Genomic DNA, 278,334 nt, shown 5'->3' on the forward strand with positions numbered 1-278,334 from the left:
GCCGCCGCCGGGGAGACAGCGGCGCGCCGGCCGGGCTCTGCCCTCCACGTGGCAGCGGTCCCCTCCGAGGCAGCCCCGACGGACGGACGTGGCCTCCGGGCTTCAGGCGGCGGGGAAAGGGCCAGGGCGCGGGCACAGGGTCTGTATGTAAACGGTGACAGTGGCGGGGGGCGCGGCGAGGGCTCCGGGCCGCGGGCCGGGCGCGCTGGGCCCGGGTGGCAGGTCCTGGTTCTCAGGAGTAGATAGTGATGACTTCGCGGCCGCCGCCGCGGACCAGCATCACCCGATCCAGGTGCTCGGTGAGAACCTCAAGGAACTCCATGTCTGAGCGCCTGTCAAGGAGCAAGACCCGACCCCTGGCCTCCGGATGGAATGGGACACCTGGGCCTCCGCCCTGGCCCTGACCGAGGTGCTGATCCTGAAGCAGGACCGGCTGGGCGCTCCCGTCCCAGGGCTAGGACCCAGGTTCCCTGACGTCCACCTCCCTCGTCCCCCCAACTTTAAGTCCAGGATACAATTTTCATCACCGTTGCGGTTGCGGGGAGGCCCAGGCATGTTGAGCAAAACAAGCTTGGCATCCCGGGATTTCTTCACAATGACCTCGTTCAGCCGCACGGCCGTGTGCATGCGCCGCACGTTGGACTGGTTCCTGCGGGAGGAAGGTGGGAGGAGGGCACCCTGAGCCTGAAGAGGGGAGAGTTGGATCCGGGCCACGGGGCTGCTGGGCCTCAGTTCTTGCAACCAGGAACCACCAACCCCAGACCCCTCCAACCTGGGCTCTTCAGAGAGCCCAGAGGTCAGGGGCAGGAGTTGAGGGGTCATGACATAGTGAGGAGAGTAGGGACTCTGGCCAACCCAGCAAAGAGAGTAAAAAAATCTGAAGCACTTACAAGTTCTCCCACTCCCTTCAGGAAACACAAGAGAAGCAAAGAGGAAGAAAAGAGAGGGGTCAGAAAAAGCAGGGGAGGCTAGGAACTTGAGCCACCATCACCCACCCTGACTGCGCCCTGGTCCTGCTCTCCCAGCCTTGACCTTTCCACTGCCCGCACCTGGGAGTTCTGACCCTTAGCAATCAGGCCCGACCCCCGAGTCCTCCGATGGGGAAACCAAGACAAGCTGTGGGCTGGGTCTCCCAACTGCCAGCCCAGGGCCCATTCTGCATGCTTGCTCTGCCATGGGGAGCAAAGATCCTATAGGTTCACCCCAGACCCCAGCCCTTAGCCCCCAGACCCGTACGGCTTCATGCTGAAGAAGTCCTTGATGCCCTCGGCGGAGACAGGACTGGGGCCCTTATTCTTCTCTGCCACGGACTTGTCCTTGGTCCAGGTGAGATGCACCTTGTCAGGATCTGCCTCTCCCTCCCCCTCAGGCTCCTCCCCCGGGGATGGTGAGCTGCTGGGGCAGCTGGGAGCACTCTGGTCATGGATCAGCTGCACCTGAGGGATGAACAAAGCGCATGACTCCTTTGGAGGCCAAAGGCTCTGCTCCCACTGGATGGGGCCAAACCACCCCAGTTGCATACCTCCTCTTCGGGCTTCTCCTCACTGTCACCAGGTGTCTCTTCTGGGACGTTGAGGCGGAGCCGAGTGTTGGCTGGATTCTTTCTCCGGATTGAGCCACGAGATTCATCTGTGATACTCTGGATCTAGGGAGCAACAAAGGTTGGTGCCAGCTCTGCGGTGAGTTACCACCACCCATGCCCTGCAAAGAGCTACCACCAGAGCTGATGTTCAGGCAGGGTGTGCCCTTTCGGGAACTGTACCGTGTTAGAGTACTGCTCCCATACCAAGTAGCTATCGCCCGCTGACCTGCCATTGCAACTCCCCTCCAGAGCCCCTGACCTCCCACCATCCGGCAACTAAAGGGTTAACACCTGGGCCTGCAGGGCTCTATGGTCAGTGTCGGCTCCGAGGGGTCAGTGCACATGTACAATGTTTACTATCACCCCTGATTCACATTCTTGGGGGTTCATCCTTCCCAGCTCAAATGGGTACCCATCACTCATTCCCCTGAGGATCCTTCAACCACTATCGGAGAAATATATTATCCACACCTGGGAGACCCTTCAGCATGGTCTGTCAGCCTGACCTATGGGATCTGCCACCCACCTCTGAGAGCTTTCCTGTCCCCAGCTCCTGAGTACCACCTTTCATTTCCCCAAGGATCCTACTCCCTGGGGCGGGACTAGTGGCCCCACATTACCCCCACCAGGAGATCTTACACCCATACCCCATAGAGGCTTATCATCATTACCCCTGTGAACCCATCCACCACACTCTAATATCCATCTGTTACCTGCTCTCGGAGGGGCTATCACATGATCCCTTATCCCCCACACTGGCAGCCTGTCCACCATCTATATTTAGGATCCACTATTCTCCCATAGGCCCTAGAAGTCGCCTACAGAGAGCAAAGTCAGTCGCCTATGCCACAGCCCCTCTACATCTTGGCTGAAAGGCTTGGTAGGTGCAGCTGCAGCGTGTAACTCTGATGCCGGGAGCCCAGTGAGGGGAGGAATAAGGGTGATGAGTAATGCTCTAGGTGAAGCATGCCAGCCCTGAGCCATCCCAGACCAGGGCAGACCCAGAGCTGGCAGCAGCTTGAGGCTCTGAGAGCCCAGCCAGGGCAACTCACCTCCCGCTCCCGCTCGTTCTTGGTTAAATGCATCTGTTTGAGGATCTGGGAACGCTGCTCCATCACCAAAGTCTTCTCGTAGGTGTAAGCAGAGATGTCGCTCTCGTGCTGTGGGCAGGCAGGGTGGGGGTGGGGTGGTGAGAGAAAAAAGCATGAGCTACAAGCTCAGGTACAAGGCCAAGGGACGGGAGGCAGGCCCCCTTCCTTCTGCCAGCTTGGAGCGTCCCTGTCAAATGGCCTAATTTAATCAACAGTTGTGGAAGGCAAGAACGATGCTCTTTGAAAGCAATGCAGCTCATTCCCTCCTCAGTTCAGCACAGGACCAGGCATGTGAACTGGTGAATGAATGAATGAGTGGATTAATTAATTACCCAGGTGAATGGGAAAGGGGAAGAAATAAAAAAGGAACAAAGGGATGAATGGATACACACATGAATGAATGGATGGGTGAGTGAGTAAATGAATACACTAATGAATATATGGGTAGATTAATGAGTACACAGAAGGATGGGTAGATAGATTACTAAACTGAGAATGGATGGATGAGAGGCTGTATAGTGTGTGTAATCCTAGAGCCAGCCTGCCTGGGTTCAAATCCTGGCTCTGCCACTTAGTGAGCATTGTTGGGCAAATTATATGACCTCTCTTTGCCTTGACTCCCTAATCCATAAAATGGAAATGCTGATGATTGTATCTGTTTCATTGGTTGCTATGAGAACCAATATATGTAAAGTACATAGAACAGTGCCTTACATATCATGAGCACTATTAGACATGGCTTTTCTTCCTTCCTTCCTTCCTTCCTTCCTTCCTTCCTTCCTTCCTTCCTTCCTTTCTTTCTTTCTCCCTTTCTTTCTTTTTTGTTAATCTTCACCTGAGGATATTTTTCCGTTGAATTTTTATTTTATTTTCTTTTGAGAGAGTGGAAGGGACTGGGAGAGAAACATCAATGTTAGAGAGACACATCAATTGGTTGCCTCCTGTACTCGCCTGACTGGGCCCGGGGATTGAGCCTGCAAATGAAGGTACATGCCCTTGACCAGAATTGAACCTGAGACCCCTCAGTCTGCAGGCCAATGCTCTACCCACTGAGCCAAACCAGCTAGGGCTGACATGGATATTCTTATAAAGAAAAAAGGGAGGGGTGGAGGAAGGGAGGGACTCTTGGATGAATATGTGAGAGGTTAAGAAGTAGATGGGGGGAAGGAATCCAGCATCATAAGATGATTGTGGTTGGGGTTGCCCTAACTGGTGCTGGGGCCAAGAGGAAAGAGGGCCCAGTGTGTGGGACTCCAAAACTTTAGGGGTGACTCCTGGGGACTCACCATTTCCACCACCTCGACCTCCGCAGTGATACGCAAATGGTACAGAAATGTGGTCAGGTCCTTCTTCATCTGGATGCTGTTGTCGTCCATCTGGGCCACAGTGAAGATACGCATCTTGCACTTCCGCCAGACCTGGAGAGGTGGAGGGGACCCAGAAAGGTCCAGCCCAGATGTAGTGAGGATAGCCAGGGCCAGAACCTAGAGAGGACCCCGTCCTCAACCCTCCCACCCACCTTGCCACACATACATGCAGACCCGAATCGCCTAGCTCAATGACCACGCCCTACACAAAGTCCCCTGCGTAGGTGTGGGTCCCCCATAAAGTATCACTTGCTTGGGTTAAACATGCTCTCCTTTATGATGCAAGGGCACCTGCAAGGGAGACAGTCAGTTCCTAACATCTCGGATCGAAGGAGGTGATCATATTCCTTCCCAGGAGCTCACACGGAGGCTGGCCCTGGCCAGAGCCCCTGGGCCTCGCCCACGGACGTACCCGTGCACACGGACACGCACACATGCTCACCTTGTGGTGCCGCAGCAGGAAGGGCAGCAGCATAAGCATGCCACCGTCGTGCACAATCCACCAGACGTCGATGCTGCCCTCCGAGAAGCGCTCGGGGTTCCCGGGAAACATGGAAACGTTCTTGGTGACCAACAAGGCCAGGTGGCCAGCTGTGGTTTCCCGGACCAGCTCTGGGGGAGGCCAAGGAGAGGGCCAGATGGGAAACAGTGACCCTGGTCCCATCCTGCACCAGCAGCAGCCACAGGGGCTCCCAGCACCCAGCACCCGCCCCACCCGCTCCACCTTGGCCTTGGGCTGAGCAGTCAGAAAACCAGCAACAACCTGGGCCTCATCACGTATTTGCTGTTTGACTTTGGGAAAGCCTCTCAACCTCTCTGGGCCTGTTTCCCCAACTGCCCTTTCTGATTATTAAGACCTCTGCCATGCACGGCCTCATTTAACCCTCCCAACCACCTTGTCACTATGATCTACCGATAAAGGAGACAGAATAGCCTGGCGTTAAGAGTGCAGTCTCTTCGTTTACCAGCCGTGTGACCTGGAGCAAACTCCGTACTCCCTCTGTGCCTCAGTTTCACACCCCACAAATGGAGATGGCAGTGCCCGGCCCTCACAGGACTGCTGGGAGAATTAGAGACTTAGAGAAAGCCTCAACTTGTCTGGCACACAGAACACAGTCTATAAATGTCCGTTACTGTATCACTGTTACCAAGGACTCTGATGCTCAGAGAGGGTGAGTTACTTGTGAACAATCACACAGCTAGGAAGGACCAGAAGTGAGATTTAGGCCCGGGCCTCTGTGGCTTCGAAGCTATAGCTCTCACCACTGCCCCGCACTGACTTCCTCCCAGGGCTGTGAGCCCTGCAGGGGTCAAGGCCGTGTCTCCTTCACACCTGAGTCCCCAGCACCTAGCACAGTACCCAGCACACCGCCAGCTTTGGACACTGTCCCCTGAGATGCAGAACCCACATTTTTCCTCCCTGGAAAACCACCCCAAAGGAGGAGAGAGAACCCACAGCCTTCCACCCAACCCGCCGCCGCCCACCTGCCCTGCCTTACCAATGAAGTTCCTCCAGGTCTGATGATCTTCCTTCTGCCGCCAGTTGCGGGGCCAGCCCACCAGCACGGTGTTGTGCTGCAGGCCCCCGAGGCCCCCCGACTGAATCAGGTGGGACACGCCATCGCGCAGGTTGGAGGAAATCACGACCTGGCAGAAGCCTTTCACTTTCTCCGCCTCCATCAGACGCCGGATGGACTGGGGGGCGGGAAGGGGACATCAGATAAGGACCCGCCTCAGGCCGCCCTGGCCCGCCCAGCTCCTTGCAGCCTCCCTTCCTCCCTGGTCCCCATCTTTCTGAAGCTCAGCTCTGAGCATGTCAGCTCTGGTGCCAGCACTGTGCATGGCTCCCCATCACCTATGGCCCCCATTCCTTGTTGATCAATCAAAACTCTTCATGATGGAACCCCACACCTCCCACCAGCCATTGCTCATACCTCGAAAAGCTGTAGCTCTCACCACTGCCCCCACCACCCACCACGGACTTCCTCCCAGGGCTGTGAGCCCTGCAGGAGTCAGGACTGCTAGCTCTCCACCACCACCCAGACCCCTCCCCACTGCCCTGCCCAAGTCAAATGTCACTTTCAAGTACCACCTCCTCCCGCCCCCCCACCCAGACCAGAGTGAAACTGGACTCCTCTGCACCACCAATTTGTTTAACAATTTTTAAAGTTAGCATAATGATACGCATTTTAAATGCACATTCAATCTGCACTGTGAGGAAAGTTTTATTACTCTCATTTTACAGAGAGGAAATTGAGGCTTAGAGAAATTAAGACTTGCTTTAGGCCAGACAGCTAACAGATGCTATCATAGGGGTTCAACTCCAGGGGTCTGACTCCACCCACTGCCCTAATGTCAAACAGACAGGCTTCAATTCCTACCTCTGCCACCTCCTGCTGTGTGACCTTGGGCAAATTGCCTAACCTCCATGAGCCTCGGTTTTCTCATCTGTCAAATGGGGACTGTGACAGCTACCTCATTTAGGAATGAGGAGAATGACATGACATGATGGGGGTATACTGCCTGACAGGTGTAAACACTCAGCATTTTCTGTTCCTCTTGCTATTAGCTCCAGCATAGCCCCTATCCCATCAGATGGGTGAGTGCCTCTGAATGTTCCATCATCCTCACCAGCCTATGACCACCCTGAGGGCTGGGGCTTGGCCTTGTACACCTCCATCTCCCCGTGCCTAGCCCAGTGTCTAGTGCACAGCACATTCTCGCTGAATAAGTGACCAGTGGGAGCCTCCAGCTCTGACAGATGGGTGTGAACGGCCCAGTGAGGCAGAAACTATCACAAGCCATGGGGGGGGCGGGGGGCGTGCGCCTCCCCAGCTCACCTGGCCTCCCTCAGGCCCCTTTGCTCTCTGGTCACACCCCAAAAGGAAAGAGGCCTGAATCGCAAACAGAACCCACTTCCTCTGCTGCCCACCAGGTTCTGACACCTCTTAGTGCCTCTTAATGCTCCAGCCCACACCTGGCTCTGTAAGCTGCTCTGTGGGCATAGACCAGTGGATGGGGACAAGAGCAAATAGCATGGGGACAAGAGCAGGCAGCATGGAGCCAGGGACCCGGGTTCAAATCCTGACTATGCTTCCAGCCAGCTTTGTGACTTTCAGCAAGTTGCTTTCCTTTTGTGCATCAGTTTCTTCCTGTTCCAAACATGGATACTCATCCTGCTGACTCCACTCCGTAAGGGGATAGAAAGAACCCATGGATGTGGAAACACCTCGGAAGGTTTAACTTCAGCAGGAAGAAGTGTGGAGTAGCAGTCCAGCAGTTCTAATTTGAATCTCTGTCTTTCTGTCTTTAGACAAGTGATCTGACTTCTCTATGCCTCGGTTTCCTTATCCATAAAATGGGCCCTTCTGGCTCGGATGGTCTTTGGTTCCGTGAGTTGGATTCTAAGGAACTCACTCCCTGAGCCCTTAGAGCCCTCTTCTAATAAAGAGGACAGCAAAGTCTGAGGCCCCATTGATGCCAAAGGTGGAAGGAAAGAACGTGTGAAGGGGCAAGGACTGTCTTTCTGAGTGTCCTGTCCTTCCTCCCCCCCACCAGGGCCTCTGCTCACCTCCTCTGCCCGCTGGGCCTGTGGATGGTTTTCCAAAAAGGTGCCCTCCAGGACAGAGCCCACAATGGTCAGGCCTTTCCCTGCCTTGAGCTGGGAGGTCAGTGAGAGCAGCTGTGGGTGTACCACATTCTGGTCTTGGTCCACACGCACCAGCACCAGCAGCTGTGGCCTAAAAAGGATACAAGGTCATATGATCCATCCACCACCCACCCATCACCACCCACCATACACCCATACAACTACACACCACACACCAGTGAATTCACTAACCATCTGTCCTCTGTACCCCCATCCATTTCCTCTGTTCCTATATCCCCACCACCCCATCCATCCATCCATTTCCTTGAGTATCAACCCATCTAACCATCCACCCACCCATCCATCTCTCTCACTCATCCATACTTCCACTCAACCACCCACCCATCTATTTTATCCTTCAGTCATCCATGATCCACTTACATCCAAATTAATTTACCTATACATGCATTATCCACTTAATTATCCACACATACTACCACCTTTCATTCACAAATCTATGCAGCCAACCACCGTCATATATATATTTATCCATCTATTTATTTACCCACCTATTTATCCATTTATTTATTTATTTATTTCCTTTAGCTGTCTCATCCATCCAACCACCCATGAGCTTAATAGCATTCTCTAAGCATCTACTCTGGCTAGACCCTTTGTAAGCATTTGAGAACTCAGACAAATAACGCGAAGGTCTGGTCTGTGGGAGCCCCGGGTCAGTGGACATCGTCAAGGACCAGGCAATGGGGTCAGGGCACAGTGCAGAGTTCCAGGCTTTGCTCTTGGCAAAGGGAGGCTGAGGGGGTGAGAGACAGATGGGTTTGCAGAGCAGGCAGTTAGCACCGTGGGCTGCGGCAGGCGGTGAAGGTGCCGGCTCCAGCTCTGCCTTCCATGGCCTCTGAGACCCTCTCTGGTCCCTGACTTTCACATGAATAAAATGGAGATATTGCTATGAATCTAGAGGTTTCTAAATGCCCAATCACTCTCAACGTGGATGGCTCCTCCTCTCCCAGAGCAAATGCTACATGATGTTATGTTCATCTGTCTCTGGATGTGCCTTCTCCATGGAACTGTGAGCTCACTGTGTCCCCAGAGACCAGAAGATGCTTGGCACATATCATGCACTCACGCATTAAAAAGAATAACAATGGAATAAATGAATAGATGAATGAGTGGATGAATAGATGGTCAGGAGGCTGGCATGGGAGTCGGTTTTGGAGAACAAGTGTCTGGAACTCGGCCCGGCCTTGGTGCTGTAGGTGGGAAGTTTCGGACGAGGTGGAGCTGGAGAGGACACACCGTTGTGTTGAGGACGCCACTCAGCAGAACAAAGCAGGTGAGGCAGGTCAGGGCCTGCTCCCTTCCTCGCCCTCCCTGGAGCCTGCACACCTGTGCTCCCGCCGCTCACCTCCAGTTCTTGGTGTGTGGGGGCCCTTCCTCCAGGCGTAAGAGGGCATAGCGAGCAGCGCTGAGAGACAGGCCTCGGATCCCGTCACCCCACTCCTTCTCCGCCCTGAAAGCCAGGGAGTGTCAGGGAGGACAGTCCACGCTGAAGTGGCCAGTCCCCAGGGCAGAGTCTTCTATCACAGGCTCAGAAAGGACGTGCCTGTCGCTCCTGCCGCTTGCATTTCTCAAAGCTTCAGCCCCTCCTTCTGCTCTTGTCCCCTATCTCCCCATCCCACCCCATGCCACCCTCTTCCACTCCACCCCCACTGCCTGCCTCATCCCCAGCCCAGCCCCCAACATCCCATCACCAGCACTCCTACCCCTTCTCACCCCTCTCACCCCTCAGTCCCTCCCAGCCCTCCCCTCCTCCTGCACTTACCCACGGTACTCGATATACTTGTAGATGAGCCCAGCAATGAGCATGGCCACCAGGGCATAATACCAGGAGCAGATGAACATGAGGGCCAGGCAGAGGCTCATGCCCAGGAAGGAGAGTGTCCTAGACAATGGGAGAGAGACCCGGCCTCTGAGCTCTGGTGGGGCTATCACTGGTGCCAAGGCTCAAACAGCAAGACTCACACGGGGCAGGGCCTGGGCATGACCTGGAGACTATGCCCAGGTCTAGAGGAACTCACACCATCATCCCCATGAGCACCACAGGGATATGGGACCTTCTGAATGAGTGAGCAGCCACAGACAGGGCACCAGCCCATGCCCCACCCAACTCCTGAGTCACCCCTCCCTGTCCCAGTGCCTTAGGCTCTGCCAGACTGCCTCACCAGAGGGGCTCTGAGGCAGGTTTCTCTGGGGAAGAGTTGGAGGCAGGATCTCCCAGGAAGGGTGTGCCCCTAGGAAGAGGCACTGGCAAAGCAGGAGCACTGAGATAGGAGTCAGGCAGCCAGGGTTCTAGTCCAGATAGGCCATAGCCTTGCTGAGAGGCCTTGGGCCAGTCCCTTCTCCTGTTTAAGGCCCTGTTTCCTTTTGGTAGAACAAGCATGACATTCCTGCCCTGTCTGTCCATGGGCCTATTGTGAGGATGAAGGGCCTTAAAATAAAATGATCAGACGAACCCCAGGCTGCACATAAGGAGCATCTTCTGTGCACCAAGCACTGTACTGTTCACAAGGGGCCTAGGCGATGGGAACCGTTGTTATCCCATTCCACAGCTAAGGAAACTGAGGTTTCCTCATCCAGATGGTAAGCTGGTAAGCATTATGCACAGGACGGGGGTACAGCTGAGACCACGTATGACTGTGTTATATTGTTATTTGTGATTATGAGGAAACCCTCTCTAGGACCTTTCTCATGGCAGTTGGGCTACAGAAGCTGGAGTTTGGGCTGCTTAGACCTGGAGGGGATGGGCTAGGGTGAGGTGGACATTAGGATGGAGATGAGAGGGCTTTCTATGTGGTGGGTAGGGGGAACGAGGCACCCACCAGTGGTAATATCGAAAGCGTGGCCTCCAGTTGGGCGTCCTCAGCAGCGTCTGTACCGCGCAGGCCAGGTTCACGAACATGTAGCACATCAGGAAGAACCTAGAACAGAGAAAGGCGCGGGACAGACAGAAATTCAAGGAGGGGCAGAATCAGAAAGGGAAACAGAAGGGAAGAGAGGGAGAAAGGGCAAAAGAAGTTGGGGAGGTGTCCGGATCATGTTCTGGTGCTTAGGGAGGAGTTCAAAGGCCACATCCCCTTTCAACACACCCTGCTGCATGCGGGGGTAAATCTCTATATAACAAAAGACGGGGTTCTATGACAGTGGGGAACCTCCTGGGGCGGTTAAAGTGTCTGGGTGGGCTGTTCAGGGTCACAGCTGCTGGATCCAGGTGGAGAGACCCCAGAGCTGGTGGGAAGGGCAAGAGGCCAGCACGCACATAGAGAGGATGGGGGCGACCTCATCGAGGGATGCAATGAGGATGCCGATCTCGCAGATGCAGGCGGTCAGGAGCAAGGCCCATGTTGGCTCTCCGTTGGCTTTGCCGTGGCCAAAGACCTGAGGACAGAGTAACCGTCATGGGAGCCTGAGACCTTAAGGACTTCTGGTGTCTCCCCCAGTCTTGGGGAGCAGTGCCGTAGAGGCAGAATCCCCTAATCAATGAGGAGGTAGGGGCAGGATGCTGTATGTCTTATCTCTTAGCAATACCCAAGGGGATACCGGGCTTTTGCTGTATCTTACCCACACTGACATTGGTACCCAAGTGCAATGAAGTTCAAATGCTCCCTTAAGGGGAAAAAAACAGATGGGAGAAGAACTACAGGAGGCCAGCAAGAGGCCATGACTATGTGCGCCATAAATCTTTTTTTTAGCATCATGGAGAGAGCTGCCCCTTTCTTGCCCTTTGGCTGCCTCCGTGAGTCCCTGCCTGATCACTAGGCCAAAGGAGGGCCATTTATTTTTCCCCTAAGAGCAGACAACTCTGTCCAAAAAGATGGCATTGACCATGGGCCAAATCCCAAATAAGGCACAACCATTCTTCTTCGTGGCAGCACAGAGCAGGAGGGCCCCAGAAGGCAGTTCAAGGCTTGCTGTGGCCCTGGCTCGCCGTGTAGCCCCCTGGGCAGGGGTCTGGCTGGCTGGTACAGGGAGGGACTGTTCTCTCCACACTCTGCCCCCCACTGACCTGCAGGAAGGGCACTATGCCGTCACGGGAGATGGCCTGCAGCAGGCGTGGGGCCCCTGTGAGGCTCTGCAGCCCAGCCCCACAGGTGGAGAAGAAGGATCCGATGACGATAACCCAGGGGGAGGGCCAGGCCAGTGTGCCCACCACCAGGTTGCCACTCACAGCTTCACCGAACCTGGAATGAAGCAGCAGAGGGACAGGAGATACTGGGTGAGCGATGCCACCTGGATTTCCAGGGCAGGTCTCCCACACCAACTTCAGAACCAACTCTGTGCCCACCACAGAGCTGGGCTCAGTAGGGGCAAAGGGAGAGACAAAGCCCCTAATGTCCCGGGCACTTTCTGTCTGCACGACCTTGGGCAAGTCACTACCTCTCCTTGCCTCACTTTCCTCACCTTGTAAGACAAGGATCATTATAAACCCATCTCATACAACAGGTGAGAGGATAGGAGGAGACAACGCATGTAAAATGCTTAGCACGGTGCCTGGAACACGGTAGTAATAACGATTCCAGTAAAGGTCAGTTGTGACATTTTATGTTATCCTGGGCAAATCGCTTAACCTGTTAGAACCTCTCCATCTGAAAAACGGGGGTTCTAGCCTCATCATCTGGTGATGGTCTGTGATGTGAGACTCAAAGAAAAGCATTTTCTAACAGTGACAGTGTCTAAAAATGGAAGATGCTGCCTCCGTAGGTACAGAGCCCTGTCCCTGAAATGTGCAAGCGGAGGAAAGCTCCGATGGGCAGCTGCTGAAGGACTTCAAGGATCAGATGATGGTCAGCGGTTCTCAACCTTCCCAACGCTGCGACCCGTTAATACAGTTCCTCGTGTTGTAATGTAAATATCTGTGTTTTCCGATGGTCTTAGGCTCTACAGCAGCGGCTCTCAATCTGTGGGTCGCAACCCACAGGTTGAGAACCGCTAGCAGGGTCACCTAAGACCATCGGAAAACACAGATATTTACATTACCATTCATTAACAGTAGCAAAATTACAGTTATGAAGCAGCAACGAAAATAATTTTATGGTTGGGGGTCACCACAACATGAGGAACTGTATTAAAGGGTTGCGGCATTAGGAAGGTTGAGAACCACTGGGTTGTACTGATGGCCCTTACAGTCAGTGGAAGGTGTCCAATTAAATAAAATGAGATACGTGGAGGTTAAGTTGCCCTAAAAGCCAAAAGGTGTAATATGTGCAAATCGTCCATTTGGCCAGGTCACTCCTCTAATTAAAACCCTCTGGAGTTTCCTCCATTTTTTGTAAAATAAAGCTCCAGTTTACTGGTACCAAAAACCAGGCCTCCAGGACTGGGTCCATCGTAAGTCACCAGCCTCATGTCCCCCATTCCCCACCTCACAGAAGCCAGGATGGGAATGCAGAAATTGGCTTCTGGGACAGGACTGCCACTTGCCCTCCTGGTGTGTATGCACACGCCCTTCAGAAGGGTATGCGCCTGAAGCTCTAACTGCTCACAGCTACAGGCACCGAGTGTGCAAACACACGTGTGCATGCACACACACGCATACACACGTGCAGCTGTTTCTCTCCTCCACCTTTATTCATGCTGATCTCCCTGCCTGGAATGCCACCCCCCCGCCCCAACCTCCAGCCATCTAAGTAATCTCTGCTCGACATTTAAAGTGGGAAGGGATAAATGAGAAAATGTGTATAAGGCATTTCTAGAATCACCTCCTCCTCCCGCCCTCTGAGGACTGGATCGCAGCCTCCGGAGCCGTGTGCTTTATTTTCTCACCACCCCTACTGCTCTGCATCCCAAGTCTGTTGAAAGTACAGCTACCATCCCCAAAGAGCTCCTTCAGGGTGAAAATCCTGGGTTATTTATCTTTGTTACCCCCGGAACCCTGGACAGTGACCAACACATAGACATCCAGGAAACATTAAATGAATTAATAGATTTTAAAGAAAAAGAAAAGGAAAGTGTCATTATCCTAAAGGAAATGAGGCACCATTCTAGCTTCTTGAGCTGGAGTGACATAAGAAAGATAAAATACAGCCCTAGCTGGTTTGGCTCAGTGGATAGAGCATCAGCCTACGGACTGAAGGGTCCTGGGTTCGAATCCAGTCTAAGGGCACATATCCGGGTTGGAAGGACTGAGCCCTACCCCGTCTGTATAATAAAATCTGTTTAAAATTTAAAAAAAAAGAAAGATAAAATACAGTGTAAGTTGGCAAGCAATTGCCCTTGACCCCACCCCCCCAACATACACAAGGCCCCTTGCACAGGTTCAGTGCCCCTGTCAGGTCTGTTTCCCAGAACTTGGCCCCTGTGTCCACCCCCCAGAACAGGATCAGCCCTGATTCCCTTACTTACTTGTCCCGCAGGACGACCCCCTCAATGCAGGCTCCAAACAGAATAACGGAACTGATGTCTGCATCAGAGAATGAAGGAGAATTCCCAGCGTGGCGCCCCCCTTCATCACCACCACTCCTGAGCCAGCGGATGAAGCAGCAACTGCCCCCTCTCCAGCCCTCCCTGCCCACGGTGGCCCCAGCCCAGCAGCACAGGATACACACAGCGGAGGTGGTGGCAATGGCCAGGATGGTGCCTGTAGGAATTGACTTCTGGGCATCCCGCAGGTCCCCGGAGCGATTAGACCCAGCCATGATCCCTGTGGAGAGAGCAGCTAGGACAGGAGCCACAGGAGACCAGACAGACTGGGAAGAAATTACCCCAGCCTCGGAGTCAGGAAGCCTGGGATCTGGGCTTGGCACATGGATTTGCGTGAGGACTTGGGCAGTATACTTGGCTTTCCATGGCCTTAATTCCCTCATCTGTCCGATGGGAACTGAATTGTGACTTCTGCCTGTGTGATGGGGGTTTTATACTAAGAAATTCCCCCACGTTATCTTTGACCATCCCCTACACACCCATTCCCAGGCACAGTCCTCCCTCTCCGAGCTCCCCTTCACCTGTGACTGAAGGGAAGTAGATTCCAACCAGCAGAGTGAAGTAGGAGGTCATATCACTGAAGACATAAGGATGGTCCATGTTGATAAGGGCGCCTTCAGCCAGGCCCACGGAAGGCATCCCACGCTTCTCCACAATCACCCCCTTGGTCAGGTAGGAGCTCCAGAGGTTCTCTGTGGGGGAGACAGGATGCTCAGGAAAGACCCAAAGTCAGAGTGTCAGAGCTTTGGGGCCAGAAGGTGGGGTGGGAAAAAGGAGGGCCAAGGTCAACCTCTCATTCCCCTTGGCTCTGTTTTATTTCCACTAACATTTCCTAAGCTCCTGATTTGGATGAGGCCACATGCAGGGGCTTTGCACCTGAGTCAGATTTGGTCCTTGCTCTCAAATAGCACTGTCTACTGGGGCAAAAAGACACACCTATCTCAGACTGATTCAATATCCCAAACTGATCTCACACCCACCCACCCCAAACCAGCTCTTTTCCTGGATCCCTTAGCTGGGTAAGTGGCACTAGCATCAATTCAGACACCTTGGCATTGCCCTCAACTGCTCCCTCTCCCCATCTCCATTTCAAACCCATCACCAACCCCTCCTAAATATTTCTCAAATATATCCCTTCTCTCCTTTCCAGGATTCCTCCACTTTGGTACTATTGACATGTGGGACCAGTTAATTCTTGGTTATGGGGGGCTGTCCTATAGCATTGTAGGGTGTTTAGCAACATCCTGAGCTCTACACACTAGGTGCCTATAATAAGCCTCCAGTTGTGACCAGAACTGTCTCCAGACATTGCCACACATCTCCTTGGTGCACAGAACAGCCTTGATGGAGAACCATTACTCCACTCCAGACATCCCTCCATCACTCCAGGTCAGAAAACCATCGTCTCTCACCTGGACTCAGTGTAGCCTCCTCTTGGATTCCCTGCCTCTGCTATCTCCCCATTTTAGCCCATCCACATTAGCAGCCAGAGTGAACCTCCAGAAATAACAAGGTGGCCATGTCCCTCACTAACTCCCAACCATTTGGTGGCTCTTCATTGCCCTCAGGACATAGTCCAAACTCTTCAACATAGCTACCGAGACCCACCACAGTCTGGCTCATGCTGGCTTCTCCAACATCATGTCTTGCCCCTCCTTCTTTTTCACTTTATGTCCCAGTCATTCCAAATTACTTGTGGTTGGAAGGACACAGTATGCTCTTCTGTGTCTGCACGCTTTTAGGCAAGCTGTTCTTCTGCCTGTGATGTCTTTATTCCCCTAATATCACTGAAAAATCTCTTATTTCTCCTTCAAAAGCTTTCTCAGATGAGTCCAGGAAGCCTTATCTCACCACCTTCTACATACAACCACTCCCTCTCCTGGGAGATCTCTGTTCATTGAATGTGCATCTATGCATATTTGCTGATACATCTGTGTTTGCTTTTAGACTCCTTAAGGCCAAGGCCTGTGGCTTATTTATGTTGCATTCCTGGTGCTTAGCACAGTGCTAGGCTCTTGGTAGGTGCTTGTTAAATTGGTGGCTCTCTTTTCTATTAAGTGATGGGCTACTCAAAGGCTTCTTTTCATCTCTACCCCTTCATGGTGCCAAGAACAGAACATGACCCAGAGTAGGAGATCAATTAAAACTGATTGAATTTAACTGAATCCCAAGTAGATTCTCTTAATCCTAACATTTTAACCCACAATCCCTGTAGCGTTCCCTGGACACCAGCCCTCTTCCGTCCCCCAGACCTTTGATGAGGCCACTAGCAGCGCCAGGAATGCCCTGGATCTCCGTGACGTTGTTTTGGGTGAAGTACTCATCACAGGTGGCATTGAGAAAGCGAGAGGAACAGAAAAGGCCCCAGAGCTGTGTGGTCACCGTCTCATTTCCTTCCCAAGCCAGCTTGGCACAGACATCAAAGCCATGGTGAGATAGTGTGCGGTTCCCCAGGAGGCAGATCCTAGGGAGAGAAACAAGGGAGGAAGGTGGGGAGGGACATAACCTTGCTCTGGCTTCACAGTCGAATTGCCAGTGGGACTCTAAAAAACACCAATGCTGGGGCCTAATATCCAGAGATTCTGATTTTATTGGATGAAGCCCAGAATCGGCTTTTTCTTTTTCTCAAAGACCCCACCCCCACCACCCCTCCACCCCTAGCCCCAGCCCATAAGTGATTCTAATAGAAACCAGGGCAACAAACCACCTTAGTGCCACGCTGTGTTTCAGCACCATGGACAGTAGTCTCTGTGTGCCGCCCTTCTGGGCAGTGGGATGTAGGGGAACCTGTCCTAGTAAAGAAGCAGGACCAACAGAGATCTGAGTTCCTAGACCTTCCCTTCTGTGTACCTTCCCATGATGGAAAAGGTATTTAACACTAAGTGGTTGCCCCATTCCAGAAGCTTGTCCCCACCCATAAAATGTTTCCCCAACACAGTGTTTATGCCTCCAGAAATCGTTCCACTTGGTTCTTTCTCAGTTCATCCCCACAGCAAGCATTTGACTCTCATAAGGGAAAATATGCCCAACTCCAGAAATATTATCCCACCCTGAATAGACTTCCCCAAAACTAGGAGGTATTTTCCCTCTCAAGGGAGATTGCTCTAAATTCACAACCACTCTGATTCTGAGAGATGGGAACCAGGGGTTGGCATAGGGTGGTGTGCAGACCATGAAACTGGGCCATAGAGGAGGAGGACAATGCCTTAGGCTCAGAGTAGCAGCACTTACGGGAAGTAGGGCGGGTCAAAGGCAGATTTGATGACCCCAGCATAGATGGCCAGGATGGAGAGGATGACACAACCCAGGAAGACAAGGGCAAACTTGTTGACATACTTGACACCCACAAATACCACAGTGGCCATGCAGGTGAGCACACAGGTGCCATATACACGCATATTGTTCAACATGGCTGAGGCCTCCCCGCTGGCATCTTCTGCCTTAAAAATGGCCATAGCTGGGAAGAGGTAAGCCTGTGAGAAAGGGGCAAGGAGGTCAGGCAACTAACCCAGTAAGAACCAACTGAGAATCACCCCAAGAAAATAACCTGATGTGCAGTCAGGGATTTGGAGAAAAGATTCCAGTCATGGCAAATTTACAGTAGTGCAAGACTAGAATGACATCCACTGATAAGGGAATGGTTAAGAAAATCATAGGCTAGCCTGCAAGGATTATCTTAGTCATTAAAAACGATATTGTAGTCCAGCTGGTGTGGCTCAGTGGTTGACCTATGAACCAGGAAGTGATGGTTCAATTCCCTGTCAGGGCACACGCCCAGGTTTCGGGCTCCATTCCCAATAGGGGGCATGCAGGAGGCAGCAATCAATGATTCTCTCTCATCATTTATGTTTCTGTCTCTTTCTCCCTCTCCCTACCTCTCTGAAATCAATGAAAATATATATTTTTAAATGATATTGTGAAAATATTGGCAGTAATTTTAATTTCTATTATTTTGTGATCATGTATAAGTCTTAATGGTTATATATTGTTTTTATTATTTCTAATAGAAAGGCAGAAACAAATTAGATAGTCATCATTAGGAGATTGGGTGAATAAATTATGATAGTCCCATATGCACTATGGTGCTATTCAAAAGGATAAATGTTATATTAGGTAAAAACAATCAAGTTTTAGAAAATGTGTTTATGATCTCATTTTTGTAAATACATGTATGTACTCATATCTAAACACATAAATATATGCATAATAATGTGTGTGTAGATATAGCAAAATATTAACAGTAGTTTCCCCTGAATGGTGAAAATGTGGAGAATCTTTATTTTTTTGCACATCTTATTTTCTATAATTTCTCTATTAAATATTAATGTTTATATTCCTACAAAAGTTTTTTTCATTTGCAAATTATATTTACAAAGAGGTTTTGAGTTGTTTAGGAAAATCTGTACAGTTATACAAAGACAGAATACAATATGACATAGAAAAAACTAGAAAAAAATACACCCAAATGTTAATGATTTTCTTTGGGCAATTGTTATTTCCTTTTTTACATTCTTTGATATTTTTCCAATTTATGCAAGGGGCAAAATTGTTTTTATAATAATAATTTTCAAATTATTTAATTTTGTAAAAGTCATCATTCTCTCATAATGTGGCTCCTCAGGTCTTTCGTTCTCCATTCTGCCCCAAACCAGAAGCTGCGACTGCTTTTAGCCCTAGTTCTCCAAGACAGTGTGGTAGAGTGAACAATCCCTGGCGTGAGGATCAGAAAGACACAGGTTCACACCTTCCACACGTTCATAACCCTTCCTTAAATTCTCTGAGCCTTGCTTTCTTCATCTGTAAAATGGGGACATCTTCTAGCTCATAGGAGAGTCAGGGATAAAATAAAATGATACATCGCAGGCCATGGGGCCTGGGTAAAGTAGGAGCTTGGAAAATGTCAGCCTGACTTTCTATCTACCAAGGAACCCTCTTCAGTTCTCAACTCCTCCGGGAGGGGCAGGAAGAATGGAGACCAAAGTCAGCAGCCGTCTCCTTTAAACACTGCCCAGCAACCTGACTTCTCATGTCTACTCCTGATAGATGTCTTTACTCGGCTCCTTCTTAGCCTTCTTCCCTTTTGCAATTGACTAGCCATCAGCCCTCTATAATGAACATTCGCAGGGGACTTAACACAGCCCCTGGCACATGGTCGGCAGCCACTAAATAGTCAACTATTGTGTGACATGACTATTACTATTTCTGCCATAATTTTACTCTTATCCACCCACCTCTGCCACTTGGTAGCTGAGTGACCTTGAGCAAGTCATTTCGTTTCTCTGAGCTTCTCATTTGTAAATGGGCGTAATAATACTTAAACTTCATGAGGATTCAAGATAATGACTGTGAAGTACTTGGAACTCTGCTGAGAGCACAGTGGGTGCCTGATAAACGGCAGCTGTTCATGTTACATAATTATTGCATCTCGTCTCCCCAACTAGACCGTGAACTCTTTAAAAACAGAAGCACATCTGATTTCCCTTTGGCCTCACTGAGTGGCCTATAGGAGGTGTCCAGGGAGCATTGGTTAACTGAAAGCCTGGGGCCCCACACCTCCTCCTCGGCCCCTCTCACCAGCAGGATTTCGATGGTGCCCAAGATGTACATGGCCCCAGCAAAGGTAGTGCCCAGGTAGAAGCAGAGGCCCACGGCGCCCCCAAACTCTGGGCCCAGAGACCTGGAAATCATGTAGTAGGAGCCGCCAGCTGCAGAAAAAAAACTTGTATCAGTGAGAGGTTCAAGAGCACTGGGCTATCGTTGGGGGTGAGGAGGACTTAGGAACAGAGGTGGGAAGGTGACTGCTCTGAGCCTCATGGGCCTTACAGGCTGGAGTTCTAGGACTGGTGGGAGACCCAGCTAGCCACTCTGCATAGATTTTGCAGCACTAATTACCATGTTGCTAATTACCCCTCTAAGGAGGTCATGGCTCAGAAATAGGATGATGGAGAAGAGGGTCTCAGGCAAAGGGAGAGCTTGCATTGCCCTGTCCAACACCATAAATTGCCTCCCTTGCCTCCCCTTAATAAAATTGTCCCAGGCTACCCCCCAAACAGCATAGCCTAGTCCCAGTTCTACAATACGGCCTGTCTTGGGTCCTGATAGCCCCCAAAGTCCAGGGCACTATCCTTCCTTCCAACAATCCAGGCCCCCCTCCCAACCATTCAGGCCCCATCCCCTAAAAGAAACCCCAATTACATACCAGGCACAACACCATTGGTTGCAATTGCACTCATGGAGATGGCTGTGAGCATCGTCTGTGAGGAGAGAGATCATCAGAGTGGTGGCTGGAATGGGGGCCGCAGTGGCCTGGGTGGGGGCCAAACCTTATGCCCCATAAACATTGCCAAACCCACAAGTCCTCTTCCTCTGAGCTTCTCCCTGGTCCCACTCCAACTTCCACTCCTGCCAAGTCCTTCTTGTCAAGAAAAGCTCTTATTCACCATTCAATGGGCCTACCACAAGCTACAGCACCAGAGAGCTCTGGAAATCCCAGCCTGGCCTCTGACCAGCTGTCTGGCCTGGGACAAGTCACTTCACTCTCTAAGCCTCAGTTTCTTCATCTACAAAACAGGGTCCTCGCTTTAGCACTGATTACCTCACACGCAAAGGTGGCTCAAAGGTCACATGTAAAGAAACAGAAATGTGATCAGAAGTAGATGTCTAGTGAATAGTTGATATTTTAGAGAAAGTAGGAAGAATTCTGTTACAAAACTGTTTGTCACACATAATCCCATTTCTTGTGAGTCTGGACCTACCAAAATGTTAACTAGTGTGTGATTATAGGTGAATTTTATTTCTTTCTGTACATCTATCTTTTTCATCAATGAATTGGCATTACTTGTGTAATTACACACATACACACACAAGACACATCCAGGTGAAACCTGGTTCAGAGCCATCAGAGACCAGCCTGTGAGAGGCAGGAAGGACCAGTCAGACCTAATTTACTCTCAAAGATCATATGCAGTGGTTCCTATAAAAAGCTCAGGTCTCATGCTTCCCCCCCCCTCTCCCTCTCCCACCCCAGGGCCCTGCTCAGCCCAGCTGCCAGGGAGTGGGAGAGGGGAGGGTGTCACTCACACAGGAGCAGCAGATGAGGACCATACAAAAGGACTCCATGATGCCTGCAATGCCCACCACCCAAGTGAGTCGCAGGAAGAGGATGACACCAAAGATGTTCTGCAGGCACGGCAGGTACACACCCATGAAGGTGCCCATACGTGGGGCCTGCCAGGGAAGCCAGTGTCAGTTTCTGTCGCTCCTAATCACTACCAACCCCACAAGCCCACTCCTCCTCCCCTTTTCCTTCATCCCCCACTTTCTTATTCTCTCCATCTCCACCCCTTCATCCCTCTTCCCCCTGATTCCTCTTCCCATTTCCCAGCCTTCATGTCTGCATCACCCTTCCTTCAAAACAACCCCACGCTCCTCCCTTCTATCGCTATCCCTCATCTCCCTTCCCTCTGCCCCCAAATCCTATCCCTTCGTCTGAATCTGTTTTCCTTCCCCAATCTTTTCTCCCTTCCATCCGCCCTTCCTCCCTCTTTGTTCTTCCCAAGGCCCTCACCTGCACCGGCTTCTTTTTTCCACCCTCATTGTTTTCTGCTTCTTCATGCTCCCTACTTCCTTGGGGTAGGTTGGTGTAGTTGGCCAGGCCACTAAGCAGGGAGGACACCATGGGGCTGGTGTCCATCTCCTCCTGTGGAGGGAGGTGGCAGTATTAGGATGCTAGAGCCTCGGGGAGGGGAGGAGGATGAGCTAGATGGGAGGAGGCAGAGAGATATGGGGACAAGGAAGGCAAACCTTTGAGGATGAGATAAGATGAAAAAGGAGGAGGAGGAGGCAAGGAGAACAGGGAAAGAGGATGGTAGGATGGGGGTAAAGAGTAGCGGGGGTAAAGGGAAGGAGAAAGAGCTGAGGGAGGCTCAACAAAGAAGGTGGACCTGACAGGGAGATGGAGAGGAGGGAAGGAGGGAGGATCTGATAAATGCGGAGATGAACTGTGGGTGGAGGCCCAACACCCCTGGCAACCCACCTCAAACAGGGCCATGTTCTTGCCATCGTACTCCTTTCCCTTCTCCGTGTCGGTGCTGTTGATGAAGGGGCTGCTCTCCTTGGGGTTGCCATCACCTGGGAAGGCAGGCGAGTCAGTGGTCTGGCACCAACTGGTTGTCATCCATCTGCCTGGGCCAATGCAGCTGTATGGCCACTTGAACTCTCCAACCCTCCATGTGCACATGGGAAACATGGAGCTAATACTGCCTCCCTTGAAGAATTTTGTTTATTTATTTTAAAAATATTTTTTATTGATTTCAGAGAGGAAGGGAGAGGGAGAGAGAGATAGAAACATCAGTGATGAGAGAGAATCATTGATTGGCTGCCTCTTGCACGTCCCACACTGGGGATGGAGCCCACAATCTGGGCATGTGCCCTGACCAGGAACCGAACCCTGACTTCCTGGTTCATAGGTCAATGCTCAACCACTGAGCCATGCCGGCTGGGCCTCCCTTGAAGAATTTTAGTTGACAGCATGTTTAAAGAGCCAGGCTCCCAGCCTCTCGTGCACTCCTTGGCACATACTAGGAATTTAATAAGTGGGTGAATGCTTCCTTGCTCTTGGGGGTCCCATCTCATTCATCAGGGTACCCTAGATTCTCCAGGGCTCCTCCTTGACCATAACTGGGCCCCTCTGGTGTTTTGGGATAGAAGCATGCTTTTTCCTGGGGAAAAGGCAGAAAAAACTACAGCCTGGGGCCCCAAGGATACTCTACCTCTTAGAAAAGTGACCCCCTTAGGCACCTCCTATGCCCCTCATTCATCTTCAGTCGACATGTATTTGCTGGATATCTGCCATGTGCCAATATCAGCACAGAGATGGAGGAAAAGTAAAAGGCAGAATAAGGCACCACTCCTGCCCTCAGGGAACCCAAGGGCAGGGGTGATGAACCAGTAACCAGGAATTTCCAACCCAGAGTGGTAAGTTCTGTGATAGAAGATGAATTCGGGACAGTAGGAACACAGGAGAGGCATTCAGCCCAGCCTGGGAGGTCAGGGAAGACTTCCCAGAGGAAGTGACGTGTTAGCTGAGAACTGAAGGATGAGTAAGAGTTAGAATGGGAGGGAGGCAGGAGGGTGTTCCAGGCAGACAGAACAGCAGAACAGCATGTTCAGTGGCCCAGAGGCGAGGGTGAACAGAGTGGGTTAGAGGAGCTGAAAGAAGTTTGATCTGGCTGGAGTCTGAAGGAGGAGCACGGGGGAGGGAAGGGGAGGGGGCGGGCCTGAAGGATGGGGAGTGCCTAGGAAAAGATGAGCCTGGTACCACACATGTGGGCTGGTCCTTACACAATTAGCCGGCCCTGTTACAGATTTTGGACCTCACCCAGAGAACAATGGGAAGTCATTGAAGGCAAAGAAGTGCCATGAACAGACCTGTATTTTAGAGCAACCACTCTGGCCTTTAGATGAAGAATACAGATGCTAGTTAGGGACTTTCAGTAATCTAGGCCAGGGCTGATGACCCAGCCCCGAGCAACGCAGGGCAATGGACAGACTCAAGAATGATTGGCACATATCTCTATGCCAGATGTTTGGGAATGGAGGAAGGAGGGATCTAGAATAATGCCGGGGGTTTCTAGCATGGACAAATGGTTGGATCATGGTGCTATTTACTAAATGGGAAAGGGGGGGATTGGGGGTGGGGAAGATGCTGGATTTGATTGAGAGTGAGGCACTGTGGGACACTCAACTGAATAAGTCTAGAAGCCACTTGGATGTGAGGATCTGTCTGAGACTCAGGAAAGAGGCTGAGCAGGAGAAAGAGGTGGCGGTAACTCATAAGAAAAACATATAAATAAATACAAATATAAATCTATAATAATAAAAGGGTAATATGCTAATCAGATCAAACGTCCTTCCGGACGAAGCTGGGGCCGAGTGAAGCCCGGGTCCTGGGTGCCTGCAGGCGGTGGCCAGAGGGAAGCAGCCCGGGTCCCAGGCACCTGCTGGCAGCGGCCAGAATGAAGCCCGGGTCCCGGGTGCCGGGTTCCAGGTGCCGGAGGGAAGCCGGTGCCAGCAGCCGGGGGAAGGAAGGCCTACTCTTGCACGAATTTTCGTGCATTGGGCCTCTAGTATAAATATAAGTAAATACGTGTGAAGGAAGTGTGTGAAAACAAGTGCCTGGATGAGATCACCCAAGGAGAAAGTCTCTTCGGCATCCATGAGAGGGCCCTTTCAAAGAGATATAAGGGACCCTAAAGGCACAGTCCTCCTTCCTCGGTGTGAGGGCTGAGTCCCGCTAGCAGATTCCTCTCTGGACCCTGCAGCAAGTCCCCAATGACCAAAGTCCAAGGGGAAGCTGAGGCCCTACAAGTTCTGAATCACCTGTCCCTCGCCTCCTGACCCGCCCCGCTCTCTTCCTCTCACTTTCCTTCTCCCTCTCCCTCTGGCCAAATCCTCCCCATCCTCCTTACCTCCTGGAAACTTTACTTAGTCTCCCAGTCAGGGTCCTTCCCAGAGAATGACCTGCTATAAACCCAATCTCATCCTGACTCATCATTGTAAAAGGGGAAAGAGGTGATGCCTCACCTGCCCAAAGGAAACCCACCACCCACTATCTCCCGCCACCACCTCCTTCGTCAAGCCAGCTACGACTCCTGGTCCCCAAACAGGGCCCACCCCCTACTCTTTCTTGTCGTCACATGTGTGAGTTCCTGGGAATAGCAGACCCTCCTCCCAGTGGAAGCCTGGGACATAATAGTTGCTCAGGAAAAAGCCTTTGGGAGTAAATGTCACCAGGCTCCCTTCCTGACTCCAGGGTTTCAGAAGAGCTGGCTGGGGCCAGAGAACAGAAGTAAGAGTGAAGTGGGTTCCTCCTCCTTTTCAAATGCTGTCAAGATGCCTCATGTTCTCACCTCAATATCATAGGAACTAGTGGATTTGGGGGGGCGGGGGGGAGGTTGTTGAGACAAGAACAAATTTCTTAGTGGTTAAGAAAACAGGCTGGAGTCAAAATGTAGGTGTCAGTCACAGCTTCACTAGCTGTGTTGATACAGTTGAGCAAGTCACTTAAACGCTAAGCCTCAGTTTCCTCCTTTGCAAAGGGGTACTAATCGTGCTTAACTGAGAGGACTGTTGGGATTGAGTGAAATAATGTCTGTAATGTATGCCTGGCACAGAGTGGAGCGCTTGCTGCTGCTGTTACAATCTCGGCTATCATTAGTGCACGTGGTGCGCTCCCTGCCCGGGCTCCCCACTCCACACTCTTCCGCAGCCGCATGATGCAGGGGCTGTAGGGCTGTCTCCTGTGGGACTGGGCTCCTCTTCGCGCAGCGTCTGCTCCTCGGGCCAGGCAGCTGGACACGAGAGCCCCTCCTCTCTGCCCTTCACGCCCCTCCCAGTCCCCCTCTTCCTTCGTGGGGGCCCGGGGCGCGCGCGGGGCAGGAAGCGGGGGGCGTCCTGACTAGAGACTGCAACTGGGTAGCCCGGTACCAGTTTCCAAGGCGACCGCGCGGGCCGAGAGCGCCGCGCAGAGCCGGCCACGCGCCCGCAGCCGCTTATGTAAGCGACGCGCAGCGCGGAGCCAGGCTCCAGGCAGGATCGCAGCCAGGAAATGGGAGCAGGGGAGGGGGCGGCTCAGTAGGCTGGTTCTGGGTCCTGCCTTTCCACCTGCCCACTGGACCGGACGCCAGGCTCCCGGCCTCTCCGGCCAGAGCTGATGGCCCCTCCCTGAAACGCCGGGCGCACTGGTTGGGGCGGTGTGGGGCGGGTGAGCTTCAGGAGTTCTCCAGGGGGCAGGACGGCGAGGGGGAACTCGTCCTGATTCCCCAGAGCCAGGAGTCAGGACGGTGGGGGAGCGCCTAGTGGAGCGTGCGAGGGAGGCAGGGCCAGACTGAGGCTGAGCCCTCTCCGCCCCCGCCCCCTGGGAGCTCTCAACCCGAATCGGCTTTCAATTAAGCTGCCGCGGCCAGAGCTCCCGGGGAGGAAACCGGCGAGCGGTGCGGGCTAAGGAGCCTCCTCCCTATGGGCCTGGGGCCAGGCCTGGGGGAATTCCCAAGCGAGATTGGGGGAGTGGGGGAGCGCGTCAGACCCCAAGGAGAAAGGAGACCTGGAGGCCAGAGATAATACCTTTGGATTCTTTTTTAGTCCAGAGAAGCCCTTTTACTCTGACCATTCCCATCTGCCTGAGTCAGCACCCAGGTTTCCCCCACCCACATCCCCAAGAACTTTGGATCACAGATGCCAGGGACTCTCGCCTGAGGGTCCCTCTTCCCACAACCTCAGCAGGTCCTTAAAACCCCCAACCATCATCTCCAGTTGCCTCTGAGAGGCCTTCTCTCTCTGGGACCCAAAACGCCTGACCCAGGTTCGGAACACTCTGGTTCCAGGCCCTGGACACTGTCGATAGAGAGAACAGGTCTGGGCCCACTACATCCAGAGTCTAGAAACTAATGGGGCGGGTGTAGAACTGAAGGGAGCTCCTAGTTCCACTCCTGCTCTGCACCCATAGGCCTCCTGAGACCCCATGGGAACCCCAAGGCCCAGTAAGGCCCTGGGGACAGACCATTCCGGCTGTCTGGGGGAGCAGAGAGATTCTCCCTCAGGCTGAGTTCCTGTCCTCAGAGTGGAGACATATGAAGGGGGTCCCAGATGAGAACGGGTTCCCTTCGTTGCCTGCGCACCGCGTGTCGATGCCTGATTCTGCCGCAGACTCCACTTAACCAAACCCCTCCCCCCCCACACACACACAGTCTAAGCCTGTTGGGGAAGGGGGCGGCTTCCAGATGAGGCACCCCCAATGTAACTGGGAGGTGGATGAGATGGCCAGCCAGTAGTTCAGACCCCTGTAATCCACTCAGGCCCAGGGAGGAAGAGTGGGTCTCAGACAAAGGATGGGTACCCTGGTGTCCACAGCCTTCCCAAGCGGCCACTTGGCTCTGACTCCTTTTCAGGATCTGAAGGACTTCAAGTCGAGGCTGCCAGTCCCTGGAAGACCCCGCTCTTTCAGCCCTTGGGACCTTCGGCCATCCCCTGGGGAGGTCTTCAAGAGGCTTGGCCCAGAGGGTCAAGCTATGCCCAGGGGAGCGTTTGAAGGCGCTGAGCGCAGACAGCTGGAGCGGGAGGCGCGCTAGTGCGCGAGGGACGCAGCGCCGCTGGAGGGTGGGGGTAGGGGCGGCTGACAGCCGTGATGGATGGCTGAGACCGCTGGGGGGCGGCGGGGGGCCTGGGAGCCCAAGGGGGTGACTGGCCCCTGAGACCTCGGAGCAGGGAAACCGCGGAGAAGGGCGGGGGAGAGCCGATGCTGCGAAAGGACTTGCTCCAAACCCTTGGGCTCCTAGCGAGTCTCCGCACCCACCGCAGCGCGTCCGCAGTGCCCGCGCCGCGGCGGCGCCGGGATTCAGCAGCTGGAACCCCATTCCTGGGGCCTTACTGAGGAGGCTAGCAGAACGGACTAGAAAGACTCCCCCCTGCCCCGCCCTGGAGACCTCACTGCCATCCCAGGGTACCGAGAGGGAGGGGAAAGAGGGAAGAAAGGAGAGAGATCTTGCTTCCCGTCCTGAATAGGAACCCACGGGTACGCAAGAGGGAAAGGCAGATTCCGCAAAGTAGAGCTGAAAATCTCCGGGGGAGGCACGCTCCATTCTGAGGTTGGATCTTGGGCAGCTTTGGGGGAGGGGGCCCGGATTGCACCAAGTGTCCTCTTAAGGAGACACCGCAGCCCGGACGGGGCCGTCATGTGGCTCCAACCCCTCATAAGTACCTTCCCCTTATCTTCCAGCCGGAAGTCTCAGAGAGAGGGATGCAGCAGACTGTGCCCTCTCCCACCCCCGGCCCCCCTCGACACCGGTCAACACTCTGCGCCAGGACGCCAGGGTCCCTTATGGGGGAAAGGAGCCCTCCTTCCGCCCGTCGAGCTCCACGTCAGCCCATTCTAGCTCTTCCATACCCTTCCCACCGCCTCCCCCGCTCGGTTAACCTACGTCTGCCTCCCAGTCGGTGGGCAGTGGCAACCCCTCGCCCCCAGCCCGGCCCCAGGCGAAGCGCATTCCAACACCTCGGACAGCGCCTGGCGCATTCCAATGGAACAAGGCTCCAGGCCGCCGGGGGTGCCCACCGCCCCGGTCATTCCCAGCCTCTTCTCTGAAGGAGGCGGCCCCCACTCTGCCTCTCGCCCCAGAGCTGCCGCCTCTCCTCGCCGCCCCCTCCCTCGCCGCCCCCGGACCGCTGCTTACCGGGGTTGGCTCCCCCATCGCCGTCCTCGCAGTCCGTCAGGTTGTTTAGCATGGTGGCAGCGCCGCGCCGGGCCCGGGGATGGCTGCGCCGCCTCGCCCGCGCCCCTCTGCCCGCCTTCTCCGCTCTCTCGCTCGCTCTAGCTCTCGCTCGCCCTCCGCTCCACAGAGGAAGAAGCTGCAGTGCCCGCCCGCCCGGCGCACACACACTCGCACACGGACACACGCTCACACCCGCGCGCGCCCCCTCTCAGCGGCGGCGCTGCTCACCTCATCCCGTATGCAGGAGGCGTGAGCCACTGGCGGGGTTTTGGGGGGGAGCGCGGGAGGGGGGAAGAAGAGGGGCGGGCAGAGCTGGCCTGGGGGTCCCCTCGCACTAAAACTGAGGGCTTGCACGGGTGGGATAGAGAGGGTGCTGCAAGGGATAGGGGCCTCGCCTCCCTGCAGCAGACACAGCTCAGCCCGCCCCCCACTCTCCGGCGCAGGCGGGGCCGGCACGTGGGCAGGTGCCATCCCGCGCCCTAAAAATAACGGCAGGGAACTAGGTCGCGGCCGTGGGGAAGCGGCCCCGCAGCGGCCGCCTGGCTGGGAGTCTGGGGCGACCCCTAGGGGGGAGATGAGATGCCAAGGGTGGGGCACCAGGGACTACGGGTCCCTGGAGAGCCTTGTCTGCAAAGCTGGGGAGGCCAGCCCGGAAGAGGGATGGAGAACCAGACCCTTTCCCATCTCGCTGTTCAAGAGGTGGCGCTGAGGATGTGGAAAGGCCAGAGGCCTTAACTGAAGCACTGTGCTGCCCCCATGGGGGGACGCAGGGTCTACCTGGCCACCCAGTCTTAAAACTGGAGGAGTGGAGCCTGAGGACTTGCAATGAACCCTCTCACTGTGCTTGGCTGACAAGAGCCATAGCATCTCACCCCCAAGACAAAGCCCTGGAGTCCACAGACAGGGGCCCTCTGACAGTGGAGTGACCCTGGGAAGGAGACATGGTGAAGAGGAGAGAAAGCAGCAGTGAGGTTCTAGGGAGCACTGACTCCCCACCGGGGAGGTGCAGGCTCTAGGGGAGGCAGGCCAGTCAGAGGCGGGCCAGAGACAGAGTGGGGGAGGGAGGATGAGGCCGCCTGTCGGTTGGGACAGATTTTCTCCTGGGGCAGGAGTGTCTAATCCCCTAATCCAGGATTGCTTTCTGAGGATTCCAGAGCTGACATGCTGTCTGTGCTCCGCTCCCTCACCTGACACAGGTCCCCCAGAAGCGTGATTGTCCTGGGACCCCTCAGCACCCCTAGATCCAGGCTGGAGCCTGTGGTGGAGACAGCTCAGAGAGCAGCATCAGAGGCTTGGGCCCTTTGAGTCTCTGGAAGATCTAAATATCAAAGGGTGAGAACAGAGGAAGGGGAAATGACTTTCAGACTCACCCTAGCAGCCACCAACACTAGCCCTCTAAGGTCCAGCAGAGTTCTGTGCTTGGAAGGGATGGCATCAATCCTCTTATCTAATGCATGGCTCTCATTTTGCAGATGAGAAAGTTAAGGCCCCAAGAGGAGAAATAAATGACTGTGTGTGAGCACAGTACCAGTGATTGGCACAACGCGGTCTAGGAGCCCGGTTGCTTTATTCCAGTTTAGGACTCTGCTCCTCAACACAACCTCTTTTGAAACTGCCCCTGCCTCCTATAGAAAGGACCTCTGATCTTTGTCTTCTAACAAAGAAACTGGGCCTGGGTCTGAGCTACACTTTCTCCCTTTTCTTGTGTTCGGATTTCCAAGTCGCCATACTGGAGTGACCTCCTGCCCTGCAAGTGAAGGTGGACCCAGAAGACTTTCAGGGGTCCTAAAAGCCTGGATCCACGTGACTGGCTGGAGACCTGTTTCTGGGATGTGATCTTTCAGAACCATGGACAGGGCCCGCGGTTCAGCTCCTCTGTACACATCTGTCGGTGGTGGTTTCACATTGAGTCAGCCAGAGAGTCTTCCGCAGCTGACTGACAGGGGACTCTGAGGGATCCACCAATAAGGTATCAGAACCACTGGGTTCTGTGGATGCTGGAAGGACTCTAGGGTGAAGAGCTAGCTATTCAGACAGGTATGAAAATTAGACTCGGCTTTCCCAGAGGGAAAAAAAAAATACATACACACACCCCCAAAAATTAAATAAGTTTGGATTGGTGACAGGATTTAAAAGGAGAGAAGTAGGGTAGGTTAGTGTTCAAGAGCTCCTAAGCACTCCACTGCACACACCACCAGCAGCAACAGCATTATGGTTTCCCACTACTCTGTAGAGACAGGTAACATAGTAAAACAGGTAGTGGGCTTGCCTGGGATATGCTGTGAAATAAATTAAATGCTGAGATTTTTTTTTCAGCAAGCCCAGGTCTGGAATGGTCTCCTGGGTGTATATCCCTTCATTTGTAGCCCAGAGCCTTAGCCACTCAGGCCTGAGCCCACCCATGGGGGAAACCTAGGTCCTAAGGGAGTACAGGTGAAGGCAGGAGCGACTCCTCTTCCCCTCGGTGTCCCATATGTCCACCCTCACCACAGTTCCTCGCTCATGGGGCATCTGGGATTCAGGAAATAATGCCGCCATCCTGTCTTCTGCCCCCAAATTCTGCATATCCGTGGGCAAGACTAAGGTCCTCTCTCGGGGATTCAGTATCTCCACCTTTAAACTGAAAGGGTGAGGCTGCATAACCCATGGAACTCCTTCCCTCTCTGAAAACTCTTAATGTTCTCTCCATTTATCTCAGACTAACATCATGGAGCCCAGACCAAGTGAAGTCGGAGTCCCAAGGGCAGACCCCAGACCTTCAATTCACACACCCCACCTTTCAAGGAGACTGGTCCCTATTCTGGCCTCAGGCGAATGCTCTGCAGCGAGGCTTTGAGAAAACACATTGCAGGCATCTCGTGCACTGCCAGCTTGGCCTTGGCCAGATGACCAGCAAGATGTCCCTCAGCTCCGAGCCCCAGGAATATGGCTGCCAGCTCAGCACCCCATCCCTACCCAGAGCCCTAGGAAGATCTAGCTAGAGGGGAACCCTCTCAGGAAAGCACACAAGATGCAGAGCTGAGCAGGGTCCTATTTTTGAATTCTCAGTCTGTAAAATTGATTCCTTCTCCCACCTTATACTTCTCAGAGAGAAAAATATTCAGAGAAGCTGTCTCCTAAGTATCAGGATTTTGGAACTGAGACTTTTATAATTTACCTTTTACCACTCCCCATTTATGGGGAAGTTGGTTTAGAAATAGAAAGACGCAATTTTCTTCATGGGGTGAACTTGTGGCAGATTGGGGACTGGTATCCAGATTCCCGACCTCCAGTCCAGGGCTTCATCCACTGAACCAGAATTGGAGGAAGCTGGAGCCACCTGATTGGTTCCTCCTTCCATGGGAGGCAGACATAGTGTTCCTCCTCGTGACTCAATCCCTATCCATCCTTATCCCATATCATACTCCCAGGACCTAACCCACCCACCCCCAGTTCTGACCTCATGGAGCCAAGGCCCTGAACTCCCTCCTTCGCTCTTCTCTCCCCACCTGCAATCCCCATTCTCCAGACCCAAAACCCTCGCAGTGAATTGATGAGTCCAGCGCACAGCACACCCCACACACAGGGCTCGCTGCAGAGCATGTCAACCACCATCGTCTCCGTGGCAACCAGGGGCTTAATTAACAGGCTGCAGCCCCATCACCATGACAATGGCACCCCAACAGTCTCCCATTCCCCTACAGATTCAGACCACCTTCCCTCTTTCTCAATCTGGACCCCCTTCTCACTGTAACCCACCCCCACCCCCATCCCACCTGGAGAGCTGAGGCCAGAAGATCTCTCTGGTTCATTGAGAAGAGGGGAGGGGAGATGAGGGGGATGAGAGAGAGAGAGAGAGAAAGAGAAAGAGAGAGAGAGAGAGAGGCCCGTCACTATGGCAACTGCAGCCACGTTCATAACCAGTTTGTTGCTATGGAGATTCCCAGGGCTCACCTTGGGCTGAGGTACTGGGCAGTGAGGTTCTGAGCCCTGGCTTAAAGATGGGGTGACTGGAGAACTCCTTGGACAGGTGGGAGAGCTATAGATCTGATATTTACAGCAATAATCCAGTGTCATTCTTCCCAATTTATAGGCAGACTGAAACATGAGGTTTGGGTATGCGAAAAGCAGAGAACGTCACCCTTATAGATCACCAAAGAAGCTTAGCCAGTTTATGGCTAGAAAGACCCTCATAAAGTTTCTTGGTCAACTCCTTTACACTATAGATGAGGGAATTGGGATCCAGAGAAGGGAAGCAAGGCCACACACAGAATCTGAGCTAGAGTGTGTATGGGGTATATTGTGATCTTGCTCCAACCCCCCTAGCATTAGTTGGCTCTCTCTCACTCAATGGGGATACATCCCAATTCCTGTTAGTCTTAGCTCAGGCCCAGGGCTCTTTCTCCTACGCTGCCTTCCTCCTTGATAACTGAGGCACAGCAGGGAGTGGTATAAAGGGATGGGGGAGTAGCTCAGAGTTGTAACAACTGGTCAGGTCCACTTCTCTCCAGCCAACTCGCCATCAATCTTCCCATAGTACAGATGAGATAACTGAGGCATGGGGGCTACAGTGCAGGGTTACTGGTAGATTCGAGACTCAGCCTCTGACTTGCTTCTTTCACCCCTGTATGTCATGTTCCCACCTGTACTGACCCCCCTGGCAGCAGGAAGCACCTCCAGGGACAAACTCCACTCCCTTAGTCCAGAATGAAAGGCAATGCTCATATACAAGTGACCTGCAAACCCTCCCCCAAGCCTCCCCCCACCTTACACATGCTGTCACCTCTCCCTGTGGGCCTGGGTGGGGACAAAAGGTGGGAAGAGTACCTCCCTGGGGCCAGAGGGCTGTACAGGAACAGCTGTGGGAAAGATACCATCAGATGTTTGGTCTCCCTAGGGAGCCCTAATCCACTTCCCCAGGCGGTGACCTATCAAGGAGGAGGTACTGGCCCTAGCCAGTTTGGTTCAGTGAATAGATCATTGGCCTGCAGACTGAAGGGTCCCAGGTTCGATTCCAAGTCAGGATACATGCCCAGTTTGTGGGCTTGATCCCCAGTGTGGGGCATGCAGGAGGCAGCCAATCAATGATTCCCTCTCATCATTGATGCTTCTCTCTCTCTCTCTCTCCCTCTCCCTTCCTCTCTGAAATCAATAAAAATACATTTAAAAAAAAAAAAAAAAGAAAGGAGGGGGTACTGGAGGCTATTTCAGGTCCTTCACCCACATCATTCTCCAGATGGAACTTCCAATAAACACAGCACACAAGTACCCACCCCACAGATAGACACAGAAATACACACATCAACATGCCCATCAACACTCTGTCATACAGTGACACACATAAGTACTGACTCATTGACCACCCCACAGGTCATTAGAGCTGGCATAGGATGCTGCTCCCTCAAGAAACACAAAGACATATACACACTGCCTCTGCCACAGGCACACAGCTTTCCAGATTCACATACAATTTGCACAGACACCTGCACACCCAAAACTGAAAGTTGAGATGAGAGAGAGGACCATCGTATTCTCAGGCCAGGGGGTAAGGAATGGGAGGGAAGGAGGCAGGGGTAGGAGAAGCAGGAGCCTATAGCTGATGAGCATTAAGTCACTGCTAAGTGCCAGGTTGTGGGCTTGACACTCAGAACACAAAGATGAAACATTAGGGTCCCTGCTCAATCATAAAAAAAAAGGATGAAATCTTGCCACTTATGACAACATGGATGGAGCTAGAGGGTATTATGCTAAGTGAAACAAGTAAGACAGAGAAAGATAAATACCGTATGATTTCACTCATATGTGAAATCCAAAAAAATAAAACAAATGAACCAACAAAACCAGACAGAAACAGACTCATAAATACAGAGAACAAACTGATGGTTACCAGAGGGGAGGAGGTGGAGGAATTGGTGAACAAAGTGAAGGGGATTAAGAGGTTCAAACTCCCAGTTACAAAATAAATAAGTCACCAGGATTGAATGCACAGCACAGGGAATATAGTCAATAATATAATAATTTTGTATGTTGACAGATGGTTACTAGACTTATAGTTGGGATCACTTCATAAATTACATTATGTTGTATACCTGAAACTAACATAATATTGTATGTCAACTACACTTCAAAAATAAATAAGTAAATACACTAAATAAAAATAATAAAAACAAAATTTTAGAAAAGGATATGGTCCCTGACCTTGAGATGCAGGAGACACACAAGTAAGTAACCTCCATCCATTGGGACACGTGCTCTCATGATGCAGTGGCTGGGCAGAAGTGGAATTGACTGCCTCTGCCTCGGAGCCAAGGAAAGTGAAAAGGGTTTTCAGAAGGAGTTAAATGAGCTATAACTTACAGGGTGAGTAGGAGTTTCCCTGACTACTTGAGATGAACACAGACAAGTATACCAGGAGTCCAGGAGGAAAATGTTTGAATGACGGTTTGGCTTTCATCCTAAAGCAATGGGGAGCATGTTGGAGTGGAGTTAGGATAGGATTGGAGGTAGGCAGACCAGTGAGGAGGCTATGGTGGTGGCCATGTGGCAGATGATGGAAGTATGGTCTAAGGCAGTGGTCGGCAAACTGCAGCTCGCGAGCCACATGCGGCTTTTTGGCCCCTTGAGTTTTTAGCAAAGGCCAGCTTAGGAGTACCCTAATTAAGTTAATAACAATGTACCCACCTATATAGTTTAAGTTTAAAAAATTTGGCTCTCAAAAGAAGTTTCAATCGTCGTACTGTTGACATTTGGCTCTGTTGACTAATGAGTTTGCCGACCACTGGACTAGGGTAATGTTAACAGGAGGGGAGATGTGGTCAGATTCAGGAGTTTGGGAGGTGGAGTGGTCAAGATGTGAGGACCCCCTCACTAGGAAGAGAAAAGGAGGCGTTGAGAATGGCTCCTGAAGTTCTGGCTTTTGGTTCTGGAAGGATGATAAGGCTATTTATGAAAATTAGAAAGCAGACAGACAGACTATGAAAAAGATGAAGAGTGGAAGGAGTCCAAGAAATCTGAGTGGCCACTTCCAGTAAGCTTTTGGTTCATGGACTGGAGCCCTGTGGAACTCTAGGTCTCAGTTTGGTCATCTATACAATGAGGGGATTCGCTAAAGAAACCCCTGAAGTAAACCTCTAGGGTTTGGGGTGCTTATTTTTGCTGGAGTCAGGGTGAGCTCACCTGCAGCTCAGCAGCGACCCCTGGCGGCCCTGGGAGGCTCTTCCTTCTCCCGCCGCGGGGCCACTCCGCGCTGATTTGCCACGTTCCTTCCAGACCTGAGTGGCACGGAGCCAGGGAAGGAACCCCGGACAAGGGCCCCCTGCGGAGTGTGTGCATCCAGGATTCTTCACCGAAGGCCAGTAGGACCCTGCCCCTCCTCTCTCTTCTATACCCTGCCTGTAACTTCCATGACAAGACTACTGCACTGGGCCCTCGAAGAAGACGCCCCCTATCCCTCTTGAACTGGCTCCACCCAACCCTTCTGGCCCTGGAGTCCCCCCCACCCCCACAGCATCCTCCCAGGATGTAGCTGTCCGGGGTCTAAACTAACTTCTCTTTCTCCCACCCCCTTCCTGGGCTACCCAGTGCTGACCACGAGGCCTCCTGGGAGGCCGAAGATTGGAGGATCTGCCAGGCAACAATGACCGATGGACCCAGCACCTGCCTCAGAGACCCATGACTCATTTTTCCTCCCATCCCTACCCCCACCCTGACCTCTCTCCTATCTCCTGGCCCAACCCCTTTCCCTCTGGCTCCGCCCTTATCTAGCCCCAAACCCGGCTAGTCCTACCTCCTTCCATCGGCTCGGTACCCAACCCTTAATCACACCGCCTTCCGCATTCCCTGGTTCCACCTTTTCCCCCTGGTCCCGCCTCCTATCCGGAAAGACCTCGCCCCTGGAGTGCCCGGCAGCCCAGTCCCCCCTAGACTCAATCCCCTTCTTCACAAGATTCGCCCCTTTGCCTCAGGCTCCCATCTCTTCCCGTGGCCACGCCCACCTCGAATCTGGCCCCTCCTTTCACAATTTCCCATCCCACTTCCCTCCACCCCGCTAGGTCTCTCCCCTCTCCGGCTTTGGCTTGGAACCCCGGCCCCTGACAACAGAAGACCCGCCCACCACGGCCCCGCCCCTTATCTCGCCCCGCCCCCTCCTTCAGGCCCCGCCCCTGCGGCCTCTACCTTTGGCGTCTTCCCCTGAGAGGTGGCGGCTGTCCGCGGCCGGGTGGCTGTGGGGCTCTTGGTCAGGGGTCCCGGCGTGCCCCGCGGGAGGCAGCGAGGTGACAGTGAACCTGCGGCTCATGGTGCCGAAAGGGGCCGGGCGGCCGCGGTGCGGCCCGGATCGCACAAGTGGCCGCAGCCTGGCTCCAGGAGACAGAAAGAGCGGATCCCCCCCAACCCCCTGCCGGACGCGGCGCCGCGCGGGGTCCTAGTGCCCGCTGTGCTGCCTACTTCAGACATTTTTGGTTGTCGCAACGGAAGAGAGGGTGGTACTGGCATTGGGTGGTAGAAGCAACTTTCACCATCTAGGCTCGTACCAAGGCTGTCTGACCATGAGCCACAGGTTTACCACCAGTTCTCTGCATAGCGCCCCACCCCATGCTGAGGCCCGTGGCATGGGGAGGAGGACTGACTCTGAATGGGTCCCGCATCTGTCCATGGATCCTGCTGCCCGCACAAGGAACGATCTGGCCCGAAGCAGTGCCAACGTTGAGAAACTCTGTTCTAGAACAAGGAGGTTAACAGATTTCTAGACCTTAGGACCGAGCAGGTTTTAAGTATGATTGAGGGCAAAGGATGTCTTTCACTAAGGTGGTGAAGCATGTTTGGAAGACGGAGCCCAAGAGTTCCGTTGGGCCTGTTGGGTTGAGGTGCCTATCTGTCATGTAAGGATCATGCAGAGTCAGCAGTTGAACATACAAGTCTGGAGCTTGGGGGATAAAATTTTGGAGGTGCTACTTAATGCTTGTGGGGCTAGACAAGATCACAGGGGATGAGTGTACAGTGAGAAGAAGTCCAAGGATTGAGCACAAGGGCACACTATCATTTAGAGATTGGGAAGAGGAAGATCCAACCAATAAGGTGAGAGAAGAAACAGAAGGAAGAGGGATCCGAGAGACCAAGTGAGGAAACTGTTCAGGAAGAAGGGCTTGATTAACTGTGTCAAAGAACCTGAGAGATGGTATAGGGTGAGCACAGAGCAGTACCCCCCGTGCTCCCTGTTGCATCTGGCTACAGGAAGATGGTAGGTGGCTGTGAAGAGAGTGATTTCAGGGGTGCAGTGGGCCCTCTGTAGTGGGAGCCAGGCTGGGAGTAGTTGAGAGATTGGGAGTTAAGGAAGTGGAGACAGTGAGTAGAAATCCACGCTTTGAGGAAGTTCTATGAGGGATGGGGATGAGGAATAGAGAAATGGAACAGTCTCTAGAGAGAGTCAGGGATCCAGAGGAATTTTAAACAAGCCATAATAAGGAATGTGTATCTCAATGGAAGTAGGTCATTCTTGAACAAGAAATGGATGAGTTAGAAGAGAGGACCTCCACCCAGAGGACGCTTGGGGAGAAGTCCTCTGACCCCCTCCTTAAACTCCCATTTGAACCCCAGGTCCAGAAGATCATCAAATCTGATCAAGCCCATTACCTCCACTCATCTGCCCCATCCTTCAGTCAAGCCCCTATGTCATCCTTTAGGGTCAAGTGCATACTCCTCAACCTGGCATTCAGACCTTCTCTCATCTAGTCCAGACCACCATTTCTATCTGTCATTCCAGAATCTTCTCTACTCCCCTCTCATCCACCTCCTAAAACCACACATTCAAGTCCTGAGCCATTTGTAGTTCCCCAACACTGCCTGCTTCTCTCTTCTCCCAGCATTTGCACCAAGAGCGCAAAATCACCACTCACCAGCTATGAGACGTCAGGTGAGCTGTGCCTCAGTTTCCTCATTTGTAAAATGGGGGGGGGGGTGCTGACAATAATACCAGTACCTATAAGGTAAGAGTAGTGCATGTCACATAGGTTTAATTTAAGGTCAACACACAGAAAACGCATGGAACAGGGCTGGCATATAGTCCGTGCTGTACCAGGGGTAGCTACTATTGCCAAATGGAAGAGGGTCCACCCACCAAACACACAGCAGAGCCAAACACTAAATACCGATTTTTACACTAGAAAAATAAAAGCAATTTATTGGCGTCAAGCCAGGAGAACAGCAAACTATGGCTCAAAATCCAAACTCCTTAATGGCTTTAAAAACCCAAAGGTTTTTAAAGGCAAAGATTGAGCACTGGGGTTTGGGGGTCATGGGTGAAACTGATTGGCTAGTTCTTGTGCAAGCCTCAGCAGTTTCCCTTAGTCTGATTAATTTAGTTTCTTACGTCCTCTTGTCTGGTGTCTTTGTCACTGTAGTCAGGTGATCTAACCAGGTTGCAGAACCAAGATTCTGCAAAATATCTCATAATTGTGCATCAGTAATGTTATCTTTAAAGCAAAAGGCTAAACATCTTGTGACCTTTGTCATTGTGTAAGTTGTTTTGTGCTTAACTAGCTACATTCGTCTATTATCTCAAGCAAATTGTACTTTTAAACATTTTTCCTGAAACTTGCTTTACAGGCAGGCCTCTAGGAATAACTAACATTTTCTTAATCTTTGAATATAAGCTACATGACAAACAAAGCAATTGAAACAATTAGCTAAAGACTCTATTATCTAATACCTAAACATGTTTACTGTTAACTGTCAGTTCCACTATCATCCGGCATATAATCCATATTTTATTTATCCACTGCCTTACCCCTGGGCACTTAAGTTGTTGCCTGTACATATAATGCTACAATCAACATCCTTCTAGGCAGTTGTTGTGTGGGGGGATTAGAGAGCAGGCTCGTTATTTACCAGGAGGTAAATAACTCTCCCAGAAGACAGTCCTAGCTCTTGTTCATCCTTCCAGATTCAGCACAAGCTCGGATGTCATCTTGGCTGGGCAATATTCTCTGATTTTAAGCATAACACACACAATCACACACACACATACACACACACATCTTTAGTCTAGGATAACAGGTCACACACTGCACACTCTCCAAGTGTGATCCCATCCCTACCGGCCACAGAATTACTCTTATAACTAACTTAGACTCTTTGGGGGCAGGGCCTGGAGTCTGCATGTTAAGCAAGTTCTAGTGGTACTTGTATGCACCCTAAAGTTTGAGGACCCTGAGAGGTCCTCAGGACAGAAACATAGCCCATTTCATCTCTCTATCCCCAGTGCCCAGCACGCAGCCTGGCTCCATGTAAGGGCTCAATAAATGTTTTATGAACAATTGGCCATGTCCTCGGCTGTGAAACAGGAATAATCACATTATTCCTAATAGGAAGAATTGAATATGTTAATATTTATGAAGTGCTTAGAACATTGCCTGGCACATAGTAACCACTCCCTTGGTTACATACATACATGCATATGTTCTTGCATATGCATGCATACATACAAAAATAAATCTCAAGGTTAGAGAATCCAAGTTTATTAAACACATTCCAACAAAAAAAAGGAAGGTGGGACAAGAGGGCCCAGCCCACCTCCACTCATCCTTTGTCCTTCAGAACAGACCCGCCAGTTTGTATCCAGCAAACCGGCTCCTTCTCCATCAAGAGGGGGACCCACACTGCAGTGCTGAAGCAGGAGGGGGTGCCCTTAGGTCTCAGGGCACTGCAGGAGATCATAGGTCACATAGCCCACTTCATCCACCTGGTTCACCTCATGCTGGAAATTCACGCGCCAGTAGAAGCGGTCCTGGCAGAAGTAAGCTTTATCTGCAGAGGAGAGACAGGTACAAGAGGAGTGATTCCAAACCTCCCACATATACATACAGAAACAAAAGCAAGACCTTAACAATCATCCCGCCTGTCCTTTCTAGATCTTCCCAAGGTTTTCATATCACACCTTCATCTCCCCCACAGAGATACTGGAGAGCACAGACCCCGATGTCCAAAGCACTGGCACAGAGTGTAGCACACAGTAGGTGCTCAGGACCATTCATTCAACATTCATTCATTCCACAAATCCATTCATTCATTTATTCATTCAACAAATATTTATCATGCCAAGTACTGTTAGAAGCACTGAGGAGCCACGCCAGCGTGGCTCAGCAGTTGAGCATTGACCTATGAACCAGGAGATCATGGTTCCATTCTCAGTCAGGGCATATGCCTGGGTTGTGGGCTTGATTCCCCAGTGTGGGGCGTGCAGGAAGCAGAGGATCAATGATTCTCTGTAATCATTGATGTTCTTTCTCTCCTTCTCTCTCCTTCCCTCTCTGAAATCAATTTTTTTTTAAAAAATTTTAAAGAAGCACTGGGGACAGAGCAGAGAAAAGCTGCAGGCATGATCTCAGTTCTTTGGGTGCTTATACTCTAGTGCAGTGATTTTCAACCGCTGTGCCACAAGGTTTTTTAAAGCATGCAATACCTGACTATTTGGTCAGGGGCACTGACCTCTTTTCCCTTAGACTGTCAAATTTAAAAAATGACAACAGCCATCACAGCAATAGCTGTCCAGTGTAAATGAATCAAAATTATACCTATTGTTTCTTGTCAGATCAGCAAAAATATATATATATATTTTTTTTTTTTGGTGTGCTGCAGAATTTCAGTAATTAGTTTATGTGTGCCATGAGGTGAAAAAGGCTGAAAATCGCTGCTCTGGTGGGGTAAGACAGATGACTAACAAGCAACTGTGTAAATAAATGAGATTGGTTTGGAAAGTGGGAAGGAAACAAAAGCAAGGAAGTGAATAGATAATGAGGGTCAGAGAAGGCCTCTTTGAAAAGGTGGCTCCAGTGCTGAGACCTGAAGGGCAAGATGGAGGCAGCACAGTGGCAACCTGGGAAAAAGCCTTCCAGGCAGAGGGAACAACTGGCACAGAGGCCCTGAGCGAGGACCGACCTTGATGTGCTCAAAGAGCAGCCAGAAGGCCGGTGTGGGTGGAGTGAGCCGAGGGAATGACAGAAGTAGTGGGAGGGGGTGAGGAGTGAGGGGGTGAGGAGTGAGGGGTCTGATCAGGTTAGTTCCTTTGACCTTGGTCTGGAGTCACTCCTACACTATTGTCTCCATTCCTAACCACTCCCTACTCCCAGAGAATAACCGTGTTGGACAACCAGGATGGCTTGGAGTGGGGGTGTTTGCAAAGGAGATAGTGAAAGTTAATATTTCAGCAATAAAATCGACAGAACTTGTCAACTGATTGGATGTGAGCGGTGAAAAAGAGAAAGCAAGTGTAATTCCAGCTAGCCTCCCAATTTTCCAGATGGGGAAACCGAGGCTCTGAGAGTAGCAGTGACTTGCCCAAAGCCACACAGCTATTAATTGCCTTATTTGTCACTATAGCCCTGGTGGCAGCACAGGATCTGGCACATTTTAGGTACTTGACGAATATTGTACAATAATGCATGAGCCTTCATGCAAACCATGTGTCCTGTGTTGCTGGGGAAAGAGCTTGCAGTTGGGAAGGCAGGAAACCCAGATCCCAGTCCTGGTTGTGCCCCTGTATGATCTGGGGACGGTCCCTGCCTCTGTAGCTGCCATGGGGACATCAGTCGCCAGGGCCTTTTCCTTTCTTGCTCGGAATCTGACCAAGCTCTAGCATGGGAAGAGGTGTCTCGGAGAGGGACCCTCCCCTAAGCCCCGTCTGCAGCCATCACCTCGGTACTGGAAGATGTCGTGCATGTTCAAGGGCACCCCGGGGAACATCTGGTCCACAGGGCTGGCACTCTTGGGATCTACCATCTGCGACTTCGCGTCAAACCTGCAGGAAGGCGGAGAGGAGACAGGTGCTGAGCAGACGGGCAGGCGGATGGCGCCCGGGCTCCCCCTGCCGGCGGTGCTCGCGGCTCTCACCTCCAGAAGTTCTGTCTGCTGAACAGCAGCACCTTACCCCCGCCGCGCGGGAGGGCCCCGGTGACCTGGGCCACCTCCGGGCCGAAGCCCAGCTTGTCCAGACGCCTCGGGCCTAGCACCGACGCGCCTGTGTAGACCCACACTTGGCGCCCTGCAGAAGAGAAGGGTCGCATCAGCCTGGGGGCAGGGAGAAGGCACACATTCTCCTTAAATGGCAAAAAGGGAAACCCAGCGAGATCTTTCGGAGCCTGGCCCTCCCGCAGTCTCTCGGCCCGCGAGCAGAGCCGCTCGGTACGGTCGTGCAGGGTTCCGCGAAGAGGGGAGCTGGAATTCAGCCCCTGCTAAACTGCATCCGCCAGGAGGGGGCGCGTGTTCTTAAATCCGCACTTGGCGCTGTCTGGGTTTTCCGGGGTCTCTCTGTCCTCCTAGATCGGCGAGGATGGTGAGGAGGGAAGGGAGAAAGGAGGAAACTAACCAGAGAAGAAGAAAATCTTCTTGGTTAGCGGCTCCTCAAAGGCGGAATCCAGCTTGGAAGGTAGCGCAGGCCACGTGTCCCTGATCAGGAAGGGGCCCTGCACCCGGCGTCCCTGGGCCTCAGAGAATCGCCAGTACCTCCTGGGAACAGGAAGAGGGGACGGCAGGGCAATGAGCCTTGAACCAAAGACCAGTGGGCTGGGCGGGAGGTCCCTCCTCCAAATCCCCTCCCTCACCCATCCTTGAAGAAATGCAGGTGATTCCCCAACTCTGCGATGGCGTCGAAGATGTTCACGTTGCAAACATTCTCCGCTGGATCCAAAGACGCTGTAGGGGCCACGGAAGGGCCAGCAGTGGGGGCACCCGTGGGGGTATCCGTGGGGCCAGCAGTGGGGGCACCGGTGGGGCCAGCAGTGGGGGCATTGGTGGGGCCAGGTGCAGGGGGGCCTGTGGGGCCGGCAGTGGGGCTCTCTGAGGGGCGGACAGTGGTGCAGACCGTCGGGGGAGCAGTGGGCTGGGTTTCAGGTGTAGTAGTTGGAGGCCGTGGTTCAGGTTTAGGGCGAGGGCCTAAAAAGAGACACCGGATGAGACACCCCTATCCTGCATGCCTCTGTGCCCGCGGAATACTGTATCTACTCCCCGAAGCCTATCAGTCCCGGTGCCCGCCCCCCCCCCCCCCACACACACACACACACCCCTCTCACTCTCCTCACTTTGGATGCTGGATCCTGCCTTCCCCCAGGCACAGGAAGGCCTCATCCTTTTCTACACTCACCTTTCATTCATATTTATCCCATCGAGGGCCAGGCCCCGCTGGGCCCTATGCACATAAGACAGCCAGGAACATCTCCAACCCCAACCCGGCGAGATGGGAGAGAAGTGTTTTTTGAGCGCACACACTGAGTGCCAAACAGCGCTAAAAGCTTTATAAACGCACACTTAGCTTGTGTGATCAAAAACACCTATGAACTAGATTCTTTAATACCCCCGTTTCTTAAATGAGGAAATAATACTAAAGACAAGTGATCATGGCAATTAAAATATCAAACACTTACATGTGCTTACTATGTGCTAGGCAGTATTCTAACTCATTTAACCTCTTAAGGACCCCCTGAGGCAGATACTATGATTAGCCCCACTAATAGCCCCTCCAGATGAGGAAATGGCGGGGGAAGTAATAGATCCCAGGTCACCTAGCCAGGAAGTGGCTGGACTGGCTTTGGAACCCACCGCGGTCTCATTCTAGAGTCTGGGCTCTTTATCACCAGCTCCCAGCACTGACCCCACAGCAGTGACACCCCGCTGGACCCAGGCTCCTCCACAGGTAGAGGTTGAGGTCCCAATTCCTCCCACCCCATTCTCCACCCTTCCCGGTCCTCCACCATCCCTGCCACAAAGCCTCACCGCCATACAGGTGCTGGATGCCCTTCACGTCGTCCTCATGCAGGGGCGGCTTCTCGGTGTAGCTGTACATGGGGTACATGAGCGCCTCGGGCACGTTGGTGTGGTCTAAGCCCAGTGCGTGGCCGAACTCGTGCGCAGCCACAAGAAACAGGCTGTATCCTGGAGGAAAAGGGGGGGGGGGGGCTGAGACTTGAGCCCCGGGCTGCGCTCCTAGCTCCCGCCTCCAAAACAGCCTTCCCACACCTCCATCCCCCCACCCCCACTACCGCAGCCCTAGAACCTTGGAACCCTGCACACCTTGGTCGGGGCAGAAACCCCACTTCCTGTCGCTGTCGAAGTTCGACGTGGTGGCACACCAGAGGTGGCCGTCACTGCGGCCCTCCCGGGTGCAGGTCGAGTACTCCTTGCCCAGGAAGATGAAGGGGAAGACGCACAGCTCCCCCGCTGCGTTGCCCCCGGTCACCGTGGAGTCCACTGAAGAGACCCAGGGCCTTGGGTGAGCAGGTGGGTGGGGCCAACAAGGAGCCAGGGGCGGGCCAAACAGGGAGCCAGGGAATCTTGGCGCCCTCGGTCAAGACTAGGGGGCGACGCAGGGCGACGCTGAGCCCGGGTGCGCCTGGGGAGGGGAGGCCCGGGGAGCGGCAGCGGGCGGGGCTTAAAGGCCCAGCCACTGAATGGGGCGGGGGCCACTGGAGGTCAGAGGGAGGGGCTGGGGAGGGCGGGCCGAGTGCCCGCGGGCCTGCAGACCGGTGACTGGGGAGGGACAAACTGCTGGGCGGCGGAGGCGCGTGTGGAGGGCCGGTGCTGAATCTGGCGGCGGGGCACACGCACCTCGGGTCGGGCAGAAGCCGTACAGCTTGTCCTGGTCGTAGTTGGCGGTGGTGGCGCACCAGCGGTAGCCGTCGGAGCGGCCGTCCGTGGTGCAGGCGGAGTAGGAGCGGCCCTCGAAGGTGAAGGGAAACACGCAGGGCTTGCCGTCGGAATTGCCGTGCTGGGTGTAGAGTCCTGGGGGGGGGGGGCACACACCCCGATTTACTAACCCACCGGCCACCGCCACTGCGCCCCCCTCTCCTCCTTTCCCAGGCGAGTAGCCTGGGCCCCGGGACCCAGAGAGCGGCCTGCCGCCCACACAGCACGCGTGGCCGAGCTGGGATTCCAACCCGGCGCTCTGGACTCCGCGGCCCCCAACTCACTCTCGCTGGGGCAGAAGCCGAACCGCCGGTCGGTGTCAAAGTCCGCCGTGGTGCTGCACCAGAGCTGGTCGTCGGAGCGGCCGTCCGTGGTGCAGGCGGAGTAGGAGCGGCCGTCGAAGGTGAAGGGGAAGTGGCAGGGAGCGCCGTCCGCGTTTCCAAAGAAGGTCGGGACCACTGCGGGGGGACGGGGCCGGGGTCAGGGCGCCGGGGACGCGCGTGAGGAGAAAAGGGAACGGGGCTTCGGCGGCTCCGGATCTCACCTACGCCCTTGCCCAGGGACCACAACTCTTCGTCGTCGAAGTGGGCGTCTCCCTGGATGCCCGGGCCGGGGGGAAAGGCGTGTGCCAGGAGCCCGTCCTTCCCATCGAAGGGGTACCCGTCTCCGTGCTCTGGAGAAGCGGATGGGAAGAGGGTTACCTGGGTGAGGGGTGCAGGTTGTGCGCTACCCTGGGGGCGCTGGCCTGAGGGGCGGGAGCGGCCACCCAGCCCGTGCGCCCCGCGCTGTGCGGTGCCGCGGGAGGAGGCGCCCTCCGGACGAGGGGCGGCCCAGGCAGAGCCACAGCAAGAGCCAGCCGGTCCAGGGCCCCCTCGGCCCTCCCCGTGGTCCTCCCTCCCCGGTCCCGGTCCCGGTCCCTGTCCCAGGCCCTCTTGGCTTTCCCCTGCTCGCTCTCTCACCCCGAACACCAAACTGGATGACGATGTCCGCCTCGAGGCCGTACACGCGCGTGAAGGTGAGCGGCGTCACGGCGCTCCAGACCGCGAAGGCGCGGGCAAAGGCGTCGTCGATCACGTCGCGCGGCAAGTCTTCGGAGTAGTTCTGGATCCTGCGGGGAAAGCCGGGGACGGAGCCCAGCGGGGTGAGAGGCGGAGCCGGGGCGGCGGGCACAGCCTGTGCCTCGGCGACCTCAGCTCCAGGCTTTCATCAGGAAAGCGCTGTCAGGTGCATCTTCCTCTCGGGGCACACACGGGCCCTGGCCGGAGGACTCAGACGGGAGGCCCACTTCCCCAAAGGGGACGCGGGGGCTCAGCGGGGGTGCCACTTGCCCCAGGCTGCCCTTTTCCTGAAACCCAGCGGGGGGTCTGAGACAGGACGCGCTCCTCCGCCCCGAGCGCGCACGCGGAGACCGGCCTCCTCACCCCACCCCCTCCGACCCCGCGGGACCCCGCCACGCACCAGTACGTGATGTTCTGGTGGTGCCACTTGAGGTCACCCTCAAAGGTCTGGAATTTGCCCAGGTCTGGGACGCCACAGCGCGGGGCGCGCATAGCCTCCAGGGTGGTGCTGTCCAGCTCCCCGGTCTCCGGTAGAGACAGGCGTCTCTGGAGGACCCGCAGCGCCCGACTCAGGGACTGCTCGTCGTCGCTCAGCTCCGCGACTTGAGTGTAGCCATAGCGGAACAGGTACTCCTGTGGACGGAGGGCAGGGACATCCAGGGCACTGACCCCCTTTCTCTGCCCTCCTGGGTCAGAACTCCATTCCCCCAGGAGCTCAGGACCAGCAAGGCGTTGATTGGACCCGGGACTTGGTACCCTGGACATCAGTACGTGTGCCCACCCAAGCATCCCCCCTCCCTGCAGACATCCTTAGTTCCTTCCCAGCCCTGGATGCTCCTGGCCATGCCTGCCTCAGGGGCCCCTAAGGTTCACCCCTGTTCACCCCCAGCCCGTGCACACTCCAGAACCATCCAGTGCTCCCCACCCCCATATTATTTCCAATGCCCACCTAGGAAACTCATGAACCCATCCTTGACCATCGCTGCCCAGAGCCTCCGCAGGACACCCCCCTCCCAGTGCCTGATCCTAGACACCTCTGTTCTCTAGACACCCCCATTACCCCCAGGGTGGCCCAAACCATCTCCTGAGAGTCCGTGCCCTCCCTGGGATTCCAACTCTAGGCTGAGCTGTTTGCTTACCTCTGCCAGCTGCTTGTTGGTGAGATTTGTTCGCAGGTCTCCGGGGAAGACCACAACGGTGGGCTGGTGTGGTCTGGGGGCTGCAGAGCAATCGCCCAGCACCAGGAGAGCCAGGACCAGGGACAGCCAGGGGCTCATGGTGAAGGTAGCAGTGTCTGGCTGCAGCTGCCCTTGTGGGGGCTTTAAGGAGGCAGTGTTAACTGAATCAGTGACCCCGCCCCTCACCGCCAGGCTGACTCAGGGGATGGGGTGTGTGCATGTGTGTGCGTGTGTGCGTGTGTTGGCAGCCCCAGTATGAGAAGGCAAAGAAAGGGCTTACACCACCTCCTCCTCTCCCTGCTGCTCACAGTCCCTACTGCTGAGTCAGGCAGGACCCTAGACCCACAGAGACCCACAGGAAACCACAGGCCCACAGGGGAAGGTTGGGTTTTGCAAACTGCACAGCTTGTGAGAACTTCATGAAAGAAAGGGAGGAGCCCCCCACCTGAAGGCCCCTAGTGGTCAGCCGAAGGGAAGGGAATGGGGCCTTTTTCTGAACCTAGTGATCCCACTTCCTAGTCAGACCCCCCTCTGTGGGCCCCACCCCACACTCCCAGGCTCCGCCCACTTTTCTCTTCCCTGGAAGCCTTCCTGGACTCAGCTTCCTCTCCCTGCTCCACCTGGCCTGGAATGAGAGGCCTCTGCTAGGCTGGAGTTGGGGAATTCCACCGGGGCAAGCCCCTATCTTCAGGCACTGACTCCTTCAGGGTAGTGGAGGGGGAGTTTGTGGCATCTGGAAGCCAGCACACATGGTTTTCCTCTCTTCCTACAGTGCCTTGGGCAAATGTCCTCACCACTCTGAATGTGTTTCCTCAGCTGTAAAAGGGGGCTCTTCGTCCCTAAATTGATGTGAGGATAAAATGAGATCCAACGTCCTCAACAGACCAGCCGAGATTGCTTTTAATTACAGTATTTGGGCCAAGTTCATGATTCCAACTTGGCATCAGGAGACTGGGGTCTTGGGCTCTAATCTGCTGTGTGACCTGGAGTAGACGCCTTCCCCTTTCTGGGTTTGGACTCAACTATGAAATGGGGAGAGGGCATTACCTCCAGGAGCCCTTTGAGTTCTCTAGCCCTGCTTCACCCATACAAGCTCCAGTGATGACCACTTATGCCAATAAACCAGCAGCTTCCTTCCTGTCCTTTTTCCCGGCCAGCCAGAGTGGGGCAGGATCCACTATTGCCTTCCTCAAGGCATTATTTGGGAAGGACAACAATAAAAATCCAATAAGCTGTATTTAAAGGACTTACTCAGCGCCAGGCACTTTATATGTTTATCTAATAAATGAGTCTGTGAGATGGAGACAATTAGCTTCCCTTGTAGGAAAGTGGAAACTTTAGAGTTCACTAATTAATGAGTCACACAGTCCTGGTTTTCAGTCCCAGCTCTGCCGTTTCCCAGCTATGTGACCTTGGGCAAGTCACTTCACCTCTGAGCCATAATAATCGTGCATTTTTTTAAGATTTACTGTGGAATACTGTGATGAGTCCCCTATAAGCATCTCATCTCATCCTCACCACCATCTGGGGGGCAGGTTTGAGTATCCCTCCCATTTTCAGGGGAGGAAACTGAGGCTCAGAGCAATTAAGGAACATGCCTTAATCACCCAGTGAGTTAATACACAAAACCAGGATTCAAGCCTAGGGCTCCCTAGTTCTGAAGTTTTAAATGTTTATGGCATTTACAGGGAACTGAGATAACTAGTGGTTGGAGAGGAGTTGGAGGATGGGATGAGGGGAAGACCTAAAACCTAGACCCATTTCCCCTAAGCCCTTGCACCCACTGAATATCTGAGGGGAGGTAGGCCTTTGGGGAATCAGAGGCTAGGACAAGGGACCCAAGGGGGCTATCGTCCAGACTTGAGAGTATGGGGTCAGAGCAATATGATTTTAGAGATGGAAACAAAGAAACCCTTCAATCCAGAGGGTCTTCATCTGGAGGCAGACATGGACTTTAAGAGAATCCATGAACCACCTCCTAACTTGCCACCAATTGTACAAAATATGTCATATCTATGTATACATGCCACATTTCTCAAATTTAGCTCTGTTGACGTTTGGGCCAGATAATTCTTTGTTGTGGGGGCCATCCATCTGTTGTAGGATATTTAGTAGCATCCCCAGCCTCCACCCACTCGATGCCAGTGGCACCTCCCCCTGCCAGTTGTGACAACCAGAAATGTTGCCAAATATTGCCAAATATCCCCTGGGTGAGAGGGGCCAAGTCACCCTCACTGGCATATGTTGATTTTCTTACGTAAAGGGTCCAAAACTTTCATTATATACTCAAACCATTGATGTTGATCTTCAAACCTTTAAAGACCACTTACTCAACAAATATTGTTAAGTTTTTACAGGCTAGGCATTGTGTTAAGAATTGGGAAGCCTTGCCGAAACCGGTTTGGCTCAGTGGATAGAGCATCGGCCTGCGGACTGAAGGGTCCCAGGTTCGATTCTGGTCAGGGGCATGTACCTTGGTTGCGGGCACGTCCCCAATGCGGGGTGTGCAGAAGGTTTCTCTCTCATCGATGTTCCTAGCTCTCTATCCCTCTCCCTTCCTCTCTGTAAAAAATCAATGAAATATATTTTTAAAAAAAGAAGAATTGGGAAGCCTTAGCCGGTTTGGTTCAGTGGATAGAGCATTGGCCTGTGAACTGAAGGGTCCTGGGATCAATTCTAGTCAAGGCTACATGCCCGGGTTACCGGCTTGATCCCCAGTGGTGGTGGTGGGGGGGGGCGGGCATGTATGAGGCAGCCAATCAATGATTCTTTCTCATCATTGATGTTTCTATCTCTCTCTCTCCCTCTTCCTTCCTCTCTGAAATCAGTAAAAATATTTAAAAAAAAAAAAAAAGAATTGGGAATATACGCCCATCCAGTGTGGCTCAGTGATTGAGAGTTGACCCATTAACCATGAGGTCACGGTTTGATTCCTGGTCAGGGCACATGCCTAGATTGCAGGCTCGGTCCCTAGTAGGAGGTGTGCAGGAGGTAGCTGATTGATGCTTCTTTATCATCATTGATGTTTCTATCTCTCTCTCCCTCTCCCTTCCTCTCTCTGAAATCAATTTATAAAACCGAACATATTTTTTAAAAGAATTGGGAATACAGTAGTGACCAAGATAGCTATTGTCCTGTGCTCAAGGATTTGAGAGTCCAGTTAGTGGAGAAATCAAATGAGTAATTTATTACCAGAAAGACAAGCATCACAAAAGGGAGGTGTACTTATCTACTCCAATTGCCCCCATCATGCAGATGAGGAAACTGAGGCAGGCCCAGAGTGGAGAATTTTCCTCTCCTAGGTCACGGAGCAAGCCAGGGACTGAGTGTGGGGGGCAAGAAGGAATGGTAGCTAAGAGCCTACACTCTAGAGCCAAGCTGCTTTGGTTCAAAGCTCAGCTCTGGCATAGACCTGCTGTGGGATCTGAGTAGTTGGCATAATTGGTCAAGGCCTCAGTTTCCCCATCTGTAAGATGGGGTTAACAATAGTGCTTACCTCGTGGGGTTATAAGGGTCAGGTGAGTTAACAGATGTCGAGTGCCTGACACATAAGCAGTGTTTGGGGCTACTCTAATTATGATTGCTTCTGGACCAGCTGGCTGTTCTTACCAATGAGAAGCAGGGAAAGAACACCCCACCAGGAACCCTAGAAATTGATTCCTGGAGTCAATCCAAGCAAGAAGCCTCCTTTTCTCACTCCCTCCCAACTTCCTCCTTTACCCCCTGGTTCCACAACCCTCATCAAGGGGAACTTGGGGAGAGCTTGGCTTTCAACACAGCAATGGCAGGAAGTGGCTCTGGTTACCACATCCCCTTCCCCACTTCCCCAGCCCTTCTTTCCACTACCACAACATAGTTTAGCCAAGACCCTGGGAGAGGAGGCAGGAAGCAGGATATACCCCCAGGTACGCACCCTCTAAGCCTGACCAGAGTCATAGCTTAGCCTCTAAGCCCCTCACCCAGTGGAGGCCCCATCAGGATGGGAAGGGGCTGATCCTGGAGCCTGAGTCACCAGCTGGATGACACAGCCCTGCGGGCTGCTATTAGTAACTCCAGGCCCCTAGACCAGGGTCAGCCTCACGAGATGAGGAATCTCTCCCCCTATCTAGGAGGGGGAACTCCAAGCCTATTTCTCCAAAACCTGACAGAGAGGGGAGGGGCAGCCAGGCCTGAGAGGCCCTGGCAGGATGTTGAGAAGACGCTTGTGTCTAGGATGAAGCAGAAAGGTGTGTATATTGCAAGACATTTCCTCAGGGGAGAACATCACTCATGTACCCACCCCCACCCACAAACACACCTGCCATCCCTAGCCTCAGGGTGGTGACAATTCCCAGGCTGACTCTTAGAGGCCCAAATAATATTGTCATGCCGCCCACTTATCTGTACTGAGCTCCTGCAACAGGAAGCCATAGCGTGTAGACTTTGGAAGAGCTCCTATTCCTTCTGACTGTTTGACCTTAGATAAGTTGCTTTGGCTCTCTACGCCTCCACTTCCTTGTCTGTAAAATGAGGAAGGAACAGCCCTCACTCAAAGGATTGTGGGGGTATTAAATGAGATTACACATTATATGTGTCCTGCCTGGGAATCGAACCAGCAACCCTCCGGTACATGGGATGACGCCCAACCAACTGAGCCACACCAGCCAGGGCAGCAAACCTTCTTAACATCTTTGAATCTGAGCTTTAGGACTCCTTGGCATTCACGGAAGGCAGACATTGTAAACCATGTTCATAGTGATGGACCCAAGGCCCAGAGAAGGGCTTCGGTTTGCTCACTGTCACACAGCTGATGAGTGACAGCGCTCCTGCCCAGGCCTTCTGACTCTGAATCCCGTGCTAATATCAGGTCACTGGATCTGACAAGAAGGAAGTCACTGGGGGAAGCAGCCTGGGGGAGTCGGGAACAACAGAGAGAACAGGATTGGGTGTTTGGTCCGGTGAAGAAAAGAGGGAAAATTAAAGGGGCTGGAGGGGCAGAGAATAGTCGAGGGGCGTTTCCTTGAAGGCGAGAGCTTCATGCCCACAGGAAGGGATGGTGCTTGGAGGGAGAGACACGCAAATTGAGGGGGAAAGAGGATGAGCCTGGGACCAGTTCCTTTGGCATCACGTTGCCCACTGGCAGGTAAGGTTATGCTTGGGGTTCCTGCAAAGCAGGTGCAGCCCCAAAACACACATTTAAAAGATTATTTGATTTTTTTGCTTTCTTTTTTATTAAGACTTTTTTAGAGTAAGTTTAGGTTCACAGCAAAATTACAAGGAAAGTACAGATTTCCCATACATTCCCTGCCCCTCACATGCAGAGCCTACCCATTATCAACATCCCTCACTCGAGTGGCACATTTGTCACAATTGGTGAAACTTCACTGATACATCGTAATCACTCAAGGTCCATAGTTCATGGTTCACTCTTGGTGTTGTACATGCTATGGGTTTGCACAAATGCATAATGACATGTATCCATCATTGTGCTATCCTACAGACTCATTTCACTGCCCTGAAAGTCTTCTGTGCTCCGCTTATTCATCCCTTGCCACCACAAAGATGGTTTTTATATTTGCAAAAAAAAAAAAATCCTTAAAGCAGCCAACATGGGGAAAATCAGATCCCTGTTGGACTTCCTTTTATAGCCATTTCAGGGTCAGTGCTGTTTTCCTTTGGACGGCAGATGGGGGAGACACCACATTCTCAGTGATCATGGCCCTGCAGGTCTGAATCTGGTCCTGTTCACACGGGAAGAGGTGGAGGGGCCCTAATCCTCGGAAATCGCACATTAAACATTCAGTGGTCACTCGGTGCATGCTGGTTGGAGCTGCAGGGAGATGTGCACACAGCACACAGGGCAACCTGCAACTTCCTTGCTCCTTTCATACATCTGGGTTGCACCCCTATTCTTGGCCGGCACACTTTCTCAGGCATCTTCTAGTTCGGTGCTTCTCAAAGTGTGGTCCCAGGCCCAGAAGCGTCAGCACCACCTGGGAACGGGTTAGAAATGCAGATCCTCCCCTGCCCCCACCCCAGAGCTATAGAATCAGCACCTCTGGGTGGGGCCCAGCCATCTTCGTTTTAACAAGCCTGCCCAGTGATGCTGGTGCGTGCTCAAGTTTGAGCCCTCTGCTCTAGTCAAGCTTCAACCCAACACCAAGGCGGGGGTGGGGGGGGGGGGGAGGGGACAGGGCAGAAAAGATGCTTCTGACACCATTTCCAGATGAGGAAACTGAGGCTCAAAGAGATGAAGCCACTTGCCCAAGGTCACACAGCTAGTACCCAAATCTGGCCTTGCTGACTGTAGAGCTAACGCTCCTCCCCACAGTATTACAGCTAGGGCTGACAATCAAATGTTAAGAACCAGGACTTCCCAAACCCCCAGCAATCAGAACTCATTCAGTCCCAGGAGCTGGGGGCGGGGGGTGGTGTGGATCATGAGCCCTTACACTCCTGGATCCGCTGTCCTCGGGGCCTGGGGGAAGAGGCCAGGGCTCTGGGCCACTTAGACGGTTCAAAGCAGCACCTGTTACCAATGGGTAGGGAAATATTTCAATATTTAACAACTGGTGCTTCTGTACCAGTTACACACCAGCTGGACATGAGCCCTGACAGCAGTCCCCTTCCTAAAAGGCCAAGTGGAGGGCCCAGAGCTAAACCGAGCTCCAAAGAGGACACAGGTACACACTCATCCATGAGCACACTGCCTGTTCAGCAGTGCCTCTCAAATGTGGCTGCACACTGGCCTCTCTCGGACTTTCTTTTGCATAGTGATGCCTGGGTTTCACCCCCACACACACTCACCCTCGAGATTCTGACTTAATTAGTCTGGGGTACAGCCTGGGCACTGGGACGTTTTCCTTTGCAGCCGGGTTGAAAACACTGCTCTACGGGGCCCCTGAAACCTGTAAGAGACGAGATTAAGAACCCCTGGTTTGCATCAGTATTTCCCAAGGCTGGGGACTTAAAAAACAACAACAAATTCTCAAGAGATCTGACTCAGTAATCAGTGAGGCCCGGAACTGGATGTTAGCAAGCTCCCCAGGTTTAGAAATCAGCGGCAGAGACAGCCCCTAAGGTCCTAGGGGCTCAGAGATTTTACCCCCTCCCCCAGCCCACCCCCAGCATAGTTGAAGCAATTGAGAACATTTTGCCAGGAAGTATCCAGAACCAATTTCTGCAGCTCTTCCTTCCCCTGCGCTTTGGAGACATTGCTTCAAAGAACACGCTCTGAATCACGGCCCAAGACACCCTCCCGGGAGAGCCATTTTCAAGCGAAATGCTGCAGAGCCCCAGGCCTGCTCTGATTGCCTTTTCTTCCCATTAATTCTGGGATACCCTCATTTAGATGCCATCTGCATACATTTGCATATTGAGTTCCAGTGCCCCCTCCTTCCGCCTCCCCACCCCTGTGGCATGTTAGGGGACAATAAAACTAATGTATTCACAAAGCCTGCTGAGATGTGTTTGAACCTCATGCAGCGCTGAGACTGATACACCTGAAGCCAGGCGCTGGGAGGGGAGGATGGCACAGGCGGGGCGTGGATGCTGCAGGAAGACTGCAGAGAGGATGCTCTCCAAGCCTCCAGAGCGCTGGAAGCAGCAGGGTTGTTTGTTTGTTTGTTTGTTTATATATTTTATTGATTTTTTTTTTTTTTTTTTTACAGAGAGGAAGGGAGAGGAAAGGGAGGGGGATAGAGTTAGAAACATCGATGAGAGAGAAACATCAATTAGCTGCCTCTTGCACACCCCCCACTGAGGATGTGCCCACAACCAAGGTACATGCCCTTGACTGGAATCGAACCTGGGACCCTTCAGTCCCCAGGCCAATGCTCTATCCACTGAGCCAAACCGGCCAGGGCTGGAAGCAGCAGTTTTAGCCCTGCTCCTGATGAGAGGCAATCTGGGATTTCCCCAATGGGAAAAGATGGTAGATGGAGTGAGGGAGCTCCCTCTTTCAGGGGGGTGGGAGAGATTTTTTCCCAGCCTTAGAAGGGGCCTGGTTTGGGGATCACTTGGAAGGCTCTCCAAGGTCCAGCCATGGGCTCCGTGAAGAACCTACCAGGTGACAGCTGGTGCAGTGGAAGGAGCTGGGTGCTGGAATCCAACAGACCTGGCTTGAACGGTGTGACCCGGGATAAATGGCTTTCTCCCTGAACCTCAGTTTCCTCATCTTTATAATGGGATCGTCGGCTCATTACCTGGTGATGGGAGCCATGCCTTTATTTGGCTTCTCAGTAATGGAATATCTTTCCTAGGCTCCTTCTGAGGCTGGGAAGGAATCTGCTAATGGATGCAAGTGGGATGTGGCATTGGAAGCCAGCAGCCCTGAGAGTGCACATGGGCTGTCCCTGTGGCATGGTTCTGGCCACTTCCCTTGCCTCCTAGTCTGGCATCGAGCCCTCACATCACGGCTGGGAGCCTCCAGAAACCTTCTCAATATCCTTTTTGCTTAAGTTAGCCCAGAGCAGGTCTGAGTGCTTGCAACCAAAGGCCCCAGTTGACACCGGACCATTCCGTTCCTTCTCCTCAACCACGTAGGAGTCTGGCTCTGACCGCAAACACCACCAGCCTCGTTGCCAAGAGCCTCCTGAGGTCCCAGGGCACTTCCAGTGCAACTTGGTCCAGATCTCCTCCTCTCCAGCCCTGCTCCCCCCTCCAGGCAAACGCTCCTGCCTCTCACGGCACTCTCTCCTCCCTGGCCTTCCTAATTTCCAAACCATCCGTATGTAATCCTATAGTGCGACTCCTTCCCCCACGTCATCCAAACAGTGGACCACCTGGTTAATCCTCTTAATTCCATCCCCTCAGTATTAGTCTGCTGGGGCTGCCGTAACAAAGTACCACAGACTCGGGGGCTTAAGCAGCAGAAATTTATTTTCTCACACTTCTGGAGTCTGGACGTTTAAGATCCAGGTGAGGACCGGGTTGGCCTGTGTCCCCGGTGTGTGGGTGGCTGCCTTCCCCCTGTGTCTCCCTGTGTCTTCCCTCTGTGTGCCTGTGTCCTATTTCTTCTTCTTATGAAGAGACCAGTCATACCGGATCAGGCTCCGCTCTCCTGACCTTGTTTTACCTTAACTGCCTCTCTAAAGACCCTCTCTCCAGAAACAGTCACATTCTGAGGTGCTGCGGGATAGGATTTCAACCAATGAATTGGGGGAGGGGAGCAATTCAGTCCATAACACCCTCCATCCTCTGAATTCTCACTGCCACTGCTTGAGCTTCAGCCCTCCCACTTCTCGCCTGGTGGCAAATAGCTCGGCCCTCCAGTGCCCAGCACCCACGCTCTAGATGCACTTCTTGGTCGGCAATCCCCGACCATGATCAGAAAGCTTCCGTGGCTCCCTGCTGTCTCCAGAATGAAGACCAAACTCCCCAGCCTGGCATCCGAGGCCCTGCAAAAGCTGGCTCCACCTGCCTTCCCAATCACCATTGCAATTAGGGCCAGGGAAAAAGGGCAGTGTTGGCTAGCGCCTTGCTATTCAAAGTGTAATTCACGGACCTATAGCATCTGTACCACCTGGGAGCGCGTTAGCAATGCAGACTCTCGGGTGGGCCAGGCCCCTGACCCGCTGAATCAGAATATGCATCTCCTACACAGACGCCAGGCGATAGATGGATCCTTCGTATGCATTCAGGAGTTTGAAAGTTCATCCACAGAGGGACTCATAGGAGCAGGACCTGTGGTCACCTGGTTGGCTCAGAACTTGACTTTGTCCCAACAGAACTATTTAATTCACAGGACTCTGAGATGCACAGCAGATGACAATTCTGAGCCAACAAGTGAACTTGACATCCCAAGGCTATTGAGAATGCCTAACTCACAAGTACTAGCATAAACAAATGAAAAGGTTGCTGGAGCCCGCGCTCTGCTGGGAAAGGCAATGTTCTCCTCTTTCATTTCCCTTCGGCAAACATGTATGGAAGCTTTGAAGAGTGCCAGGCTGGGTGCTCGGTGGGTGTTGGGCATATGGAAAGAAAGGAGACATGAGTTTGTTCTGCAAAAGCTCACCAAACGGGAAAGGAGACAGACCATAAAGATATGCACTCAATGACCATTGTCTATGACAGCCCACCCTCCCACTCTATTCCTCCATTCCTCCAACTTCAGTTCTTAGAACATGCCATGCTTTGGCCTCTGGACCTTTGCACTCTCCATTCCCCCTGCCTCAAACCCTTCCCACGCCTCCCATCTCTGCCCTCCCCGCTGTGTCTGGCTAAATCTTATTCATCTTTTAAATTTCAGCTGAGATGTCATTTCTCCCAGGAAAATGCTGCTGACCACCCCAACCTGAGAAGGAGGCTCTTCCGTGTTCCCATGCCCCCACCCACAGCCAACCACTTCCCTTATTGTGGCATTTTTCACAATTCAGAGTGAATTTCCTGCCTATTCATCTATCTCTCCCTGCAGGCTGAGATCATTATGAGGGCAGGATCCTTATCTGCTGTGTTCACTGTGTTTGTAGGTATTTCCTAAACATAGAAAAACAATAGTAATACTAGTCAGCTTTTTTAATTTAGCTCATAACATGTGCCAGGCACTGACATAAGTATTTATATGTACTAGTATTCACTCATTTAATGAGTGGGTGCTATTTTCCCATATCACAGATGAAGAAAGAGAAGTTAAGTAAATTGCCCAAAGTAACACAGCTTGTAAGTGGCAGTGAAGGGATTCAAACCCAGGTAGTCTGGCTCCAGAATCCATATTGGAAGAGGCGGTGATTAATTCTATTGGGGAGAAGTAAAAAGTCAGGGGAGGCTTTATCAGAAATAACATCTGAACCAGGTTCTGAAGAGTGAAGAGGAGCTTGCCACCTGGGCAAGGAGCAGGGCTTTGCAGGCTTGACAACCTCCAACAACTACCTTTCAGTGCAAAAGCATTTTCCTGAAGGGCAAATGGAAAGCAATGGACAGGACTGGCCAATGAGGCTTAGACAGGGTGAATGCCTTAGACGGCATCCAGTTTCAGCCTGAGTCACCCATGGGTGGGGCAAGGCAGGTTACATATACCCTGGAGCTCTGCTCCTTCTGTCCCTCACTAAACAGCCCCATCTCTTCTGTCCTCTCTGTCCTGGCCTCTCAAATTGACCTGGAGGACTCTACCAGGCACCTTCATGCATACCATTCATTCATTCACTCACTCATTCATTCCGCAAACCTTTACTAGTGTCCTTCTAAATGTCAGACAACTGAGCTGGGCCCCTGACCTCAGGGGATGACAAACTGATGTGTAAGACAAATACATTCGCAGACTTTTACAATCCACTCTGATTAAGCCACAGCGGAGACCTTTCGTCACCTTATTCTCAGGGTAGGCGCACAGAATATACCATATGTATGGACCACTGAGGAAGGAGTGACATGGGGATGGTGAGTGACAGGGTGGGAGGGCCGGGTTAGACTTCAGAGCTCCTCCTCAGCCTCTCTGTGCCCCTATCACTCAGCACCTCCTCCGTGACCTTGGGCTGAGGACAAGAGACCTCAGCCCCCAGGTGTGTTGCTTGGTCTAGACCTGGGCTCTGACCTGATGGCCATGAAGCCTGTGTGCAGGTTTCAATTTAAGTGAAAATTAGATAAAATTTAAAATTCAGTTCCTCAGTCTCGCTAGCCACATGTGGCAACCACACTGAGCAGCACAAGTCATAGATCATTGGCGGCATCCAGAAAGTTCTTGTGAACCATGATGCTAGTCCACAGCAGTGACTCACCTTTTGAATTCAAACGTATTTGGGAATTGACAAGTCTTTATTTTACCAGAAAAAAATTTAAAGCAGTAATAATGATTTTTTAAAAAAATGGCCTGGCCTATGTTGCTCAGTGGTTAACCACTGACCTATGAGCCAGGAGGTCACAGTTCAATTCCAGGTCAGGGCACATGTTGGGGTTGCATGCTCCATCCAATTCCCAGTCAGAGGCATGCAGGAGTCAGCCAATCAATGATTCTCTGTCATCACTGATGTTTCTATCGCTTTCTCTCTCTTCCTCTCTGAAATCAACAAAAAAATATATATATTTTTTAAAAACAAAAAACCATGAACACTAAAAGTAATATGAAAGTTTTTATTAGGCCCGGGGTTTAAAATAGCCATATTAAGAGATATCCATGGAACAATTGGAGAAATTTGAATATTGTGTATTGGATCATTGTATTGTGGTTATGGAGGAGACTGCCTGTTATTCAGAGGATTTAGGGGTGAAATATGAGGATGTCTGCAGTTAACTCCCTTGTGTCTGAGGAAGGAGAGAGAGAGAGGGAGGGAGAGACACATGATGGGGGGAGAAAATGTGTCTACATGTTAACAACTCATGAACCTAGGTGAATCTTACAGGAAGTTTGAGAATTTTTCAAAATAAAAGTTGGGGGTGGGGGGATACGAAGTGAAGACAGTGGTTACTCCACTGCCCAGCAGATCATGAGGGCTCTTGCAGGGCTGTGCTGATGCTCCAGTTCTTGACGTGGGATGCCGGTTACATGAGGCTGTAGTGGGTTGAATTGTGCCTCTCTCCCCGGAAATCTACGAATGCAACCTTATTTGGAAAAAGGGTCTTTGTAGCTGTAATTAGGGATCCTGAGATGAGATCATTCTGTATTAGAATGGGCCCTAAACCCAATGACTGGTGACCTTTTCTGAGAAAGCAGAGGAAGACTGGAGACCCGGAGAAGAAGGCTGTGTGAAGGTGGAGGCAGAGATACTGGAGTGATGCAGCCACAAGCCAAGGAACTGCTGGGGCCCCCAGAAGCTGGAAGAGTCCAGGAAGGATTCTCCCCGAGAGCCTTCAGGGTGAATGGTCCTGCTGACACCTGGTTTCAGGCTTCTCTCCTCCAGAACTAAGAGAATGAATTTCTGTTGTTGTAGGCCACCAGGTTGGTGGTACTTTGTTACAACAGCCCTAGGGTGTTCACTTAATGGCAATTCATCAGGCTGTACACTTACGATTTGTGTACATTCCTCTATGTATGTTATACTCCTTAAAAATGTACTGAAAAATAAATAAACAAGAATGACTATCTATTATCAGCATTCATTTTAAAAATGTAAAAGAAAAGGCCTAGGAAGGACATAATCTCAAAATAAAAATAGGCCCTTAAAATGAAATCTCACTTTATGATACTTTTCCCCTTCCTTTTGCTAAGAATCCGCAAACATAGCCATTCTAGCTCAGCACCAGCTGCAGATCAGCCACATCAGAATCCCCTGGGGGGTTTTGAAAAATACAGAATCCCAGACAGAGAGGTCACGAAGACAAGATAGTGAGTCCAGAAATAGACCCAAATACATGTGGGAATTTAGTATATGCTAAAGGTGGCATTTCAATTTAGTGGGGGAAGACAGATTATTCAGTATGGTGTTGGTTCAATTGGCTAGCCACTTGGAAAAAAATAAAGCTGTCCCTCTACCTCATCCTATTGACCAAAATAAATTCCAGATGGATGAAACTTTTAATTAAGGGGTAAAACACCCTAAAAGGACATCAAGAGAATATAAGGCGTTTTCTTCTTATAATCTTGAGGTAAGAATTGCCTTTAACAAACATTTACTCAATACTTATTCTCTAACTTTGTGTTTGGTGCTGGAGATGGAGACGAGTGGAGGTCCTTGCCTTCTAGAACTCAAGCTAGTGAGGGTGATCTAGAACAGTGGTTCCCAAGTTTTAAGATTTCCCTGACCATTACGAATGATTTAATTTAAAAAAATTTTTTTTTTGCTTTTTAATAATCTCAGAGTGGGGGAAACAAGTTTATATGCACAATACATAATCGCAAAGCAGTTACAAAAAAAGATTCATACATTTCATTACATAAAACCAGATGGTCAAAAACAACAAAACAAGATCAAATAGCCCTGATGGGAAGGGGTGTGGGGATGAAGATAGATTGCTTGATGAGTGTGAGGTTTCCTTTTGGGGTGATAAAAAATGTTTTGGAACTAGTTAGAGGTGGTGATCGCACAACATTATGAATGTACTAAATACTACTGAACTGTGAACTTGGAAAAAAACACTTTTAAATGATTAATTTTATGTTATGTGAATTTCACTTCAATATAAAAATAAATAGGAATACAAATTTTGAAATCAACTTTTAAAAAAAGTTAAGTGCCTCACTGGAAAAAATTTATAACATAAGGGGAAGATAAGAATTCATTTCCCTAATATACAAAGGGTTATGACAAATCAATAAGGCAAAGATAAACAATCGGTGTTGATAAGGACATGGAGCAACAGACAACCTCATTTATTGTTGGTAAGAATGTAAATTGGTATGAACTTTGGGAATGTAAGTTGGAAATAATTTAAATGGACAGAACTTTGGCCCAGCAATTTCACTACTGAGATCCTTCTCTTACAGATATACTTACACAAGTGTTCATTGTACTATTCTGGCAACTCAAGCAAACATATAGGTTCAAAGGTATTTTTTGCAGCACTATTTATAATAGCAAACAACCTAAGTGCTCATCAGTGGGGAACTAGTTAAACATAGTACATACTCTGGGTATTGGATCCTACCCAGTTTCTAACAAGAACAAGATGTATCTATGTGTGCTTAGGGAAAACTATTCAGACAAGAACTATTAAGGGTGTGTTTGGGGGGACCAGTGTCCACAACACTTAGTTTTATATATCCAGTGTGTGCAGACCTTTAAAAATTTTTCTGGAGGGTACACAAGTAGCTAATAACAGTGGTTATGTATAGAAAGTCACACTCAGATTGGAGGATAAGGAGAGAGATTTTTTACCTAAACTTCATACCTTTTCATACTTCTTGAATTTTTTAAAACTGTGAACATATGTTACTCTTATGTATACTGCTTTTTAAGGTTAATTTTTTAAATTATGCAATAGCTTAGGCATAGAAAAAGTGTAGATAATAATGAAACAGCCCTGACCAGTGTTGCCCAGTGGTTAGAGCATCTGCCCACACACCAAAGGGTCTCGGATTTGATTCCTGGTCAAGGGCACGTGCCTGGGTTGCAGGTTCAATTCCTGGCCCCCGTCTGGGCATGTGCAGGTGGCAACCAATCGATCTTTCTCTTTCTCTCCCTCCCTCTCTCCTACTCCCTCTTTAAAAAAAAAATCAATGGAAAAATATCCTTGGGTAAGGATTAACAAAAAAATCCTATATAATAAAAGGCTAATATGCAAATAGACCGAATGGTGGGAACAACCGGTCGCTATGATGCACACTGACCACCAGGGGGCAGACGCTCAACACAGGAGCTGCCCCCAGGTGGTCAGTGCGCTCTCACAGGGGAGCGCCGCTCAACCAGAAGCCAGGCTCACAGCTGGCGAGTGCAGCAGCGGTGGCGGGAGCCTCTCCCACCTCTGCAGCAGTCAGACATCCCCTGAGGGCTCTTGGATTGTGAGAGAGTGCAGGCCGGGCTGAGGGACACCCCCCCCCCAGTGCATGAATTTCATGCACCGGGCCTCTAGTAAATAAATAAACAAACTCAGGTTCCCAACACCCATCTATAATAATAAAAGCATAATATGCAAATCAACCAAGCGACCAAATAGCAGAACCACCATCCAGATGATCTTCCAGAGAACCATGCTATGACACCCACTGGCACCAGGCCAGCCAAGGCAGGTGCGATGCGATTGGTTGGGGGCCTGGCCATCGCCCCATGATCACCCTGCAAAGGGAGGCCCAGGTCACTGGCTGGCAGGGCAATCAATTAGGGGGGCTCCACAATTGCCCCAAAGAAGGAGGCCCAGGCCACCGACTGGGGGCTGTGGCAGGAGGGCAGGGGCTCCCTCTTTGGGGCAATCGATCACAGGCCTCCCGAACTGTGAGAGGGCACAGGCCGGGCTGAGGGACCTCCTCCCCAATGTACGAATTTCGTGCACCAGGCCTCTAGTATTAAATAATTTAACATGACAGACACAATTTGAAGACCCCTGTGCATCTTTCTGTAACCTCACTTCCCTTCCCCTCCCTAGAGGTTACACCATTCTGAACTTGATGTTATCAGATATCCATTTTTGCTCCTTTGTTTGTTTTTTGCTGTTATTTACTTAAACAACATAAATTTATTTCTCACAGTTCCAGAAACTGTAAGTCAGAGCTCAGGATGCCAGCATGCGCAGGTTTTAGTGAGGGCTCTCTTTCTGGCTTGCAAGCAGTTTCCTTCTTGCTTTGTTTTCACATGACAGAGAACCAGACATGCATGTTTTTATTCCCAGGCATTTAAAAAAATCTTTTAGCCCTAGACAGTTTTGCTCAGTGGGTAGAGTGTTGGCCTGTAGACTGAAGGGTCCTGGGTTCAATTCTGATCAAGGGCACATGCCTGGATTGTGGGCTCCATCCCCAGTAAGGGGTGTGCAGGAGGCAGCCCATTATGATTCTGTCTCATCATTGATGTTTCGATCTCTCTCTTCTTCTCTGAAATCAGTAAAAATATTTTTAAAAAATATTTTATAACTTCCTTATCTATCAATAGACAGCATATTGTTTTGCATGTTTTATTCTTTATATAAATAACTAGGGGCCCGGTGCACGAAATTCATGCACTGGGGAGGGGTCCCTCAGCCCAGCCTGCCCCCTCTCACATACTGGGAGCCCTCAGGGGATGTCCTACTGATGGCTTAGGCCCGCTCCCCGTTGGGAGCAGACCTAAGCCACAGTCTGGCCTCCCTTTGCGGGAGGCCACCAGGCTGATCAGGGGAAGGCGCCAGCCCCATCACCCCGCTGCTGCACCACTGCCAGTCACCGCAGCCACCAAGGTATTTTCATCAACACAGACTCCAGTCCCTTCACCATGAAAAAAATGACAACTTTCTTTAGGCATTTTCAAGTTGTGTCTTTCATAGGATATGACATTTCTTTCTTTATTTTTCTTTTTATCCTCACCTGAGAATATGTTTCCATTGATTTTTTTTCTCCTTCCCTCCGATCCCAGGCTCAGCCCCTGCCCAAGCCTAAAGCCTCTGCCCCAGGCTTTAGGCTTGGGAAGTGGGCCCCCGCCCCTCCGATGGCAGGCTCAGCCCCTTCCCAAGCCTACAGCCTCCGCCCCAGGCTTTAGGCTTGGGAAGAGGGCCCCCCCCCCCCCCCCGCTCTGATGGCCGGCTGGGAGTGACCTGGGTGCCAAGGAGGTTCCCGGGACCCAGGTATGTATGCAAATTAACTGCCACCTTTGTTGGGTTAATTTGCATACTCACTCTGATTGGCTGTGGGTGTAGCGGAGGTACAGTCAATTTACATGTTTCTCTATCATTAGGTAAGATGTTCATCTACACAGTATAGTTCTTAGACCCAGGCAAGTCAGGTCTTGGACGCTGAGTTTTAGAGGGTCTCCTTTTGGCCCTTCTCTGTCTGTGCCCCCCATGGGGTAAGGAATCCAAGGGAACATGCACACATGGAGTCTGTGAGCCTCTTGTAGACCACAGTCAGGTTACTCTGGACCCCGGAACTCCAGGCCCAAACAGCCTCCCGCGCTATGCAGTGCCTAAGCAGGGCTTTCTCCCGGGTTCACCCTCCTGAGGGTGAGCCATCTACCGAGGTGTGCACCCTAGGCCAAGGGGTGACTGTTTGGGGAGAGGTAGGGTGCGGACTAAGTGGAGCTGAACCTTCGCTGGAGTGCCCACGCACAAAAGGAGGCATGAGGGTGCGATGCAGATGGGGATAGGCATCCATTTGTATTTTTGCCCTGGACTCTCCTCCCTCCTCCCCCATATGCACATGAAATTCTATGCATTTTGACAACTTGCTTTTCCCCTCAACATTACATTTTTGAGCATTATCTATGGTAATATCTATAGCTCCAGTTTACTGATTTTCTCTCCCTTACAGCATGCCCTCAAAGCTTTAAAAGTTTCAGACCCCTGATGCCTCACTCAGAAGATTCTGATGTGGGAGGAGGGGCCAGATGGGCTGAAGCGCCTGCATCTTTAGGAAACGGCAGCTCGGTTTAAGAACCACGGGGAGATAACCCCTCTTGGAGTGCCCCTGGCTTTGCACAGGCCAACCCTGTCACTTTCTGCTGTCCCTCCTTGTGCCCCCAAGGTCTGTCTGGACCGGCTCTGCGCAGGCCACCAGCCCAGCAGCCTGGTTCAGGTCTGGGAGAGCTGGCGAAGGCAGCGGGCGCCCCCTGCTGGATACAAACGCAAGCTGAGCAGATTGGTCCCTCCTCCCGTGGATCTCTGGCCACAGGCACCCAGCCTTTCCCCCAGCTTTTACTAGCAGCAGCAGTTGGACGCAAATTGCCATCTATTCTGCTCTCAAAAAGTGTTCTCACATAACAGACTCTCTGTGGAATCTTTATTAGGGATAAAAGAGTGTGTGGTTGAGAAACTGCCGGGCTCAAATCCTGGTTTATTCTCTGATCATTGTGTGATCTCAGGCGAATCATTGGACCTCTGAATAACTGTTCCTCATGAATAAAATGGGACAGTAATGTTACCTAGCTCATAGGCCTGCTTTGAAGATTCGAGTTTAAAGGGGTGCCTACAGGACTAGTTGCTATGAAATGCCAGTCCCAGGGCTAATGATTTCTCACAGTGATCCAGAGCTTACTGGTCCAGGAACTGCTGTGTGTTCTTGCTGTTGACTGACTATATCATTTAATCATCACAACTCATGATGTGAGTGTGCTTATGTTCACCCCCATTTTACAAAGGAGGAAACTGAGGCACAGAGAGATCAATCAAAGGCTCACAGCTTGTAATAACCATGATTTGAACCCAGGTGATTACACTCCAGAGCCCGTGCTTTTTGTTTTTTAATCAGTTTTAGAGAGGAAGGAGGAATGAGAGAAAGACAGACAGACATCGATTGGTTGCCTCCTGTATACACCAGAAATCAACTGGGATTGAAACTGAAACAGCCCAGCTGGTGTGGCTCAGTGGTTGAATGTCAACCCATGAACCAGGAGGTCACCGGTTTGATTCTAGGTCAGGGCACATGCCTGGGTTTTGGGCTCGATCCCCAGTAGGGGGCATGCAGGAGGCAGCGAATCAATGATACTCTCTCATCACTGATGTTTCTATCTCTCCCTCTCCCTTCCTCTCTGAAATCAGTAAAAACCTATTTTTTAAAAAGCCTAGGTATGTGTCCTGACCTGGAATCAAACCTGAGAACCTTCAGTGCACATGGCAATGCTCCAACCAACTGAGCCACACTGGCCAGAGCCTATGCTTTTATTTAGTTAGTAAACCCTCACCCAAGGATATTTTTCCATTGATTTTTTTTTTTTTTTTTTTTTTTTTTTTTTTTTTTTTTTTTTTTTTTTAGGGAGAGTAGAAGAGAGAGGGAAAGACAGAGAGAAACATCAATGTGAGAGAAACATACTAATTGATTCCCTCCTGTACCAGTCCCCACCAGGACCCAGGCCAGGGAGGAGCCAGCAACCAAGGTACGTGAACCCGGGACTTTTTGACCTGCAGGCTGACGCTCTATCTACTGAGCCAAACCAGCTAGAGCACAGCCTATGCTTTCAATCACTACATTCTCATGGCAATTTGGGGGCATGTACTATGCCTATTATATAGCTGGGAACACTGAGGCTCAGAAAGTGAAGCGACTTGCCTCAGATCATACAACTAATTAGTATTGGAGCCCTGGTCTGGACTTGCCCCAGTTCTGTCTCCTTGCATTATCTGATCTAATTCCATGGCAACCCAGCAGGCATGGTGACCCTGTGTGACAAGTTAGGGCATTGATCTGAGATGGTTGAATGACTTGCTCAAGGTCACAGAGCCAGTTAGTAGGGAACTTTTCCTGTTGGGAGCAGAGCCCAAGGACAGTCTGTTCAGGGCCCAGCACCTCTGCAGCACCCTGCTCCAGCCCCTGGCCATCTCTTATCTTTATGATCACAGCTCCTGTTCCTAGGAATGTGAGTTTAGTACCACTTGCTTCCAGGCCAGTCTCAGCACAGCTGTCAAAGTTGTGCTATCAAGCTGTCACTCATCTGAAACCTGGCCTCAGCATTGGCTCATGGAGCTTTCTTTATGACATGGAAGTCAGATTCCATTCCCCTGCCCTCAGTGGGAGGCAGCTGGTACCATGGAAGGAGCAGGATGTTGGAGCCAGACAATTCAAGGTTGAAATCCAGCTGGACAAACATCCTCACCTCCCTGAACTCCCATTTCATGACTTCTAATATGGGGATAATGATCTGTGCTTTGCAGGCTCCTGTGAGAATAAAATGCAATACAGTGTATACAGTATCTGGTACACAGTGGGTGCTGAGTAAATGTTAGCTCCCTTTGCTAGTTCTGTGCTACAGACTCTCATCTGCTGTGCATGCCCCCTCCTCACAGGCCCAGAAGTCACCACCTTCCCCTCCAAGATGGTCCTTTGAGCTGTATGAGAGGTCTCTGAGCCAGGGTTGGGTGAGTGTAGAACATACATCCTGTGGTGCCTGGGCCAGAGGAAAGGGCATACAAGCCCTGGGCTCACAGGCAGAGTAACAGTATCATATATATCTCATTGTTCAATGGCCGGAGATTAACTGAGCACCTACTATGTACTAGTAACTGTTCTTGGTAATAGGCTACAGTGTTAAATAAGACAAGATCCCTGTTTCATACACAGCAGGTCCTTGAATACAGTCGTTTCATTCAACTTCATATCGTTATAGGAACTTAATTTAACTATTGTTTCTATCAATTAGCCTATGCTGATTATAGCTCATTTTGTTTCATTGTACCTCATTTTGAGGGCGGGAGTGGCTTCAGCAGTTAGTGTTTCCTCTGTGGTTCTAGCTCCTGCGACTAAGGCCCATCATGGCCCCAGCTCCTCCTCTCTGGGTGGCCCCAGTTCTTGGTCTTGGAAATGCCATTTCCTCCCTTTATAAATCCAGCCTCAGGGAAGGTTGTGGCTTCCTGAGTTACTAATCTCAAGTTTGCCTCAACTTTCCCCGGTTGCTCTTTCTGCCCATCAACTTTGTAACTAAGTCTCCATATTAGATTCCCTCTTTACAGAAACGTCTGGCATAGTCTTATTTTCCTAGCTAGATCCCTGCTATTGTGTCTCTGTTTCCTTGTCTATAGAGTGGGGGTCCATTCATTCATTCAAGAGTAAGTATCTAGTAGCTTTCTTGTGACTATAAACTGTGTTAAGTGTTGGGAATATAGAAAACAAGACAGATTAAAAAGCATGAAAATCCATGCGCTGCATACCCTCATGCCTCTGTGATGCTCAGATGAGATGTTTACATAAATGTCACCTGCTGTTTGTGTCTCAGGAATTGCCATCACAAGCAAACACCATTAGGACTATAGACTGTCTTCTGAATCCAAGTGTTCTTGTCCTAGGCTTTCCCCACCACCTCCTATCCCCTCCAATACTGAAATAGAAAGATTTAGGACAGATTAAAGGAAGCTTTAATTTACACCATGGGGAGTCAACTCATGTGGCTTATTATCCCAAATGGTGGTACAGTTTTTGTTTTGTTTTTGTTTTTTATATTTTGATTTTTTACATAGAGGAAGGGAGAGGGATAGAGAGTTAGAAACACTGATGAGAGAGAAACATCGATCAGCTGCCTCCTGCACACTCCCCAGTGGGGAGGTGCCCGCAACCAAGGTACATGCCCTTGACGAGAATCGAACCTGGGACCCTTCAGTCCACAGGCCGACGCTCTAACCACTGAGCCAAACCGGTCAGGGCAAGCGGTGGTACAGTTTTAAGCACAGGGTTAGCTAAACCCACAGATGGCAGGGGCATGGTGAGAGAAGGTAGAGATGAGTCCCAGAGCACCCACCTGCTGACTGCCTACTCTCAGCTCTGCTGCCCTCCTGTAGCATCTAGCACAAAGGCAGAACCACTGGACTGGGGGTCAGGACACCAGGGTTTGAACCCCAGATCTGCTGACCAGCAAATGCATGACCTCAGACAAGCCATTTCATTTCTCTTGAGCTTCTGTTACTTTGTCTGTAACATGGGAATCTTGAGAATACCTAGGAGGATCTCTACTTGTTGTGTTGATTAGTTTAGAAATGCATGTAAAGCACCTACTGCAGTACCTGGTACTTGGTAAGAGCACAATAAACATTTGCTTGTATGATTACTATCTGCTGCAGGAGATCTGGCTGGAATCGCAGCCCTGTGCATGACACTAGGAAACTTGTAGTGGGATTTTTGAGCCACTCAGCTTTTCTCTCTGGGCTTCAGTTTCCCCACCTGCAAAAAGGAAAAATAGTAACCAACCTGCCTGATTCAGGAAAGTATCATCTAGGACCCAGGTATTCTTATCACTACATGAGCAATGGTACCTTGTTCTAAGCATGGAGTTTGGAGCCAGATTGCTGGCTTTCGCTCCCAGCTCCACCCCTTACTTGTAGATAAAATGCTTAGAAAATGACTAGATACAGAGTATTTTTTAAAAATATATTTTTGTTGATTTCAGAGAGGAAGGGAGGATAGATAGAAACATCAATAAGAGAGAATCATTGATTGGCTGCCTCCTGCACACCCCACACTGGGGATCGAGCCTGCAACCCGGGCATGTGCCCTGACCAGGCATTGAACTGTGACCTCCTGATTCATAGGTCGACGCTCAACCACTGAGCCACACCGGCTGGGCCCCTGTAAGATAGATACCATGGTCCAGCAGAGCACTGGTACAGGGTGTTTTCCCCTCTTGGTCCTCTCCTCAGCATTTTTCTCCAAAGGTATACTTTAATGTCCTTCTGACCTAGAGGCCCTTCCCTGCTTCTAGAATTCTTCCCGTCAAAACTGAGGCCAGAACTACAAACTGCATGTTCTGATATGGGAAGAACCCTGGATTAGCAGCCACAAAACCAGGGTTGGCTTGCTTGTCTTTGTGATGGAAGAATTCTGGTATGTTGTTTCCAAGGATCCATGACCTTGGACCATGAGTTTCCCCTCTCTGGACCCTGGGCTCTTCTTCTGTCCCATGATGAGGCTTTTTCCTTTTGTATGATAACATTCTGCAATCTTGTGATTTGCTGGCAAAGGCCAAGGTCAGGGTTGAGCCTTAGACTAGGGATAGGAATGGGTACTGTGGGACTACTACTGAGTGCCAAGACATCCTTGAGGCAGGATGCATCCTATCAGCATGGGGTGAGGGTTGGAGGGGCTCTCCAATGAGGAATCCGGTTGATGTTGGAAAACTACCGGTTGAGTGCAAAATCAACCTATCATTATGCCATTGTTGGCCCAACTCTCCAGGGCTGTTCTGGGGGGCCTGGTCCTGCCAGATGGGGGCAGAGGGAGAAGAGGGAGCCAAGTCCATCCAGAGGCCTCGTGCTCTATTCCCCCTGCCAAAACCTGCTCCTATGAAAGAACCAGGGAACCCCCTCATGCTCAGGTGCATACAAATTACAACAGCTCAAAACACCTTTTATCTTTTGTAATAGATTTTCTTTAAAGGAATTTTTAAGATTCTCCCCCGCCCCCCCCCCCCAAAAATTTGTACTTTTCAAATGAAGAAAAGAATTTGTGCAACAAAGAGACTTAGGGATAAACCAGGGCACCAGCTCCTTTGCAAAATGCTAAAAAGTCTTAAACAGAGGGTAGTGCCAAAGATGGCATTTCAGGCATCAGGAGGTGCCCACCTTTCTGAAGGGCTGCAAACCGTTAAATACACTACACCACCTACACTGAGCAGAGGAGGGCTGCAGAGGATGTCCTGGCCTCCAACTTCATTAGTGTAACGGACAGCAGGCGCCCCCCTTAGCCATGGGGGATAGTTCCAAGACTCCTCCCAGTGGATGCCTGAAACCTTGGACATAGGTCATGTAAATTACCTATACATACATACCTACAATAAAGGTAATTTAGTTTATAAATTAGGCACAGTAAGATATTAACAATAAATAATAAGACGGAAACAATTATGACAATATATTGTAATAAAAGTTATGGAACATGGCCTCCCTATCTGATAACTGATCTGATAGATGAGAGGGCCACGAAGTGACTAAAAGGTAGGTATCATATATACAGGGTGGATGCTCAGGACAGGAATGACCCCCCATCCCAGGAAGGAACCAGATGGCACACGATTCTATCACACCACTCAGAACAGCGTGCAATTTAAAGCTTGTGAGCTGTTTATTTCTGGAACTTTCCATTTAATATTTTCAGACCACAGTTGACCCTGGGTAACTGAAACCTTGGAAAGCAAGGCACTGGGGATAGAGGGGGACTACTGCATTATACAAAGCTCACTAAGGGCCAAGTATGGAATCCTCTCCATTTCCCCAACTGGTTGGGACTTGCCTCCCAAATCCTTTTACTTGAAGTGACCTTGGACCAGCCACATGCCATCCCAGGACCTCAGTGCCCCCATCTGTACAACAGGAATTACAAGTTCCCCATCTGCCAAAACACATCAAACCTAATTAAGTAACCGGTAAGAGCCAGGAAAAATGACCGATAACACTTATTTCTCCATTTCCAAATCTAAACCTCCCGGCCGCTGCAAGCTTTTCTGAGCTGTTCCGGGAAAGGCGTGGTCAGGCCACTGGGAGCCACGCCCCCAGGCAGCAGGGCGGCCTTCGCCGCGCCCAACTCTGCGGCCCAAGGTAGGAACCCAGCCGCGAGACGTACCACTCCCTCTGTAACCCTCCACCAAGAGAGAAAGTAGTCCCCCAACCCGTAGCGGGCTCCGTCACCCATACTAGGCGACACGTAAATCCTAGCCCCTCTCCAGACTCAACTATGATTTTGTGGCCTCAGGGACACCTTCCGGCACACTGGAAACCGGTCTTTCTCCAGGTCGCCGTAGGAAGTAGTTCCGGCCCACGCTAGGCCGATGGGTCCCTCCGCTGCAGGCAAAATAAGATGGCGACCTCGTCGATGCCGGAGTCGGAGAGAAACGCGGCCGCGGAAGCGTCAGGTGAGCGTCGGATAGAGTCAGGTCGCCCCACTGCACCCTGCCGTGAAGTGGACCCACACTGCGGGAATACCCGGCAGCAAGGTCCCGGCCGGCGGGGCTGTCCGAATAGGGCCCTGGGGTCCCAGGCCCTTTGGTCGCTCTCGCAGTTGCCTGAGCGGAAACCCGGCGCCGCCACAAGATGGCGTCGGGCCTGGAGCGCAGGCAGCGCCGGGGACAGCCCCGAGTCGCCAGGCCCCGGGACCGTAGCTGTCAGCCCCCTCCGCAAGGAAGTAGGGGAAGGGGGAGCGAGCCACTGACCAAGGGGGCCTGTGGGCTGTACCACCGACCCTGCACCCGGGGGAACTCGGAACGCCGAAGGGCGGAACCACTGAGCCCTGACGGGACCCTTAGAGCGAACCACACCGAGGAAATCGTGGAGGGGAGGAGAGAAGGGTCACACCGCCATTGACCACCCTCCCGGGGATGGGGAAGGGCCCTGGACTGGGAAGCAAGGCTTCTCGGCCCTGTGTTCCCGAAGCTTCCCTCTCTACACACGAGAAAGACCCTCCCGGTCGGAGACTCAGTCTGTTCGTCAGCGAAATGGGCGCACGGGTGCAGCTGGGTGGGCCGTGGTTGCCGGCGCCAGCGAGGTGGCCCACCTGTCACCTCTTCTCTCAGAGTGAAGGCCCCAGACCCTGCGCACCCTTGTCCGGCGGCCCCCCGAGCCCATGGAGGAGAACGAGGTGGAGAGCAGTAGTGACGCGGCCCCGGGGCCTGGCCAGCCCGAGGAGCCCTCTGAGAGCGGCTTGGGCGTGGGCACCTCGGAAGCCGTGTCCGCCGACAGCAGCGACGCAGCGGCAGCCCCGGGGCCGGCGGAGGCCGACGACTCTGAAGTGGGGCAAAGCTCGGACCGCGGCAGCAGCTCTCTGGTAGGGACCGTGCTGGCCGGCATGGGTGGAGGCAGGGGCCCCAGGCAGCAGTGCCTGGCAACCAGGGGGAAGCAGCCAGCAGGGCTGGCTTGTAACTAATACTTGGTTTTGGTTTACTGTGAGTGAGTCCCTGACGTGGATTTTCTCATTGACACCTCAAACCTTGTAAAGCACATACCACTCTTTTCCACATCTTACAGAAAAGAAACCTGAGGCACAGAGTGCTGACAGAGCCAGGATTCAAATATAGGCTGTGGTCTTACCCACTGCCCTGCCCAGGGTCCTCGCTCTTTGGGAGATGGGTATCCTGGTTCAAGTCTTGCCTCTGCCTCTTATTTACAGAGTAGCTCTCTGAGCCGCAGTCTTTCTGTCCGTAAAACGGAGCAGGAATACCTGCTTCTGAGCATGCTCTGTTTTGAGCTCCCACCAGACATTCTCTTGCAAACACTTTGTAAAACCATTTCCTCCTGGCTCTGCCACCTGCCTGGCCCCCTCCCTAGTGTGATCTTTAGCAAGCTACCCAATTTCTTAATCTCAGTTTTCTCACCTGTAAAGTGGGAATGATGGATATACCTACCTCAATAGGGTTTTTGTAAGAACTAAATGAATTCATATTTGCAAAGCAATTAAGACAGTGCTTAGCACATAATAAACGCTCAAGTATTAGCCATTACTGTTGTTATCTGCAAGACTGATTAATTTCAAGACATCACATTATAGAGGTGCACAACAATGGCCCCCACTTTGGGGTCCAGGGTTTCGTTAATTCAGAGATAGGCCTACCATGTGCCCAGCTTGGGTTGGATCCTGGTGATACAGCAGGAACAAGACAGATGTGGTCCCAGCCCTGATAGAGGGTACAGTCAGACCTGGGATATGTTACACTACACAGTAAATAGTGATGTGATGTCGGGACACAGGCGACTGCAGCACTGAAGATGGAGAGGTCCTAACTTGGCCTTCAGGGTCAGGGTCAGCTTCCAAGCAGAGGTACCAGCTAAATGGCGTGGAGAAAGCTGGGTAGGGTGTAGCCATGGTGTAATACTGGGAAGCCTTTCAGGCAGTGGGAATAGCTTATTCAAAAGCGCAGTGAAATAGCTATGCCTGGCTGTTGTGTGGGGTATGTGGGGCCCTTCCTTTGACCAGAGCCAGGTACCCTGGGACTTGTTCTTGGGGAGCTCTGCAACCAGAGGGCTTCTCTAGTACTCAGTGGGGCTGAGGGTGTGGGTAACTCTGCTCACCATGTGCTTGGGCCTAGGAGCTCTGCCTAGCAGGTGGTAGCCTGCCCTGCCCCATCCCTGGCTCCTAAACGCCCTCTTTCCCTGTTTCCTATCCCCCAGGAGGAAGTATCTGAGAGCAGCTCAAGCACGGACCCCCTGCCCCATGGCTACCTCCCTGATTCATCTTCTGTGTCCCATGGGCCAGTGGCAGGGGTGACAGGTGGCCCCCAAACTCTCGTGCACTCCAGCGCCCTCCCAGACCCCAACATGCTGGTGTCCGACTGCACGGCTTCTTCCTCAGACCTGGGCTCAGCCTTTGACAAGATCATCGAGTCCACCATTGGGCCAGACCTCATCCAGAGTAAGTCAGGAAGAGGGTGGCAAGAGTCAGCCCCCTGGGGCTTCCTGCAGAGTCCAGAAGAACCATCTCTGCTTATCCCAGCTGTGCAACCTGGGGAAAATCACTCTCCCACTCTGGATGTGTAACATGGCACAGTAACTCCTGCCTCATAGTGGTAAAATGGTGTGAGGACTTAATGAGGCAGCACAGTAAAGTTCTTAGCATAGTGTCTGGCATGTAATAAGTGCTCCTTAAATACAGAAACAGTAACACCTAACTTTATACTGAGGTCTGTTCTAAACACTTTATATCCAGTGGCTCATTCATCCCCCAGGGATCCCAAAATATAGGTGCTATTATGATCCTTGCAGTATAGATGAGAAATCTGAGGAACAGAGGATGTAAAATAATTTACCCACTGTCACTAGCAACTGTTGAGCCATGAGCTCATACACTCTGATTCCAGAGCTCATGATTTCCCAAACTGCACCTCCTATTAATGATGCATGTAAAGGAAAAGCCCTGGGATGGTCTGGAAAGCCAACCCTAAGGAACTGGTGCTGGAACCGGGCCTTGACCTTGGGGAAGTTTGGAGAGGAAGGAGGGGGACTCCAGGTTTAGTGGTCAAAGGTGGGGCAGCTGGGATAGCCATGGCATCTATATGATTGTGGGTCATCATGGCACACAAACCAGGCTTCCCAATAGCCCTGCCCTGGGTGGATGGGGAGGGGTTAGGCATCTGAGGCTCAGAGGGATGATGCAGCTGGTTCGAAGTCACACAGGCGAACCAGAATGAATGTGGGCAATGACAATTATTGTCAGCTGTGAATTCCTTCCCCACATCTCTATCTAGGCTGCATAACTGTAACCAGTGCTGAGGACGGTGGGGCCGAGACCACACAGTACCTGATCCTGCAGGGACCAGATGACGGTAAGACGCCAGGCTCCAGACCCAGGAAGCCCTGCAGTGGGCTGGACTAGGAGAGGGAGGCTTAGCCACAAACTCACTGTGTGATCTTGACAGTTTAGCCACTGCTCTTGGCCTCAGTTTCCCCGCTGTTACTCTTGTAGGGAGTTGGGTTCTAGGATCCCTGGGCCTGCCTGAGAGGGACAGCTGTAGCTCATGGCCAGCCTGCCCATCCACTTCCCTTCCCTCTGATTCCCTCACCAATCCCCAGGTGCCTCCATAGCATCGCCAATGTCCAGTTCCACCCTAGTCCACAGCCTGGCAGCCATTGAGGCCCTGGCCGATGGCCCCACGTCCACATCCACATGCCTGGAGCCATCTGAGGAGGCACGGGGTTCGCCCAGCTCCCCAGCACAGCCTCCCCCAGCTTCTGGCACTGAGGAGCCAGATCTACAGAGCCTGGAGGCCATGATGGAGGTGGTGGTAGTACAGCAGTTCAAGTGCAAGATGTGCCAGTACCGGAGCAGCACTAAGGCCACACTATTACGCCATATGCGGGAGCGACACTTCCGTCCAGGTACATTGATAGCCGCCTACCTGGCTGGGACTGCATAGGTGGGGATGGGGTGCTGAGAGGCAGACATGGAAGCTTGTCTTACCTCCCACACCTTCCCCCAAGTAGCAGCAGCAGCAACAGCAACTGGTAAGAAGGGACGTCCACGGAAGTGGGGTACCTCGACCAAGACCCAAGAGGAAGAGGCACCAGAGGAGGAAGACGATGATGACATTGTGGATGCCGGTGCCATTGATGACCTAGAGGGTAGGCCACATGGCTTCGAGGTCTGCTACCTCCACCCCCATCAACAAATACGGGGCTCCTTCTGGCCCTCATGGAGAGCCAGGAAAACAGAATTGGCACAGATGCAGTCACAGGTGCTTCCGTATAAGACAGAGGAGTCGGGGTGCTGGGATCAGAACCTCTGTGTGTAGTTGTGTAGGCTGTGCACTGTAAAAGCACCAACCCCAACTAAGAGGCCACATTCACATTTATCCAACAGAATAGAATGCAAACCGCATATGTACTTTTCTTTTTTGTAGACAAATATGTTGGTTAATTCTCCCCTGAGGATATTTCTTCCATTGATTTTTAGAGAGAGTGGGGGGGGGGGGGGAAGGGGGAGAAGAAACATCGATGTGAGAGAGATGGGCTGGGGAACAAACATGAACACACAACCCAGAAATCAAAACAGGCTGACGCTCTAACTGCTGAGCTACACCGGCCAGGGCCTTTTTTTTTTTTTTAAGGTAAAAAACGGTGGAATTAAGTTTATTATATATTTTATTTACCCAACATATCTAAAATATTATTTCAATATGCAATCATTATAAAATATTATTAGTTGTTTTACTTTCTTTTTTTTCATACTGATTTTTAGAATCCAGTGTGTATTTTATACTTAATTATGTCTCAGTTTAGGCTAGGCACATTTCAGGGGCTCAACAGCCACATTCGGCCAATAGCTTCTGCATTTTCATAGACTGTATCTTGCACAGTCATAGCGTTTATAGACTTGAATGTTTATTTCAACTGTTTCCTAGCAGTGTCTGTAAAGTGTCTTTAGGAAGCAGCGCCTTTTTCTAAATCATGTCCAAGTGCTGTATAAGCCAGTGGTAAGTGTCAGGAAAGGTGCAGAGGAAGGACTGCAGGAAAGGGATGTGCACAGTCAGCCATGGGGACATCAGGAGGGCTGTCTGGAGGAGGCGTCACTGGTGGGCATGAAGAAGGAGTGGGCAGGGAAGGGGAAGTGGGCCTCTTCCCGGGGGAGCAGGGCAAGGGCTCAGAGCTGAAAGGGTGGGTCCAGCATGATGCCCACCTTCTCTCGCTGTCCCCACAGAGGACAGTGACTACAATCCAGCAGAGGATGAGCCCCGTGGCCGACAGCTGCGGCCCCAACGCCCCACTCCCAGCACACTGAGACCCCGGAGGAGGCCTGGCCGGCCCCGGAAGCTGCCTTGCCTGGAACCCTCAGACCTCCCAGAGGGTGAGACTTGGTCGTGGAAGGGGCCTTGAGGGTGAGGCTGAGGGGTGACCTTCCCTGCTTGCCTCTGTGGAGTCCTGGGGACAGTGTACTGTGCAGAGTAGCATGGCTCAAACCAGGGTGGCCGGCTGGCCTCGTGATAAAGGGGAAATCCCTCTGAGACCAGGCTTGAGAAACCCTGAGTTAAGGGTTTATGAAAAAGACTGTTCACATCAGCTTTATGAAAAGACTGTTCGGTGGTAAGTTGTCACAGAGCAGGAAGAGGTTGAGTCTTTATAGCTGAACTAATAAGGTAAGTTTTAAGTATTATTATTGAAATAACAACAAAGTTGAGGCCTGAGACTGTCCAAGGAGCACAAGCTTAGAGCATTACAGGCTGGGACGCCTCATGGGCATTCATGCCAGCTCTGCATGGTACTAGCTGTGTGACCTGTAGCATGTTACTTCGCCTCTCGAATCCCCTTTTCGTAAATGCAAGTGATAGCACCTGTCTTTTAGGATTGCTTTAAGGCATAAATATGCACAAAAAGGCACATGGTAGCTGTCTTTGTACATGCAGTTTGGAGGAAATTGTTTTATTTTTTAGTCTCATTTTAAAATAACTTTTTACTGAGATACATATTTGGAAAAGCACATCTAAAGTGCATAACTCAGTGAATTTTCAAAGTGAACACACCTGTATAACCTAGCACCCCAATCAAGAAACAGAATGTTACCAGCATTGTCTGTATCATTTTTAATTTTTAAAACATTGTATTGAGATATTGTTGATGTGTTTGAATATATAACACTCCTATCTGCCCTCCAGCCACCCTAGAGAAACCAGTGTTAAAGTGCTGCTGTTGCTTCCCAGACTAGAATGTTCTCATGAGGTTACTAGATAAGCAATTACTATCTTCATTTGCCAAATAGGGAGAATGAGACACAGAGAGGGACTGACTTTGCCTAAAGATACACAGCAAGTCAGCAACAGAGCTGAGCCTAGCACGCAGGTCTCTTGACTGAGAGGTCCCTAGGTCTCTGCTGCCCCTGACTGTCACATTTAAGTCATGGTGTGCTGCACTCGAACCATCGGCTGGCTGCGTCTGTGCTGTGACCTGACATGCCCATCAGTGGAGGGTGGCCGTGTGTGTGGGGAAATATTTGGCTGGCCTGTGTCACACCTGTCCACATCTGTCCTGGTGTGTTGTGGCTGATCTGTGACCTGGCATGTCTGTGGCAGGTATGGAAGGAGAGCCTCTAGTGAGTTCCCAGAGTGGACAGAGCCCTCCAGAGCCACAGGACCCCGAGGTACCCAGCTCCTCAGGCCCAGGACACCTGGTGGCCCTGGGCAAGGCCGATAGGGTTCCTGTGGAGCCCACCGTGAGCCAGTCGGACGCAGAGAACGCAGCACCCACCTGCCAGGAGGAGCCCGACACCCCACCCCGCCGCCGCGGCCGACCCTCCAGGCGCTTCCTAGGCAAGAAATACCGCAAGTAAGGGGAACAGAGATGGGGTCGGGGAGGCAGCCGGACAGCCCCAACCCAGCCAGACCTCTCCTCAACACCCTCCTGGCAGGTATTATTACAAGTCACCCAAACCGCTTCTGAGGCCCTTCCTGTGCCGCATCTGCGGCTCCCGCTTCCTGTCCCACGAGGACCTGCGCTTTCATGTAAACTCCCATGAGGCCGGAGACCCCCAGCTCTTCAAGTGCCTTCAGTGCAGCTATCGCTCACGCCGCTGGTCCTCGCTCAAGGTGTGCGCTGCAGCTGGAAAGGAGAGTAGCTGGGAAGGGGAAGGCACAGGGCACGGGAGGGAGGGAGGCTGGGTGAGAGAAGGCAAAAGCCTGGTGGCACCGAGAGGGAGTGGAGGTAGAAGAGCCTTCCCAGGCACCCTCTCCTGCTGTTTCACGGGGCACGTGTCTGGGCTGCCGTGGGCAGTTTTGCAGATCGCACACTGCACAGCAGCACAGCATCTTCAGGTGTGCTATTTGTGTAGCGGACTTCATGGATTTGCTTGTTCACCACCATTGCCAGCAGGTGGCAGTAAAGTTGGTTTTATCTAGTGCAGTATGTTAGAAAGGTTTCCAGCAGATGGCAGTAATGTGTCTCATGAGAGGGGCCCAGTACTCAGGCCTTGCAGGCCACTCATTTCATCTTGAGGCAGCCCCAGGAGGTCCCCGGTAGGTGTCAACAATCCCATTTTACTGGCCAAGGAACCACAGCTTGGCTGGACCAAAGTGAGGCAGCAAGTTGGCCATCATTGGGGGTGGGGGGTCCTCAAGAAAAAACAGCCAGAGCCCCTGTGCTTTCTGCACACAGTGCTTCCTCAGACAGGGTCCTTTGACCTGGAAGTTTTCTCTGGAAACCCAACGGTGGGGGCAGGGGTGACTCTGCCATCTTGCAGTGGGGAGGGCATAGACTGTGGAGCTGTGCTGCCTGGGCTCAACTTCAAGTTCACAAGGTCACTGTGGGACCTCAGCAAGTCACTTCACTCTGAGCCTGTTTCCTCCTCTATCAAATGGTCAGCACAACAGGGCCTGGTGCGGAGCAGGTCTGCTTGTTGGGGTGTCCCCAGCCCTCATAGCCCCAGTGCTGGCAGCACTCCCTCTTTTTTCAGGCCTGCTCCCACAGCAGTTCTAGAGCTGTGGGCACAGGGAGGTGTGGCAGGAGGGGAATCTGAGCCCCAATCCACTCTCCCTATGCCTCTCTCCCAGGAACACATGTTCAATCATGTAGGCAGTAAACCCTACAAGTGTGACGAATGCAGCTACACCAGTGTCTACAGGAAAGACGTTATCCGGCATGCAGCCGTGCACAGCCGGGACCGGTCAGTGGATGTGAATGGAATGGGGACAGGGTGGGAAAGTGGGAGCCCAGAATAACAATGGTTCCAGTTAGTACCAGCTCAGGGCCAGGCCCATTCACCGCACAATATAGACATTGGAAAGCAAGGCGATTTATCCCTGATCACTTAGCTCAGACAGAGCAGGAGCAGGGCCTTGAGGTCCCTTATTTAGTCTCTTCCCAGCTACAAGCTTTAATTTCCCTTCTATAAAATGGAGACAGACATTGTTGAGGGGAATCTAAAGATTTTTCAGACTCCTGGTCCACACTCATCTTTCATGGTACTGAGAGAGCAGACTCTGGACAAGTACATGGCAAAACAAAAAAACCTTAGGAGGCTAGTGATTGCTCGCTGAGTTAAAATTAGACCTGCAGCTTCAAGAAGGAGTTAGCTTCACAGAAGGAGGACCAGTGAGCAGAGGTTGGATACAGGGATCCACTAGGTGGATCTGTTAACAAAAATTAATTAAAAGATAATTTTATTGTGTATGATTTGCAAATCAGAGAACACAGTCCTCAGTATGAACCAAAGACTTGCAGGGTTCTTAAAAGGAGAAGGGTTGCCCTAACCGGTTTGGCTCAATGGATAGAGCGTCAGCCTGCGGACTGAAGGGTCCTGGGTTCGATTCTGGTCAAGGGCACATGCTAGGGTTGCGGGCTCAATCCCCAATAGGCGACATGCAAGGGGCAGCCAATCTGTGATTCTCATCATTGATGTTTCTATCTCTCTCTCTCTCTCTTCCTTCCTCTCTGAAATTAACAAAAATATATTTAAAAAATAATTTTAAAAGTAAAATGAAAGGAGAAGGGTTGCTAGTGAAACAAGGTTATAAACTTACATTATTGGTTTTGTTTTTTCACATCTTACATCATTCAGTTTTCCACATTTACATCATTCAGTTTTTGATCAGTCATGGCAACTGGATTTTTCAACAGTCAGCTGACTCTGGTCAGCAAGTGGGGCTGTGATGCAAAAATCCAACTGTCGGGCCACATATTATGTTGTAAAAGTTCTTATAAGTCCTCAGATCTAAAACCATGTGTGTGGGAAAGCCAGCTCTCCAAGGTGCTTACAGGTTTTCTTCAGAAAATAAAAAGGAAAGGGAGTTCTGTGTCCTAATAAGGTTGGGGACACCAGGTCAGCAGACTAGTACAATAGCATTCTTTCCTGTGGGACTTCTCAGAACTTTAAAATGCAAATGTATTTTGTGACTGAGAGGAAGAATACACCATTCCCAAATGTAGTGAAGTGCAGACCTTATTTACAGTACCCTCTTAGCATTTCCCCCAGCAAACTAAGAGAAAGGGGCTTGGGTGGGTAGTCGGGACTCTCAGGGCTGAGACTGGGTCTAAGTGTATTGGGTGGGCTTGGAGAAGCGATGGTCTAACTCCTGTGCGTTTCTTCTCCAGGAAGAAGAGGCCAGATCCCGTAAGTCTGGGGCCCTATCCTGGGAAGGGAGCCTGCTACAGAGCTGCTTGTGGGGGTGGGGCCAGGAAGCAAGATCTCACCATCTGTCCCCCGCTTGTCCCTCCTCAGACCCCAAAGCTGAGCTCCTTCCCCTGCCCTGTGTGTGGCCGTGTCTACCCCATGCAGAAGAGACTCACACAGCACATGAAGACACACAGCACTGAGAAGCCCCACATGTGTGACAAGGTAGGTGGGGCCAAGGGCTGGGCAGGGATGGGGGCAGGAGGCCTCCCTGGGTGATCCATCACCCAACTCAGCCCATCCCTTACAGTGTGGGAAGTCCTTTAAGAAGCGCTACACCTTCAAGATGCACCTTCTCACACATATCCAAGCTGTCGCCAACCGCAGGTATGTCCCTTGGGAGGCCTCTGGGGCTGCCGCAACCCCCACCCCCACCCCCACCCCACTGCTGAGCTGCCCTCCTCTGACCACCCCCAGATTCAAGTGTGAGTTCTGCGAGTTTGTTTGTGAAGACAAGAAGGCACTGCTGAACCACCAACTGTCCCATGTCAGCGACAAGCCCTTCAAATGCAGCTTTTGCCCCTATCGCACCTTCCGCGAGGACTTCCTGCTATCTCACGTGGCCGTCAAGCACACAGGTCAGGCTAGTCACCCCTCCCTGTCAGCCCTCGCCTTGCCCTGGTCCCCAGTCAGACCTCCTCCTCCTCCCCTGCAGCCACGTGAGCAGCTGGAGCCCCTCCATTGTAAAGGGAATCCCCTTTGCAGGGGCCACTCTAACCTCAGTGCTAGTTCCAACTCAGCCCACTGCTCTCAGGGTTGCCCTGGGCCAGTCACTTTCCCTCTGAGCCTTCCTTAGCTGTAAAATGGGCGAACAGAACTACAGCTTGGTGGTTATAAAAGTGAGTTCCACTTGTTCTCTGAGCCCTGTCTGTGCTGGGCGCTGGGCTAGAGATGGGTCTTAGATAGGCCCTGCCCTCAGGACATGAAGCAGCAGAAACAGCATCAGTCTATGCTTGCCCCATGGAAGGTGTTCAGCAGTTGGTTTTTATTCTCCTTGGTTCCCAGCCCTCCGGCAGGCACACTAGGGAAGATTAGAGAAAGGAAGCCCAGGGGCTCCTTCACCAGATTTCTGTCTACCTGGGAGCTGGTGATTTACAAGAGGAGTGTGTGATCATGTGACCTTGAAAGTAGGCACTGGCAGGAAGGCTTGGGTGCAGAGGGCGAACCAGTTTTGTTTCTGTCCTGGCTCACCACCATGGGCAGCGCATGTGTTTGAACTCAGGAAGGAATCGGGGAGTTGGAGAGGTCCTTGGGGTGGTGAAGGTTTCTCTGGGAGGATGGGTGAGGGGGTGGGTAGGCACAAGCATCCCCCACATGTGCTTACAGGAGCCAAGCCCTTTGCTTGTGAGTACTGCCACTTCAGCACGCGGCACAAGAAGAATCTGCGCCTGCACGTTCGGTGCCGACATGCAAGCAGCTTCGAGGAATGGGGGCGGCGCCACCCAGAGGAGCCCCCCTCCCGCCGTCGCCCATTCTTCTCTCTGCAGCAGATTGAAGAGCTGAAGCAGCAGCACAGTGTGGCCCCCGGACCACCCCCCAGCCCCCCAGGACCTCGCGAGGTAAGCTCAGCCAAGCAGACAACAGACAGAAAGGGCTTGGGGCATTCACCAGGATGACAGTGTGACGTCACCTCTCCCAGCATCCTCATTTGCACAATGGGTGCAACAAAGTGACCCCTGCCTCTCTGGATTGTGATAAAGAGTAGCTGAGGCATAGACATGCCAACCCTAAGCTCAGAGTAGGGGTGGCTTTCCAGTGCTAGTAATAGAGAGGGAAAATAATCAGCAGTTTAATCGTGATGATAGTTTATTTTCTCGTATAAAGGAAATCCAAAGATCACTCCAGGGCTGGTGTGGCGTCTCCATGGTCAGTCATTAGGGACCAAGCTCTCTGTATTTTTTTCACAGCCCTCTTAGGAAAACCTCTTCCATCTTTGTGGTTGCCTCATGCTTCATTATAGCTGCAGGAGCTCCAGCCTTCCTAGCCACATCATAGGCAAGATGGGGGAAGGGCAAAATGGATGTCTGCCATCCACATATCTTCCTTGTGAACTTTACCAGAAACTCCTGTTCAGTCATGTGACCACACTTTACCTAACTGCAAGAGAGGCTAAGAAAGACAGTCCTGTAGCTGAATATGTAGCCTCTTCCCTCCCCCACCAAAAGATGGACCATCACAGTGTGCTGATAGAACACAGGCTCTGGAATCAGTCTTACGTTCAAGTCCCAATTCTGCTACTCACTAGCTGTGAGATCTAAGCTAAATATTCTCTGAGCCTCAGTCAGTTCATCTGTAACATTGAGCTGTTAATTTAAAAGTGGTTGTGAAGCCGAAACCAGTTTGGCTCAGTGGATAGAGCGTCGGCCTGTGGACTGAAAGGTCCCAGGTTCGATTCCGGTCAAGGGCATGTACATTGGTTGCGGGCACATCCCCAGTAGGGGGTGTGCAGGAGGCAGCTGGTCGATGTTTCTTTCTCATCGATGTTTCTAGCTCTCTATCTCTCTCCCTTCCTCTTTGTAAAAAATCAATAAAATATATTTTTTTTTAAAAAGTGGTTGTGAAGATGAAACAAGCCAACATATATAAAATGCCCAATACAAAGGAGATGCTCAGTGCATGGCACTGGAATCTGAGCTGCTCTCTCTCAGGATTGGTCCTCTCCCCACTCTGCAGGTTCCCCCCGAGGCAGCACCTTTCCAGTCACCTGAGAACCCCCCATTGCTCTGTTCTGACACCCTGGGTGGCGCCACCATCATCTACCAGCAAGGTGAGCTCTGAGAAAGGGTGGGAGCCAGGGTGCTGGGCATGGGCAGGGCTCGTGCTGGAAGATGGGGAGGGTGTTGGTGCCAGTTTTACAGCCTTTTCTAAGTCTCAGGTCCCACCAACCCAGGAGCTGAGGAGTCAACCGCCATGGCCACGCAGACAGCTTTGGATCTGCTGCTAAACATGAGTGCTCAGCGGGAGCTGGGGGGCGCTGCCCTGCAGGTGAGCCACCTGGGGACCTCCTCTTCACTAGACATTGGGAGGAGAGGAGAGTGATGAAGCAGACATGCCGCACCCATGGGGAGCTCCCAGTTAGTGGGTGAGACAGATCCACTGACACCCAGTGGACACATGCACAGGAGGGGCACCAGCTGTACCAAGGAGGCTTCAGGAGGGCAGGGAGGTCAGAGGATCTCCCACTCCACTTTCCAGCCACCTCTGCAATGTTGAGCAGTGTTCACTACTCCCCATGCCTTCTAGGGCCCTGTTCTAGCTCTGTGGCCACCCTGGCCCTGTTCTAGCTTCCCACCTAACCTAGTGCCCTCATTCATGACACCTCCTACAGCCTGAGGACTCCGGGGCTTTCTCCAGCTCAAACCTCTGTCTTGTCCATGCACCTCAAGCCCACACTCCCCCCTGAGTTCATCATCTTCTCCCTCTTTCACCCAGCTTCTCAGGATCACCTTTATCCCCATCTCCTCTCCCTCTGCACCTCCTTGCACTTCTACAAGGCAGGGAGAAGTTTGTGTGCCTCCTGTCTCCCAGCCTCTTGAAAAGATGTAGAATATGTGAGATGATAAATTTCAATAACTTGGAGCAGTAACATGCTGCTAGGGGCTGGGGGACAGACAAAACTCCATGGAGGAGGGAGCCTGGTGTTGGACCTGGAAATCTTCATAGGATTTAGTTTGAGGCATTTGGGGTGTAGAGAAGTTTTACATTTTCATATAGTTAAGTGTATCAGTCTTAAATCGTTTTTGCCTTTAGTATTCATCCCTAGAAAGGCCTCCTTCACCCCAAGACTATATAAAATTCATTTGAACTTTTTTCTTAGGGTTTCATTTTTTACACTTAAATCTTCATTCCATTTTATTTTTGGTGTCTGCAGAAAGGTAGGGAACTAACTTAATATTTTTTCCAAAAGTTGTCCAGTGCAGTATATCAAATAATTTTCCCCAGTGGTTGGAAATGTCCCCTTTATCATTCTCTAGATTCCCACACACACTGGCCTGTCTGCTCTTCTCGTGCCAATATAATGCATTTCTTAAATTACAAAACTATATGCTTGTAAAAAAACAAAATGAACATATGTCCTACAATAAGGTGACAGTTCTTAACTTTTCTCCCTTCCCACTGTTAGCAGGTTAATAAGCATTTCTCCAGTTTTGTCCATGTGCACACTAACAGACCTTTTGTTCCTTAAAAAATGGGATCACACTAGTCATCTCATCAACAACCTGTCTTCTTCACTCAGCAGCGTGGGGGGCTTGGCCTGACAAGCACATGCACGTCTCCTTCTCAACATCTCCACAGCCTTCCATCAGACAGATGTCCTAACATTTACTTCGTCATTCCTTTATTGGTTGGGTTGTTTCCAGTTTTTCATTAACTCAAGGCAGTGCTTTAGTGCACATACATTTTCAGGTGCTCACAACCTTTTATTTAAAAAAAAAAAAACACACCAAAAAAAAAACACCTCCTACAAGTAGAATTGGTGGGTCTGAAGGTATAAAGCCTCACAAAAAGATATGCCAAATTATATGACCACCCCTAGAGCATGTTTCTCTATGCTCTTGCCAACACTGGGTATCGTCAGTCTTTATAAATTTCTTCAATGTAATAGAAGTATATTTCATGGTCATAATTTATAATTTTGCAATCATAAATGAGATTGAACTTCTGTATGTTCATAGACCATTTTATTTCTTCTCTGACTTCTGGGTGTCCTGTATCAATTTTTAAATTAAATTGTTGTCTTTTTTATTATCCCTTTGCAAGAGCTCTGTATATAAAGGAAGTCCACCTTTTCTCTCTCATATTAATTGTTAAATCCCAATCACACACCCCCAATTTCTTTGTTTCCTGATTTCATTTTATGATTTGTTTTGTTGTAGGTTGTAGCATATTTCTGTCATAATTAGAAAAATCTCCCTACCCCAGGATTATAAAATTATCCACATTTTTTCTTCACATATTTAGAGTTTTATTATTATATTTAGTCTTTAATCCATTTGAAGCAGACTTTGGAGTGAAATCTGAGATCACGCTCTGACTTTATTTTTTTTATTTTTTTTATTTTTATTTTATTTTTTTATTGAGGTATTATATGTGTACATATCTTACCATTGCCCCCCCCCCCTATTTTTTTCTTAAGTGGTTTGCCACTTGTCCCTCTACCCCAAGATTTCTCAACCTTGGCACTTTGGCCAGATGATTTTTGTTGCAGGGCTGTCCTGTGCATCCTGGGATGTTTAGCAGCATCCCTGCCCTCTACCTGCTGGATTCCTATTACACCCTGCCTGCCCCCAATTGTGACAACCAAAAAATGTCTCCAGACATTGCCCAATGCCCCTGGGGGGCAGTATTGCTCGACTCTGTTCTTGTTAAGTGTAATTCCAGTAGCTGGGTGGGATCTGGAAAGGCAGGCTGTGTTTTGGTAGGAACACAAAGTTGGGGTTGTGCAAATGAGTGCTGGCACCACTGGATCTGCCCAGAGGCTGGGTGAGCTTTGAGATAGAAAAGAGCCTTGAACACTAGCTTCTTTGGCGCAGACCTGCTCAGAATGCATTGTGCTGTTGCAGGTGGCCGTGGTGAAGTCAGAGGATGCGGAAGCACAGTTAGCGTCCCCTGGTGGGCAGCCCTCCTCAGCAAGTGCAGCTCCACAAGTGGTAACCCTCCACGTCGCAGAGCCAGGGCGCGATGTGGCAGCCGAGAGCCAGCTAGGCCCCTCTGACCTACAGCAGATCACCCTGGCACCCAGTCCATTCGGTGGGGCTGGGTACAGTGTCATCACAGCACCCCCTATGGAAGAGGGGACATCAGCTCCTGGCACACCCTACAGGTAAGGCCTGCCACCTGCAAGGACCCCTTCAGCCATTTGTAGTCACGCTGCAGGGATTCAAGAGGACCCTGCCCATTCACACCTAGTTGGCAGGAGGTAAAAATCCTAATTATATATATATATATATATATATATATATATATATATATATATATATATATATATATATATTAAAAGCCAGCAACCGGAACACTAACGACCAGAATGACCAGGCGCTATGACCACTGATTGCTATGACGCCCACTGCAGCCAGGGAACGGCCTTATCGTGGGTGGGGCTGGCAGCCAACCTCCTGCAGCCCCTCCCCTTGGCCGGCCCTGCCCTGATCAGCCCCCCCACACACACACACTCCAATAAGGGGCAGGGCCAGCCAGCCAACTGCCTGCGGTCCCTCCCCCCCCTGCTGGCCCCGCATCAGCCCCCCCTACACCATTTGGGGGCTGGACCAGCCAGCCCACCACCCACAGCTCCTCCCCATGGCCGGCCCCACCCCCGATCAGCCCCCACCACCCCGATTGGCCTGCAGGCCACCACCACCACCACCCTCGCCCCCTGGCTGGCCCCACCCCGATTGCCCCCCCCCCCCCACACACACACACACAAATTAGGGGCGGAGCCCATCAGCCAATTGCCCATGGCCCCTCCTCCCTGGCCAGCCAGGCCCTGATCAGGGTGGGCTGACTTGCCAGCCAACCTCCAGCCATCTGCTCCTCCCAACACGCCCCACCCCGATCCACCCTGATCACCAGCCAGACCCCACCCATGCACAAATTTATGCACTGGGCCTCTAGTGCATACATAAAGTGATTGGACCATAGGGGAGTGGTATCTTCCTCAGGAGGTCAGAAGTGATCTTTTGGCCACTTAGATGTTCTAGGCACTTGACATTTGTGAACTCACCTACACCATTCTTGTGAGATCCACATTTCCCTCACTTTACAAATGAGGAAACAAGCTAAGGAGGTTAAATAACTCTCCTAAGGTCAGCCACATAGGTGAGGATTTTAGCCCTGCTCCCTTTGGTTCCAAAGTCCTTGTGCTCTTTGTTCTGAACGATTCCTGAAGGTATTTTCCAGTTTTGACCTTTGGAATGAACTCTGGCCCCTTGCTGGCATTGGAGGCCTGGCATCTGCTCTTGGCTTACTCCACATTGAGTGAATTTGGGGCAGAATTGTTTATATCTCATCTGTTGACCAAACCCCTGGGCAATCTGAGGAAGCCCTGGATCCAAACACCAAACTATGTAGTTGGGATGGGAGTCTGGCTAGGCCTGCACCTGGGCAGTCATCTCAGCATCTCCCTCTACTCTTGGGCTGTGGTCCCTGTCAGCTCCACCTCTCCAACTGGACCAGATTTAGGCTGGAACCCTCGGGCCATCCACCCCCCACTCCCCACCATGCCCATCAAGAGGCAGGATTACCACTTGTGAGCAAAACAATACTCTGGACACAGCACGAATGACAGAAGAGACAGTAGAGGTTCGGCTGGCAAAGGGCGGAGCCAGGATTAAATCCAGGGGTCCATCTGTGGTGCAATCACCCCTTGGTTGATGACTTTGTTGGGGTCCTCTATCCCCTCCTAGTACCCTGACTCACCTCTCCCCTCCTCTCTGCCCACAGTGAGGAGCCCCCAGGGGAGGCAGCCCAGGCTGTGGTTGTGAGTGACACCCTGAAAGAAACTGGCACCCACTACATCATGGCAGCCGATGGGACCCAACTGCATCACATCGAGGTGAGGCTGGGTAGCTCACCACACCCCATTTCCCTTCCCATCTCTCCTTCCCTCAGTGCCTCATGCTCCCGTCTCCACAGCTGACTGCAGATGGCTCCATCTCCTTCCCAAGTTCTGATGCTCTGGCCTCTGGAGCCAAGTGGCCTCTGCTACAATGTGGGGGGCCACCCAGAGACGGCCCTGAGCCCCCATCTCCAGCCAGAACCCATCCGGTAGAAGACCCCCAGTGCTCTGCCTCCCCACCTCCGACAACTAGTAAAGCCCTGGGCCTGGTAGTGCCCCCCTCCCCACCATCTGCAGCGTCAAAGAAGTTTTCCTGCAAGATCTGTGCCGAGGCCTTCTATGGCCGAGCTGAGATGGAGAGTCACAAACGGGCCCATGCCGGGCCGAGTGCCTTCAAGTGCCCCGACTGCCCTTTCAGCGCCCGCCAATGGCCTGAGGTCCGGGTAGGTGCTGCTCCCTGTGCCTCCGTTGTCACAAACCTTGACTGAGCACCCCCTTGAGCCAGCCCGCTCTAGTCAGAGATAACTCAGCAAGCTTCTCAGGTTGCTCAGTCTGCGGGGAGACCAGACATGACTGATTCCTGACAAGGTCCCCGGAGTGAACCATGCACATGGCAGAGCACAGGCAAAGAACATGTCCTGTGGACTTGGGGTGCTAGATGTCATGGAGGAGGTGCGCCCGCATATATCATGCTTAGGGAAATTCGAGTCTTTCAGAATACGGAGGGTGCAGAGTTCAAGGGAGGTTCTGGGGCAGGTTCATGATCCAGTTTCGGGGGGCTCCCTCCCAAAAATCCCTTCACCCAAGGATTTCGTTTTCAGATCCAACCATACACTGAATCCTCACACTACCTCAGTGAGGGGAGCGGGGAGCAGGGCCCAGGGCCCTAGAATGTCAGGGCTGGGAGAGATGGCTAGAGGTCCCTTAGTCCATACCTGTACACTTATGGATAAACTGAATCTGAGAGCAGGGACAGGATTTTCCCAGTGACCTAATGATAGAGCCTCTGGCTTTCCCCAGGTACACAGTACCAAGTCTCGGTCTGGTTTGTACTCTACCCAGTTCCTGATCCACCTCAGGACAGGTTCCTTGACTGCTGTCTGTGGGAGCTGTCTGTCCGCACCCAGCTGATGCCCCCTACTCTGCCCCTTCTGCAGGCCCACATGGTGCAGCACTCAAGCCTGCGGCCCCACCAGTGTAGCCAGTGCAGCTTTGCCTCCAAAAACAAGAAGGACCTGCGGCGGCACATGCTGACCCACACCAACGAGAAGCCTTTTTCATGCCACCTCTGCGGGCAGCGGTGAGGCTAGGTATAGACAGGCTGGGGCTGCTGGGCATGCATGGTAGGGCCACCCCTGAGCCTTCGTCCTTCCCCTGCAGTTTTAACCGGAACGGGCACCTCAAGTTTCACATCCAGCGGCTACATAGTCCTGATGGGAGAAAGGCAGGGACCCCTACTGCCCGGGCCCCAGCTGGGACCCCCACCCAGACCATCATCCTGAACAGTGATGACGAAACACTGGCTACACTGCACAGTGAGCTGCCCCAGGGGACCCAGGGTAGACCAGGGACTTGAGCCACTGCCCTAGAGAGCACCCTTGGGCCGTGGTGGGGCCCGGGGCATTTCAGGTTTTCCTGGAGCCCCTGAGTGAACACCCTCCCCTCTCTGCCCAGCCGCACTCCAGTCCAGTCATGGGGTCCTGGGCCCAGAGCAGCTACAGCAGGCACTGGGCCAGGAACACATCATCGTGGCCCAGGAGCAGACGGTGACCAATCAGGTGAGAGCCTGCACTGGGGGCCCTGCCTGCAGGTCAAGGGAAGGGGTGGGGCACATGGAGAGCCGAGGCTAGAGCTGGCTTGGCTGTGGCAGGAGGAAGCCACTTACATCCAAGAGATCACCACAGCAGATGGCCAGACGGTTCAGCATCTGGTGACCTCCGACAACCAGGTGAGCTACTGCTGAACACCTCAGCTGTGAGTGCCCCTCCGCCAGGCCCCACATGGGGAGGAGCAATACTTTCCAAACCACCCTTCCCGGGATGAGTGTTTGCAACTGCCAATGGTGTCCCTGGTCCCCCTGCTGTACCATCCTCACTGAGCTCCTGATGAGCAGGGCCCTAGCACCTGCCTCCTCTCCACCCTTCAGGTACAGTACATCATTTCTCAGGACGGAGTTCAGCACCTGCTCCCTCAGGAATATGTTGTGGTCCCAGAGGGCCATCACATCCAGGTAGGCCAGGCTTAGGGTGAGAATGGGATGTGAGGATGGACAACCTCCTTCTAGGATCACCAGGTTGGCTTCCTCTCTCCAGGTACAGGAGGGCCAGATCACGCACATCCAGTACGAACAAGGAGCTCCATTCCTTCAGGAGTCCCAGGTAGGGCCCTTGGGGAACCAGATGAAGCTGGGGCATGGGCAGGGCTCTTCCAAGACCAGGTCTCATTGGCTTTTCCCCTCCAGATCCAGTATGTTCCTGTGTCCCCAAGCCAGCAGCTCGTCACACAGGCCCAGCTAGAGGCTGCAGCACACTCGGCTGTCACAGGTATGGTGTTGGACCCTGAAGACCATGGGGCCCGGGGCCCAGGCCTAGCTTCTGGGACCTCAGCTCACCATCCTTTCCCCTCCCCTGGCAGCGGTGGCTGATGCTGCCATGGCCCAAGCCCAGGGCCTGTTTGGCACAGAGGAGACAGTGCCCGAACACATCCAACAGCTGCAACACCAGGGCATCGAGTACGACGTCATCACCCTGACCGATGACTAAGCCCCAGGGGCACAACACAGACCATGGATATTGGGGCTAGCCCTGTTGGGGGTGGAGGGAATCCACCAGGACTCACCTCCCTGCTCACCTAGGATCTCCAGATACTGAGCAGCCAGCATCCTGTCACTCCAAGGGAGCCAGACCTGTGCTATGGGGGTTGGGGTGGGGCAGCTATTGGCACCAGCCAGGACATGCTGGGTGCCCCAGCCTGCAGGCAGGCTTTGGGAAAGAAATTTATTTTTGTTTGGATGGACCCACTGGCCTTACTCTCAATAAAGGGACCAGAGTCCAGCCCTAGCTGGCTCACTTTGTCCACTTGCTGCTACAGCCTGAAGCAGGCAAGGACTTGGGGAGAAGGACAGGTGGAGCCTGTTACAGCCACAAGTGGGGACTGAGGTGGAGGCAGCCTAGCCTGCAGTGCATCCAGCCTGGCCTCTGTAAGTACAGTGGCCCCACACAGCCCATGAGGGCCCCCAGCTTCTTCCCCTGGGCCCCAGAGGAGCAGGCTATGATGGCTCTGAGCTATATCTCCTCCTGAACCTCGACTTGAGTGTAAAACACACCTGGCTGCCCACATACTGTGGTGGTTCCAAGGCCAGCAGGCGTCTTAACTTTCTACCTGGGCAAAGCTGCCAGCCCAGCCTTCAGCTCCCCACATGGATTAGCACAGGCTCAGTTCTAGGAGTTAGGGACTTACCAGGTAGATGGTGCAAGGCTCTGGACTCCAGACCTGCTGGGCATGGGCTGAGGCCACCAGGGCCCCAGCTGTGGGGACAGCAGGGTGAGGAGTAGGACACTGGAGCCCTGGGTGGGGTGTTAAGGCCCAGGGGTCATGAGGCAAACCTAGACGTATAGGGGTGTGATCCCAGAAGGCTCCAGGTTCCTCAGGTTTCTCTGCTCTCAAGACCCTCACTCGTTCTTACTGGAGGGTTTCTATATTTACTTTTACAAATGCAACAAGGTGGCACAGAAGGTGGGGAGAGGTGTGGGGCCTATTTACAGGGGACTTGAAGTTTGAGGTGGGAAGTTGGGGGGGGGGGGCAGGGAGGGGGAGCCTTGGCAGAGCCATAATCTTCCTATGTCATTGGCAGCCCAAGAGCAGAGTCCCACCAGTCCAAACTAGCACCCTGGGGCTCCTCCTCCCCGCAAGATGTGTTAGGTGGGGTGAGACTCTCGGCTAGGGCCCTGCTCTCGGCCTGAGTCCCGGTCCTTAGCCTCCGAGGAGGATGAGGAGGAAGAGCTGGAGCCATGGCTGCGACCTGACTGCCGGTAGGCGGTGCTCAGCTCTTGCAGCTTCTCAGCAGTTGGCCCCCACTTGGCAAAGCCAGGGTCGTTCTGCAGGAAGAGCACGGCTGTGTTGTGGACCACCTTGTAGTGCATTTCTTCCCTGCGGGCAGAGGCAGCAGCTCATGGTAGGGCTCTGCTGGCCCAATCAACCCAGCCCTCTCCCCCTGCCCTCCCTGGAAACCCACTTCTTGCAGACGTGTTGGGACCCACTGCGGTACTCATGTTCAAAGGCGGGCAGGACCAGCTGGTGGCGTTTGAAGCGGCTCTGTTCCATGCGGGTGAGCGCCGGTGTTGGGGGTTCCCGCCACTCGGGGATGAACACGATGAAGGACAGGGGCTCCGGTGAGCTCTCAAGAAGTTTCTGTGGGAGGTGGCACGGGGTGGATGTCAGAGGCTGCCCTCCAGGTGCTGGCAATCTTGCTTGCCATCCCCCACCCCAGAACAGCATACCCACCTCGAAGTGAGAGACCATGGCATCCATGAGCTCCTCGCAGAATGGAGGGTTGGCCTCAAAGGAACCACTCAGCGGGGAGAAGTCCAGGCAGGGCCTGGGGACAGAGGTGAGCATTCTAAATCCCAGAAGGCTCCAGGTTCCTCAGCTTTCTCTGCCCTCAAGACCCTCACTCGTTCTTACTGGAAGGTTTCTGTATTTACTCAGCCAGAAATAGGTGCTGCCCCCACGCTTAGGCAGCCACATTGAAGAGATGGCTCTGATGAGGCCAGAGGCCAACATTCGTCCTTCATTCGTCCTGGGGCAAGATGTGGCCATATCCATTGAACATATAAGGACAGAGAGGCTCAGGTTTGATGACCCAAGTCCACCAAGCTCATTAGTGGAGGAGCTGGAGCTCAAATCCAGCTCTGACCCCACTGCCACCATAGCACATGCCACACCCAGGAATTCCCTAGCTGCTGAGCTTTCCCTATTGCTGGCCTGGCCCTGTCTTCTTGCTGGAGACATCATCTCCTATCTGTGTTCACCTCCCCGTTAGTCTGTAAGGCTTCTGAGCTCTGTATCACCATTTCTCTTTCCTCCCAGTATTCCAAATACAGGCTAATTCACTACGAAACCCACAGGCTTGGTTGGGGGTAGGGTGTTAATAGGCTCCCAGAGGTTCAGGGATATGTCCAAGGTCACATATCTGGTGTGGTGAAAGCAGGGACCACACCCGAGATTGACTAACTCCAAAGCATTTAGAAAGCAGCTAACCAAGGTGGGATCTGCACTCTGGCTGACAGTTTCCCAGGCCTGGGCAGGGGGCCCAGTAGTCCCTGGCTCTCACCCGCGGGAGCCGAAATAGCCATCTGTGTCAGGGAAGGCAGAGCAGTACTGGCGGAAGTAGCAGTTGAGGGGTGAGGCAAAACACTCAAAGCTGACACTGAAGAGTCGGTGGAGGGCCTCGAAGACGTGTACTGGCAGCGATCCCTGCAGGCCTGTCCCCTCGTAGAGGCCTACGCCAAACATCATCTGCAGAGTGGCCACAGTCAGCATCTGGTGCTCAGTCTCCCCCTCCAGAGGAGCCCTCCCCTGCTACCCCAGGCCTATACCTGGTACCGTCGGAGAAGACACCAGACTCGGGGCAGGAACTTCTCAAAGGCAGAGTCATCAATGCAGCTATAGCGGTAAAGGAGCCACTGTGGGACAGAAAGCAGTGGGTTTCAATTCAGCACAGGTGCCTCCCTTGTCACTGGCCTCTTGCTGAGGACTCTGGGTTACGAGAGATCCAGCCCTCCCTTCTCCCACCTGTGGAGACCTGCCTCCCCCTTCCCTCAGCTCTTACCAGCTTACTGAAGTAGTTGCGGCTGACCTTGACCATCTCTCCCTTATACCGGATGCAGACCACATTATTCTCTATGTGCATCTCCACACTAGGCATGGGGGGCGCAGACACAGCTAGCCGTACTGGGTAGCAGTATACCAGGCGGGGCTCCACCTCTGGGGCCTCCACCTCCTCTGTGGACGGGGAGAACAGTGAGGGGCCACCCTGTGTCCACTGTGCCAGGGGCTTCCCACCTCATCCCAGTGACCAAGGGAGGTACGTCCCACGCCACGGAGGAGTAAGTGCAGCTCCCGACGGTTCAGTAACAAAGGACACGGCCAGGTGATTAGCAGGGGCAAGCACTGGTGGCCTGGCAATGTGCCATGCCTTGGGGCCTGGCAGGCAAGCCGGCTCAGATGCCATACAGAAGTAGAACTGCGTCACCCTCATCACAATAGTTCCAATACCTCACTTAGGGGTCTTCTGCGGCCAACCCCTTTAACTTACCACTGAATCCTCACATGATCCTATTGGCCAGGTATCATACCTCAATTTGAGAAAACTGAGGCTCACAGAGTTTGAACAAAGGTCCAACTAACTAGTTAGCCCCTGCCTTTTTCTCCCACCTTCTCTCATTACTTCGCTGTTTCCTATAAGAGTGCTGAGAACCCTGGCCAAAGAACACAGCAGGTCGTGTCCCAGACCCTGCTGGGAGGAATGAGCCACCCCAAACCAGTCTATGCCTTGAGGCTGTCTCCCTTGTCCCTTCAATCAGGGCCTAGGATAGAGCTGATGGATACAGTCCCTTCCACCTGGCTTCCTACCTGGGATGTTGTTTTCCTTGAGGATGGCAAGGTGCTTCTCTCGGATCCGTTTGACGTAATCCAGGGAGATGTGGTAGATCTTACTGCAGATGCCTTCCACAGAGTCCTTGGCCGCGGCCGAGACATGGGGGCCACACTGTTTGCGCAGATGTTCCAGGCGATCCTGGAGGAGACAGGGCTCTAGTGAGCTGGCAGGCAGGGGCGGGCTGCTGGATTGCAGCGTCCTCATTTAGAAATAGGCTCTGCTACTTATTAGCTGTCGTTAGGTCTCTGAATCTTATGTCTCACTGTTAAGGATACATGAAATACTTACCTAGCAAGGCAGTTGGAATACTAAATATGGTCATTCCTGCTAAGGGCTTAACAAGCCCCTGGCATATAGTAAGTGCCCAATAAATGCCATAATTTAATGTTGGGGTTACACTGTGCCAGATCCCATGATTCTTGGTAGGGAAACAGACAATTGGGCATAGTCCCCGTTTACAAAGCATTTGTAGTCTATTGGGGAGAAAGAACATTACAAAATGGGATCCTTCCTTGATCATTGTAGATTTGAAATTTGAGCTTTTAATAACTTGCAAGAATAATTACGGGCATTTGTAATTTTGCTGAGTCACACATGTGAAAGTCGGATGAGTGAAAATGAGTCACTCTGGCTATTGAGCACACACCTACCTTTGTCAATCTCTACGTGTCAAGTACACAGTTACTATCGTGAAGTGCGAAACCTTGTCTCTTGTGAAAAATAGTCCTGAAAAGAGAGCCCATTGCTAGTGCTGAAGAATTAAAGAAGAGATGGGTTTGGGCCAGAAAAAAAAAATGTTTTGGACACATTAAAGTAGGGAGTTGAGTTGAATCTTGTGGTAGCTCTTAAATATATGAACACACACACATCTAAGAAAAGACTGTCAGTCTGTTTCCAAAAGATGTTGATTGTTCATTAAGTTGAAAAGGCAGCTACTGATGGTAGCCAAGCACAGAATTCCATTAAGAATCTTAATGGAAATGTTCTTTGGGGAAAAGCCAGGAGCCTAGACAAACATTTCCATTCACATGAGTTTGGGGACTGATGAGTGTCAAAGGTCTGCTGAGCAGGTCGTTGTGAGGCCCTGCCCAGCCTGGGCAGGCAGAGTGGGCTTCTGGGAGGAAGTGGCCACAGAGCCTTTCCATTGACCTTACCCAGGGCCACTCACCATGTAGTCCTCCTTGGAGGCTGAGTGGTCCTTCCGCAGCCAGCTGAAGGTGTCCTCCACGTTCCACTTAACCACCTTCCTGCTGTCAGGGGATGCACTCCTGCCAGACGGCATATGGGGGACCAGCGGTTAAGTGTCTGCTCTAACCTCCTTACTCCTCCCATCCCACTTCCACTGGCATTTAGCCATCAACTCCTAGATTTACATCACAGCCTTTCTTTTGCCTTTGGGAGCTAACCCCACTTCTGCCACCAAAAGCAATGACCGCCCTGTTGAGTGTGAGCCAATGGCCTGTGAAACCAGCCCATCATCACAGACCCATCCTGCTGGGGGCAGGAGAGAGCCAAACCTGGACTCGATGAGCCGTCTGGCCGCCTCTGCGTATTTAAAAAGCAGGCGCTTGGCTTCCTCCCGGAACTTGATTCGGGATAACCTAGATTAGAGAGTGGACAGGGTTAGAGCCCTTCTATACAGAACTGGGCACAAACTAAATAGCCCTGGGTCATCCTCAGCTGTGGGGCTATACCTGATGGGAATGTCATTCATGATTTCACGAAACATGGAAGGCGACACGACTGGCTCACAGTTGCTTGGCAACATGGGGTCAGAGCCTTTGTCCACAACCTTGCGTTCCAGCATCCAGCGGTTGAAAGATTCCCGAGGGGGCTCAATGCCTGCAGAACAGGAAGACTGATGATGGTCTGAATTCAGGAGGCATTGTGTGGGCATTTGGAGGTGCAACAGGAAATAAGACATGACTGCTGCTATCAGGGGCTTCCATTCTAAGCAACATCTGACAATCACTAATTCTTTAAAGGATGTTACATAAGGTAAGAAAGGGAGGGGGATTTCTATATTTCAGCAAACTTAGGCAGATTTATTTACTAATTAAAACTACCATTTATTGTGCACTTTCCATTCCACTTACTCCTTGTAGTAATCTTGTGAGGTAGTTACTCTTTTTATGCACTTTTACAGATACATAAAAAGGCTCTGAACAGTGCCTGGCAAATAGTAAGCATTCTGAAAGTGTCAATAATTGTTTCCTGTTTTGTTACTGACCTCAGCCACCCTTTATGTAGGCACTGTTATTGTCCCTATCTTACAGATGATGGAACCCAAGTGCAGAGAGGCTAAGTGATGAGCCCAAGGTCACAGAACCAGCACTTAGTGGAACGGGGACTCCAACAGGTCTGTCCCCCTACAGCGCATGCTCAACCACTGGGCTCCAGAGTGCCATCCCCAAGCCCAACTGGCCAACCCCTGCTCCTGCTAAGGGTGGATGAAAACAGAGGAGGCCAAGGCCCAGGAGACAGTTACCTTCTCGCTGCTGGCACAGCTCCCGGTAGTGCTGCCGAAGCTTCAGGATGAGCTGGGAGCGGAGCAGCTCCACCTCAGGATGCGGGGGCAGCACCTCGGAAGGGCCCCGGTGCTTGATGACAGCATTGGTCTGGATATCTAGATCCCAGTACACCCTTGGGGGATGGAGAGGAGCAATGAGGAAAGTAGAGAAAAGGGAGGAGGGGCACCCTGCCCATCACCACAACCTCAGTCCCAGCCACCAACAATGGGTGTCCCCAAGCCAATCAACAGGGACTCACTCAGTGGGTCGGAGGAGAGCTGCCTGCTGTTTATCTTCAGGGGATGTTCCCCAAATCTTCAGTGTTGGGGTTCCTGGGATGTTGGGGGAACTGGGCACCGATGGACCTGTGGGTGTCACAGGGATTTCGATCTGGAGCAAAAGAGTCAAAGGCATCAAGTTAGAAGAGTTGGCCGATGGCTCCAGCGCTGTGTACACTGGGAAGCTGTGCACTGGGCTCCCCTCCTGACTAACCTGACAATGCCCAGCCCTTGCAGGGAACCTGCTAGCTGCCTACCAGGAAGCTGCAGACACTCACCTTGGGCTTCTTCACACCATTGCCGCTTGGCTGCTCTTCTGAGAGCTGCCGCTTTCGGGACTTGTTCTCAGCTGGAGGGGTTTCCACCAAGCTTGAGTCTTGGGGCAGTGGGGTCGCATTCAGCCCCAAAGGGTCCGACTGGAGGAGGGAGACCAGCAGAGTTGCAACCAGAGCCAGCAGCTTAGGAGTCCCAGCACTGCGGAATCCTGATGGCCCCCCACCCCCTGCTCCTCCTCCTCGGAGAAGAACAGGGGGCTGGGATGCAGGACACTGGGTACTACTCCTGCCTGCTACTTGCAACTGTGTGACCTTGGGAGTTACTTCCCTTCCTAATCCCCTCACCTTCAAAATGGCCGTGATACCTCACCACTGAGATGATGATTAAACAAGTCAATGAACATGACCAGCTTAATGTGACATCTGGCATGAGGTCAGCACTCAACATGTTAGTGTTTTCCTTAAGAACCAAAATGAAAGTCAGGAATGAAGGGAAAATTCAAGAAATGCTTATTTTTTAAAAAGCAAGGCCCTGTGATGGAACTCCTTTGGTGACAGAATATGCAAGTGACGGTGGGCAGTGGGGCCCTGAAATCACATCAGGTACAAACCCTGCTCTGCCTCTTACTGGCTGTGAGGTCTTGGGCCAGTCATTTCGCCTCTCTGAGCCTCAATGTCTTCATCTGCAAAATGGGAATGCCTACTGGCTTGACTGTTTCTAAGAAAAGAAAGACTGCCCAAACTGACAGGGATCCAGAAGCCCATGCTCCCACCAGACTGCCCGTACCTCCCTTACCACAATGACATCGAAGTTCCCAGAATGCGCGTGCCCTCCCCTTACCACTTTCCCTTAACCAACCTTCTTATCTTAACCACTAATTCAGAGAAGCATTCAGAAAACCCCACCCACCCCCAGACCCAGTCAGGATCCCTGATGCACTCTAACATCCTCCTTCACAGAAGTGCCACGTTGTAATCCTAGTAGTCCCCTCCAGTAGATCCCTGAGTTCAAGGGCAGGACCATGTCTTTCTTGTTCGCACTGCATCCCAAGCACAGTGCCCAACATGTAGTACAAATTCAGTATCACGCTAGTATAGTCTGTTTATATGCCAGTCTCCCTATATGAGTCTAGGTTCCATGAGATGGGGACTGTGTCTGTTTGTTGTCATAGTACCCCCAGAACTAGGCACATAATAGTGTTCAGGGTACATCTGGGGAAGATCCCGATGCCAAAGGCTGCTGTGAGACCCCTACCCGAGGCTGGAACTTACAATAACGTCATGCTGGCCCAGCACGGGCATCTCCCACAGAGACTGGTTGGTGAATCTGTTAAAGTAGTAGGGCCGGTTCTCCCTCCTGCTCCAGCACTTCTCCCAGCCCGCATGTACCAGCTCCTCTGCAAGCAAGCATGGAACCCAGCCTGGGTCAGGGCTCCTGGGACACCCTTCTGACCCCACCACCCTGCCACTGCCCCTTGCCAGTACCTGGGAGGTCCTGTACCAGGCGGATGGGCTTTGGAGAAGAGGGCTGGCTCTGATTGGAGGTGCCTGGGGAGTGACTCAGCAAGGATGCTTCCTCCCGGGGGCTGCCGTGATTCTCATTGGCCATCTCAGCACCCACACCAGACCTGCCACACAGAGGACCAAAGGGTGTCAGGGCCATCAGGGCATGGAGGTCACTTCCACCCACCACCCAGCAATTACAACCTAGAGGGCCCCAGTGACCACCTGCAGATGTGGAGAAATCAGTCCCGTCCCGTCCTGGAGGGACAGCATGGTGCCATAGGAGCCCTGGAATCGAAGCTGCAGTTCCTCAACTGTAAAATGGGTGTACTCCTATTGCTCCTTCTGCCTGAAGTATGCTTTCCCCAATTCTCTGCCTGGCTTGCCACTAGGTTCTCATCCTCCAGGAAGCCTTCCTTGGCTCTTCCCTCCCCAAGCAAGGCGGTCAGAGCCCCTCCTCAGGGCTATAAACATCTACATTGTAGCACTCAGAGTCTGGTCTATGAGCTGGGTTTTTCTCCCCATTAAACTGTCATAACTCCCAGGACTGGGAATTGGATCCACTTTAGCTCTCTCCAGAGTGCTCAGCAGGGTACCTGTACCCAGCAGGAGGTCTATTTATACTGAAAATATTTACAAAGCAGCAAGTGACAAGACAGAACAGGGTCTATCTTTGAGAAGCTATTCCCACAAGAAGGAACTGTAACTCCTCTTTCCTGCTCCTATCCAGTAAAATCTAATTGGCACAAAGCACACCCCAGAAGGGACATGACATCTAAATAGATGCCTCATTTTACACTACAGGGCGGGAAGCAGGAAGCAATCTGTTGCTAAAAGAACCAGTGGAACTGAGAAGGAATGTTGAATTCAGTCCTTCATAATCTCCAGGTGAAATTTTATTTAAATACCAGGAAGGAGGTCAGCTCCTTCAGATGTGTATTACCTGCTAACCCCACCCAAAATACACCCAACACGTCTCGATGAACAAAGTAGTTCCCAACCTGGCCGTTAGACTCCTAGATGGCCAACTGTGACCAGACTGGTGATCCTAATGGTGTTTTCAATATGTCACAATACCCCAAAGAAATCAAACATACCCACCAAAAGACCACAAAGGCACATTTAAACATCAGTTATCTTTGCTTGCTGAAATTTTATCAATTCACTGTGGTCACACTGATTATCTCATGCTGATCAGAAGCTCTGATTGGCTGTTGACAACATCATAGGAATCACTGGGACATTGATTTTATTGTACACTCAGTCGGAGACATCTTTTGTTAATTTGGAAAGGGAGAAGTGAATGGTTGTTTCATTGGTACAGTTTGGCAAATAAAAATGCAGGAAGCAAAAGGACATCCATACAACAAAAAGGGGCCATGATAACAAAAAGGTTTGGAATCACTGACCAAGGGGAGAAAAAGATGTAGTTGCCTTGATTCTCTGCGGAACAGGGGTTCCTGGTGCCTTGGGGCTGAGCCCACAGGTCTCAAGGCTGAACGAGTTCCCTCTTTTCTCACCCTCCAAGGTCTGCAATACTAGCATGAGAGGATTTTCTTCTCCGGCCGGGTGGACCCCGAGTCACAGGGTCCCACAGAGGCAGGGAAGAGGCCTGCAGAAAGGCTCAGCACGTGGGTGGGCTGGTCAGCAGTGGAGTGAACGGGGGCCCAGGGAATTCCTTGCATCAGCAACTGCAGAGCAAATAGAAGAAAATAGTCACAGACCTGTGAAACACTGCAGAGCAGGGACAACAAGATGGGCGAATTGGAAGCCTCCAGGACAGGGTAGGACACACTGTGGGGGAGCTAGGGACTCAGGGAATAAAAATGGTACTTCTCAAGCTTCCCAACCTAACAGGTTCACCCTCTTAGACATGCAGTCTATAGTCGCATAGAGCTCCGTGTTGATGAGGGCCCTGGGCCTAATTTAATGTTTTACTGTCACTGTCTTAAAATATTTAAATTTTTAACAAGGGGCCCACATTTTCATTTTGCACACTGGACCCTTCAAATTGCCCTGCCAACTGAAGTATCCCTAAGACAAGAGAAAAGTGAACAACCATACATATCACAGATTGAGGGCAAGTTCAAAGCCACCCACACTTCTTTGAACTAAGTCTTTAACGAACACACACATATGCAAATGCATTATATAACAGTGTGTTCATCTTTATTGAAAACTATTTTCCCCAAGAAACACTGTGTGATACTGATGCACCAGTTAGATTAGCTATGCGGAGGCGGCACAGCAGCACAGTTAATGAAGCCAAATGGGGACACTGCAGTGTTTCCAAAACCCGCTATGCATAAGAACCAGGTGGCTTGTAAAAAAAAAATCAGATTCCTGTCCCTCACTCCACATCTCAGGAGTCAGAAATGGGGAGGGGAGGTACACAAGAATTTGTGTGTTTTTTAAATGAACGTGAAGAGTGGGACTGAGAGATGGGATGACCAACCTTTTTGCTTTATACCATTTCAAATCTTTAGCAATTTTTTACAATTAAAAATTTTTTTAAAATTTCCCAGCTGATTTGGATGCAGCAGGTCATTTATCAAAGCACCAGTGGGGCCCGACCGGCATGGCTCAGTAGTTGAGCACCCACCTATGAGCCAGGAGGTCACAGTTGGATTCCTGGTTAGGGCACATGCCTGGGTTTCGAGTTCCATCGTGCAGGAGGCAGCCAATCAATGATTCTCTCTCATCATTGACTTTACTATCTCTCTATCCCTCTGACAGCAATCAAAAAAAAAATTTTTTTAAGTACTAGCTGGGGTTGGGCAGACCCAAGTTCCAGAACCTTCGGCTACTTTCCAATTTATAAGCCGCATTCAATCTCTATGGTCTCTATGCCTAGAGTCTAGCATATTTACAGCCTCAGTAAAAGACAAATATTATTATTAAAATGGCGTTTTTATTGATTCTGTAGCTCGCTGGCCGCCAGCATACCGCAGTTTGACAGCCAAGCAGTTTAAGGATGAACTGTATCAGCGCAACCAACCAAAGAAACCCACCAGAACAGAGGGTCCATTCCAGGACTGGAGAAAGATGGGGGGCGGGATCATCTCAGGAAAACACCAATCAGAATCCTCCAGCCCAGTAGGGCGGGGTCAAAGGACTTGCAAAGTGCGCAGGTGCGGGGGCGCGCGAAGGAGGGGCGACCCCCAGCGCGCGCACACCTTCCCCTCTCCCCCCCACCCCAGCGGGGGCGGGCTGTTTGGCGCGCGCGCGCCGGCCCATCTCCCGGGCTCCGCCCCCCGCCCTGCCGCGCGCTCCCGCCCCCGGGCTGAGGCGACTCAGAGTCGGAGCCCGACACAAAGGCGGTGGCAGCGGCAGCAGCGGAGGGGCCTTAGAGGCCGCTTCGCCAGGGCTCTCCGGGCCCACCTCCCTCACCCAGGCCACCGGCCCGGCCGCCCACCCTCGGGCCTAAGATGGCGGCGGCGGCAGAGACGAAGCAAGCGGTGGCTCCGAGTGAAAAGCGTCGGAGAGGCCACCACCGTCCGGCTTCGGACTCCCGGATCCTGGCACGGCTCGCAGCGGTACCATGGCTTCCCGGCGCTCTTACCTGCCCGAAGCGGACTCGAGGGGATGCGGCTATACGTTCTGCTCGGCCGCCCGTTTTGCCGCCTCCGCCTCTCCCTCCCCAGCGCCGCTCCCGCCATCTTGTGTCCCGGGCCGGGACTCCGCGCTGCGCATGCGCTGGTACCGCCTCTGAGGGACCTCGCCGCTCCCGGCCGCCATCTTGAGTGTGGCAGGACAGTCCGGGTCCTCAAACCCCGCTTCTTTTCGGCCCCCTCCTCTACCTCCCGTTTTTCCATGCTTTTCCATGCGGGTCTGAGGAGGGGGGAGGCAGCTTTGCGGGCCCTGGGGTATGGATAGAGGAAGGAACGAACTCACAAGCACGCTCCCTGCCTCAGTTTCCCACGCGGGCACGCCCGCTGAGCGGAAGGACCCGGGTGGGCGGTGCGCCGGCGGGATTGGATTGAGTGTGCGCACCAGGGGGCGCGGGCGGGTTTGAAACCAACTGAGGCCCGGCTCCGACGCCGGCCCGAGGGCGGAGTCCTGGTGACGTAGGCGCGAACGTAATGTGGACCGGGGTCCTAGCCCCGGTGCTGCTCTGCCGCTTCTCTGGGCCTCTTACAGCCACTTTCCATATCCAGGATGCATGCAAATTCAATCGCCCATAATGAGGCTGCACAGGTTATAAGTGCCCTTGAGTAGAAGAAAGAACAGCTGTGGGAGACAATAAAGATGGCTTTGCTGGTTGCAACTGGCTAATTCTATATATAAATATTTTACACTGTTGCCCGACCGGTGTGGCTCAGTGGTTGAGCGTCTACCGTCTACCCAGGAATCAGGAGGTTCATGGATTCCCCGTCAGAGCACATGCCCGGGTTGCGCTTGACCCCGGAAGGGGGCGTGCAGTAGGCAGCCGATGGATGTTTCTCATGGATGTTTCTATTCTCCCTCTCTGAAATCAGTTAAAACATTTTTTAAAAAATCTTACACTGTAAAATAATGGCTTTGGACAAAGTTGAGAAATTGTCAACTAAATGCATGTGAGGGGCATTCTAACACTGACATTTATGGCCACTAGTTGCTTTGCAAATCTTCACTGAGACCTCAAACCAGCTACAAAAGGTAGGCCCTCAGGAGACTAGCGGTTGCTAGGTGCCCGGGTCCCTGCTCCATGCAGAATTCTTTGGTAGAGGCCCGCCGACTCACTAGCTCCACCTTCTGGTCTCAAGTGTGTCGACTTGGCAGTGGAAGACAAAAGGGCCCCCTGCTATTCTACTTGAGCTTCCCATGTGGAGCCAGAGGCTGCAGATAACCACCTGGGCAGCCTTTCTGGTGTCCATAGTGTCTGACCCCATGCAGCTTGGTGAGTGTCAAAACTGGAGGCAGTAGTATGAATAGTAAATGAACTAGGGTTCTCGCCCTAGCCAGTTTTGCTCAGTGGGTAGAGTGGCGGCCTGCGGACCTGAAGGGTCCCAGGTTGATTCCGGTCAGGGTACAAACGGGTTGCGGGCTCGATCCCCAGTAGGGGGCGTGCAGGAGGTAGCCGATCAATGATTCTCATCATTGATGTTTCTCTCTCTTCCTCTCTGAAATCAATAGAAATATATTTAATAAATAGCCCTACCCAGATAACCCAAGGCGGAGTGGCGCAGTTTGGAGCATTGTCCCATCCAACAGGGTGGAGGTTCCATTCGGTCAGGGCACATACCTGGGTTGCAGGAGGCATGTTGATGTTTCTCCCTCCTTCCTCTCTCTCTAAAAATTAAATTGTTCTCAAGAATAGTATATACACAGCCCTGGCTGCTATTGCTCAGTTGTTTGGAGCCTTGTCCTGCACACGGTAAGGTCATGGGTTCGATGCCCAGTCAGGGCATGTATCTAGATTGCTGGTTCAGTCCCCAGTTAGGACGCCTGGGGAAGTAAACCAATCGATGTTTCTCTCTCTCCTCTCTAAATCAATAAACATGTCAAAAAAAAAAAAGAAAGAAAAAGAATAGCACACATACAGAAGTGTGCACAAAACAGAAATGTATTTGTCACAAAGTGAACACCTGGGTAAAACACTCAAGTTATTGTCAAGCAGAATCCCCCAATGGGGCAGTCTCCCCACTATTTCTGTGATAATCATTTCCTTGTTTTTACAGGTTTGTCACCTAAGCAAGAACCCTAAACACTAGTCTTGTCTGCCTGTTCCTTCAACTTGATATAAGTGGAATTATACAGTCCCATTTTGTGCCTTCTTTTGCTCAACATTGCATTTCCAAGACCCATCCATGTTGCATGTAGCTATGATTAGTTCATTTTCATTGCTGTATTCTGACTTCCAATGTATATCTACTATTGGGGGGTATTTGAAGCTTTCTACCTCATATCTGTCTTCTGAATTATTATAGTAGTCTCCAAACTGGTCTTCTGTTCCTCCAACCTTGCTTCTTTCCTAGTGCATAATCCACCCAGCAGCCACAGGACTCTTGTTAAGTTTGATCATATTATAAATCTGATCAAGTCACCCTGGGCTTAAAACCTTTGAATGCCTCATCAATGCCTCATCAATTGTCCCAAACTTGGCTCACAAGGCCACAATTATAATGAGATACCATGGCAGTGCGTTTGTGATGGGCTGTGCCAAGCACTTTACATACAGTCATGTTATTCACAACCTAGACCTTCAAACCATCTCTCCTTCATCCAGTCCCAGCCATCTTGAACTACCTCCGTGTACCAGGTTGTCTCTTGACCCTGGGCCTTTGCATGTGCTCTTCCTCTCCTTGTCTCAATCAGCCTTCAAGTCTTAGCTTACAGGTCACCTCCACCAGGCAGCCTTCCCTGAACTTACCTCCACCAAGGCTAGGGCAGGTCCCCTCTTCTGTATCTCCATATCGACCTGTGCTCTGGGTCTGTTCCCTTTTTTTAGAGAGAGAGAAGGAGGGAGACAGAGACAGAAACATCAACGTGAGAGAGTAATATTAATCGGTTACCTCCAGTACATGCCCCAACCGGGTATGTACCCTAACTTGAAATTGAACCTGAGACCTTTCGGAGCATGGGACAACAATCCAACTGCACCACACGGGCCAGGGCTGTGTCCATTTTTTCATCCGCCAGGCTGTGACAGCTTAAGGGCAGGGCCAGGGCTAGTTTTCCCCTTTGGCCTCAGGCCCAGTGCCATGCCTGACACTAAATATTTGTCGACTGTGGGCAGACTACACTGGGTTGAGTGTGGGTGACTTTTTCGGGTATCCCTGTTTCTATTCCGGGCTCTGGTTTCTGTGATGGGAACACCAAGGCAGTGCCCTTTGGGATGCCAAGAAAAGCACGAGCTACCCAGTTTGGCAGAGTCCCTGCATCCTCCACTCCTGAAATGGGGGTGAGCAGTTGAGCAAAGATCCTGGGGCTTTCAAGCACTCTGTCAACTTTTCTGGACTAAGAAGCCTCTCTGAGCAGCAGGTCTGGGTTGGGAGAGAGGGTTGGGAAAAAGCAGGGCTTCTCCAGCGAAAGTCAGTCCTGGCTGGGAGCCAGCCTCAATGAAGGACAAAGCAGAAATATAAACATACAGGCCGAGGCCACCACATATCTTCACCCCCTCGTTCTTTTCCACGAGGGCAAGCAGCAGCTGGGAGGGCACTGCATGTTTCAGCCCCCGAGGTCCTGGCGGTGAGGAAGGAGAGCGCCAGCATGACCCTGTTCCCGGCTGCCCGTCCAGGCTGGCCTGAGCCCCATACCACCAGGAGGCCGCATGAAGGCAGTCTCCAAAGGGAGTGGGCCTGGCTCCAGGAAGGCGATGAAAGGGAGGCTTCCACCCCAAACTGCGGTTTCTGCAGGGAGTGGCGCTCTGGCCATTCTGGGGAAGCCACTCAGGCCACGAATAGATGAGGGGACTGGGGCGTCTCCTCTGGCCTTCCAGCCTCTGTCAGTGTCTGATGTGGTGTCCTGCTCCCTTTCACTTCCTCGCTGGGCTGGGCCCGATGTGTGTTGGGGCCTGTCCTGGAACCTTGAGAACCAGCGCTAAAGAAGGCAGGCTCTTCGCCCTCAGGGAGTCCACACAGGAGTGGGAGAAGCAGACACATAAGCTCTTAGCTGCAGGGAGTATGTCCAGGGGGTGGGCATGCAAAGGAGAAGACTTCACAAGAGGTGATGGGGAGCTGAACCTGCTGAAAGAATGGGGTTTTCCAGGTGGCAAGGAAGGGGGAGGATGCAGCCTGCACCAGATCCTGGAGGTGTGGACAGGTACAGTACGTTGGGAGAATGAATCAGCCTGAGCACAGCCAGGGACCGGAGAAGGTAGAGGTCGAACCAGGCATGGAACCCCAATTCAGTTTCTGTGCTGGGTTAGCGCTCAGCCTCCCCAGGTGGTGGTTGAGACATCTCAGGATCGGGGTGGATGTCCTGCCACCATCCTGCCCACTCCCCCTGATGCCCACTCCCCCTGATGCCCACTCCCTCTGATGCCCACTCCCCCTGATGTCCACTCCCCCTGATGCCCACTCCCTCTGATGCCCACTCCCCCTGATGCCCACTCCCCCTGATGCCCACTCCCTCTGATCTCCACTCCCCCTGATGTCCACTCCACCTGATGCCCACTCCCCCTGATGCCCACTCCCTCTGATCTCCACTCCCCCTGATGCCCACTCCCCCTGATGCCCACTCCCTCTGATCTCCACTCCCCCTGATGTCCACTCCACCTGATGTCCACTCCCCCTGATGCCACTCCCTCTGATGCCCACTCCCCCTGATGCCCACTCCCTCTGATGTCCACTCCCCCTGATGCCCACTCCCTCTGATGCCCACTCCCCCTGATGTCCACTCCCCCTGATGCCCACTCCCCCTGATGTCCACTCCCCCTGATGCCCACTCCCTCTGATGCCCACTCCCCCTGATGTCCACTCCCCCTGATGCCCACTCCCCCTGATGTCCACTCCACCTGATGCCCACTCCCTCTGATGCCCACTCCCCCTGATGCCCACTCCCTCTGATGCCCACTCCCCCTGATGTCCACTCCCTCTGATGTCCACTCCCTCTGATGTCCACTCCCTCTGATGTCCACTCCACCTGATGCCCACTCCCCCTGATGTCCACTCCCCCTGATGCCACTCCCTCTGATGTCCATTCCCTCTGATGCCCACTCCCTCTGATGTCCACTCCCTCTGATGCCCACTCCCCCTGATGCCCACTCCCTCTGATGCCCACTCCCCCTGATGTCCACTCCCCCTGATGCCCACTCCCTCTGATGCCCACTCCCCCTGATGCCCACTCCCTCTGATGCCCACTCCCCCTGATGCCCACTCCCTCTGATGCCCACTCCCCCTGATGTCCACTCCCCCTGATGTCCACTCCCTCTGATGCCCACTCCCCCTGATGCCCACTCCCTCTGATGTCCACTCCCCCTGATGTCCACTCCCCCTGATGTCCACTCCCCCTGATGCCCACTCCCCCTGATGCCCACTCCCTCTGATGTCCACTCCCCCTGATGCCCACTCCCCCTGATGCCCACTCCCCCTGATGCCCACTCCCTCTGATGCCCACTCCCCCTGATGCCCACTCCCTCTGATGCCCACTCCCCCTGATGTCCACTCCCCCTGATGTCCACTCCCCCTGATGCCCACTCCCCCTGATGTCCACTCCCCCTGATGCCCACTCCCCCTGATGCCCACTCCCCCTGATGCCCACTCCCCCTGATGTCCACTCCCTCTGATGCCCACTCCCCCTGATGCCCATTCCCTCTGATGCCCACTCCCCCTGATGCCCACTCCCCCTGATGCCCACTCCCCCTGATGTCCACTCCCCCTGATGCCCACTCCCCCTGATGCCCACTCCCTCTGATGCCCACTCCCCCTGATGTCCACTCCCTCTGATGCCCACTCCCTCTGATGTCCACTCCCTCTGATGCCCACTCCCCCTGATGCCCACTCCCCCTGATGTCCACTCCCCCTGATGCCCACTCCCCCTGATGTCCACTCCCCCTGATGCCCACTCCCTCTGATGCCCACTCCCTCTGATGCCCACTCCCCCTGATGCCCACTCCCCCTGATGTCCACTCCACCTGATGTCCACTCCCCCTGATGCCACTCCCCCTGATGCCCACTTCCCCTGATGCCCACTCCCCCTGATGCCCACTCCCTCTGATGCCCACTCCCCCTGATGTCCACTCCCCCTGATGTCCACTCCCCCTGATGCCCACTCCCTCTGATGTCCACTCCCCCTGATGCCCACTCCCCCTGATGTCCACTCCCCCTGATGCCCACTCCCTCTGATGCCCACTCCCCCTGATGCCCATTCCCTCTGATGCCCACTCCCTCTGATGTCCACTCCCCCTGATGCCCACTCCCCCTGATGCCCACTCCCCCTGATGCCCACTCCCCCTGATGCCCACTCCCTCTGATGCCCACTCCCTCTGATGTCCACTCCCCCTGATGCCCACTCCCCCTGATGTCAACTCCCGCTGATGCCCACTCCCCCTGATGTCCACTCCCTCTGATGTCCACTCCCTCTGATGTCCACTCCCCCTGATGCCCACTCCCCCTGATGTCCACTCCCTCTGATGCCCACTCCCCCTGATGTCCACTCCCTCTGATGCCCACTCCCCCTGATGTCCACTCCCTCTGATGTCCACTCCCCCTGATGTCCACTCCCTCTGATGTCCACTCCCCCTGATGCCCACTCCCTCTGATGCCCACTCCCCCTGATGCCCACTCCCTCTGATGCCCACTCCCTCTGATGCCCACTCCCCCTGATGTCCACTCCCTCTGATGTCCACTCCCTCTGATGTCCACTCCCCCTGATGCCCACTCCCTCTGATGCCCACTCCCCCTGATGTCCACTCCCCCTGATGCCCACTCCCTCTGATGCCCACTCCCTCTGATCTCCACTCCCCCTGATGTCCACTCCACCTGATGCCCACTCCCTCTGATGTCCACTCCCCCTGATGCCCACTCCCCCTGATGCCCACTCCCCCTGATGCCCACTCCCTCTGATCTCCACTCCCCCTGATGTCCACTCCACCTGATGTCCACTCCCCCTGATGCCACTCCCTCTGATGCCCACTCCCCCTGATGCCCACTCCCTCTGATGTCCACTCCACCTGATGCCCACTCCCTCTGATGTCCACTCCCCCTGATGCCCACTCCCTCTGATGCCCACTCCCCCTGATGTCCACTCCCCCTGATGCCCACTCCCTCTGATGCCCACTCCCCCTGATGTCCACTCCCTCTGATGTCCACTCCCTCTGATGTCCACTCCACCTGATGCCCACTCCCCCTGATGTCCACTCCCCCTGATGCCCACTCCCTCTGATGCCCACTCCCCCTGATGCCCACTCCCCCTGATGTCCACTCCCCCTGATGCCCACTCCCTCTGATGTCCACTCCCTCTGATGCCCACTCCCCCTGATGCCCACTCCCCCTGATGCCCACTCCCCCTGACGCCCACTCCCCCTGATGCCCACTCCCCCTGATGTCCGCTCCCCCTGATGCCCACTCCCCCTGATGCCCACTCCCCCTGATGCCCACTCCCCCTGATGCCCACTCCCCCTGACGCCCACTCCCTCTGACGTCCACTCCACCTGATGCCCACTCCCTCTGATGCCCACTCCCCCTGATGCCCACTCCCCCTGATGCCCACTCCCCCTGACGCCCACTCCCTCTGACGTCCACTCCCCCTGATGCCCACTCCCCCTGATGCCCACTCCCCCTGATGCCCACTCCCTCTGATGCCCATTTTTCTATTTTGGGCAGAGTGACCAGGAGCCATGGTGTTTACACCCATATGAGCCGAGTCAGCAGAATTAAATTTCAGACTTCTTCAAAAAAAGAAGTCAGGGTGACAGCTGGCAGCTTCCTGAAATTCTGAGATCAGAGGAAATGTTGACTTAGAGCCCCAGTGGGGGTTGGAGGGAGGATACCAGCTGAGCGTGGTCCCAGTTGAGGGGTTCCCAGGACACTTGGCTTCTAACCCAGAGATCTCAGTCCTGGCTGGGAAGAGCCTTTGAACAGCTTTATTGGGATGTAATTTGCATACCACTAGATTCGCTGTCACCAAAAGACAGTTCAGTGACTGAGTAAATTTACACAGTTGTGCAGCCATCACCACAGCTCAGTCCTAGATTCCCATCACCCAGAGCTCTTGTGACTGTTTACAGTCAACCCCTCTCTGCAGCCGCCATCCCAGGCTAACCCACTAACCTGCTTTCTGTCTTGATAGAGTTGCCTTTTGCAGACCTTTCATATGGATGAGATCATACAAAATGTAGTCTATATGTCTTGCCTCTTATTTTGCATAATGTATTTGAGATTCATACATGTGCATAGCTTGTATCAGGAGTTCATATTTTTATATTGCTGGACAGTCTTCCATTGTATTGATAGTCACATTTTGTTTATCTGTTTACCAGCTGGTGGACATTTGGGTTGGTTGCACTATTATGAATAAAGCTGCTGTGAACATTCATGTACAAGTGTCTGTGCGAGCATACATTTTCCTTTTTGTTGGGTGGACGATACAGGATAAGGGTGGGGGCATCTTATCGGGACCTCGGAGTGGAATTGCTGTAGAATAAATGTATGTTTAACTTTATAAGGAACTGCCCAATGTTTTCCAAACCCCGTTGCACTATTTCAACGTGCCTAGCAGTAAAGTATGAGGGTTCTTGCCAATACTTGTTATTGTTGGTCTTTTTTATTACGCCCTGCTGAGGAACTTTTTTTTAAAGAACAGTTTATTGATTTTTTAGAGAGAAACATCGATGTGAGTGCTCAACAACCATCAGCTGCCTCCTGCACACCCCCTACCAGGGGTCGAGCCAGCAACCCGGGCATGTGCCCTTGATCAGGAGCCCAACCAACAACCTCCTGGTGCCCCGGAGGAGGCCCAGCTGAGCCACACCGTCGAGGGCCTGCTGAAAAACACTCACGGATACCGGGCTCCATCCCAAACCAATTAAACCAGAATCTTGGGGTTCGGGGCCCAGGCATAGGTATTCAAAACAGAACAGAACAAAGCCAGAGCCTCCCTACCTAAAAGCTGCTCATGTGCAAAGGGTGGAGGACCAGTGACCTAACTTCAGGTCTGATTTTTGTCCTCTGGGCACTTAGGGGGAGCGCATGCTGGCCAGCAGCCTCTCCCACACCAGGAAGCCTATGGGCTTGGGGGTGGGAAACAAGCTGTGGGCCAGCACCCACACGCACAGTCCCAGCCCCTTCCTGAAGAGGAAGGGGCCGGGAAGGCCTGACTGGTGACAGCCAGCTGAGAGGCTGAGGGGGAGGGTGCCTCCCACGACCTTAGGGTTGTTCAGGCTCCAAAGAGATTAAGAAAGTATGACATTCCTGGCTGCAGACCAGCTGCAGATAACCCCAGAGAAACGCGAGGAGATGGTGGTGCCAGCAGGAGCTCCAGGGAGCTTAGAGGCTCAGGGGATCATCAGGCCAGGGCCACACAGTCTGGGATACAATCTCTTCCTTTCAAAGGGCCTGCAGATAATAACAACCACCATGTTCCATGGACCAGACCCTGTGCTGGGGCTAGGGATACAGCCATGAGGAAGCCTCAGGCTCCCACCCCAGGGAGCTCACAGTCTACTGGAAGAAGCAGACAAAACAGAGTTGAACAGCATGACGGGTAATGATGCTGGAAGCCTCTGGGTGGGGACGACATTGAAGTAGAGATCTGAGTGAATGAAGAAAGCCAACTATGCGAAGATCTCCGTGCAAAGATGTATCTGGTAGAGGGAAGCGTTCATGGAAAGCTCGAGGCAGAGTGAGTTTGGTGTTTTCCAAACAGAGGTAGAGGGTGGAGTAGTAAAGAGGAAGGAGCTAGACCCTTTTGGTGGTCATGGCCAGAATCCAGCTTTTATTTTGTGTGCCATGGGGGGAGGGGGCAATGGAGAGTTTTGAGAGGGGTGGTAAAATGCTATAGTTTCTATTTTTTCTTTTTTTTTAAGATTTTTATTGATTTCAGAGAGGAAGATAGAGGGAGAGAGATAGAAACATCCATGATGAGAGAGAATCATGGATCGGCTGCCTCCTGCAAGCCCCCCACTGGGGATCGAGCCCACAACCAGGGCATGTGCCCTTGACCGGAATCGAACCTGGGACCTTTCAGTTTGCAGGCCGACGCTCTAGCCACTGAGCAAACCGGCTAGGGCATATAGTTTCTATTTTTAAGGATGGCTTTGGTTGGTGCAGGAAGACTAGAACTATAGGGGCAATAGTGGGGCAGGGAGTTGAGGCAAGATGTCCAGGTAAAAGATGAAAATGGCTTGGACTAGTGTTGGTGCAAATGGGAGAGAAAGTATACTAGTAGATGTAGGACATCTTTGGGAGTTGGAGACACAATTATTTACGGACATGTGGTAGAAAGAAAAAAGGGGTTAAACATGACTCCTATTGTTTTTGACTCAATTGAGCATCTGGGTGAAGGGTGGTGCCATGATCTGAGATGAAAAAAACAGAGAGGAGCAGAATGTAGTACTGGGGGTGGGGCGGGGGGATGAATTATGGATCTAGCTGGGTGAAGAGAGGAGGGAAACTGGAGGGCTAAGATGTCCTCATGATCCCTGGACGGAGGGCTGGCAATCCTTGTCAGATCAAAGTCTGTTTATGTCAGCATTTGTGTAGTATTAGAGCATCGTGAAAATTTTTTCAAGATGCTGGAATGTGCTGGGTGCTTCTTACAACCATTAGGAAGGCCCTGCAAAAAAAAAAAAAAAAAAAGAGAGAGAGAGATACATTCAAGCTGAAGATGGTAGCCCATTCTTATTATCAAAAGAAAAAGTCATGCCCAGCTGGCATGGCTCAGTGATCGGGTGTTGACCTGTGAACCAGGAGGTCACGGCTCTATTCCCAGTCAGGGCATATGCCCAGCTTTTGGGCTTGATCCTCAGTGGGGGGCATGCAGGAGGTAGCCGATCAATGATTCTCATCATTGATGTTTCTATCTCGCTCTCCCTCTCCCTTTCTCTCTGAAATCAATAAATATATATTTTTAAAAAAGAAAAAGTCATTACCTCTTGCTGCTCCCTCCCTTCCTGTTACTTTGAAATGTTATCACTGGCTTAGGAGCATCTAGATAGCATTGCTACAGACCTTCCGCCCCTTCCTCAACACAAGGAGAGGCTGGGAGCCCCATGCTGAGTGAATGACTCACAAAAACAAAGACGGGGGCTTCTGCTTGCAGGCAGGCTGCGAGGGGCAGAGAAACTGGGAGGCAGGTGGAGTGTGAAGAAAACAGGAGAAAGACATCAGAGAGACCAGTGAGCTGCTGGAGGTCCGCATGGGAGCTGAGTGGTGGAGGTGCCAGGGGCAGGGCTTGAAAAGAACCCAGGAGATGGGGAAGCCACGCCCTATGAGAAGCATTAGAATTCTTGAGTTTCAAACCTGGAAGGGCCTTCGGGGACCAGGTGGCTGTCTCCTTCGACAGAAAAGAGGAACTGGTCTGCAAGGAGGAAATGGGAAAGAAAAGGAGAAGGCAAAGACCAGGTCTCCAAGGTTTAGAAGCCACAGAAAGCCGTCAGCAGCTCCGAACTGAACTCAGAAAGCCATCGCCCTCTATTTCCCGTCTCCCCATTTGGTAAATGGCTGCCCCCCAAGGGGACAGTTCTGTCCAGCTGCTTTCTGGAAACAAGTGGTCATTCCACCTGTTTGGGAGATATACTCTCCTGGCCTGAATCTGCCCCCTCTCCCCCACACACTCCTCCCCTAGTTCTAACTGGGTCCCCTATCACATGTCCCCAGGCTCACCCATGCTGACCAATACAGGCACATACACTGCAGTGCTCATGGGCGCCGGCAGCGTGAGCGGGTGGAGGTCACTTCCTGAGGGATAGCCAGGATGTGTGTTGGGGGTGGGAGAAAGGTCAGGAGGGGCTGACGCAGCTTCTCCAAGCCATGCAGAAATCCAAAGAAAACACAGCTGGAGACAGGGAGAGGGAGTGGGGAGCCAGGCGATGCATGTTGACATCTTGGGCAGAAATCCAACGTGGTGTCCTGTGGTCAGTGGAGCTGTGTTTACTTGCTTAGACCAGTTACTTCCTCCAGCTTTATCTCAGTTTCCCAATCTGCAAAACAAGGGCAGTAATAGCTACCTCAAAGGATTGCTGAGGATTAAAGGGGATCGTTAAAGAAGAGAGGAGAGTGGAGTGGTGAAGAGCATGGGCTCTGGAGCCAGACTGACTTGACCAAATTAACGTCTCTGGGTCTGTTTTCTGGTCTGTACAATGGGATGATGATACCTATCTTGTAGGATGTTATGACATTTAAGTGAATTAATATTTGTAAAGTTTTTGTTGTTAAAAAAACTAGTTAAGCTCTGGTAGGTGTGTTCAGTGGTTAGAGCGATGGCCCGTGCACTGAAGGGTCTCAGGTTCTATCCCAGTCAAAGGCACATACCTGTGTTGGGGTGCATGCAGGAGGCAACCAATGGGTCTCTCTCTCTCTCTCTCTCTCTCTCTCTCTCTCTCTCTCTCCCCTCCCTCCATTCCACTCCATCTAAAAGCAATAGAAAAACATCCTGGGGTGAGGATTGAAAAAAAACACCCAACTAATTAATTAATAGTAATAACCAGAGACATTTATTGAGCCCTTTGGTGTGCTAAGTACTAGGTTCAGCACTTTATATACTTTATAGTTACATTAAAATCTCCCTGCCAGAGAGGTAGGCAGGTGCTAGGTCATTCTCATTTGCAGAAGTGAAACCTGAGGCCCATAAAGAGATTTACTTTTCTTTTAATGTATTCTTTTTTAAAAAAAATCCTCAACTGAGGACATGTGTATTGATATTAGAGAGAAGAAGGGAGAGAGAGAGAGACTGGCTGCCTCTCACAGGCACCCCAACAGGGGACCAAACCCACAGCCGGGTCTGTGCCCTGCCAGGGGATTGGACCCACACCTGTTCAGTGCCTGGGACCTTGCTTCAAGCAACTGAGCCACACCGGCCAGGGCAAGAGATCCTTTTGAGACCAGAGGCCACAGTTGGGATCTGACAGGATGGCCAGGCCACCCCGAAGGATTATCAAGGAAGCCCAGCGTTTGCTGGCAGAACCAGTTCTTGGAATTCGAGCAGAACCAGATGAGAGCAACGCCCGTTATTTTCGTGTGGTCATTGCTGGCCCCAGGATTCCCCCTTTGAGGGAGGGGCTTTTAAACTGGAACTATTCCTTCCTGAAGAATACCCGATGGCAGCACCTAACGTACGTCTCATGACCCACATTTGACATCCTAACGCAGACAAGGTGGGAAGAACATGTCTAGATATTTTGAAAGATAAGTGGTCCCAGCACTGCAGATTCGCGCCCTTCTGCCATCGATCCAGGCTGTGTGAAGTGCTCCCAATCCAGACGACCCAGTAGCAGGTGACGCGGCGGAGCAACGGAAGACCAGCAAAGCCCACGCCATAGGAGCAGCTAGAGCAGGGACTAGGCTATGTGCCATGAAAAACATTTAAATCGATCTGATCACCAAGTGTGCCTCACTTCTCCTGCTCTGCCAAGACGTCTTCCTTTTTTGTTTGCATTTAATGGACACAGTCTTAGAAATATTACAGAATCAAAGCCCAGACAGCTTCAGTCCTTTGGTGACTAAGTGCACAATAGCAAATCTAGGTCTTGTCCTGATTCACTGGTATATTCACTGGTATAAAGCACTAGAGGCCCGATGCTCGAAATTCATGCACGGGTACGGTCCCTAGGCCTGGCCTGTGATCAGGGAGGGCCATCTTCCCCAGCGGCCTGCAGCCGACCCCCGCCCCCCCCCCCCAACCCGGCTCACAGCTGGGGAAGAGGACCAAGAGGTGCTCAGTGCACCTCATAGTGACTGGTCCAGCGGTCGGTCATTCTGGTTGTTCTGCTGTTAGGGTCAATTTGCACATGACCCTTTTTTATATAGTATGAGCAGAGGCTAGAAGTAGCATCTGGATTGTTGTGAGATGTTTACAAGCAGTGACCCCTCTCTGCTTTTATTCATTTCTCCCATCATGGTTTAAGTACAAAGCACTATGAATGAAGGTGGTTGTCAGGGTTAGCTGCAGGCGTGTGGGTGCTTTTCTTTTCTTTTTTAAGTATTTTCCTCTTACTTTATTTCTCTTTTTAACATTTTTTTATTCATTTTAGAGAGGAAGGGAGAGGGAGAGAGAGATAGAAACATTAGTGATGAGAGAGAATCAATGATTGGCTGCCTCCTGCACCCCCCCCCCCCCCCGGGGATCGAGACCCCAACCTGGGCATATGCCCTAACCGGGAATCGAACCGGTGACCTCCTGGGTCGACGCTCAACCGCTGAGCTACACCTGGCTGGGCTGTTTTTCTTTATTTTATTGTTGTTTTGAGGGAGGAAGGCGTTTAATTTTACGTTTTAGTAAAATATTTTTTGTTAAAAAGAAAAAAGAGATTTATTTTTTAATTTACTCCAGAACAAAGGGTGGCAGACGACAGCCCCTTGGCCGAACCAGCGAACAGGGTGTTCACTTAAATATTGCTTACAGCTGCTTCCACGCTACCATGGTGGAGCTGAACAGCTGTGACAGAGACTGTAGGGCCTGCAAAACCTAAAATATGCTATCTGGCCCTTTACCGGAAGAGCTTGCTGACCTCTGTTCTAGAAAGTGACAGAAGCAGGAAGGACTTGAACCAGGTCCGCCTGGTTCCAAAACTCCTCGCTGCTTTGTATCCCGTTTGGGTTTGTTCCTTTGTTTGCAACATCCCCGTGCTGGCTGCACAACCAAAGGCTTTCTTCCCTGTCCCTTTGAGGGAAGTCCCCCCGTCCCTCTCCAAAGCCAGAAGTGAAAGTGGAAAGGGATTTGGAGAGTCTGATCTCTCCATCCTCAGGCCAAGCTTTGGGAGAAAGGAGAACCCCAAATAAGGGAGGGAGGCAGACGGAGTAGGCAAGTTCCTGGAATCAAGGCCAGTGACTGTCCCTTGCTGTCCCCCAGCCCAAGCCAGGGCTGTGTTTAGAGTCAGCTGGACTGAGACTGGCAAGGTGCAGGAGTTGAAAAAGAATCCCAGGCTTGTGTAGGCTTCGCCTGCTCCCAGGGACCTTTGAGGGCTCCAAACCAGTTCAGTCACTCAGCAAATCCTTAGTACCGGCTCTGTGCCAGGCCCCGTTCTAGACACTGGGGATAAATGGAGACTCAGATCCCAGCTCTCCAGAGACAATGTCTCCACTAGCCAGTAACTTAATAAACCAATATTAATCGTAACAAGATCTACAAAGAAAATAAGCCAAGCTGATGTGATTGAGAGTCACTGCTAGGTAGGCGGGGAGGACCTCTCTGAAGAAGTGCCATTTAAGTTGAGACCAAAAGGACAAGGCGCCAGCTGTGGGATGATTAGGTGGAACAGCATTCCAAGCAGCAGGAACAGCAAGTGCAAAGGCTGTGCGTAAGAAAACTCAAATGGCATGTTCAAGGAACCAAGAGGCCAGGGTGGCTGGAGCAGAATGAAAAAGGGCAATAGTGATGCAAGGTGAGATGGGGTAGGCCTTATCACAGGCCAGGAAGTCAGGGTAAGGACGCAGGAGTTTATTCCAAGTGTGATGGGAAGCCACTGGGAAGGTCATGGCTAATGATGCTGATGATTGTAGCTAACATTTTTTTAAAATTTTTTTATTCATTTCAGAGAGAGGAAGGGAGAGGGAGAGAGGGATAGAAACATCAAGGGTGAGAAAGGATCATTGATTGGCTGTCTCCTGCACTCCCCACACTGGAGATCGAGCCCTAAACCCAGGCATGAGCCCCAACCAGAATTGAACCGTGACGTTCTGGTTCACGGGTCAACACTCAACCATTGAGCCACACTGGCTGGGCTGTAGCTAACATTTTTTTTTTTTTTTTGAGCCCTTACTCAATGGTAGGGGCTTATTAAGCCCTTTAAATGCATTAACTCATTTAATGCTCACAAGCAATCCAGATGAGGAAACAGAGGCCCGGAGAGGTTAAACCATTGGTACAAGGTTGCATAACTACCTTTATAGCCCACTGGGGCCGCAGGGGGGACAGTCAGTTGCAAGGGATAAGATCTCATACAGACAACAATGACACAAAGACAGTTTGCATTGCATTTAATGAGAGAAAGGAAAACTAACACCCACCAGGCTTCCTCCAGGAAGAGCGAGGGTTACTAGAGTTCAAACGTACTTTTCAGCACTTCCTCCTCTGGAATCCTTAGCACGTTCTCTTACACCCTTTCCGCCTTGCTTGCTTGCTGTTTGTGCCCCTAGTCATAACAGCTAGCATTTCCTTGGTGCTAGTGGTGTGCCATGTGTCATGCCCAGCACGTGCACTATGCCCACTTAGTATATTCTTGCAATAAGCTTATCGGTTCCCTTTGAGAATGAGGACATTGAGGCTCAGAGCTGCTTACGTCAGGGGTCCAAGAATTGGTTACTAAGAATTTATAGCCTAGGATTTGAACCCTGGTCTGTGAGACACAAGAGTCTCAGCTTTTAGCTACCGGGCTGTGACCACCCACCTGCCACCTTCCCATGAGCAGTCAGTTCACGGGCTCCCCAACAGAGGCCACAGGATGGCCTTTACCTAGTTCCCCGAGGAGGTTTAACAATAGTGCCCACCTCACAGGTTCGGAGGCGAACGCAGTTCATCTGATCTGGGGAGACCAACCGTCCTGGTTTGTCTGGGACTGGAGGGGTTCCCGGGAAGGGAGACATTCTGTTTCTTTTCTTTTAGAGAATTTTTACTAGCGTTTATTTAAGCCACGCTGATGACATCCTGGGAAGCAAGATCTCAAATGCTCCTGAGACATTCCGTTTCAAAGCCAGGAAAACCCTGAGCAAATCAGGACAAGTTGGGCACGAGCGCTTGTGGCTCAATACGTATTCAATGGACATTAGTCATTATTGCTTCTCCTCTCCTCTTTGGTCAGTTTGACAACCAAAAGGTAGCAAGCACCTACTCTGCCCTGTCCTAGGCGCTGGGAACACTGGAGGCCATTGATCTTCAGAGGGAGATGGGGGCGGGGTGTTACTGTTCAGGGAACCTAGCTCCAAAGGTTCACACACAAAAATTCACAGTTCCTGGGCTAATGCCAAACCTCCTTCTGGGGTGATTCCAGCAGCCTGTGTGGACTTGCTTGGACCCCCGTGGGAGAGGTTCCAGGGCCCTTTAGGAGAGGCAGTTGGGGGTCTCAGAGTGAAGCCTGGCAATGAGCCGATGGTGGGTGGGAGGGAAGGAAAAAATGTGCCTTTGGCATTGACTTTCTGGCTTGCCCTGGGCTGTAATAAAGGCCTAAGAGGCAGTTCCTTTTATCACACACATTTTGCTACACGAGGGAACTGAGTGACCCGCGAAGTGACTTGCCCAGGATCATGCAGGAAGAGATGGCCAATTGGAATCTGAACCAAGATCCCAGCGAAGCAGGGATTGTGGGTGCCGGCGCCAGCGGGCCGACTCCTGCACTTCCCTCCCTCCACCCAGCTTGGGTCCCCCACTTGTCTTGACAGAGGCCGGGCTTGTCACGGGGCTCTGTACAGCTCTCTCCACTCTCCGGGCTGCCAGCGTCCCGCCCCATCCCCTCCCAGCCCACGAGGGAGGAGGAGAGAGCGGGAAGAGGAGGGGGGTCGGGAGGCCCGGCTTTATAAAGGCGGCTGCAACCGCGCGGCCGGCCAGACCCCGCCGCCCAGACCTCCAGCGCTGCCCGCCGCCCCACGTGACCGCGCCGACCCTCGCTTCCCAGCTCCACAGCAGTGAGTGGGGGTGCGTCCCCATCCACCCCCAGACCTTCGCCGAGCAGCGCGGTCTACTGAACCCAGGGTGGGGAGGAGACCCCATCTAGGAGGGCGCCGAGATGGGGGTCGCCGGGCAAATTGCAGATGGTAGGGATCTAGGACCCAGGGGAACTGGCAGACCCTTCCGCCCCGCGCCCCCGGGCCCCCAGGCTCCGGGCCTTGGAGACTGCAAGCTACCCCCCAAGAATGCGCGTGCAGCCGTTCCCATGGTAACGTGCTAGCCGTGCCCGCCCTCCGCTAAAGAAAAGGAGAGGTTGTTGGGGAGACGCGGGACTGTCCCCCGGAAGGTCCAAATTCGTCACGGAGCGGTGGCACGAGGGAGCCAAGGATGTCCCCTCCCCCTCCCCCGTGCCCCACATCCTCTGGAAGCCAGAGCGCCAGTCTCTACGCCTCTCTGAGCCTCACTTTCTGCATCTGTCAAATGGGGGCAACATTACCGGTCCAAGTTTCCCGAAGAGCTATCTCGAGGGTGACGCTCCGGACCAGCCCCGCCTCCTGGCTGGACATCCGAGGAGAGTTTAGTGACCTGGTGACTCCCGTGACCCCACCTTACCCCCAGGCCCGCTCGTCATGGCCCGCTTCGCAGCCCTCTTCCTAGCCCTGCTGGCGGGAGCTCACGCCGAGATTCCCGGCTGCAAGATCCGCATCACCTCCAAGGCGCTGGAGTTGGGTAAGGCGTCGGGGCGGGCGGGGGCGGTTGAAGGTGGGGTCACCCCAAGGGTGGGCGCAGGAGCTGAGGTCTTGCTTCGGCCTCAGTGAAGCAGGAGGGACTGCGCTTTCTGGAGCAAGAGCTGGAGACCATCACCATTCCGGACCTGGGAGGCAGAGAGGGCCACTTCTACTACAACATCTCTGAGTAAGTCGGGGGCACGGGGCGGGGCTTCCACGTGGGGCGGGGCCAAATAGGTGAGGCGGTGCTTCATAGGATGGGCCAAGCCGATGAAGGTTAAGCCTGCCAGCATTGGTGGGATCAAGCAGATGGGCGTGGCCTAGGAAACGTGAGCGGGACTAAGAACAGCTAAGTGGAACGGAGGCGTGGTCAAAGCACCGGAGAAGAGGAGTCTAGAAACTCGCCAATGGACGAGAGTGGGGTCTAGGGCACCCGGGTGGAGCTCATGGGAGAGGTCCCGAGAGTGGGGTCTAGGGCACCCGGGTGGAGCTCATGGGAGAGGCCCCGAGAGCAGAGGAAGGCCTGTAGTTTAGGGCGATGGCGACAGGTGGCTCGGATCTTAGATGATGGAGACAAAAATCCAGGGTGTGGGAGGGAAGGGAGTGCAAGCAACAAGGCTTCCAAGAGAAGAGATGAAGCTTACTCTTAACACCTGAGTCAGGAGAAGCCCATCTTTGAGCTATCCTAGCCCAAGTTGAGCCACCCAAGTCCAGGGCGGGCACTTGAGGGGCAATGGGATAACCCATTCCACCCATCCCAGTTTCCCCAGGCCTGGACTGGAAGCGGAGGGGCTGAATTTCCCGTGGTTGGGCGGGATCCCCTCTTGGCCTGCAATGTGACCCTGAGGCCTCCTGCAGGGTGACGGTCACAGAGCTGCAGCTGACATCCTCCGAGCTCCATTTCCAGCCAGAGCAGGAGCTGGTGCTACAAACCAGCAACTCCTCCTTGGGGCTGCGCTTTCGGAGACAGTTTCTCTACTGGTTCATGTGAGGACCCGGCGCCCTCAGGGGAGTGGCACGTGGATCAGGAGGGCTGGGGATGTGGGGCTGTGGGCAATCCCTTCGCCTTTCTGAGTCTCAATGTCTTTATCTGTACAATAGGGACAGTCATACCCACTTCGTAGGGATTGATAAGGTTTGGCAGAATGTCTGGTAAACTGTGCAAAAGTGAAGCCTTATTAAGAGGTATCATGATGTATGGGGGTGGGGAGCAGGCAGTGAAGGCTTGGTTGACTCCAAGACTGGGTGAACGTTAACCACGTGCCCCCTCCCGACAGCTATGATGGGGGCTATATCAATGCCTCTGCCCAGGGTATATCCATCCGCACTGCTCTGCAGCTCTCCCGAGACCCCACTGGCCGAATCAAAGTGGCCAACGTCTCCTGCGAGGCCTCTGTCTCCAAGCTGTATGCAGCCTTCGGAGGAACTTTCAGGTAAGCCCCATTCCCAGCCCCAGTGCACCCATTTCGGGCCCATCCACCTAGTCCATGCAGAGTGCATAGGCTTGGGAGTCAGACCAACTGGGTCCAAATCTCAGCGCCACCATGCCCTGGCTGTGTGACCTTGGCAAGTCCCTAAAGCTTTGTGCCTCAGTTTCCTCATTGGTAACATGAGGATGATCATCGAACCTATTTCATAAGATGTTGTGAGGCATGTTTGTGTTAATATATGTAAAACTATTTAGAACAGCACCTGGCATCCTAATATACACTGAGTGGCCAGATTATTATGATCTCTGAAGGCATAATAATCTGGCCACTCAGTGTATATCCTATATAATAAAAGGCTAATATGCAAATTGTCCCCTCGACCAGGAGTTCGACCAGCAGGCAGGCCAGCCAACCGCCCATGTCCCCTCCCCCTGGCCAGGCTAGCCGGACCCCACCCATGCACGAATTCATGCACTGGGCCTCTAATATATATCTATATATCTATATTTCTATATCTATATCTATATACTGAGTGGCCAGATTATTATGCATTCAGAGATCATAATAATCTGGCCACTCAGTGTATAAAGAGCCAGGGTCCATAACGTCCAAAATGACCGAATGGACGACCGAACACCAGGCTGTGTGCACTCAACAGCCTCAGGTGGGCGGGGACTGCCTAGCGGGCTGAACTGCTGACCTCTCGGTCCCTCCTGGGTCATGGGCGCCATGGTGACCCAGTACCGACTGCCGCTGCCAAGGTGGGTGCAATGTGATTGGTTGGGGGGCCCCACCAATGCCCCATGATTGCCCCGCAGAGGGAAGCCTAGGCCACCGGCTGGGGGGGCTCCACGATCGCCCAAAAGAGGGAGGCCCAGGCTACCCGGCCAGCGGCAGTGGGCAGGGCCTCCCTCCGTGGGGCGATCAATCACACGAGTTTCGTGCACCAGCTCTCTAGTCTATATATATAAAAGCCTAATATGCTAAGTGTCCCCTTGGGAGTTTGATTGCTCGCTAAGACATGCACTGACCACCAGAGGGCAGCATGGAATGAAGGGAGGCCCTGGCCAGCAGCCAGCAGCCACTAGGGACCCTACCGATGCACGAATTTCATGCACTGGGCCTCTAGTATAATAATAAGTGGCTAGCCACTTAACCCTGAGGATAAGTGTGCACAATTGGACATGAACTGGGTTCTCAATATTTGTTGGCTCTTACTAGTTATAACAAAAATAATAACATAGGCTCAGGTTTGGGGCTGAGAAGGGGACTTTATGCTGGTTCTGGAAGAGGGTCAGGGAGAGGGGATGGAAGATTTGTCATCTGGTATAAGTACACTGTCAATTTTTCACTTGTTCAACAAGGTGTATACCAGTCCCCAAGGATTCAGCAAAGAGCTCAGATGCTAGTTGGAGGGAAAAAAACATTTGTCATTGGGGCCTTGAGAGGGACTAAGAAAGTGCTCTTGGGGTTCAGAGGAGGGTAGTCTGGGGAGACTGTCTAAAAGAGGAAGCATCTGAGCCCAGACGGGGAAATATGGAATGGGGGCATTGAGGGTGGAAGGGAGGTCATAGGTAACCACATGGGGGTGGAGATGCTCAGAACAGGTTTGAGGAACTGTAGCTAGCTTCATTTGGCTGGTGGGGGGCTGGTGTAGGAGAGGTCATGAGAATAAGAATGAGGGGATTTGGGCATGAGTCATGGAAAACCTCTATTAAAGCGCTGGTAATTCAGGTCAGAGTTGATGTGTCCAACCCCCTGCCTCCATCTCCCTGATCAGTGACTTCTCCTGGACCTAGATTGGGATAGGGGCAAGACTGGACTCACCCCTCTCTTCTCTCCTCACAGGATGGTGTATGACATCCTCTCCACATTCATCACCTCAGGGATGCACTTCCTCCTCAACCAGCAGGTGTGGGCAGTGGCAGGTCTGGGGGACAGTGGGGGTCACCTTTCTCTCAAAGACCCTGACTCTGGTGCCCACCTCTCAGATCTGCCCAGTGATCTACCATGCAGGGACGGTGCTGCTCAACTCCCTTCTGGACACTGTGCCTGGTGAGTTGGTGCTGGCGGGAGGGGGGAGTGGAGGGCTCTGGGTCAGCCCTGGGGCTGGAGTGGGGGTGAGGAGGAGGCTGGGTCCACCGCTGGCATGCCGTACTTCAGAGTAAACCCCTAAGAACATGGAGCCCCAGCTGTGGAGGTCTGTGGCCTCTGCTGACTCACTGCATGACCCACGGTAAGTATTCACGTTTCTCCCGGCCTTGTGGTCTCCTCATTTTGCTGGTGAGGCCTCCCCCCGGGGTTGCTGTGAGGATTAACTGAGGGGCTGGTTGTCAAGGTCCTCAGTATATGCTTGCTGATCACTGGGACCTTACTTGTGTTCATCACCTGGCACTTAATAAATGCTGAACTAATGTGAATTCTCTTTTCCGAAGCTGTGACCTGTCAGCTGTGGGGATGGGCAGCAAAGCAGGAAGCAGGGGAAACCATGAGGGAAAGGAATCCCTTGTCATCTTGTTTAGAGATTTGATGAAACCCCTGTAGTAGCAGTAGTAGTAGTAGTAGTAGTAGTAGTTAGGGATCTGATGAAACCCCAGTAGTAGTCGTAGTAGTAGTAGTAAGGGATCTGATGAAACCCCTGTAGTAGTAGTAGTAGTAGTAGTTAGGGATTTGATGAAACCCCTGTAGTAGTAGTAGCAAGTAGTAGTAGTAAAAATAGTAATAGCTGCCATTATTGAGCACTTAAGCACATCAGGCACTAAGTGCTTTCCACATAAAACTAATTTGATCCTCGTAACAACCCTGTGAGGGAAGTATTTTATGGATGAGAAACTGAGGCCCAGACAGCTTAAGCACCTTGCCTCACCCAGCTCAGAGTAACGTGAGCTCTTCCCCACAGTACGAAGTTCTGTGGACCATCTCGTTGGCATCGACTACTCCCTCCTGAAGGACCCTGTGGTCTCCACCAGCACTATGGACATGGACTTCCGGGTGAGCTGCCCGGCTGGTGCGTCTGTCACCAAATTCCCTTCTTCTCCCCAAAGTTGCTAGTTTCATCTTCCTAAAGCTCAGCTCTGATGATGCCACTCCATTGCCAGGAATGCTGCAGCTCCCACGGCCGACAGCATTAGCTCCATCTCCTGGGTATAGCATTGGAGGCTTGTTACTCTTGTCTGCCCCCCTCTCCCACCCCCCTTCCTAACTTCATCCTGTTCCTCTTTCTCAATATATCCCTCGATTCCTACCTCAGGGCCTTTGCTCAAGCACTAATTTCCCCATGTCCACTGAAGGAGTTGGGCACAGAGCTCTGTGCACATAATCTCTTTCACCCTCTCATAATCCTGTGAGTCAAGTCCTCCTTTAGAAATGGAGACTTGCTCAGAGGTGATGTCACAGCACCTTTGCTCCTAGTGGGGGACAGCAGTTTCAGAGCACAGACTCCAGAGCTGGAATGCCTGAAGTTCAGATACTAGCTCTGCCACTTACTAGCTGTGTGACCCTAAGCAAGTGGCTTTACCTTTCTATGGGGATGGAGCCCACAACCCTGCGCATGTGCCCTGACCAGGTGCCGAACCCTGCCCTCTTGGTTCATAGGTTGACACTCAACCACTGAGCAACGCCAACTGGGCTGTTTAGATTGATTTTTAGAGAGAAAGGGATAAAGTGATAGAAACATTGATGAGAAACATTGATTGGCTGCCTCCTGCATGCCCTCTACCGGGACCAAGCCTGCAACCCGGGCACGTGCCCTGACTGGGAATCGAACCATGACCTCCTGGTTCATGGGTCAATGCACAACCACTGAGCCACTCTGGCCAGGCCCATTGCCTTTTAAGAAATGTACTTATGGGTCCCCCAAGGACAACAGGGTCCAACTCCCCACCACTCCTCACAGTGCTTAGCACCGGGCCTGGAGACATCGTGTGTGGGACCAGTTTACCTTGGTCCTGACCCTGACCCCCCCACTCCAGGGGGCCTTCTTTCCGCTGGCCCAGGGGAACTGGAGCCTGCCTAACCAGGCAGTGGAGCCCCAGCTGCAGGACGAGGAGCGGATGGTGTACGTGGCCTTCTCTGAATTTTTCTTTGACTCAGCTTTGGAGAGCTACTTCCAGGCGGGGGCCCTGCAGCTGTCGCTGGTGGGGGACAAGGTACGCCAGGGCCTGTGTGTGGGATGAGCAAGAGGCACTTGTGATGGAGCTCCTGTTGACCCTGCCTCACCCCCAATTCCCCTGACCAGGTGCCCCACGACCTGGACATGCTGCTGAGGGCCTCCTACTTTGGGAGCATTGTCCTGCTGGTGAGTGTTGGTGGGACGGAGGGAGGTGGCCAGGGTGGGTGCGCACACCACCCGCAGGGGACCCGTGAGGTGTGCAGGTGGAGGCCCCAAGTGGCAGCCATGGAGGAGACAGAAGTCCTGGCCTCTGGCCAAGTCTCCTCACCTAGCTGGGCCTGTGGCTAAGTCTGTGCAGGGGCTCACTAGTTCCTGCTCCGTCTGTCCTTCCGGAAGCCGTGATGAGGACGAGCTGAGAATGCAAGCTCTGCAAGGAAGTGTAGGGGCTTTAGTGACTGATGTTCTGCTTTTTGCTTATTTTCCTTTGCTTAAGGGGGATATCCTCACCAGAGGATATTTTTTTTCATTGATTTTTTAGAGGGAAAGGGAGGGAAAGCAGGGGGAGAGAAACATGGACTCTAACGTGAGAGAGACACATTGATTGGCTGCCTCCCGCACATGCCCCAACGGGCCAGGGACGACCTGCACCCAAGGTACCCGAGGTACGTGCCCTTGGCTGGGGATCGAACCCACGACCCTTCTGTCTGCAGGTTGATGCTCTAACCGCTGAGCCAAACTAGCCAGGGCAGGGAGTTTAAAACTTAACAAGGAGTATTTCGGTGTCCTTGGTTCCGTTTTATAAACGATGGAGCTGATATGTGAACCTGGATTATGACTCTCTGATTCCTGGTCATACTGGCGTTCACTACACTGTACAACCTCGTAGGGTTGTTATGAGGATTAAATGAATTAATACGCATAAAGCAAGTGTAACAGCACCTGCAACAGAGTAAGTGCTCACTGAACACTAGCTGCCGTTATTATTGCTGTCATCACATCATCAAACTTACGGCCAAGCGCTGTTCAGAGCATGGGCTCTATTGCCAGACTGCCTGGGTTTGCATCCCAGCTCTGCAACGAGGAACTACATAACCTCGAACAGGTTACTTAACTTCTCTGCGCCCTAATTTCCCCACCTCCAAAAGGAATACCTGTCTCACATGGTTCTGGTGAGGTTTAAATGAAATGTCTGGTTAAGAGTAAGCACTTGATCAGCGTGGAAACCTAGCAGTTCTCCACACTGCCCCCTAGAAGCAACAGCACAGAGGTTAGAGAGAGGAGATAGGGCTGGGGACTGGGACATGGAATGCAGACTGTCTCCGAGGAGTGTGGATGGGCGATGGATCACGAATACTGAGAACGGAGAGCAGAGAGAGAAGGAAGGAATATTCTTAGAGTAAGACACTTGTGTGAGCAAAGGCACAGAGGCTGGACACCAGGGTTGGGAAGCGACACCTTTTTCATATTTGTCCTCTGGGCTCTCAGAGGGCAGACCTCGAGCCCCCTCCTCCGGGGATCACCTGGGGACAGATCCGGGGTTGACCCTCCCTCCTGCTCCACCCGCAGAGCCCGGCAGTGCTCGACTCCCCGTTGAAGCTGGAGCTGCGTGTGGTGGCACCACCGCGCTGTACCATCAAGCCCTCCGGCACCACCATCTCCGTCACGGCCAGTGTCACCATCGCCCTGGTCCCACCCAACCAGCCCGAGGTCCAGCTGTCCAGCATGATCATGGTGCGGGCACCCGAGTGAGGGCTGCGGAGGGTTGGAGAGAAGCGGGCTGGGTACCTGCCTGGTCAGTAACACACGGCCCCTCCCTATGTTCCCCCAGGACGCCCGTCTCAGCGCCAAGATGGCCCTCCGGGGGAACGCGCTGCGCGTACATCTGGACCTGCGCAAGTATGAGACGTCTGAAAATCTCGGGAAAGCCCTTAACCTCTGAGCCTCAGTGTCTTTAGGATAATCACCTCTGCCTACAGAACTGGGGAGCTAAAATTCTGTCTTACCAATGAGCCACTGAGGAGCTGTGGTCTTTCACAGAGTGCTCCTTTGAGAGATGACCAAACTAGCCCAGCAAGGCTGAGTGACATGCTCAGTCACACCGCAGCGCCTAAGAACCGGGGTTTTGGCAGGAACCCAGCACAACTTAGCTTTGTAATTTTTTTAAAAAAACTTATTGATTTTAGAGAGAGGGGAGAGAAACATTGATTTATTATTCCACTTATTGATGGATTCATTCCTTACTTCTGGTATGTGCCCTGACTGGGGATCGAACCCAGCATCCTTGGCATATTGGGATGATGCTCTAACTGAACTACCTGGCCAGGACTCTAACTTCTTAAACACATTTAGTGTCTGGCAGGGAGTAAGCACTGCACTTTTTTAAATTTATTATTTTTTTATTTCTATTGATTTCAGAGAGGAAGGGAGAGGGAGATAGAAACATCAACAATGAGAGAATCATTGATCAGCTGCCTCCTGCACGCCCCCTACTGGAGACTGAGCTGGCAACCTGGGCCTGTGCCCTTGACCGGTATTGAACTCGGGACCCTTCAGTCCGCAGGCTGACGCTCTATCCACTGAGCCAAACCGGCTAGGGCAGCACTGTACTTTTTGTTAAAGATAAGCAGCACATGCCCTTGCAGTGTTGCTCAGTGGTTAGAGTGTCAGACCATGCATGGAAGGGTCTCGGGTTTGATCCCTGGCCCCCGATCCCCAGCCCCTGTTGGGGCACATGCAGGAAGCAACCAATCGATGTTCCTCTCTCTCCCTCCCTCCCTCCCTCTCCCTCTCCCTCCTCTCCCCCTCTCCCCTCTCCCTCTCTCTAAAAAAAAAAAAAAAATCAATGGAAAAACATCCTCTGGCAAGGATTAACAAAAAAAAATAATAATAATAATAAATAACACAAGCTATCCGCAGAAGTCTGGCATGTAGGAAGTGCTCAACAAATAAGCAGCAGCCAATGTAGGAAAAAGAGACCTAGAAGTGGCTCACCAAGAAGACACATCTGGATGTCCTATGAGCATCAACCTATGAACTGGGATATGGTTCATTCCCGGTCAGGGCACATGTCCAGGTTGCAGGCTCGATCCCCAGTAGGGGGCATGCAGAAGGCAGCTGATGGATGATTCTCTGCCATCATTGATATTTCTAGCTCTCTCTCCTCCCTTCCTCTCTTTGAAGTCAATAGAAATATATTAAAAAAATAATACACACCTGGAGTGGTAGAACCCCTTGGAAAGGTGTAGAGGTGGGACACCTGAGACGGAAACTCGGGCTTCTGGTGGCTAGGCCTGGGTGGCCTAGTGGAGGGGAGTTAGCCCACCAGGTATTTCTCTCTCCCACAGGTTCCGAATCTACTCAAACCAGTCTGCACTGGAGTCCCTGGCAGTGAGTTGGGAATGGTGGGTGGGCCAAGGCTGGGGTCAGGGTGAGCGGCTAAGGTAAGCCCACCCGCTCTTCCCACCCTGACTCCGCCCACCTCCCTCCCAGCTGATCCCGCTACAGGCCCCTCTGAAGACTATGCTGCAGTTTGGGGTGATGCCCCTGCTCAATGGTAGGGTGGGGGTATGAGGTGGGAGGGGAGGAGAGGGACCTGGGTGGGCCCCGACTGAGCCAGCTGTCCCCACCCACAGAGCGGACCCGACGTGGGGTGCAGATCCCACTACCTGAGGGGATGGACTTTGTGCGAGAGGTGGTGACGAACCACGCGGTGAGTGGGGGCACAATGGGGAAGGAGGGCAGAGCCTTCCTCTTCCTCAGCAGGCTGGGTGCAGCCCAACCTGATAGGAGCTCCTCCCTCATCAATTGCTCCCTCCCATTTTAATCTTACATCAGACCTCCAGCCCTTTGTGCAGGCTGGGCCCTCACCTTGGAATGATTCCAGCTCCAGTGCCTACTCATCTCTCAGGTCTTAGCTAAGAGGTCACCTCTTCCAGGAAGGCCTCCTTGAGCCCCACGGGCTGTATTCCTGCAGCCTCTATTTCAGCACCCTTCACAGCAAGTTATAACTGCTTTGCTGTTCCATCTGTCCCACTAGACTGAGAAGCCCCCAAGGCCATGACTCTCTCTTTATCTCTAAACTCTGGCCTCAGTACTGGAATGAACAGACTTCCTTCCCTGCCCCGCTGCACAGGGCTTCCTCACCATTGGGGCCGACCTCCACTTTGCCAAAGGGCTGCGAGAGGTGATTGAGAAGAACCGGCCTGCGAACACCATGGACTCCGGGGTACCCAGTGCCCCACCACCCTCCACAGCCGCTGTCTGAACCCTCAACCCCGCCCCTGGCAGTTGCATTCAGGACCAATGCCTCTTATCCCCTCCTTCACCCCCTCACAGCTTACAGTACCCTCTTTAACCCCCAGTGCCACAGAGAAGAAGAGGTTGTAAGTGGTACCAAATTTAATTCCATAATCGCACTCAGTCCATCAATTACAGTCCGTCCAACCTCCCAGTGGGCTGTCCCAAGCTCTATTGTGTTCCTGGGGCGGCATCAGTGCATTAAGGGCATTGTCTAAGCAGGGAGGGGACCAGGCCCTACCCGTCAGGAATAAAGTGCTAAGTCCCTCACTGCCCTGCAGGGGCATTTTGCATTAAGGAGGCCCTCCCTTCTAGCGGGAGAGGCTGGAGGGGCTGCCCCCGTGGTCATCAGTATGGCTGCTTATTCAGGAAGCGGGAGAACATGGTGAGGGCGGCCTGGGGCTTGTCGGTGGGGACCATGTGTCCAGCGCCCTGAGAAGCAAAGCTTTGTAAGATTCCGTCCCTTGCCCCTGGGGGCTTCCTTCATCCCATTGGATCCCCCCTAGCCAATGACGTTCCTCCTCCACCCACCCTGCCCCAAACCTTCCAATCTTCATTCCCTCACTGCCAAAAACTTGCCCTTGGGGGGCCAGATGGAACCCAGCATAAAAGGAAATGGGAAGGAAAGGACGGGTGGGTCCTGCCCCAGCCCTCTCGCCCCAGCTAGCCCCCCCTCGCCAGGCCCAGGCCCTACCTTGATGGTGAGAAAGGTGATGTGGGAGAACTCCTTCACGAAGCCCGCAATCTGCTCCCCACTGTCCCCGTAGTTCACTAACCAGGGCCGGCGCTGTACCTCCATCTGCCCCACCAGGAAAGACTTAGCAGCCGGCAGCCACCCACCATCCCTGCTCACAGACACCGAACCTCAAGACCATAGGGGCCGGGAACTCCTCCAGGTTTGCCCTGTCTGCCAGGCGTGCTCACCCTACCCCTGCACCAGCCTCACCCCGGGGCCAACATCCCTGCCTTACCTTCTGGTTGAGGGAATCCACAAACCACTCATCCCCCAAGAAATTGCAGGCCATGTCCACATCTCCGTTGTAGAGCAGGATCCGGTATTTCTGGAGCAGAGCAGGGGCAAGTGGGAGGTCTGGAACAAGCCCAGGTCTCCGCCCTTATCAGGTTCAAGCCCTACCCCTAAGGGAATTCAAGGGGCCCAGCTAAACAGGATAGACCAGGAAATGCTTGTGCTTTCTGACTGCTTTCCTGCGTGTCCAGTGCTCTAAGAAATGCTTTACCTGTGAAGGTGGATGCCATTATTAATCCCATTTTACAGCTGGGAAAACCGAGTCTCAAGATATGTGAGAAACCTGTCTAGGGTCACATGGCTAGTAAAGAAACTTGCACCCAGGCAATCTGACCCTCAGCCCACGCTCTAACCACTGTGCATACAGACCTGGTCCTAACCTGGCTCTGCTAGTGTCTCCTAGGTGACCTTGGACAAGACCTCTCCCATCCTGGACCTCCATTTGCCTATCTGTAACACCATCTGACTAGCTCTTCTCACCCTAAAGGCTTCTTGGCTAAAGCAGACCCCTCAACCTCCTACACCAGAGCAGCCTGGGGTGGGGCCAAAGCCAGATTCAAATCCTGACCCAACTATAGGACCTCGGGCAAGTGCTTCATTTCTTGGAATTTCAGCTTCCCGTTTCCTCTGCCTTGCCACACGGCTCCAGGGCCCTGAGGCTGCTGGTGCACCCGGCTGTGCTGCCCCGACTCACCTGTGGGGCAAGCAGCTTAAGGTACTGGGAACTCATGCTTTGGTAGAGACGGCGGTACTGTATATTCACAAGGAAGCTGCAGGAGAGACCAGGCAGGGGAAGAAAGAGTCAACAGATCAGACCTCTCCTATCCCCAGGCTCCAGCCAAGGAGGTAGACAGCTGGGACCCAGTCCCCTCCTCGGGCATGCTACTTCTCTAGACGGGGGCTGGAATTCAGAGGTCCTCAGCCCACTCTCATTTAGAAAGGCACAGGGACACTTGGGTTGTTTCAATGACTGGATGCAACTGGCATTTAGAGCATAGAGGCTCGTAGGTGTGAGAACCACAGCATATAACAGCAGGGCATGGGCACGGACCAACCCAAAAGGGACCCAAGTGGTCCCTGCTTGCCGCTCATCACCTTTTTACTCGGGTCAACAGAGAGCTGAGCTGCTGGGATGGCACTGGAGTGGAGGTGAGGGAGGGGAGTTGGGAGTGTGTCTACTATTTTAACAACCACGTGGCCATTTAAGGATGAACTGGCTGAAAATCAACGTAGGGTTTAAACACCCTGGAAAACAACTCACTGTTGCCCCGAGTGCCAAAAGATTCCTGGGGATTTTTCTGATGCCCACAAGCCCCAACAGGCTGCCAACCCCCAGCCACCAGCAGCCACAGAACCTCACTTGCACATGTCCCAGCCAGGCAGCTGCTCGGGGATGTGGAGGGCCTTCCGCACAAAAGGGTTGTTGAGGTAGGTGGAGGTGGCTGTGGTGTTGGTGCAGGGGGGGTCCAGGTGTACCCTATCCCCAGAACGCAGCAGTGCCTGAGGGGCACAGACAGAGTCAGGGTCTTCACTTCCCTGCCCTGCCTCTCCCGACCCCAAGAGGAAGCCCAGACTCTTGCACACCTGATGCCACGTTCGCTTCATTGGCAGGCGAGTGAAGATGTTGCCAAAATCCTGTACCACGACAGTATCCTTCTCATACCTGCAAGAGAAGTGGGGGGATAGGTGCTTGAGCCTCAAGACAGGGCTGCGGTTGGCCCAATGGGCACCCAGCAGCTCTTACCTTACATGGCCTGGCACCCCCCCAGCACATGGGGCATAGAGGTTGTAGATGTTGAGACCAGAGCTGGCCACAATGCGAGACACTTCCTGGAGCTGCAACGGCACCCCGCGCCACCATGCTTTACGAAAACCTGGCTTCCCCGTGACATCAACTTGTCCCAAGATTTAGTGCTTTCCTACCTCACCCTGTCATTACCCTTCCTCTACTTTTTTTCACACTTAGGGAAAATGAGGCTCAGTGGAAGGAATCAGCCAGACCTGGGTTCAAATCCTAGTGCTTCTACTTCCTAGCACTGTGACGTCAACGTTCTTGGCTTCAGTTTCCTTATCTGGAAAATGTGAATCATGTATCTCCCTTAAAGGAGAAACTGAAGATTATATGATGTGCCTTGGCACAGGGCAGGTGGTCGATCAGAGAACACCTTTCTCTCCCAGGGGTGACGGGATTTACCCAGAAAATCACAGGATGGGGTGATGGCTTGGCATCCATATTCATGTGTCCCAGAGAACCCCAATTGCTGAAGGATGCAGGATAGGACAATAGGGGTGGGGGCAGGGAGTCCCCCAGGAGGAGACGTGGTCCTGTTCCCTGGACTGGGGATACCAGGATGACACACGGGGGCAGGACCTTACACTGTTCACACATTCTGGGTCTTTGTTGTCGTAGAAGTTACACTTGTTTTGAGAGCAGCAGTGGGTCTGCAGGGAAGACCAGAGCCTGGATAGGAGATCAGAGTGAAAGTGCTTAGACAACCACTTTCTCCTCCCAACCTCCCATGGTGACCAGGCCCCAGGGGAGGAGGAAATATATCACAGGGTGTGTATGTAGGTCCCCAACCCAGCTGCCCCTGGGCCATCCTACCAGCCCTCCTTGGTCCCTTTAAATTCTAATCTCTAGTCTTAGGCCTTTTAGCACCCTCCTAACAACCCCAGCCCCCATCTTCTGCTCATAAACCAGGGTAGGGCTCAGGATATTATGTGCCCGGAGGACAGACCTGAGATCTTGTGACCCTGTCCCACCCAGAAGATTGCCCAGCTGCCCCCCTCCCATACCTGTTCCCCAGGAGGCCGTGGTAGTAGGCAAAATAGACGAGAGAGTTGTCATTCTGTTCATAGGAGGAGAGTCCGTTGCCCACGGCCAGCCCCTATGAAACAGGGCATCCAGTTCAGCGGGAGGCTGGGGAGAAGGAACTTCCCTTGACCTACACCCAGACCTTCAGCAATATGGAAACTGAAACCCAGGGTGTTTTGTGGGGGTGTGTGGGTGGGGGAGGCCACACAACATAGAGAACAGAGCTGGCAGCCTGACAGATGAGTTTCCTGTCACCGGAGGCACGTGAGCAGAGAGGCGAGCTCGTGGTGAGGGTGTTATGAAGGAGTCTGGGTTGGATGGGGGAGTTGACCTGTTTGACCTCCCTGATCAGGAAGCTATGACCACTTCCCCCTCTCCCCCCTGCAGCAGTCCTGCACCTGAAGGTTCATGCTGGGGTCCTGCATGACCAGCACAGCCAGGGTGGGGATGTAGATGCCGGCATAGCTCTCTCCCGTCAGGAAAAGCTCATTGTCCTTGTACTCCGGGAAGAGGCGGAAGAAATCTTGAAGGGCCTCAAAATTACTCTGTGCGACCTGGGGATGGCAGGATGGAGGGGGTATCTGAGCTGGAAAGAACCTCCAGATAATGACACCAACCCACCCTGTTTGTGCAAGAGGAAGTGGCTTCATAGTGACAAGATCACACCGGGTAGCATTTAACAGCCAAAAATGGACTCCAAAGCCATGGTCTTTCCCTGTATCATGCCACCTTTAGAAAACCAGGGAGGCTGGGCACACGGGCAGGTGCAGGACTCACCTCAGTGTCATTGGTCGCATAATACTTGTCCTTGGAGTAGGAGAAGCCCACCCCGGCTGGGGACTCGAGGTACAGCACGTTGGCAATCTAGAGGGGAGGAGGAAACAGCTGCAGAGAGCTCCACACCCCGTCCAAGTGCCCAGACATCCCACAGGACAAACAGCACCGCCCGTACCAGGTTCCAGGAATAGGGGTTGTACTCCAGGGTGACACCATCTGGTTGGACCTGAGGAGGAAAGATATGGCTGATTAAGTCCCAAGAGCCAACTGGGTGGAGGCAAAGGGCCACCATGTCAAGCCGATGGTACAGATAAAGAAAGTAAGGCTCAGAAAAAGGGCACATTTTGGGGGGAAAAGACCAAAGTCCTTTTCTCCGGCCTTTTCCTTTGGGAATGTCCCCTCCCTCTCCTTTTCCTGGGTCATGGAGGAGGGAGCTGCTTTCCACTCACCAGGAAGGGGCCGTGCTCGGTGAGGAAGCCATCTAGGGAGCTGCAGCCCGGCCCTCCATTGAGCCAAAGCACCACAGGGCTGCTCTTGGGATCCTTCTGGGACTCCACAAACCTGGGAGGGAGGGGTCAGGCCTGGGTGGGTGCAGGTGGAGGGGCCTCTTCCAGCCCTCCCTGCTGCCAGGCTCCCTCAGGAATCTTCAGAACCCCCTACCCCGCCCCGCAGTCCTCTCCCCAGGTGGGCATCACTGTGCCCCCTCCTCTCCCCGCCCTGGGAGGGAGAGCCGCGGACCAGTAGTGGAGATGCTTGGAGCCCGAGCCTCTGAGGTAGCCCGAGTACTGGCGGAAAGATGGCTGCTTGGCCAGCCCGGGCAGACACTGGATCTCGTCTTGATCGGGGGCTGCCTCGCCTCGGGGCGACCAGAGCAGCAGCAGCAGCAGCGGGAAGAAGAGCGGCGACGGCGCGGCTCGGACCATCTGCGGAGGAAGCGGGCGCCGGCTGTTTACTGGCTCCCTGGCGGCGTGCAGCCGTCCCCAGGGAGGAGCTGGCGGCGCTCCCCGGCCCCAGCTCCCAGCCCAGCCTCCCCCGCTCGCTCCGCGTGCCGCCGGGGGATCCGGGATCCCCCCCCCCCCAGCCTTCGGCGTCCCCTCACCTCTGCTCCCCCGCGTCCTTGTTCTCCCGGAGCTGTCGGGCGGCGGGAAGTCATGTGTACCCTGAGTCACGTGTGCTCCGGCGTCACGTGACAGCCTCGCGCGGCTCCGCGGGGAATGCTGACCCGGGAAAGGAGGGGGCGGGGGCGGTCCACGCCCAGTCAGGGTCGGGGGCCTCGCAAGTCACACCTCGGGTGCCGGTGATCAGATGACTTGGGTGTGGACGGCCAGGATCCCCCAGCCTTCCCTGGGGCAGTTTAAGGCGGGAGGGCTTAAGAAAGCGGCACTAGGACCCCCCGGACAGAGCCTCCGGGACGGCGGTAGGGGGGAAATACCTTACATGCCCCCGCGGTCACCTCTGAGCCAGCTGCCCAAAATAGTCCCCGGCGCCCACAGGCCTGCCTCATGGCGGGGAGATGGCTGCTGTCTCCGACCCCATGGAATTGGGTGCGCCCTGGGGACCCGCGCGCCCCGAGCCCTCTCCCACCCGCTTCCACCGGGTACACGGTGCCAACATCCGCGTGGACCCCTCCGGGACGCGGGCCACACGCGTGGAGAGCTTCGCTCACGGCGTGTGCTTCAGTCGCGAGCCGCTGGCCCCGGGCCAGATATTTCTGGTCGAGATCGAGGAGAAAGAGCTGGGCTGGTGCGGCCACCTGCGCCTCGGCCTGACTGCACTGGACCCCGCCAGCCTGGCGCCCGTGCCTGAGTTTTCGCTGCCTGACTTGGTCAGCCTCGGCCACACCTGGGTCTTCGCCATCACGCGCCATCACAACCGCGTGCCCCGGGAGGGCCGCCCGGCTGCAGAGGCAGCGGTCCCCTGCCGACCCCCAGCCCTCCTGGTGGAACCGTATCTGTGCATTGAGCAGTTTCGCATTCCCCGCGACCGCTTGGTGGGCCGCAGTCGGCCCGGACTCTACAGCCACCTCTTGGACCAGCTCTATGAGCTGAACGTGCTGCCTCCGACCGCGCGCCGTAGCCGCCTGGGCGTTCTCTTCTGCCCACGCCCGGACGGCACAGCCGACATGCACATCGTCATCAACGGCGAGGACATGGGCCCCAGCGCCCGGGGGCTGCCAGCTGCCCAGCCCCTCTACGCAGTGGTGGACGTGTTTGCCTCCACTAAGAGCGTGCGCCTGGTCCAGCTTGAGTATGGCTGTAGGTATCCCACCTCCTAGATAGCGACCCCTCCTGGCCCAGTGTGAGGACCTGAACTTGCTAGGCTTCCGAGCCAGCTCAAGGCCTTGCTTGGTCTGTCCAGCGTTAATTTATGTATTCAGTGAACCAGAGTCCACTCTGTGCTGGAGACTGGAGTTGCACAGCTAAACAGATACTACCCCTGCCCCCAGAAGCTGCTACGTGGCAGGGAAGGGAGGGCACTGAGTGTTACACTAGAAATAGGGCTGCAGCATTGTGAAAGTATTGTGAAAGAGGTGCTTATCTCAAGCACAGGTACAGCCCCATGAGTCACGGGGGATCTAGAGAGTAGAAGGGAATTGCTCAACTTAATGACAAAAGCGGGGGGACCAAGACCTAGATCTTTTGGGACTCAGCCTTAGACCTACCCTCCTGCTCAGGTTGCCTTTGACCATCTTCTTCCCACAGTGCCATCCCTGCAGACCCTGTGCCGCCTAGTGATCCAGAGGAGCGTGGTGCACCGTTTGGCCATCGATGGGCTCCACCTGCCCAAAGGACTTAAGGATTTCTGCAAGTATGAGTGAAGGCCTGCAGCTGCCCGGGAGCAGGGGCCAGGGTCGCGTCCTGGCCCCAGAGCTGTGGCTGGCCTGAAGATGGCCATACTGCTGTCAGCCCGAACCAGAAATAAACAGCCGGTGCTGATCATTAGAGGGTCTCCTTGCCCCTGCCGCCTGTGAGGAGCACTTCTTTTAGAATGACTGTGGGTTGTTAGCAGGTCAGAGCAAGAGACAGCATTTTTTTTTTTTTTTAAATTCATTCAGCCCTAGCCGGTCTGGCTCAGCGGATAGCGCGTCGGCCTGCGGACTGAAGGGTCCCAGGTTCGATTCCGGCCAAGGGCACATGCCTGGGTTGTGGGCTCAGTTCCCAGTAGGGTGTGTGTGGGAGGCAGCTAATCAATGATTTTCTCTCATCATTGATGTTTCTCTCTATCCCTCTCCCTTCCTCTCTAAAATCAATAAAAATATATTTAAAATAAATAAATAAAAATTCATTCATTGATTTTTCACAGGGGAAGGGGGAGAGAGAGAGAAACATTAATTTGTTGTTCCACCTATTTGCTTACTCACTGGTTGATTCCTGTATGTGCCCCAACTAGGGACTGAACCCACAACCTTGGTGTATCAGGATGACTTGGTGTATCAGGATGACTTGGTGTATCAGGGATGTTTCTCTAACCAACTGAGCTACCTGAACAGGGGAAGAGAAAGCATATTTTATTTTAAAAATTCATTTTAGAGAGAGACACTTCAATTGGTTGCCTCCCGCATGCACCCTGACCAAGGATTGAACCCGCAACCCCGGCATGTTCCCTGATCGGGAATCAAACCCGCCACCTTTTAGTGTACAGGATGATGCTCCAACCAACTGAGCCACATTGGCCAGGGCAAGAGAGAGCATTTTAGACATCATCTAGACCAGTGGTTCCTAGCCTGGCTACTCATCAGTGTACAGACTCCATCTCCAGAGATCGTTAGATTTGTTGGAGGTTTGGGCCTAGACATCGTTTCTGTAAAAGCTCCCCTAGAGATTCTAATGTACAGCCAGAGTTGAGAAGAACAGAGGTCTCAACTTTGGCACATATTATAACCACTTGAGGAACTTTGAAAAAGATGGATAACTGGGTCTGAGCCCTAGAATTCTCCTTTAATTGGTCTCGGATGAGGCTGGGCATCAGGATTTCTAAAAGCTCCCAAGGGAAACTAATGTGCAACCTGGATTGAGAACCAGTGCCCGAGACCAACTATTTCATTTTGTTGGTGGGAAACTGAAGCCCAGAGGTCAGACAGGAAATGAATTGATGCAGAGAATTCCTTCTCTCACACTACAGCCACAAAGCACTAGACTCCATTATTTGTATTCCTGATCATTTGCTTCCATACAAATGGTCTCATTTAGTTCTCACAACTTCTGGTGAGGTAGTGGGCAGTCATTACCCCCACTTTACAGATGAGGATATCAAGGAACAAAACTGTCCAGGAGACTAGCCCAAGGTAAAGGCAAGAACCTAGAATGCCCAGGCCCTGGGTTAGTGCTCCTTTAACCCCATCCCATTGTCTTATAGAGGTTCTAGAATGAACAGGTCCATGTTGTGAGGTAGATTCCAGGTACAGAAGGGAGGGACTATGAGGTGACATTCTAGAATGGTGGGGAGGGCAGGAGAGGGGGCAGACGACTATTTCCTCACAAATAGGTGCTTTGGGGTAGCCATGTCCTATTTCATGTCTCCACAAACTCATCTAGGTCTTCTGCCTTCCGGCCAAGGTGAGAGAGGGGCTCTGGGAACTGGAATGGGTATAACTTCCCCTGAGAACTTGCTTCCTGGCTCTGGGGAGGTGGAGGTTTCTGCTAAGCATTTTGGGGCTGGCTCCCAATTCTTTTCAAAGAAAATCCATTCCCAAAGTGCTTGCCAATAGCTACCCACTTGCTCACTCACTCATTCAGCAAACACTTCTCCATCACTTAGAGGTGGGGACGGGAGTGTGGATATTAGTATAACCTGGTTCCCAACCATTCGACAACCCTCTTCGGCTGCCCTTAATTGCTCCTGTTCCCAGTGCTCTGCTCCTATGCCCTGCCCCTCAGGGCCTCCCTCTCAAAGAGACCAAGAATAATAGTCCATCTCATTCCTGTCTCTGCAGGTGAGACTGCTTCTAGAGGCTCATCTCTTGGCCCCTATAGTCCTGTAGAGCCAGTGGCGGTGGCCTCTGGTGGACGAGGCCAACTGAACCAGAAAACTGAGCAGGTGGTACCTGCTGTCCAGGCCTGGGGCCCAACTCTGGCAGTGCCGGAAGCCAGGGGCTGCCCTGGGGGGCCTAGCTGGGAGACACTGCGGCAGAAGGAGTACGGCCGATACTGCCACAAGTTCCCCCATGTGAAGCAGCCTGAGAGCCTGGGCTGGGAGGATGGCTGCTCCAGAAGCAGAGCTCCCCACCTGGGTGGCTCCAGCAGGCCTGGGCCCCTACTGCTGTGTGGGCTATCACCAGGAGTTGTGCCAAAGCCCTCCGAAGCGGGGGGAAAGGAGGCCGGCTCCCAGCCTGACATCTGCATCCTTACCCTGGCCATGATGATTGCTGGCATCCCCACCGTGCCGGTCCCAGGCCTGCGGGAAGAGGACCTAATCCGGGCGGCTCAAGCTTTCATGATGGCCCATCCAGAGCCAGAGGGGGCTGTGGAGGGGGTCCAGTGGGGGCAGGTGCATGCCCACACAGCCTCTGGGCACATGCCCCTAGTGAGATCCAGGAGGGGCCAGCCTCCTGGCTCCTGCTTGTAGCTGATGAAATAGCATCAGACACATAGGGCGGCTTCTCCGTATGATTTTTGGGCAGATAGGGTTGGGGGTGCCTATGGCAGGGATGGGGATAGGGTGGGTGATTGAGCCACTCAGATGAATACCAGTCCTTCATCAGGGCCCAGACCCCAGGAAGTTTCTCTAGATGCCACTAAGCCAGGAGACAGGTCTTGTCAGAGTAATTATAATGAAAATTACCTGAGGTAGGGGACCCTGCTTGGAGAGCGGAGGTTTCTTCTGTATTGTTTTGGGACTTGATCAAAACTTCTTGTACAAAGTCACAGGCAATGTGAATTTCCTCTTGCCTACATTTCCCAGCCTGCTGAAGGCAGGTGATGACACCACAGGCAAGGAAGGAGAATTAATACTTATGTGAGCACCCACTGGGCATCAGGCCCATTATATGCCCACTCCTTTAATCTTACCAGTGCTGTGAGGATCTTCATTTTTAGAGATGAACAAATTGGGGCTTAGCGAGGTGACCTGCCTGAAGTCCCACAGCTAGTAACAGGCAGACCAGGTCTCAAGAATCAGGCAAGTAAGGAACCAGGATTTGCAGGCAGCATCGGACTCCAACATCTCTATTCTTCCCATGTCATTTCCTAAAGTGCCTTCCGCAAGATAAAAAACTAGACGAGCGCTAAAGTAGGCAACATTCAACTTTAATGACCTCAGGATGGGGCGGGGTAGTAAAAAGACTGGGAACCTGGCTGCACCAGCTCCTCTGAGGGGCCTCTTCCTCTGGGAGTCAGGAGCGTTATCTCATCCCAGACCGTGATCTCTGTCTGTACCTCTTCTCTCAGAGCAGGGGCCACCTGTTTTTGTAAGGCCCTTGAGCTAAGAATAGTTTTTACCTTTTCAAAAGGTTGTAAAAAGAACAAACAAACAAAACCAAAACCAAGTACAATAGACTATATGGCCAGCAAAGCCTAAAATATTTACTGTCGGGCCCTTTGCAGAAAAGGTTTGCTGACTCCCGTCGTAGAAAACTAGACATATTGTAGGGAGCAGGAGGCAATAGAAGGCCTGTTTTGTCCTGGAGGGAGGGTCCAGGGAAGTACAACCGTGTGAGTGTGTGTGTAGGGGAGGATGTGTGTACCTGTGTATGAGCATCTCTCAGCACAGGGTAATCACAGCTGGACCTGCTCGTAAGGGCCAATCCAGATGTCGGCCAGTTCCCGCAGGGTGCTGTACCGCAGTTCAAACTCCTCCTGGCTGCAGTGTTGTAAGAGCTGACCCACCTGCTCAGTGAGGAGAGCCACAGCCAAGTGCTTATCCAGGGTCTCACTCCACTTGCTGCCCAGGATGTCATCCAGACTAGCAGCAGAGTCTGCTGTCCACTGAGGTGGCAGCATATTGGGCTGGAGCACCTGGTGCCGGGCGCTGAGCATGGCCAGGATGTGGCGGCAGGGCAGGTGGAAGGCCTGGTTAAAGTAGCAGTTGCAGCTGGCAGGAGGCTGGGGCTGCACTCTATGGGTGTCTTCTAGGATTTGTACGTTCACTTTTTCAGAGCCAGAGCCAATGAGTTGCACAGATTTCTGGACCACGGCAAGCTCACCCAGGCAGAGCTGGGCTGCTGGCTCTGTGCAGATGGTGCGGAGGGAGTGCTGGATGCAGGCTTCTACCAACTGTTCCACTTTGGGGCTGTGGGGGCTGACGTCCGAGGGGGCACAATTGCTCTGGGGACTCAAGCCCAGGCTGAAGATGGCCTTGTCTCCGGAGTGCTGCTGCACAAATCGGAGCAGGGAGGTTATGCCTTGTTCCACAGATGGGGTGGTGCCAAAGAACTGGCTGAGGATGCGGGTGGTGACCTCCAGGCCCTGGAAGTAGTGGCTGCTCTCGGCTTGGCTTCTCCGACGGTGGGCCAGCCAGATGCGGTCATTGAGCAGCCAGTATAAGTGCAGCTTGGTCAGCTGGTCTGGGGGGATGCAGTTGCTCAGGAGTGCATATAACTTCCTCAGGTTGCCAGCGGTGGCTGAGCACATGGTGCTCTGCAGGGCGGTCAGGAGCACCTGCTTCACAGGCTGTTCGAGGGAAAGCTGATAGAACTTGCCCTGGAGGAACTTACAGATATGGAAGGCTGAGGGCAGGATCTCGGCTGTGGGGAACTCCATCGCTAGGGTGGGCAGAGGGAAGAAGTAGGGATCTACCAGGATAGTACAGACTTTCTCCCAGGCTGGGTTAAACATCTTGAATATCTGGAACATCTGGGTCAGGCCTTCAGCATCCTCCTTGGCAGGAATGGCAAAGTAAACTGTCCGGGCAAAATGACCCTCCAGCTGCACCTGAGGGCCATCCACCAGGAAGGTATATAACACCTTGCCCATTGGGTTATAGGTCCGGTGGATAAATAAGATATCAGGGAAATGGGCAAAGATGTCCTGCATAAAGTAGCTCTGATAGTTGAGGGTATCTAACTTGGCAGTCTCGCTAACCTGGTACAGCAGCATAGGTGGGCTTGGGTCCTCAATGAAGAGCTCAGTCAGCATTGTCAGGGCCATGGGGGAGATGGGAGATGTCTAGATGCCAAGGTCAAAATACTTCTCTGCAAGGCTGCTGTACAGGAGGCTCCCAGTCTCTCAAGCTCCAATGAAGTTGCGGCTTGAGGCTGGACTGTATTTCCCAGATCTTGTTCCAAAGAGCGGCCTATGGAGAGGAACACAGGTTTAAGGAGATGGTAGGGGCATGGCTCTTCAATTATTCAGACAATATTTATTGAACACTTACTGTGTATTAGCACTGTTCAGGGGGACATAACACAATAAACATGTAAACAAATAAACGAGGATATATCAGATAATGAAGGTTACAAAGACCACAATACTGGGTAACAGAGTGTGAACTGGGGATGGAGGGAAACTTTAGCTAAGGTGCTCAGGGAAGTCCTTTCTGGGGGAAGGGAGGATGACATTGGAGCTGAGACCTAACGGATAAGCCAGCCATTTGGTTCCATAAGATCTAAATGGGTGTGAAGGCTAGTGCTGCACATAGTCTGTTTTTTAAAACAGCATTTTAAATACTTGTACAGCACTTTATATTTACAAATTACCTTTTGGCATCCATTCTTTCACTTGGTCCTGGTGTATTCAAGAGAAATGCAATTGCCCCAAATTTGCTGTGTGATCTTGGGCAAGTCAGTGACACCTTCTGAGCCTCCATCTCTTCAGCCTTAAAACGGGGCTAACAAATATGCCGCTCCGTAAATACCGATGTGAAGAGCAAAGTTCTCGTCAAATGTTTCCGCTATTTGACCCAAAAGCAGGTTACTGTCCCCATTTTACAGATGAGAAACTGAGGCTCAAAGAGGTTAAATGACTTGCCCAACATTATTGTGTAAGTAGCTGGACGCAGAGCCGTTGGGTCGGGACCCCGACTGCTTTTCAAAGCACCTGAGCTCCATAAACCAGGGACAGAGAACGGACGCGGCCTCTGACCTCTCACCTCTTGCCCGACGGGAGGATGTTGATGTCAGACTTTTCCAAACGGAGTCCGGCCGGAGCCAGAAGAGACGTCAACCTCCCACCCCCTTGGGAGCTGTGTCCAGGCGGACCGTAAGCAGGTGCCTTGTGTCTCCACCCCTTCCGAAATCACTCACCCACAGGCTGACTCAGTCGCCATGTCTCCCTATTTGACCCCGTCTCTGGCTCTGACTGACCTCTAGACTCACCAACCGCGGCGCCAGTTTCCTGTGACTCGGGCCAATGGCCTAAGGAGCTCACGTTAGGTCTTTCGAGCTCGGACCAATCGTAGCCCGGCAATTTGTGGGCGGTGCTGTTACCATGGTTACGAGGGGGCTCGGCTGGCGGTAACCAATAAAAGCCTGAGAATATTTGCATCCAGGAGAGTCTGAGACCTGAACCTGGAACTCTGGAACCTCCTGTCTGTGGAACCGACTAGAAGGACGTGTTACTATGGAAACTCCCTCAGCGGCCGAAAATGAAATGGAAAATAAATAGTAGTGTTTCAAGAATTTTCTTCTTTTCTAGTCAAATTCCAAAGGCCCCGAGTGTGTGGGGGGGAGGGCGGTAGGAAAGGGTGCATATGTAGTTGTATTGAGTCTTCTGCCTTGGGGAAACTGAGGCCCAGGTTTCAAGTTCCGCCTCGAGGTCAGGGGTTAGGAGCCCAGCCCTTGGATTTGAGAAAACCCAGATCTTGAGAGAGCTTGGTGTTGCCCAGCCAACCCCTCCCAGATTTTACAGAAAGAGAGATCCAAAATGAAGCTGTGACCTAAGGTCATGGTGAACTAATGCAAGAAACAAGACGGACTGCCATCTTTTGACCTCAGTTCCCCTGAAGATGGTTGGCTACCAGGCTCTGGGTGATTAAGATTACAAACGAGCAGCAACAAAAGTCAGGGTTGATGCTTATAACTGTGGTGAAAATGTTCCATTTATATAAATTTAGAGGGGAAACTAGGCCAACGCTGATTTTTTAAAAATATTTTTTATGGGCCAAAACCGGTTTGGCTCAGTGGATAGAGCGTTGGCCTGCAGACTGAAGGGTCCCAGGTTCGATTCCAGTCAAGGGCATGTACCTTGGTTGCGGGCACATCCCCAGTGGGGGGTGTGCAGGAGGCAGCTGGTCGATGTTTCTCTCTCATCAATGTTTCTAGCTCTCTATCCCTTTCCCTTCCTCTCTGTGAAAAATCAATAAAATATATTTAAAAAAAATATTTTTTATGGGCCCTAGCCGGTTTGGTTCAGTGGATAGGGCGTTGGCCTGTGGACTCAAGGGTCCCGGGTTCGATTCCGGTCAAGGGCATGTACCTTGGTTGCGGGCACATCCCCAGTAGGGGGTGAGCAGGAGGCAGCTGACCGATGTTTCCCTCTCATCGATGTTTCTAGCTCTCTATCCCTCTCCCTTCCTCTCTGTAAAAAGTCAATAAAATATAAAAAATATATATATTTTTTATGGGTTTAGAGAGGAAGGGAGAGGGAGAGAGAGAAACATCAATGATGTGAGAGAATAGTTGATCGGCTGCCTCCTGCACACCCTCCACTGGGGACCGAGCCCGCAACCCAGGCATATGCCCTTGACCGGAATCGAATCCAGCATCCTCCAGTCCGCAGGCTGACACTCTATCCACCGAGCCAAACCTGCCAGAGCCCAACACTGATTTTTGCAGGTGAGGAAACCCAGGTCAAAGAAACTAGGGACTTTCCTACAGTCTTCCTGCAAGCTGCGGGCAATTAATTATAAGATTATAAGAGGTTAAATGACTTGCCCAACTTTATTGTGTAAGTAGATTATAAGTTTCACCCGGCCGGCATGGCTCACTGGTTGAGCGTGGACCTATGAACCAGGAGGTCACAGTTGGATTACCGGTCAGGGCACGTGCCCAGGTTGCAGGCTCTATCCCCAGTGTGGGGCATGCAGGAGGCAGCTGATCAATGGTTCTCATCATTGATGCGTCTATCTCTCTCTCCCTCTCTGAAATCAATAACAATATATTTAAAAAATAAAATAAATTAAAAAAAATAAAAAGATTCTGGTTTCTTCTCTCCCTATTTGGCCTCATCCTGTTGGAATAGGAGGCAGCCTGAAATCAATGGAAGGTTTGCTTGGTAGAAAGAGGATGAAGTGGTGGATTAAGTCTTTGAATTTGAGGCATCAAGTTGTTTTGCTTCACAACCCCTACTCGATTCCTTCCCTATTCAAGCAGCACACATTTCCCTTATTTGATTTTATTTAAAAAAAACAAAAACCTTTAATATGAATAAAAATAGACACACGGAACAGATTCTTTGTAAAAAGCAGCAATAATCAAGGATCACCCTCCTTCCCTTTGTCCCTGAAAACAAGCCCTTTTACCGGGTCCATTTCATCTCACCCTATCCTGGGTCATGAGGTTCATCTCTGTAAAGTGAATAAGATCTGTTCTCAGGGATTGGGGGAGACAGAGGGATGACCTTTCAACATGGAGACAACTTTGGCCTTAAACAATGAATGGGGCTCCCAAAGAATGCCAAAGGTAGGGCAAAAAGGGGGAAATTCAAAGGACTGTCACACAGGGGGATCCTCTTCTCTCTATTGTAACAATCTTCCTAGCCTTACCTAGGAAGGCATTGGTTAAAATGCTGACCCCTAGCATGACCTGCCCACTGTGAGCTCTCAGACTTCCAAGGAGAGGGGTTTACGGTTCAATGCACCAGAGCAAGTGCTTTAATCATGAATCGTGGCTCCAGCAAGAGGGAATCCCGCCCCTTCCTCCTGTTTTCCCCAGAGAAAGGGGAGGCGGCCCACATCCTTGAAGTCCCCTGGCTGCTGGGTGGGCGCAGGTGGCTGGTAAGGATCAGCCCAGATGTCCACAATCTTGCGCAAGGTGGAAAAGCGCTCCTCCAGCTCTGGCCCCTCACTCTGCATTAGCAGGTTTGCTAGTTCCCTGCTTAGGTCCTGGATCATGTCCTTCCTTCCTTGCTTCCCAGGCTGGCCTGTGTTTGGGACCACAACAGGGGCCCGGAGCTCCCCACTAGGCCCAAGGAGGTGCTGGTACCTCTTTTGCCACCGGCGGCAAACCATGGTTTCACCCACTGGCTTCTGGCTGTTGTGTAGCAGGGCCAAAATGTGTCGGCATGGCAGGTGGTACCGTTGTTGAAAGGAACAGTTGCAGCTACAGCCATCTTTGCTAACCTGGTGAGAGTCCTCCAGCAGCTTAATGTCCACTGAGGAGCCAGCCGCATCCATCAGGTGGGTCGAGTTCTGTACCACCTCCCATTCGTTGTAGCACAGCTTGTAGGCCAGTTCGAAGCCACTCTGGTGCAAGGTGTCTAGCATGCCACCTTGGAAGGGCTGCACCTGTGGCTGCTGCTCCAGCTGCACCTGCTGTGGGTATGGCTTTGTCTCTTTCCTGGGGAGCCGGGAGAAGCTCCCGCCACAGATTTCAAAAGGCTTCTTGGACCTCGGTAACATGCTTGCTGGCCGGGCTTTCTTTAACTTGGGAGGAGCTGTGGGCAAGTTTTTCACACCTTTGGTATTAAAGAAGTCGATGTAATCCACAAAGCGGAGGATGCAGTCCAGCAGGGACTGCTGTTTCCTAAAGAGGCTTGACACCTTGCTGGTGACGATGTCTAGGCTGTCCATGTAGGTGTTACACGCATGCAGGCCCTTCCTGACGTGCATGTACCACAGCAGTTCACAGGAGAACCAGTGGGCCTGCAGGAAGCTGAAGAGCTCCTCATGCAGTAGGGCTTGGGACATCTGACAGAGATTCTGCAGGCTGGCCTCAGAGGTGACAAACACAGCCTCCCGTAGGGCTTCCTTCATGAGGCTCTTAAAGGATGGATTTGCTGAACTACGATGCAACTTCTTCTCCAAGAGTCGGGTTGTGTGGTAGATGGAGAGGAGAATGCGGGCGGCAGGGAAGATTTCCTGCAGGATGGCTCGGTGAGGGAAGGATGGGTCCACAAAGATCACCTTGATCTTGGGCCAATCTGAGTTGAACTCTGTGAAGATACCCAGCATCTTGGCCACAGACGTGGCTGTCTCGGCCCTGAGTACAGCAAAGTGTACCACTCGACTCTCTCGCTCCTTGTTCTCCACCAAGAAAGCGTAGAGGATGTGGCCCTGGGCATTCTCCACCCGGTGCAGCAGGAGATTCTCTGGGAAGCGGATGAACAGGTTGCTCATCTTGCTGCTCTGAAAGCTGAGCCGGTCCAGGTCTTGGCTGTTGCCTACACTGAGGGAGGCCATGGAACCCTCATCCACCTTCAGAAAGTTCTTCATCACTTTTGCGATCTTGGCCAGGTCAGAAGGAGTGATACCCTCCTGCTCTGGCTTTGAGGCTGCTTGGACCTTACCTAAGCAAAATGAAGGTTCAACAGGGGACTTCTCAGCCCTGGTAAGGTCTTTTTTATATGTGGGCTGCTCAGGCTCAGGTGTCTGCTGATACAATGTCTTTTGAGATTCAGCAATGTCTCCTTCAGGATCCGCAGTTTTGGAGTCAACATGTATATGCTGGGTGTTGAGTTCACTGATAAATAGTCTATCCAGTTTCTCATTGTACTGCAGGAGCAAGTATGCTGGGCACACGTCCGCGTCTGGTGTCCTCTTCCTATTTGACTGGGTCCGACTACAGACAAATTTCACCTGCACATATCTAGGGAAAGTAGAAGGGACAATAAGAAAGGTGCTGGCCACCCCCTTTCTTTTATAAGATAAGGCCCTGTTGGGCTTACAGTGGCTGATATATTTTCTGGAGACCACAGTGCAGTGTAGGATGTAGGGAAGGAAGATTTATGCTTACTCTCCAATCCCAGAGTATGCAGCTCTTGCTTCTAGACCCTATCTAGCTAAAACTCCCTTCATTTTCATCTACTGCAGTTCTAAGCCCCAACTCCTTTCATTCACTCTGTTGCTCATCTGTAGCTGCCAACAATTCAATCTGAGCAAGATACAAGGGAAAATAGAAAAGAGGCAATAGCAGAGTACCTAGCTGGTTACTGTTTAAAATGTTCTCTTCTGCCCGGCCAGTGTTGCTCAGTGGTTGAGCATCGACATATGAACTGGGAGGTCAGGGTTCAATTCCTGGTCAGGGCACATGCCCAGGTTACGGGCTCAATCCCCAGTAGGGTTCTTGCAGGAGGCAGCCTATCAATGATTCCCTCTCATCACTGATGTTTCTCTCTCTCCCTCTCCCTTTCTCTCACTGAAATCAATCAATCAATAATCTATAGATATAAAAGCCAAGCGACCGGAACACCAGAACGATTGGAACGACTGGTCACTATGACGCGCACTGTGGCCAGCCAACCAGCCGGATAGGGGGACAGCCCCTCCCCGCCCCCACTGGCCCGGCCCCTGATTGGCGCCCCCCAAGATTGGTGGTAAGGACAGCTGGCCAACTGCCCGCAGCCCCTTCCCCCCACTGGCCCTGCCCAATCAGCCCCCATCAGGGAGGGGGGCCAGCTGGACCCTACCTGTGCACGAATTTGTGCACTGGGCCTCTAGTACTGTGTAAAGATCTAAACTTAAAAAAAAAGTGTCCACTTCATTTCTACCTTTTGGGAGCCACTGCCTACTCTAGACAGCAAAGATAAAAATGACCCTGTCCTGGCCTGGTGGTTCAGTTGATTTGAGCATCATCCAGTACACCAAAAGGTTGGGGGTCTGATTTTTGGCCAGGACATATACCTAGGTTTTGGGTTCTATCCCTGGTCAAGACTCATACGGGAAGGCAAGCACTCGATGTTTCTCTCCCCTACACCCCAACCCTCTCTCTAAAATCAATGAAAGCCCAAGCCCATGTGGATCAGTTGGTTGAGTGATGTCCCTTACACCAAGACGTCACTGGTTAGATTCCAGGTCAGGGCACATGCCCAGGTTGCAGGATCCATCCTCAGTAGGGGGAGTGCAGGAGGCAGCTGACTGATGTTTCTCTCTTTCTCTAAAATCAATAAAAAACATATTTAAAAATAAATAACAAATAAAAATATTTTAAAAAATAAAAATAAATTTAAAAGCATACCCTCAGGTGAGGATTAAATAAAAATAAAAAATAAAAAAGTGGCCCTTGGGAGTCACGAGTAAGGTTAAGTCTGGGTCTCTTCTCTAAGACAGAAAATCTCTGTTCACCTTTCATTTAAAGAAAAATGTCCACATCCTAAGAGATTTTGAGAACCCCTGGGCTACATAATCTTTAGGGTCCCTGCTGGTTTTTCCATTCTAAGAGGAAAGTGATGATTCAAAGGAGAAGGGTAACTAAATTGATTATCTGCTCTTTCTTCCTATTAACTTTCAACCCATGCTTCAAGGCCCCAATCAAGTACCACCTTCTCCAAGGAGCCTTTGTGGATGCCCTCAAACCATGGTAATTGTTCCTTTCTCTGTATTTATAGCATTTATTTGAAATAAAAGGCTTAGGAGCTTCTCTGGATAGCAGTATATCTAGTGGTTAAGCAATGGAGACAGTGGAGGCTAACTACTGGATTTGAATTCCAGCTCTGCCACTCAGAAGCTGTTTGACCTTGGGCAATTCACTTCACTTCTGTGTGTAGTTTCCTCATCATAAAATGAAACTATCTTATTAGGGTTGTTATGAGAATTAAATAGGCCACACTTCTGTAGTGTTGACAGAAAAATTTTAAACCTCCAGTTGGAAACAGCAATGGATTAAGATATAGAAATAAAAATTATAATAAGTGCTGGGTTTCCTTAGCCTCTGCTACCTATTCACCATATTGAAAATGCATACCCGAGACGCGGTCTCCATGCTTTAACCACTCAGCAACTGGCGAGGGCTCTTTTATTTATTTTTATATAAGTCAGCTACTGATATCACAGCTGTTATGCCTTGTGACATTTACCTGGGTGTTTATGCAGTACATTCCAATTGAATGGGGCTGTCTTCAAGTGACCAAACTGAGTTATTCCTCAGTGTTTTCCAAGCACCTAACATAATGCTCGCTATTCCTTCATCGAAGATCTGCTGGATAAATGACTCACAGACCACTGGTGGGTGGAATGGGTCACACCCCTGCCTCCTCAGTAAGTGTCACAGCCCAAAGACTAGAGGAGGGGGAAAAAAATCTCAGCCTCTGGCATGACATGACACAGCCTGGACATTTCATCAATCCCTTTCCAAACACCCTATGCCAGCTGGTCCTGCTTGCTCACCCTGTGGGGCAAGCTTAGAAAAACAGGATATGCCAGGACCTCAATAACAGGGAGGAGGGGCCCAGGGCTGAATATGCACATGTATGCACAGTGCTGGGCCAGCAACACCATCCCCACCTCCAGGGCCATGGAGCAGCCCTGTAGTATGGCACAACCGTGAAGGATGACTGTGGTGTGGCCTCTGCCCATGTCTCCAGCTTCATTTACCACCCCCTCACCATCTTGTTTTTTGTGTGTGCAGTCAAACTGACTACAGCTTCCCAGGTTCACTATGCTGTGTGTCACCTCTATGCCTTTGCTCATGTTTGTTTCAGTCTGGAATGCCCTTCCCACCAGTCTTCATCTCAAAGCTTACTCATTCTTCAGGACTATCTGCAAACATCACCTTCTCTAGGAAGACTTCCCTGAGCCTTTATTTTATTTTATTTTTTTAAAATATATTTTTTATTGATTTTTTACAGAGAGAGGAAGAGAGAGGGATAGAGAGTTAGAAACACTGATGAGAGAGGAACATCAATCAGCTGCCTCCTGCACACCCCCTCCAGGGGATGTGCCCGCAACCAACGTACATGCCCTTGACCGGAACCGAACCTGGGACCTTTCAGTCCGCAGGCTGGTGCTCTATCCACTGAGCCAAACCAGTCAGGGCTCCCTGAGCCTTTAGATTGGGTCCTTCCCTTTTGATGGCTCACCATCCTAGCATAGCTCTAGCTCATCAAATTATATGGACTTTATGTGCTCTTAGCACATTTGTTAAATTAGTCCAAAGAAAGGTAATGATGAGTGCCAGCCATAAAGCTCTTTCTACCTTTCCTGGTCCCATTAATGACAGCAACTCCCAGTGAGAAAGCTTGGCATTCTTTTTCTTCCTTTTTTTTTTTTTTTTTTTAATGTTAGAGAGGAAAGGAGAGAGAGAAACATCGATTTGCTGTTCCGCTTGTTTATGTATTCATTGGTTGGTTCTTGTATGTGCCCTGACTGGGGATCGAACCTGCAACCTTAGCGTGTTGGGACGGTGCTCTAACCAACTGAGCTACCTGGCCAGTGCTGGCATTCTTTTTAATTCCTCCTTCTCCATGTATCTATACCAATATGTTAACAAGACTTTTAAATTCTATCCTTTCACTACTACACGTATTAAAGATTATTATATGCCAGGCTACATGTTACTCTCTAAAATACATAATTTTATACAATGAAAAGCGTCCTATTATCCAAATTTTACAGTTGGGGAACCAGGCTTAAAGGGGTTCTTCTCAAGGATGAAAATCTGGAATTTAATTCTCCAGTTAAAATGGAAAGATATGGGATTTGAACTAAGCCTGCTTGGATACAGTTTGCGTAGTTAACCATTATGCTGCCTGTTTTCTTTCTAAATATTTCTCCTTTCTCTGAATTCTCCTTTTACCTTCCTCAACTTGACCCTCAACACGTTGGTTGTTCAGGTTCAATAACTCCCTTAAAGATCTCTAAACTTACTGTCCTCGTTGGCATCATGCTTTTCAAACTCAATGGGTACTAGGTTGAAGCCTGTTATTTTCTTCCTGCTTCCCTTAAGCTTTTTTATCGAGATATAACTTACATACATTGAAGTACACATTCTTTTGTAAGAATTCTTTGATTGCTTTAGTTATTTTAATCTGTACTTATTTCTGTCTCTCAGGTTAAATCAAAGATTCCCTTCAAGACAAGAATAGGGTTTTATATAGTCATTCATTGGTATCTGCTAGCGATTGGTTCCAGGAACTCCAAGAATATAAAAATCTGCATATGCTTGCCCTGGCCAGTGTTGTTTAGTGGTTAGAGTGTTGGCCCATGCACCGAAGGTCATGGATTTGATTTCCAGTAAGGGCATGTACCTGAGTTGCAGGTTTGATCTCCGCCCTGGTCAGTGCATGTGAAGGAGGCAACCAAACGATGTGTCTTTCTCACATCCATATTTCTCTCCCTCTCCCTCTCCCTCTCCCTCTCCCTCTCTCTCTCTCTCTCTCTCTCTCTCTCTCTCTCTCTCTCTCTCTCTCTCTCTCTCTCTCTCCCCCCCCTCCCCGCTACTCTCTCCCTCCCTCCTTTCCACTTTCTCTAAAAATCAATGGAAAAAATATCCTTGGGTGAGTATTAACCAGAAAAAAAAATCCACATATGCTCAAGTCCTTTATATAAAATGGCGTAGTGTTTGCATATAACGTATGCACATCCTCCCATTTACTTTAGATCATCCTAGATTACTTATAGTACCTAATACAATGTAAATGCTATGCAAATAGTCATTATACTGTATTGTTTAGGGAATGACAAGAAAAAAATGTCTATACATGTTCAGTACAGACACAAGCATCAACCATCAAAGGCCTAACTACATAGTACATGTCAGCAACAACATATCTTCACCCCCCAAAAAAATATTCTGTGGTTGGTTGAATACATGGATGCAGAACCTGAAGATATGGAGGGCTAACACTTCTTTTAAAAATCTCCCTTAGTGCTTATATCTAAGAGTGCTCAACCAGGATCTAACGGGAGTCATCCAATTTTGCTGATTCTTTCTAATCTACGCTGTGGGTATTTGTATTCCCCTACTTACCTGTGACCCTAGTGTACTCCCAGTGCCTGGCACTGCACCACGCACAGACTAGGTACTGTAAACACACATACTGAATGACCTTAATGAATGTGTACAATATAGAAATTCTTCCTATAACATGAGTAGAATACTAGGATGTTCACTGGGAGAGTTTGGTCAGATGACCTGGTTCTAGTCTTATTAACCACTAGAGGCCCGTTGCACGAAGATTCATGCAATAGGTCTTCCTTCCCCTGGCTGCTGGCACCAATTTTTCTCCGGCACCAGGACCCAGGCCTTCGCTCCAGCCGCAGCGGAGAAGCCAAGCCTCGAGGCTAGGTTTCTCCGCTCCAGCTGCAGTGAGGTTTTGCTTCTCCGCTCCAGCCGCAGCAGAGAAGCCAAGCCTCAAGGCTAGGCTTTTCCCGCTTGGCTGCAGCAGGGCTTGGCTTCTCCGCTCCGGCCGCAGCAGAGAAGCCAAGCCTCTTCAGTTTTCAGTCTTCAGTCTTTGCTCGGGCCAGAGCCTTCAGTCTTCGCTCCACACCTGCATATGCAAATAAACCTGCCATCTTTGTTGGGTTAATTTGCATACTCACTCCTGATTGGATGGTGGGTGTGGTGGAGGTATGGTCAATTTGCATCTTTCTCTTTTATTAGTGTAGATAACTTTGAATAAGTCCTTTGTTTAATTTCAAACATTTACTAAGTCCTACTATGTACCAAGCACTGCTAATTGCTTAGAAGGTTACATAACACTAATTAGATATTCTCTACTCTCAGTCTAGGGAACAGAAAAATTATTAAATAGATGGTCAATAAAGTCAATATTAAGTGGTGAATGATTAAACAGAGGTACAAACAATATACTTAGACAGTGGAACCTCAGTTCTCAAACTTAATTCATTCCGGAAGGCTGTTGGAGAAGTGATTTGTTCGAAAACAGAATCATTTTTTCCCATTAGAAATAATATAAATTGAATTAATTGATTCCAGACTCCTAAATGATTCCCTGTTTTAAACTTTCTTATATACAGTATATGTCTAAACTCTATTGTCATTCTCACAACTTTCCTTTTCACTTTGCAGTTATCACTAACCTTTTTAGGACCCATGATGACTTACTGTACCTATCTATATATATAAAAAGCCAGCAACCAGAATACCATAAGGACTGGAATGACCGGCCACTATGATGCCCACTGTGGCCAGCAAACCAGCCTGATCAGGGGGTGGGGCCGGCCGGCCAACCTCCCACGGCCCCTCCCCCCAGCCAGCCCCGCCCATGATCAGACTCTCCCACCCCGATCGAGGGCAGGGTAGCGGTTGGCGGTTGGCCGGCCCAGCCCCTGATAGCTCCCCTACCCCAATAGGGGGCGGGGCCAGCCAGCCAACCTCCTGCAGCTCCTCCCCCCACCCAGCCCCACTCCAAATTGGCCCCCCCCACCCCGATCAGGGGCAGGGCCGGTCAGGTTGGGGCTGGCCAGCCAACTTCCCACAACCCTGCCCCATATCCAGCCCCGCCCCTAATCGCCCCCTCCACCCCAATTGGGGCCAGGCCAGCTCCCCCCACCCATTCATGAATTCGTGCACTGGGCCTCTAGTTTAATAATAATAAAAAGTTTGAGTCCCCATCAGGGCACATGCCTGTATTGCAGGCTTGATCCCTAGCAGTGGGTATGCAGGAGGCAGCTGATGGATGATTCTCTCTTGTCACTGATATTTCTGTTTTCTATCTCTCTCTTCCTCTTCCTTCCTCTCTGAAATCATTAAAAATAATAATAATAAACAGCACCAAAAGCACAAAAACATGAAAATATTCACAGCACAATTTCTTGAGATGTTAACAATGTGAGGTTTAATAGTAAACTTACTCATACTCTCAAATTCCCTCCTTTGTTTGTCACCTGAGAGACACACGTGACTGATCATACAGGTATCAGCATGAAAGGGTTGTTGGTCGAAAACTGAAGTTCTGTTTGACAATCAAACATTTCTTCTGTTAACTCGGTCAAGAACCAAATTGTTTGAGATGGACATGTTCCAAAACCAAGATTTGACTATTACTGAATAGCACTCACCTTGACTATGGAAATTAGAACAGATTAACTAAAACTTCTGATTCATTTCATAAGATTTGTATCCTTTTTGTGTGTAAACTGCACCTGGAGCGATGAATATAATCCTACCTAATAATAGACAAATATGCAAATTGACCGTACCTTCGCTATGCCCACGATTGGCCAGAAGGCACGGGGGGGCGGGACTCGGGGTGGCCGGGATGGCTGATTGGGCCGGCAGGACACTGAGCTCGCGTCACCAGCGGCGGCGCAAGCTCAGTGTCTGCGCCATGGCTGTGCTGCGGCACAGAAGGGGCCTCTGGGGCAGCGAGCTCACGTCCCGCCACGGACCATCAAAAGCGGGGAAGCTGGGTGCCTGTCCGCTCAGGCACCAGGCCTTTCAGAAGCCTTCGCTGCGCCGGAGGCTTCTGAAAGGCCTGGTGCACCAGCGGACAGGCACCCAGCTCCCCCGTGATCGAAAGCGAAAGCGTGTAGGGGACCCTACATGTGCATGATTTTTTTTTTAATATATTTTATTGATTTTTTACAGAGAGGAAGGGAGAGGGATAGAGAGTCAGAAACATCAATGGGAGAGAAACATCGATCAGCTGCCTCTTGCACACCTCCTACTGGGGATGTGCCCGCAACCAAGGTACATGCCTTTGACCGGAATCGAACCTGGGACCCTTCAGTCCGCAGGCCGACGCTCTATCCACTGAGCCAAACCGGTCAGGGCTACATGTGCATGATTTAATCATGCACTGGGCCTCGAGTTTTTTATAATTGGAGTAAAGCCATTTTAGACAATATAACTTGAGTTAGGAACAAGACTCACTCAGAAGATCTAATTTAAATTCCAGCTTTACCACTTAATTGTGTGAACTTGGATAAGTCACTTCACTTCCTCTAAGCCTCCAAATCCTAATCTACAAATATGAAACTAACAAGAGTACTGTTTATAAATAATCAGTACCTAATCCAAGAATAATCAGTACCAGTAAACGTGAATTCATTTAAACGCCTTTGACAGGATCTGTTGGTTGCCATCCAGCATCCCTTTGTCCCCTTCTCCCTTCTGAACAGAAAGTCATTCCCTTTCCCATAGAGCTAACTGCTTCAGGCTTAATCTAAACTGATTAAAGTAATCTTATTAGAAATGGGCATGGAGACTGGCCCAATTCTGGACAAAGAAACATGGGAGGAAATCTGCAGGAAACCAAGGAAGGCTTTTTCTTCTGGATGTGACTTCTGCACTTGTGCCACTTGGGAAGCCATCCTGAGGGCAAAGCTGAGACCTGAGGATGGCAGAGTGGAATGAAGCAAAAAGCCTGGGCCACTAAAACAATCCCCTTCAAAGGGCAACCTCTGGGCGTCTAAGAAATAAGGCATTTAGCCCTAACCAGTTTGGCTCCGTGGCTAGAGTGTTGGCCTGCGGACTGAAGGGTCCCAGATTCGATTCCGGTCAAGGGCATGTACCTTGATTGTGGGCACATCCCCAGTAGGGGGTGTGCAGGAGGCAGCTGACCAATGTTTCTCTCTCTTCGATGTTTCTAACTCTCTATCCCTCTCCCTTCCTCTCTGTAAAAAATCAATAAAATATATTTTTTTTAAAAAGAAATAAGGCATTTTGAGATGGTTTCCAGTTAATTGAAGCCAAAAACATCTTTAGAAACATTTCATAGTAAGTAGTAGGAAAAAATATATTTGAATGGAATTTTATCTTAAAAAATGAGACTAAAATTATAAAATTAATATATGTAACAAAATGTAAGTGATAATGGCAGCTATATGGCAATTCTTAGAATAATCAAAGAATGACTTAAAGTGTCAACTGTTACCTGGCTGGTGTGGCTCAGTGGTTGAGTGTCGACCTATGAACCAGGAGGTCATGTTCTGTTTTCTATCTCTCCCTCTCTGAAATCATTAAAAATAATAATAAACAGCAACAAAAGCCGGTCAGGGCACATGCCAGGGTTTTGGGCTCACTCCCCAATGTGTAGCAGGCAGGAAGCAGCTGATCAATGCTTCTCTCTCATCATTGATGTTTCTATCTCTCTCTCCCTCTCCCTTCCTCTCTGAAATCAATAAAAACATATTTAAAAATAATAATAATGAAGTGTCAACTGTTGCCCTGGCAGGTATGGCTCAGTTGATTGGGCGCAGTCCCTTGCACTGAAGGGCTGGAGGGTTGCTGATTTGATTCCTGGCTGGAGCACATGCTCAGGTTTCAGGCTTGATCCCCAGTCAGGGACGTGAGGCAAATGATTGCTGTTTTTCTCTCTCTTTCTCTTTCCTTTTCCTTTCCTCTCTCTCTCTCTCTAAATCAATAAAAAAATTTTTTTTTAAGCCAAAACTGGTTTGGCTCAGTGGATAGGGCGTTGGCCTGCGGACTGAAGGGTCCCAGGTTCGATTCCAGTCAAGGGCATATACCTTGGTTGCGGGCACATCCCCAGTAGGGGTGTGCAGAAGGTGGCTGATCGATATTTCTGACTCTCTATCCCTCTCTCTCTAAAAAAAAAAAAATCAATAAAATATATATAAAAAAATTTTTAAAACTAAGTATCAACTGTTGTTTTTTTTTCATGGTATATTTTCCCCTTCTGTCTCACATTTGCAATATGTAAAGATTGGTCTTACCAAAATATTCCTGGGCTTTATCATGTTTCTCAAAGACCTAATTTAATTTTTTGCTATGTAAAGTCTTTGCTTTTCAAGTTCCTATAACATCAGCTTCTTTGCTTGATTTCCCTTCTCCATTTATTAACTGACATAAGGCTGAGGGTGATGTAAGGATTCACCAAGTCCCACAGCTCTTGGGTGATGTGTAATTTCAAGTTGGCAATCATTTTTATTTGCATTGTATTACCCTGATGATTACCACATCTATTCATTAGCCAGAAATTGACTTCCAAAGATGTTGATGGGACTGGTAAGGATAAGAAGGAAGGAATGAGTAAGTACTGACTAATTTTTTAAGTGGCCAGTGTATTACCAAGATTTTTGTTTTCCTACGCACGCAGCCTTGTGACTATGGACACATGGAAAATAAAAACTCAGCTAACAGGGCTTATAGTTCAAAGGATGTGATGAGGATTAAATAAAACAATGCCTGTAAAGCTCTTAGCAGAGTGTTTGTAATGAATCCCCAAAGAAGTTTAAAAAGGTAGCTATTGCTATTTCAGTCTCCCGCCTCCGCCGCAGCCAGAGGAGCTGCCTCCACATCTGCAATGGATGGTCCTTCGGACTGCTCCAGCTTCCTGATCCAGACGAACAACACTGAACCCAATAATCTGAAGGCCCTCAACTAACTCCCTTCGCTATACCGGCCTGACTCACTTAAGACAGTGGGTCATCACGAAGCAGAGATCGGGCCAGCGAAAGCCAGCTGCCTCCTACATGCGCACCACCATTGCCAAGAATGCTGGGGCCCCCCAGAACAGCATTCAGCACGTGATCCATTAAGAACAAGTCCCGCGGATCTGGCCTGGCAGCCAGGCTCTGCGCATGGCTGCATCCTCTGGGCCAGCGCCATCCTGCACAGCCAGAAAGCCCTGATGGTGAAGAGGAAGTGGGCTGCCCCACCAAGAGCTCTGAGCTCCCCCTCCCCCCAGAACAATAAAGGAATCAGCCAACTTTCCTTAAACAAAGGTCGGGGGGGGGGGGGGGGGACTATTAAACTGAAGGGCAATGAAGACAGACATCAGAATATTTCATGGATTGTTTGAAGAATATCAATCCCCAAAAAGACAACAAAAAGCCCCCAACAGCCATATATAAAAACTAGAGGCCCGGTGCACAAATTCATGCACGGGTGGGGCTCCTCAGCCTGGCTGGCCACTGGGGACAATTGGGGCCAGCAGCTGGGGGAAGGGACCCCGGGAGGCTGACCGGCTATGGGAGCGCACTGACCACCAGGGGGCAGCTCCTGCATTGAGTGTCTGTCCCGTGGTGGTCAGTGCACGTCATAGAAACCAGTCAACCGATTGTTCAGTCTACCAGTCTTAACGATCACCTAGGCTTATATATATAGATATGGGATGGGAAACTGTGTATAAAACTATAGAATCTACCCAGTCACTGGGACTTTTGGTCATTTAGTGATAACTCCCACAGTACATTTCTTTGGGTCTCTTAAAATATCTACCACTTTCTAGCATGTACTACAGTTACATCTTTGGCAAATATTTACGTAGCCTATGCTTCAGCCACTACATGTATTTTCTTTTATATATACTAGTATATATATACTTATATATATTTTATTGCAGAGAGGAAGGGAGAGAGAGAGAAACATCAATGATGAGAGAATCATTGATCGGTTGCCTCCTAGAGGGGATTAAGCCCTCAACCCAGGCATGTGCCCTTGACCAGAATCGAACCTGGGACCCTTCAGTCCGCAGGTCAACACTCTATTCATTGAGCCAAATCAACTGGGGCTTTTCTTCTTCTTCTTTTTAATGTTTTTATTTATTTTTAGAGAGAGAGAGGGATGGAGAGATAGAAACATTGAAGAGAAACATTGATCGGATGTCTCCTGCATGTCCCCTACTGGGGATCGAGCCAGCAACCTGGGCATGTGTCCTGACCGGATCTGCATGTGGCTGCCTGTGACCTATTGGTTCGTGGGTCAACACTCAACCACTGAGCCACACTGGCTGGGATACATGTATTTGCTTCCTTTTAAAAAATATATATTTTATTGATTTTTTACAGAGAGGAAGGGAGAGAGATAGTTAGAAACATCAATGAGAGAGAAACATCGATCAGCTGCCTCCTGCACACCCCCTACTGGGGATGTGCCCGCAAATAAGGTGCATGCCCTTGACTGGACTCAAACCTGGGACCCTTCAGTCTGCAGGCCGACACTCTATCCACTGAGCCAAACCGGTTAGGGCTACATGTGTTTTCTTATTGAATTTTTACTATACCCTCCTCATTTTACAGAGGAATACACCATGTGGCAAAGGTTAAAAAAAATCTTGCTCAAGGTAAAGGGGTGAAGCCCAGACTCCAGAGCTCTCACTCTTAATCATTTGCCAGCTTTTCCTAAACTTCCAGGAATCACAAACCACTTTTTACATCTGCCATGGCCACCCATATAACATTTGCATTATTATTTTCAACTGGTTTCCTTTAAATCAGCTCACTTTACTCTATTTAATAGGATCTTTATGTTTGGGTACTAACATTATAGTTACTATAAAATAATCTCACCTGTCCACTAGTAATATGCATATCTGGTTGCGAGAAACGTTGCGCTCTGCTAAATTATCTCCTAAAAACATTTCCTCCACCCTCCTGGCAGTTCCACATGAGAAATGTTCATTCCACACATCCATATACCATTCCAAAAGCCCAACAGTGTACAAGACTATTCTTTACAACATCCCAACAAACAGTCGATCTGTGTCTGCTAAAGGCTAGGGCTGCTCACTAATTCACTTCCTCGTAAACTAGCTCAGTCCACTACTGTCCTTAAGGGTAGAGACCACAATTTACCCATCTTTGTATCCCAGCTCAACACCTGCGGGTAAACGTTTTACCTCTTACTAGAAGTTTGTTGAATGAATTAATAAACAAGTGGGATAAAAACCTGTTACAACCCATTGGTTAAGTAGCGCAGTTAAGAGCTCTGGCAATAAACAGGCTGGGCCCGACCTTCAGTCCTAACACCTAGGTGCTTTCTTATAGATACTAGTTTCTTGAAATCCTACCTTACTCCCTGCTCCAACATGCCCCCTCTTTTCTGCCAATTCCCATTTTTCTTGGCTGTAACCATACCAAATTCAGACTTCCCTGGCTCACACCAGGTGATTTTGAAGGTGGGGGTGATTTTTGTTATAGGTTCTCTTACTATTTTCCTCTTCCAAGTATATATATATATTTCAGAGAGGAAGGGAGAGATAGAAACATCAATGATGAGAATCATTGATCAGCTGCCTCCTGCACGCCCCACACTGGGGATAGAGCTGGCAACTCAGGCACATGCCCTGACTGGGAATCGAACCGTGACCTCCTAGTTCATAGGTCGATGCTCAACCACTGAGCCATGCCAGTCGGACTGTACATCTCTTTTAAACATTTATCACATACTAGTCAGTTTACTGGAGTCCAACTCTATCCCATCTTAAGCTCCCTCCCCCCCCAAATATGTTTTTAGTGATTTCAGAGAGGAAGTGAGAAGGGGAGAGAAACATTAATGTGAACAAGAAACATCAATTGGCTGCCTCCCTGCCTCCTAGGTTACAGCAAACTTGCAACCTAGACATGTGACCCGTCCAGGAATTGAACAGACAAACCTTTCGGTGCACAGGACAACGCTCAACTAATTGGGCCACACAGTCCAGGGCCATCCCACCTTAAGCTTTTTGAGTCTAGGCTGGTTCCTTTTTCATCGTTGTTGTCTGTACCCAGCACAGCACTGGGCTTCAGAGCAGGGGAACTACACACCATGCCCTCCTAGATGGGAACTTGGGCCAAACATCTCAACACAGAGCCCTCAGATGCACTTTGATTTTCCATTTGTAAAAAGTGGAAGAATTCACGTAAAGCCTGGATTTGACTTGTCTGGCCCCAAATTCTGGCAATAATGGATCTTTATTTTCACCTGGGAGCCATCAGCTGGGGTTGATTAGATAGGTCCTGCTCTCCAAGTTACCCCATTCACACTTGTTGCTCCTAGCACAAAGACCTGGTGCTGGCTGTTAATTTCACCATCCTTTTTTCTTACAGTAAAATTAAAAGTAAACTTTCTTCCACTGCATTGTGTCATCTACTAAATGGGAGAGATAACATTTATCTATAATTCTCTGTACATGGGGTAAAGAATGGACAGACCAGAGAGTGCTGCTTACCATGCGACACTGGAAGTGTTTGAAAAACGGTTGTTCATCTCAGCTCAAGAACTATTTCAAAACCGAATGAATGAATGAACCAACGAACGAACAGAACCAACCAAGGGACCACATTACTGCTTTGTAAAGAGGAGACTGATGAAGGAAATGATCACCAAGGCATTTTTATCCATGTGTGAAGGCCATATTTTGTGTCTGGGATACTGCAGGTGCTCAGAAAATGGGACAAATTGCAGTTAACAGGAATTCCACAAAAGCTGTGAGTGTAGGTGTGAGCGAGTGAGGCTGAAGTGGGAGGGTCAAAAACGGATGCCTGTGGAGGTTTTGCTCTCTTTTCACCAGGCATCCAGCAGGTGCTTACTGATTGCTTGTCGAATGCGCAGAGAAACCAGGGCCCCGTCGCACTCCCTCCTCCAGGGCGCCCTCCAGGTGACAGTCCGGCCTCCTCCCCCCCTCCTGCCCCACCCCCACCCCGCCCTTACAGGATGTCCTCACGGATGGAGGTGCCGTGGTTGAGGTTGTGGCAGCGGACGGAGACGCGGTCCCTGAGAATGAAGGAGCAACTGGTCTCCTTTTTGTAGAGGCTGAAGCACTTCCTGAAATCCTCGTAGGTCTTGAAGCAGCTGCCCAGCTCCATGGCTGCCCCCTCAGCCCACGCCAGGGGTTGGCCCTACGATCAATACCAGGGGTCAGAGGTCACACTGTGAGGGTCTGCCGTCGGTCCAGAATGCCTTCGAGCTCGGCCCCAATTGGGTGGCCGGCAATGAAGCGCCGGAGCAGCCCTAGGTCTGAGGCGGTAAAAGAGGCTGGGGTCGTCTGCTCTCTGACAGAGGGGAAATGACGCTCATCCCTCCTTATCAGGTCCCTGGGATCCGCCCCTCCAATCACGCACGGAACCCCAGACTGGCACTCATTTTCTCCAATAGGCAGAGGAAGGGAGCCACGCACCCGCAGACTGACAGGAGCATTGTCCAATCATCATTTGCATCCCTTATTTTTCCGGGCTGGCAGACTTCCGGTTACTGGAGCAATCTGCGGGAATCTGCGGGAGTCTGCGAGCTGGGTGCAGGTCTCCGCGCGTCAGGTTCAGCGCAGAGTCCCCGGCAGGTGATCCACATGTCGTCCCCGCAGGCCCCGGAGGATGGGCAAGGCGGTGGCGACCCCCCCGGGGACCTTCGCAGCGTCCTGGTCACCAGCGTGCTCAACCTCGAGCCGCTGGACGAAGATCTCTTCAGGTAGCCTGCCGCATCTGGCCCGCACCCCGCGTTGGGACAGATGCTCCCGATCTCGACTGCCACCACCCTGTAGCCTTCTGCTCATGGTCTCCCGGAAGAAGATGGGCTCCGTGTGGGATGCAGGCTCTGTCGCCATTGGGAGAGAACTTGTTCCTGACAGCTGGCCTCGCTGCCTGGGCTTACTCCCTCTCCACGCCGGGTTTGCGCAGCCCCTCCCCTAGGAGGCCCTGGCCGCCTGGGCAAATAAAGTGGTGACCTGAGATATGCTTCTCAGCAGCTCCCCATGGCTCTGGGAACCAGTCTAAAAAGGGCTGCGATTAGTCCAAGGGCTAATCAGGTTTAAAACGTCCCCTCAGCCCCTTGCATATTCACTATCCTTTCCCTCTTACATACCCCATCCCCACCACCACTTGAGGTGTGATAGCTCCATACTCATCCTGAGGCCTGAGCTATTTTCCTTCCCCACACCCCTTAAATTCTTGACTGCAGCTGGGGATTTTACAGTTTGAGCCGCCAAGGCTCCTACTGGCTCATTGGGAGCTATTTAGGGTGCTAACTTCTCTTCCCCCTACTTAAGAAATCACAAATAACTTCCTGGAGGGCTATTTACAACGCACTGTATAAAAATGCCTAACTGGTTTGGGCCTTGGAAAGCCAGAGACCCAAATCCTTTAGCCTCCGTAAGGTTCACGCACTCGGCAAGCCCTTTTCACCTCTGGGCCCCTAGTTTTCCCATCTGCACACTGAAGGGATTACACCTGAAGTCTGAGGGCCCTGTGAGCTCTAAACCTAGTTCTTGGGTTGTCAAAGTTGAGGGGTATAAGTGGCAGGCCTTGATGCAGTCCACCCTAGCTCTTGGGGCTCATTGTAGTCCCAAGGCCTTCAGAGGCTTCTGCCTTACCCTGGTATGGGCAGTGAAGAAATACTAGACTTGGGGTCAAAAGACCCAGCTCCTTCTAAGGATTAGCAGTGTTTACCTGGGTTACCTTGCTAAAGTCGCCTTCCCTCTCTGATCCCTATTCTCTACTAAAATATGGGGGTTGGTTCCTTATCTTAAAGTCCACAGAAGGGTTAGGCAATCTCCAAGGCCGTGACGATGTATGCTGTCATGTAGAATGATGTAAGAAATTTGGGGAAAGGGTCCAGGGCTTGTACCATATTCTCAAAAGGATCCAAACTCCAATGAAGTTATGAGATCTGCACTAGAAGCTCAATGATTGTCACCGGATTTGGCCCAACCTTGAATTCTTTCCTGCTTTCTCTTTCTCCCCATAGAGGAAGGCATTACTGGATACCCACAACCAAGCGGCTGTTTGGGGGTCAGATCATGGGGCAGGCCCTGGTGGCTGCAGCCAAGTCTGTGAGTGAAGACATTCAAGTGCATTCCCTGCACTGCTATTTCGTCCGGGCAGGTAAGCACCCCTCCCTGCCCCCAACCCAGCCCTGAAGGCCCAGCAGCCACTTCTTCCTGGCCTTCGGGGGCTGACTTAGGAGAGAGAGGAGGACTGGGAGGAGACAGGGGGAGGGGGGGGGGAAGGAATTAGTTGATCTCCACCCACAGGGAAGCCTGGAGAGGAACAAGGCCTGGGTGGAGCCAGGAAGTCTTAGACCTCACAACTGCTTGTTATCTGGCCCCAAAAGACACAAGACTGGCTTAACTACTCCCCGTGGGTCTTTTGTTCATTGTTTACACACCTGTAGCTAAGTAGTATGCTGGAATCCTCAGAGCAGTGCCGTAACCTCTGCTAGGAATGTGGAGGTAGGCACCTTGCCTTGGAGAAGAAAGAGCACCAGCCTGGGAATTCAGAGACAATGGGTCTAGTTTCAGTACTAAGTCGCCATCATGCCACCTTGAGCGAGGTTACCCTCTCCCTGAGGCTTGGTTTGCTCATCTCATCAGAAAAATGGATGAGGGCGGAACCAAGTGTGTTCTCCAGATGATCTCTATAGCTACTTGCAGCTTAAAGGAGCAAGAAAGTAATCTTTTACAACCCAGGCTCTCCTTTGAAAAAAAAAAAAAATCTCACTTGCTAACCCTCCTTTTCCCTCACTCCTAAGGCAGGTGTCCCCAATTTTAAAAGTCACACTGTTTTCTGCATAGTTCCATCAGCTGAGAACTTAACAATATGTGATTCATATTAAGAAAACAATAGTGGGGTTTCCCCCTTCCTTTTATAAATATAAAATACTAGAGGCCCGTTGCACAAAGATTCGTGCAATCACAAAGATTCGTGCAATAGGCCTTCCTTCCCCTGGCTGCCAGCACCAGTTTTCCTCTGGCACCAGGGACCCAGGCCTTCGCTCTGGCCACAGCGGAGAAGCCAAGCCTCGAGGCTAGGCTTCTCTTCTTGGCCGCAGAGGAGAAGCCAAGCCTTGGCTTCTTGGCTCCAGCTGCAGCGGAGAAGCCAAGTCTTGAGGCTTCTCCTCTCTGACCGCAGTGGAGAAGCCAAGCCTCTTCAGTCTTTGCTCTGTGCCTGCATATGCAAATTAACCCACCATTTTTGTTGGGTTAATTTGCATACCCACACCTGATGGGCTGGTGGGTGTCATGGAGGTATGGTCAATTTGCATATTTCTCTTTTATTAGTAGATAGTAATATATGTAATTTTTTCATATTACATCTCCATTCCCCTCACTTCTATCCTTTTATTTCTGGACCCTCCCTGACAGTAATTGCTATAAAGCAGGGGTCCTCAAACTTTTTAAACAGGGGGCCAGTTCACTGTCCCTCAGACCATTGGAGGGCCGGACTGTAGTTTAAAAAAAAACTATGAACAAATTCCTATGCACACTGCACATATCTTATTTTGAAGTAAAAAAACAAAACGGCAAAAACACCCACATGTGGCCCGCGGGCCGTAGTTTGAGGACGCCTACTATAAAGTATTTGAATACTTACCCTGCATTCTTACCTTTAAGCCAATTGGGAGCAAAAGTGTCCTCTATTTCTTCAATTTGGTTGCAAACTCCAAAGTGCTAGGCTTTTGATATTGTAATCCTTACTGTGTGCCAGATATTATTCTAACCACTTTACAATTATGAACTCACTGTCATAAAAATCCTGAGAGGTATGAATACCATGATGATCCTCATTTTATAGATGGGTAAACTGCTCAGAGAGGTTAAGTGTCTTTGCCAAGGTCACACAGCTAATTAGCTAGGATTTGAATGCAAGGTATCTGGCAATGTCTCTTCTGTGCTGTTGAGAAAGAAGAGTTCCACCTGTACTGGGAGCATCCTTACGACAGGGTCTGGTGTTCTCTCTGAATCTGCAGTACATGGGCCTTAGCAGGCCTCAGTCAGTAGCTCCCAAGCAGAAAAGGAATGGAGAACGAGTAGCAGAGGTGCCTCTCCAGCCATGGTGATGATGACAGGGCCTGTGGGGCTCACTCAGGTTTACCATGTCCCTGTGCCCCCTGCAGGGGACCCGAAGGTGCCTGTTTTGTACCAGGTAGAGCGGACGCGAACAGGGGCGAGCTTCTCAGTGCGATCAGTGAAGGCTGTGCAGCATGGCAGGCCCATCTTCATCTGCCAGGCCTCCTTCCAGCAGGCCCAGCCCAGCCCCCTACAGCACCAGTTCTCCATGCCCACTGTGCCCCCACCGGAAGAGCTGCCTGACTATGAGACCCTCATTGACCAGTGCTTAAGGTGAGAGACCAGGAGGCTCAGGACAGTGTTCAGACTGCAGGTGCTTCCTGTTCCTGGGTCATGGAATCCTTTAGTGCGCCTTGACTATTTAAAAATATGGACTAGAAAAGGTGATATAGGAATGTATTGTGTATAATAAGGGTAAGAATCCTTTTGTGATAGGTTAGTTTCAGTTGTGTGTGGGGTCAAGATGTAAAATGCAGGTTTATGATTCAGCCAATTCAGGTACAGTATTTTACTGGTTGTTAAAATATTGAACTACTTCTTTAACTACTTGGCAAATACTCACCTCCCTAGTCCCTGAGTGACTCCCCCTTCAAGGTCACATGATCAGGCAGCCTAGGAGGTAATGCCTGGCAGGGTGAGGGTTCCTACTGCCTTTGCCTTAGTGTGTGTGAAATATTTTAAATGTCACCTGGTAAAATATATTTCTTACTTAGATCACAGTTGATAAAGTTGGGAAAATGCCAGGGCAAGAGAAAGAGCTCTGGCCTCTGACACAGGACAGACACATGGCTTTTGGCCAGGGCTGTGCTCTGTTAGTGCCCATTTGCTCTGTGACTTTGCCCAACTCCCCAGCCTCTCAGAGCCCTGCCTCTTCATTTGAAAAGTGTATGTTTCTGCCCTGCCTACTTCACAGCTGTATGAGGGAGAGTGCCTGTCTTGTGCTGGCTGGGGAGGCAGCAGGGTGTGATGGGGCGGATGTGAGTTTGAACCTGGGAAAGGTCTAGGTTCAAATCTAGACTGTCTCTGCTAGCTTTCCCACTCTGAGCCTGTGCCCTCAGTTATAAAATAAGGCACTTAAGTGTTCAGTAAATTGTAGTTATATAATTGACTGACAGGAATAAGCTTGGAGCCTGGTTTACGGTCAGAGCTTAAAAATGTTTGCTGTAATGTTCTTTTTTTTTTTCTTTTTTTTTTCTGTAATGTTCTTAAAGGTCCCTAAATCTAGAGCTGTGTTGTCAGGTAAGAAAGCCACTAGCTACATAGGATTAAATTAATTAACATCAGGTAGAATTAATAGTTCTGTTCCTCACTATTAACCACACTAACCACATTGCAAGCACTCAGTAGCCACATGTGGCTAGTGGCCACCAGTGTGGACAGTGCAGATACAGAACATTCCATCATCCCTGAAGGTTCTGTGGACAGTGCTTGAGAGGACAGAGCTGAAAATGGAAATCCTGGTGCGCACTAGGGTGGCTGCTACTGTGGCGAAGGGGCTTCCCTGGAGATGGCCCTTTTCCCCATGGACACAGTGTTCCCGATTGCTTAGGGTTAGATAACTCAGTCCCAGTTGGGCAGCCTGGTTCCTGAGTGTTTGGGATAGTGAAGTGGTTAAGAGTGTGAACCGAGTCAGGCTGCCTGGGTCCAAAGCCTGCCTTTACTTCCTGAGCAAGCTGCTTGGACTCTGTGCTTACTTCATGTATCATTGGGGGGTGACAATTGCAGCTGTCTCACATGGTTGTTGTGAGGAATGGGTTAATGTGGGTGAAATGCTTATAATGGTGCATATTGGGGGTGCGCCTCATGACTACATGCATGATCTTGTCTTCTCCACAATGTTTATTATCAGGTAGGTTACTGTCATTATCCACATTTTACAGATGGGAAAATAGGCTCAGAGAGATTACTAGCTTGCATAAGGCCACATAGCTCGTAAGAGGCAAAGAATGGCTTCAAATACTTGACGCTCCTGCCTGCCAGAGGAGAGGGAGACTTTCAGGCTAAGTCTGGACTCCCTCTGGAGGAAGAAGGGGAGTCAGAATTAACAGTTCTGAAGATAGGCTTCCCCTCTCTTTGGGTCTCCTCAAGTCCCTTAATCCTTTATTTTCAGGGACCCTAACCTCCAAGAGAAGTACCGAGTGGGCCTGAACCGGATTGCTGCAAAGGATGTGCCCATTGAGATCAAGCTAGTAAACCCATCCAGCCTGAGCCAGTTGCAGAACATGGAGCCCAAACAGATGTTCTGGGTGCGAGCCAAGGGCTATATTGGTAAGAGGAACTCCTGGACTGGAAGAGAACACTCTCTAGGAGTCTAGACCTGCATAGTATTTGCTGTGTGGCCTTGGGCATGTTACTTCCCCTCTCTGGGCCTATTTCCTCATCCCCATGATGGGGATTTGGCTCATCTTCTTATTGGGGCCCTAGTAGGCCTTTGCCTGGGGAGAATGGGAGGTGGCTGTAATCCTAATGTAGGCCCTTTCTGGGGAAGGCAGGCACTTTGCTGAGATTCTTCTCCGGGTACACTGCTAATCTTAAGGTGCCTGTGTGGGAGATTTGGGGAGGGCCCCATCCCTGCCTCCTTCTCCCCCATCACATACACCTTGGGACAGGTGCCCTTGTGCAGTGAACAGCCTGCATATCTGTGCACGGCAGCCCCTGTCTTCCCCACCTCCCTGCAGGTCCTGAGCTGTAAAGGCCAGGAGCCCAGGGCTGATGGGGCCGGGACCTATTGCAGGGGAGGGCGACATCAAGATGCACTGCTGCGTGGCTGCCTATATCTCGGACTTTGCCTTCCTGAGCACAGCATTGCTGCCCCACCAGTGTAAGCATAAGGTGCACTTCATGGTCTCCTTGGACCACTCCATGTGGTTCCACGCCCCCTTCCGAGCTGACCACTGGATGCTCTATGAGTGCGAGAGCCCCTGGGCTGGTGAGTGTGGGGCCACATGGGATAAGGGCACTGGCCTTGGGGTGGCAGGGAGCTCGCTTTCTTGGGTCATGCTGTTCCCCACCCACATTCTATGGGGCACTGCACAGGCCACTTTCTCTCCTGCCCCCTAGGCTTTGGCATCCTTATCTTCAAAATAACAGGGTGAGGCTGGAGGACGGGATACAAAATCAGCTCTTAATTTCTGTAACATGCTGGGAATATGATCCACTCTATCTCAGAGACCCCAGTTCTAGTCCCAGAAACACTTCAGAATCTCTGTATGATCTTGGACAAGTCCTATCTCCTCCCTGAGCCTCAGTTTCCCCATTTAAATAAACAGTTGTGTTAGTGGAGTAGTAGCTAAACCTGGTGGCCACTTCAGGGAGCTTTTTAAAAACAGATTTTCAGATTCTAAGATTCTGACTCTGCAGGTCTTGGAAGAGGTCAGAAAACTATATTTTTAAGAAGCCCCCTAAGTGATTCTGCCAGTTAACCTGGTTGGTTCAGGGCACTCAACAGTTTCTAAAGGCCCCTCTGCTGGGACACTCCTCATCAGAGACATAGAGAATCCCAGGCTCGTTCATCAATGTCTGCTGTCAGAGCCCTGGATTCCTTTCCAAGGAAGTACTTTCCAAATGAAAATTGCTTTGTAAAACAGGGACAAAACTTAAGAGGCTCTTTATACTCAGGGAGGGGGGGCTCTTAAGTACCAATAGCATAAAAAAATAAACAAAACAAACAAACCAACAAACAAAAAGTACCAATAGCATCACAGTACAGGTTCAACAGCCTTGAAGTTAGGATACTTGGCCCGATTCTTAAGGCCAAGTTCCCGAGCCTCTCTGAATTTTAAGCTCATCAGCCATAAAAGGGGACGAACCTTGCTTTGCTTGGCTGTTGTGAGGACTAAGTGAGCTGTACTACATGGAAGGGACCCAGCAGCTCCCTTCATAAACACCAGCTCAGGCCCGAGGCTGACAAGGGAGAGGAAATCTGCAGGTGGGGAGGCAGGGCTGGCCAGACTCCATGGCCCCAGGTCCTCTCCCCTGAGCGCCTTTGTCCCCTTGGGGTTGGGGGTGTTTTTCATATAATACCAGCCTGGTGGGACTGGTTTGATTTATTATAAAGGGAACTGATGGGTTTCCTAACACAAGTGGCCAGAGGTCTGGTAGATCTGCTTAGCCACGCTACTGACGGAGACTGTTCTCAGAACTCCCCTGTGATTGTTGAGGAAGCCCGAGAACGTGTAAAGTGCTTTTAAACTGTTTTGTGGGGTTCCCATGGGTACCCCCTGATGACTGCACACAGGCTCATAAAGGGGCACAACACGCAGTGTGCCCTTGTATGGGGCAGCCCAACCTGGACTGCACCCTTCTTAAGAAGCCCGCTTGGCTGTGCTAAAGGCGAGAGAAGGCTGTTTTTACCCTTCTCACCCGCAGGTGGCTCCCGGGGGCTGGTCCGTGGGCAGCTGTGGCGTCGGGACGGGGTGCTGGCTATATCCTGTGCCCAGGAGGGCGTGATCCGAGTGAAGCCCCAGGTCACAGAGAGCAAGCTGTAGCCAGAGGTACCAGCGTGGCCTGGGGCTTCAAGGATCTCCCTTCTCCCCCCACTCATGAGGCAAGGCAGGAATTACAGTTGAGGGCTGGGCTTTGTCCCCCATATCCAATAAAGAGACTGCTACCACTGGACCTGCTGGCCTTTAATTCCCTGGGCCAGAACTGCAGCCCTCCCTCCAGCCATCAACTCCAAGAGTCCCTGGCCCTTACTCGGGCTCCTTCACTGGCTTGGAGGCCCAAGGAATAGGGAACACTGACCCTGGCCTGGGGTACAGCCCCCAGCTGTGCATATGCCGAAGAGAGCGCATCAGACTTCCTCCCTGCACCATCCCAGATCCCAGGCATCCCCAGCCAAAGCTTTCCCTGAGCCCAGCCCAGCAGAAGTTTCCTCGGTCTGCTACAAATTCTTTGTGTTACTCCTAGGGGTTCCCAGCACCCCCTACAGCCTCCCAGCTGCTGTTCAGGTCCTCATCCCTCATCGGTCCCCCACCACTGCCATCCTGGGGCAGTGCCTCTCCCCAGAGTGATCTTAAGTCTAGGCAAGACTAATCCAGTACCTCCTTGATGAGCAATTCTTTGAGACTGGGGGGTGGCGTGGGGGTCAGGCCTGCCTCCTGCAGGACCTGGAGCCGTGCCTCTGACTGGCGTTTGTCCAAGCCCAGGCGCCAGGAGAGCCGGACATGGGCCTCCAGAAAGGGTGCCAACAAAGGATGGGGGCTCTTGTCCCCCAGCAGCTGAAGGGCCCTCTCACAGCAAGCCCGGGCCTCCCCAGGGTCCTCCAGCTCCTGGTGGCACACAGCCAGCCCAGCCAGGGTCAGCAGAGGGCGATCTGGGCTGGAGAGGGTGCCCAGCTGGGCCTGAAGCTGCCAGGCATTGGCCCAGAGCGCCAGGGCCTCACGGTAGAGGCCAGTGCAGGTGAGGCTCTGTGCCCTCCGCAGCTCCGGCAGTACGAAGAAGTCCTGGAGGTCCGGGGCATGGCGCAGCTCGGGGATCGCCTGCAGGTGGCTCAAAAACTGCTCGAAGGCCCGGCTGCGGCGGGCAATGGTCTCTGCAGTGAAATTCCGGCGCAGGCGCTTACGGGGGAAGGAGATGGCAGCCATGGGGCCCCGGAACTGCCGCTGCAGGTTTCGGTGCAACCGCTCAAAGTCTGAGTAACGGCGAGAGATGTGGGCTGGCTGGTGATCTGGTGGCCCCGGCCCCATCACGGCGAGGGTGTAGAGCTGCAGGGAGGGTGGGGGTCAGGGCAGGTGCAAACTGTCCAGGGGCCCCTTCCTGCCCCATACCCACACTTCCAGCTCTGTTGCCCCACCTCTTCCCTTTACCCCTAAGCCTCGGCCCAGGAAGGTGGGAGCTGCTGGGGCAGCAGCTAGGGAGCCCAGTCCGTCTTACCTGAGGCTCGTCTGAAATGACCCAGGCCCAAGGCAGCACGGGGAGAGAAAGACAAAGATGGACTTCAGTGCCTAGAGCTGCTGCCTTTTTGCCCCTTCCAGAAAGTACTCCCCTCCCATCAGGGCAGTTAGCTCTTCTGACAGCCCCTCCGGAAAACCAGGGGTTCGTGGAAACCCAGGCCCATCTCAGGCCTCTGAGCCAACCTTTAGGAGCTTTGTCCAACCCAGACCTGGAAGACAGGTCTTCAGACACCCCAGGAATGACCACGTGAAAAGTACACTGGGCTCACACTCAGGTTCTAACCCCAGGTCAGCTACTCCTCACTGTGACATCAGCCAAGGCAGTCCCCCTCCAGTCAGCTTCCTTCTCTAGTGAATGACATGTTGGCCCAGGTCAGTGTTTACTCAGGTGTGGGGCGTGGACTAATGTTGGTCCTGAGATTTTTAGGAGGATGTGCTAGAGTAAATAACACTGAATCTGAGGCAGGAGGCGACTCCCCCTCGTCCTCTTTGACTCGTTCTGACTGCAAATTGAGGGCACTTTGACCCGTCTCAGCTCCATTTTTAGAAAAGAACCAGGAAATGGATCTTGGGTCAGGGCCTTCAGGCAACAGCATCCAGGCAGGGTTTAGTGACCTTTTCACTGCTTTTATTTTTACGGCTATCTTCTCCTTATGGCAAGTGAGGCTTTCCACATACAGTATGCTATAAAGTTGTCTTTTAAACTTACTTAAGAAAAAGGTTTATTTAAAGAAAAATGTTAAACAGAGAATGGTACAAGCAGCATTCAGATGGGACAAGAATTGTGAAGTGGTACTGGAATTGAAGTTCGGGGGAAAAACACTGAAGGAGATCACCATGAGACTTCCCCCAGGTCTGAGAACCCAAACATGGATTAATCTATAAGAATGCTAAGCCAGCAAGTTTAAAAGGGGGATTAGCGAACCTCAGATGTTAAAGAACCTTCGATGTTAAAGGCATACTAACAACAAACCCAGATGTTTTTCTTGAATTTGTTCTGTGAAACTACCAGTATTATAGCCACCTCTAGTCAATTAGGTTTGCCTGTTCTATCCTTTTCTCAAAGATTCACAGTGTACTTTAATATTAAGGATTAAAAAGTCAAACAGTAAAACTTTATTTTACTCTTCAACTCTGCATTCCCAAAACATACTGACTGCAAAATCTTTCTCTTAAGGAATAGTTATTAACATTCCAGGAAAGTTGTTTTCTTTTTTTGTTAATTGTTACCTGAGGATATTTTGCCATTGATTTTCAGAGATAGTGGAAGGGTGGAGGAGAGACAGAGAGATAGAAACCAGGGCCAGGAATGCAGAGCCTGCAACCGAGGTATGTGCCCTTGACCGGAATGGAACCTGGGACCCTTCAGTCTGCTCTAGCCACTGAGCCAAACTGGCTAGGGAAGGAAACCTATTTTCTGTAGAACACACGTCAGTAAGAACTGGTCTATAATGATCCCTTATGTTACTCTGGCTTTGATTTTTATTTTTTGGTGTGGGCCTACGAACCAGGAGGTCACAGTTTGATTCCTGGTTGGGGCACATGCCCAAGTTTTGGGCTCGATCCCTGGTTGAGAATGTGTAAAAGGCAGCTGATCAATGATCCTCATCATTGATGTTTTTGTCTCTCCCTCTCCCTTACTTTCTGAAATCAATAAAAATATCTTTAAAAAAATATAAAAGACATCCCCTAAGTCACACAGCTGGGAAATGGCCCAGCTGGGATTTAAAACCAGGTTGACCTAATTCCAAAGCCTGTGCTCTAACCCCACAGGAGAAGTTCAATCAGAATTTAGGGTCCCCTCCGGACAAAGGAGGTGATTTGTTTCCCCAGATTGGGCCAGGGCATACTTGGTCATCCTGCTCTCTCTTGTCATTCTTCTCCCAGAGTCACCCCCATACTTCCTTGTTTCGCAGCTGCTCCTTGATAATTGATCTTTGGGGTCCCCTTCCTATGCATGATGCCTGGCCAGGACTTTTGCCACTTAAGACTTGATTATCCATCCCTGCTCGGATTGAAGCAGTCACCCCATGGGTGTGGCCCTTGTTTACTAATAGCAGCAGAGAGGGGTGGAGAGGTCCAGATGTGGGACAGGGCTCCAGGCCCCCTTCCTGCTGAGTCAGAAATGGAGGAGGGTGGTGAGGAGGAGGGAAGTGAGAGGAAGGGAGCTGCTGCCGCCAGGACCGGCCAGGTCCGACTGGGTTTCAGGCTGGCCCGGAGAAGACCTGGCAGACCGCTTTCCATGTCAGTTTCTCCTTTCCACGGAGAAGAAAACAGGGACTCCCAGGTTCTCCCCCACATTGCTCTTCACTGAACCCCCCTAAATGGAGCCATTACAACAAGATTATTCTATACAGGATGGCTGCTCGAGAACTGATTCACCTGGCTTGTAAGGAGGCCACAACAGGCCCCAGATGCCAGGCATTTTCAATCCAAAGCTAAGTAATGATAAGGGAGCGAATTTTTTATTTTATTATACATTTTCCTTGAGCACTTCATAATGCCAGGCACAGTGCTAAGGGCTTTCTGTGCACTGTCCCATTTAATTCCTGGGGCAATTCTCTGCATTATTCCCATTACTCAGATGAGGAAAAGGTCATCAAGGTTACACAACTCACCCAAGGTCAAACAACTGGGATTTAAATCAAGTTCTGCATCCAAAACCCATTAAAAACAAAAACAAACACTAACCAATGCCACTTGGGTCTCAAACCTGATCCAGATAATATTTTTTCCTGTGTACTGCATCTTGCTACATTTTGCAAAACCTTGGGGGGTGTGAGTAGGGGCACACACACCAGTTCTCTTATTTTCAAAACCAGGAGAGGAGGCAGGCCCACAATCCTTTTTTAACTCAGTCTCAAAGAAGCTGTTATTTGCCTGAGGACTTGCTCAAGTTACATCCCCATTCTGCCCTGTTTCTCCATCTGGAAAATGGGGGCAGCCGTGTACAACTACACGGCCAGCTCGTCCTCACCAAGGAAGTTGGAATTTTCCCTACTTTGTCTTAGACAGACTTGTAGACTCACAACCAGGGGTTCCTGGACCCGCACTCACCACGTACTTGGAAGGAGGGTCCTTGACCACGTTGGCACTGGTCACCTCGAAGAGCAGCCGCTGGGGCACCAGGGTATTCCGGGACTTCTTCCAGAAATCCTGCAACTGTCGTGCCAGGAGCTGGCTGCTCCGCTGCCCGTCAGGTGAGGGGTTCTGTTCTGCATGAGTACAGGACCCGTCATATCAATAGGCCTGGGGCCAGCTGGGGTCGACATGACCTCACTCCTCCCAACAGGTGACAACAGCTTTATCCCCATTTGTCATACATGGAAATTGAGGGTCTGAGAAGCTGGATGCCAAACGCCGTGCTTGGCAGACAGCAGGCGCTAAATAAATATCTCCACCCCCAAAACATCCCTAGCGCATTAATTGCCATTTCTATCCCAGACTACATCGAATGCCCCAACAACCTGGAGGTGGGGTGATGATTTCCCCCATTTGACACAGAGAGGGGAAACTTGGCCCAGAGAGGTGTTGTGACTCTCGAGGTCACACAGCCAAGTGGTGGCTGGGACCCTTAAAGAAGTGTGGCATCTCGGAGTTTAGGCAGGACCCACTCAGAGCCCCCACGGAGGGGGAGGCCCAACGGAGCTCCGGGGTTCCCGCCGCCTCCTCCGCACTCGCCTGCGTCCTCTCCCGACGCCCGGTCCCCGAGGGGCAGCGGGTTGGGGCCGGCCACCTCGTCGTCCTCCTCGTCCTCGTCCTCGTCGTCCTCCGCGCTGGTGAAGCTCAGGGTGCCGCTGAGGCGGGAGGACAGGCCCTCGGCGTCGTCGTCCTCCAGCTCCGAGCTCTCCGGGAACTGCTCGGCCTCGGGGCCGGTCGCCGCCTCCGCGGGGCCCTCGCTGGCCAGGGCGTGCCGCAGCCGGAGCAGGAGCCGCGAGGCCATGGCACCCTGCGGGGGACGCCGGACCCGGGTCCCAGGCGGCGGGAGTCAGGCCAGCCCCCGCGGAGGGGCGGGGCCCGGGTGCGGGAGGAGGACGCCGCGCAGCACCCGCCCCAGCCCGTCGGGGTCCTGGGAGCCCCAAGACTCAGCTCCCGCCGTTCTCCCCGCACCCGCGCCGCCGGGGGCCGCGCCCTTCCCGGGGGCCACCGGGACCTTCCCGCGTCTCTCTCGCCCCTGGTGCGTCTCCACCTTCTGGGCCCCGCGGTGCACTCAGGGGCGCGCCGCTCCCCCGGGTCCGGGGGCCGCCTTGGGCGCCTCACTGAGCCGGCGGGGTTCCGCGGGGGCCCAGCCGCTCCGGGCTCCGCTCCGCCGCTTCCTGCCACCGCCCCGCCCCGCCCCCGGCCCCGCCCGCCCGTCTGCCGGCCCGGAGCCGCCGGGAATGCCGAGCCCTGCGCTCCGGGGAGACTTGGAATCCTGGGTAGGCCCGAGTGAGCCCCAGCCCGCGGGGCTCACCTCCTCCCGGGCCCTCCCGCCCTTCGCGGAGACCCAGGCCGGTCCCCATCCAGCCCCCAGTTTCCAACCAGCACTCTTACTCTCCAAAGTCATTTGACGGCGGGGAGCCCATCTCTCCTGTGAGATAACTGAGGCCAAGAGCAGACGCGTGATCTGGGTTGGCATCTGACCTTGCTGAGCCTGGGCTTTCTCAAACATGAAACAGGAACCATGATTTTTGCAGCTCTTGTAAGGACCCTACCTAGTCCGGTGCCTGGCACAGAGCAGGGACTTCGAAATGATCAGTTACATGATTATCGTTTCTGCGTCGTTCACAGACTTTTACAACCTCAGGTGAGCCTCACACATAGAAAGGAGGCAAACGGGGAAAGGACCCAAAGACTGTTGCCCAGTCACGCAGCTTGCCAAGAGGTTTGAGTGCGGGGCTCTGCAGCGCAGGTCTCCTGAGTTCCGAATCCTGTTCTTTCCCCACGAAGCAGGCAGGGTAATGTCAGCAATTCCGCTGGTGGGCTGTTTCATCTTTTATCCAGAGGGCAGCAGCAGGTCGAGAAGAATTTATTGTTGCTTCCTGTCAGAAGGCCCAGATGTCAGTCCCTAACAGGGCCTAAAAGGGCAGATATTGCTAGTCATACAATGGAGCAAAGAAAGCCAGGTAGTAGTCCCTATCCATTTGGAATGGCATGGCGAGTCACGGGAAACAGATTTGAGTGGAAAACACACTCCCTGCCCTCCCTACATGCAGAAGGGGCGGGGCTCTCATTTCTTGAGGTTCCATACATCCTGTTCTAGGCACATTACATGAGGTCACATCGCACCTCACAACATCTTGGGGAGGGGGTTGTTTGTTACTGGACAATACTGTTTCATTGTCAAGATGAAGATGTCCAGCCTGCATGGCTCAGTGGTTGAGCTTTAACCTATGAACCAGGAGGTCACGGTTTGATTCCCCGTCAGAGCACATGCCCAGGTTGTGGGTTCCATCCCCGTGTGGGGCATGCAGGAGGCAGCCAATCAATGATTCTGTCTCATCATTAATGTTTCTATCTCTCTCCCTCTCCCTTCATCTCTGAAATCAATGAAAAAAAATTTTTTTAAAAAGATGAAGAAACTGAGGCAAATTGACTTTCTCAAAGTCCATAGCTAGAAAACAGAGGAGCTGGAATTTAAGGCCAAGTCTGTGTAATAGTAGATTTCATTCAGCTTACCAGCAGGGTGCTGGGCGAAAAAGCACAGTTCATTCATTCATTCATTCATTCAACACTCATGCATTTGCCAAATGTTGGCTAAATCTTAACTTGTACTTTGGCATATTCCTCCTAAGTCTGGATACAAAGCAAAAACCATGGGTTGTCGGAAGGTCACTCAGAAATCTGGACTAGCATTTTCATTTTCCAGATGGGTAGTCTAAGGCTCAGTGAACGGAAGGGGCTTACCCTGGGTCATACAAACAGGGCCAGAACAAGGAGATCTCAGGATGTCCTGTATTCTCCACTATTCTTAGACTCTGTATGGATGTCTTCCTACAGTCTCTGAGAGAAGGTCGTCAAATTCCTGCTTGCATAGATTCAGTAACAGGAAGCTCATTACCTCCTGAGGTTGCCCGTCCTATTATTGTTCAACCATGACTCTTAAGAACTTCCTCCTTATATTGAACCAGATGCCATTCAGTTCAATTATCCTTACAAAGTGCACAATATTTTATTGAACAAGTGCTGGGTGCTGGGAAATGCAATGGTGAGCAGGACACCGTCTCTGGTGGAACTCAGAGCAGGTCGTGATTATGTGGCCTGCTCAGTGCTATGACTGAGGACCACCTTGGCCTGGGTGTAGGAGAGAAGAGATCCTAGAGAAAGTGATGTTAACACTGAGAAAGATGATAGGGAAGTAGGTAGATGAAGAAAGGGAAGATGGGAAGTCCTGGAAGGAAAAAACAGCATGTGTAAAGGCCTGGCGGCTATGACGGGTGATGCTTGGAGCTATATTTTAGTCTGACCAGGGATAAGTAGGACCTTGCTTGGCTGCACTGAGTTTGGACCTTATCTATTTCCCTGAATAAATGAAAGGGCAAATTAGTGAACAAATGATTGCTGAGAGTCCCACACTCTCTGTTCCAAAGGGATCACCTGGTTCTAATGGTTGTGTCCAAATTGGAATCCCTAGTTGTTGCTGCACCTTGGCCCCCTGCCTGGCTGGGGGAGGCCTTATTTAGCCCGGCCTGGCTCCGCTGAGCTTTCCTTAGGAATGTCTATATATAGGGGAAGAGGGCAGCCCAGTTGCCACTGTCCATCTGCCTTCCTTGGTGTCCAGCCCCCTTTCACTGGCCCCAGAATCTGCACTCGGTTGTCTCACTGCTCTTTCTGTTGACTTAGCCATTCACCATGAGCATTGCCTACCCCCCCAACACCCAGCCTGGACCCTGTGGATTCTCAGGCAGGGCTCCCTTGGGACTTAACCTGATCTACCCACCCCAGGCGGCCAGCTGAGCACCTCCAGACTTCTTCACTGAGCTCTGGCAAGGGGCCACCTACCCCATCATCTACTTAGAGAAACTCCCCCTGGTCCCTTCCTCCCCAAGAATGTGAGTCCCAAAAAGCCTTTCCCTGCAGAAGGTAAACTTGAGAGAAGAATCTGCTTCCAATGTTGATTTCTCCTCCAAGTGCACACCCTGTGTCCTGGACCCCTACAGACATTTCTCCTTCTGGATGGGTCCCCAAGGACTGTCTGTCCCAACTTCCCCTCAGTCAAGATTAATAAGAATCACCAACATGACTACAGTCCTTTATGATATCCAAAGCTCCCCAATAAAGAGGGAATAATAATAGTTGCCACCTCATAGGGTGAGGGAGTACTAGATGAGATCATGAGGTTAAAATGCTTAGCACAGTATGTGGGATGTCGGAGAGGTTCAATAACTGTGACTGTCATTTCCCCTCCTCCTGCCCTCTGCCCCTGACCATGGTTCAAAGACAGGACATTGCACTTGCCAAGTACCAGCCCCATGTAACTGGCACAAGCTGGGTGGTTTATACCCGGGCTCTCATATGCCACAGCCTCTCTGAGGAGGTTGTGACGACCCCCATCTCAGATAAGGAAACTGAAGTTCAGGGCGGCACTGGGTCTTGGACTTCAAGGCCTGTGCTCGCCCCATTCTACATGTACCCTCACCTTTCTCTACACCGATCGTCCTTACCCATCTTGGAGCAAGTGTATTTCTTGAAGGGAGGTCGCTCAGGCAGTGGAGCAGGGCGGGTTCTCCTCACAAGAATCTAGGACGTCAAGGCCTGCCACCTGCTCGGAGGCTTCAATTTCTCTGCAAGGGCCCTTGGCTAAATTAGGTAATGGGCTAGGACACTGGAAGGAGGGGGAGCTCTCTGACCCCAGGATCTGATTGGCTAGGGCATCCAGTCCTGGGGAGCAAGGAGGTGGGAGGAGAGGGTGCCCCTACAAATCCCAGGGGCTGGAGCAGGCCAGAACATCTTTGGGTGGTGGAGTGCAGAGGAAGTGGCCTGCAGCAGAGGAGACCCTGTGAACAGCAACCATGGTAAGGACAAGAAGGGACTTCATCCCTTTGCTTGCTGCAGCGTTTCTGGGCCTCTTTCGGGCCAGATCTGGGTGCTCTGTGGGGCAGTAACTTGGACATTTGATGATGGAACATGATGGTTCCTGAAACCCAGGAGGAAGCCTGGGGAGAAAGCCTTGGACTTCTCTCCAAAGGGCAGGGCTGGGATGTAGTAGGCATTGATCCGCAGGGCTTGCCAATTCCCTGCAGACCTTCTGAGACTTGCAGCAATATTGGTCACAGTACTGTGAGGGGTGTATGTGTCTCAGCTTGTGTCTACCTTAGCTTGGGAGAGATGGAGACCCCCGGGGCCAGAGTGAGTCCCCCAGGAAATGGGTGGCCGGGACTTGCTGGAAGCCTGGCCAAGCCCTCCCATGGCCAGTGAGAGAAGAAAGGTTCCGTTCCTCTGGAGATGGGAGCCCTGCAGGGCCTTGAGCCAGCTCAGGTGCAGGAGCCCAAGAACTCCAAATTGATGAGGAGGGGCAGAGACGACAGACCAGAGTTAGGGAGACCTCAGCCTCCCAGAGAGGCGTTCTGATTCGGAGCCATCACCTTCCTCTGAGATCCCCCTCCCCATTGCACTTCAAGGAGTAACTAAACGCTGGAGGCCAGCTGCTGTTGCCCTCGCCAGACTAAAATTAGCCTGCCCTCCTGGCATGGGCAAGGAGGGAAGAGGGTAGGGAGCAAGGAGGAGGGCCAGCACCCATGGAGCTGAAGAACTTGGACGCTTCACCCTTCCCCACCACCAGCTGCAGCCCAAAGCCCCTCCCCAAATGCCTTGGCTTAGATGTCATCAGAACACCCCCCCCCAAAGTATTATTTTCACCCCACAAGGCCCCCATCATGTTCTGCCCCACATGAATGGCATTTACTTCCGAGACTGCTCATACGAAGGACGTTTAAAATCTCCGTCTCTGCAAGTTCCCGGAGGGGAGGATTGATGTGTCTGACTCTGCTCGGTGGTCCCAGTGCCTGTGTATGGTCTGACACTTAGTAGGTGCTGGATAACTTGGTGCTGCGGTACTTACTGGAGAACATTTATTGAGCACCTGCTAAAGTACGAGGCACTGTTAGGAGCTAGGGAAAATGGGAAAGTCATGCCGGAATGGTGTCCATTTTATAAAGTCCTTTCACAGCCCTGACTCCATTTCATCCCAAGGTTCCTGGGGGGTTGCTGATTGGACCTCCGATGGACAAGTGAGAAAGCCTTGGGCATCATCTGTTTCCTCTCTAGCTCTCCAAAACGGGTTGGGGGCTGTGGGAGCCGGCAGGAGGGGTGGCGAGTGTGGAGTTGTTCTCCTGGAGGACCAAGGGGGCACGAGCAGAGGTGGGGGTTGAGGAGGAGAGGGTTAAGGCCAGGCTGCACCCTCTGACTCTGTGTCTCCTGCAGACGGACCAGCAGGCTGAGGCCCGGTCCTACCTCAGCGAGGAGATGATCGCTGGTGAGTGGGGGCGGGCAGGCTGTCTGTCTGTCGGGCTGATGTGTGCTGGGGGCGCTTGGTTCCCCCGCGGGTGGGAGGGTAGTCCCGCGGGTGGGAGGGTAGTCGATGCGAGGCCGGCTCACTTCAGCCCTCTGCCTTCCTTCCCTTCGCAGAGTTCAAGGCCGCCTTTGACATGTTTGACGCTGACGGTGGCGGGGACATCAGCGTCAAGGAGTTGGGCACGGTGATGAGGATGCTGGGCCAGACACCCACCAAAGAGGAGCTGGACGCCATCATCGAGGAGGTGGACGAGGACGGTGAGCGCGGAGCCCTCTGAGGCAGGGCGCGAGGGTGCGGGGGCGAGGCGCGCACCCCGGCGTGGGGACTCGGGCTCACGCCCCGCCTGCTCCCCGCAGGCAGCGGCACCATCGACTTCGAGGAGTTCTTGGTCATGATGGTGCGCCAGATGAAAGAGGACGCGAAGGGGAAGAGCGAGGAGGAGCTGGCCGAGTGTTTCCGCATCTTCGACAGGTGCGTTGGGCGCCTGGGAGGCCAGGCAGGCGCCGAGCAGTCCCAGTCTGGCGACAGGACCCGGAGGTCCCCGGGGTGAGGGTACGGGAGGGGGCGCCCTGAGCCCGCCCTGCCCCTCCGCCCCCAGGAACGCCGACGGCTACATCGACGCGGAGGAGCTGGCCGAGATCTTCAAGGCCTCTGGGGAGCACGTGACGGAGGAGGAGATCGAGTCCCTGATGAAAGACGGCGACAAGAACAACGACGGCCGCATCGACTTCGACGGTGAGGGCCGCGGAGCGTGGGGGGCGGGGGCCGAGCCACGCGGGAGCGTCCGGGGCGGGGCGCGGGGCAGCCTTGGGCGGGGCGGGGCGGGGCGGGGCGGGGCCTGTCCACGCTCCTCCCGCCGGCGGGTGGGGGGCCGCGGCCGGTTTCGTGCAATTCATCACTTCGCGCCCGGGCACCCCCTCCCCCGCCCCCCGGCGCGGCCTGACGCTGCACCCCGGGCGCAGGCTCCGCGCCCCGAGGGGACCCTGACGGCTGTTCCTCCTCCTCCCGCAGAGTTCCTGAAGATGATGGAGGGCGTGCAGTAAGAGGTCGGCGCTCGCCTCCGCCGAGACCGCGCGGCCCTCGGCCGGCCGTAGGGGCTCTCCCCCACCCGGTGTCATTCCCCACCCGAGAGCGTGGCGCGGCCCCTTCTCGGATCCCCTTCTAGAAGGAATAAAAGCAAACGTTGCAAAGCGCCTGGCCTGAGTGAGGGGAGGACCGAGGAGCGGGTGTCAGGGGCCGCCTGGCTGGGCCCCCGTGCGGGGCGCCACCCGAGCGCCCTCCGGCTCTGAGATGCGGAAGGTCGCGGGAGCCGAGTGCAGGGCCGCCCGCAGCTGGCGCTGGGCGTGGGCAGCTCGGCGGACGCGCTGCCGGGGCGCCGGAGGGAGGCCGCAGAGGTTTCGATCTGAGTCAGGATGAGCCGCGGTCCGCGGGTGGGGTGAAGGCGGGGCAGGAGGCCGGACTGGGGGCGGGGTGGAGTGTTGACACTCACTCCCCACTGTCCCTCCTTTCTGGGGCGCAGGCCACAGGGCTGGGGGTGGGGGAGTGGGTGTCCATCCATCCCAGGCAGCTTTATTCCCGCTTGACCGTTTCCACCTCGTCCGTTCTGAGCGCCTCTAGGTCTGCTGGTGATGGTAGGGGCGGGTGGGGACTCAGCCAGGAAGGAGGTCAGGAAGGATCCACCTCCACCCTGGATCCCTGCCTTCGCCCGGTCCCCCAGCTTTCAGGCCCCTCCAGTGCGTTCAACAGAGCGCCATCAGCATGATCTAGATAAAATGGAATCTGGCCTGGCCACTCCCCTGTTGAAAGGACTTCAAGGCTCCCATTGTTTCTAGAATCAAATCCAAATTCCTTCCCCTCCCTCCGTCCCTTGCTTCCCACAGCTGCCTTTTCCCTCGTGGGCTCCAGCCACACTGGGCAACTTCTCATTCCGGCTATGGACAGTGGGGGTGCACTTTCAAGCCTTTGGGCCTTTGCACATGCTGTTTTCCTTCCTGGGAATGCCCTTCCTCCTTTAATAAGTCTGGCAAATTCTTCAACCCAGTTCAGATACCATCTCCAAGACACCAAGACCCAGCTCAGACACCATCCTCCCTTCCTTTGATACCTGCTCTCATTGGCTGCGAGCTAGCTTCCATAGTTCTTGGTACACAACCCAATTACAGCAGGCGCCAGGTCACAGCTAACCAAGTGCAGTGGTAGCTTAGCTTTAGTCCGGTTACCTGCGTTTGAATCCTCACTGCTCCAGACAAATTAAACCACTCTGTGCTTCCATGTCCTAACCTGTAAAATGGGGATAATGATGGTACTTACCTTACAGGGTTGTGAGAACGAGTTAGTGTGAGCAAAGTGCTGGCACATAGTTTCAGCATTTAACAAATACTATTACTAATATCATTATCATCATTCTTCTTTTTTTTTTTTGAGAAGTTTTTTTTTAATGGTTTTTTTGAGCCAAACTGATGACAATTGCCAGGAAGCAAGATCTCAAATGCTCATCATTTTTGAAACATTGAACTCCACTGCTATTCATTGCTACAGCCCTCCCTCTCCAACTCCTTTGTGTTCTCACCTGCCATTCATGTTTCCAGTTATTATTCCAGTCAGGATCAGTGCTGGGGGTTATAATCATCACGACTGGTGCCTACTGTATGCAGTGCCCTGTGCCTTGCAGGCATTGTCTCATTTACCCACACAAACCCAGGGGCACATAATCTAATTATCTCCATTTTTTAAAATTGATTTTAGAGAGGAAGGGAGGAAGAGAGAGAAACATTGATTTGTTGTTCCACTTATTTATGTGCTCATTGGTTGAGTCTTTTTGTTGTTGTTGTGTTTTTTAAAAATATTTTTATTGATTTCAGAGAAAGGAAGGAAGAAGGAGAGAGAAACATCAATGATGAGAGAATCATTGATCTGCTGTCTTCCCATAAATGAGCCTGCAACCAGCTGCAACCAAGCATGTGCCCTGGGGACACTCACCTACTGAGTCACACTGGCCGGGCCTTTTTTGTTTTGTTAATCCTCAACCCAGGATATTTTTTCATTGTTTCCTAGAGAGTGGAAAGGAAGGAATAAGAGAGAGAGAGATAAACATCGATGTAAGAGAGGCTCAGGGATCAAACCTGCAATCCAAGTATGAGCCCTTGACCAGGAATCGAACCCGAGACCCTTTGGGCCTGGGGCTGACGCTCTAACCACTGAGCAAAGCCAGCCAGGGCCAAGACTGCATCCTTTTCCCTGTGTTCTTATCCCCAAGCATATGGCCTTTACCTTGTAGGCACTCAACTGTATGAAGTGAATAGGAATAGTACTTTTTTAATAAAAAGTATCACAAATAGGATTTTTTATTTTGTCATAAAAAATCTGTATTTTAAACAGCTTTTTGGACTGGGGGTTCATATACATCAGCTCGCTTCATCATGAATCTCCATGAGTTTTACCAGTTTAAACTTGGGCTTCTTCAGCATTTTGACTTTTCTAACAAAGAAAAGTCATGGAGCGGACAAATAGACTGACAAGGCTTTTCTGTCTTTTCCAATATTGTCTGGAAATCAATTCATTGACCACTTTTTTCAAGTCATCTGTCTGCACCTCTCGGGTCATCTTCTGGACTTGGCAGACCTGTTAATGCTGAGCTCTTATAAGAGGCTTCCTAATATGATTGTTGCATTTTTTAGTAAAACCAATACCAAATAGATGGAGCAAATAACCATCAGTAGTCTTGACATCAACAAGGGCTTCAATCATGGTCTGCCATTTTTTGACCATGGAGCACATTTCATCACAGGTAAGATCCATGCCATGGAAATTAGTTAGGCAGTTTTTGCCCTGCACATCCTCAGTAATTAGCTTTAATTTTTAAAATGCAACTTTGTCATTCTGTAGATCAGCTAGGCTCACTTCAAAAACATGGCCCTTGAGACCATCAGATGTGACTTTGGTTCCTTGAATTCTCCTGACTAGTGTTTTTCCAATATTTCTTATATTGAATATAGTGGGTGTTTCACATCATACCAATCTTTCTTAGAAAATCAATCAGCCATTTTCTTCTTGGCTCCAAATTCCTTGCTGCCTTTGTAAGGCACTTGTTCTTGCCCACTGCCATGGTGCTGCTCAAAGCGCCAAAAGGTCAATATACCTGTACTAAGTGTACCAGGCTTCTTGTTGCAAGTGTAAAAAATTTAAATCAAACCGACTTACACCAAAAAGGGATTTGTTGGTTCATGTAACTGAGATGCCAAGGTATGAGCTGGAGGCTGGAGTCTCAATGTCACCTCTCTCCATCTCTCAGCTCTTTGTCTCTGCTCGGTTTTCTTCCACCTGCAGCTGTCTCCACCAGCAACTCAGGCTGGCTCCCTCCTCTTTTAGCAACCTAACAGGTAAAATAATTTCACTTTCTCCTAGTGATAATTCCAGGGAACACTGATTGGTTCTGAACTACAGTCTAGAGCTGGGTCCCTGTGACTGACGCAAGGTAGGCCACGTGACCATCTGGGGGACCAAGCACCGTGATCAAGAACCAGATGGGGCCCTAACCGGTTTGGCTCAGTGGATAGAGTGTCGGCCTGCGGACTCAAGGGTCCCGGGTTCGATTCCGGTCAAGGGCATGTACCTTGGTTGCAGGCACATCCCCAGTAGGGGGTGTGCAGGAGGCAGCTGATCGATGTTTCTCTCTCATCGATGTTTCTAACTCTCTATCCCTCTCCCTTCCTCTCTGTAAAAAAATCAATAAAATATATTAAAAAAAAAAAAAAAAAAAGAACCAGATGGGGAGGCTTCCCAAGGCAGGCAAAAAGTATGTCCACCCTGCTCATCTGAATGGCTCAGTTGGTTGAGCGCCAAAAAGTTGCTGGTTTGATTCTGGTCAGGGCACATACCTGGGTTGCAGGTTCAATCCCTGGTTGAGGCACATACAGCTGTTTCTCTCTCTCTCTTCCTCTTTCTCAACAAGTTCTCAGGTGAGGATAAAAAAAAATTTAAAAAGTACATACACCTTGGCCAGCATTAGTGCCAGGTTCTGAGCTCTGCTCTTCTCAGACATCCTCTAACCCAGTGATTTGCAAGTTGGAGAGCATTAGAATCACCAGGAGAGATTGTGGGGGCCAAGAATTTGTATTTCTAACAAATTCCAGGTGATAACTGTGCTGCCCGACTCCTGGAGAACACTGCTCTATACTCTGAACTAGACCACAGCAATGACAGCACCTGGGAACTGATGAGAAATGTAGAAGCTCAGGCCCTACTCCAGACCAACTCAATCAAAATTTGCATTTGGCCCAGCCAGGTGTGGCTCAAGAGGTCACCAGTTGATTCCTGGTCAAGGGCATTATCCCTGGGTTGTGGGCTCGATCCCCAGTAGGGGGCGTGCAGGAAGCGGCCAATCAATGATTCTCTCTCATCATTGATGTTTCTCTCTCGCCCTCTCCCTTCTTCTCTGAAATCAATAAAAATATATTTTAAAAAATTGCATTTGAACAAAATCCCAGTTGGATTTATAAGCACAGCTCCGAGTTCCAGAGAGCTGGGAGCACAATTTTAGAGATAAGGAAACTGAGTGAGGACACCAAGTTCTACCAGATCTGACAACTCTCACTTGTGGTTTGGGGGGGTCAGAGGGCAGAAAAGAGGCTGGGATAGCAAGAGTAAGGTGGGTGAGAGCCAAGAATTTGCATTTCTAACAAGTTCCAGGTGATAACTGTGCTGCCAGAGGGCCCCCTGCTATCCTCTCCCCCAGGCCTGCACAAGCAGCTGCAGGCAGAGCTGACCCGTTTGGGTAGAGCCTGAGACCGGGGCCACACCTGATGCTGTTTGTCCTCTTGATCTTCCCTTTGCTGGGTCCTAGCTGGCAGGGGTCCATAGGCCAGTGGAAGGATGGCCTGAGGGGCTGGGCCACTAGGTAGAGTAGCTGGAGGGGAGTGAGCCCCCTTGGAGCATGGGGCCATCAGTGGGGGACCTGGGGCAAGGGGCGAGTCAGAAGCTGTCTTGGCTCTGACAGGGAAGGGGCTTTCTGTGGCTGCCTCTCCAGATCCTGGGCTTGCTGCGGGGTGACTCGAGCCTTCTTTTTCAGGGCCAGAGCATCTACTGTCATAGGTAGGTGGCTGGTCATCTGCACCCCACCCCCAGACTGGTTCAGCCTCATTTGCAGCACATCGAGGACAGCCCCAATAGCCACTAACATTCCTAGTGCATGTCACAACTCCAAAGAAATAGGTATTTTGTGACACCCATTTTATAGACGAGGAAATATATGTAGAGTCATAAACTAAGGTCAAAAGGGAACAAATCCTAGTCACTCCACTGCTTGGCCCTACAGCCTGGACATCCTGAAGGACAAACCTTTCTCCCTGGAGAGAGAAGCAGGGCCATGAGCCCAGATCCTAGGAACCTGACTCCGCCCCAACTCTAGGGTAATTACAAGGCAGAAACTTGTACAAAAACAAAACAAAACAAAACAAAAAAACAAACCCCAAAATTCAAAACGTATTTATTTAATATATTCATCACAGGGGCTCAACCAGAGACTTAATTTAAAAAACAGACACAAAACAAATATGACACCACAGCTGAAGATAGAGTCCTATACAGAAATCAAGGCAAGGACAGACCATCCGAGGAAAAAAGAAAAAAGACAGCACAAGGAGACAGGCTGGACAGCCCAGGTCAGGGCTCTTGGCTGGAGACCTGCTTTGCGTAGTTTTCCTGTAGGTACTTCTTGAAGGCTGCAGAGAACAGGCAGATCTTGGTGAGTGACGGGGAGAAGGGCAGCAGGAATGCAAAGGGGGGTAGAATTTGGGGAGGGAGTTCCCAGAACAGATTCTCCCTCTGCTGTCCACCCAGTCAGAGCTCTTGGATGGACTTGGCTTCCTGTGACTCTGGGGAGGGGACTAGGGGGCCTTAGTGAGCAAGTCATTTGCACAAGCTTTGCCTTCTACTTATAAGGCCCCTTCAACCTGCCCTGGCCAGGGTCTCAGTGGTTAGAGTGTTGGCCTGTGCACCAAAGGGTCTCAGATTCCCAGTCAAGGGCAGGTACCTGGGTTGCAGGCTTGATACCCAGCCCATCAGGAGGCAACCCATTTATGTGTCTCTCTCACATCGATGTCTTTCTCTCTCCCCATCCCTGACCCCCTTTCCACTCTCTGAAAAATCAATGAAAAAAAAAATCCTTAGGTATTAAATTTTTTTTTAAAAAAGTCCCTCAACCCACATCAATTTTCTGATTTTATATCAAAGAGCAAACCAGAAACACCGAGGCAGAGGTAGGAACGGCTTCCCAAGTCACCGAGCTCCTTTTGTTTGAGGGAGACTTTCAAGGCTGGGGAGGGGTCACCCAGTGGCGGAGGAAGGACCCACCTGTGGGGTTTTTCCAGAGCTCTGCAGCATGTGTGTTCAATGGGCTATCGATGTTGGGTTCTGTGGGTGAAGAGAACAAGATTGGTCAAGGGGGCAGAAGAGGCTGCCTGGGGGAGTCCTGACAGGTTCCCGGGTTGCAGGGGGAGGAGGGCTAGTCTTAGAAGTCACCTCCTAGCAGGCTCTGGATGGAGAGCAGGATGGTCCTGACGTCATACAGGGCAGACCACTTGTCCTTTAGGATGTCCAGGCAGATGTTACCCTGGGTGTCTACGTTGGGGTGGTAGCAGGGCGTGAGGAATTTCACCGTGGGCGCGTTGTACGGGTAGCCACTGGGGAACTCCAGGGAGAGTTTATACCTCAAGTCTTCGTATACCTGGCGTTGGAGAAAGAGGCGGGAGTAAGCTTGCCACCCTGAACCTCATAGTCCAGCCCAAGCCCCACATAAGGACCTTGCTAGGACCTTTTAGTTTTTCTAGGACTTGACAGAAGACAAACTCTTACACTGGTTCTGGTAATTTCTCTCATCTGGTGGAGACATCAGGGATCCTCTGGTCTAAGGGTTGTAAATTGGTACCCTGAGGGTTGCCACAGCTTGCTTTTTAGTCCAATTAGAATATTAGTTGTTAACATGTAAAAATTGGGAGATTTTGGGCATAGATTTGAAGTCCTGACTTCTCTTAAACCAGATAAACAGCCATGGGAAGCTGACTTGTGCCTTCTCATTGGCCAAAGTCCTCACTTGTCCTCCATTCTTTTCCTTGCTGCCTGGCGCCCTGAAGACTCTAAGATGGACAACCTTGCTTTAAAGCCACCTTCTTGCTGTTCAGAAGGGGGGACCAGGACCGAAGGCTCAGAGCACAGGGGCGTGCCCTGCAGGCCTAAAGGCTGGAAGCAGATGTGACACATGATCTCACCTCCCACCTCTCCCCAGACCCAGCATCACTCTCCCCTACCCCAACCCCACACTTACTGTGCCAGCTGCTCCATGGATGGTCCCCACCCATTTGAAAAGGTTGTCTGATTCAGGGAAGGCAGAAATTCCTTTGTCGCCAGACGTCTGGGGAGGAAACACAAAGCTCTCGGGATATCGAGAACACTTCTGGGAACAATGGGCGAACCCCTTAATCCCATCACGTTCTGATCCAAAATAAGGCACTCAGACCGAAGTGATAGCCTTTTCTGAGAAAGTGCTTAGACTCCTGGGGGCTGAACATGCCCCCCTGGGGAGGAGTGTGGGGATTACAGTGGTTCAGGGCCAGGCTAGGGAGGGAGGGGTTATGCCGGGGAGCAGAAGGCTCCCTGCACCCAGTTTTGTTGGTTGCTGGGAATACCATTCACCGTGCTATTGAGTGCCAGTTCTATCTGTGCAAAGCCTACTCGGAATAGGGAGACAGACATACAATATGGGCACTGAAGGATTTGAGTGGAATATTCAGGGTTAATGTGGGAAAAGGACCTAGGATGGAAGCATCTCCAAGAAGGGGAGGACTGGCAATACTGAGAAGGGTGGAGAGCCGGGCGTGGTTAAAGTTGAGGGCAGGGAAATAGGGATAGGCCTCTTAGGGCTTCAGGGGACCTATTTTAGAGATAATTTCATTGTGGGGAGATGGGATTAGGAGTAGGAACTGCTGGGGAAAAAGGTGTCGGTGAGGTATAGGAACTAGTTCCCAGAAGGGAGCAAACTGCACTCATCTTTTTACCCCTTTGCTCTGTGTCTAGCAAAGAGCCTGATGTGGGAAAGGAAGCTACTGAAGAAGGAGTGCAAAGTGGGAGGTGGACCAACAGGCAGGGGATCCGGGCAGGCAGCCACTCACCATGAGGGTCATCAGCTCCTGCTGTAACCTGCAGACAGAGCGTTTGGAGTCAGCTGTGAGTCGGGATGGGCCAGGCCTCAGCTGGTCCCCGCTCCCACCCCATCTCTCCGGAAGAGCTGCCAAGGATTCCCCTCCCGGAGGCGAGACTGCGCTCGGGGGCACACTCCCACTGCCACAGGGGGCCCTGGCGAGTCCTCGCTCTCCCCACTTGCAGGCTCTTCCGGCGCTGTTCTAGCGTGTTCGGAACCCCCACTGCTCCTCTGGGGTCTCTGCCCGTGCCCAGACCTCGAAATTTCTATCCTTCTCTGGGAGGGTCTCTAGGGCAGCCCGAGCTCCTAGCGTGCCCCCCAACTTCCCATTTCTCAGTCGTTCCAGGGCGACCGGGTCCCGGAAGCCTGCGCTCTGGGCCCCACCGCCCAGGGCGTGCGAGGCCGGGCCTCACCTCCGCACCACTCACCTCTTGCCCACCGGGCCCCGGGCGGCGCCCCCGCTGGGCTCGGCTCCTTTACGAGCTGCGGCGACGCTGGCGGCAGCTGGGTCGCGGTTTTGGGAGGCCATCCGGGCAGCGCTGGCAGAGACGCGAACTCGGAGAACACGACTGTAACTGCAGGGCTGCGGGCCCACCCGCCCGCATTTGAATTGAACCCTTCGGCAGCGCTGGCCAATCAGAGACTCGCTTGGGTTTGATCCAGCCAATGGGGCGCTCCGGAGGGCCGTCACGGTAAAACTGCTGGACGCACTCACCAGCGCACCACTCCCGAGCCGCGGGAATCCTGATTCTGACAGGCGATTGGCTGGAGAGGCTGCCATTAAAACGAGTCTGCAGTGGATTGGTGGCTTTTGGAAAACGGCGACCATTAAAGGGCTAAGAAAAAGTCCACGTGGGACGTGCCCCTTTAGGTCAATCGCCGGGTTACGGGTTACGGGCCACAACTCCCAGCACTCCCAGCCCGGAACCCTACTCCCGGGGAAGGAGAGGGCCTCTAATCTTGCCTGGTACCCCTCCCTGAAACCCGAAACCCGAAACCCCTGCCTCTCTCCCATTATGTCCTGAGCCCATTGCGAGGGGAAAACCTTGAGGCTGATGGCAATCTAGCAGTAGACTCCCTATTAGAAAACAGGCTCATATGCTGCCTTTCTATATATTTAGTGTTTTAACCTATAAAATAGGGGTAATAAAAGCCACTCTGCATTTTTCTTCTGGTCTGCCACCCATTACATTCTGCTACTTCCATGCCGTAGTTGGGTGAAGAAGTAAGAAACAGAGGGACAGGGAGGTGTGCAAGGTATTCCCAGCGTCATCTCATAAAGCATGAAGGGCAGCAGGACCTTCCTGGGACTAACCTGGGATGGGAGAGAGGTACCTACCTGGTCCTTTCCTCTACCCACTTCTAGAGTCCTTGATGTTTTGTTAGCCTCCACAAGGCAGAACACACAGCAGGCTCATCATCTGTGTTTATTATAAACTTTAATTGCTTCTTATCCTAATAACTTTACAAATATAGAACTACATGCCAGTCTGGGGATGCTCAGTAGTGAATCACCCCTGTGAGGCACAGCTTAATGCCGCTATCATCCATGTGGGAGCAGTCTCAGTGGTGGCCTCAGCCATAGGGAAAGAGGGTCATGAGGAAGGCTGCCTAGTGTGGCCAGGCCACCTGGCTTCAGGTCTGTGCAGGTGCTTCAACTGCACGATGCTCATTCTCTGTCCGTTGAGTCTCCATGTACTTTCGCATCTTCTCAACTATCCAGGAGGGTAGGACAAAGGATTTCAGCTCCTCTAACTTCAGGTCCAGGCATCCTCTGACAAAGACATTGAGGAAAAAAGTTGAAGACAGGATGTAGGCCCTGGCTCATTCTGGGGGTACTGTAAGGCAGGGAGAGAGTAGGGGACAGATCTGGATTTACCTGTAATCATCGCTGGCAGCGAGGTCCCGGATGTCCTCTTCAATGAGGAGGTAGGCCTGGTGCAGGAGCAAAGGAGAGTGATCATCAACTCTGATTCATTTCTGTGTTGCTTAACCACACTTTATTAAACATTTGCTTGATATAAGGGCTGTAGGGAGGGGGGCATTGTTTATAACTTAGTAGGGGGAGTAAATAGGGACAGTTCCTTGAGGCAATCTTTCACTCAAATAGAAACTATGGGTGGGGGAGTGGAAACTGGTAACTATAACTTTCTCCTCTTTTAAAAAAGGACCCTGATCCTGGCCGGGTGTGGCTCAGTGGTTGAAGGTCGACCTCAACCATAAGGTCACGGTTCGATTCCCAGTCAGGGCACATGCCCAGTTGTGGGCTACATTCCCAGTAGGGGGTATGCAGGTGGCAGCCAATCAATGATTCTCTCTCATCATTGATGTTTCTATCTCTCCCTCTTCCTCTCTGAAATAAGTAAAAATATATTAAAAAATAAAATAAAAAAGGATCCCAAGGTACTTAATAACAAAATGGCAAGAGAGCTAGTGAAATACACATGGAAACAGGAAATTGGAGGAAGCTGTGTTAACTCTGGGAACCAAGATTATTTGGTTTTGAACTTTGTGGCAAAAGGGAAAACTGCTAGTAACTGGGCTGTATTGCCTTGGGGCCTGTAAAGCTGCTGGCACAATGCCATGGGCTGCAGTGGGCGAGAGCCCTCTTGTGAGCTTCCCATAGAGGATGTTGTTCATCACATGAAAAAGTCTTCTGTGGGAGACATGTCTTTCTAGTCTTAGGGTCAGGAATAATTAGTTGTGTGTCCCTTGGGTCATTTGACTGTCATCTTAAGGACACAGCAAACTTTGTCCAGGTGTTCTTGAGAGGGGCCTAGAGCTGGAAACCCAGAAGTGTACTGGTCTCCCACGTCAGCAATAAAAACAAAACAAAACAAAACAAAACAAAGCAAAACAAAACAAAAAACTAGTCTTGCTCATGGCCTAATATTAGATCCTATCTCCCCTCACCTATTTTTTTGAGACAGGGTGTAGGTATAAATATAGCAGTAAAATAAAAGGTAACTTTCAATACCAGAAAGGAGATGGCATACTGGTTTGCAAGGCCATTAGATTCTAATAGGAGCAATCCCAGGACTGACTACACCAGTGATGGCGAACCTATGACACGCGTGTCAGCACTGACACGCGTAGCCATTTCTGATGACACGCGGCCACATGCCGAGGATGAAACATTTGCTGCTCCTGAGGATGAAACATTTGCGACTAGAGTCTTGGAGTTAGTTTTTTCCTCAAAGTGACACACTACCCGAGTTATGCTCAGTTTTTTGGCGAAGTTTGACACACCAAGCTCAAAAGGTTGCCCATCACTGGACTACAGGTGTCAGGTGAAGAATGTTGTGATTGATGACTAAATCTGTCAACAGGCACAAGGGCTAATCAGTAGGGTGTCTTGTACCTGCCATTCTACTGTTTAGCTAATAAAAGCTACGAATGAGGAATGAGGTGGGGAGGGGCTGAGGGGGTGCTGTGCGGGAGACCTAGGGGCAGCAAAGGGAATCCAGGGATTCCAGCCTGCTGTTCAGCACGAAGGAACGGCCCTCTCTGCCCTCACACGCCTGCCTTTCTACGTTCATCAGGCTTTGAGAGTCTCTCAGATTTGGAGGTAAGCTGCCACCAATAGCCAGAACCCTGGCTCCTGGGCTGCGTGGGTCTCTGGCAGTGTCACGAGGGAACAGTGCTCACCATCTTCCCCCCGGTTGCCCGCATGTGATGTTGCTCAGCCAGCCAGTGCTTGTCCTGGGGATCAGCTGCGTACTGTGAGGGATGAAGTCACAGGAGACATTAGCCTGGTGTGAGGGGCTTTCCTTATTTGCTCCCAGATCATACTCTTGGCCCTTGAGCAGTTCTTATGAACAAGACCTTGTCCTAGCTGGTGGATGCAGAGGGCTCACCAACCTCTTCAGAAAAAGTGCAGTTGAGCCCAGGAAACCAGGAGCGGGACCCAATTTCCAGAGATTTAGTTTCCATCTAATCCCCAACCCCTTTGTTTCCCTCAATACACAGCATCTCAGGCAACGGGTTTGACTCTTATTATAGAGCTCTACTCCTCTTTGAAATAATGATTTGAGGAAGCTTATAACATATATGACTATTATGGTGACCATATTTTCTAAAACAAAAACCAGGACAATTCATGCTCAGGGGAAGGAAGGATAGCATCACATTTAAGAACCTGGTTTTGGAATTAGACAAAAAAGGTTTAAAGTCTGGTTTCTGCCACTTATTAGACAGTATAAACCTGGGCAGTAATTTCCTTGAGACTCAGTTTCTTCATCTGTGAAAAAGACCGTATTAATACTTATAGGGTTGTTGTTAAGAATAAGTAAAATGGGCCTGCTTGCATGCCCAAGCCTTCCCCCTTTCTTTCCCCACAGGGATGCATCTCCTAAACTCTAAGGGACCCCACGAGGCTTGCAACTAGGGCAACAATGGTCAGTGGCAATTCATCCTGGGCAAACCCCCTAAACCTGTCCCCAAAGCCCCCTTTTCTCTGACTTCTTAGTGAGCCAAAGAAGCCCATTCTAGGCTCATTTCTCCTGCCCTTTCCTGTTTCACTGTCCCCAACTTTAATAAACGTCCTCTTAAAAAAAAAATAAAGTGGTGCATAAAAAGTGCTAAACATAGTATCTGACACATAATAAGTGCTCAATATAGATAGGTTTTATAAAACAGGCAGAACATTTGAAATAGAGACCAACTGTATGGTTACTAACTTTGAGTTTGAATAATTATTTCACCTCCCATACTATATAACAAAAGGCTAATATGCAAATCAACCAAACAGGAGAATGACTGGTCACTATGACGTGCACTGACCACCAGAGGGCAGATGCGTAATGCAGGAGCTGCCCCTGGTGGTCACTCAGCCAGAAGCCAGGCTCATGGTTGGAGAGTGCATCAGCAGGAGCTTCTCTGGTCTCCGCAGCAGCGCTAAGGACCCCCCTCAGGGGATGTCCAACTGCCGGCTTAGGCCCGCTCCCTGAGGGGACATCCCCCAAGGGGTCTCGGACTGTGAGAGGGTACAGGCCAGGATGAGGGACCCCCCCCCCCCCGCAGGTCGTGCACTGGGCCTCTAATATAATATAAACATCAGTCAAAAACTTAAAAGTGTACATTTTCTGACCCAGAAAAATCCCATTTCCAGGGATTTACCCTTCAGAATCACCCACACATGTACACAAGTTTTTTTGTGCAGCATTGTTTATGATAGCAACTGTTGGAAAAAACTTAAATATCTAACAACAGGGGAGTAGTGAAATAAATGATGGAATATTTATTCTATGAATTTTATACAGCCATTATGATGAAATGAAGGAGCCCTGGCTTGTGCACCTAAGGGTCATGGGTTTGATTCCCGGTCAAGGGTAGCAGGTTCGATCCCTGCCCTGGTCAGGGGTTCTGTGGGAGGCAACCAATCGATGTCTCTCTTTCACATCGATATTTCTCTCTCTCCCCATCCTGCCCTCCCTTCCACTTTCTTAAAAAAAAAAAAAATCAATGGAAAAATATCCTCGGGTGAGGATTAACAATAAATAAATAAACAAAAATAAAATGAGGGAGACTTAATAACATGCACAAGAGCTCAGGTTTTGCTGAGGACAGACCTGACTCACTAGTTACCACTGAGTGATTCTGAACAAGTCACTTAGCCTTTCTCAGCCATTCCATCTTAAAGGAAGCTCCATGAAATAATGTGTGGCACCTAAAACCAGGTTAGGTACACAATAAACACACAAGACAAGTAGCTATTATTGAGGCACAGAGTTGTTGTGTAAATTATAAAAGGTAAAGGTCGAGGGCAACTAGAACCCAGATGCCTTGACTCCCAGATCGGTGTTTGCCCCAAGCTTCTCTGTGCCATGTACAGTTCCCAATGTCACATATTCCCCTGCAATGGCCTGCCTGACCCCCAGCTCTCACCTACCTTAAAGAGGTGTGGGTGCTTGATGTAGATTCTCCCTCTGGTGCCCCCCATCCCCAGGGCTCTGAAAAATAACAGACACGTGTAAGGATTCCTGCAGTTGTAGTCCTAGGGGTGGACTCCTTCATCAGTGCCAAAGCTCTAAGACTTACTTGTTGGCTCGAGATCCTAACACAAAGGTGGTAGATTCATTCAGCCGAGCTGGGTCCCACTACACAAAAAATAGATAGGCTGGTTAGGGTGAAGTTTCTCTGATGGGCAGGAAAGAAACAATCCTCTCCCTCCCCTCTACCAACACCACCCTTATTCCATTATTCAAAACAGTTGATTCAAGAAACTGAATACTTACACTATGCTAGGCCCTGTGCTAGATACTGGGGATATAGAGATGAGTAAGATAATCTCTGTACTCCAGAGTCCACAGACTTATGTGTATAGATCAAGCATGTTAAACTCAAAGGCTAACACGGGCCAAATAAACGAGGCATGCGGCCCGCAGGCCATGAGTTTGACATGCTTGGTATAGATAATTATACCATCATGAGATGGGCAATGATATACAGGCGAGTGTAGGTAGGAGGGGTGCCAAAGAGAAGGATAACAAGAAGGCTTCCTTAAAGAGGTAATTCGCAAGTTGATTCTGGAAGGATGAGCACAAGTTAGACAGGGTGTGGAGAGGAAGAAGGGGCAACATGAACAAAGGCAGGCGAGAGCTGGTGTGGGATGCTGGAGAGACCACGAACCATTCTGTGTTGCTAAAAGAGAGAGCACAGATTAGGGTGTGGCAATTAATGAGGCTGGAGAGAGAAGCAGAGAGGGCTGAAGGCCCTAGTACATTTGCTCATTCTGGAGGCTATGGGGAGTCACCGAGGAGCAGATCTGCTTTAAAAATAGCTCACTCTTCTGCAGTGTGGCTTCTGGATTTGAAGTGGCAGACTCCAGGCAGGGGATGCAGCTCAGAGGTTGCTGTAACAGAGCAGTTTTGAAGGAAGATGAGGGTCTGAGCCAGGATAGCAGTAAGGAAGAGGAGGGAATAGCAACTGTGATATATTTAGGAGGTGGAAGCATCCAGGGTGGAAGGAAAGGAAGAGGCAAAGATAACTAAAGTAGAGACCATAAAAGACAGCTGAAGAAAGATTCTGATATCCATTTTGGATATCTGAGTTGGAATGCCATGAAAATTCCAGGCAGGGAGATCTAGTAGGTAGTTGGATATACCAGTTTTAAACTAGAAAAGGAGTGTGGGACAAACCAAGAGGTATGGCAGGTTTACTACAGTGGTCCCTGAAACCATAGGAGTGAATTATTTAGATCATCCAGAGAGAAACTAGATGGAGAAGTGGGCCAAGGAGGGAATTTTGGGGAATGCCCCTTTATATGGGTCATTGCTGAGAAAGAACTCCCAAAAGAGAGGAAGACCAGAAATATCCAGGAGAATGCAGGACCACCTGTTTTAGGGAGCAGAGTTTTAGAAGAAAGGTGTGGTCGCTGTGTGAAGGCAAAGGGCCAGCGCGACAAGAGGTGGGCCATTCATACTGGACACAGCCTCAACCAGGACAGTGGACCTTTCACCTACCTGCCTGGGCTTCCACATGTGATTTTACTTAAAGAGGATTCTACTGCTAAAAGGGCGTGTAAACAATGTTCCAGAGGCAACAGAGGCTAGTGGTTAACAACACAAACTCTGGTGTCGACGGATCTTATGTTTGAGACTTGGCTCTATCACTTACTAGTATGCGACTTTGAGTAAGTCCCTAAGCCTTAGTATGCACTCAAGTGTACTAAGCACATAAGATAACTAAATAAAATATAATTTCTGCTCACAGGAAGTTGGCAGGAAAGGAAGCTCTTCAACTACAGAAGGGTAACAGAATTTATTGCATAAGGTTGTTATAAAGATTAAATGAGAGAAGCCGTGTGAAGATTGAGGGCCGTGCCTGTCACATACTGAGTACTGGAAACACCACGAGCTTTGACAGGGAGAAGGCTTCAGCAGACTCAGCCTTCCCTTTGTTTACCTCTAACTCCAACCCCTGCTTGGGCTCCTTCTGGGAGGCCAGTGTTGGGGGTTGGGGAAGGGGCAAAATGGCTCTGGAATGGTCCTTCACCACCCCAGCCTCTTTCCCTCCTGCTGGGCCCAGAGCCTTGACTGAGTCTCCCCCTAGGATGGAGGTTGCTGCTATGCTCACATAATCATACCTTGGGGCCTTCTCGGCGAATTGGTTCACAGGATTTTGGTTTCCACCTGATTGGGGGACAGAAGAAAGGTAACTTCTCTAAGTTCAGGTCCAGGATTGGCAGAAAGCCTGCTGCTGGTGGTGGGAGTTCCCCACACACTCTCACTTTAGCCCTGGGTGTACTTCTTCCAGGTAACCCATTAGAGGAGGCACAAAGGGAGAAAGCACTGGACTAGAAGCCATCCTAGGACGAGATCTGATATCAAGTCCAAGAACCTCTTTGAATTGCAGTTCTCATTTGTCAAAAGGAATACCAGCAGCAATGCTGTTGTGTTAGTGAGGTATGAACTTGCTCAGGTGGGACACAAATCTAGGTCTGATGATTACTACTACTCCATCTCTTAATCCAGGGCACCAGCTATCCCCATCGCTTTTAACCAGACCAGTAAGGTTTTATCTGCTTTAAATATTGGGCTTCCATGTAAAGTTTTGTTTGAAAAAAAGATTCTGGCCCTAGCTGGTTTGGCTCAGTGGATAGAGCATCAGCCTGTGGACTGAAGGATCCTGGGTTCGATTCGGGTAAAAGGCACATGCCCGAGTTGCAGGCTCAGTCCCCACTAGAGGGCATGCAGGAGGCAGCCTATCAATGATTCTTTCTCATCATTGATGTTTCTATCTCTCTCTCCTTCTCCCTTCCTCTATGAAATAATATATATATAATATATTATATAATAATAATGATGATGATAATATAATATATATATATATATATATATATATATATATATATATATATATATTCTGTTGCTTTAAAAATCTTTGAAAATGCCATCCTAGAGGGAATGGAGTTTTGCCCCTTAGTAGCTATATGATGTTGGGCAAGTAATTCTCTGAGTCTATTTCCTTATCAGCAAAATTAATTACACCTTCATTAGAGGGTGGATGTAAGGATTAAAAAGTACATATGTAAGGAGTTTAGACCAGTTATGGCACATTATAAACATTCAATATATGCTAACAACAAAGAAAGTCTGGTGTTCAATCAAGCTGGCTGAACTGTTCTGGGGCAAAAGCAGGATAAAACACCCTCCTCCTTGCCTTCTTTTCCTACCCCCCAAACCTGGTGACCATCCTCCATGGTGACTTAAACAGATCTCACTTCTACAGGGACAGAACTCTGGCCGCTTTTCCTCCAGGCCCACTCCCTCCCGGTCCTCCCTTCAGCTCTGTTGGTCCCTACTCACACCATGCCAGGGGCTGCCCGGTCATTTGACTGGATGTGTCCAGGAGGCCGTCCCTTCCTCTGCCACAAAGAACAACTGTCAGAGCCTGACCGTGTGGAAGCCCCACCCCACCCTACTGGCAGGTCCAGGGTCGCTGGTGGAGATGGTTTTTCCAAAGAGACGAAATGGTGCTTAAGAGTGAACAGGAAGAGTGTTTCCAGGGCTCCTGCCTCTCATGCTAGAAAGACCCCAGGGTGCACGGAGGAAGCCTACCACCCTCCCTGGGGCTGCGAGGCCTTGCCCAGCCAGAAAACGTGGGGATGGTTTACCTTTTTGGGAATGGGACTTCCTCGATGAGCACCTTCCTCTTCTGCCTGCCGACCACGCTGCAGAAAAAGGAAAGGGAATCAGTGGAAGGCCGGCACCTGGGGGCTGCAGGCTCCTTGGGATTGCAGAAGACAGGGCCCTGGACCACACCCTCCCTGAGCCAGGCCTCAGAAACCCTCCCAGCATGATGCTATTTGGACCTGGTCCTACAAATGGGTGGAACATGGAATGCCCCTGCCTCCCAGTCTGATCATTGTCCCCCTTTTAAACCCCAAGACAGTGACTCTGACCTTTATCCCTGGAAGCTCATGGGTCAATCTGGGTATAACCTTTTCTCCGTCTGAGAACAGTAGTTTTGCCTGAAAGGAAAAGATTGTGTTAACAGTCACTATTTTGTGGGAAGCCTCTCGCCTTCATTTTTACAGACATACTCCAAACTGGGTGACAGCTGTTTCATAGTCAGTACAAAGGCACTCCAGTACATGCACATAAGCAGATATTCGTTACCCCCCCCCCCACCAAATTGAGTATTAATGATCATTGTTGAAAAACTAGAAAATGTAAAAAAAAAAAAAAAAAAATCAAACCTGACATCTCAGTATCCACAGAATACTGTTAACATTTCAACGTAAATTCTTCCTCACTTTTTTCTTTTTATATTTTATTGATTTTTTTACAGAGAGGAAGGGAGAGGGATAGAGTTAGAAACATCGATGAGAGAGAAATATCAATCAGCTGCCTCCTGCACACCCCCTACTGGGGATGTGCCTGCAACCAAGGTACATGCCCTTGACCGGAATCGAACCTGGGACCCCTCAGTCCGCAGGCCAACGCTCTATCCACTGAGCCAAACTGGTTAGGGCTCTTCCTCACTTTTTTCGATGTAAATATATACTATGTGTGTTTTCTAACTAAATGCATTGATATACTATATACTCCCCAGGAAGCTGCCGTTTTCATTTAACAATATTATGTGCCTAGGAGGTAATTGGCTGAGGATGCAGCAGGAAATAACACAGCAAGGTCCTTACTTTTATGCAGCTTATATTCTGTGGGTGATGTGAATAATAAACAAATAAATGAACATATAAACAAGCTGACTCAGATCATGATAAATGCTCTGAAGAAAAAAAAAACCAGACCGATGTGACAAGAGAATCGCCAGAAGGGAGGGCTCCGTGAAGCAGGAGGTCAGGGAAGGCCTTGTTGAGAAGGTAGCCTGAGCTGACGTGAGGAGGAGGAGGAGGAGCACTTGAGAGCCCTGAGCACTGCCTCCTCCTGGAAACACTTTTCTACTGGCTCCTGTGGCCACACTTCCCTGGTTTGTCTATTTCTCTAGCTGCTCTCTCTTAGCCTTCTTTGCTGGCTCGTCCTCCTAGATCTGGTTCTTTTCACTCTGTCCTCTTTCATTAGATATTCTGTCTGCTTTCATCTATGCTCACAGCTTCAATTAACATCTATAAACTGATGACTGCAATTTTTTTTTATCTTCAGCTGTAGCCTCCCCTTTGTGCTCTAGACTTATATATCAGCCTGCCCATCTCTATGCATGGATGACCCAAATACGCTAGGTTCAAAATTGACCCCGTGATTTTCTCCACCAAAAGTGAAGAGTGCACAGTCTCAACACACACGTTTGTTATTTCATACCTGTCAACTTAACTATAAAAGCAGGAATTCTGCTTGTTCGTTCGTTCATTCATTCATTCATTCACTCACTTACTCTCTCAATCATTCAACAAACACTTAATGTACTAATATTAAGAGTCATATTCTAGGGCTAGGAATACAGCAGTGAACAAGATCAGGCCTCAACTCTTATAAAATTCAAGATTTTAGCCGAGTTTGGGGGAAGGAAGGCAGAAAATAAACAAACAAACCATTAATAATTTCAAGTTGAAACAAATAGTGGAAATAAACACGTGAAGTGACAGAGTGTAACTGGAGGTGGGGAAGGAAGTGAGATGGGGCTACTTTAGATGGAGCCAGCTATGTAAAGAGTTAAGGGGAGAGCTCGTGAGGCAGTGAGAGCAGCAAGTGCAAAGGCCCCGAGTTGGTGTGCTGGAGAAGCAGGAGTTCAGTATGCTAGAATACAGTCAATAGGGCAGGTGGGAGGAGCTGACGTCCAAGAGGCAGGAGCCGTCCACATAGGGCTCTGTGGGTCATGGCAAGGCATGAGGGTTTTATTCTGCCTGCAAAGTGAAGTCACTAAGAGAGGAGTATTCTAAGAAACATGACATGATTCACTGTGACAAATGCCACCAAGAAGCGGAGTAAGCTCTCACTGACAGCACGGAGTTCTTCTGCCCTTTCAGAGCTGAGGTCCAGGCCCTGATCTTGCTCTTTTCTGAGGCTGTGCCTGAGCAGCTAGCCAGCTGATCTTCTTATGATAATTACCCTTATAGACCTGAACTTAAACCAGCCTTTGTGGCTTTGATTATGAAGAAATTTCCATCTCTGACAGCTAATGGTTTCACAGTCAAGCACAGAGTCTGGGTGATGCTGACAATTTCTATTAATAACAGCAGCTGACAAATGCAAACAGGTTCACTACTATCCTGGGAACACAGCCATTTATAAACCTGATGTCATGCCTCCTGACCACACCCTGACAGACAGGGGGGCAGAAAGGGTGATAGTCCCCAGGGGCTGTGACAACTTCAAGAATCAAGTCACAAGTACTTGTAGAGGTGAGATGGACCTTAGCTATTCTAACTCTTGCTTGTTGTAAGCCACAATTTCTTCATCCGTAAATTAGGGATTAAAATATGTCTTCTGTAGAGAGTTTCTTCCCAGATATAAATTAACAAATGACATAAAAACATTTATCACGGTATCCGGCATGTAGTGACTATTTCCCTTCCCTTCTGTCAGCAACAACCCCAAGCCCGACCTGGAAGTAAGTGGCTTCTCCGGCATCCCCCACTGATGACGGGATCACACTTCTTACTGGAGATCCCAGGGCTAAGCCCTCTGCCTACATCTCTGGTCCTATTTGGTCTCACCTGCTCTAGGCAGCTGCGACAGGCCTCCTGGATCAGCTGCTCTGCATCCACTTCTTCCCCAACGTTGTCTCGCACATTCAGTGCTGCCTTCTGGAAGAACTAGGGGGAAGTACAAAGAGCAAACTGAATATAAAAGGAAAGCTTTTAGCCCTGGCTGGTGTGGCTCAGTTGGTTGGGTGTCATCCTGTGCACCAAAAGGTTGCTGTTCGATTCCCAGTCAGAGCACATGCTTGGATTGCAGAATAGATCCCAGGTTGGGGGCATGCAGGAGGCAGCCGACCAATGTTTCGCTTTCACATTGATGTTTCTCTCTCTCTCCTTCTCTCTTTCTTTCTCTCTCAAACATAAAAATATATAAAAAGAGAAGCTTTTAGCTATCTCCACCAACTTGGAGCCTGGGGAAGCCTGCTGGGAACAGGACTTCTAAAATGACAAATACGTCTGGAAGGCTGTGGTCCAAGGCCATTTTTGCTGGCTATGAGCAGGGTTTCTGGAACCAGAGGGCGCACACAGCTCTTCCTGAAACTGAAGGTGTTTATGCTCGAGGTGAAAAGGAATACTATCTAGGCAAGAGATGTGCTGATGTGTACAGCAAAGAACAGTGACTCCTGGTGGCAAAGCAAACAAAACCAGAGTCATCTGCGGAAAGGAACTCAAGCTCATAGAAACAGTGGCGTGGCTCCTGCCCAATTCTGAAGCAACTTTCCTGCTAAGCCTATTGGGGCACAGAATCCGTGTAATGCTCTAGGATTTAAACTTATTGAAAAGTAAATAAAAGTGAATTTGTTCTCTTGTACTTTTGTTAAATGGGTTAAACATAAAGAAATAAATAGAAGAGAAGCTTTTATCATCTCATATATAAGGGAAAAGTGATTCTGAGTATGGCTTTGAGATCAGACAGATTTAGATTCATATTCCAGGTTCATTTCCCCACTTTATCCTCATTTAAGGAGGAACATAATCATAGAGGGGCCCAAAAGATGGTCATTACAGCATTAATGTGTAAATAGTGCAAAAATCAAAGAATAACTTAAATGTCCAGGTATAACTTAAATAAATTATGGCACAGCCATACCATAAATATGCAAATATTAAAAATCATAGTAAGAAAAGAAAATCACAGTAAGGACATATAGCAAAATATATTTTTGACATGAAAGGTGACTACTTGAGGGATCTAACACTTTGTTCTTGAGACATGACTTGGGCTCTCATTATGAATGTGTTCTCAGTCCTTGGTTTGGGGCCTCACATCACCTAGTTTTCAGGCTCATGCTCTCTCTTTTACTCAGTGGTGGAACCTCCTGCTTTCCCTTTCCCCAGTCAGTTGGAGCTGCTGAGGGCCTGGCCAGGTCTCACTCCTCCCATCCTACAGATGTTCCTTTGAGATTGGACAAAGTCAGATTCAACCAGGACCTTCTAGTCCGGATCTTTTCTGAACACTGTCAAACAAAGTGATCAGATGAGGTCAGGTCAAATCAAAGTTGTGATGTAATCAATTTATTTGTACTTTGTTCAAACACAAGTGCGATAAGGAGGTATCTTTACTGACTATAAAGAGGGAAGCCTAGTGCCACAAATTGTATTTATCTAGCATTTGTCCAGGGGAGAAGGTTCCTGAATCATGGTATCCATTATTGGGATAAGCAACAAGAAAAGGGCTTCGGAGGCAGGCAATCACAGATTAAATCCTGGCCTAGTCTTCCCTTACTGGCTTCATTATTTCTGCATGTGTAAAGGTGTGGAGGCATGAGAATACATGGTGCATTCTGGGACATACAAAAAGTAGGGATAGTAATGAAGGGAATAAGGGGTGTGTGGCTGGGGTCTGATCACTTTGGGCCATATATGCCATAAGGAATTTGAATTTTACCCAGAGACAATGGAAATTCATTGAGGAATTTTATTTATGTACTAGAGGCCTGGTGCACAAATTCGTGCACGGGTGGGGTTTCTCGGCCTGCCTGGTGATCGAGGCCTATGGGCAGGGGGCTGGCTGGCTGGGGGGAGGGACCGCAGGAGGTTGGCTGGCAGGGCCCGCCCCTTCCTGATCGGGGCCATGGGGGAGGGCTGGCCAGGCAGGGGCAGGGGCCACGGGAGGTTGGCTGCCGCCTCACCCCCCAATCGGGGCCCCATGGGGGCCAGCCTGGCCAGGAAGAGGGGGCATTTGAGGGTGGGGCCGGCTTGGGGGAGGGACTACTGATGGTTTGCCGGCCAGCCCTGCCCCTGAGGCCCTGGCCAGGTCTCACTCCTCTCATCCTACAGATGTTCCTTTGAGATTGGACAAAGCCAGGGCCAATAAGGGGTAGGACCAGCCGGGGGGAGGGCCTACGGGAGGTTGGCCAGGCGGCCCCATCCCCGATTGGACCAGTTGGCCGGCCACAGTGGGTATCATAGCGACTGGTCGTTCTGGTCGTTCCAGTCATTTCGGTCACTGGCTTTTTATATATATAGATGCATGTATGCATGTATGTATTTATTTATTATTTGTATTGATTTCAGAGAGGGTGAGAGAGAGAGAAACATCAATGACGAGAGAGAATCACCTATTGGCTGTCTCCTGCTGAGGATTGAGCTCACAACCTGGGGATGTGCCCTGACCGGGAATCAAACTGAGACCTCCTGGTTCACAGGGGGATGTTCAACAAGTGAGCCACACTGGCTGGGCACTACTTTTAAAATACATACAGAATTGGACTCTTTCCCAACATTTGCACTGCTAACACTCAAGCCACTATCATCTCAAGTCTCCTACCTGGTCCTCCTGCAGTATATTCTCTATACAATAGTCAGAGTAACTCTTTAAAAAATGTTCAGATCACACGCTCTGCTCAAAACTCTCCAAGAGCGTTATTTTACTCACAATAAAACACAAAGTCCTTACGATAGCTTCAAGGTTCTGGCATGAGCTGGGCCCCTGCTATGTCTCTGATCACCTCTCCTATTACTCTCCCCTGGCTCAGTCTGTTCCAGTCACACTGGCCACTTGGGGGCTTTGAATGTGCCAAGCACAGTACTGCCTCAGGGCCTCTGGCCTGTTCCCTCAGCTGGGATGGCTTCTCACCCAGGTTTCTGCATGGCTTGTTCTTTTCTCAATTTATTCAAATCTCTGCTTAACCCTTTGCACTCGCTTGCTTTTTTCTCGATTCCTTTATTCTACTCGGGATTTAATTTTTTAAATACCCCAGATTTTACAAAGCGCGGCAGTAGAATAAAAAACTGGAGTTTCTTTTCATACAAACTTATTTGGATTTTTTTATATTTCAAATTATTGATACATTCAAAGAGTAATTTTAATCTCGACATCCGAGTGCAACAGGTTAAATGTTCTTTTATCATAGGACTTTCCCAGTCACAATCTATGAGATAGCACCTCTGTTCCCCATTGGTCACTCTCTTCCCCTTCTCTCTGGCGTTACCTAACAAGGTACAAATTTGCTAAAAGAGGGCAAGGACATTGTCCATTTTGTTCACTGCTACATCCCCATCCCCAGTGCCTAGAATAGTGTCTGCCATTATGGTAGACACTCAGTAAATACTTCTTGAATGAATGAGTAAACATAAGAAGAGGGAGGTCTAGGAAGAAAAACAGAGTTCAGTTCTGAATATGCTGGGTTTGAAGCATCTGGGAGGCATTCAGGTAGAATCATGTAGAACTTTATTTATGATCCTAGAAAATAAGTTTTTTGTTGTTGCTAATCCTTACCTGCAGATATTTTTCCATTGATTTTTAGGGGGAGTAGAAGAGAGAGGGAAAGACAAAGAGAAACACTGATAAGAGAGAAACACATCCTGCATGAGCCCAACCAGGGCCTGGGCCAGGAAGGAGCCAGCAACTGAGGTACGAGCCCTTGTCCGGAATTGAACCTGGGACCCTTTGGTCCGCAGGCTGATGCTCTATCCACTGAGCCAAACTGGCTAGGGTGAAAAAGAACTTAAATAATGAGAATGGTGATATTATTAAACAAATAATAAAAGCACTTGTTATGTTCCAAGCACATTTCTGAGCACATTACACTTAAGTCATTTCATCCTCACAATAGCTTGGCCAAAGAGGTGTTCAAATTACCCCTAAAGAGGGAAAAAGTTCTTGGGAGTTCAGAATGGGAAAACTCTAGATATCTGTGTGTACTAGAGAGAGCCAGGGAGATAGTGAAGCAGGAAAGGACTGCTCTTGAGTCTTTCTCCCGTTTAATGTTTTACTTTTGTGTCCCCTCTCACCTTCATGTACTTGTTGAACACAGTCTGGATCTCCTCGTTGATGCTAGGCTGCAGCACAGCTCGAAGGAGGTCCATGGAGATAGCAGGATCTGTGAAACTGCATTCAGGAGGGAGGCACAGTCAGGGGACATATCCCAAACACATCCTTTCTTAGTCTGTCCGGCTAGTTATTGACATAGGATCCTTTAATGACAATAATAGATAGTTTTTACTGAAAACTAGCTATGTGCCCAGGTTCTCTGTAAACTACATAGATGCATGCCTTTATTTCATCTCATAACTCTCTGAAATGAGTATTGTTTTAAAAGTGTTATGAAATACTGTATAATACTTATATAGAAAAGTCTATACACATTAACAAAGAGTGTTAGTGAACATCCATTTAATCACTATCCAGGTCAAAAAATATAATCAGCATTTCAAAGGCCCATCTTGTGCTCTCTCCCTTCCCTTTTATTATCTATTTAATGATAACAATTATTATTAATTATTACCCTATTACCACAGGGTAATAGTACTCTATGGATACTATTAGCCACACTTTTAAAAAATATGTTTTTATTGATTTCAGAGAGGGAGAGAGGATAGAAACATCAATGATGAGAATGACTGATTGGTTGCCTCTAGCACGCTCCCTACTGGGAATCGAGCCAGCAACCCCCCAATGTGCCCTGACCAGGAATTGAACTGTGATCTCCCGGTTCATGGGTTGACGCTCAAACACTGAGCCACACCTGGCTTAGGTGGCTCAGGCACTGTTTCATCTATCCGTTCCCCTCATTTTGAATATGAATTCAGAGGGGGAAGTGACTTGCTCAAGGTCACACAGAGCCACAGAATCTGAGTCTCCTCTTTTCTAGTCCAGTGGTCATTCTACTGCGTGACGCTCTCTTCTCAGCCCTCTACAACTAGGACCCCAAAGCTGCCTTCCAAGACAGTGCCTGGGAGGTAAGTCCCATCCAGAGTCATCTTTACCTGGTGGTCATCTGTGAGCGGCGGCCCCTTCGCTGCACCTGCCGGTGCTTTATCATTATGTTCCAAGGATTCTGTGGGGACCAAGGGAGCAGGTGTCACCGAAGTCTGTGACACTGGGGTGAAGGTGGAGGGTGAGTATGAAGTTAAACCTAGACAGCCCTGCTTCTCAGGTGTTTGCACCACTTCTCCCACCTTGCGATTGATCGGGGGCGGGCAGTGACTGGAAGGCCCTGCCAGGGAAGAGAAACTCAGGGAGAGATTCCTGCCTCAAAAGGAAGGGAACCAGTGTTTACCGAGGACCTACTCTGGTGGCAGATGACGCGTGCTGGGGGCGCTTTACCGCATTTATATCCCATCCCTACAACCTTAGGAGGCAGATACTAATCATCTCCGCTTTATAGAAGAAGAAACGGGGGCCTTGACAGGACTGACCCACGTCCCCTAGCGAGGAGGGCGGCACCAGAACCTGAATCCTGGTCGTCGGACTGAGAAAAACGCCAACCCCGTCGGCAGCTCCAGCCACCGCGTTCTTTTGCCCGCGGGCTAGGGTCCCGGGAACCCGAGGCCCTGCCGGCCCGAGCCCAGGCCGCCCGGCCTCCCTCGGGGCACTCTCACCGTGAGGACCAGCTGCCCCGCTGCGCCCGCATCTCCCAGCTCCGGGCCGCCCCGCTCGGCCCCGCCGGGTCCCCGCGGCTGCTCGGCGTCGCCAGTGGCCCCCATGGCGCCCCCGATCCTCACAACTCTAGCCCGACTCTGCCAATGGGCCGGAAAGTGGCCCCGTGACGTCATTGGAACGCGCGGCCGCCTGCCTGAAAGCGCGCCGCGGCGGACAGCGGAGTTACCATGGGAACCAACCGCCGCTTCCAGCCCGGGAGACCCTGGAGACCTAGCGAGAGTGGGTGGTGAGTGGGTGGTGGGTGGGTGGGCGGGGCTGCGGGGCTCCCTCCGGGGAGGGGCCGCTTAGCGGATGTGTGGACTCGGGGTGCTCAGTCAAGAATCGTTCTCTGTCTGAAGTGCGGGGCAGAGAAAGGGGACCAGGTTTCCAGGGTTGAAGTTGGAGAATTTAGGGGAGCGTTTCGTACAGCAGCGTCTGCAGTTCAGTCTTTGAAAACTGTAGACTTTAATATGCCTGTACTGAGCCCCCAGAACTGGAGTGGACACGGAACCCCCACGACAGGAGGCCCAGGCCATCCCTAGCACTCACCCACCGGGTCATTCTTTTTATTTTTTTAAAATATATTTTTATTGATTTCAAAGAGGAAGGGAGAGGGAGAGAGAGTTAGAAACATCAATGATAAGAATCGTTGATTGGCTACCTGCTGCATGCCCTACATTGGGGATCCAACCCTCAACCTGACCTCCTGGTTCATAGGTCTACCCTCAACCAGTGAGCCACGCTGGCTGGGCATCCACCGGGTCTTAACAGGCTTCCACCCCAGGGGCTGCCATCCTCTTGGGTCTGAAGGCATCAGAATAAAGGCTGGGACTTGGACCGTGGATTGCTCCAACCCCAGGGAGCTGGACTTCTCTCCCCAGACTCTGATTCTGGGATGGGCGGGGGATGCAGGGGTTTAACAGCCATAGAGTTCCCCAGAGCTCCCCTTAACTCTGCCTTAGATGTAAGGAGGCCCTGAATAGAATTGGATTGATCTATGAGTGGTAGAGAAAGTTACTTTTTCCAGGTCCCAACACAGGGTAGTAGAAAGTGGGTGAGTTATTTTATTCTATTGCTTTTTGAGAGAGAGAGAAAAAGAGAGAGAGAGAGTACATTGATTGACTCCCTCCCACAGGCAGTCTGACCAGGGATTGAACCCAAAGCCTGGGTATGTGCCCTGTCTGCGTGGGTTTTGCAGTTAGCAAGATCTGAGTTGAAATCCAGTATGGAATGGTGATTAAGAAATACGAAATTGGCCTGCCTATCTTTGTTTTACCGTTTACTAGCTGTGTGACCCACATTTCTTTCTGCACCTTAGTTTCTCCATCTGTAGCATGGGGATAATAGTAACAAACTCATAGGTTGCAGTGAGGATTAAGTGAGTTAATTAATATAAAGTGCTTAGAACTGTGGCACAAGTAAACCCTCAAGCAATGCTGTCATTACTTTTATTAAATTCCAGCAGCCACCACATAGTAGCTTTAGGACCTTGGGAAATTTTCCTCAGCCCCTCTGAGACACTTTTACCTCTGTAAGATTATCGTGAGGATTAAAATAATGTATATAAAGCACATAATAGGCCATCAATCTCTATACTCCAATATCAGCCTTAAAACAATAAGGCAAAAGACACACACACACACACACACACACACACACACACACACACCCCACAAAACAAAAACAAGGCAACTTCCTGACATTGAACTTTTTGGCACTATTAGGAGGTTTTTTTAAAAAAATATTTTATTTATTGATTTTTTTACAGAGAGGAAGGGAGAGGGATAGAGAGCTAGAAACATCAATGAGAGAGAAACATCAATCAGCTGCCTCCTGTACACCCCCTACCGGGATGTGCCCACAACCAAGATACATGCCCTTGACCGGAATCGAACCTGGGACCCTTCAGTCCACAGACGGATGCTCTATCTCTTGAGCCAAACCAGTTTCAGCTATTAGGAGGATTTTATCTTGAGTCTTGGATGTTCCCTGCCCTTTAACCTCACTGGGCTAAGCAGTGCCACTGGACACTCTTAGATATCATGGCTGACCAAAGTCATAAGCAGATAGATAAATAAAAATAAATAAAGCCCCTAGCTGGTTTGGCTCAGTGGATAGAGCATTGGCCTGTGGACTGAAGGGTTCTGGGTTTGATGCCAGTCATGGACACATGCCTGGTTTGCAGGCTCGATCCCCACTGCGGGGCATGCAGAAGGCAGCCGATCAATGATTCCCTCTCATCATTGAGGTTTCTATCTTTCTCTCCCTCTCCCTTCTTCTCTGAAATAAGTAAAAAAAAAATATATATATATATATATATTTTAAAAGAAATAGAGCAAGAAGAGATAAATAAAAGGAGTTTATATGGTCTAGATTTACTTGAATCATAGCAACTATTCTTTGTGGTTCTGTCAACCAGCCTTCATACAGTCCTAGGATGGCCTGTGTGGGCCAGAGGGACCAAGATGCAGATTTTGGTGCATTTAAATTAGTTCTGAGCAGACTCAAAGATAGGTCTTTGCAGCTTTTTGGGTTTCTAAGTATCTGTTTTCCAGGTTGCTAGGATGAACAGGAGCCACAGTGCATTTTATTAACTGGTTATTTTAGTATTAAGTTCTGTCATTGTGTCCTTCCAAGGCCCTTTAGGGCTCTCTCTGATCCTCGATCCAGTGGCCTTCCCTCCAATTTTCCAGGTTTGTCACCATTGTCCAGGGCTATTGCGTATTGCGCATTACAGAGCTTGATCACCACTCTGTGCCCTTTCATAGTGACAGGAATTTTCCCACACACCAGCAACCAATCATTTTTCTTCTTGTCAGAGAGGCCGTCCTTGGCGACTATTATAAAAGAGCAAACTTTGGGGCTGGACTTAGGCCAGTCTCCTAGTCCTACCTTTCTGGGCAAGGTGAACACCTCTGGCCTGACCTGAGCTCTCATCTCAACTCTCAGCATCATCATCATGTTGAGCTCCCTCTTCCTCCTGAAGGCACTTCTTGTTCTTGGGTGCCTGACGTCCTCGGTGGCTGCCGGAGAGCATGGTGAGTCATCATCCCTGGCTAGCAGTAACAGAAAGTGACCGGAGAAGTCGTCCCCTGTCTCCTCCCAGAGTGAGGGCCTCATTGGTGGACATGGCCATCTCGGTAGGACGGGACTGGGTACAGAGGTTCTTGGGACAGCTAGGGTGGGTTTCCCAGGCTTTCTTCACCCTCTCTGGCTTTCTCCTAGAGCAGTGGTTCTCAACCTTTCTAATGCCGCGACCCTTTAATACAGTTCCTCATGTTGTGGTGACCCCCAACCATAAAATTATTTTCGTTGCTACTTCATAACTGTAATTTTGCTACTGTTAATGAATTGTAATGTAAATATCTGTGTTTTCTGATGGTCTTAGGCTCTACAGCAGCGGTTCTCAACCTGCGACCCACAGGTTGAGAACCGCTAGCAGGGTCGCCTAAGACCATTGGAAAACACAGATATTTACAATTCATAACAGTAGCAAAATTACAGTTATGAAGTAGCAACGAAAATAATTTTATGGTTGGGGGTCACCACAACATGAGGAACTGTATTAAAGGGTCGCGGCATTAGAAAGGTTGAGAACCACTGTGCTAGAGAGTCTTACATGAGAACAGGAGCACCCCAGCCTTTCTTTCTCTCTAGTTGCAGAATGGCTGGTCCTTTAGTAGTGGTGTGTGTGTGTGTGTGTGTGTGTGTGTGTGTGTGTGTGTTAGTGGTTGTTTGGGTGGAGAGGTACATGGTTGCAGGGATATTTAGATAGGAGTGTTTGGAGAGGCTGAAAGTTCTTGAAGTACATTTGGCTTCCATTCCCCATTTTTTGAGGCCTGGCCAGTTACGCCAACCTCTTTTGCAGTGAAAGAAGGAGAATGTCCTCTTGACAAGAACCCGTGCAAAGGTTTGTGCCAAGGGGATGAGTAGTGTCTGGCTGGGCGGAAGTGCTGCAGCACAGGCTGTGGTCAGGTCTGCCGAAGAGGCATTCCCAAGGGTACGTTGGAATGAGGGGCACAATCCAAGTGTGCTTTCTGATCTTGCCTCTGGGCTAGAAAGACCCAGAGAACTTCCTGCCTCCTACATTGGCTCTTGAAATCTAACTTGCCGAGAGCACCTCTTCTTTCTCCTTTTGGGGTCCCTTCTCCTTGAACACCCAGTGCCTCCAGTCGTTTGCCTATCAGGGAAGAACATGTGACTGATGATCTATCTCTGTCTTTCACTTTGAACTCAGGGTTCTTGTGAAGGCTGGAAGGCAGAGTTGTGAAGGGAAGCCTGTTTAAGATCGGATGAATGGAGTAAACCCTAGAGCCAGGCAGACTTTCGTAAGCCTTAAATCAGCCTTAAATAGTTCTTTTAAGTGTTAAAATTTTAAGGCTCAATTTCCTCATTTGTAAAATGGGGATACATGTTTGTACCTCTTAGAATTGTTGTGAGGATCATATGAGAGGTTTCTGGCACAAGTAAATGGCACAGTAAATGTGAGCTATTATCCATGTTGTTACTGTCTCTGCTTTAGCACCAGGGAGAGTCCTAAATGAAGCCCAGGGCTTCCTTCCTCTGATTGTCTGGTCTGCTATGACTGTGGGTGTCACCAGGCACCTCTCTCTCTCTCTCTCTCTCTCTCTCTCTCTCTCTCTCTCTCTCTCTCTCTCTCTCTCTCTCCCCCTGGCTGCCTCCTTTTCCGCTGCAGGGAGGAAAGGAGATTGTCCCAGGGTTGTTCGGAAGCAATCCTGTTTTAAAAGGTGCGTCAGGTGTCAAGAAATGCTGCAGGTTTGGCTGCAACAAGAGCCGTGTCATCAGACCTCTAAACAGAAGCGGCGTAAGAAACCTCGCTCTGTACCCCAGGCTCTGCTTGGCCTCCTCGTTTCTTTCTCAGATATGCACATGCCACCTTGTTGTTGGTTTTTCTTTATTCTGAAAAATAATAAAGTGCCTCTTATATCTTGAGATCTTTTCTAAAAGAAGATATAGGGAGGTTACCCAAGCCATGGTGGTTTGTGGGATATGGCCTCGGCAGGCAGAAGAGGCTCCAGAAGGGAAATCTTGGCATATCTATATTTGTGGGCAGATTTGAACGCTGTTGGGTAATTTCCAATTCCTGTTATCAGTTGCAGTATTCTCTATGAAATTCTTAGCTGGAGAATCTGCAAAGAGGCAGCAAAAAGAATCTTGCTACCTATACAAGGCAGCACTGCCCCCGCCCCCCACTTGCTTCTGAGACTCCATGTCCCCCCTGTCCACACATAGGATTGCTGTCTCCTGTTGGAAATGGGTCCTGTTTTATTCTGGTTCTGGTAAAGAGGTGTTTGAAAGAGATGTCTTCTTTCAAACTCTTACAGGGTCCCATGAACTCATTCTCCATTTATACATTATTTCTGTATATACTTATTGAGTGTTTACTATATGTCAGATCCAGTGATGGGTTCTGGGTAAACTGTGGTGAACAAAGCAGATCTAGTCCCTGTCTTCATGGAGATCGTAGACTCGTGGGGAGAAAGAGGCTTAACAGACAAGCATGAAATAAGTCTGTAACCTCAAACTCTGACAAGGATATGGAGGAACATTAAAGGGTGCTAAGAGATATAGAATAACCGGGAACTCACTTTAGATTGGGTGGTCAAGGGAGGCCTGTCTGAGGCAGTGACATTTAACCTGAGACCTGGAGTTGAAGTTAGTCAGGTCAAGGGTGTGATGAACGAGAGAAGCAAGTGCAGAAGTCTTTTTTTTTTTTTAAATATATTTTATTGATTTTTTACAGAAAGAAAGGGAGAGGGATAGAGAGCTAGAAACATCGATGAGAGAGAAACATCGACCAGCTGCCTCCTGCACAACCCCCTACCGGGGATGTGCCTGCAACCAAGGTACATGCCCTTGACTGGAATCGAACCTGGGACCTTTCAGTCCGCAGACCGATCCTCTATCCACTGAGCCAAACCGGTTTCAGCAGAAGTCTTTTTAAAAAAATATATATTTTATTGATTTTTTACGGAGAGGAAGGAAGAGGGAGAGAGAGTTAGAAACACCAATGAGAGAGAAACATCGATCAGCTGCCTCCTGCACACTCCCTCCTGGGGATGTGCCTGCAACCAAGCTACATGCCCTTGACTGGAATCGAACCTGGGACATTTCAGTCCGCAGGCCAACGCTCTATCCACTGAGCCAAACCGGTTTCAGCAGCGCAGAAGTCTTTAAGCTGAGAAGGAGCTTGCCACATCTGGGAAACTGAAAGAAAGCTGGTCTGGTTGAGACAGGGAGGGAGAGAATGATGTGGACAGAGTGCAGTTGGACTAGGGAGGTGGCAGTGGGGATGGAGGAAGGTGACACAACTGAGAGGATTTGGAAGTGAAGTGAGAAAACTGTCTGCTCTCTTCCTCGGCTCCTCCCCATTCCCCGAGCGCCCCCCAAAGGCATTAGAAATGGATGGTGTGTCCCTGTGGCTCTCCCCTCCTCATGTCCCTTTGTTTCAGATGGTCATGGCTACTTTTGTTTGCTTGTGCTTCCACATACGTTTTATTATCACATTGTCTACTCCCCACTTCCTCCCTCCTAAAGATTGAGGCTACTTTTATTGGAGAGGTGTATAACTTAACTTAGGGAGATCTGACTTTTTTTTTTTTAATCCTTACCCGAGGATATTTTCCCATTGGTTTTTAGAGAGAGTGAAAAGGAGAGAGAGACAGAGAGGAAAACATTGATGCGAGAGAGACACATCAATTGGTTGCCTTTGCACATGCCCCAACCAGGGCTGGGGATCAAGTCTGCAACCTAGATACATACCCTTGACTAGAATCGAACCTGGAACCCAGGCCGCCGCTCTTTCTGCTGAGCCAAACTGGCTAGGGCAGATCTTACGTTCTATCTTTATGACTTCCCATTTACTAAGTGTATTTGGTGTATTTCAAGGTGTTTTCTAGTTTTAAAGTATTTTTTGATAAGTTAATACTCAGATTACTTTATTATCTTCATTGCTGTCTCCAATAGGATCTTACATTATGCCTTCCATTATGTTTTCTAAAGGAACTGGAACCTTCTCTCATATGAGTACGCGTGGCAGCATATTACACTGAAAAAGCATAGGTTTTGGTTGTCAGAGGTCTGGGTTCCAGTGCCAGGCTCACCAGTCACTGGCCAGTGGGTCCCTGGCCAAGTCTCTTCTGCTTCTCTGAGCCTCAGTTCCCTTCGCTGCAAAGTGGAAAGAATAAACCTCGCAGGTTGTTGTAATGATTCAAAGTATGTACAGTATTTGGCCCTCACTACCCATGAGCTCTCTTCCATTTGCCTCTTAAGGTAAACCCGTCCGGATGCAGTTTCTAATTAGCCCTTTCATCAGGAACCAGGGTAATTTTCTCCTCCCCTGATCCCATCTTCTCTGAGACCCAGCCACGCCACACCACGCGACAACCTCTTTCCTTCCAGCCAGACCTCCGTAGGTGGCAGCCCCTTCCCCGTGCCCAGTGGAGTTGTCTGTGCCTGGCATAGGCAGCTCTCTTGGGCAGCCTGCCCATAAGAGAGAATAGAGGGTTGTACTCCTTGCCAGGACTCTTGAGGTCCAGCCCTGGAACCAGAGCCTGGGAATCTGTCTCAGGCGGGTCCCTCACTGCCAGCTTGTAGGGCCTGGTACAATCTGCCCAGTGTTTGGAGCTGGCCACTGTATCCGATCTAACGTGAGTTCCCGGTTATTCTCTCTCTCAGCACCCTTTAATTTTCCTCCATGTCCTTGTCACGGTTTGAGATTATAGACTTAATAAATCAGAGCCATGAGCATATCTATATGCTGAGTCCTGTTTGCCCTAGTGAATCACCAAACCTAGGATGGTCTCAGGGGCTCCCGACACACTGGTTTGTTTCTGTTTTCCTAACTCCTACAACCGTCTACCACCAGGCCTTCTCTTCTGGCAGAACTGGGCTGAGTGAGTCCCAGCGCTTGTTGGTTTGTTTTGGGGGGATCCTTGTGGAGTAGGGGATCATAGTGATGTGGTTCAAAGGGCACCGTGGTGATGTGGTTTTGGGACCCAATTCTGCCCTCTTTGATCTCAGGTCAAGCCCTCTCCTTTCCTGGATGTCTATTTGCAAGAGAAGAGGAGTAGGTTTCAGAGCTCACAGGGCCCTTCTTGGCTTAGGATGTCTTGGGATTTCACTTTTCTACCAGCAGCTTCCCTCATCCCCAGGACCAGCATAGAGACCAAATCTCTACTCCCTTCCAGTAGCAGAGTGCTCCTGACGTTGGTCACTTCAGGGCCACGCTCAGCAAAATGGTGAAATCTGGGAAGCGTGCCACTCTAGGCACCACTTTCTAGGGCTTTTGAGAAGTTTATGTTGCTGGTTGTTTTCCACCAGGGAGATTTCACCGCGGGACAAAAGGCATTGTTCTTTGTTAACCGGATTTAATGTTTGTCAAGCAGGTGGGGAGGTATGAGGAGGCATCTGGTGGTTATAGTGACCTTATTTCTGAAATAAAAATTGGGACATGTAGTTTTGATGTGATCTGATAGTGGCACAGAATATTTGAAACAGGAGCTGTTCAGGAAAACCCTAGGGTGCAGGGTGATTATATCTTGACTAGAGGCCCAGTGCATGATTGAATCATGCACGTGTAGGGTCCCCTACATGCTTTCGCTTTTCGCGGTGGAGCTGGGTGCCTGTCTGCTCCGGCACCAGGCCTTTCAGGCCCCCTCAGTGGCCGCGGATCTGGCCGTTGAGAGGCACAGGGGGCGGGAGTCCCGCCCCCTGCGCCTCTCAACAGCAGGGTAGCCCCCCTCAGTGGCAGCGGATCCGTGCCTCTCAATGGCCGGATAGGCCACCCCGAGTCCCGCCCCCCAGCCTCCTGCCGCCCAATCGTGGGCGTAGCAGAGTGATGGTAATTTACATGTTACTCTATTATTAGATAGGATTGTTTAGCTACTTGTGTTCTCACTGGAAGCCAACACTTGCTTTTTTCCATCATGGCAGATTTCCTGGAGCCAGCCATATGCAAATGTATTACAGGTTGTTACTCAGAGGCACTGAGCCAGTCCTGCCTTGGTTTTCTGCAAAGCCTTTAATTGCCTGTCACTTTTTTCCATTTAAAAAACTTGAAGTAAACACTGAGGTGAATGAGTCACGGCGAGTTGGTTTGGTTGGGATGTGACCTCTCTGGGTGTGCCTGCTCCTCAGGACCTGGAGCGGTGTCTGCATGCCTCAAGGGTGGTGTAGCAGAAAGAGTGCTTCAAAGCGAGCGGAGAGGATGAGTTTTGTCCTGCTTTGCTGCTGACTCACTCTGTAGTCCGGGCAAGCCCCTTCTCTTCTCTGAGTTTCATTCTTTTCATAGGGACGGCGAAGAGACACAACAGGAACACTGCATGTGTCTGTACATGGCAGAAAGTTTACTGAACAGGGGCTCATTGTTCTTGCATAAGGAGAAGCCCTGAAGTAGGTGCGAGGGGTGGGGTGGCAGCTCCGTGATGCCCACAAGGATGAAACAATTTCTTTCTCTTTGCGACCCTGGACTTCTCCTTATCCTAGTTGCCTCCTGGTTGAAAGAAGGCTGCGGTACCACCCAGTGCTGTGTCAGTCTTTGCACTGGAAGAAGGCTGAAGTGAGGGGCAGTTTGAAAGGTGTCGTCTCTATATCAGGAGAGCAAAAGTTGGCCCAGCTACGTCTCAGTGTGTGGCCACCCCTAGTTACAGGGGAATATGGGGAAGCAAGTCATTTTAGCTGGCTGGCCTCATTGCCTCAGAACAAACCTGGGGTTCTGTTAACCAGTGTTTCAGTTATCCATTGCTGCATGCACACCACCCCCAAACTTAGTGTGGGTTAGGTGGGAAGCTCTTACAACACATGGTGTAGCTGAGGTCACTTATATGGCCGCATGTGTCTGGGGGTTCGGGGGGGAGCCCGACGGTGGCTGAGATGCCCAGGATCCTCTCTTCAGCCAGGTTCTCTCTAATGGGGCATCTCATCAAACTGCTACAGAGCGTGGCGGCTGGCTTCTAGGAGGGAGTGTTCTAAGAGGACAATCTCTCTATGTAACTGTGTATCCCGCCTCTGCTCACACCGGTCACACCTGCTGATGTCCTGTTGGTCAAAGCAAGTCACATGGTGGAGACCAGAGGCAATCTGGGAGAGGGCTATACAAGGGTAGGAATCCCAGGAGGTGGGGCTCATTGGGGTCACCAGTGTAGATGTCGATCACCGTCAGAAAGTGGGTTAGACCTCAACAGTGTTTTTCGAATGGCAAGTCTTGAAATGAATTTAGTAGTTGATGGCCTGCATTAAGAAAAGGAGACATAGAATATAAAGTACCAGCATCACATGTGCATGAATGCACCCGGATATGTCCATTTTAAACATACATCTGTATTAACGTACATATGGGACAACATGAAAAATGTCCTAGTATTTTGTACTCAAGAGTCACAGGAAAACTAGCAGGAAACACCTCTGGGACCCACTGCTCTGATTCTATGGCAGAGGTTGGCGGTGAATGTCCTCCCGACCCCCTTCCATGCAAGGAGCTGTGTGATGGAGACGAGTCCTGTCCTCAGGGGCATAAATGCTGCAGCACCGGCTGTGGGCACAACTGCCGAGGAGACATAATAGGAGGTATGTGGACTTTTGGGGAAGGGCTCCCTGAGTGCTCCGTGAGTCCCAGAGTCAGTTCGGGAGGGAGTCACCTGTGGCCTTCTTGCCGTTCCCTTCCTGGGCAGAATCAGAGTTCTCACCCTTCCTGTCCTCCTGGGCCCCTCAACCCAAGGCAACCCCTCCTCCTAGGGCCAGTGGTCCTCGTTGGCATTAATAACTAGGGAACCCATATGTAATACCTTCATCAATAAATAATAAAATAATAATAATAAAAAATAAACCTCAAACCCAGCCAAAAAAAAAAAAAAGTAATAACAAAATAACTAGGGGAAGGCAGGTGGGGTAGCAGGACAAATCCCTAGGCTGGGAGCCAGGCAGCGTGGCTTCTGGTCTTGCTTCTGCTGATGATTTGCCCTGTGACCTTCGGCAAACCAACCCCTCTTTTTGAGCCAGTTTCTTTACCTGTAAAATGAGGGCATTGCCCCAGATCAGGATTTTCTGACCTAATTCTTTGCACAAAGCTTCCCCACCTCCTGAAATCTTACTTGGAAGGGACATAAATGCAACAGATAAAAGGATTCCTGATATGATTTATTTGTTTCTTCAGTATTATGTTTTAAACAAATGTACATTTTGAGTGCTCCTGTTGTGCCCGGCACGGTGGAACTCCATTTCAAAAGCCCCGGCCCAGATGTTGTCTTTAGACAGCATTTACATTCCCAGGCAAGGGTCAGGGCTTGGGGACAGACTCTTGTCCTTATGTAGCATATAGCCCATCAGGGAAGGTAGACAAATGAGTGGATTATAGTCAAGTTGGATGAAAGGAGCACAAAGCACAAACATGGTCTAGGGTGAAGCCTAGTGACCCTGTGGAGCCCAAGCACCTGGGAGGCCAGTGGTCTGGGAGCCTTGCTCCTTCTGCACTCTGCCCAGCCCCAGCCCCACCCCCACCCCCATGCCCACAGAAGTGTCAACCCCCCAGCTCCCTCTAGGGAGCTCCCTGTGGGACCCTATTTGAACACTGTTGGTCCAACTGCTCTCGTGGATCTTCTCAGATCCTCCAGCTCAAGGTTTCCCAGCCAGATCTTTGGTTCTGGGATGGATTTGCTGGGAGCCCCCATGTCTGAGTTCCAGATGGGAAGTCAGAGTCAGTGGAGCCGAGCGTCCTGTCTCTACCTGTGCCTGCTTCCCCACAGGACGGGCCGGTACTTGTCCAAGAGTTTTGGTGGGCCTGTGCATTGTCGAATGCATGATGGACGAGAACTGTCCAGCTGGGAGAAAGTGCTGCAAGTCAGGCTGTGGGCGCTTCTGTGCCCCACCGGTTCTGAAGCCCCAGCTGGCCATGAACCCTAACGGGACCATGAGTTAGGTGAGTACAGCCCAACATCCTCAAAAACAATGGACGTAAACTGTTGTGTGTGAGGCACTGGCTTGGGTGCTGGGTTGGGACTTCAGAAGGCCAAGACCAAGTTCCTGCCCTGGAGTCTAGTTGGAGAGCAAGATCATATGTTCCAGATCATATATCACAGAACCCTTGCATAGACGGGATGGAATTATAGGCTTTCAGAGTGGGTGGGGCTCCTAGGAAGGTCTTCCTGCTAGCAGGAGGATTTGACGTGGGCCCTAAAGGCGAGGCAGAATGTGATAAAGGGAGGACAGCCCAGAGAACATGCTGGACAGAGGGTCTGGCGATCGCTAGCAAAGGCACAGAGGGTGAAATGTATGTGACATGTTTGGGGAGTCGGGGTGGAGGTGGGAGGTGAGAGTGGGCAAAGGAACAGACAGGCTGTTGCGCTATAACAGGAGAGGTAAAGTTGACATCGGAATGATAAGAGTCTTCATTGCCAGTTTGGACTAGATTGTGTAGGAAGCAGGGAGTCAATTAAGGTTTCTGAGAGCAATTTATGCCAAGCTTCTCTCTCTCCGGTGGCGGGGAAACACCTGGGGACCTGGAGCCTGGAGGGCACAGCTGTGACTTGACATTACTTCTTCTTGCAGAGACCCCGGTGCCCTAGCTGTCCTGATTCATCCTGAGCTTCTCTGGTGACTCCCAAGGGGCTTGTCCTGGAAGCCAGGAGAGGTGCCGTCCTGGGCTTGTGATACTCCCAGGGGTGCTCATTGCCTGCTTCTGTTCCTGCTGCTGCCTGAGCATAAGAAACAGCCCTGGGGTTGGGGAAAGGGTGTGTGGTGCTTCTTGGCCCCAATAAAGGCTGGTGCTGACCCTCTTGTCTGTACTTTTTTAAAAATATTTTTATTGATTTCAGAGAGAAACAGAGCGGGGGGGGGGGGTGCGGGGAGAGGGGAACATTAAGGACGAGAGAGAATAATTGATCGGCTGCCTCCTGCATGCCCCATACTGGGGATCTAGCCCACAATCTGGGCATGTGCCTTGACTGGTAATAATCAAACCATGACCTTTGGGTTCATAGATAGACGCTCAACCACTGAGCCACACCAGATGGGCTTGTCTGTGCTGTTTGAGGACTAAGATGAGGAAAGAGAGCTAGGGGTCTGAGCATGGCTGTGTGGGACTATTTGGGAAGGAGAGGTGATCCATTCTTTCTGAGAGCACTGAAAATGGGTGCTGGTTGGGTGTGGCTAGGGGAGAGATGGGAAGATAAAACTTGGTGAGTTGCCATAGATATCACTCTTAAACTCCAGGAGTAGTTCTCTTTTATCAGAGAACATGGGTTGGGGATGAAAGTGGGCTGAGGGGCCAGTTTATTATAGTCACTTGGACCTGCTTTCTTGGGGGCACAGCCCTTACTCCAAGGCAGGCCATTTGTGTCCTCCAGGTAGCGTTACTGTAGAAAGGAGATGTTTTTAGGTTCTTGGAACCAAGATAATTTTTAAAAAATATTTTTAAATTAAGTTCAGAGACAAAGGGAGAGAGAGATAGAAACGTCAATGATGAGAGAGAATCATTGATTACTTGCCCACAAACCGGTCATGTGCCCTTGACCAGAATCAAATCTGAGACCCTTCAGTCCACAGGCCAACACTCTGTCTCCACCAGGCCAAACCGGCTAGGGCAGAACCAAGATAATTTTTAAAAATTACATTTTTATGTGTATAAAATGGATCATTTTTTGTATCTTTGAGATATTTTATGTCATCACATATATTCTTTTACTAGAATTCCATGAAAATAGCTAATTTAATGAGTCAACCCTTGTTGGACATTAGTGTCCTTGTACCTGTAAATCTTGGCCCACTTTTACAGGTAAATCTGGGTAAATTCTTAGTAGCAGAATTCTAGTTTTTAAAATAGAACTAAAAACAAAAAAAGGCCCTCCATAAGTATTTATTGAATAAAAGAATGAATGTAATTCTCAGGTCTCTCCGTTGGGAATTTGTTGGGCTGCAGGTAATAGAAACCTGACTCACAGTGGCTTGGCCAGTGAAGACATTGCCTTTTCTCACATTGGTGTCTGGAGAGAAGCAGTGAGGCTCATTCAGCAGCTCAACCACAGCACTGACGACCAGGCTCACTCCTTCCTTTTCCACCAGCATTATGTTGGCTTTTGTCCTTGTGCCCTTCACCTAGTGGGTGTGAGATGCTTGTTGCAGCTTTAGCTATCACAGCAGGAAGAAGGTGTGTATAGAGGACAGTGCAGAATGACTATCTCAAATAGTCAAATACCTCAAGAAGTTATCTCAAATGGTACTCTCTTTTTAGAGAGTGGAAGGAAGGGAAGAGGAGGGGCGGGGAGAGAGAAACATGGATGGGAGAGACACATTGATTGGCTGCCTCCTGCATGCTCCTCAACCAGACTGGGGACCAAGCCTGTGACTGAGGTACGTGCCCCTGACCAGGAATTGAACCCACAACACTCTAACTGTGCCATGCCAGTACGGCCAAGGTTGAACCTGAGGAGGGGCGGTAAAGGATTGAAGAAAAGACAGACAAGAGAATAAAGCTGGGGCTCAGTGGATCTCCCATACCTGTATGAGGACAGAAAAGACCCAGACTGCAAGCTGATGGTTTATTTTATTAACATGTATACAAATGTTCTTGTTTTGGCAACACTTGCTGCACCTCCCATTAGCTACTTAGGAAGGAATTAGGGAGGGCTGCAAGGACTGGCTTAATTATGCTAGGAGAGAGCTCTGCCCTCCAGGTTGGGACTTGTTTGTGGCCCTGCCACAGGTCAGCCCGAGGCTTGACCCTAAAGCTGCTCCCTACATCTAACCACGAGAAAAACTGACCAGGGCAAAACAGCCTCTTTAATAAATGGTGCTGGGAAATTTGGACAGATACATGCAAAAAAATGAAACTAGATCACCAACTTACACCATACACAAAAACAAACTCAAAATGGCTAAAGGACTTGAATGTAAGACAAGAAACCATAAAAATCCTACAAGACTTCATAGGCAGCATAAAAAAGAAGGAATTCTTATCATTTGCAGCAACCTGGATGGAACTGGAGAACATTATGCTAAGTGAAATAAGCCAGTCAATGAAAGAAAAATACCACATGATCTCACTCATTTATGGATAATAAAGAACATTATAAACTGATGAACAAAAAGATAGATACAGAGACAGTAAAGCATCAAACAGACTGTCAAATTACAGCGGGAAGGTTAGGGAGAGGTGGGGAGATAAGAGATCAACTGAAGGACTTGTATGCATGCATATAAGCATAACCAATGGACGCAAAACACTGGGGGGGTAAGGGCATGTATGGGAGTGGGGTGGGGGGCAATGGTAAGATATGTACACATATAAAACCTTAATAAAAAATGAAAAAAAAATAAATTAAAAAAAAGACTTCGTAGGTAGCAAAATTACAGACATATGTCATAGCAATATCTTTACAGACACAGACCCTAGGCAAGAGAGACTAAAGAGAAAATAAACAAATGAGACTACATCAAAATGAAAAGCTTCTGCACAGCAAAGGAAACCATCAACAAAACAAGAAAGCCTACTGCATGGGAGAGCATATTTGCCAATATTATCTCTGATAAGGGTTTAATCTCCAAAATTTACAGGGAACTCATACAACTTAACAAAAGAAAGATAAACAACCCAATCAAAAAATGGGCAAAGGACCTAAATAGACACTTTTTGAAAGAGCACATTCAGAAAGCCAAGAGACATATGAAAACATGCTCAAAGTCACTAATCATCTGAGAGATGCAAATCAAAACAGTGAGGTACCACCTCACACCTGTCAGAATGGCTATCATCAACAAATCAACAAATGACAAGTACTGGAGAGAATGCGGAGAAAAAGGGACTCTTCTTCACTGCTAGTGGGAATGCAGACTGGTGCAGCCACTGTAGAAAACAGTATGGCATTTCCTCAAAAAATTAAAAATGGAACTGCCATTTGACCCAGTAATACCATTTCTAGGAATATATCCCCCAAAAAAGCAGAAACACCAATCAGAAAGGATATATGCACCCCTATGTTCATAGCAGCACAATTTACAATAGCTAAGATTTGGAAACAGCCTAAGTGTCCATCAGCAGATGAGTGGATTAGAAAACTATGGTACATCTACACAATGGAATACTACGCTGCTATTAAAAAGAAGGAATTCTTACCATTTGCAGCAGCATGGATGAAACTGGAGAGCATTATGCTGTGTGAAATAAGCCAGGCAGTGAAAGAAAAATACCACATGATATCACTCATTTATGGATAATAAAGAACATTATAACCTGATGAACAAAAAGATAGCTACAGAGGCAGAGAAGCATCGAACAGACTGTCAAATTACAGTGGGAAGGCTGGGAAATGTTGAGGGAGGGGGGCGCGGTAAGAGATCAACTGAAGGACTTTATGCATGCATATAAGCATAACCAATGGACACAAGACACTGGGGGGCGGGGGTGAGTGCATGTGCTGGGGGTGGTAGGGGAGGCTGAGGGAAGGTCAATGGGGAAAAAAAAGAGACATATGTACTACTATTTATAATACTTTAAACAATAAAAAAAAAAGAAAATATAGTGTTCTGGGAATCCTATATAATAAAGAGGGAATATACTAATTGACTGTCACACACTTACAAAGATGGCAACGCCCACAGCCACAAGATGGTGGTGCCCAGTCCCTTCAGCCCCACCGGGGCAGCAGGCATGCGGCATCCGCCCACCTACCTCCGAAGTCTCCCAGTCCCCTCAGCCCCTCAGCCACCCAGGGCCAGCTCGAGGCGCAGGCAAGCTTTGGATGGTGGCAGCCCAGCCGCCCAGGGCTGCCCGAGGCTCAAGTAACCAGGGCTGGCCGAGGTTTGCGCTGCTGGCAGTGGCAGCAGCAGAGGTGTGATGGGGGCATTGCCTTCCCCTGATAGCTGGGTTGCCTCCTGCCCCTGAGGGCTCCCAGACTGTGAGAGGGGGCAGGCCAGGCTAAGGGACCGCCCCCCCTCCAGTGCATGAATTTTCATGCATGGAGCCTCTAGTCTTAAAATAATGTAGGATTATTTTCTGCTGAGGTGAGGAGCCCCAAGCAGCTCAAGCTGACTACCAGGAGAAGGGTCCTTTCTAGATCTTTCCTTCTCATCTGGGGCATCCCACCTTTGTTCACATTGAAGCTGCAGACCTGCTTACAGGCAATGACAGGAGAGAGAGAGAGGGAGAGAGAAAGGTCGTTGAAGGGCTGAACTAGAATTTTGGATTTTGTTGGAGGCAGAGGTCAAGGGTTGATAAGGGTGAGGGTGTTCAGTGAGGGCTCAAGACCTATTTGAAGTGGTGAGGGACTCAGATGCTCCCTTCCCCGGCTCCCCCCTCCCCCCAACCTCCGGAGTTTTGAGTGGATTTTTCACTGGGTGCTTTTATTTTCAGAGCCACCAAAGGGCAGCAGAAGTCTAAATCATAGACCATTTCCGGGCAAGAGAAATGGGGGGAGGGGGTGGTGCTGCGGGGAGGGGGAACCAACATATTCTAGAAGCCTAGTTACATACTGATCACTGAGTTCCTCCCAGCTTTTCCAAGCCACTTGGAGCACTTTAAGAAAGCATTATGTAGCTGGGTCTATACTCCAGATGCCTGCTGAATTGCACTTAATAAATTAGGACCTAACATTATGCCATCCCTTTTCATATGATGTGGAATGCTTCTGCTGTTTTGCTAACATTTATCTTGAGGACATTATCCATCATGTTGCATACACACATATACAAATATACATATACACTAGTGGCCCGGTGCACAAAATTCATGCACGGCGGTGTGTGTGTGTGAGTGTGTGTGTGTGTGTGTGTGTTCCTCAGCCCGGCCTGCACCCTCTCCAATCTGGGACCCCTTGAAGGATGTCCTACTGCTGGTTTACAGGGATTGGGCCTAAACTGGCAGTCGGACATCCCTCTCACAATCCGGGACTGCTGGCTCCACACGCTCACCTGCCTGCCTGCTGGCCTGCTTGCCCCCAAATGCCCCCTTGCCAGCCAGATCACCCCCAACTGCCCCCCGTGCCAGCCTGCTCACCCCTAATTGCCCCCACTGCTGGCCTTCTTGCCCCCACCTACCCTCCCCACTGGCCTGCTCACCCCCAATTGCCCTCCTGCTGGCCTGCTCACTCCAAACTGCCCCCCCCACTGTCCTGATCACCTCCAACTGACCCCCACTGACAGCCTGCTCACCCCCAACTGGCCTCCCTGCTGCTCTGCTTACCCCCAACGGCCCCTGCTGTCCCATCCTGGCCTGATCACCCCCTGGCGACCCAAGGTCCTAGCCCCTTCTTTTTTTCTTTTTCTTTTTTTTTTTCCAGCGCCTCCTTGAGGGAGGCCAGGGCCTGTCAGGGCGGGCGGGAAGCTTGGATTCCTCCATTGCCAGAGCAACCCAAGCCTCCTGCTTGCTCCAGCTCCATGGCCGGCCGCCATCTTGGTTGGGTTAATTTGCATACTCGCTCCTGATTGGCTGGTGGGTATGGCTTGTGGGTGTAGCAGAGTGATGGTTAATTTGCTTGTTTCTCTTTTATTAGTGTAGATATACACATATACACATACTAGAGGCCTGGTGCATGAATTTGTGCACAGGTGTGGTCTGGCCGGCTGCCCCGATTGGGGCAGATTGGGGTGGGCCAGCTGGAGGGAGGGGCCATGGGAGATTGGCTGGTTGGCCCAACCCCTGATCGGGGTGGGGGGGCCGACCGGGGTTGGGGCCAGCTGGGGGGAGGGGCTGCAGGCAGGGTCGGCTGGGAGAGGGACCCCAGGCTGTTGTGGGAGGTGATTGGGGCCCCAATCGGCCAGTTGGCTGGCACAGTGCACATCATAGCCACCAGTCGTTCCGGTCGTTCAGCCGGTCTAGTTGCTTAGCTTTTATATATATAGACACACATATACATATTTTATTTCAGTGAGGAAGGGAGAGGGAGTGAGAGATAGAAACAGCAATAATGAGAAAGAATCATTGATTGCTGCCTCTTGCACACCCCACACTGGGGATCGAGCCCCCAACTGGGGCATATGCCCTGACTGGGAATTGAACCGTGACCTTCTGGTTCATAACTTGACACTCAACTACTGAGTCACGCTGGCCAGAGGAACACTCTTTAATAAAAATGCAAGCCACATGTGTCATTTCAAATTTTTTAGTAACCACATTAAAAAAAGAAAGAAAGTTTGGTGCTTCCTCAAAAAGTTAAACCTGGAATTACCATATGACCCAGCAATTCCACTCTCAGGTATATACCTCAAGGAATTGAAAACGAAAACTTGCACACGAATGCTCATAGAATCACTATTTGCAATAGCTAAAAAGTGGAAGCAACCCAAATGTCTATCAACGGATAAATAGATAAACAAAACATAGCATATCCATCCAGTGGAATATTACTCAGCCATAAAAGGAATGAAGTATTGATACACGCTACAACATAGATGAACCTTGAAAACACTGTGCTAAGCGAAATGAACCAGACACAAAAGGCCACCTAGAGTAGGTAAATCCACACACATTGCGGATGATACATTGTAGAGACTTTGGATTGTCACCCTTCTCTGAGTGTGTAGTATTTTCTTTTAGCAGGCAGTGAAATTATTGCTGGATCACCTTGAGTGTGGGAAGATTTGGCTTTATGCTTTGTTAGGGCAGATCTGTTTGAATAATCCCCTAGTTCTAGGATGGATGCTTTAGTCCTGAAACATTGTCTTTACTCCTAAGTCATGGTTCTTCCAGGCTTTCAATGTAGATAAAGCTGAGGTGTTTATCAAGTCCCGTTCATGTGTCAGGGTTCAGACATCCTCTTTGATGGGCAGCAGTTGAAATCTCTGGTTTTCCAGCCTTCCTGGTATTGCTCACCTTGAACCCTTGGAATCGTACCTGCACAGAAGAGACTGAGGAGTCAATCAAGAATTTGAAAGAAGTTGCCCAAGCTGGTTTGGCTCAGTGGATAGAGCATCAGCCCATGGACTGAAGGCTCCGGGTTCAATTCTGGTCAAGGGCATGTACCTCGGTTGCAGGCTCGATCCCCAGTCCTGGTGGGGGCACCTGCGAGAAGCAACGAATTGGCGTGTCTCTCTCACATCGATGTTTCTCTTTCTGTGTCTCCCCCTCTCCCTTCCACTCTCTCTAACGATCAATGGAAAAATATCCTCAGGTGAAGATTAAAACAACAACAACAAAAGAATTTGAAAGATGTTTATACAAATATTTTGGAGATTTCCCTTTGTGGTCCTCTCCTCTCTGGATTTCCTGCTCAGTATGCAGCTGCTTTGGTAGTCCATCCTGAATACAGTACTGTCTCCTGATCTCTCAGGACACCAGACTGTGGCTTTTTGCTTGATGGAGCAGATGTGGGAATGTGGCACAAGTTTGGCTGTCATTCAAGAGATACTGAATGCATTTTGCCTTCACATCTGGGTGCAGAGAAGAGGTACAGAAGGGGCTGGCCACATGCAGGTTGGATTCGGGATTGCCCTCAGTGAAAAACCATGTAAAATGGATCTCTCCCAATGTGGTTGTTTTCTTTCAAGGATTACAGCTAGTACAGTTTCTGCTTTATTTTGTTCACTCTCCACTGCCTTAAAACAGTGTTGTTATTTTTTTAAACATTTTGTCAAGATATAATCATCTATCTATAGAATAGTTAGTTCAATAGAAACTATTCTGCCATTATCAGAACCAGAATTCCTGAATGGTCTCTTAAAAACATTTCTCTCCTTTTTGAAACCCTCCATTCCTATCCATGACAGTGGGAATAAATTAAAACTTCTTTCCCTGACATGACTGGGACCCTGCCAACCTTTCTATCCTCCCTGTGCCCCCAGCTCTACGCATAGCACTCAATTCTTTGAATATGTTATGTGCTATTGTAACTCAAGGTTTGCACATACTGTTTCCTCTGAGGGAAATTCCTGTCCCCCTGTGACTAATTATGCTCCAGATGTCAGCTCAAATATTACTTCCTCTGGAAAGTATTTCTGAATCTATGGATAGACTAAGCTCCCCTTGTCCACCTGCTAATGACATGCCTTTCTTGTGGAGCATGTATCACAGTTGGTCATCAGATGCTTGAGTGGTTATTTGGTTGTCTGCCTCTTCTCCAGATTGCCAATTCCATGAGGACAGGTATGTCCCTCTTTGCTCATTACCTTATTCCATGCCTTATTCTCTGGTATCGGGCCAATAGTAGGTGCTCAATGAATGTGTTGAATGAATGAAGAAGTAGAAAAGATTGCATCACATATGGAAAAAAGTTCCCAACTGAGTGTCAAGGTACTAAGACATAAATCAAGCATGTCAAACTCAAAGGCTAACACGGGCCAAATAAACAAGGTTTAAGTTTATGTGGGCTGCAAAAAAAAAAAAAAAAAGCTTCAATTTTCATAGAGACATAAGTTTATTTCGATAGAGACATGCTAAATACAAAGGGCTGAAATAAGTGAGTAATTGTTAACATAAAATAATAGAACATTTTAATAAAAATTAATAGTCTTTCTTGAACATTCACTTACCAAACACTGAATAACTGCACAAATTAATAAGGATAACACAAATAAACTCATTTTTCTTGTTCTCTGAAAGCCAAATATTTCCTGCTGCCCATACCAAACAAGTCAGTACAAGACTAATGACATGGCAATTGGCTGCTAAAATATTCACTGCTAGAATTAGTAGAGAGAAATGGTGCGCTTGTGTGTAAGGCATGTAAGGGAAATGAATGCAACATGATTATAGTAATTAGTGAACGTTGTAGTTCATTATTAAAAATTATGTATAACAGGATATTGTAAAAATTAAGTTATGAAATTTTTATTAAAACATTTCTTACATACCATTATTTTGGCTGGGCTGCAAAAATATTCGTTGTGGGCCCCATGCTTGACATAAATGAAACTATGAGATACTGTGAGACATATGTCAAGTCATCTCACATTTCAGATCTTCAGATCCAGGATGCATAATAGGTCAAGTTGAATTAGATGAACTTTTAGGTCACTTTCTCCTCTCAAAACCCAGGATTTTCATAAAAAGATGAGTGAAGTTGAGATAAAAGCACAGGGTGGGAAACAGTAATAATATGTGACAGACATGGGGGATTCGAATATTGGGTGGAATTAAGATTTTAACCATAGGAGGAACCAAGATGGCGGCAAAGTTAAACAACTAATCTGCTGCCTCGCACAATTTCAAAAATACAACTAAAAGACAAAACGTCTACCACCCAGAACCACGGGAAAGCTGGCTGAGTGGAAGATTTACAACTAAGGAGAGAAAGGAGCACAAACGCTGAAAAGCTGAGGTACGGAGGCGCGAATCGGGCTGGCGGCGGGCGACTGGGCGCACGTCTTTTCTTCAACCCGCAGGGAGACAAGCTCCCGATCACTCTGAAATCCAGTTTTTTGGGACATGCGGGGGACCCAGACGCCTACGGGGAGAAGCTGGACTCTCGGCCATCGGGTCAGAAAGTGAGAGTGACTTTTTTGCAGAGGTGCACCCAGCAATCAGTGTTTACTGCGCTGAAGCGCGGGACGCAGGGACTTGGAAACGCAGAAAGGCAGAGAGGGCTCACGGCAGCCATCGCCGTTTGCCATGCCCTAGCCTAGTGACGCCCTGAGACCCCGTCCCCCTGAGACCCCGCCCCCCTGAGACCCCGCCCCGCACATTCTACAAACCCGCCCAGGCTCCACACAGCGGCTTTTGCATATAAATGGCCTGTTCTGTGGCAGCTTAACCAAATAAACTGCAGCTCCAGTCAGACTGCTCCAAAACCACCCAAGCAAAGGAGGAGAAAACTAGTCCTTGCTGTAGCTCCTGCTGAGGGACACACAGTACACAAGGGTACACCAAGAGTGTCCACCTCAGGTAACTGGGAGGCTGACCCGTTGAACCAATAGGACACCTAGTACACAAAGCTACCCTACCAACTCAGGGAAGCAGCGAAAATGAGGAGGCAAGGAAACAGATCACAAACCAAAGAAATGGAGGAGAACAAGCGACTGGACATAGAGTTCAAAACCACGGTTATAAGGTTTTTCAAGAATTTCATGGAAAAGGCCGATAAATTTAATGAGACCCTTGAGGATATGAAAAAGGACCAACTAGAAATTAAACATACACTGACTGAAATAAAAAATATTATACAGAGACCCAACAGCAGACTAGAGGACCGCAAGAATCAACTCAAAGATTTGGAATACAAAGAGGCAAAGAACACTCCTCCAGAGAAGCAAGAAGAGAAGAGAATTCAGAAAGTTGAAGATAGTGTAAGAAGCCTCTGGGACAACTTCAAGCGTACCAACATCAGAATTATGGGGGTGCCAGAAGAAGAGAGAGAGCAAGACACTGAAAACCTATTTGAAGAAATAATGACTGAAAACTTCCCCCACCTGATGAAAGAAATAGACTTACAAGTCCAGGAAGCACACAGAACCCCAAACAAAAGGAATCCAAAGAGGACCACACCAAGACATATAATTAAAATGCCAAGGGCAAAAGACAAAGAGAGAATCTTACAAGCAGCAAGAGAAAAACAGTTAGTTACCTACAAGGGAGCACCCATACGATTATCAGCTAATTTCTCAACAGAAACTATGCAGGCCAGATGGGAGTGGCAAGAAATATTCAAAGTGATGAATAGCAGGAACCTACAACCAAGACAACTCTACCCAGCAAAGTTATCATTCAGAATTGAAGGGCAGATAAAGAGCTTCACAGATAAGAAAAAGCTAAAAGAGTTCATCACCACCAAACCAGTATTATATGAAATGCTGAAAGGTATTCTTTAAAAAGAGGAAAAAGAAGAAAGATAAAAATTATGAACAACAAATACATATCTATCAACAAGTGAATCTAAAAGTCAAGAGAATTAAAAATCTGAGGAACAGAATAAACTGGTGAACATAATAGAATCAGAGGCATAGAATGGGAGTGGATTGATAATTCTCAGGGGGAAAGGGGTGTCTGTGTGGGGAGTACAGGAAGAGACTGGACAAAAATCATACACCTATGGATAAGGACAGTGGGGGGGGGGGGAGGTAAGGGCAGAGGGGGAGTGGGAACCGGGTGGTGGGGAGATATGGGGGGAAAAAAGGAGAAACAATTGTAATCTGAACAATAAAGATTAAAAAAGAAAAGATTTTAACCATAAACATTGCATGTCTTGCCTATGTCAAGGGCCTGAAAAATATACATGGTACTTGAGGATAATTACTCTGTAACAGCAGAGAGACTAAAAGGAGTTAAGAGGTAGGTCATGAATGAATCTGACTAGAAGGCCCTGGCATGATGAGACTGGTGTCAGGCTGCTGACTACAGAAATGACAGGGAGAGAGTGATCTCTCAGATCCGATGAGGGCAAGACTTAGGAAAGATGGGCGGTGTTCTCCTGATCTATTTATTTCGGTAAAGGAGATGGAAGGGGAGGGTTGAGTAGCGAAGAGATCAGAGCTGTGATGATCACGGGACTTCCCCTTCTCTACCTCTTCTCTGCACCCAGATGTGAAGGCAAAATGCATTCAGTATCTCTTGAATGACAGCCAAACTTGTGCCACATTCCCACATCTGCTCCATCAAATCCTTTCTCTTTGGGGCCCTTGGAACCAGAAATAAACCATTCATAAACTACTTCTAATTTCTCTGTCTTAAATAATTAAAAATTTCCCTTCACCCTAGCTGGTTTGGCTCAGTGGATAGAGCCCTGGCCTACGGACTGAAGGGTCCTGCGTTTGATTCCAGTCTAGGGCACAAGCCCAGGTTGTGGGCTCTGTCCCCAGTGCGGGGCATGCAGGAGGCAGCTGATCAGTGATTCTCTCTCATCATTGATGTTTCTATCTCTCTTTTCCCTCTCCCTTCCTCTCTGAAATCAATAAAAATATATTTAAAAAAATAAATAAAAATTTCCCTTTCAGTTTCTTTTCTTTTTTTTTTTTAAAAAATGTTATTGATTTTTTCACAGAGAGGGAAGGAGAGAGATAGAGAGTTAGAAACATCAATGAGAGAGAAACATCGATCAGCTGCCTCCTGCACACCTCCTACTGGGGCGTGCCCGCAACCAAGGTACATGCCCTTGACCGGAATCGAACCTGGGACCCTTCAGTCCGCAGGCCGACGCTCCATCCACTGAGCCAAACCAGTTAGGGCTCCCTTTCAGTTTCTGTAATGATCAGACATGACTTGGGGAAGAGACCAGAGTCAGGACTATAATATTTTCATTTTGTCTTTGGAGTGTATCCTAAGACCTTGTTTTATCTTTTCATTTTTGACCTCCTTTTATCAGGACTATCCCCTCAAAATGTCTCACTCGAATGTAATGTGGAACCCGTTTGGGTTTCATATAGGTTTATGCCCTGTGTGACTTCTCTTATGTAGAAGTTTTTTGTAGGAGGGTATGTAGTTCTGTGGGAAGGCCTACAAATGTCAATATGTTTCTGTGCCTTTTCACTGATGTTTGTGTGCATTTGTGTATGTCTTCATTCAGCACCACAGACAGCACACATGTACCTTTTTTTAGGAGGCAAATTTAGGACTGAGTGAGAAGGAAACTTGGGTAACTCCCAGAAGAAACCTGAAAACCTGAGGCTAATTGGACTTTGGGTAGTTATTGTCTCCAATTCTTTGTCTTCAGAGAGTATGTTACTTATAGTAATTCCTTGGAACACTAGAATATAGTTCTGAAACACATTTCAGGGAAGTTACACTTGAGACTTCTTTATATAACAAGTAGAGGCCCAGTGCATGAATTCATGCATGAGTGGGGTCCAGCCGGCCAGGCCCCACTCGGTTGATCTGGGCCAGACCTGTCAGGAGGAGGAGACGGCGGGAGGTTGGCTGGTCAGCCCACCCCGATTGGGGGCCGATCAGGGCTGGGCAGGCTGGGCGGAGGGGCCACAAGTGATTGGCCAGCGGGCCCTGCGCCTGATTGGGGTGGGGGGCTGTTTGGGGTTGGGGCCAGCCATGGGGAGGGGCTGTGGGTGGTGAGCCAGCCAGCCCTGCTCCCGAATAGGGTGGGGGGGGGCAATTGTGGGCCAGTGGCCTGCGGGAGGGGCCATGGATGATTGGCCGGCCGGCCCTGCCCCTGATCGGAGTTGGGGGCGGAGCTGGCTGGGGGGAGGGGTTGTGGGCAGATTGGGGTGGTGGGGGCCCATTGGGAATGGGGCCGGCTGGGGGGAGGGGCTGCAGGCAGTTGGTGGCTGGCCTTGCCTCTGATTGGGGTGGTGGTGGCCCAACTGGGGTGGGGCCAGCTGGGGGGAGGGGCTACAGGAGGTTGGCTGGCTGGCCCCGCCCCCTATTGGGGTAGAGAGGGGAGATCAGGGTCGGGGCTGGCCAGGGTAAGGGCCACAGGGGGGTTGGCCGGCTGGCCCCACCCCACATTGGGCTGGTTTGATGGCCACAGCCGGTCATGACCGGCTGGTCATTCCGGTTGTTATGGTGTTCTAGTCACTGGCTTTTTATATATATGTGTGTGTGTGTATATATATATATACTAGAGGCCCAGTGCATGATTGAATCATGCACATGTAGGGTCCCCTACACGCTTTCGCTTTTCGCGGTGGAGCTGGGTGCCTGTCCGCTGGTGCACCAGGCCTGGTGCCGGAGCAGACAGGCACCCAGCTCCCCCACTTTTGATGGTCCACGGCCGCTGAGGGGGGCTACCCTGCTGTTGAGAGGTGCAGGGGGCGGGACTCCCGCCCCCTGTGCCTCTCAATGGCCAGATCCGCGGCCGCTGAGGGGGGCTGTCGCGGACACCTGGCTACCCTGCTGTTGAGAGGTGCAGCTGGGTGTCCGTGGCAGGCCCCCTCAGCGGCCACGGATCTGGCTGTTGAGAGGCACAGGGGGCGGGAGTCCCACCCCCTGCGCCTCTCAACAGCAGGGTAGCCCCCCTCAGTGGCAGCGGATCCATGCCTCTCAATGGCCGGATAGGCCACCCCGAGTCCCACCCCCCAGCCTCCCGCCGCCCAATCATGGGCATAGCGGAGTGATGGTAATTTACATGTTACTCTATTATTAGATAGGATATATATGTTTCACAATAGTCAGAGGGAGGAAAATCTTCAGAATCCATCGATGAGCACCAGGTAAGATGTATGATGTCAGGGCTAGAACTGTTTTATATGGACTCAGAATGGTGTGGGACACTAGACTTTGGCTCATTATCCAGAAGTGACCTTCTTGTTTCATTTGTCCTTATTTATTTATTTGTACAGGAGTGATTTCTGGGTCAGGGGCTAGGGAGACTTCTCTAACCTATGCTTTCTACCAATTCCCAAGATTTTTCCAAGGCTATGCCCATAGTCCAGAAGCAAGGGTTGCCATGGTTGGGATTGAGCTAGAATGCTCACATGTGGCCTTATCCTGGGCTGCAGTTCCTCCTATTGTATATGGACCTTAGAATACTGGCCTAGGCTGCTCATATCACTGGACTTATTTGTGAGGTGGGGCCCTTGATGAGGAATAAGAATAGGGCAGTCAGGGAAAAGGGGAATGAATGACCCTCCATACTCTGACTTGAGGTTCAGCTTGGTTCAAGACTTGTAGTTCCCAGATGTGAAGTCACAATTTCTATATTATTGGCACCTGGGTCACTGGAGGCATTTCCCTAGAATTGGAGCATTGTTGGGGATTGAATGGTCATTGATTTGGGGAAGATGAAATAATTCAATGATGATTATTTTAGTGCCACTTACATGGAAATCTGATGAAGTAGGTGACAAAATACAGAAGCAAATTAAATTTTGGCAGATCATGCCAAGAAGATATCAATAATGACTGCCTTTTTACAGACTGACTCATTAAATGGTTAGGTTGGTGTCTATAGAGAGGTCCTTTGTAGTTTACGTTGGAAGAATCTAGGATGGAAGAGATGAATGAATTTAGATCAGGGCCGACACAGAAAATTTTCAGTGAAAATTTTATATATGTAATCAGCAGGAAAGGCAAATCTGGGCAAAGAAATGAACAAGAATTTTAAATTAAAAAACAACAACAACCCTTCCAAAAATAGTCTAATTTAAAATTAAAATTTAAAAGCTATCAAGATTACAGCATAAAATTTCCAAAAGCCTCCTAATATTTAAACCAAAAAAGGGGGGATAGCAGAAGAATATCATGTAAGGATAAATATCCTGTAAGTAGATTACATCTAGAAAATTTTTACTTTAGAAAATTAACTTTCATTTGTAATGCTAACAGCAAGACACCCATGTAAAACATACATGGGATCAAAACAAGCCAAAGGAAAATAATTTGGGCAAAAAAATGAAAAAGGATCGCAAGTCAAATTTATAGAAAAGCATCCTTCATTAACTTTTGGTCGAGAATATGCTTGTATATTTTCAGAAAACAACTCCGAGACCATGTGGATTCCTGCAACAGAGAGGAATTGACAGGAATGCTCCAGTCATGATGACAGAAGAAAAACAGTCCAGAGATGGAAGACGCTGACGATGCCTTGCCATACTAGCAGTCAGCAGCTGTGCGTCACTGCAGGTTGCCCAGGACCAAACCAGAGAGGGTCGGACCTGCATTACCACCATTTGTCCACCATCCAGAACTGAAATGTCATTGCTGTTATATACACATAAGGAACTGTTGGACATAGAAATTGGGACTCAAAAGAACTGTTGGCCCAGAAAGAAACTCACTATAGACTGATTCATTTGCCTCTCAGCATAACCATTATTGCTTGTCTCTTTTCCGGTTCTTATAAGTGAATTTCTAGTATCACATGAGCTCACTCATCTAGGGGAAATGATGAACAACATAGACTGATGAACAAGAACAGCATCGATCAGACTGTCAGACCTCAGAGGGAAAGTAGGGGAGGGTGGGGATAAGGGAGATAGATCAACCAAAGGACTTGTGTGCTTGCATATGAGCCTAACCAGTGATCACGGACAACAGGGGGGTGGGGGCATGCGTGGGGAGGGGTTTGGGATGGGAATGGGGGGGATGAGGATAAATATGTGATACCTTAATCAATAAAGTAATTAAAAAAATAAATAAACCCATTTCAAAAATAGTCTAATTTATTTACTCAGAATAATTTTGTCATAATTTTTCATAAAGAATATTCCTTCTTCCTTCTGTCAAATTAAGCATTTGGTCTTCCTTCTGTCACATTAAGCATTTGGTCTTCCGTCACCCCAGTCCCTGTAAATAAATAAATAGATAAATAAATAAATAAATAAATTTAGTGACTGATATGGTCATTGGTAGACTCAGTGGGTCCTATACATCTTAGCAGAACTTTATATCTGTTTTTAATACTAGTGTCCCTCCTGATCTATATGTCTACCCAGAAGATATTAGTGAGTAAATATAGTGCCAACCTCTGACAATATACAAATGAATAAAGTTACATCTTTGCTCTTGAGCATAAGGCTGTGGTTTCACCCTTCACTATACCATACTGAACCAAGATACTTGTCTTCCCCTGCTCTCCTGACACTCTCCCAGCCTCTCTTTTAACCATGCAACAATAAGGTGTTGGACAGGACCCAATGACCTGAGGCCACGATGATGGAAATGAAGTGCTGGGTGGGTCCAGATCCATGTCCTCCTTCTGAGTGAACTTGGAAAATCATTAGCCTTTCTGGGCTTCAATCTCCACAATTTCAAGAGTTTTGTTGGACTAAATGACCCCAAAACATTGAAATTTGTGCCTATGACTGACTGTCCCCAACTCAGGTATAATTTGTCTCCTTGCTCAATTTCCCCTGGCCTTGCACTTGCTTTTTCCTGAAACAAACAAACAAACACCCCTGGTTCCTAATACTTAGTGTCACTGGAGGTGGGGTGAGGAGTTGAGAGACTTACGCTTCAGGAAGACAATAATATTCACACAAATGTTTCTGTTTAAAGTTGTTTCTGTTGCCTGCACATCCAGTGAAGATGAAGGGCTCACACAAATGTGTCAACGTGTTGTAGTAGAATCTGGTCAAAAATAGCTTACAGGTGCCGGCCTTTGGGGGATAGTCGCAGATTTCTGTGCATGAGAATTCCACAGTCAGGTTTTCTTCCCCACTGCCAAGTTGGCATTCTTCTCCTCATGGATTCAGACTACTAATGCTCATCAACCCATGTAAAGCCACCTGATTCTTTACCACTGGGAGAGTTCCCTGAGCATAAATTTCACTGTATATGTGATACGAAGCAGTGATTCTAGACTATCACCTGGGTCAATGCTTCAGATAAACAGTTAGAGAAGGATAATAGGTAGCTCCAGGACCTTAGATATGAAAGCAAGAAAGAAGACCCAAGGCTTCCTCTATCCATTACAGCATCCCTTCTTCATATTAAATATATCCCATTTCCTGACTCTCCAAATGCTTTCCCATGTCACTGGAAGTGAACATCTCATCTGTTCTCCCAAGGACACAGGTCAGAGCCCTTAATTTCACCTCCACAGAATCTCTGTAAGCACACAAGCTAAGAGGGGCTTTCTACACTTACCCCTGGAGGCTTAAAATGTCCTGCCTGGCAAAAGATCTTCCCGTCATCCACCAATGTCTGTCCTCTCCATTCAGCCCCCCTTTTTGGCTACCCTTTCTGACTCACCTGGTCTTACTGATACCATGAAGATAGGTGGTTAGAGCAGGAACAATGATGACCATATTGGAGGCAAAGGAAGAGTTAATGTCAGTCTTCTTGAAGTCTACAGCCCTTATTTATAACCAGGAATTTGCCCCATTTACCCATTGTAATTTGAATCAAGCAAATTAATTTTAAATAGAATGTGAGTGTCCTAAGCATGCAAATGATGGCCTCAGCCTCATAACAATGGAGTGTAACACAATGGTCCTGTATAAATGTGTTAAATAGAATAGAAACTCATCTAACACACACACACACACACACACACACACACACACACACCAGTAAAGGAATTTTCTGGACACTCCTGACATCAATCCAATTTTCATAATCCCCACTTCTCTTACATTGAAATCCCTTTGGAAAATACTTAAGTGAGTTCTACTTTTTTCTTTCTTTCTTTTTTAATCCTCACCTGAGGATATTTTTCCCAATGATTTCTATAAAGAGTTGAAAGGAGGGAGGAGAGAGGTGAGGGGAGAGAGAGAAACATTGACATGAGAGGGACACATTGGTTGCCTCCTGCAATCGAGATACGTGTCCTTGAACCTGGCTGATGCTCTACCACTGAGCAAAACCAGCCAGAATTACATTTATCTTTCTGCTTCTCCAATCCATAATAGATGGAACTCAGTGTAAGTCCTGGAATCAGATGCTCTAGAACCGTACGGTTTGAGATAAAAGGAGAACTTGATTCCTTCTTATTGGCAGCTACATCACCCAGGCTGCCTAGATCTCCTTTTCCTCCACACTGTCCTCCTGGGTCGTCCTCCCTATTGTGCCTTACCTCCAAGATATCCACTTTCGCACAATTGTTGTCTGACCTTTAGAGGGAACATGAAAGCAGAAAATGTACGGAGAGGCAAGGACAAGATGAGGAGCAACATAAATACGTGGATCAATTCTGGCTTCATGGTGTTGCAGAGGGCAGACAGAAGTGTCCTGGATTTGGCTGAAATTATATCTTGGGGGTGGAGCTTCTTTTTGGGAGGAGTTGAACCCATATCCCTGAGTTCACTTCTCCAGGGCCCAAGCCTGGGCAGGGTTCGGTTGCATCCGAATCAGCTGAGTGAGCAGGACACAATGTGCTTGGGTGCCTACCCATGTAGCTTGCAAGGTCACGGTTTATCAGAGCTCTACTGCGGAACCTCAGCCTCTGCCTCTCTCCTCCATATCTAGGGATCATGACTACCCATGGCTCAGGATATCAGCATCTCTATAATAAGCAGCTGTCAATAACTTATTATCAGGGAGTTAGTATACAGGATGGGGCAAAAGTAGGTTTCCAGTCGTTTGTATGAAAAATAATTAAAAATAATAATACAAGAATAAACTCTGTGTTTCACGTTCTCATAGCTGTAAACCTATTTTTGCCCCACCCTGTATAAATGTAAAAATTTGAAAGTAAGTTAACATAGTCTCGAACTTAAGAAACTGGAACAAAATCAGCAAAATAAATATAAAGGAAGTAGACAGAAGAGATTGATAAAGATAGTAGGTGACATTAGGGAATTAGGTAAACACGAGAATTGCTAAATAAAATAAAAAGTTTGTACTTTAAAAATACCATTAAAATAGACAGAACTTTGGCAAGAATAGCTAAGAAAAACAGAAGAAATAAACATCTTCCAAAACAGAAATAGACTCATAGATACAGAGAACAAACTGATGGCTACCAGAGGGGAGGAGGTTTGGGGGGCGAGGTGGGGTGGAAAAGGTGAAGGGATTAAGAAATACAAATTGGTAGTTACAAAATAGTCACAGGAATATACAGTACAGTATAGGGAATATAGTCAATAATATTGTGATAACTATGGATGGTGCCAGATGGATATTAGACTTATTGGAAGGATCACTTCACACATTATATAAAGTGTCTAACCACTATGTTGCTGTACAACTGAAACTAATATAAAATATTAAATTTCAACTGTAATTGACAAATAAAAAAGAAATAAACATCATCAATAAAAGGAATGTGAAAAGGATAGAACTCAAACATGAAGGAGATGAAAAATTCACTAGGAAATAGTTTGTAAAAATATTTAAAAATCTCCATAAAATGAAATGACTCAAATGAACTCAGTATATAGCGAAATGCCTGAGTTCATTATTAAACATGCATGATATTTACATAAATGCTGGTTTTACTGGTGAGATGATTATACTTATAAGTCCTACCAAACATTCATTGACAATTTTCTGTCTTAAACTTTTCTAGAAAAAAAAATATTTAAAAAGTATTAGAGCCCTGGCTGGTTTGGCTCAGTGGATAGAGCATCGGCCTGCCGGCTGAAGGGTCCCGGGTTTGATTCCTATTAAGGGCACATGCCCGGGTTGCGGCTCGATCCCCAGTAGGGGGCATGTAGGAGGCAGCCAATCGGTGGTTCTCTCTCATCATTGATGTTTCTGTCTCTCTCCCTCTCCCTTCCTCTCTGAAATCAATAAAAATGTTTTTAAAAAAAGTATTAGAGAAAAAACAAAAAGTTTTCTATCTTCATCACTTTCTTTATTGAATTAAAGTAAAGAAAGTCACTTCTCGAAGAGGAACCAAGATGGCGGCATGGTTAAACAACTAATCTGCTGCCTCGAACAACAATTTCAAAAATACAACTAAAAGACAAAACGTCTACCACCCAGAACCACGGGAAAGCTGGCTGAGTGGAAGATTTACAACTAAGGAGAGAAAGGAGCACAAACGCTGAAAAGCTGAGGTACGGAGGCGCGCGAATCAGGCTGGCGGCGGGCGACTGGGTGCGCGGCTTTTCTTCAACCCAAAGGGAGACAAGCTCCCGATCACTCTGAAACCCAGTTTCTGGGGACTCGCGGGGGACCCAGACACCTACGGGGAAAAGCTGGACTCTCGGCCATCGGGTCAGAAAGTGAGAGTGACTTTTTTGCAGAGGTGCGCCCAGCAATCATTGTTTTACAGCGCTGGAACGCGGGGTGCAGGGACTTGGAAACGTGGAAAGGCAGAGACGGCTGACGCCAGCCATTGCCGTTGGCCACGCCCCAGCCTAGGGACACCCTGAGACCCCGCCCCGCCCTGAGGCCCGCCCCGCCCTGAGGCCCGCCCCGCACATTCTACAAACCTGCCCAGGCTCCACACAGCGGCTTTTGCATATAAATGGCCTGTTCTGTGGCAGCTTAACCAAATAAACTGCAGCTCCAGTCAGACTGCTCCAAAACCGCCCAAGCAAAGGAGGAGAAAACTAGTTCTTGCTGTAGCTCCTGCTGGGGGGCACACAGTACACAAGGGTACACCAAGAGTGTCCACCTCAAGTAACTGAGAGGCTGACCCATTGAACCAATAGGACATCTAGTACACAAAGCTACCCTACCAATTCAGGGAAGCAGCGAAATGAGCAGGCAAGGAAACAGATCACAAACCAAAGAAATGGAGGAGAACAAGCGACTGGACATAGAGTTCAAAACCACGGTTATAAGGTTTTTCAAGAATTTCATGGAAAAGGCCGATAAATTCAATGAGACCCTCGAAGATATGAAAAAGGACCAACTAGAAATTAAACATACACTGAGATAAAAAATATTATACAGAGACCCAACAGCAGACTAGAGGATCGCAAGCATCAACTCAAAGATTTGGAATACAAAGAGGCCAAGGACACTGCTCCAGAGAAGTATGAAGAGAAGAGAATTCAGAAAGTTGAAGATAGTGTAAGAAGCCTCTGGGACAACTTCAAGCGAACCAACATCAGAATTATGGGGGTGCCAGAAGAAGAGAGAGAGCAAGACACTGAAAACCTATTTGAAGAAATAATGACTGAAAACTTCCCCCACCTGATGAAAGAAATAGACTTACAAGTCCAGGAAGCACACAGAACCCCAAACAAGAGGAATCCAAAGAGGACCACACCAAGACACATCATAATTAAAATGCCAAGGGCAAAAGACAAAGAGAGAATCTTACAAGCAGCAAGAGAAAAACAGTTAGTTACCTACAAGGGAGCTCCCATACGATTATCAGCTAATTTCTCAACAGAAACCATGCAGGCCAGACGGGTGTGGCAAGAAATATTCAAAGTGATGAATAGCAGGAACCTACAACCAAGACTACTCTACCCAGCAAAGCTATCATTCAGAATTGAAGGGCAGATAAAGAGCTTCACAGATAAGAAAAAGCTAAAGGAGTTCATAACCACCAAACCAGTATTATATGAAATGCTGAAAGGTATTCTTTAAAAAGAGGAAAAAGAAGAAGAAAGATAAAAATTATGAACAACAAATACATATCTATCAACAAGTGAATCTAAAAGTCAAGTGAATTAAAAATCTGAGGAACAGAATAAACTGGTGAACTTAATAGAATCAGAGGCATAGAATGGGAATGGATTGATAATTCTCAGGGGGAAAGGGGTGTCTGTGTGGGGGGTATGGGAAGAGACTGGACAAAAATCATACACCTATGGATAAGGACAGTGGGGGGGAGGTAAGGGCAGAGGGGGGGTGGGAACTGGGTGGTGGGAGATATGGGGGGAAAAAGGAGAAACAATTGTAATCTGAACAATAAAGATTCATTATAAAAAAAAAAAAAAAAGAAAGTCACTTCTCTTAATTCTTCCACCCAATCTTCAACCTCCCTCCCCCCATATGCTTAGAGACCTATCTTTGCTCCTCTAAATGCTAGAATCTCCTTTTTGATGGTAAATTCTGTTTTAGCCATCTATTTACTTGTGTCTCCAAAGATGGGAACAATACAGTAGTATATTTTATATGGAAGATGGAAGGTCAATTAATTCATTAAGTGGGTTTCATTGACAGAGCTTTTATCTTAATTTAAAAATAAAGTCATAATTGAAATCATGCTATATAGATGGATCTTGCTGAGCTTTTAAAATAGCTATATGGATTATATCAATGTATCATAAAATTTTTATATTTTAAAAATATTTTTATTGATTTCAGAGAGGAAGGGAGAGGGAGAGACAAAAACATCAATGATGAGAGAGAATCAACGGTTGGCTGCCTCCTGCACACTCCCCAGTGGGCCGCCTTAAACCAGAGACCTCTTGGTTCCTGAGTCAATGCTCAACTGCTGAGTCACACCAGCTAGGCTAACTTCTTTTGTGTTAATAGCCAATTAGGTTGTTTTTTTATAGATAACTAGAGGCCTGGTGCACGAAATTCATGCACGGGGGGGTGTCCCTCAGCCCAGCCTGCACCCTCTCCAATCTGGGACCCCGGTGGGATCGGGCCTAAATGGGCGGTCAGACATCCCTCTCACAATCCAAGACTGCTGGCTCCCAACCACTTGCCTGCCTCTGCCTGATTGCTGCTAACCGCTTCTGCCTGCCAGCCTGATCACCCCCTAACGACTCCCCTGCCAGCCTGATCGATGCCTAACTGCTCCCTGGCCGGCCTGATTGCCCCTAACTGTCCTCCCCTGCAGGCCTGGTCACCCCCAACTGCCCTCCCCTGCTGGCCCGGTCACCCCTAACTGCCCTCCCCTGCTGGCCTGGTCACCCCTAACTGCCCTCCCCTGCAGGTCTGGGTCCCCCCACAATTGTCCTCTCCTGCAGGCCTGGTCCCCCCCAACTGCCCTCCCCTGCTGGCCTGGTCCCCCCCAACTGGCCTCCTCTGCTGGCCCAGTCACCCCTAACTGCCCTCCCTGATGGCCTGATCGCCCACAACTGCTCTCCCTTGCAGACATGGTCTCCCCCAACTGCCCTCCTCTGCCGGCCCAGTCAACCCTAACTGCCCTCCCCTGCAGGCCTGGTTCCCCCGCAACTGCCTTCCACTGCAGGCCTGTGTCCTCCCCAACTGCCCTCCCCTGCTGACCTGGTCTCCCCCAACTGCCCTCCTCTGCCAGCCCAGTCACCCCTAACTGCCCTCCCTGCTTGCCTGATCACCCACAACTGCCCTCCCCTGCAGGCCTGGTCCCCCCCAACTGCCCTCCTCTGCTGGCCTGGTCCCCTGCAACTGCCCTCCTCTGCTGGCCTGGTCACCCCCAACTGCTCTCCCCTTCAGGCCTGGGTTCCCCCCACAACTGCCCTCCCCTGCAGTCCTGGTCCCCCACAACTGCCCTCCCCTGCAGGCCTGTGTCCTCCCCAACTGCCCTCCTCTGCTGACCTGGTCTCCCCCAACTGCCCTCCTCTGCCAGCCCAGTCACCCCTAACTGCCCTCCCTGCTTGCCTGATCGCTCACAACTGCCCTCCCCTGCAGTCCTGGTCCCCCCCAACTGCCCTCCTCTGCCGGCCTGGTCACCCCCAACTGGCCACAACTGCCCTCCCCTGCAGGCCATCTTGTGGTGGCCATCTTGTGTCCACATGGGTGCAGCCATCTTTGACCACATGGGGGAGGCCATTTTGTGTCTTGGAGTGATGGTCAATTTGCATATTACTCTTTTATTAGATAGGATTACGGATAATGCTGTAGTAAATATTGTTGTACATGAATCTTTATGTAAAATTATTTCTATGGCATACATTTTTAGAAGTGGGTTTTTGTCCAAAGGTAAGCATTATAAAAATTAACAGATATTACCCAATTCATCACAGCCTTGCCAACACTTCTTTTTGCAGTAAATCTAATGAATGAAAAATGGCAGACCATTGTTTTAAATTACATTTCCCTGACTAACAGTGGGGATCGGAATATTTCAGCTTGGGTATTGGCATTTTGAATTTGTGAATTACCTCTTCTTACACTTTGGTTATTTTTACCTTGAGATATCTTTTTTTCTTTTTTTTTCTGATTATTTTATTTTATTTTTTAATTTTTTTATTAAGGTATTATATGTGTATATATCTTACCATTACCCCTCCCTCCCCCCCACATCTTTTTTTCTTAATGGTTTACAAGAAACTTTATAAATTCTGAGTCTTAGTAGTTACATTTGTTGCAAATGTTTTCTTCTGGGATATTATTTGTTGTGGTTTCTTCAATTGCGTACTTTTAACATTTATGCAATTGTGTACATACTAGAGGCCTGATGCATGAAATTCGTGCAAGGGGCTCGGCCCTTGCAGCTCCGGCTTCGTCCAGAAGGTCGTCTGGATGGTCATTCTGCTGTTGGGCCATCTGGTCTAATTAGCATATTATGCTTTTATTATTATAGATATTTATTTAATTAAATCTGTCATTCATAAATACCCAAACACATTTAGAGGCTTCTGAGTTTTCTGCCTTTATTAAGGTTACTCCATATTTAGCAAAATGTTTTCTTATATAAGTTAATACTTTTATTTTTTACATTTACAACCTTAATATATTTGAAATTTATTTCTGCATATGATGTGGAGATAGGGATCTAATTTGACTATTATACCAAATAAATAGCAAATTATATTATCATTTATTGAGAAATGTATCAAATTTCCCTTGATCTGAAATGCTAACTTCATCATATTTAAAAAAAATACTATTTTATTAAAAAATTTTTTATTGATATTCTTAATTTACTTGGATCTATTTCTGGATTTTCTATTTGATTTATCTATGAATGTTCCTATTCTGGATGTTTATTTCTCATTGTTGGGCCAGGTGGGAAGAAGTCTAGAGAGTCCTTGCTCCTTGGTTCCCACAGAGTCAACGTTTTTGTCTAACTTGCTAACTAGCCTAGCTCCCAGTAATAATAAGAATGGATGTTAGTAGAACTGAATGAGAAAGGACCAAGGCTATAATGATTTGAATAAATATCTCCTAGGATGCTGGACATCTTGTGTTTTGCATAAAGTCTCTCTCCATTGTCATATGTAAATATGGCAGTGAATGTTCTGCTCTTCTGTCTTTGGGGGAGAGAAAGTAAGATTTCCTATTTCAGTGGAAGGCACAGAGCATGAACTTTAGATGAAAGAGATGTGAGGCAGCAAACAAGGAGGGTCATTAACTTTTATTTTATTATTTTGCTGTTGCATTTTCTGCTCTATCTGGAAGAAAACTAATAATGGAAGGTTCTTGGGAAATGCTGAGGCACCCATGTACTTAGTAGCAATCCATCAAGAGAATAAGGAGTCTGTATTGGACCCGGCAAATTCATTGTAGGTATATTTCACTCTCAGTTGTGCCTCTTTTCACTGTGTTATCACATATTCCTTAATCCACACTTATGGCCTCAATGAAAATTCTCTTGGTAGAGCAGAAAAAGAAGGGTTATATTTGATCTGAAGTGAGTGAGCCTGACCATAAAGGGGGATATGGTTGATGCTTCACTGGAGGGACTCTGATGCCCTAGAGCATGTATAACACGTCGTCCTAATGGGTAAAGTTTTATGGAAGCTAGAAGGCATGAAAGCCTGAAAGGTGGAAAGATTAAAACCTACCCAGGAAGTCCCAGCATGAGCTCATTTTCTTCTGTCTAGAATGTTCATTTAGGTTACCCAATGTATAAAGAGACTAGTTAAACAGAAGTTCTGGTCAAAGATAAGAAATATGGAATGCATTTGGAGGAAGGATGTTATTAAAACTAGCTACAGCCTTATAAGGTGTAGGACAAATATCTAATCTATTGGTCCTTGTTTGTGTTATAGAATTAAACAAAAATTTTCCATTTTACCTACTGTTTTATGTAAGACTAGAGGCCTGGTGCAATTTGTGTGCTGGCGGAGAGGGGGTTTGGTTCCCTCAGCCCGGCCTGCACCCTCTTGCAGTCTGGGAGTCCCCTCACAGTCCGGGACCCCTTGCTCCTTACCACCCGCCTGCTCACTGCTCCTTAACACTTGGCTCGCTGCCAGAGAGGTGGGAGAGGCTCCTGCCATTGCTGCTGCACTCGCCAGCCGTGAGCTCAGCTTTTGGCTGAGCAGTGCTCCCCCTGTGGGAGTGCACTGACCACCAGGGGGCACCTTCTGCGTTGAGCATCTGACCCCTGGAGGTCAGTGCACATCATAACGACCACTCGTCCTGGTTGTTCCGCCATAAAGGTCGCTTAGGCTTTTATTATATAGACTAGTGGCTTGGTGCACGAAATTTGTGCACAGGGGTGGGGGGGTGTCCCTCAGCCCAGCCTGCACCCTTTCCAATCCGCGACCCCTTGGGGGATGTCCAACTGCCAGTTTAGGCCCGATCCCAACATCCCTTTCACAATCCCGGACTGCTGGCTCCTAACCGTTCACCTGCCTGCCTGCCTGATTTGCCTCTAATTGCTTCTGCCTGCCAGCCTGATTGCCCCCTAAACACTCCCCTGCCGGCCCGATTGATGCCTAACTGCTCCCCTGCCGGCCCAATTGCCCCCAACTGCCCTCCCCTGCCATGACCCACCTCCTTCTCTGGGACCAGCCTCCACCGTGCCACGTGAAGCTATGGCACCCCCAGGCCTCACTGCGCAGAGTGGCCGCCGAGCCCCGCCTCGGCTGTGTGCATGGCCATCTTGTGGCAGCCATTGTGTAGTGGCCATCTTGTGATGACATCGCTCATGAGGGCCACCTAGGCTTTTATTAGTATAGATAGGTTGATTGATGTAGAAACTTGCTACTTTATACACTGGCTGCAGAAGTTCCTACCAGGACCCAGTGAGTGCTAAAAGAGAAGGGACTGTATAGGCAAGGCATTTTGTATAAAACCCCTCATTTTGAATTTTTCCAATGTTTCCTCAAATTAGAGCACAGGTTTGGCACTTTGTTTTCACTAATGAGCTCAACATAAGAGAGGAGGAGATACAAACCTATGCAAATTTGGTTGACCACAGCTGAAAGTGTCACTATTGTGTGCATACGTGAGGAATGGTTCAGGAGGGAGAAGGGAGCTAATGGACAGGACCAGGTGACATTCCAACTGTGCATACGGCAGGGGGAGAGATATTCGGAGAGGACGGAGGCTGACACAAGGTTATCTCATTTTAATGGTTATACAGTTATTTCTCAGGAAAGACAAAACTAAAGTCAAGAGAATAGCAAACAGATGGGAGTTTCAAGGAAATCTTTCAAAGATCGTAACATTTGTCTTCAGATAGTGTATCAGGCATTTCCACCGCCGCCCTGGTTTGGCTTTAAATGGCCCCTGTTTGAGCAAAAAAACACAAAAAACAAAACAAAACACAACAGATTTATCTTATAGCTTTTGGAAAGTCTCCATGGATTAATTTGTCATTTTTATCTCAGGGGAAGCCCAAAGGATGCCATCTCTTTCAGTTCCACTGGTTAATCTCTCATTCTTTCATTTTCTCAAAACGTAGTTATTGCCTACCATGTGCCAGGCACTACAAAGATTCACTAGGAGTACTACATTAGTAGAACAAAATTTCTGCTTTTGAGTTACTCCCAAGGTCACTCTCTATCTTCCTCTCCTGGGAATCAGCTATACCATAGCCCTCTCGCTCTCTTCTTCTAGTTCCTGTGACTGGGGAATGGTCAAATGTGGGCTGGGAGCCAGCTTAGTTGTATAAAACACCACGTTGCTATGGAGAGTTTACGGGTCTGAAAGTAGGATGATTAGGTTTGGGTAACCTGTGCATGTAGTAGGATGGTCAAGTCCTGGGTGACCATCAGATCTGGTTAGAAACCTTCTTGTGCCACTTAATAACGTGACCTTGGGCCAGTTAGTTACCTCAGCTGGGTTTGGTTTCCTCATCTGCCACATAAAAATAATAATGCACACCTACTTTAGGATGATTTTAATTTTAATTTGGACCAATATACGTAAATTGCTTAGTGCAGTGTCTGGCACAGGGTAATTGTCCCATAAATGGTGGTTATTATTTTCTCTCTGGATTTTTTTTCTCTCTCTGGATTTTTGATGTTCTAATTGCAAAATGACAAATGACCCTGAGATTCAACCCAACTATTAAACCTTTCGATTAAGACAGTTCTCCCTCTTCCCCTTCCCAAATCAGGGTTTATCTTGGGGTCCCAGAGCCTCTTCTTTTCCTCTCCCCAAGGACAAAGGACAAAATTGGATTCCTTACGGTACTTTGTACTCTTCCTCACAGGCTACTTGACAATCTATTTTAAGCTGGTAGTTGTTAATGTTGCCATCACAGCCAGTGAAGATAAAACTTTGACATCTTTGGGAGGTTTTGTTGTAGAAATATCTAAAGTGGACTTCATAGCAGCTGCCAGATTTCGGGTCCATACCGCAGGGGTCTGCACGAGAGGTTCTCATTGAGTTGGGGGAATTTGTTAGGACTCAGCAAGCGATCTTGTTTTCACGGGCCCTTAAAAATTACTCACATTCATCTGGAAATATTCCCATATTCAAAGTCACTGAAGGACGTCTGGTTTTCTCTTGGAATTAGGATTACTTGGTAAGGTTGCCCTTGGACATGTAAATTGATTACATCTCCAGGTTTGGCAGTGACTTGGAGAAAAGGAGGCTCTGCCAGAAGCTTGTGCCACGTTACAAGGTTCCCATTTCATTTTATTTATCTTATCAACGCACAATCTCCTGCTTTTCTGTACCTTCATCTTTCTCTCTCAACTGCGCACATAGGACATATAATTAAGAATGCTGACTCTCCAGTTTTCGTATATTCACTATCCTATCTACACCCCAAAATTCAGGTAGCTGTGCCTGCTGCTGTCCTCAAACCAGGATACATATCAACATGAATAACCATGAGGATGATATTCTTGCTTTCACATCCTGTCATCTTTCCCCCTGTTGCCTTCTCAGAGGCAAACCTGTTTTTTTTGTTGTTGTTGTTGTTTTTTTTTTTACAAGAGTCACATAGGCAGTGGCCAAAATAGCAATAACAGGGTTGTATTGGCAACTCAGAGATTATTGTTTATCTTACCCAAGTAGCCAGTCTGGAGTTTACTCTCTGGTAGAAGTAGCTCTTTAGGTACAATTACATGCATAATATCATTTCATGCAAACATCCTCTGAAGCAGGCATTTCTTTGATGTACATTTTACACAAGGGGAACTGAGGTTAAGGGATAGTAAGTGATTGACTCCACCAAGGGCACACAGTTGCTAAGTGGCAGGGCCAGAATTTGGGCTCTCTGACGGTGTAGACTGCACCACTCCTATGTTCTGGAAACACCGAGTCTGTACACATTACCTGTAGAAGAACGCTATATGGCCTTTCACCTCCACGCTGTGAGCTCCTCTAAACAGGGACCATTTGTCCAAATGTTCTCCATGTGTCCAGAGCCCAGATATTGAAAACGCCTCATTTTTTTCAGTTCCAACCTCCTCTTCATCTAATCTCAACACATACTCTTGATTGGTCTGGGATCTTTGAAATTTGTCATGAAACCCCTAATTCAAAATACGTCTAGTCTTTGGAGCCCCTACAAAAGAGAACGCCACTGCAAAGGATTTATTGGCACCCTAGTTTGTTTTTTTTCTCATCGGACATCCACGAGACCCCTAGAGTAAGTAGTGTCCTGAGTCAAAGGACTAAGTGTGGATATTGACACAAGAGGTGGAACTTCCTGAACCAACACTCCCCCCCCAATACTTTCTCCCTCATTCATAATTGGCCTTTGAATTTATATTCTACTTCAAGTTCATACCTTTGAAGTCTCCACATATCTGTTTCGTAAGTTTAGCGACACCACCCATGATAGGGGTAGCCAGTAAGGCGAAGAGGAAGAGCTCGAGAAGGAATCTCAACTCAGCAGGCTTCATGGTGCCGCAAGCAGCCGATAACACAGTGTTGGTATTAACTGATATTATATTTTGGGCTTGATATTTGAGAGGGCTGAGCCCACTTACCCCAAGGGCCAGGACTGGGCATTACTAGGTGTTGAATTGAACAGGGAATGCTTGGGTACCCAGCCATGAAGCTGAAGGTCCCAGGCTGATTAGACCCCTGATAGTGAGTCCCATGCTCATGTAGAAACCGTAGCAACTAAAGGACTAGAGCCTCTGTATATGTTTAACCACAGAGGGTAGAACCATCAGGGTAGAAAAGAATTGCTTCCTTTGCTGTCTTCAACCTTATACAACAAGGAAGAGACTGATCCTGGTGCAACAGAAAGAATGTAATGCTCACAATAATAATAATGATAGTGCCCTAACCGGTTTGGCTCAGTGGATAGAGCGCCTGCGAACTGAAGGGTCCCAGGTTCGATTCCAGTCATTAGGGGGCGTGCAGGAGGCAGCTGATCGATGTTTTTCTCTCATCAATGTTTCTGGCTCTCTACCCCTCTTCTTTCCTCTCTAAAAAAATCAATAAAATATATTAAAAAAATAATAATGATAGTAACTAACCCTTACAGTACAGTACTTTCTTCCTGTTAGGCAATGTTTTAAGCAATATACATACTAAATCATTGAATTTTCACATGCACCCCAATGGGTTAGGCACAATTATTATCATTATAGATGAAGAAGGAGAAGTTGAGGTTAAGTTATATGTACAAGGTCACTCATGTATTATGTAGTGGAAACAAGATTTGAATTTACTCTACTATATTACTTGGAAACATGGAATACCTTGGTTCTGTTTTCTTGTAAGACTTTTGACATTTTGACTTTCACATTGACACTCTTAAATCACCTGAAGTTGATTATTTTGGGTAAGGTATAGAATAAAGGTCAAGGTTCATTTTTTCAATAGTTCCAGACCATTTATTGGTGGATTCCTCTTGTATTCAGTTGTATGATAACTTCACTTATGTATGTGGGATTATTTCTGAGCTCTTTTCTTTACTCCACTGTATATTCCTTCTCCAAAATCATTCTTAAATCGTTTGAATATTTTTTTTTTAATTTTGAAGAGTTTGAGAAGTATTGGTATTAATTCTTCTTTAAATGTTTGGCAGAATTCACTTGTGAAGCATTCTGGTCCTGAGTGTTTCTTTATTGAAATTCTTTTGGTTGCTGATTCCATTTTCTTACTTGTTAGTGGTCTGCTCAAATTTTCTATTTCATCATGATTCAGTCTTGGTCGGTTGTATGTGTCTAAGAATTTATCCATTTCTTCAAGATTACAATTTATTGGCATATAAGTGTCCACAGTAGTCTCTTATGCATCTTTGTATTTATGGGGTATTAGTTGCAATGCCTCCTCTTTCATTCATAATTCATTTGACCTCACTCTCTTTTTTGGAGAGTCTAGCTAGAAGTTTCTCAGATTTATCTTCTACAAAAAGTAACTCTGAGTTTTATTGATTTTTTTCTATTGTCTAATTCACTTATTTTTGCTCTCATTTTAAAATTTCTTTTCTTTTATTGACTTTATGCAGTTTGTTTTTCTAGTTCTTTGAAGTGTAAAGTTAGGTTGTTTATTTGAATCTTTCTTTTTTCTTAATGTTGTCATATATTGTATAAATATTTCCATTTTAGAAGTGCTTTTGCTGCATAAGGGTTAGTATTTTCCATTTCCATTTATTTTGAGATATTTTTCTAATCTCTCTTTTGATTTATCTTTTGACCCACTAATTGTTCAGGAATGTGTTATTTAATTTTTACATACTTGTGGATTTTCCAATTTTCCTCCTGTTAATGATTTCCAGTTTCATACCATTATGGTCAGAAGAGATATTTATTGTTACTTCAATCTTTTCGATTTAAAAAAAATACTTGTTTTGTGGTCCAACATATGATCCATTCTGAAGAATGTCCTGTGTACATCTGAGAATTAATTTCTTTTTTTAAAAAAATATATTTTATTGATTTTTTTTTTTAACAGAGAGGAAGGGAGAGAGATAGAGAGTTAGAAACATTGATGAGAGAGAAACATCGATCAGCTGCCTCCTGCACACCCCCCACTGGGAATGTGCCCACAACCGAGGTACATGCCCTTGACCGGAATCGAACCTGGGACCCTTCAGTCCGCAGGCTGACGCTCTATCCACTGAGCCAAACCGGTTAGGGCATGAGAATTAATTTCTGTTAGGTCCATTTGGTCTAAAGTCCAAGTCCAAGGTTTCTTTACTGATTACCTGTTTGGATGATATATCCATTATTGAAAACGGGGCATTGAATTTCTCTACTATCTCTATTATTGTATTTTTGTCTATTTCTCCCATCAGATATGTTAATATTTGCTTTATATATTTAAGTGCTTCATTGTTGGGTGCATATCTATCTACTATTGTTATAGCCTCTTGATGAATTGATCCCTTTATCATTGTATAGTGACAGTCTTTGTCTCTTGTGACAGATTTGAAAGTCTTTTAATTTGTTTTTTATTTTTAAAATATGTTTTTTATTGATTTCAGAAAGGAAGGGAGAAGGAGAGAGAGATAGAAACATCAATGATGAGAGAGAATCATTGATTTGCTGCCTCCTGCAAGCCCCCCATTGGGGTTTGAGCCTACAACCCAGTTATGTGGCCTGACTGGTAATCGAACTGTGATCTTCTGGTTCATAGGTAGATGCTCAACCACTGAGCCACACCAGTTGGACATGACAGATTAAAAAAAACCAAACTGATTCTACACAGAGGAAGGGAGAGATCCCCAACTGGGGATTGAACCTGCAGCCTGGGTATGTGCCCTGACTGAGAATCAAAGCTGCCACCATTTTTGGTGTACAGGATGGTGTTCCAACTGAGTCACGCAGACCATAGCTCTTGTGACAGATTTTGACTGAAAGGCTATTTTATCTGATAGAAATATGCCACCCTTGCTGTCTTTTGGTTACATTTGCTTGGAATATCTTTTCCCTTCTCTTCACTTTCAGCCTATCTACATACATTGAATGGCCAGATTATTATGATCTCTGAACGCATAATAATCTGGCCACTCAGTGTATATACTGCATGTTCATAAAGCCTCGAGTATTTTGATGCTCTATTGTTAGTGCATTCACATTAAGTCTATGAATGATATATTATTCATATTTAGCATCCTCCCAGGGGAAAGAAAGAAAAACCCCCAGTCTTTTTTCATTCTGTCTCCCAAGTGTCCTTATTGAGTTGGTGTAGCCCCACTGGAAAGTGAGGGTTTATTGATGTTTTACTCTCTCTGCTGGATGGATTGGGAAGAGAACCCCCAGCTGTAATCTGCAATCTATACTAATAATAGAGGAATTGCAAATTGTCCAGGACGCCATCACAGTAACAGTAATGACTGGACAGCAGGCTGTGTGGGGTGACAAGGCCGGCAGGGGGGTTAGTGAGGGATGACCAAATGACTGAACAGCAGGCTATGTGGGGTGACCAGACTGGCAGGGGCACAGATGGGGGTGACCAGGCCGGCAGGGGGGGCAGTTTGGGGCAACCAGGCTAGCAGAGGGGGGGCAGTAAGGGGCAACCAGGATGGCGAGGGGGGGCAGTTAGGGGTGACCAGGTCTACAGTGGGGACAGTTAGGAGTGATCAGGCCAGCAGGCAGAGGTAGTTAGGGGCAATCAGGCAGGTAGGCAGGTGAGCAGTTAGGATCCAGTGGTCCTGGATTGTGAGAGGAATGTCTGACTGCAGGGGATCGGGCCTAAAATGTCAGTTGGACATCCCCCGAGGGGTCCTGGATTGGAGAGGTTGCAGGCTGGGCTGAGGGGACCCCTGCCCCACTCACGAATTTCATTCACCGGGCCTCTGGTATATCCATAAGCATGATTGTCTTTCTTGGCCTCTTTTATTCTTTTTTTTTTTTTGGCCTCTTTTATCCTGGCCATTCATGTAGTCAAACCCTGGTCCCCCAGCTTCCCATCCTTTATCCCCTCTCCTGAGAAGAGTTGGACCCACCTATTAGATCTACTTCTCCCCGATTTCCTATTCCTGTCACTTATTCTTCAATAAATTAAATAAGGTGAAGCATCCAAGATTCCATCCTGGAGGCTCATTTTGATTTATTCCAGGTACTATCCAGTCTACCCATGTTCCCCTCAAAGCAAGTCATGATGTATAGATTTCATTAGTTGAGGAAAGGGTGGTAATTTATTTATCCTTTTCCTTAATGTACTTCCTTATATCCCACCCTTTTAAAAAATTCCCAAATGTTTCAATATTGATGATAATCATAAAATCCCATATTTCTTTAACAGCCAGGAGTGTACAAAGTATTTTGATGCTCATCAGTTCATTTGATCATTCTCTTGGCGCAACCCTGTGGAAGGAGAACAGCAGAATTGCTTATGCCATTTTCCTAAACATGACTCAAGGCTCACAGGGGCAGAGTTGGAAGTGATGGAGCCAAGCAGCTAAAGGTCCAGGTTTTATGGAGCTTGAGCGATTTTGGGAACCGTATTTTAGAAAAACAATGCATAACTGTGAACACAAAATTAGGTATGGAAGTGGACATTTATTTGGAATAAAAAAAATTACAACCAACCACAGGCTAACAAAAACTTACAAATATATCAAACACCAGGAAGCCCAGAAATATAACATATTTCATTGTTATTACCCAAAATAATACTACTACTAATATTATTATCTTAGAGCTGGAAGCAATTTAAGTGCCTATTGTAGATGAATGTAATATATAGTGAAATATTATTCCACCATAAAAGAATGAAATATTTCCATTTATGACAACATGAATGGATCTAGAGCAGTGGTTCCCAACCTTTTTTTGGCCATGCCCCATTTAAGTACCTCTAAAATCCTGATGTCCTCCTGTGACATATAATTCTTTTTTTAAAAATATGTTTTATTGATTTTTTACAGAGTGGAAGGGAGAGAGATAGAGTTAGAAACATCAATGAGAGAGAAACATCCATCAGCTGCCTCCTGCATGCCCCCTACTGGGGATGTGCCCGCAACCAAGGTACGTGCCCCCGAACCCGGGACCCTTCAGTCCGCAGGCAGATGCTCTATCCACTGAGCCAAACCAGTTTCGGTGACATATAATTCTTATTATTTAGAAAAGTGAACTCCTATTCACGTGGAGGAAGCCTAAAAGGCCATTAACTTGGTCTAAACAAGCTTCTAAAGAACATGGCATTCATGACAGAGAAAAATCAAAGAATGAAAGGACAGTTGAAGTATTGCGAAAGACATCACTAAGAAATTGTTAAAATAATAATATGAAGTGATATGAAAAATAGCAAATAAAGCTTCAAAACGTATAATAGAGAATTGAAATGCATAAATATGTCACAATATATATTTATATACTGTGTATGAGGCCCGTAGAACCATAAAAAATGCAAAAAATTCACTGTAATAACTCATTCTCAAATTGCCCCCCTTAAAAGTCAAATTGCCCCCCGCCCCGTGGGAACCATTGGGGACCATTGATCTAGGCAGTGGTCAGCAAACTGCGGCTCGTGAGCCACATGCGGCTCTTTGGCCCCTTGAGTTTTTAGCAAAGGCCAGCTTAGGAGTACCCTAATTAAGTTAATAACAATGTACCTACCTATATAGTTTAAGTTCAAAAAATTTGGCTCTCAAAAGAAATTTCAATCGTTGTACTGTTGATATTTGGCTCTGTTGACTAATGAGTTTGCCGACCACTGGTCTAGATCAAGCATGTCAAACTTGCGGCCTGTGGGCCGCGTGCCTCGTTTATTTGGCCTGTGTTAGCCTTTGAGTTTGGCATGCTTGATCTGTAGGGTATTATGCTAAGCGAAGTAAGTCAGACAGAGACAAATACCATGTGATTTCTCTTATATGTGGTATCTGAAAAACAAAACAAAAGAACAAATAAAACAAAAAGAAACAAATTCAGAGATACACAAAACAAAGATGGTTACCAGAGAGGGGAGATGGTGGGCAAAATAGGTGAAGGGATATTAGCTTCCTATCTCTCTCTCTCTTTCTCTCTCTCTCTCTCTAGAAGACTAAGTGACTGCCCAACCAGCTGGTAGATATGACGTGCACTAACCACCAGGGGGCAGACTCTCAACGCAGGAGTTGCCAAGTGACAGCAAGTTTGCAGACTACCCTCTCGAACTCCAGGACCCCTCGGGAGACGTCGGAGAGCTGGCTTTGGCCTGATCCCCCACCTGCCGGAGGGACCCTGCTCACCCCGCAGATATCCTTCTAGCCACGGCACTGCCCCAGGTGTGGCCAGCTGGGGAGGGACCATGGGAGGTTGGCTCCAGGGTGTGTCCAGCCCTTCTCACCCAGTCCCGCCCCACCCCACCTGCCACCTTCTAATTAATTTCCTTTCAATGTACAGGAATCCGAGCACTGGGCCACTAGTTATAAATAAGTAAGTCATGGGATATAATGTACAGCATAGGGAACATTGTCAGTAACATTGTAATAACAGTGTGATGACAGATTGTAACTAGACTTATCCTGGGGATCATTTTATAATGTATCTCTATACACTGAGTGGGCAGATTATTATGATCTCTGAACACATAATAATCTGGCCACTCAGTGTATATCCTATATAATAAAAGGCTAATATGCAAATTGTCCCCTAGACCAGGAGTTCGACCAGCAAGCAGGCTGGCCAACTGCACATGTCCCCTCCCTTGGCCAGGCTGGCTGGACAACACCCATGCACAAATTCATGCACTGAGCCTCTAATATATATATATTATATACACTGAGTGGCCAGATTATTATGTGTTCAGAGATCATAATAATCTGCCCACTCAGTATATATAAAAGGCTAATATGCAAAGTGTCCCCTCAGGAGTTTGACTGGGAGACTGGGAGTTCGATTGCTCACTATGACGTGTGCTAACCACCAGGGGGCGGTGTGGAATGAAGGAAGGCCCCTGCCAGCAGCTGGAAGGCTCCAATTGACCCTGATTGCCAGCCAGGCCTAAGTATCCTACCAGTGCACGTGATTTCATACATCAGACCTCTAGTATAAATACCAAATCAGTAAGTTATAAACTTGAAACAAAGGATATTTTATGTCAATTATACATCACTTTTAAAAAAAGAAATAATATATATTTATAATACCTTTATTTATACTTTGTGGCTGATTATTCTATGTTGTTTCTTCTTATGACAATGGTTTTTGTATCTTATTTCTATGGAGAGAACAGAAATGTAACTCAGTCTTTGCTCTAACATGGTTGATTAAAATTTTAAAGTTATAGTCCTGGAAATCTAACATGCAACATAGTTATTACAGTCAATAGTACTTTATTATAATCTTCAAAGTTGCTAGGAGACTAGATTTTAATCATTTTCACTACAAAAATAAATAATAATTATGTGAAATGATGGAGGTATTAGCTAACACTATGGTGGTAGTTATACTGCAATATGTAAATGTATCAAATCAACATGTTATATACCTTAAACTCACACAATGTTACATGTCAGTTATATCTCAATAAAAGTAAGTTATTGATTATTTAGGAAAAGTTCTTTTTGGGTTCATAACACTGGTAATGCCACATCTATAACTTTCTCCATAGTTTCTGGCTCAGGTAGGGCAAGCCCTTGGTGAATTCTAACTCATTAATTTTTTTTAAAAAATATATTTTTTATTGATTTCAGAGAGAAAGGGAGAGGGAGAGAGAGAGAGCAAAACATCAGTGATGAGGGAGAATCATTGATCAGTGGCTTCCTGCACGCCCCCTACTGGGGATGGAGCCTGCAATCCAGGCATGTGCCCTGACTGGGAATCAAACCATGACCTCCTGGTTCAAAGATCAATGCTCAAACACTGAGTCATGCCATCCGGGCTCTAACTCATTGATCTCGATCTAATGGACTTTCCTTGTAGCCTAATAGCCACTCATCCAGCTCTACCAAGTCCTCACCACCACCCACATTGTGCTTATCCTGGGGTCATGATATGGCTATGAAGCCTTGAAGGCTGGCCCCAAGCAGTTGCAGTTTAGCATCTGATTGATATTTCTCCTTGAGGTGAAATATGGGATCAATTTGCTTGATGAGTGCAACCAAGGGCAGATTGTCAGAGGAGGTTGTCTGGATGTGAACGCAGTAGTACATTCAGACCACCATTAGGGCATGCAGTACACCGCCCTGGGTTGGGACAGTGCAGCCTAACTCCATGCTTGGATGGGCTCTTCCTTCCTCTCTTCATTCTAAGTGGAGATAGCACTGAGCCTTGGGAGGGGAAGGTGAGGGGCCTGAAGCTTAAGCTTCATGAGGTTCATGGTAAATTAGCCTTTGTGAACAAGCTAAAAAAGCTGTGTGCCAGTCAGATCTTACTGGGGAGAGTGGTCTCAAATTTAATGCTTCTCAATACCATCCTGACAGTGAACTAAGAAAAATAAAATGGTGGAGCCTGTGGGGAAAAGGGGGCTCATTAGTCTTTTTCCCCCTTCTGGATTTCTTGAACATTTATGGATTACACCATGTTGCACCTCCAGAGAACTACTGCCACTGAGTTGTGTGTTGTCAGCCTATGCTTAATCATCCTTAAAGAAATAGCCCCAGAAGACTTCCTGGAATCTAACATGAGGCTGCCATGGGGGGCGGGGGGTGTTCACCTTACCACACAATGTTTCCTCTTTGAGAGCATGGGGAAGAGCTTGTGTCTTTTGCCATTTACCACCATGCATAGTTCTACTTTTCTTTTTTTTTTTTTTTAGTATGAATTATAAGAAATTAAATGTGTTTTATCAGAATATAGTGCTACCACTGCTCCCAGCTAAAATCATCTCCTCTTCCAAATACAAGGAAAAAACCTTGAATTGTAAGGAAAATGACTGCATTGCCTGCCAGCACAAGGCCACACGCTCCCCATTTGATCACAGCCACACGAGCAAGAATAACAGGAAATCCAAAGGCAGAAACAACAATTCCAGTAGTGAAAAAATATGCCAGTTCCCGACAGGCACTGCTTGTTGCATCAGAGTCATACGTTGCTCTTTTGGCAATGAAATGAGGAATGGGAGAGATGGCGTGAAATATCAGGACGAACAAGGGCCAATAAACACCATAATCCTCTAAGGCACATCCCAGCATAAGAAAAGTCAGTCCAATAGCCCCACTGAAGGATAATAACACAAGAGCTTTAATGCCCGCCATGTCTCCCGAGCTGGGGCCGCGGCTCTCTACTTTTCTTGAGTATCTTCTTGGGTTAACCTCATGCTTAGTCTAAACTTTGTAACTGATTGTGCTCCCCTTATCCTGCTGTTATTACAAAAGCCGAGAGCCAATTTTATGACATCTTATAACGAGTGTCTATGATCCTATACCATGCATTTGCTATACTACTCTCCTTCATGAATCTACCATACTTTATTATCCCTTATATTTCCTTTGCTCTGTCTTCTTTATATAAACGAAACTAAATTTGTTTTCTTTTCTCCATATTATGTATTTTGAATCTTGTTAAGCTGCCTTAAATTCTTCCAAAACAAGGTTGAATATCAATAAATAAATGACTACAACTATAAATTAATTTGAACTCAAGTCTTCATATGAAATTATCTGAAATTTTTGTTCTCCAGGGTACCATGCTGCTTTGAAGGTGGAAAGCGTGGGATGAGCTCTGAGGACACAAGGTTGCCCTTGGTTCGTTAGTTTCACGGGTGGGTACTTGGTACATCCTGTTCTGCACCAAGGGCTGAGAGGTAGTGAAGTGGGGGATGATGGGAACTAAATGCAAGAGGAGCCACCAAGAATTTAGGTTCCAATTTAAAAAAATAGTCTCAGTTCAGAGATTTCTCCAACTTTCTCCTAATAGCCTCAAACATCTGAATCCTTCTTGGTGCTTTTCTCACGGTTCCAGATAAGGAGAATAGGTGGAAAGAGCAGCACTCAGATGCCAGGATGGTCTACCTTCCTGCCTTAGCCTTTACCCTGAAAAATCATTAGAATATTGTGAAGCTAGCTCTAGCCGGTTTTGCTCAGTGGATAGAACATTGGCCTACGAACTGAAAGGTCCCAGGTTCAATTCCAGTCAAAGGCACATACCTCGGTTGCAGGCTCCTCTCTGGCCCAGGCCCTGGTCGGGGTGCGTGAAGGAGGCAACCAATGAGTTTCTCTCACTTTGATATTTCTCTGTCTTTCCCTCTCTCTTCCACTCTCTCTAAAAATCAATGGTAAAATATCCTGGGGTGAGGATTTAAAAAAAAAGAAGAAGAAGAATATTGTGAAGCTAGACCCTACATTAGGATTTCCTAATGCCCTAAGAGGTGTTCTTTCCTTGTAGCCAAAACCCACAATTTTGTTCTTAATGGAGGAGGGAGCACCTAAATAATGAGAAAAGATCGATGGGATGTGGGACCTATCTTTGACACTCTTGAGTAGGCAGTTTTCTGAAAAGTGGTCCAGGGGAGTAACTAGGTACTCTGTGTTTGATCAGAGCTTAATAAACGGACACCAACTGATGATGGGAATAGATAAGCCAATGGTTACAGACAAATTCACATGAGTCAGGAAGCATCTGCTTGGAAGGGGACCACTATGAAGCTACTGCTATCAGAACTTCATGGAATCCCAACTGCTGCCCCAGCCACTACTGATAGGTCATCTTTCTTTCAGCAAAAGAGTTTCCAGGTAAGTTTTTGAAAGCTGGGATATGAAAGAGCGCAGGTGACATTCTAGAACAGGATTGTGTTGTGAGTACATGCTACAGATGGAGGCGTTCTGCCTATTAGGATATGGACACTATGTAATAAGTCTGAGAACAAGGGAAGTGTATTACATGCTTCTATGTTAAATGCTGTGCCAGGCCCATTGAGCTAGTTAGGACAAAACAAGACCCAAGATACTGTACGTTGATTCTACCAATGCCCCCTTCTTTCTAAGTGGCCTGAATCAGTCTTCCCTTTCTCTGGTCCTCATTTATTCTCACTTTATTTATTTTATTTTTTATTTGTCCCCCCGCCCCCAGTGTCTTGAGTCTGTTGGTTGTGCTTATATGCATGCATACAAGTCATTTGGTTGATCTCTTACCTCCCCAACCCTACCCTACCTTCCCGCTGTAGTTTGACAGTCTTTTCGATGCTTCTTTGCCTCTGTCTATTTTTGTTCAACCGTTTGTAATGTTCTTTATTATCCATAAATGAGTGAGATCATGTGGTATTTATCTTTCACTGACTGTCTTATTTCACTTAGCATAATGCTCTGTGAAGCATTATGGTAAGAGTTCCTTCTTTTTTACAGCAGCATAGTATTCCATTGTGTAGATGTACCACAGTTTTCTAATTCATTCATCTGCTGATGGGCATTTAGGCTGTTTCCAAATCTTAGCTATGGTAAATTGTGCTGCTATGAACATAGGGGTGCATATATCCTTTCTGATTGGTGTTTCTGTTTTCTTGGGATATATTCCTAGAAGTGGTATTACTGTACTCTCACTTTAAAATGCAGGGATTAGAGCAGATGATTGCACAGAATCCTTCTGGTTTGAAGAGTGTGAGAAGGAGTGTGAATTGCCAAAACCGGTTTGGCTCAGTGGATAGAGCGTCGGCCTGCAGACTGAAAGGTCCCAGGTTTGATTTCGGTCAAGGGCATGTATCTTGGTTGCGGGCACATCCCCAGTAGTGGGTGTGCAGGAGGCAGCTAATCGATGTTTCTCTCTCATTGATGTTTCTAGCTCTCTATCCCTCTCCCTTCCTCTCTGTAAAGAATCAATAAAATATATATATTTTTTTAAAAAAGGAGTGTGAATTGTGTTTGTGTCCAACCCCCTCACCAAAATAACACATTTAGATTTGTCTCCTTTAGTCCAATGTGCTGAGAACCTATCGAAATTGGGCGTTTCTCTGAACAATCACCCAGATACTACTTTGAGATTGACATCCTCAACTGCCAGATGTCCACGAAGGAGGACATGATGGTTATAACTATAGTTTTTTGACTAGAGAAGCATATGAGGGCAGCTGTTCATTCTCAAAGTAGGAATTTCATAATATACAGGAGTTCAGAGGTTGAGGAGTATCTATGGATGAAGAAGCCAAAAGGTAAGAATTTGCTATGGGGAGGGACTTACGTGAATAATGGCTCAGAAATGAGGATTTTGTTTGCTTTTCAAATGAATGGGGCATCTAGTGCTAATTGTTTACAAAACTTTGAAAGAATCATGATTAAAATTCAAGCTGCTCTTCATATCTCTTCCTGTTAAGGCTGCTTGAGTTATTGTGTTGCTGTCCTTGTCACTTCAGGGATTTCCAAACACAGGAGCTCATCCTCATATCCTCAATTTACTGTTCACCCACCACCTCATCCCTTGTGTACATCATATGAATATTATAAGCCTACTAGAGGCACGGTGCACAAAATTTGTGCATGGGGGTGTGTGTCCCTCAGCCCAGCCTGCACTCTCTCCAACTGGGACCTCTCGAGGGATGTCTGACTGCCCGTTTAGGCCGGATCCTACTGGAATCGGGCCTAAACAGGCAGTCGGACATCCCTCTCACAATCCAGGACTGCTGGCTCCCAACTGCTCGCCTGCCTACCTTCCTGATTGCCCCTAACTGCTTCTGCCTGCCAGCCTGATCACCCCCTAACCACTCCCCTGCCAGCCTGATTGATGCCTAACTGCTCCCCTGCCAGCCTGTTTGCCCCTAACTGCCCTCCCCTGCAGGCCTGGTCCCCCCCCCCCCCCAACTGCTCTCCCCTGCAGGCCTGGGTCCCACCCAACTTCCCTTCCCTGCAGGCCCAGTTGCCCCCAACTTCCCTCCTCTGCCGGCCTGGTCACCCCTAACTGCCTTCCCTTGCAGGCCTGGTCCCTCCCAACTGCCCTTCCCTGCTGGCCATCTTGTGGCAGCCATCTTGTGTCCACATGGGGTCAGTCATCTTTGACCACATGGGGGCAGCCATCTTATGTGTTGGAGTGATGGTCAAATTGCATATTATTCTTTTATTAGATAGGATCGAGGCCTGGTGCATGGGTGGGGGCCAGCTGGTTTGCCCAGAAGGGTGTCCTGGATCAGGGTGGGGGTTCCCTTGGGGTGTGGGGCGGCCTGGGCGGGGGGGGTCTGTGGTGGTTTGCAGGCTGGCCACGCCCCACAGCGACCCAAACAGAGGTCCTGGTATCTGGGATTTATTTATCTTCTATAATTGAAACTTTGTAGCCTTGAGCAGAGGCCAAGGCAGGCCAGGGCAGGCAGAAAGCTTGGCTTCCTCCATTGCCGGGGAAACCCAAGCCTCCTGCTCTCTCCGTGGCTGCAGCCATCTTGGTTGGGTTAATTTGCATACTTGCTCCTGATTGGCTGGTGGGCATGGCTTGTGGATGTAGCTGAGGTACTGTCAATTTGCATACTACTCTTTTATTAGATAAACAAAGATGGTGGTTAATTTGCATATGTAGGCACCCAGCGGCCTCTGTCCGGGAACATCCTTGGCACCCAGGTCACTCCAAGGTAGGCCCCGTGTGGGCCCTGAGCAGCCTGGGAAGGGCCTGAGACAGGGAGCTCCTGGGCAGGGCCAAGCCTGCGATTGGAGCGGAGGGGGCCCCTTCCCAGGCCTAAAGCCTAGGCCAGAGCCTAATACTATTTGCTGACTTTAGGTTAAACAGCTCTCTCCACCACTGCTCCAGAAGATTCCCTGGATTTGTCTAATGGGGAAAGTTTCTACACTCAACTCCTTTCTTAGTCATCCAAATTCCAGGAGCAGGTTTGATTCCTGGATTCAAGTTTTCTTCAGCAACTCAGCCATGCTAGTACACTACTATACTTATCATTTGTATCTTGAATCAATAACATTTTTCCTAAAACCTTTAAGTTTCTTCATACCTCTATTATATAGCATTCCTGTATTGTAGTCAACCTCCATCTAGGATCTTTGACTGAAATAATTCCTTTTATATAGTCAGACTTTCACTTAGTTCTGGTTGAACTGAAGTGGGAAGTTTGTTCCAGATTGTTCCAATAAGAATGTGTTGACAGGACACAAAAGGACTTAGTAAAAGTTTTCATCAGGAGAGTTCCAGATTCCAACCAGGGCTAAGCCTCTGATCCCTCCCTTTACACTTAGTTTTACTTTTTCAGACAACAATTTCTTTCTCATATTCAACCCCTAGCCACTATCACCACAGTGAAGGCCTTATTAGCACTTTCCTCCTTTCACATAATTGAAACAGTGGGATATAAGAAGTATACCCTTCTTCTGTGTGCTTCTGCTTCAATCTTTCTAGGTGCCCTCCATCTTGCCATCACAAACACTATTTATAATATCATAATTTTCTAAAATGCTCATTCATTCAGAAGGAACATTTCCCTTTTATGAAATGCAAAGTATGAGTACATTGGATGTATTATGCATTTGTAGTATTTAAGTTAATCTTTTTTCTTATAAACGTTATCAAAGCAGTATTATTATACATCTACATTCTTTAAATGGCCTCCACATGGACAGGTGTACTTCCTCCATATTTCCTGGCTCTTTGACTTTGGTCTTGGTCCTGTTACTTGCTTTGGTCAAGGGATATTATCAGACTTGACATGTGCTTGCAGGATTGGATTTCCTCCTTTGACGTCTGCATTTTGCCATGAGAGGAGTGATTCTTGAGATGCCACTGGTCCAAGAAGAATGAGAGACACATGGGTCAAAAGTGGAGCCCACCCTCAGCCTGGATCCAAGCTCAGCCAAACCCAGTTTAGATTATTTGGACATCTATTTTCCTGCTGATGTGTAAGAGAGAAAATAAATCTTTATTGTTGCTTGCCAGAGATTTTATTGGGAGGAGATTGTTAGGCAACAATACTGACTAAAATACCAATGCAATAAATTCTACTTTAAACATCACCTACATAAATAATATAAAATAAAGGAGAACATGGGAGATGGAAAAGAACTAAAATAATTACACAATATTTAATATTAATGACATTTATATTTTTAAATATCTATGATACAAGGAAGAGAATAATGTGGTCCTCTTTGCTGATTAGAAAGCCATTGATTTCTTCCTCACACTATTTATCCATATTCCCTTTGCTTTCTGCCAACAATGTGTCAGCTGGTTGGTGTTGTTTGTTTGTATGTTTTTTTAAATTGGTAGAATAGACAAAATAGATTTTAAAGCAAAGCCTTTAGTAAGAGACAAAGAAGGATATTACATAATGATAAAGGGAGCAATCCAACAAGAGGATATAATCTGTATAAACATTTATGTACCCAATATAGGAGCAACTAAATATATAAAACAAATCTTGATGGACACAAAGGGATAGACAGTAACATAGTCATTGTAGAGAATTTTAACACCCTACTGACATGAATGGATTGAATTTCCAGACAGAAAATCAGCAAGGAAACAGTGACACACGAGATCAGATGGATTTAATTGATATCTTCAGAGCATTTCACTCCTAAGTAGCAGAATATGCATTCTTTTCAAGTGCATATGGAACATTTTCTAGAATAGACAACATTAGGATATAAAACAAGTCTCAATACATTTAAGAAGATTTAAATCATATCAAACATCTTCTCTGACCATAATGGTAAAACTAGAAATCACAAGAAAAAAAACCTGAAAAGCACACAAAGGCATGGAGTATAAATAGTATGTTACTAAACAATGAATGGATTAACAATGAGATCAAGGAAGAACTCAAAAAGGTGTTTCAAGGAAGAACTTGAAACAAATGAAAATGAGAACACAACAACCTCAAATCTATGGGATACAATGAAAGCAGTCCTAAGAGGGAAATTCATACCATTACAGGTCTACCTCAAAAAAACAAGAAAAATCTCAAATAATCTAACTTTACACTTAACTTAAAGGAACTAGGAAAAGAACAACAAAGTCCAAAGTAAATAGAAAAAAGGAAATAATAATCAGAGAAAAATAAACCAAATATAGTCTAAAAAAAAATACAAAAGATCAGTGAAACCAAGAGCTAGTTCTTTGAAAAGATAAACAAGATTGACAAACCTTTAACTAGACTCATCAAGAAAAAAAGAGAACTCAAATAAATAAAATCAGAAATGAAAGAGAAAAGCAACAACTGACAGCAAACAAATACAAAGGATTGTAAAAATTTATTACCGAATGGTGAAGGAATTAAGCAAACTGCCCCCCCCCCCAACCCACAAAACTCATAGTCTCAGATAACAGTATGGTGATTAGCAGAGGAAAAGAGGGGTGGGGAGGTAAAGGGGGGATAAATGCTGACGGTAATGGAAGGAGACTTGACTTGGGGTGGTGAACACACAATGCAATATACAGATGATGAATTATAGAATTGTATATCTGAAACCTATGTAAGTTTATTAACCAATGTCACCCCAATAAATTCAATAAAAAGTGGCCTTGCAATAACCAAGCCCTTTTTGCCAGTATAACTTTCTTTTTGCTCTCCTTTCTACTTGAGTCTTTCATTTTGTACATCTTCTTAGAGTACCTTTCTGTTATATTGGATGCTCCTTAATTTATGAATCATTGAATAAAGCCAAGAAGATCCTTTAAATTAAAAAAATAATTAGCCCCGGGTCCGGGTGAGGCCGTGGGCCCCAGGATCCGGGTGAGCCTGGCCCCGGGTCCGGGTGAGTGGGCCCCTGGATCCGGGTGAGCCTGGGTCCCGGGTCCGGGTGAGGCCGGGGGCCCCTGGATCCGGGTGAGCCTGGGTCCCGGGTCCGGGTGAGGCCGGGGGCCCCTGGATCCGGGTGAGCCTGGGTCCCGGGTCCGGGTGAGGCCGGGGGCCCCTGGATCCGGGTGAGCCTGGGTCCCGGGTCCGGGTGAGGCCGGGGGCCCCTGGATCCGGGTGAGCCTGGGTCCCGGGTCCGGGTGAGGCCGGGGGCCCCTGGATCCGGGTGAGCCTGGGTCCCGGGTCCGGGTGAGGCCGGGGGCCCCTGGATCCGGGTGAGCCTGGGTCCCGGGTCCGGGTGAGGCCGGGGGCCCCTGGATCCGGGTGAGCCTGGGTCCCGGGTCCGGGTGAGGCCGGGGGCCCCTGGATCCGGGTGAGCCTGGGTCCCGGGTCCGGGTGAGGCCGGGGGCCCCTGGATCCGGGTGAGCCTGGGTCCCGGGTCCGGGTGAGGCCGTGGGCCCCTGGATCCGGGTGAAGCCGTGCCCCTGGGTCCGGCCGAGACCAAACCAGAGGGAGTCGGACCTGCATTACCACCATTTGTCCACCATCCAGAGCTGAGGGGTCAGTGCCGACATATACTCATAAGGAACTGGTGGACATTGATATTGGGTCTCAAAAGAACTGTTGGTCCAGAAAGAAACTCACTACAGACTGATTCATTTGCCTGTCAGCATAACTATTATTGCTCGTCGCACATTCAATTCTTATAAGTATATCTCTAGTGACACATGATTTCGCTCATCTAGGGGAAATGATGAACAACATGGACTGATGAACAAGAACAGAACCAGAAACAAGGAGGCATCGATCGGACTATCGGGCCTCAGAGGGAGGATAGGGGAGGGTGGGGGGAGAAGGGAGAGATCAACCAAAGGTCTTGTGTGCATGCATAAGAGCCTAACCAATGGTTAAGTTCAACAGGGGGTTGGGGCATCCATGGGGAGGGGTGTGGGATGGGAATGGGGGGATGAGGACAAATATGTGACACCTTAATCAATAAAGAAATTAAAAAAAAATAATTAGTATATATCTTGGAATTCTATTTCTTCAGAATTGTTGGAACTAAATACTAATACAGTAAGTTAAAATATCTTCTACTAGAGGCCCAGTGCATGAAATTTGTGCACTGGGGATGGGAAGGTCCCTCAGCCCGGCCTGCGCCCTCTTGTAGTCTGGGACCCGTTGGAGGATGTCCAACTGCTGGCTTAGGCCTGATCTAGGACCCCTCGCTCCTTACCGCTTGGCTCGCTGCTTCTTAGCACTGCCGTGGAGGCAGGAGAGGCTCCTGCCACTGCCGCTGCAATCGCCAGCCGTGAGCCTGGCTTCTGGCTGGGCAGTGCTCCCCCTGTGGGAGCACACTGACCACCAGGGGGCAACTCCTGCATTGAGCATCTGCCCCCTGGTGGTCAGTGCGCATCATAGCAACTGGTTGTAATGGGCACTTAGGCTTTTATTATATAGATAATATTAAAGCCTTGCAAAATTCTCTGACATCCTGATCTTTAATTAGCCATTATTATTTAGACATCAGTTTAAAACAATGCTTTGCAAGATAACTTTCTGTGATGATGGAAATGGTCTATGTCTGCAATGTTTAATACAGTAGCCATGAGCTACATGAGGTTCTTTTAAAAAATATATTTTTATTGATTTCAGAGAGGGAAGGAGAGAGAGAGAGAGATGGAAACATCAATGATGAGAGAGAATCATTGATGGGCTGCCTCCTGCATGCCCCATACTGTGGATTGAGCCCACTTCCTGGGCAGGTGCCCTGACGGGGAATTGAACTGTGACCTCATGGTTCGTAGGTCGAAGCGCAGCTACTGAGCCATGCCAGACTGGGTGCCACATGAGGTTCTTGAGCACTCGGATGCAACTAGTGAGACTGTGGGGTTGATGGAATATTTTATTTTATTGAATTTTAATTAATATAAATTTACATTTAAGTGGCCTCCTATACCAGTGCCTATAGTAATGGACAGATCAAACTCAGTTGATTAAAACAGTGACAGTTGTAGTTTGAATGGGTTAACCTTAATGAGAGAAGCTTGGCTCACTAGGTAAACTTGAACCTCATAGTTGAACTAGCTTATGGTGGTCAAAGAACTGCAGAATTTTCTGAACAATGTTTCCAGATCTGGTCCAGGGACATCAAGGATCAGCCTGATTAGAAGGTGTCACAGACGAGAGGAATAGGACATAGAATTGTGATAAATTTATCTCAGGAAGAGTTCATTTGGAGGGGATGTGATTGGGGGAAAGAATTGTGGACTAGGTAACCACAAATTTCCAAGTTGCTAACATTCACATAGGATTTTCATAGGAACACAACATCTCCTACAGTTGCTGGCGGTTTAGTAGAGGAATTGAGATCTTTGTTTAATTAGCTGGTCCTTCATCACATAGTTTAATCACATTATATTTCAAGGATAAAATACTTTCCATAACTATGCTTTGTTCTGTCTTAGAAGACATTTCAAAGATCAGAGTCATGGCACTTGTCTTTTTTGGGAGCTAATTTTTTTTAAATTAAAAAGTATTTTTATTTATTTCAGAGAGGAAGGGAGGGGGAGAGAGAGAGAGAGAGAGAGAGAGAGAGAGAGAGGGAGAGAGAGAGAGAGAGAAGCATCAATGATGAGAGAGAATCATTGATTGACTGCCTCCTGCATACCCTCCACTGGGGATCACAACCTGGGCATGTGTCCTGACTGGAATCGAACTGTGATTTCTAATGGCATAGATCAACACTCAACCACTGAGCTACTCCTGGCCAAACCAGTTTCTGATTTTAAGAGCTAATTTATATGGAACCCAGAGAATTTTTTTAAGAGCTTAGAATTTAAAAAATTGTATAAAATGAAAGACTCTTAGGTAGCCCTAGCCAGTTTGGCTCAGTGGATAGAGCATCGGGCTGCGGACTGAAGGGTCCCCAGTTCGATTCCAGTCAAGGGCACATGCAACAATGGTTGTGGGCTCGATCCCCAGTAGGGGGCATGCATGAGGCAGCCAATCAATGGTTCTCTCTCACCATTGATGTTTCTATCTCTCTCTTTTTCTCTGAAATAAAATATATATATACCATATATATGACCCTTAGGTAGAAAGGAAAGGAACAAGGAAGTTACAATGGCAAAAAGGGCTTGGTTATTGCAAGGCCACTTTTTATTTTATAGAGTTTAAGGTGAAACTTAAGTTTCTTTCTAAAACAGGAATTTTGGATAAAAAATTGAAGGGATATAAATAATAATAGTAACATTCTCCTTCGACTCTTGCCAGGCCCTGGGGTATGAGCTTTGCCTGTGTCATCTCATGACACACCTGAGGGAAGGTGTTATTTGGCTTCATTTCCAGAGACTGGGTTGTTGGAGACAGCCCATCACCAGTTCAGCAAAGGCAGAGCTGGACTGAGTCCCAGAGCAGCCAGGATCCCTAGCTCTTACTCTGTCCTAGAACCCCTCATGAACAGATATTGCCAAATTTCTATTTTGTTCTTGTAGCTGTTGTTTTCTCAGCCTATTCTAAATTTTCAAAAGCAAATATAAGTTAGTATTTAAGAAAAAAATGTACAAAAGGAGGCTGAGTCCAGCAGGCAAAAGTGAAGCAGGCAGTGGATTCCTGAGGGGTTCTGGGTCATGCAGTGAAGCTTTTCTTTGCGAGAACAATTCAGTAAAGGTTAGGATTAGTCTACTCCTTGCCAGCCTCCCTTGCATCCCATTTTGAAAGTCAGAATTGTAGCCTCAGTATGTGCAAGGCATGGTGTTTTGTTCTAGTTTTCTGTGGCAAAAACGTCAGACACAGTTCCTGTTTTTATGATACACATATTTTAGATAGAAAAATACTAAGTTAAACAATTACAGTGCAGCATGATAAGGGTTAATATAGGGGTAAGATAGGGTTCTGTGAAAGGACGAAGAGAATGACTCATTTCATCTGGGCTAGGGTTAGATTTAGGGCTAGAGCTCATGTTAGGGTTAGGGCTAGGGCTAAGCTTAGGGTTAGGGTTAGGGTTATTTTCATAGTAGGGGTAGGGCTAGAATTAGGTTAGGGCTAGGGTCTATATTAGGGCTAGGGCTAGGGTTAGGTTTAAGGTTAGGTTTAGGGCTAGAGTTAGTGTTAGTGTCAGGGGTAGGGTTAGGGCTAGGGTTAGGGTTAGAGTTAGGATTAGGGCTATGGCTAGGGTTAGGGTTAGGTTTAAGTCGATGGTTTGATCTAGGGTTAGTGCTAGGGTTAGGTTTAGGGTTAAGATTAGGAATAGGGCTAGGGTTAAATTTAGGGTTAATGTTATAGTTAGTGCTATGGTTAGGGCTCGGTTTAGTGTTAGGATTAAGGTTAGGGCTAGGGTTAGGATGAGGTTTAGGGTTAGGGCCAGGTCTCAGTTTAGTGTTAGGGTTAGGGCTAGGGTTAGGGTTAGGGTTAGTGCTGGGGTTAACATCTAGATCCTTAGATGCACAGTGGAATCACCTAGAGATAAATGATAAAGGTTAGAATTAGGGCTAGGATTAGAGTTAGTGTTTGGGTCCTTGGATGCACATTGGATTCACTGGGAGAGTTAGGGATAGGATTAGGGTTAGGGCTAGGGCTAAGGCTAGGATTAGGGTAATGGTTAGGTTAGGGTTAGTGTTAGGGCTAGGGCTAGGGCTAGGACTAGAGTAGCGTTTGGCTTTAGGTTTGGGTTAGGTATAGGGTTAGAGCTGGGGTTAGGGTTAAGATGGTTATGTTTAGGGCTAGGGTTAGGGTTAGGACTAGTGCTAGAATTAGGGTTAGGGTTAGAATTAGGGCTACGGCTAGGATCAGGGTTAGGGTTAGGTTTAAGGTTAGGGTTAGGGTTAGTGTTATTGTTAGGCCTAGGGCTAGAGTTAGGGTTAGGCTTAGGGTTTGGGTTAGGGCTAGGGTTAGGATATGTTTAGGGCTAGGGTTAATGTTTGTGTTAGGTCTAGGGCTACTCTTTATTTAGGATTAGTGTTAAGATTAGGGTTAGGGTTGTGTTAAGATTAGGCCTGGCGAATGTTCCATGGTGATTTTTATTTAATGAGACTTGAAGCATGAGTGGGAGCTCATCAGAATGTGGAATAAGATATTTTGGCTGAGAGAAGAGCTGGAGATAGAACATAGATGGAGAGAGTCCCTAGTCTTGGACAAAGACCAAATTTAGTGAGGTAAGTTTCCAAGTGTGAAAGTTAGGAGTTCTGAGTTGTATGCCGGGGAAGAGTATCAATGGAAAAACTCATTAGAAACAGGAAAATGGAAACCCTCGCAGTAGAAGTGAACAGAGCCACCCAAGATAGCAATCCCTTTGTAAGAAGCCATCTCAAGTGTTTGGTTTATATTCTAGTTCCATCATTGACCAATTGGCTAATGCTGAGTATATTACTTTAATTCTTTGATCCTCAGTTTCCTGCTCTGTGAACTGGGTATTATCGTTGCTGTGAAGACCAAATGAGATGAAGCAAAGTCATGGCTAAAATGTTCACATTAAAAATAACGTTGACAACACCTGTCAGAGCCCAGGCTTCATAGAAGACTGTGATAAGGTCTGCTTTCAGCTCACCATAAGAAGCTCAGCACTACGCTTTGTGGGAACAAGATCAACATTTTTTCTCAGGCCCTCACTGGCATTACTATCTCCTTCTTCACCTGATCTTCCTAGTAACACCAGGGTCCCCAGAGTAGCAATGGTCAGTTGAGAGGAACCATTCTGCAGAGGATAGTCTGCAGGATCAAGGAGAGCAAACACACTAACATTGTAGCTAACAGATGTTACAGTTAATGCAATGCATCAAAGGGGACAGTCTTAGCTGATCCTAGCAGAAGATAACAGGATGGGGTGCTGGTTCCATAGAAGACACACTCAGGTTTATGGCAATGTTTCTATGCTCGTCCAAGATGAAGTCCTGCCTCTTTGGGTAATGTGTTGAGATGAGGCTTATTAAGGCTCATATAACCACAGTCATGTAACCCTGAAACTGCTATAAAAATACTCTATATAGTCACACCAGCCAGCCTTTCCCCTGGATTCTACCTGGGTTCTAACTGAGCTCGGTATTTCCCCGCTGAATGGGCCCTGGATTACGAAGCAATGCCGATGCATCCACTGATGGCCAGTGTGTGGCCTGAGTAGTTGATTATGCACAAGATGCAGAGGAAATTAGCACGGCTGACTTACCGGGGCTTGAGCAAGGGTGAAAGTGTGCTCACACACTTACACTCCTCCATTAACCTCCACTTGCTACCATTCATTGAACTCCTTCGTGTGGTGTTAATAAAAAGATAGTCTAAGTGAAAATACCATTGTTCTAACTTGGAAACTCGGGTGGCTTCAGAAGGATTATTAGAAGATCCTAAGCTGC

The 278,334-nt window shown here is 49.8% G+C and overlaps 18 protein-coding genes, 1 long non-coding RNA gene and 2 pseudogenes across 36 annotated transcripts; 9 read left to right on the forward strand and 12 right to left on the reverse strand.

Annotated features, from left to right (window-relative positions):
* Positions 1–232: 232 nt before the first annotated feature.
* SLC12A5 (solute carrier family 12 member 5) lies at positions 233–36,669 on the reverse strand (the record flags this gene model as incomplete). 2 transcript variants are annotated; one of them, XM_079785324.1, is made up of 26 exons in its annotated part: positions 233–324; positions 516–649; positions 891–905; positions 1,237–1,436; positions 1,523–1,645; positions 2,635–2,742; positions 3,960–4,091; positions 4,483–4,652; positions 5,540–5,735; positions 7,612–7,780; positions 9,056–9,160; positions 9,473–9,592; positions 10,530–10,628; positions 10,967–11,085; positions 11,714–11,888; positions 14,050–14,107; positions 14,249–14,347; positions 14,649–14,819; positions 16,380–16,591; positions 17,359–17,600; positions 19,702–19,832; positions 20,327–20,381; positions 21,208–21,354; positions 21,695–21,826; positions 22,163–22,257; positions 36,549–36,669. In XM_079785324.1, 26 exons carry the CDS (start codon positions 36,667–36,669, stop codon positions 233–235), a joined length of 3,420 nt encoding a protein of 1,139 aa, XP_079641450.1. The 2 variants fall into 2 exon arrangements, with proteins under 2 accessions (XP_079641450.1, XP_079641451.1); XM_079785325.1 differs by lacking the exon at positions 36,549–36,669 and adding an exon at positions 28,356–28,407.
* Positions 36,670–39,961: 3,292 nt separating this feature from the next.
* Positions 39,962–47,379, reverse strand: MMP9 (matrix metallopeptidase 9; the record flags this gene model as incomplete). The annotated part of the gene is made up of 13 exons (XM_079783462.1): positions 39,962–40,175; positions 42,062–42,165; positions 42,258–42,408; positions 42,733–42,872; positions 42,968–43,298; positions 44,136–44,294; positions 44,433–44,609; positions 44,967–45,140; positions 45,329–45,502; positions 45,589–45,717; positions 46,004–46,152; positions 46,503–46,735; positions 47,242–47,379. 13 exons carry the CDS (start codon positions 47,377–47,379, stop codon positions 40,057–40,059), a joined length of 2,178 nt encoding a protein of 725 aa, XP_079639588.1. The 3' UTR covers positions 39,962–40,056.
* Positions 47,380–72,238: 24,859 nt separating this feature from the next.
* On the forward strand, positions 72,239–92,418 carry ZNF335 (zinc finger protein 335). Of its 5 annotated transcripts, none has more exons than XM_079785256.1 (27): positions 72,239–72,982; positions 74,323–74,563; positions 75,396–75,473; positions 75,721–76,026; positions 76,129–76,269; positions 77,345–77,491; positions 78,711–78,963; positions 79,046–79,223; positions 80,184–80,296; positions 81,724–81,742; positions 81,851–81,967; positions 82,053–82,129; positions 82,220–82,380; positions 83,129–83,361; positions 84,476–84,569; positions 84,678–84,787; positions 87,367–87,626; positions 89,246–89,357; positions 89,438–89,803; positions 90,518–90,660; positions 90,741–90,895; positions 91,035–91,138; positions 91,231–91,308; positions 91,507–91,590; positions 91,673–91,738; positions 91,822–91,903; positions 91,995–92,418. In XM_079785256.1, exons 1-27 carry the CDS (start codon positions 72,782–72,784, stop codon positions 92,120–92,122), a joined length of 4,047 nt encoding a protein of 1,348 aa, XP_079641382.1. In that variant the 5' UTR covers positions 72,239–72,781; the 3' UTR covers positions 92,123–92,418. The 5 variants fall into 5 exon arrangements, with proteins under 5 accessions (XP_079641382.1, XP_079641386.1, XP_079641384.1 ...); XM_079785258.1 differs by having other exon boundaries at positions 72,241–72,982; positions 84,693–84,787; XM_079785257.1 differs by having other exon boundaries at positions 72,242–72,982; positions 76,132–76,269.
* A 139-nt stretch (positions 92,419–92,557) lies between these two features.
* Positions 92,558–105,423, reverse strand: PCIF1 (phosphorylated CTD interacting factor 1). 5 transcript variants are annotated; one of them, XM_079785265.1, is made up of 17 exons: positions 104,147–105,420; positions 101,686–102,275; positions 100,567–100,709; positions 100,354–100,478; positions 99,085–99,222; positions 98,788–98,918; positions 98,507–98,661; positions 97,713–97,860; positions 97,536–97,619; positions 97,187–97,286; positions 95,994–96,156; positions 95,191–95,363; positions 94,958–95,044; positions 94,693–94,877; positions 93,864–93,957; positions 93,595–93,770; positions 92,558–93,509 (listed from the first exon to the last, which is right to left on the reverse strand). In XM_079785265.1, exons 2-17 carry the CDS (start codon positions 101,712–101,714, stop codon positions 93,278–93,280), a joined length of 2,163 nt encoding a protein of 720 aa, XP_079641391.1. In that variant the 5' UTR covers positions 101,715–102,275; positions 104,147–105,420; the 3' UTR covers positions 92,558–93,277. The 5 variants fall into 5 exon arrangements, with proteins under 5 accessions (XP_079641391.1, XP_079641389.1, XP_079641388.1 ...); XM_079785263.1 differs by having other exon boundaries at positions 93,595–93,957; positions 102,105–102,275; positions 104,147–105,423; XM_079785262.1 differs by having other exon boundaries at positions 93,595–93,957; positions 101,994–102,275; positions 104,147–105,423.
* Positions 93,584–98,425, forward strand: LOC307107769. The gene is made up of 3 exons (XR_013814255.1): positions 93,584–93,687; positions 97,823–98,016; positions 98,295–98,425. It is a non-coding gene; the product is annotated as an uncharacterized lncRNA (long non-coding RNA).
* Positions 105,424–117,074: 11,651 nt separating the features above from the next.
* On the forward strand, positions 117,075–117,531 carry LOC307107717 (ubiquitin-conjugating enzyme E2 N-like; annotated as a pseudogene). The gene has a single exon. The product of its transcript is annotated as a ubiquitin-conjugating enzyme E2 N-like (transcript).
* A 4,127-nt stretch (positions 117,532–121,658) lies between these two features.
* On the forward strand, positions 121,659–132,483 carry PLTP (phospholipid transfer protein). The gene is made up of 16 exons (XM_079784450.1): positions 121,659–121,781; positions 122,383–122,493; positions 122,580–122,679; positions 123,351–123,479; positions 123,770–123,925; positions 125,771–125,834; positions 125,914–125,977; positions 126,822–126,913; positions 127,894–128,070; positions 128,160–128,219; positions 129,600–129,764; positions 129,862–129,929; positions 131,378–131,420; positions 131,523–131,586; positions 131,666–131,742; positions 132,166–132,483. The coding sequence occupies exons 2-16, from the start codon at positions 122,394–122,396 to the stop codon at positions 132,295–132,297; spliced, it is 1,491 nt and encodes a 496-aa protein (XP_079640576.1). The 5' UTR covers positions 121,659–121,781; positions 122,383–122,393; the 3' UTR covers positions 132,298–132,483.
* CTSA (cathepsin A) lies at positions 132,414–138,208 on the reverse strand. The gene is made up of 15 exons (XM_079784451.1): positions 138,048–138,208; positions 137,687–137,871; positions 137,398–137,509; positions 137,124–137,174; positions 136,949–137,035; positions 136,570–136,725; positions 136,153–136,244; positions 135,733–135,817; positions 135,101–135,192; positions 134,941–135,019; positions 134,717–134,856; positions 134,051–134,126; positions 133,301–133,390; positions 133,024–133,128; positions 132,414–132,761 (listed from the first exon to the last, which is right to left on the reverse strand). The coding sequence occupies exons 1-15, from the start codon at positions 138,099–138,101 to the stop codon at positions 132,678–132,680; spliced, it is 1,488 nt and encodes a 495-aa protein (XP_079640577.1). The 5' UTR covers positions 138,102–138,208; the 3' UTR covers positions 132,414–132,677.
* A 137-nt stretch (positions 138,209–138,345) lies between these two features.
* NEURL2 (neuralized E3 ubiquitin protein ligase 2) lies at positions 138,346–140,611 on the forward strand. Its single transcript, XM_079784452.1, has 2 exons — positions 138,346–139,203; positions 139,651–140,611. The coding sequence occupies exons 1-2, from the start codon at positions 138,462–138,464 to the stop codon at positions 139,764–139,766; spliced, it is 858 nt and encodes a 285-aa protein (XP_079640578.1). The 5' UTR covers positions 138,346–138,461; the 3' UTR covers positions 139,767–140,611.
* Positions 140,612–140,874: 263 nt separating this feature from the next.
* On the forward strand, positions 140,875–142,513 carry SPATA25 (spermatogenesis associated 25; the record flags this gene model as incomplete). Its single annotated transcript, XM_079783487.1, has 2 exons — positions 140,875–141,504; positions 141,882–142,513. Exons 1-2 carry the CDS (start codon positions 141,384–141,386, stop codon positions 142,511–142,513), a joined length of 753 nt encoding a protein of 250 aa, XP_079639613.1. The 5' UTR covers positions 140,875–141,383.
* A 506-nt stretch (positions 142,514–143,019) lies between these two features.
* Positions 143,020–146,206, reverse strand: ZSWIM1 (zinc finger SWIM-type containing 1). 3 transcript variants are annotated; one of them, XM_079784837.1, is made up of 2 exons: positions 146,187–146,206; positions 143,020–145,177 (listed from the first exon to the last, which is right to left on the reverse strand). In XM_079784837.1, exon 2 carries the CDS (start codon positions 145,030–145,032, stop codon positions 143,662–143,664), a length of 1,371 nt encoding a protein of 456 aa, XP_079640963.1. In that variant the 5' UTR covers positions 145,033–145,177; positions 146,187–146,206; the 3' UTR covers positions 143,020–143,661. The 3 variants fall into 3 exon arrangements, with proteins under 3 accessions (XP_079640963.1, XP_079640961.1, XP_079640962.1); XM_079784835.1 differs by lacking the exon at positions 146,187–146,206 and adding an exon at positions 145,973–146,179; XM_079784836.1 differs by lacking the exon at positions 146,187–146,206 and adding an exon at positions 146,127–146,167.
* A 2,014-nt stretch (positions 146,207–148,220) lies between these two features.
* Positions 148,221–165,429, reverse strand: ZSWIM3 (zinc finger SWIM-type containing 3). The gene is made up of 2 exons (XM_079784834.1): positions 165,093–165,429; positions 148,221–150,626 (listed from the first exon to the last, which is right to left on the reverse strand). The coding sequence occupies exons 1-2, from the start codon at positions 165,245–165,247 to the stop codon at positions 148,694–148,696; spliced, it is 2,088 nt and encodes a 695-aa protein (XP_079640960.1). The 5' UTR covers positions 165,248–165,429; the 3' UTR covers positions 148,221–148,693.
* A 217-nt stretch (positions 165,430–165,646) lies between these two features.
* Positions 165,647–173,728, forward strand: ACOT8 (acyl-CoA thioesterase 8). 2 transcript variants are annotated; one of them, XM_079783413.1, is made up of 6 exons: positions 165,647–165,845; positions 167,121–167,257; positions 169,269–169,494; positions 171,332–171,489; positions 171,956–172,150; positions 173,590–173,728. In XM_079783413.1, the coding sequence occupies exons 1-6, from the start codon at positions 165,727–165,729 to the stop codon at positions 173,706–173,708; spliced, it is 954 nt and encodes a 317-aa protein (XP_079639539.1). In that variant the 5' UTR covers positions 165,647–165,726; the 3' UTR covers positions 173,709–173,728. The 2 variants fall into 2 exon arrangements, with proteins under 2 accessions (XP_079639539.1, XP_079639538.1); XM_079783412.1 differs by lacking the exon at positions 173,590–173,728 and having other exon boundaries at positions 171,956–172,678.
* SNX21 (sorting nexin family member 21) lies at positions 172,813–180,354 on the reverse strand. 2 transcript variants are annotated; one of them, XM_079783410.1, is made up of 3 exons: positions 178,797–180,354; positions 178,173–178,330; positions 172,813–174,926 (listed from the first exon to the last, which is right to left on the reverse strand). In XM_079783410.1, exons 1-3 carry the CDS (start codon positions 179,056–179,058, stop codon positions 174,252–174,254), a joined length of 1,095 nt encoding a protein of 364 aa, XP_079639536.1. In that variant the 5' UTR covers positions 179,059–180,354; the 3' UTR covers positions 172,813–174,251. The 2 variants fall into 2 exon arrangements, with proteins under 2 accessions (XP_079639536.1, XP_079639537.1); XM_079783411.1 differs by lacking the exon at positions 178,797–180,354 and having other exon boundaries at positions 178,180–178,320.
* Positions 180,355–184,474: 4,120 nt separating this feature from the next.
* TNNC2 (troponin C2, fast skeletal type) lies at positions 184,475–185,952 on the forward strand. Of its 2 annotated transcripts, XM_079783415.1 has the most exons (5): positions 184,475–184,569; positions 184,722–184,865; positions 184,965–185,079; positions 185,207–185,343; positions 185,620–185,952. In XM_079783415.1, exons 1-5 carry the CDS (start codon positions 184,560–184,562, stop codon positions 185,649–185,651), a joined length of 438 nt encoding a protein of 145 aa, XP_079639541.1. In that variant the 5' UTR covers positions 184,475–184,559; the 3' UTR covers positions 185,652–185,952. The 2 variants fall into 2 exon arrangements, with proteins under 2 accessions (XP_079639541.1, XP_079639540.1); XM_079783414.1 differs by lacking the exon at positions 184,475–184,569 and having other exon boundaries at positions 184,609–184,865; positions 185,207–185,719.
* A 2,060-nt stretch (positions 185,953–188,012) lies between these two features.
* Positions 188,013–188,713, reverse strand: LOC307106747 (small ribosomal subunit protein eS1-like; annotated as a pseudogene). The gene has a single exon. The product of its transcript is annotated as a small ribosomal subunit protein eS1-like (transcript).
* Positions 188,714–191,076: 2,363 nt separating this feature from the next.
* UBE2C (ubiquitin conjugating enzyme E2 C) lies at positions 191,077–194,414 on the reverse strand. The gene is made up of 6 exons (XM_079784998.1): positions 194,230–194,414; positions 193,773–193,800; positions 192,929–193,015; positions 192,127–192,331; positions 191,959–192,018; positions 191,077–191,327 (listed from the first exon to the last, which is right to left on the reverse strand). Exons 1-6 carry the CDS (start codon positions 194,328–194,330, stop codon positions 191,269–191,271), a joined length of 540 nt encoding a protein of 179 aa, XP_079641124.1. The 5' UTR covers positions 194,331–194,414; the 3' UTR covers positions 191,077–191,268.
* Positions 194,415–195,040: 626 nt separating this feature from the next.
* DNTTIP1 (deoxynucleotidyltransferase terminal interacting protein 1) lies at positions 195,041–212,364 on the reverse strand. Of its 2 annotated transcripts, none has more exons than XM_079784453.1 (13): positions 212,232–212,364; positions 211,617–211,687; positions 210,642–210,738; positions 206,421–206,519; positions 203,706–203,774; positions 203,418–203,474; positions 203,110–203,168; positions 201,888–201,933; positions 199,841–199,899; positions 199,692–199,752; positions 197,450–197,521; positions 195,681–195,736; positions 195,041–195,575 (listed from the first exon to the last, which is right to left on the reverse strand). In XM_079784453.1, exons 1-13 carry the CDS (start codon positions 212,334–212,336, stop codon positions 195,437–195,439), a joined length of 990 nt encoding a protein of 329 aa, XP_079640579.1. In that variant the 5' UTR covers positions 212,337–212,364; the 3' UTR covers positions 195,041–195,436. The 2 variants fall into 2 exon arrangements, with proteins under 2 accessions (XP_079640579.1, XP_079640580.1); XM_079784454.1 differs by having other exon boundaries at positions 195,042–195,575; positions 211,617–211,729; positions 212,232–212,349.
* WFDC3 (WAP four-disulfide core domain 3) lies at positions 212,319–225,029 on the forward strand. Its single transcript, XM_079784455.1, is given in 10 exon segments — positions 212,319–212,518; positions 215,221–215,309; positions 216,140–216,201; positions 216,205–216,271; positions 216,968–217,025; positions 217,027–217,073; positions 217,076–217,096; positions 222,727–222,858; positions 224,034–224,206; positions 224,836–225,029. Coding segments are annotated over 9 exon segments (708 nt in total). The 5' UTR covers positions 212,319–212,459; the 3' UTR covers positions 224,836–225,029.
* Positions 225,030–253,678: 28,649 nt separating this feature from the next.
* SPINT4 (serine peptidase inhibitor, Kunitz type 4) lies at positions 253,679–255,351 on the reverse strand (the record flags this gene model as incomplete). Its single annotated transcript, XM_079783428.1, has 2 exons — positions 253,679–253,860; positions 255,237–255,351. The coding sequence occupies 2 exons, from the start codon at positions 255,349–255,351 to the stop codon at positions 253,679–253,681; spliced, it is 297 nt and encodes a 98-aa protein (XP_079639554.1).
* Positions 255,352–264,094: 8,743 nt separating this feature from the next.
* On the reverse strand, positions 264,095–264,548 carry LOC307107700 (leptin receptor gene-related protein). Its single transcript, XM_079785131.1, has one exon. It carries the CDS (start codon positions 264,528–264,530, stop codon positions 264,135–264,137), a length of 396 nt encoding a protein of 131 aa, XP_079641257.1. The 5' UTR covers positions 264,531–264,548; the 3' UTR covers positions 264,095–264,134.
* Positions 264,549–278,334: the final 13,786 nt, after the last annotated feature.

The sequence above is a fragment of the Cnephaeus nilssonii genome, assembly GCF_951640355.1.
Source record: "Cnephaeus nilssonii genome assembly, chromosome: 11".
NCBI lineage: Eukaryota > Metazoa > Chordata > Mammalia > Chiroptera > Vespertilionidae > Cnephaeus > Cnephaeus nilssonii.

Bases quoted from the DNA above. Each gene is read 5' to 3' on its own strand.
- ZNF335 (XM_079785256.1), top strand. From the start codon at position 72,782: ATGGAGGAGAACGAGGTGGAGAGCAGTAGTGACGCGGCCCCGGGGCCT. The intron at 79,224-80,183 runs GTGTGCGCTGCA...CCTCTCTCCCAG, and splicing joins GCCGCTGGTCCTCGCTCAAG to GAACACATGTTCAATCATGT. The intron at 82,381-83,128 runs GTCAGGCTAGTC...ATGTGCTTACAG, and splicing joins CGTGGCCGTCAAGCACACAG to GAGCCAAGCCCTTTGCTTGT.
- LOC307107700 (XM_079785131.1), bottom strand. From the start codon at position 264,530: ATGGCGGGCATTAAAGCTCTTGTGTTATTATCCTTCAGTGGGGCTATT.
- PCIF1 (XM_079785261.1), bottom strand. From the start codon at position 101,714: ATGTTTAAATGTGCCTTTGTGGTCTTTTG. The intron at 100,479-100,566 runs GTACTGGCAAGG...GCTTGCTTGCAG, and splicing joins CCTGGTACAGGACCTCCCAG to AGGAGCTGGTACATGCGGGC. The intron at 97,861-98,506 runs GTAACTGTCTCC...CCTGTTCTGCAG, and splicing joins GCTGTGCCAGCAGCGAGAAG to GCATTGAGCCCCCTCGGGAA.
- ACOT8 (XM_079783412.1), top strand. From the start codon at position 165,727: ATGTCGTCCCCGCAGGCCCCGGAGGATGGGCAAGGCGGTGGCGACCCC. The intron at 165,846-167,120 runs GTAGCCTGCCGC...TTCTCCCCATAG, and splicing joins CTGGACGAAGATCTCTTCAG to AGGAAGGCATTACTGGATAC. The intron at 171,490-171,955 runs GTAAGAGGAACT...GACCTATTGCAG, and splicing joins GCGAGCCAAGGGCTATATTG to GGGAGGGCGACATCAAGATG.
- ZSWIM1 (XM_079784837.1), bottom strand. From the start codon at position 145,032: ATGGCCCTGACAATGCTGACTGAGCTCTTCATTGAGGACCCAAGCCCA.
- SNX21 (XM_079783410.1), bottom strand. From the start codon at position 179,058: ATGGCCTCGCGGCTCCTGCTCCGGCTGCGGCACGCCCTGGCCAGCGAG. The intron at 178,331-178,796 runs GCGAGTGCGGAG...GTACTCATGCAG, and splicing joins GGCGTCGGGAGAGGACGCAG to AACAGAACCCCTCACCTGAC. The intron at 174,927-178,172 runs GTGAGTGCGGGT...CCCTCCCTGCAG, and splicing joins ACCCTCCTTCCAAGTACGTG to CTCTACACCCTCGCCGTGAT.
- CTSA (XM_079784451.1), bottom strand. From the start codon at position 138,101: ATGACTTCCCGCCGCCCGACAGCTCCGGGAGAACAAGGACGCGGGGGA. The intron at 137,175-137,397 runs GTGAGTGGAAAG...TTTCCTCCTCAG, and splicing joins CCGAGCACGGCCCCTTCCTG to GTCCAACCAGATGGTGTCAC. The intron at 134,857-134,940 runs GTGTGCAAGAGT...TGTGCCCCTCAG, and splicing joins TGAAGCGAACGTGGCATCAG to GCACTGCTGCGTTCTGGGGA.
- UBE2C (XM_079784998.1), bottom strand. From the start codon at position 194,330: ATGGCCTCCCAAAACCGCGACCCAGCTGCCGCCAGCGTCGCCGCAGCT. The intron at 193,016-193,772 runs GTGAGTGGCTGC...TTTCCTCCCCAG, and splicing joins AGGAGCTGATGACCCTCATG to ACGTCTGGCGACAAAGGAAT. The intron at 192,332-192,928 runs GTAAGTGTGGGG...CTCCAACGCCAG, and splicing joins TCCATGGAGCAGCTGGCACA to GTATACGAAGACTTGAGGTA.
- TNNC2 (XM_079783414.1), top strand. From the start codon at position 184,742: ATGTTTGACGCTGACGGTGGCGGGGACATCAGCGTCAAGGAGTTGGGC. The intron at 184,866-184,964 runs GTGAGCGCGGAG...TGCTCCCCGCAG, and splicing joins CGAGGAGGTGGACGAGGACG to GCAGCGGCACCATCGACTTC. The intron at 185,080-185,206 runs GTGCGTTGGGCG...CTCCGCCCCCAG, and splicing joins TGTTTCCGCATCTTCGACAG to GAACGCCGACGGCTACATCG.
- PLTP (XM_079784450.1), top strand. From the start codon at position 122,394: ATGGCCCGCTTCGCAGCCCTCTTCCTAGCCCTGCTGGCGGGAGCTCAC. The intron at 123,480-123,769 runs GTGAGGACCCGG...CCCTCCCGACAG, and splicing joins CAGTTTCTCTACTGGTTCAT to CTATGATGGGGGCTATATCA. The intron at 129,765-129,861 runs GTGCGGGCACCC...ATGTTCCCCCAG, and splicing joins AGCTGTCCAGCATGATCATG to GACGCCCGTCTCAGCGCCAA.
- DNTTIP1 (XM_079784453.1), bottom strand. From the start codon at position 212,336: ATGGGGGCCACTGGCGACGCCGAGCAGCCGCGGGGACCCGGCGGGGCC. The intron at 199,753-199,840 runs GTAAGTCTTAGA...GTTATTTTTCAG, and splicing joins TTAGGATCTCGAGCCAACAA to AGCCCTGGGGATGGGGGGCA. The intron at 195,737-197,449 runs GTGAGCACTGTT...CTCCTGCACCAG, and splicing joins GGGCAACCGGGGGGAAGATG to GCCTACCTCCTCATTGAAGA.
- ZSWIM3 (XM_079784834.1), bottom strand. From the start codon at position 165,247: ATGGAGCTGGGCAGCTGCTTCAAGACCTACGAGGATTTCAGGAAGTGC. The intron at 150,627-165,092 runs GTAAGGGCGGGG...TACTTTCCCTAG, and splicing joins TCCATCCGTGAGGACATCCT to ATATGTGCAGGTGAAATTTG.
- NEURL2 (XM_079784452.1), top strand. From the start codon at position 138,462: ATGGCTGCTGTCTCCGACCCCATGGAATTGGGTGCGCCCTGGGGACCC. The intron at 139,204-139,650 runs GTAGGTATCCCA...TTCTTCCCACAG, and splicing joins GGTCCAGCTTGAGTATGGCT to TGCCATCCCTGCAGACCCTG.